This window comes from Azolla caroliniana, unplaced genomic scaffold (assembly GCF_043228905.1).
Source record: "Azolla caroliniana isolate FFs.n. ecotype wild unplaced genomic scaffold, voAzoCaro1.0.p SCAF_2, whole genome shotgun sequence".
Taxonomy (NCBI): domain Eukaryota; kingdom Viridiplantae; phylum Streptophyta; class Polypodiopsida; order Salviniales; family Salviniaceae; genus Azolla; species Azolla caroliniana.
In genome coordinates this window covers 27880347-28137507 of record NW_028230437.1, presented here as the reverse complement: position 1 = coordinate 28137507, position 257161 = coordinate 27880347, and the positions used below count along the sequence as shown (strand labels likewise).

The 257161-nt window shown below is 37.4% G+C and overlaps 28 protein-coding genes, 1 long non-coding RNA gene and 2 other non-coding genes across 40 annotated transcripts; 18 read left to right on the top strand and 13 right to left on the bottom strand.

Moving 5' to 3' along the window:
* Nucleotides 1–710: 710 nt before the first annotated feature.
* LOC147868036 (uncharacterized) lies at nucleotides 711–3932 on the bottom strand. Of its 4 annotated transcripts, XM_087315965.1 has the most exons (6): nucleotides 3581–3931; nucleotides 2927–3065; nucleotides 2082–2144; nucleotides 1834–1947; nucleotides 1430–1488; nucleotides 711–1197 (listed from the first exon to the last, which is right to left on the bottom strand). In XM_087315965.1, exons 1-5 carry the CDS (start codon nucleotides 3903–3905, stop codon nucleotides 1461–1463), a joined length of 669 nt encoding a protein of 222 aa, XP_087172091.1. In that variant the 5' UTR covers nucleotides 3906–3931; the 3' UTR covers nucleotides 711–1197; nucleotides 1430–1460. The 4 variants fall into 4 exon arrangements, with proteins under 4 accessions (XP_087172091.1, XP_087172090.1, XP_087172092.1 ...); XM_087315964.1 differs by lacking the exon at nucleotides 711–1197 and having other exon boundaries at nucleotides 1237–1488; XM_087315966.1 differs by lacking the exon at nucleotides 711–1197 and having other exon boundaries at nucleotides 1237–1488; nucleotides 2927–3059.
* A 7090-nt stretch (nucleotides 3933–11022) lies between these two features.
* Nucleotides 11023–13344, top strand: LOC147868035 (uncharacterized). Its single transcript, XM_087315963.1, has 2 exons — nucleotides 11023–11351; nucleotides 11615–13344. Exons 1-2 carry the CDS (start codon nucleotides 11253–11255, stop codon nucleotides 12911–12913), a joined length of 1398 nt encoding a protein of 465 aa, XP_087172089.1. The 5' UTR covers nucleotides 11023–11252; the 3' UTR covers nucleotides 12914–13344.
* A 2057-nt stretch (nucleotides 13345–15401) lies between these two features.
* Nucleotides 15402–18687, top strand: LOC147868034 (Actin-like ATPase superfamily protein). Its single transcript, XM_087315962.1, has 3 exons — nucleotides 15402–16036; nucleotides 17969–18124; nucleotides 18240–18687. Exons 1-3 carry the CDS (start codon nucleotides 15488–15490, stop codon nucleotides 18576–18578), a joined length of 1044 nt encoding a protein of 347 aa, XP_087172088.1. The 5' UTR covers nucleotides 15402–15487; the 3' UTR covers nucleotides 18579–18687.
* A 14846-nt stretch (nucleotides 18688–33533) lies between these two features.
* Nucleotides 33534–35255, top strand: LOC147868033 (uncharacterized). The gene is made up of 2 exons (XM_087339647.1): nucleotides 33534–33813; nucleotides 33908–35255. Exon 2 carries the CDS (start codon nucleotides 33926–33928, stop codon nucleotides 34859–34861), a length of 936 nt encoding a protein of 311 aa, XP_087195773.1. The 5' UTR covers nucleotides 33534–33813; nucleotides 33908–33925; the 3' UTR covers nucleotides 34862–35255.
* Nucleotides 35256–43233: 7978 nt separating this feature from the next.
* LOC147868032 (BTB/POZ domain-containing protein At5g48800-like) lies at nucleotides 43234–48181 on the top strand. Its single transcript, XM_087315960.1, has 4 exons — nucleotides 43234–43271; nucleotides 43808–43901; nucleotides 44056–45789; nucleotides 47136–48181. The coding sequence occupies exons 1-4, from the start codon at nucleotides 43249–43251 to the stop codon at nucleotides 47838–47840; spliced, it is 2556 nt and encodes an 851-aa protein (XP_087172086.1). The 5' UTR covers nucleotides 43234–43248; the 3' UTR covers nucleotides 47841–48181.
* Nucleotides 48182–49170: 989 nt separating this feature from the next.
* Nucleotides 49171–56403, bottom strand: LOC147868031 (chaperone protein dnaJ 10-like). Its single transcript, XM_087315961.1, has 10 exons — nucleotides 56248–56403; nucleotides 55863–55922; nucleotides 53840–53922; nucleotides 53560–53701; nucleotides 53283–53439; nucleotides 51256–51414; nucleotides 50499–50677; nucleotides 49642–49722; nucleotides 49454–49537; nucleotides 49171–49338 (listed from the first exon to the last, which is right to left on the bottom strand). Exons 1-10 carry the CDS (start codon nucleotides 56332–56334, stop codon nucleotides 49315–49317), a joined length of 1056 nt encoding a protein of 351 aa, XP_087172087.1. The 5' UTR covers nucleotides 56335–56403; the 3' UTR covers nucleotides 49171–49314.
* A 3037-nt stretch (nucleotides 56404–59440) lies between these two features.
* On the bottom strand, nucleotides 59441–64671 carry LOC147868030 (kinesin-like protein KIN-10A). Its single transcript, XM_087315959.1, has 6 exons — nucleotides 63983–64671; nucleotides 63289–63444; nucleotides 62537–62641; nucleotides 62326–62436; nucleotides 60634–62241; nucleotides 59441–60241 (listed from the first exon to the last, which is right to left on the bottom strand). Exons 1-6 carry the CDS (start codon nucleotides 64661–64663, stop codon nucleotides 59912–59914), a joined length of 2991 nt encoding a protein of 996 aa, XP_087172085.1. The 5' UTR covers nucleotides 64664–64671; the 3' UTR covers nucleotides 59441–59911.
* A 5022-nt stretch (nucleotides 64672–69693) lies between these two features.
* On the top strand, nucleotides 69694–72064 carry LOC147868029 (uncharacterized protein C227.17c-like). The gene is given in 4 exon segments (XM_087315958.1): nucleotides 69694–69845; nucleotides 69938–70056; nucleotides 71772–71822; nucleotides 71824–72064. Coding segments are annotated over 4 exon segments (333 nt in total). The 5' UTR covers nucleotides 69694–69748; the 3' UTR covers nucleotides 71890–72064.
* Nucleotides 72065–73543: 1479 nt separating this feature from the next.
* On the bottom strand, nucleotides 73544–77287 carry LOC147868028 (uncharacterized). Its single transcript, XM_087315957.1, has 4 exons — nucleotides 77148–77287; nucleotides 75937–76059; nucleotides 74358–74477; nucleotides 73544–73945 (listed from the first exon to the last, which is right to left on the bottom strand). Exons 1-4 carry the CDS (start codon nucleotides 77176–77178, stop codon nucleotides 73881–73883), a joined length of 339 nt encoding a protein of 112 aa, XP_087172083.1. The 5' UTR covers nucleotides 77179–77287; the 3' UTR covers nucleotides 73544–73880.
* A 6023-nt stretch (nucleotides 77288–83310) lies between these two features.
* LOC147868027 (uncharacterized) lies at nucleotides 83311–95403 on the top strand. 3 transcript variants are annotated; one of them, XM_087315956.1, is made up of 12 exons: nucleotides 83311–83531; nucleotides 87201–89285; nucleotides 89847–90289; nucleotides 90373–90431; nucleotides 90607–91050; nucleotides 91150–92621; nucleotides 92699–92804; nucleotides 92930–93110; nucleotides 93198–93265; nucleotides 93342–93469; nucleotides 93811–94782; nucleotides 95111–95403. In XM_087315956.1, the coding sequence occupies exons 2-12, from the start codon at nucleotides 87219–87221 to the stop codon at nucleotides 95186–95188; spliced, it is 6018 nt and encodes a 2005-aa protein (XP_087172082.1). In that variant the 5' UTR covers nucleotides 83311–83531; nucleotides 87201–87218; the 3' UTR covers nucleotides 95189–95403. The 3 variants fall into 3 exon arrangements, with proteins under 3 accessions (XP_087172082.1, XP_087172081.1, XP_087172080.1); XM_087315955.1 differs by having other exon boundaries at nucleotides 91135–92621; XM_087315954.1 differs by having other exon boundaries at nucleotides 90607–92621.
* A 6136-nt stretch (nucleotides 95404–101539) lies between these two features.
* LOC147868026 (protein KINESIN LIGHT CHAIN-RELATED 3-like) lies at nucleotides 101540–104656 on the top strand. Its single transcript, XM_087315952.1, has 3 exons — nucleotides 101540–102717; nucleotides 103214–104094; nucleotides 104241–104656. The coding sequence occupies exons 1-3, from the start codon at nucleotides 101668–101670 to the stop codon at nucleotides 104305–104307; spliced, it is 1998 nt and encodes a 665-aa protein (XP_087172078.1). The 5' UTR covers nucleotides 101540–101667; the 3' UTR covers nucleotides 104308–104656.
* A 1454-nt stretch (nucleotides 104657–106110) lies between these two features.
* Nucleotides 106111–113891, bottom strand: LOC147868024 (uncharacterized). Its single transcript, XR_015529406.1, has 3 exons — nucleotides 113571–113891; nucleotides 113178–113326; nucleotides 106111–106777 (listed from the first exon to the last, which is right to left on the bottom strand). It is a non-coding gene; the product is annotated as an uncharacterized LOC147868024 (long non-coding RNA).
* LOC147868025 (uncharacterized) lies at nucleotides 106799–112624 on the top strand. Its single transcript, XM_087339653.1, has 3 exons — nucleotides 106799–108638; nucleotides 108833–111338; nucleotides 111637–112624. The coding sequence occupies exons 1-3, from the start codon at nucleotides 106799–106801 to the stop codon at nucleotides 112547–112549; spliced, it is 5259 nt and encodes a 1752-aa protein (XP_087195779.1). The 3' UTR covers nucleotides 112550–112624.
* A 2979-nt stretch (nucleotides 113892–116870) lies between the features above and the next one.
* CXIP4 (CAX interacting protein 4) lies at nucleotides 116871–118467 on the bottom strand. The gene has a single exon (XM_087315951.1). It carries the CDS (start codon nucleotides 118188–118190, stop codon nucleotides 117012–117014), a length of 1179 nt encoding a protein of 392 aa, XP_087172077.1. The 5' UTR covers nucleotides 118191–118467; the 3' UTR covers nucleotides 116871–117011.
* A 3086-nt stretch (nucleotides 118468–121553) lies between these two features.
* LOC147868022 (ubiquitin-ribosomal protein eS31 fusion protein-like) lies at nucleotides 121554–123398 on the top strand. The gene is made up of 2 exons (XM_087315950.1): nucleotides 121554–121608; nucleotides 122911–123398. The coding sequence occupies exons 1-2, from the start codon at nucleotides 121587–121589 to the stop codon at nucleotides 123381–123383; spliced, it is 495 nt and encodes a 164-aa protein (XP_087172076.1). The 5' UTR covers nucleotides 121554–121586; the 3' UTR covers nucleotides 123384–123398.
* Nucleotides 123399–130739: 7341 nt separating this feature from the next.
* On the top strand, nucleotides 130740–133799 carry LOC147868021 (vacuolar protein sorting-associated protein 60.1-like). Its single transcript, XM_087315948.1, has 7 exons — nucleotides 130740–130886; nucleotides 131996–132147; nucleotides 132248–132341; nucleotides 132461–132532; nucleotides 132620–132731; nucleotides 132839–132978; nucleotides 133612–133799. Exons 1-7 carry the CDS (start codon nucleotides 130818–130820, stop codon nucleotides 133663–133665), a joined length of 693 nt encoding a protein of 230 aa, XP_087172074.1. The 5' UTR covers nucleotides 130740–130817; the 3' UTR covers nucleotides 133666–133799.
* An 828-nt stretch (nucleotides 133800–134627) lies between these two features.
* TRNAR-UCU (transfer RNA arginine (anticodon UCU)) lies at nucleotides 134628–134700 on the top strand. Its single transcript has one exon. It is a non-coding gene; the product is annotated as a tRNA-Arg (tRNA).
* Nucleotides 134701–136648: 1948 nt separating this feature from the next.
* On the top strand, nucleotides 136649–139220 carry LOC147868019 (uncharacterized). The gene is made up of 2 exons (XM_087315947.1): nucleotides 136649–137343; nucleotides 138670–139220. The coding sequence occupies exons 1-2, from the start codon at nucleotides 136696–136698 to the stop codon at nucleotides 139033–139035; spliced, it is 1014 nt and encodes a 337-aa protein (XP_087172073.1). The 5' UTR covers nucleotides 136649–136695; the 3' UTR covers nucleotides 139036–139220.
* On the bottom strand, nucleotides 139161–144809 carry FMN/FHY (riboflavin kinase/FMN hydrolase). Its single transcript, XM_087315946.1, has 10 exons — nucleotides 144648–144809; nucleotides 141974–142160; nucleotides 141575–141705; nucleotides 141413–141482; nucleotides 141083–141148; nucleotides 140834–140994; nucleotides 140304–140399; nucleotides 140053–140204; nucleotides 139551–139634; nucleotides 139161–139477 (listed from the first exon to the last, which is right to left on the bottom strand). The coding sequence occupies exons 1-10, from the start codon at nucleotides 144766–144768 to the stop codon at nucleotides 139334–139336; spliced, it is 1212 nt and encodes a 403-aa protein (XP_087172072.1). The 5' UTR covers nucleotides 144769–144809; the 3' UTR covers nucleotides 139161–139333.
* Nucleotides 144810–147057: 2248 nt separating this feature from the next.
* Nucleotides 147058–150195, bottom strand: LOC147868017 (uncharacterized). Its single transcript, XM_087315945.1, has 8 exons — nucleotides 149999–150195; nucleotides 149660–149857; nucleotides 148365–148590; nucleotides 148203–148276; nucleotides 148015–148119; nucleotides 147796–147923; nucleotides 147592–147712; nucleotides 147058–147506 (listed from the first exon to the last, which is right to left on the bottom strand). The coding sequence occupies exons 1-8, from the start codon at nucleotides 150129–150131 to the stop codon at nucleotides 147406–147408; spliced, it is 1086 nt and encodes a 361-aa protein (XP_087172071.1). The 5' UTR covers nucleotides 150132–150195; the 3' UTR covers nucleotides 147058–147405.
* Nucleotides 150196–158757: 8562 nt separating this feature from the next.
* Nucleotides 158758–159378, top strand: LOC147868016 (germin-like protein 5-1). The gene has a single exon (XM_087315764.1). The coding sequence runs from the start codon at nucleotides 158758–158760 to the stop codon at nucleotides 159376–159378; it is 621 nt and encodes a 206-aa protein (XP_087171890.1).
* Nucleotides 159379–162120: 2742 nt separating this feature from the next.
* Nucleotides 162121–162191, top strand: TRNAG-GCC (transfer RNA glycine (anticodon GCC)). Its single transcript has one exon. It is a non-coding gene; the product is annotated as a tRNA-Gly (tRNA).
* A 2798-nt stretch (nucleotides 162192–164989) lies between these two features.
* On the bottom strand, nucleotides 164990–169426 carry LOC147868014 (beta-glucosidase 34-like). Its single transcript, XM_087315944.1, has 13 exons — nucleotides 169148–169426; nucleotides 168713–168779; nucleotides 168561–168619; nucleotides 167948–168023; nucleotides 167776–167847; nucleotides 167415–167502; nucleotides 167035–167311; nucleotides 166725–166840; nucleotides 166258–166478; nucleotides 165926–165954; nucleotides 165733–165829; nucleotides 165513–165636; nucleotides 164990–165392 (listed from the first exon to the last, which is right to left on the bottom strand). The coding sequence occupies exons 1-13, from the start codon at nucleotides 169340–169342 to the stop codon at nucleotides 165212–165214; spliced, it is 1602 nt and encodes a 533-aa protein (XP_087172070.1). The 5' UTR covers nucleotides 169343–169426; the 3' UTR covers nucleotides 164990–165211.
* Nucleotides 169427–175834: 6408 nt separating this feature from the next.
* Nucleotides 175835–180392, bottom strand: LOC147868013 (beta-glucosidase 34-like). Its single transcript, XM_087315943.1, has 13 exons — nucleotides 180155–180392; nucleotides 179385–179451; nucleotides 179232–179290; nucleotides 178703–178778; nucleotides 178533–178604; nucleotides 178204–178291; nucleotides 177755–178031; nucleotides 177460–177575; nucleotides 176986–177206; nucleotides 176688–176716; nucleotides 176479–176575; nucleotides 176229–176352; nucleotides 175835–176122 (listed from the first exon to the last, which is right to left on the bottom strand). The coding sequence occupies exons 1-13, from the start codon at nucleotides 180371–180373 to the stop codon at nucleotides 175942–175944; spliced, it is 1626 nt and encodes a 541-aa protein (XP_087172069.1). The 5' UTR covers nucleotides 180374–180392; the 3' UTR covers nucleotides 175835–175941.
* Nucleotides 180393–184433: 4041 nt separating this feature from the next.
* On the top strand, nucleotides 184434–185256 carry LOC147868012 (protein MIZU-KUSSEI 1-like). The gene is made up of 3 exons (XM_087315763.1): nucleotides 184434–184770; nucleotides 185041–185045; nucleotides 185119–185256. The coding sequence occupies exons 1-3, from the start codon at nucleotides 184506–184508 to the stop codon at nucleotides 185254–185256; spliced, it is 408 nt and encodes a 135-aa protein (XP_087171889.1). The 5' UTR covers nucleotides 184434–184505.
* Nucleotides 185257–190256: 5000 nt separating this feature from the next.
* LOC147868011 (uncharacterized) lies at nucleotides 190257–194039 on the bottom strand. Its single transcript, XM_087315942.1, has 4 exons — nucleotides 193696–194039; nucleotides 191919–193110; nucleotides 191387–191793; nucleotides 190257–190899 (listed from the first exon to the last, which is right to left on the bottom strand). Exons 2-4 carry the CDS (start codon nucleotides 193093–193095, stop codon nucleotides 190549–190551), a joined length of 1935 nt encoding a protein of 644 aa, XP_087172068.1. The 5' UTR covers nucleotides 193096–193110; nucleotides 193696–194039; the 3' UTR covers nucleotides 190257–190548.
* An 8240-nt stretch (nucleotides 194040–202279) lies between these two features.
* Nucleotides 202280–207488, top strand: PEX12 (peroxin-12). Of its 2 annotated transcripts, none has more exons than XM_087315939.1 (10): nucleotides 202280–202451; nucleotides 203514–203619; nucleotides 203749–203879; nucleotides 203971–204202; nucleotides 205070–205179; nucleotides 205439–205513; nucleotides 205610–205696; nucleotides 205921–206007; nucleotides 206099–206236; nucleotides 207111–207488. In XM_087315939.1, exons 1-10 carry the CDS (start codon nucleotides 202296–202298, stop codon nucleotides 207180–207182), a joined length of 1194 nt encoding a protein of 397 aa, XP_087172065.1. In that variant the 5' UTR covers nucleotides 202280–202295; the 3' UTR covers nucleotides 207183–207488. The 2 variants fall into 2 exon arrangements, with proteins under 2 accessions (XP_087172065.1, XP_087172066.1); XM_087315940.1 differs by lacking the exon at nucleotides 202280–202451 and adding an exon at nucleotides 202820–202867.
* Nucleotides 207489–217629: 10141 nt separating this feature from the next.
* Nucleotides 217630–219857, top strand: LOC147868009 (putative xyloglucan 6-xylosyltransferase 1). Its single transcript, XM_087315938.1, has 2 exons — nucleotides 217630–218974; nucleotides 219382–219857. The coding sequence occupies exons 1-2, from the start codon at nucleotides 217684–217686 to the stop codon at nucleotides 219624–219626; spliced, it is 1536 nt and encodes a 511-aa protein (XP_087172064.1). The 5' UTR covers nucleotides 217630–217683; the 3' UTR covers nucleotides 219627–219857.
* Nucleotides 219858–225722: 5865 nt separating this feature from the next.
* On the bottom strand, nucleotides 225723–228484 carry LOC147868008 (pentatricopeptide repeat-containing protein At4g21300-like). Its single transcript, XM_087315937.1, has one exon. The coding sequence runs from the start codon at nucleotides 228080–228082 to the stop codon at nucleotides 226019–226021; it is 2064 nt and encodes a 687-aa protein (XP_087172063.1). The 5' UTR covers nucleotides 228083–228484; the 3' UTR covers nucleotides 225723–226018.
* A 3267-nt stretch (nucleotides 228485–231751) lies between these two features.
* Nucleotides 231752–234546, bottom strand: LOC147868007 (uncharacterized). Of its 3 annotated transcripts, XM_087339644.1 has the most exons (8): nucleotides 234429–234537; nucleotides 234085–234157; nucleotides 233841–233911; nucleotides 233680–233765; nucleotides 233110–233603; nucleotides 232751–233019; nucleotides 232095–232659; nucleotides 231752–232023 (listed from the first exon to the last, which is right to left on the bottom strand). In XM_087339644.1, exons 3-8 carry the CDS (start codon nucleotides 233909–233911, stop codon nucleotides 231910–231912), a joined length of 1599 nt encoding a protein of 532 aa, XP_087195770.1. In that variant the 5' UTR covers nucleotides 234085–234157; nucleotides 234429–234537; the 3' UTR covers nucleotides 231752–231909. The 3 variants fall into 3 exon arrangements, with proteins under 3 accessions (XP_087195770.1, XP_087195768.1, XP_087195771.1); XM_087339642.1 differs by lacking the exon at nucleotides 234085–234157 and having other exon boundaries at nucleotides 234429–234546; XM_087339645.1 differs by lacking the exon at nucleotides 234085–234157 and having other exon boundaries at nucleotides 231752–232016; nucleotides 234429–234546.
* A 2752-nt stretch (nucleotides 234547–237298) lies between these two features.
* LOC147868006 (SAND family protein) lies at nucleotides 237299–256738 on the top strand. 2 transcript variants are annotated; one of them, XM_087315936.1, is made up of 15 exons: nucleotides 237299–237457; nucleotides 239345–240070; nucleotides 251537–251616; nucleotides 251708–251779; nucleotides 251857–251896; nucleotides 251991–252092; nucleotides 252172–252293; nucleotides 252392–252524; nucleotides 255068–255159; nucleotides 255289–255370; nucleotides 255499–255563; nucleotides 255662–255949; nucleotides 256100–256191; nucleotides 256302–256366; nucleotides 256464–256738. In XM_087315936.1, the coding sequence occupies exons 2-15, from the start codon at nucleotides 239345–239347 to the stop codon at nucleotides 256557–256559; spliced, it is 2055 nt and encodes a 684-aa protein (XP_087172062.1). In that variant the 5' UTR covers nucleotides 237299–237457; the 3' UTR covers nucleotides 256560–256738. The 2 variants fall into 2 exon arrangements, with proteins under 2 accessions (XP_087172062.1, XP_087172061.1); XM_087315935.1 differs by having other exon boundaries at nucleotides 239330–240070.
* Nucleotides 256739–257161: the final 423 nt, after the last annotated feature.

Sequence of the window (257161 nt, the reverse complement as noted above, 5' to 3'; positions counted from 1 at the left end):
TAGCAAGCTGGCTTGGTGGCATCAGTAGGGGACAAACTAATTGTACCTAGCTTTTTGTTGGGGTAGCAAATTGTGTAATTAAGTTTGATTACTCATTATTGGGGAGGTTATGATTCGACGAGTATGTAACGTTTAGTTTCTCTCGTTTTGTAGAAGTTTATTGTTTATCATTTGACATCCGAATATTTAAACACGAAAAAATATCAGAGGAATGGAGCATTATAATTTGGTTTCTTCTTACATTTTGGAGCAAATAACTATCTTCTTGGTATCCACTGACAAATTTTGGAGAAGCCAACCTTTTTCCTAAATGATATCTTTCGCATAGATATGGTTTAGTTCGTAAAGAAAACTATATGTAATTTAACAATTGCTTGGGAAATAGACAGTATTAGGTGGGTGGTCTCACAGGAGGTAAATAGGATTGTAGGAGCATGACAAGCATTTTTACATGGCAGATAATGTCCAACAGTAACATAATTAAAGGAACACAATGACCCACTCTGGAAACTTACCACTCAGTAGAAGAACATGAACATTGTTATGAGCAGCATTACAAAACTTAATGATTAATGAAAATAAACATTGCCATGTGCAGCATAATGCAAGTTTACAAACTTATATATCATTCACAGCTTATCAAAAGATAATGAACATTGTTATGAGCAGCATTACAAAACTCTATGATTGATGAAAATAAACATTACCAGTTCAACATAACAATACAGCCTTACATCATTCACAAGATTAATCATATCAGAAGGTTAAAATGTTGTGAACTGTTCACACATTATGTAAGTTTGATAACTATATATTGTTCACAAGATTAATGGTTATCATTCCACAAGCTTAATCACGCCAATGTCAGAAACAAATTGCTGAAATAGGTTGTACTATGTCACCACATGTAGTGCTTGAATAATTCATCATGTGAGGAAAATGCAACATGTGGACCTTATAGGTTCAATCAAGAGAAGACAAAGATGTATTATGTTTGTTTCTATATCATGTCCAGAGTAGATGTCATTTCTGATAATTAAGTTTCATCCTTCATAATTCCTCGGGTTTCGCCGACGAGGTGAACAAAAAATTAAATATAAACAAATTGAACATTTAATGTTCACATACATATATATAGGTGGCCATCCCAAAGAGGCTCTCCAACAAAATTGATATCCGAATGAAGGGGTTCAAAGCCTGGTCCAAAAGACTCAAAACTTATCACAAGGCAACAGAAAAAAAAGACAAACTATAGAATATGGTACCACATTATTGTACCAATGAAATTTTCTTTCCAAAGATAGAAATGTAAACTAAGATTAAAATTTCATCTTCAAGATCCCTAACAATAATAAAAATCACACATCCACCAACATGCGAATGGAATAAAAATGATGACGGAAACACAGCAAACCAATGCATGTTTTACTTTGTGCAGTAGGACAAAGCTGAATATGGCATCAGTTCTCATTTGCAACTATCGCAAACCTGAAAAATGAAACAGAATTTTAATTCACTTATACACAGATAAGTCAAAAAAGTTTTTTTCTGAAGAATGAGAATACATTTAAATGATGATCATCCAACTCTTGGATGAGAGGATCCGCAAGTGGGAAAAAAGATTTTATATTTTGCTTTTGATTGAGTCCAATATTGTAATCATGGTGGTGTGTGTCATCAGTTACTGGTTGTTAATCAATCAGACCAAATTCACCCTCATTACGTGAAAGTACGCCTCGTTTTCATGTAAGTCACAAAATAACCCTAGAATTTTTTGAACCCAAAATACTCCCAATATTTTTCATGGTAATAGATGTTCTCACAAAAATTTACCTCGCTGCCCTTGCTTTTCTCTTCTCAACCTCTATGGGATCTTCATCGACTAAACTTTTGCTGAACCTTTCGATGCGAGCTTTCTTTTTAGCATCCTCATCAGCTATACCAAACCTGATAACAAAGAGAGATGTTGCTGATAGAAACTAAGTAGTTCTTTCATATGCACATTATTAGAAGCAAATGAAAATGTTTATGTCAAACATTGCACATTTTTAAAAGCAAAATAAAAAATCATTTTACACCACCTTGCAGCTCGTGCTCTTTTCTTTTCTTCCTCTTCTTTGTTATCATTGTTAGCTGTGCCAAATCTGGAATTGCATGCAAACTATGTTTGTAATAGAAAATTTCAAGTGTCACATGTCTGTCTCAGTCACTGTTCATCATTGTGTATCACATTTCAGTTCAGGAAATGATCTATACATTGATTACTTGAATATCTGATTTCTTGCTAAATACTAAGCAATAACCCCCCATCTACCCTGTTTGATATCATTGCTTTGTGTAATGATATAGCAGGTTTCTTTCACCCTTTTTCTAACATCTTTCAGTTATTTAATTTCCCCAAATGCCCTTTTCCAGACCCAGAAACTACAATTGAGCAATTTTAACCAAGAGCGTTTGTGAGATAATAAAAACTTGGGACTCTTCAGAATTTTTCCCTTAATTCAATTTATCAGCTAACTTATAACATGTTCCAGAAAACCCTACTTTCCAGTTAACTAAATTTGATGCAATTATTTTTCATATACTAAATTAACAACATAGTTAGTGTTAAATGTTATGCTTTGAGTCTTGACTAAGAATCCTAATAAGTTTATGGGGCCTAATCTAATTATGATGAGAACCCACTAAAAATGCAAACAATGGGCTAGCAATTGTACTTTAGATTATGCCCAATAATCATAGGTGCATCTGTAAACTTTCTGATAAGTAAAAAGATTATGCCCAATAATCATAGTAACTTTTGTAAACTTTCAGGTAAGGAAATTAGATCGATCAATTTCTCTCTGTAGTAAAAAAAAACAGGTGACGAAACAAATCTTTCATATTAACCGTTTGTTTTTAGAAAGAAAATGACATTCTGCATTACCTGGCAGCCCGCTTTTTAAGTTTCTCAGCCTCCAAAGATGAAACTCCAATATTATCAGAAACCTCTTGCTTTTGCTTACCATCTTTTTTCTCCACATTCTCATCCTCATCATTCACAACAAACAATTCTTTCTCTGCTTCTGTTTGAATTCAAGTTAGTGATCGCAGTCATGCCATATACAAGCACACACATACACTACCATACCCATATCCGTATACCCAAACATGTAGACATACAGTCCCATATGCACACACATAGGCAAACCAAAATACGCATATCTATACAATGTGTCACATACACATAGACATCCAAAATACGCATACAAATACAGTGTTCCATAGATGGTTTAATTGGCATAGATTATATATATGTCAAGTTTCAACTATGCATAGGATGGTTTGAAGTGGGGAATTAGAAGAATGACTAGGTCTTTTGTAAACATGCATGATCCACTAGTGACAACATGCCCACTCCAATATCATCATCTTCTTCCATGGTTTATATGCCAATTAAACAGATGTACGCGTACAAGCGTACAAATACACATTTCACATACCCGCACATGTAGAAATATACATATACACAGCTGCAAACGCACAAATATGGTTTCAATTTCACAAACCCGCCCATACGAGTAAATTCACATATAAATACCTCTTTCTTCCTCCTTCGAGCCTACATCAACAGCAGCTTCATGATCCTCTTTCTTCGACCCATCATTAATTAAAGCTCGCAACCTCTTCTCGAACCCTAATTCTTCATCCGCCTCCGCCTCCGCCTCCTCCTCCTTCAACGCTTCTTCCCTCCTTGTTTCCCCGGCCGTTTCGGTAGGGACGACTAGGTCTTTCAGAGACTTCGATCTGGCGACGCGTGCGAGGATGGAGTCTTTGAGGACTAATCCTTTGCTCGCGAGAGCTCCACGAAGCTCGTCGATCTCTGAGGCAGACGACGACGACGAAGAAGAAGCAGCAGCAGCCATAACCCCCGGCGTCTGTCTGCCTCTTCTCTCTCCCTCGCGAGGCCTTTTGATTTTTATGTTTATGGAAACTCGCACCACTGCCCCTACCATTTTCTGATATTCCCAAACTACCCTTCACCATTTTACACGTCCAAGAATAATGCCCCCCTTGTGTTTTTCCGACATTGGATAGGTAGATATGTATGTACATACATACATACATCGATATCTTTTTAATGTCCATTGGAGAAGATACCCGCTTGTGATCATGCGTGTGTGTGTGTGAGAGAGAGATTATCGGACAAAGTTGCAACAACAAAAGTAATGATGATTATAAGGCTCCGATACGTTGGATTGGCATCATTTAGACATCAAACCAACCAACGTGCAAATGGGCTTTTTGGGTGTTGGTGTTTTTGTGATAGTATTGCCCCACATTCGCTTCGTGTGTCTTTCTAAAGTGCTTAGTAGTTAACAAACAGGAGCATGTTTAGGCTATCCATATTAAAAACAAAAGAAAAACTCTAGGTTTAGCAAAGGTACACAGATTATGATTTTAGTACATGAGATGGCCCTTACAAATTGGTAATGATTGTTGAGATGGTTTAATTGGCATAGATTATATATGTCAACTATGCATAGGATGGTTTGAAGTGGGGAATTAGAAGAATAAATAGGTCTTTTGTAAACATGCATGATCCACTAGTGACAACATGCCCACTCCAATATCATCCATCATCTTCTTCCATGGTTTATATCCAAGAATATTTTCCCGCCAAAAACATTCAGAGTCTCTGAATGTTGGGCTTTACAGCGTTACCCTAATCCTGCCCCAACCAGAAAACCCTATCTATAACAAAGAAATCCAGAGACACTGTTACGCCTAAATCCTGAACTTGGACATCCTAGAAAACTCTACAAGAACGCCCAAAGTAAAAACCCTAAAGAAAGAACCTTATTACATCCCTAATAAAACTCAAGAACAGGAAACCGTAAATTCCATTCTCGACGAAAACAGACAAAAGCAAAACCATCAAAGAAGAAGAAGAAGAAGAAGAAGAAGAAGAAGGGGCGATTTGGAGCTAAGGCTACTTCAATGAAGACACCTGCCTTCATGTTTGAAAGCCCAACTATGTTTCGAAACATCATGCTTTTATAGGTTATGTCTTTCTCTGCTTTTCATGTATATGTATGTATGAATGTGTGCCAATGTATGTATGTATTTTGCATGAATATATAGGCATGCACATGTACTGATGTAAATAATATAGATTAGAGTAGATATGTTACATCAGTGTGCCGATGGATTGTAGAACATCTCTCTCTCTCTACTCACAGACACACATATACACTAACAAACACATGCATGTCTTTCATTTAGTGGATATGGGATTCGCATTCATAGGAGTTAATGCTTTGAGGAACATATCTCTTATGGGTTACTTTCATTTTGCTTTTGCTTATCGTGCTTTTGTTTGGTCTGATATCCTATGGCTAGCAGCCCTTGCTATGTTTAGTTTCACCACTTGCTGCTTCGTCTGGCTGTCTTGTTTCTACTATCACTTCAAAGTAGCAGGCAGTAAGTGAGTGAGGTCTGGAAATACCCATTACTTCTCTAAAGTTATGATTTCTAAGTTCATGGCTATGCAGAGACAAGCAACTTAAATAGGTCTAGCTATGTACATGTATCAAACAAAGCATGGTAACCTGAAACTTCTCTAAAGATACAACTTATGAGTCACCTAGGCAGTAAAGTGAAGAATGCTTATATCTTCTTTCCCAATAACACTTAAACAATACCTTGTTGGAACAAATCTGCTTGTCTAAGACAAAGGCAGTTGTATACTAGAATTTTCCAACAAGCTTATTGGCCCAATGAATGATATGGGCATAGTTAAGTAAGAGGACCTTTGTTAAAACTGCGTTCCTCTTGCAGCCAGAGGATGCAAAAGAGATTAAACCAGTGACTTTAACCTTTGCAGTAGAATACATCAACTCTTTCTCAAAAGCAAAGGCACCACCTCTATCTAATATAGTTAGTCTTAGTATGTCAAGTGAATTGGCTATTGTTGTGAAGTACCAAATAGCTGAAATGAGTTACATTAATGGAAGGTTGTATTTGGCTTCAAAGATAGAGGACGAAGAGATGAATTCCTAAACATGGATATAGACACCTATTCTGCGAGAGAAATACATGCTCAGTGATGCTAGAATGCTATGATGTTAACTCAATGGGCTGTAATTGTGAAATACATGCTGCCACAAAGGAATGAATGGGTAACATACCTCCTTCACTGTTCCTATTGGGAAACAAATGGTGTCTAACCCAATGTTGCAATGTAAACTAAATCTTGTTGCACTATAATGGTGTACATGATAGTAGGTTGTGTACTTGCCGACACTTTTCTGAAACGTATGCACACTCATTGTGGAAAAGGGAAAGTGCACTTATACATGTCAAAGTGAGAAAGAATACTATGAAACAAACAACCTAGCACTGACGTTGAACCTTGGTGTAGTCATCAATCCCAAAATGTGAGTTTTGAGTGCCCTACCCTCAAGTCCAATAGACTCGTGAATGCACACATTCTCACAGGGGGGAATGAGTCAAATGGCAATGCCAAAGGTCAAGAAGGAGGCTTACTCTTCATGTGGGGACATGCATGAATGGGTGATATTGCTTACCAAAGGCATTATATATATTCATAGGCTACATTGCTATAGTTTTCTGATAAACCATTAAGACACCACATTTAATAAACTATTGTGTGATGGTTGGGGTTAAAGTGAAGGGTCCCATGTACATTACTAAGAAAACTCATAAAAGAGCTTTTGTATGACTTTTTCTATGCATTGATTATAATGTTTCATGTTATATTCTAAATTCTTATTTTGTTTTTCATGAACTTTCTTTATAAGAAAATCAATTGCTATTGCCCTTGGTCAGTACTAAAAACTTGCTTATCCACATGCATGTCAATGTGTATGTGGGACATCTTTTGTCCGAAGACATTTGAAATAATTGAGCAAGTAGGCATACATAGAGATCACCTATGTACATCAAGGAAACCACTAGATATCTTAGAGCATATGAAAATTCATGGAAATACATGCTTGATACCACAAAGTGTTGTCATTAACCATATGCCATAACATAAGCTATTTGTCAAAATGTATGTAGTTAACGAGCAACATGATTGAGACATATTCAATGTAATGTAATAAATGCATCAATATCACAATTCATACTCACTCCTTTTACAATTGAGATGCACTCACAATTTTATCTGATAATGTGTCACTCCATTTTTATTCTTAGGTAATAGGGAGTATTTTTCATCTTTCTTACACAAAGATAAGGTCGTATCTGACAATAAAGACAAATTTTACTAATATAATATGAAATTTAAATATGCACATAGGTATATATGATGTTTTCAGAACTTCAAAGCAAGTAGTTTGGAGTTATTCGGAGATGTCTTTAATTGTGCCATCGTTTAGCTGAACTTTATGAGATGAAGGAAAAAAGTGAGTGTATATAAAGCTCTAAGAAAGAAATTTAGTACCTTATTATAGTTTTTTTTTTAAATGACCATGTCATGAAACATGTAAAGGAGTTACATGATGGCATGAATCAAAAGAAGAACAAAGTGGATAAGGTCATTGCTCATGGATCAGAAAATGTTGACCTGAAGTATGATATGTGAAAGAAGACCACACAAATGTTTGATGTTAAGGAAGAGTCCATTGTCATCTTTAATACTTTGTTGGTTACTAACTTTTGATGTATAATAAGTTTTTTTTCTTTATTGTGATATGAATCTCTCATAGGCTTTAAGTTTGGTCTTCTAATGGGGTATGCTTTCTTGGTGAAAAAAATCATGTATGAATGGTGCTTGGCCATTTCTAGCACCATTATGTATAATTCATTTCTTAGTCTAGCAGCACTATATATGTTTGACGTGAAGGAAGAGTCCTTCGTTGGCTTCAATACATTGTGTCCATTGTTTGCTTCAATACATTGTTGGTTACTAACTTTGATGTATAAGAAGTTTGTTTTGTTTGGGATATGAATCTCCTACCCTTTAAGCTTGAGTCTTCCGATGTGGCATACATTGCAAAGCATGAGATTGAGCAATGCTTTATTCAAATCATTAAGCCTAATTCAAAAACACATGATGTTATTCAATTTCTTGTTAACTAATGATTTGTAGAAACATGTTGCTAAAGTTGTCATGTTTAGCCTAACTAAGGCATAGTACAGAAAATGCTAAATTTATAATTAAAACAACTAGGAATGGCTTTAATTGTAAGAAGAACTTTAATAGAAAAATTCATGAAACTATACTAGGCTAACTAACCAATTTGCTAATTGATCAAAAGGAAGAATATCACCATATAACAACAATGTTTGCTACATGTATCATGAACAAAATGCATAAAGTGCCAAAATGGAATGTTGAAATGTAGCTATGTTTCTCAATGTTGGTCAAGGAAGATGATTGAACTACAAAACATAGAAACATGGTTAATCTAAAGAGAGCTTAGTTGTAGAACATAGGATGTAGGCTTAACCATGTTTCAAATCTTTCTTCGATAGCTAATATGATGTCTTTTGTAACAATGATGATTCAATCCTAACACCAACATTGAGATATATTTAAACCTCTTCAAGGAGAAATGTGCCCCCCAAAAGAGCCATGTTATGGATTTGACCCTCATAATTAGGCCACACTTTTGAGGGTGTTGAGGCACGTACTTCTAAATGATGCTTGCAAATAGGTACAAAATCTCTTACTATAAATTGATCCTGACATATAACAAAGCACATTGTCCCAATTGACTCTTACAAAGTTATTGTGGGGAATCTTTTTAAGGAACAACTTATTGAGAAGGCACAATATCTGAGTTTTTTTTGCAATTTTTCTAGTTTTCTATAAATACTTGTTATTCCCATAAATGCCCTTCTAAACCCCCTCTCAAGCATTTATATGGTGAATTTGTGCTCCTTTCCATGATTGTGTTGTGTTGCCCATTATATGATAAATTTGTAGAAACAATGGAAAAACATTAAGGGCGTTTTTGAGTTGTCCGATTGTTTTACAAAACTTACAGATTTTCTTTTCCTTATTATTTTTGTGAGATTTCATTTTTATCTTGTAAGTACTTTAAAATATGGAATTACGGCAGCACGACAAAGAAGGTCGTTAAATATATGTACGAGGTATCCAATGGTCTTGTCTTTGCAATAGTTTTGGTGATGTATTTCCCTCATCCCATGTAGGTGATCCTTGATGTAGTGTGAGCCAGATCGTCAACTAATGTTAGTGAATTTGTTAGCAATGATGAAAATTGACATCATCAATACATCCTAAGAGAGGTCCATTGACACAATTTTGTTATTTGAAATTCTGGTGGAGGGTGTGAAATTTGTTTTTGAGTATTTGATAATACGTCAAACATATTAAAGCATTCATTTTTATAACAATACTAGTGTATGAGCAATCATGAATTCACAAAAAAAAATTCTTTATTCTCTTCTTTTTTCAATTTCAAATGTTGACTATCCTTTATTAGAAAATTGAGTGTATATGTCATGGAATGATCTTGCCTTTATTTTAGAAGCATAAATTGTGCCCATGTACACAATGCCACCTTTAATAAAGAAGACATTTGAAAGATTATCTCAAGTGTTACGTTGTGATAGGTGTGCTAGAAAGACGTCTTAGTATATAAGTATTTGGTTGTGTCATTTATGGAACAATACAAGGGTTTGCATTTTTATTGAAGTTTAATAGGGTGTTTTGCAAAAGAAAGGGATCTACGAAAAAAAGAGTGCTGGTTTCCAAGACAAAAGTGGGTGGCTAGAGATAAGTAGGGAGCACATGGCATGCAGAGGTTTGGGGGTGGGGTTGGGGTTGGGGGGAAGAGGCTCAAAAGGGGGACTTAACACAAAGGTGATAATATAATATGGAACTTTCATGAGTTACATGTGGGTGGGAACGAGGAACTTTCTTTGTGTGATCCTTGAACTTGAAATAGAAGAAAAGGAGGATAAATTTTGGAATTGTGTGGAGGTTTGTCTATGGGGAGGAACCACCTTGTTTTCTAGCTACTGCTAAACTTTGGGTGGGGCCCAAAGAGGGTCACTTTAACAAGATTTTTTGATGAGGATGAGGGATGACGGCCCAAAGAGACTTTATTGCTTAAGGTCTTGTGCACGAAGGGCATGCATGGGGGCCACTATGCAAACCCACGTGAAAGGGGGTTTGGGGGATACTTTCAAAAAGTGAGAGGAAGTAAAGCAACATTTACATAGATACATACATATACATGTATATATATATGCACACGATCTTAGTGCGAAGGCCACATCTAAAAACCAATAACAAACTTGAGAATGCAAAGATACATATATGTTTGGCACACAAAATTAAAATATGAAGAGAGATTCCATGGGAGAAGCAAACAAGTAGAGCCCATGGTTTGGGGAACCGGGGTGGCTCGAGTTTAAGAGCTAGGTACCGCCCAAGTTTAAGGATCAAGCTTGAAATGATTCAAAGTCGAGTGCCTACATATGCTCATGGTTCGATCATTCGGGTGCAACATGACATTCAACCGTTGATCGGGTCATCAAATACTCTTCCTTGTTCTTTTATTTTTTATTTTTCTTTTGAGGGGTATGTGTGTGTGTGGGGGGGGGGGGGGGGGGGGGGGGTAGCAATATGCAGATGTACATCATTTGTTTTGTTTGATGTGTATACATATTTAATGTTTACGTGAGAGGGCAAGAAAAGCAAATAACAAAAACTTAATGTGTATATCATTTGTTTTATTTTATTTTTATACATACATTTCATAATGTTTTTGTTGGGGGCCTAGAAAAGCAAATAACACAAACTTTGTGTATATCGTTTGTTGTATTTTATTTTTATACATATCATACTGATTTTGGTAGGGGGCTAGAAAAGCAAAATAACAAAAACTTGACCCCCGATTGTGTTATATGTATGTATACGACTCAAAACTTTTTTTGAGTTTTAATTTTCCATTTTTTAACCTATTTAATTTATCCTTATTTCTGGGAAATTCTCAAAAATGATTTGGTTCTTATTGTCTCCAATTTTCATTTTAGTTTTGGAGATTAAGAACCAAGTTGTTTCTTTCTTCTTCTAATTGTATAGCCATTGATTTAAGTTTCCTTAATCTCAACCCTGTTCATACCACTCCAAACCCTAACTGTATAATCTCTCCCAAACCTGATGATTGTATATTAGGTTTTCAATACACTCGATTCTGCTTCTTTGATCATCGTCTCTCCAAATTTAAGAAACTTTCCTGTAGGTTCATGGAACTGTAAAACTTCTGATGAATCATACATTGAACTCCTCCTTGAAGAGAGCTGCTGATGGCCATGCGATCATGCTCTTTGGAAAGACAATTAAGCCTCCCATTTCCATCACTAAGGTGAGTATTAATCTCAGCCTCCATCTCCATCTAAATTTTAATTTTAATCCTACTCTTGACCTCAATCTTAATGTCAATCTTAATCAGAATTTCCATCACCCTTTGAGTCTTAATCACAAACCTTTATGTTAGTCAAGGTGTAGTTTGGTTTGCTAATCATGCTTCATCATTAGTATATCAATGAAGCTATGTTTTTTAGCAGATTCATCCTAATCACGAATTAAGCTAAATTTAGTGGGGGAATTTTATCATACATAATCCAGGAAGAGAGATTATCACCTACACGAGTAGAGATGGCAGATAATTATTATGCTCATGGATTAATGAGCTCATCAGATGAGGCAGAAATTGATCGGCTTCCAATGGCGAAGGAATCAGCGTTCCACTACGATATACGATCGAGTTCATGGGTCCACGGAGTAGTAGAGAAGGAGGCGCTAGAAGAAATCATGAGTGCCCATCATTTGATGGGTGGTTATATCAACACAAACCCGACGAAGCTCGAGGAAGCGAGTGATGACCGCCCATGTGGATCGATCAACTTGATTACGAAGAAATCCGAGGGGGATTACGATGAAGTTGAGAATGATTCAGAGGCCAGAAGTATCGAAATGCCAGGATTATTAGACATGAAATCCGCGGTGGATGAGGATGATGACCCGAACATGAAGGATGGAAATGGTTTACTTGAGAATGCCGGCCCGGAAGATGGGCAACGAACCAAACCGACACATGTGGCCGCACCTCCTAACAAGCTCGCACCCGTGGGTAGGCCGCCACGACACTGCCCCGCCACACCTTGTCCGCGGTGCAAGAGCACAGACACCAAGTTTTGCTACTTCAACAATTACAACGTGAACCAACCTCGCCACTTTTGCAAGAAATGCCAGCGCTATTGGACTGCTGGCGGCACGCTGCGGAACGTGCCCATCGGTGCTGGAAAGCGCCGGAACAAGGTCATTAAGCTCAATGATGTGCAAATGAGCCCATTCATGATCCCTAGTGATTGTGACATAGTTAACCTTAAGCAAGGCCTATCAACCAGCTTCCCATCGAAGGCTAATGTGGCAAATGCCTATGGCTCGATTAATGCCCAATATACGAAGACAAATGACCACCCAAGATTAGAGGTTAATGATCTCAATAAATGTAGCGTCGTGCAAGTCCCTCGTGGGCTTGTAAGTGACTTGGGAAGTCATGGGTTGTCACAAGAGAATGCAAATCTTCATGAATCAAGGAATCTAATTTACCATGTTAACCCTAGTCACCCCAGCTTAAACTCTCCATGTCCTAACCCTAATTCTAATGGTCCTCATAACCGTAGCACTTCCACATTGTCCCCTTTTTCTCTACCTCCCCACAACAACGCTTTCCCAAATGCCCATGGCTCTCACATGAACACGTACTTTGGTCCCCAAACCAACCAAGGATTGATATACCATGAACAAGTGTTGCCCATCATGGGTGGCTTCTGGCCTTGCAATCTATACAACGTGTGTTGGGCTCCTCCTAGCCCGCCCTACATCGATGGCATGTGCTACACCTTTTTCGCCTCTCCTTAATGCACTTGAAGGATGGGCTCTCTCTTGTGCTGATGTAGTCTATCATGTTTTGTCTAGTGGCAACCATTCATCTCGTGTCATTGACAATTGTCATATCCAATATTGACGTTCCTAATACATGTATTGACATCGGTGGAGAGAAAAAATGGACCTAAACCAAAGCCACATGATATGGGACCACCTTTGATGAGTAATTGTTATGGAACCCACTACTACGACAACTACGCAACTATGGCAATATGATTATATAGTTTTTTAATTAACGTACCTATCCTCCCAATATATGGTTTTGGGGTTATAAATATCCTTATTTCCCCCTTAAATCTCAAACAAGGTCATAAACCTTGTAAATTTATAAGCCTTATGTAACAAGTTGGTTGAAGGTAATTTGGTATCAGACAGTAATCACCAACAATAAGTCATTCTTTTACGATAATTAATGTTCATACATATTAACTATCACACCAATGACTGCTTTTTACGTGACCACAAGCAATGTCCATTTGAAAAGAGTGTGTTGGTTTGGTAGAATCCATCTTTATAATTTTCCTACTTAATATGACAAGATGCAAATTCGTAGTCAACTTCCACTTGTTCCAAAATAACTGAGTTTCAAAAGGGAGTGAACATTCTTTGTATACTCCAATGGATAAGAGACTAGGCCCCACACCACAACACATTGAATTCAAGAAGCCCATAGAGTCTGTAGTACAAAATATTACATCACATCTTGATTATATATAATTGTCAATCTTTCGTGATCTCATCATAATTTTGCATTGATCTCGTTAGTTGCTACATGTTTGCCCCTTTTCATTGCAATTCCCACAAAAGTTTACCACCACATTCACAATATTCATCGTTATATCATAGTCATGTGAGTCCTATTGTTGATGTGATGATAGTTGGAATGGAAAATATCTGATGGTATATAATCCAATATATATGTAACTAGGAATACGTGTAGAACAATAATCCTTAGATTACCGAAGTGATCTATTACCCATGCATTTTCATTAACAATAAGTTGGAAATTAAAATCTTTAGACTTCATGCAACACATTCTTTTTAATGGCATTTTAATAAACAAGAAAACCCCTAGGTTCATTCTAAAGAGTTGAATTAGGCCTTGTCACACACTTAAATTGAGGCTAATTATACATTTTCTTGAATATTTTGCTTGTTTACGAATATCAATACATTGTATTATGTCTTTCTCTTTCCAACTTTTGCCATGTTTTTGATTCAAAATATACATTCTGGTACAAGAAGAGTGTGACTTAACATAGTGGAAATGACGAGAAAGCTTTTAAATTTTAATCTATTGGAGTCAAACTAGATGATTCCCAACTACGAGATTCCTAAAGACTAAATTGGATATTCAAGAATTGTCTAATGAGGGTGATGACTTGTGTTTCAATGAAGGTTGACAATAGATGGTTGGTAGTTTGCGGCTATGACACACATTTGTTGGAATTTATTAAAGGTTGTACACGGTTACTTATGATAAACGATTTGAACACTAGGTTGACATGGATTTAGAAGGACAATCAATATATTCCATTAATATAGTAATGGTTACAATGGTGTCATGACTCTTAGAAAGCAATATAGGCCAATTAGGAGCACATCTCTACTAATTATGATGATTGCAAATGCAATGAAGGTCTACTTTGATGATGGGTTGGGTAAGAAGACTCGCAGGGTTACCACAATGCTAACTACTCTAGGAAGTGTTGAATTCTTTGCCTTTGTCCATCCCTCTCTTTTTTACCTAGAAGTCATGGAGGGATTGATGTACTAATATCGCCATTGACACATACAAAATTATAGCTTTGTCATTTGTATGACATACTTCTTGCTTACGTACCCTTTAAATACTAACTACAAGACACCTCAATAACAATAATGACAAGGTGGTTACGTAACCTCTCTCACTTAATCAATGATACGTCGACAATCATCATCTTACTTACCTACTTAAGAAACTCAATACATAAGCAATTGAAGGGTGAACTTATTAGGAAAATCCACACTTACATTAACTTAGGAGCTACACGCCCATGCAAAGTGATTACTGCGAAGTTAAGTGAAAGCATTGATCGCCAAACTCGGAGTTAGAAGGAGAGCGGATCAAGTTTAGAGAATAAGGAGGAGGACTAGAAAAGGCGGAAAAATGACCTTTACAAGCAAAGTTTTTAAAGTGAGTATTTCAAGAATCGGGGACACCATAACAAGCTTATAGCCCTTTCTTTTATGCCCTCTTTATGTTGTTGTGTCTTTACTTCTTTCTTTCTGTCCTAACTAGAAGAAGCCTAGTTTTGTAATTTCGCGTTTATGTTACTAACAGTAAAAGAGTGGTGAATATGATGATGATGATTCAAGAATGACCTCTCAAATGTCTGTTTTTTACAGAGAGGGTAGGGTATAAGCCACAAAACCCTAAGCCCCGAGCAGAACAGAGCAGGGAAGAGCAGAGCAGAGCAGGGAAGAGCAGAACAGAGCAGAGCAGAGCAGGGAAGAGCAGGTAAGAGAAGAGAAGAGCAGGGAAGAGCAGAGCAGGGGTTAAGAAGGATGATCGGTCTAGGGATCGAGGGGTCGGCCAACAAGATCGGGGTGGGAATCGTTGGCTTGGACGGGAGCATCCTGGCCAATCCGCGCCACACCTTCATCACTCCCCCTGGCCAAGGCTTCCTGCCTCGCGAGACCGCCATTCATCACCAGCAGCATATCCTGCCCCTCATTCACGCCGCCCTGGAAGAGGCGGGCGGCCTCTCCCCCGCTGACATAGATTGCCTCTGCTACACCAAAGGCCCTGGCATGGGCGCCCCCCTCCAGGCCGGCGCCGTGGTCACCCGCATTCTCTCCTTGCTCTGGAAGAAGCCCATCGTGGCCGTCAACCACTGCGTGGCCCATATCGAGATGGGACGTGTTGTCACCGCTGCTGTCGATCCTGTAGTGCTCTATGTCAGCGGTGGGAACACCCAGGTTATTGCCTACAGCGAGGGCAAGTACCGCATCTTCGGTGAGACCATTGATATCGCCGTCGGCAACTGCCTGGACCGCTTTGCTCGCGTCCTTAAGATCTCCAATGACCCTAGCCCTGGCTACAACATTGAGCAGGTATGACTCTCTCCTTACAAGATTCTCAGAGTAGCCACTTTTCCACGACATCTATTCTAGTGGAGCGTGCATATAATAATGTTCGTTCATGGATCGAGGTAGAGCACTATACTCAATGATCGACAAGGCATGTTTGTTATTTATGATTTGTAACAGGTATGATGCCACTTTCATCACTGGGCGTCGTCAAGGTGTGGGTTTTACTTCATTAAAAGGAAAATGACCATTCTTTATGTGAGAACCCATGTATCATCCACAGTGAAAGTCTTATATATTCAACCTTATTTCATTCACATGAGTTTGAGCTATTTCTCTATTTAGCTTAAAACTCCATTTTTATTTTTATTTTTTACTTTCGATGAATGGGTAAATATCCCGTTTTTTGTTGTAAACCATTTGTCTCATGGGCCAATTTTGGCCTTAGAAGACGTTAATATATCTTTCTTTCTTTCTTTCTCCACCATTTGATCAAGGTGGGTGGATGACAAATACAGATTCCCTTTGTACATACCTTAAAGGTGGCCAATGGAGAAGGAGCTGAGAAAACAATAAAAGCTGAGAAAAGCAACCTGCTTGAAACTTCTCTGAAGACATGCCCTTTTAAGTTATCTAAGCATTTTGAACCCAGAAATTTCTTATATAGAGTTGTGAAGGCTGTGCATCTTATAGATAATAGGAAATGGTTAATTAACCTGAAGGTCCTAGGACTGAGAGTTGGTACTACCAATCATAGTGCTTTGCTGAATTTTCTGGCCTAGTGTTTGCATCATGAAAGCTTAATTACTGAGAGTTTGGTTTGAACCATTTATAATAATAGATGTAGTAATGACACTAAATGGGATTAAGGAAATATAAAGGTAAGAGATAAAAATGCTATAAATATAAGATAATGGTGTGCAGAAGGTATCATTGGACGTTTCATGGTGACCAATATTAATTGAAATTCAATAGTTTCCTTTAATGCTAGAAGAGATGGTAAAGGTTTTGGCAAAGACGAAGAAGACTTTTTCTCTTATATGATGCATATGCGTAGAATTTAAGGTTAGGATTTGATTGGTGTAGAAAATGTATAGATTTAGAGGGGAGTACATGGAGAATTAAAAGCTTTTCCCCAGGGAATATTTTGACAACCAAATGCTAGTTTTCAAGGAAGAGGAGAGTCTTTATTTCGTTTTCCACTTTGTTGAAATGTTTTGAGATAGAGAGACATAGCTTGCCTGTTTACTGTATGCAGCTGTGAGACTGGGTTGCTGTGTATTTCTCTCTCTCTCTCTCTCTCTCTCTATACACATACACATGAGGCTAAAATGTTACAGGTGCAATTTTTTTCAAAGCTTCTATGGCACCTATCCTAAGCATTGAGATGTATGTAGGTATAACACAGATTTCTGAAGGCATCTTGAGTAAGAGATATATGAAGCAGATGGAAAAATCATAAAAGTATTGTATGAAAATAAAGATTGTAATAACCCGTTTTGATTAATTAGATAGATTGACCGTGTTGAATGCTTTATCAGTAACGTTAGCATTGTAATAGATGAATCTCTTGATGTTGTGCATTATCCATAGCTGATATGATTGTGAAAACTATGAAGTGACAAGGGATTGATTGAAAATAAAAGCAACTTTATGGAATTGAAAAATATAGGAGAATCAATAATAACTGCACAGATTCAAAAACAATAACTCTAGTAATGGATAACGCCACAGTACTTCCTCGCAAAGCAAAATATTTCTTTTAACCTCTCATATTGAAGCCGGCATTTTCTAGTAGATTTTCTTAATAGGTGAACTGGTCATCTTATTTGGAATTATGTGTGTCTCGATGGATGTGTAAGGGCTTGCTGCTGTCTTTGGAAAATGAATGAGATTGCGTTAAGTTAAGATGATCTTATCTTGATTGTTGGCATGTCTGCTGTTTAAGGTGATCAGCTAGCAAAGAAAGGTAGCAAGTTTATTGAGCTGCCCTATGTTGTCAAAGGCATGGATGTATCATTCAGTGGGATACTCAGCTATATTGAGGATGCTGCTACCCAACTGCTGGCAAAGAATGAATGCACTGGAGCAGATCTCTGTTTTTCTTTACAGGTGTGGACTTGTAGGTCTTGAATAGAGTTAGTTTCTTAATTGAACATATGTGCGTTTTGATACTTCTTTATATGCAAGAATGTGTCGTGTTTCTGACAGTACATGTTCTGTGCAGGAGACCGTGTTTGCAATGCTCGTGGAAATAACTGAACGAGCAATGGCTCATTGTAATAAGAAGGATGTGTTGATTGTTGGTGGTGTTGGCTGTAACCTAAGGCTTCAAGAAATGATGAAAATTATGTGCAGTGAACGAGGTGGGACGCTGTATGCCACTGATGATCGGTATTGTGTTGATAATGGTGCCATGATTGCTTATGCTGGCCTGTTATCTTATGCTCATGGCCTCTCCACACCAATGCACGAAGCGACATTCACCCAGCGTTTTAGAACAGATGAAGTTTATGCAGTATGGAGAGAGAATTCTGGTAAAGAAGCAAATGGAATCACTTCATGATGTATTCTCTTTGAAACTAACTTTGTATCATTAAGGGCATGTATGAGCCTGAAACATTTGATACGTTAGCAAATTAAACAAGGTAAAATTCAGGGGAACTCGTTTTCTTCACCTGCCATAAAATTATGGTCTCTTGTTGTCTGAATTCAAGTGAACTTGTAACTATCTTTGTATCAATAAGGGAATGGATGAACGTGACTAGCTAGCAAATTAAACTAGATAAAAATTTAGAGGAACTTGTATTGCTCACCTGCATTAAGTAATATCAGCGTCCCTCAATGTTGGCATTCAAGTCGACTTACGTTTATTCTTAGTTTCAAAGTTTTTTTGACTTCCCTGCAGTTTCCTGTGGGATAATTGCTTGATTTGTCTTTGTATACTAAGTTAGAAAGTCGACTTAATGCTCTTTGTTATACTCACTTATGCTCTTTGATAACACATGACTATTAGCACCACATAAACTGCTAATAGTTGATCAATCAGCAGTTGCTTTCACATTTTACAAGGACACTGTACATCTGTAAAGCTGGTAAAGCTAGTCACAGTGAGCTAGCAGAGAAGACTGAGGAAGTCTATTCCAATATTGCTCATCTCAGGGATCAGAGTAGAATGTTCTGGTTTGGTGCAACATCTCTACTTTCATCAAAATCAAGAGTAATGCTTAAATAAATCTCCTGTTCTCACTAAGGTATGTTGGTGCTACAAGTAGCTGTTTTTTGTTCTGCTTGTTAAGTCAGTTGTAGATTTTGATCAGCTTTTAAGTTAGAAGATAATTTTACTGTTGAATGTCAATTGAAGTTTAGAGAGCCAGTTTTAGTTGGATAAAGTAGTATTCTGTACTTGGGTGTTCTTTGTGGATAATGACTGCATGGGAAGAGGTTTCAATCACTTCAAATCTTTTATATCCTTTCAAGTTGTCTTCTAACAAAGTAATATCCCAGGTAAAGTAAATGGTCAAAAATCAGTTTGGATACCTCCCCCTTCTTACTCCACATATACCACTAAACTCACAACTCTCTCTCTCTCTCACCAATATTTGATACCCTACATAGGTATGTACATAGGCTGATCCTTCCCTTTAATATTTGTCTTCTACTTGTTCAACAATGTATCAATGATCCATATTTTGATCAACAATGTAAGATTGTTTGCGGAAGAGAAGCTTCATTAACTGTAAATTCTTTTGTTTGTTAACCATTACCTAGTTTGGCCATGGCTGCAACATGCCACCTTTGAGGTGGAATTAATGTTTCTGTACACAAGAAAGTGTTGACAACTTTCTTCATCATTTGCATTTAGTGTTGGGGGGTACCCATGTTCACGCCCTTTCCATTGGGGGAGAAGATGCTCACCTTTTTTAGTGTAGGGTGAATAACATGCCACCATTGAGGTGGAATTAATGTTTCTGTACACAAGAAAGTGTTGACAACTTTCTTCATCATTTGCATTTAGTGTTGGGGGGTACCCATGTTCGCGCCCTTTCCATCGGGGGAGAAGATGCTCACCTTTTTTAGTGTAGGGTGAATGAGTGGTAGGATGTGGTATTGGAGAGGGGTGGCCGTGAAGTATGACAAGAAGCCTTGCCCATGCACTATGATGAAGGTATGTGTGCATTGGCGTGGATACTCCCATTTAGTGGCACGAATCCACACCAATCTTGTTTGTCAAGACCTATACATCCTTAGATCGATCATTTTGCTTCCTATTTTCTCCTCTCTCGTACATTTTTGTATGATATAAACTTGTCATGCAATTTTCCTTGGGGCTTATGTCTTTGGTATAGTCCATCAATTGACATGTTCACAACTTTGATTAAGGGAATTACTATTATGGACCTACCAATTTTTGCTCATCAAAATTGGAAGGGCATTTACTTAGATAATGAGGACAACCAAAGTGAAGAAATCCTATGATAGGGTGCTCAACCGAAAAGAATAATACAATCACGTGGTTGGGGTATAATGATTGCAAGGCACAAAACCACGTCTCCATGATGAAGGCAATGGGCTTCATGATGTAGTCAGTGAGAGACAAATTTGAATGGGTGGAGACCATGCAAGGAGGTTGAGGCTTCCAATGAAAATGGAGCATGGAACCTTATCTTTGATGTATTCTCTCTAATCACTAAATGGCGGATATCTTAGCACAGACAAGAGTTGTAAATTTTCATGATACGTGGCCTATGTCCACTTGATTTGGCAAGGTTTAATGAGGGTGATACAATGACAAGTTAGTTGTTCGGTTTATGGTACAACACAATTGAACTTAAAGGGACACATTTAGATAACAAGCCTGACCACACATTGTGTGGACACACAAACCTTAGGGCATGTCTTTATTAAAGCCCCCCATTGATTTTGTGCACAGGAGATGCCTTTAATTACTCTCCATCATCACTAGATTTATTTTGACTTTTTTTTTTTTTCTTCAAAAGAACATATCCTTCCATTAGTTTTTAGAAAAGTCATAACAACAACATACAAAATATTTTTCCCAACTCATCTTTATAAGATGATGGTTTGAGGAAAGCAATCTATGTACTCCAAAGTAGAGAAAACTAGTCAACTAATCTGAAAGTTATTATGTAGACACATTCCAAGCTATTCTGTAGACACATTCCAAGCTACTTGCAGTCCCATATATCTTAAATAACTTGCATCTCCCAAGTCAAACTCAAATAGACCCATGAGGGGAGACTTCAATGCTACTACATCTGTAGCAGGAACCTTGTGAATCTTCCATTTATTAAAAACATAGCTCCCATCAACGACTTTAAACATAGGAGGCTTGTCACTGTGGACCACAACTGTGTAAGATTGAGAGATGTTGACTCTCCATCATAATAATCATTCCTAATCATGATCATTGTACTTGGCAAACCCTATGCAAGACACCAGAAAATCTGGCTGGTCTTAACATATGTAGAAAAAAAATAAAAAATAAAAAATTGCAATTTGGCTCTGTAATTAACTGTATGTCTCCCATAAAGAGAGATGGCAAAAAGAAATACTCATCAGTTGCAGTAACTGCACTTACATCCACAGACAAATCCAAAACCGTTCCAGTGATAGCTGTATACATTGCCAAAACATCTTCCACAGCGGTCTCAAAATGGGTGGTTGCATCCTAGCTATTGGATATATAGCATTGATCCAATGAAGGTTCATTGACTGGTACAAATGTATCATAGGTATCGAAGAAAATTTCATCCACGGGTCCCAAAAGACTAATTCATGTCAGATTTCCTGCCTAGCTTTTTCACCTTGTTTGGAAGATATGATGGATCACCTACAACCTTCTTTGTCCTCGCCGTCTCTCCATTCGATGTGACACCACAAACCTTTCCTTCGTCATCAAATTCTACCTTACACTCTGGTTTTGCAAGCATATATGTCCAACCATAAACTGCACTCAGTCGTGCAAAACCTTGTGCTAATTCACCAAGCTCATACAAAGGGTATATATACAGAGAGCCTCCTCGAAAATGAGCTAATGACTCAGAACATTAGCCACATTTCACTGTGACATTTGTAAACAATCTTTATATTATGTATAACCACTTGGATGAGGCAAGCTGCCCTCAAGTTTGGGAATGTGATTTGCAGCATTCAAACAGAAAAGTTCATTTAACTAACCTTCAACAACATCACCTAAAGCATATCTGATGGACTCTCCAAGCTCTACTTCTCTGAAAACTCTTCCTGGAATTCAAAAGAAGCCATCATATACTTGCAAAGGAAGTTTTCAGGGGCAGAACATCTTTCTCTGTAACATGCACATTTGTTTTCCCTAAAACTATACTAATTTGTTAGCACTTTCATAATCCACAAGCTTAATGCTGGTTATAATAGCCTCCAGATATAAACTATGTTGATTTTATTTAGTAAAAGACTCCAGATATGCATCATCTCGATATAAGGTTCACGCATGACCAATAAAATCAACTGTGTTGTCCTCTAATATCAATTGTTGGTGTTGTGTCCATCAAGGGCCATAAAGCCATACATATCCTTGTCCATCAGGCTAAATGCAATTGTCTTGTCTCCAACTAAAGCCTGATCATGGCTTTGAGCATAAACAACACATTTTCTCAGCATGTCTTTTTTCTTAGCAATTCAATCCACTTGTCTGCAACTGCCTTATGCATCCTATAGTCGAAACCAACACCTCCATCTCCAACAGGGAGACTAAAGGTAGGCATTCAACTTACATTTTTTCCAACAATAATGGCATTTGGCTATAAAGCATAGATAATTTCATTTGCCAACATGAGGTAATTCAAAGCATCTATATCTGTAGCCATTCCAAAACATTCATTGTTATTCCCAGTAAAGGAAACTTGTAGTCCATGATGAGTGTACATCATTGATGTTACACCATCATAACGAAAACCATCAAATTTGTGCTCAATCCACCATCTTGCATTGGACAACAAGAAGCATAGATCCTCCCATTCGCCATAACTAAAAAGCCTAGAGTCCCACATGCAATGGTAACCACATGCACCGGAATGAAAATAATGAGAGTCTGTCCCATCAGACATGTTTAATCCTGGCAGACTAAATGAGCCGATAAGTAATGGCCCCCACACAAAGAAGTTGCATTGTGAAACACCATCCTTCTTCAACCTGCACATAGTTAGCTACACCTAAAACATGCTACCAATTGTCTCCACTCATCCTCCCTAGAGAAAGAAAAAACCATTCCCCAAATTTGAAAAGAAAATAAAACATAATCTATCCTCCTTGTCACTCCCTAGACTGCTTCAACATCCTTAAACATCATCCAACTCTGCCCCATAGTAAAAAGATTTTCTCCTAAGGATGGCTTCCCCAAGCAAAGCCAATCCACTCTTGTAATTTTCCATTTTCAATGTACATAAAGTAGGAACAAAAGCAAAAATAAAAAAAATCCCCATAAGGATGACTTCCCCAAGCAAAGCCAAACCAATCTTCTAATTCCACTTTCAACGTACACAAAGTTGTTGCATCTTTATGCAGTCTTCTATCTTCCACATTCAACTTGCTCATAAGTAGCAATACATAAAACCTACTATCTAATGTATACATCTTAATACAATACCTTTTGACAGTTTGTCTCCACTCATCCTCCCCAGAAAAATGAGAAAAGCATTCCCCAAATTTGAAAAGTACTTGAAACATATTGTAGCCTCTCTGTCACTCCCTAGGATTGCTTCAAACATCCTTTTACATCATCCATCTTTGTCACAAGCAAGAAGATTTTCCCAGAAGGATGGCTTCCCCAAGCAAAGCCAAACCAGTCTTCTATTTTCCACTTTCAACGTACACACGGTAGCTGCATCTTAAGACAATCTTCTATTTTCCCCATTCAACCTGTTCATACTCAGCAATCATAAGACTTGCAACGTAATGTATACATCCTAGTACACTACCTTTTGACTATATGACTCCAATCATCCTTCCCAAACAACTGAGCAAAGCACTCCCCAAATTCGAAAAGAATTGAAACATAATCTAGCCTCCCTGTCACTCCCTAGAACTGCTTCAACATCTTGTAACATCATCCATCTTTGTGACAAGCACAAATCAAAAATTAAATAAATAAATAAAAATAAAAATCCCATAAGGATGACTTCCCCGAGCAAAGCCAAACCACTCTTCTATTCCCCATCTTCAACCTACTTAGATTCAACCTAATGCCAATGAATACTCTCCTCAGGCACTCATAAAAAATTGCTTCCCCCTCCAACACCATCTTTATTGAAAATCTGCTTCATTTTCAACATCAACCATCTGTCCATTTGTAGATTCCAGATTTATTTTGACTTATAAGTGTAATTGCATGGAACTCTTATAAAAACCAAGCCTCCCTAATCTTGTAAGGTGTTGATGAATATTTGATTAGGTGTGCTCTCATCATTGTAATATTCTATACAAGAGGGGGGTCATGGTTTATATAAGACTTCTATGTGAGTACATATATAACCTACGATTAAGCTACTAATAATGGGAGAAGAGTCTGTGAGATATTAAAAGTATCCCTTGGATTCAATATAAAGGTATCATCCATTTATAATGTCAATTGTGAAACACATGTTTGTTATCTTAATAGGTCATTTAAGCTTGACTATGCCCATGGACAAAGAGCTTGGTTTTCACTTTACTTACCTTTACCTTTGTGAATTAGGTGAACTTTAACACACACATTTGCCCCAAGAGGCATGTGAATGTTGTGTGGTTGAGCTTGTTATCTTAATAGGCTCTAGGATACATATGGGGAGTATCTATTGTGTGTTTAGAACATAATATGGATTCACATTGGAATTATATATGTAGGTAATAACATACTGTGCAACGAGTGAGCAATTATACAATTTCGTTGCAATAAAGCATCATTCACCAAGGAATCTATTGAATCATGACAAAGCATAATATGTCTTCTCGATTATCTTAGATCCACTTTGAACATTAAAATTTGGTTTTCCACATCTTTTTCCACTTCCTTCAATTGTATTTCTGGTTGGAAGTTAGTGTGTGCGTGTGTGCTTCCTGGTGTATAAGAGAGGGAGAATTATTTCTATATTCTATGGGGGACAATGAAGAATCTAGTGAATCAAATACTCGTGAACACATATTATTATACAACAATTATATAGTTACTGGGAACATGAATTAAATGTATTTAACAAACACTATCCTTCAAGTTTATGAACATTCCATGTGGTTTGTTCACCATGCATTTAACAAACGACAATAAGGGAGCAGTACGAGAGCATTATGTTTTGTCATAATTTACTAGATCATTTTATATATAATACAATAAAGTGTGGCACAATATCATTACGCACTGTAAGTACTATAATAAAGAGAACATGAAGTAAAATCAAATTGTACATCACTTACCAAAGTACCAAGCTAGAGTGTACATGGGGTTCTGACTACACTCTCGTATGCATTGTGGTCACCTATCATATGGGGAGTACCGGTAAGTATTGCGCCTTTAGTTGGATCATAATTATGCATCCACATGTGTGGCTCACCATGCTCATATACTATTGTTACAAGCCCAATCTTGATGCACATGGCCAAGAATCCCTAGGCCATCTACTTCAATATTGGCTTCACATTTGTTTTAACTATTGTTTTTTGGAGAGGGCTTCATCTTCTTATGAGGGTGGTGTCAATTTGAGCTAACTCTAGCAATTTATTGGATAAATGGAGTCTATCATGATAAGAAATGTAAATGTTCTTGACATAGTTTCCAACACTTGGTTGACCCGTTTTATTTTATCATTGGCCATGTGCATCAAGATAGGGCTTGTAACAATAGTATATGAGCATGGTGAGAATCCAACACCGTTGGCTACTAAGAATCCAACCATACCACTCACAACACCTTCTATGTTACCACCAACCCCAAACATCATGTAGATAGTTCTACCTTATTGCTAGGTCTCTCTTCCGTTGTGGCAATTGCTCCAATTGGTGCAAGGAGGTGATCAAAGCTCTTCTTGACTTGCAATCCTGATGAACAACAATGTTCATGAGAAGAATAACAACCATCTACACATGGCACTAAGAAATTGTTATGATGTCGTGACATCTTTATGTTATGTATTTTAATTTAAAAGTGTGATTAAGATTTAGATGGGGGAAAACTTGATTTACTTTCCATTTGTTTCTCCATAAGTTTTAGGTTAAAAACATGAACATATACAATGGTTCCCTCTCAATTGTGAATTGTTACTTTCAAAATTTTGCTAAAAGTTTTAAATTAATTGGTTGCTGAAAATTTGAAAACACAGGAGAGGGAACCTTTTTCCATGCACATGATTGTGCTTTAGAGAAAAAGACATAAAATATCATATTATATCTTTTTTTGTATTTGCAATTACAGGGTCAAGATATCCATTCATAATTTCATTAATCATTAAGATCATCAAATGTTGAATAGCTTTGTTCTATGTTGTGAATGCAAGGGATAAAATAAAGGAACGCCCCAAAAAGACCACATATCAGTCATTAAGAATCTCAAATGCTAAAAAACATTTCAAAGGGACAATTAGAAATAAAACATATTTTAAGGGGACAACTTCAATTTGATTGAGGGGATACAATCCTTCTTATTAATATATAGGAGCTTTATCTTCTTGTAGTTGTGAAACAAGAAAGTTCATTCATAGATAGAAGTGCATTGCACAAATGGATATCATGGATTTATGTTGTAGGGGTGTTGTTTATTTTTATTTTATTTTTAAAAGTCAAGATTCACCGTGGTATTAATGAAAAGATGCCCAAAGGCTACAAAGTATCCATACAATCTATTACAACCTTCCTACCCACATGAATCAACATGTCTAGTAGTGGAAACCCTCATGCAAGGTCTTTTCAAGACAGGGGGCGGAAAAAGCCATCTTGGTGGAGCGTATCTCCATTTTATTCTGTCCCCAAAATAGGTGAAGACCTCTGCCTTTTTCCAAATTTCGCGAAATTGTTGTTGCTTGCGAAACACAACATTAGGCTCACCATGTATTGCTTCATATTGACCTCTTAGAGTATGCAGGAGCATCAACCATATCTCCTTGACTAACTCAACTGCATTTGGTTTGACATTCTGAAATACACACTTACATCTTGCCTTCCATAACATCCAAACTACTAAAGAAGATATAGTAGACCAAACCTTGTCTTCTTTCAAACAATGCATTGGTGTAGTATAAGAGGCCTCCAACACCTGTCTTCCATAAGAGAGGAGAAGAAAATCAACACAACCCCTTTCATAATTATGTATTTCTTCAGCCAACCTTCCCCATCTCACAAAACCCCATGTGCACACATGTTTACCATAAATAGGATACAAAATTCTCAACACTCTTTTCCATACTACTCTAGCTATAGGACATACCCATAAAACATGGTGCATCGTTTCATTGGGAAAACCACAATTGTCACATTTTAAATAATGGCAATGCCCCTTCATCCATGACTTCACAGGGGTGCCATAATGTACCAACAACCATCTAAACAAGACAACTTTTCTAGGAATTTCCATGGCCCATAGCCATTTCCAATAAGCATTTAACCAAGAGTGTCGTACATTACCCAAGTTCCAAAATTTACATGCTGCTGGCGTAACAACCACACGCCTCCTTAGCAATTCTCTACCCATTTTTTCAGTACTCGGTAAAAATGGGATTTGCTTGCCTAACATTCCTTGTGGTAATATACTTTGCCATTTCCATTCATTGGGATCCCACAAAAGTTTGTCAATAGGCTTATTCTCGTAGACCCACAATTCAGATAAATTGTTTATATCATTTGGGTGTGGATTCAACATCCATTTTTTATCATTTTTCCACAATATAAGAACAGGCAACATACTCCCTTGAGATACAACTTCGTCTTCCATAACGATAGAATGAAGCCGTCCAGACCGCAAAACATCGAAATATAGACAATCATGAGAGTTTTTATAAGCTTTGACCCCCAACAAGACATGTAAAGATGAAAACATACCATACCAAAATAGACCACTTTGAGAAGGTTGAAAGGAATGCATCATAAACACTCTATCAATTTCTGTATACATAATGTTTCCACCCCAAATTGTGCGACAAATCTAGGTTTTGTTTTCAATCGACGAAGAAGAAAAATACAGGCAATTCCTTACCGATCCAACTTTCTCCTCTATCAAAATTAGCCCATTTCAACCTAGTTCTTTTTCCTAACATTCCTCCTTCCTCAGATAGAAATAATGGGTTCATTATAAGGGGTTGTCACAACCATTCCTCCATACATGATGGTAGAGATTGGACCAAGTTATGTTTCAAATCCCACCATGCCTTCATGATACCCCTAAAAAACTTATCTTGTCGAAAAATATCAAGGGAATGATTAGGATGTTGTTTATTCTCATTGAAACACATTGGGGTTCCATTAAACTTAGACTTGAACATATGAATGCTGAAAAAGAAATATATTGTGAATGTAAATATCATATCACAATTGCTTCAACTTTGCTATCATGTATGGTAAGAACATGAATGTTTTTATAATGACAATGGCATTTGAAACATATTTGTCCAAACCAGCCATTTTGTTAAGTTATGTTTATCGCTTAGAAGAGGACATGAAATTGGCATCATTCATGAAGACATTGATCTATGACGAATTATTGTGTATACCTCTCTATATGCAATAACTTCTTGTTTATATCTCAATATCTTCCTTCGTCACATGGTTAACAAGATGGCTTACCTTGCTTTCAAAACAATATTTTGTGTTTTCTATGTAGGCCTTACAAAGTTACAATTATTTAGTTTAGATCCACATACCAATGGAGGATATTTTGTATTAAAAAAAGAAAAGAAAAGAAAAGAAAGAAAACTTTAGAAGGGTTACGTAATGCTACTAAAAAACAACCCACTTTAAATTCATGCTCCCTTGACACTTTTTTACAATGATGTATTGGTTTCATTGCAAAATAAATTGCCATCCAAAAATTTCGCTAGAATGTATTGGGAAGTCATGACGATTTCATAAATGTAGGCTTAATAAACCTGCTCACACTTAATCTAGATGAACGACAATGAACTTGAACAATAAGTTATTTGTAAGATTTCATAAAACTTGCATTTACTATCTTGGATTCCTGTGCATATTACTTTTCTTATTAATCAATTTATGACATGTTTATAATCCTAGGGTTTCAACAAACACTCATGTGAATGCCGTTCTACATCATCCATCTTCCACAATAACAAATGCATGTTCTAAATCCATAGGGTTTCAGCCTTCAACAAACACTTATGTGCATGTGGTTCTAAACCACACATCCTCCATAGTAACAAATGCATGCATTTACAACTAATAATAATTGCTGTTTGTGTAGATCATTGTCGTATGCTCAAATGCTTTCTCTTCACCCATGCATGAACAAGTGCAATGGCATATCGGATAGCAATCTCATGCATAAACATGTGTCTTTTTCTGTTGCTTTACTCCTTTCAATATATTCTTCACCTTTTCATGCGTCAAAGTGGTTGTATTGGTTTCTTCCCGCATAATTCCGTGCTTAAATTTTTCATAGAAAAGTATCACCTTAGAATATGGAGAATGCAAATGTTTATTTGTGTCATGATATTTGCTTTAATTGGATCCTCCATTATTGACATACTAATTTCCATGCCCTTGTTATTGACTTCTACAACATTGTAAATTGCTGCCTATTGGTCTTAGATACAATGTGCTATCTTGACATTTCCATATGAAATGAGTCTAGTGGGAATCTTACTATTTTCTCTTTAAAATGATTGTGACCTTTAATCTATGAATATGAGCACCACCCCTCTTCTCAAAGTAAACCATTTAAAAATCCATCCATCCCGAGGCAAGATGTTATTGTACCCTCAAGATCAGAAGAATATGGTGCCAATCAATGTCTCGTGATGTTATGCATCTTCTTGTATCTAATAGTTTTCTACAATGGGGCCACATATGTTAATATAATGTTGCATGTCCATGTTTATGTGCAAATTCGCGATGACATTTCAAATGCACATGTTGCATGAGCAATGCATTATTGTTGTACTCATAACCCCTCCTGAAAGGAGATATTCTTAGGAGCCAAAGTTTCTTGGGTAACCTGGGAACGTCCTATGCATTTTCATTGACACTAGCATTTCTTTCAATTATCTTTACTAAAAGGTGGGAGTTCAATGTCATGTTAGCAAATATGGGAAACTCCAACTTCTTCTTCTTTTTTCCAAAAAAATCTCCAACTTTTTTTGGTTTTGATTAATATCTTCGTGATTCAATTAGTGGAATTGTATATAGTAAGAGAAAGAAGATGTGATTTCTTAACATTAATTGAGGTTATCAAAGTGTAATGAGAAGCTTATTTTGGGAGAACTAGTCACTTCAATCTTTCGAATTCAATTTGCTTGAAATGGGGTCTAACATTCTCTTCAATATCCCTTGCATTGCCACATGGGAGACAACAATGGAAATTATAAACCACATTCTCACCCAATTTGGGAAATGGTAAAAATAAACTTCTTGTTTGGTATAAAGAAAAGGAACATCATGACACAAATGGCTCATCATGTTGGGACTTCAAAGGGTAAGAAGGGGATACTCCTTAGATACATTGTTCTCATAATTTGAAGTTTGAACCATAACTTGTAACTTCTTTTTGAGGCCACGATATGAGATCTTCTCTTGGATATAACTTATGCACAAGTTCTTGTGAAGTATGATACTTCACACTAATAGTTAATGAACTACCATAGAGTTGAAAAAGATAAATTTGCTTACACCAATGATGAAAAAACAATGTAAACACATAATACATACATAAAAGGGAGGTAATGGTTTGCGATCTTCTTAATATGAACAAAAATGACCATCTCCAAAGTTCTAACCCTTTTTAAGGAGCAAATCCCTAGGCTTTTAGATTATCTTAAACTAAAATTATGAAGAGTTTATACAATGTATACACCATTTCAACCTATTGCTAAGTCATGAATCTTTAGTGCTAATGTTGTGAAATGTGGGCTTTACCTCTACACCCAGAACATGGAGTTTAAGAATTGATAAGGTGAGGTATTGAACCCATAAGCAATAGTAGAAATGATAAATGGAATATACAATAGAAATTCGAAACCATATTGTACATTTAATAGATGGCGCAAACTCATGGACTAAGATGTGTATCATACAAGAGATTGTTTATCACAATGGAATAGTACACCAACTCATAGCCATGAAGTGGTGTGTGACATAGGTGTGCTATGTTTGCATGGTTAGAGACCATGCATGAGATGGAGGCTCCCTAATGACATTAAAATATAGAACCTTGTCTATATTATGGCATATACACACTAATCACTAAGTAGTGAAGATCTCGACACAAATAAGATCATATCCTTTTCAAGAGCACGACTTATGTCAACCTAATTTTCAAAGCTAAAGTTGAGTAAAGCGAAAACCAAGCTCTTTGCTCACTAGCATAGTCAAGCTTAAAGGGGCATCCTAAAGCTCATCCCCATGCCCACCATCATCTCCATATACCTTACTCACATCTCTCATTGTTTCTCTCATTAAAAGTTCTTGAGTCTTAGTATCGCACTCTACACTAGTGCTCCACCTTTGATCACATTTGGGTTAGCTTTCCCCAAGTTTAGTTCCCATACTTGATTAGGAAGATAAACACACTCTCTCCCCCCCTAGGAAAACAATGTTTCACTTTTTAGGCAAAGTTTCAAAATGATCACAACATTAGAATGCAAAGGTGACACTTTCAAGAAGGTAATTTGTTCATGTACAAAGAAATATTGTGTGATTTAAGCACATGCCTTGCAAATGAACCACGAATTGTAGCTCAATGAAAAACTTATTTTATATACTATAGCCATCTTGTGCTTTATGAGTTTCGACATAGTCATAGTTTATAGATAAGGAGCATCCTAACAAGTATATACTGGCTACAAAGAACATGCTCAAAATAATATGAGAAGTTAATCGAAAATTTTCCCCCTCCCAAGGGGAACTTGATAGTTATGGTAAATTAACTCTTGTAGTTTTGTCGATGCATATTAAGTACAAAAGTTAATCAACCACAAGAAAGATAATGTGTTATGGTTCATTTAAATATGTCTTCCTTCTAATGTATTATGAGGATGAATGTAGATGGTTAAGCAATTGCCGTTCATAAGTGTGGGAGACATTCATATCAAGATAGAGATGCTCAAATGGATGAGAAAGAAAGCATGTGTTGTGATACTTTCTTTCTTTCTCATCCAATATAACTAATGTAGCAACTATAATTGGACAATCATGGTTGATTCTCTAATGGTAGAGCTATTTGAAGGAAAGGTAAGTGCGCATGGGCTAAAAAGGATGGAAAGAGGCCTCATTAACAAGTTGATATTTGAAAACAACGCAACACTATCAATCACCTTGCCATTCCTCTAGTGATAATGAGGAAAGAAAAATAAATACTAATACTGAATCCAAAGACAAAAATAAATAAATAAAATCTTTACCATATACCAGAATTACAAGATTAGTTTAGAACGAGTTAGTCGAAGAGTACTATTATTTAACTAGATTTGTTTTTAAACATTGAAACCCTCCTAAATTCACTATCTCTAGTCTTACGCATGATCACAACATAGCCTTCAAGCATCCCTCTCACTTGGCTAGTGTGCATGTTTGCTATTTGGTTATCATGCAACCAACTACTAAAGTTACCAATGACCATCTAAAATGTTACAATGATTACCATGAATACAATGGAACATGTTGGCTAGGGTAACATGAAGTAATTATCCCAAATATAATGGTAGAATCAAGCTCGTACTTTGTTCCATTATCAATAACTCGATTTGGGAAGAAGCTAGAAGCACAAGGATCCAACAATGACACATGAAATATATTGGTGAAGTCATAGATGTGATGAGAGGTGCAGATGAGATGCTTTGTCATTGATTTGCACAAAGATAATGAACAAACTAACATATTGATAATCTAACTTGCCGTATGGCATGGCGGTCTAATGCACATTAATGTTCTGCAAGTATCACGAGTATGGCGTATGGATGATGAATTTAGTGAACTTACTAGACATGACACGCCGTGTGGCTTCTTAGTGGCATTGGTACAAGTTGTAGTTAACATATACAGACCTCTTAAGGGTAAAAGAATGACACATAGAAATGTTGGAGGGGTAAAGTGTAAGAAGGACCTAGTGCGCACATAAGCGATAAATGCTTTTTAAAAGGTAAGTTTAATTATATATATAGCCCCCTAATCTTGTATTATTAGCTTAGTAACTAGACCCTATGACATGTCATCAAGCCTCACGTGACACGACCACTCACTCACATTATTACTCCGCAATACTCCTTAAAGTCATTGCTTCTTCTTCTTCTTCTTCTTCTTCTTCTTTCAGGAGTCATTCTATCTACTATTTACCCCTAGGCCACCTTAATTATAATGATTTCATCTCCACATACATACTTTCTTAGAATTCATCCTCCATTAGTTATATGTATATGCAATCAATTCCATCATTGTTAATTATGTGCTGCAATATGACCAAATGACATAATTTCATGTGGGATGTAATCAGTACTACTCGCTAATTGCGAATCTCGTCATGATTTGAGGATTTAATTAAGTACGGATATAAATTTGTTTTGTTTTAAACAAATTACCATTATACATTCCCCCAAACATAATATTACCCCAAGGTAATTAATGAATCTCTTTGCTAACTTTTAAGCACGAATAGTTTAAACATTGCTAATGCAGTCTCATGTATCTGCTAATCCGTTGATTTATTAGACATTCAGGGTTAAATATATGGAAGGGATTAAGGAATGTGCAGATATCAAACCGAGACAATTTCATAACAACCGCGGCAGCAGCGATCATAATGACTGTGACAATAACAACAGTGGAATTTCTAATCACAGTAATCTAATGAATCATCATCATGTGATGACAACGACGAATGATTCAACGAATATGAGGCCCATATTATCAATCCGTCACACTAATCCTCCAACGATTATGAACACTAATCCAAGGTTTATCAAGCCTAATTCAATCTTGATGAGCACTAATCCTACTACCACTACTACAATAAATCCAATAATTAGCAGCACCGAAAATTCAATGATTGGCACTCATACTCTATCATCACCAAGGTGCCCAAGATGTGATTCAAGCAACACCAAGTTCTGCTATTACAATAACTACAGTTCATTGCAGCCCAGGCATTTCTGCAAGAGCTGCAGGAGATATTGGACCAAAGGAGGATCATTAAGGAATGTTCCCATTGGAGGTGCATGTAGGAAGAACCACAAGACCACGAATCGCAATGTTAACCTCTTAATTAGTGCCCAACTACACCCTAATCACTCAACTAATCCCTTAATCAGTGCCCAAGGAGAACCTAACCCTCCCCACCCACACCCTAATAACCTGATTAATTCATCCCAACTGTATTTGAATCCCCCTAATGACGCTCCTCCTATTTTTCACTTGGTTAGCAATTCGGAATCAACTCCTAATCTCGGCTCTAATCACCTAATTAAGCATGCTAATCGCATCTCGCGTCGCCTGTTTAAAGATCCTGATGATCCTCCCCATCTCTTGATTAATGATCCAATTACGAAATCTAATCATACTAATGGTAATAATGAGGAGATCGTTAATACTAATCATCACGATCATGATCATTATTATGGAATTATTAATAATAGTAATAGAATTAATTGGAATTTTATGTTATAGAATCTTATATATCCTCCTTAGTTATTAGTAACTTATTACTGTAAGAAACTTAATAAGAGAAATGAAATAACAAGAGACCGAGGATGCCCGTCCTCAGGTTTTCTTTTATTTCAAAAGAGTGCCCCTATGGTTAGAGTAATTAATATTTGCTGCGGGGTTTTTTATGATGATTATTAATGATTAAGTACTCCTTAATGTGCTTTGCACATTAATGATTAATCCATGAATTAAGTACTAGCGTGCGTAATTGGGCCTTTATAATAATGCCCAATCATTTGTATAACTAGGGTGGGTCTACATGAGTTCATCTTATGTTCTAAGGTACACACTACTGAGTTTTCCTTTATTAGTCCATAAATACCTCTATGTATTTTCATAAGCCCTTGTCCACCAATGTCCTTCAATGGTAATCTTCAAAATGTGCTACTAGTAATTATTAACCAATGTTGTGATGGCATTTTGGGAAATAAAGAAGCATTGAAGTGTATTTTTGGGAAGCTGTCTCTCCACTATGATTGTTAATATGCCATGCTTGGTATTCAATATATAACTTGTGGAGTGATATAACCTGCGTTAACAATAATACGTTTCATGACACTCGGATAACCAAATTTTCGCACACCATTGAGTATCTAGGATCATCTCTACCTCAAATTTCTTCATCCTCAAGTATGATTGAAAAAAGAGAGAAAATTCTCTTCTTGGCCTCCCCAACATAGAACTCCAAAACTTTGCATCCTAATGATTCCACACTTAGTTTCAAAGTCATAAAGGACAAAACACCATCCCATTGCGTCCTTGACAATGGGTACCAAATATCCATGACCGTGACCCACTTAGCACATCTTCACACATTGCTTTACTAGTGCCACTACACTTGATAGCCTATCAATCAACTCGCTTGACTCCGACCGATGGACTTCCTCTAGTTTATTCAACATGAACTCTTTATCATAAGTGGATAAAGTCATTTGTGTAGATATCTCTATTTATGTCCCTAAGACTTTCCTTTGTGCCTTTTCATTGTTATTTGTTTCTCGAAGAGCCCTAATGGTAGAACTTGCTTCTCCCTTGTGCATGCTTCACTTTCTAATGGTTTTCCTCTCTACCCTTACTTTCTTCCCCGATCCCTTCTCTACCATCTTGGCTCATCATTTGTACTTCACTAGCCAGTTCTCCATTAAATGCACATATATCGATTTTCGAATTGATATGCCCCCACTTTTGATCACCAAGTTGAGACATCATCCCCAATACACCTAACACACTTACCCTCAACAAGTTTGCCTCACCTCCACATCTCTCTATCATTATGCCCACCGCTCACCCTCACACATCTCCTAATGTCTCTAGATGAAACATCTCCAAACATCACCAACCATCCAAACGCATTAGAATAGGACTAGATAAAGAAACACCGATTTGACTTCTTCACCATTCTACAACTTCATTTGAACCAAAACTTGAGTGGTTATGTATGCAATGCATGCATGATGCATGCACGCATGCATGTATGTATGTAATGTACGTATGGTAAGCATTGTGTGTATTTATATGTATATATGTATATATGTAGATTCTCGATAATTAACTTTTATTTCATTTTTCATAATTAAGTTAAAATTCCATTTTAATAAGAACTTATGAACATATATTATCATTAAGCCGTATTATATTTCCTTAGTCCTCAAAAACATTAACAATGAGTTGAACACGTCTATTGCAATTTCTTAATCCTCAAAAACACCAAATAAAGTGTTCTATTTGCTTGGAAAGTATAAATTCAATAAGTCCGAGATTCAAAGCCATCTTGTAACTAAATTAATTATGTTTAAATTGGATCCAAAGACAACCATACAATATCACAATAGTTTTAAATCGTTATTGCTTATTCCTTCAAAATCTTTCATTTATAGAAAATGACACAGTGTCAATCTTGTTGAGACATCAATTTGGGGTGAACAACTTTTGTGCATAAACTCCTATAAAGTTTCCTACAAAACCCTTCATTTAACAAAATGGCGCATTGATGTCAATCTTGTTGAGACATCATATGAGAGCAAACTACTTGTGTGGATAAACTTCAATAAAGAATGGTTTTAACGAACACTACATCGAACCCATTGCTCAATCCTTGAATCATAATATTAATGTTGTGAATTGGAAGTTTTATCATTCCATCATATGTTTATATATTTGAATCATATAATTTTAATAAGGTGACTTGGTGTATTTAAACTATTTCGCATTCAAGCAATATTTCCCAACTTGTTCTTCAACATGAATATCTTGTTCGTTCCTTGATACTGTTGAGTATCGACCGGCCACAACCGGTTTCATGTTCGTATGCAGGTTCAAAGAAACGAGCGAAATAGATACACAGACAGAAAACGAGAAAAAACAGATATTTTATGTGGAAACCTGAACGGGCAAAAACCACGGGGGTCCACAAACCCCAAGAAACATATCACTACGATAGAGGAGAAGTACAAATAAGAAACTCGGAGGCATTGACCTCGAGTTCTCCTTCATCTGACAGACGGCTACAGAGTTATACTCTCACTCACACACACACACACACACACTCACAATTATAGAGGCAACTACCACCTGTCTAACTATATAACAACTAAAAAATGATTCCCCCTTTTTCTCATAAGTTTGCCCTAGTTGTATTTATACCAATACAACTTTCTGGGCAATTTACAGATATAGCCCACAAGGCGCACATTATGACTATTTACAATTATAGTCTCCCGATTTCGGTTTCGGTTTTCGATCTCGATTTTGGCCTCAGCCGAAATACTCATTGGACTCCATCGGAATTGGTTCGTTCTCTTCTTCCCATCCGGAGGGACATGTTTCCCAACAAATACTTCATTTTGTTATTAGGTTCCTTACAAAGGCCACTAGATGACATTCAAAACATGCATAGGGACGAATACATAAGATTGTAGATGTGATTGACAACCCGAAATTGTGAAGCATGAATTAATGTTAATCATCCTAAGAATACATTCATATGAAGTTGAATTACGACATTTTCAAACAAAAATACATCCTCAATGAAGATCTATGAACAAACCAAAATGCATAACCACCATCAAGTATACAAGTTTTAGTTATTGAAAATTGTAAAACGTATTTGGAGCACCAAAAAAAGTATAGGTCACGTGATTTTTTCGAAGGAAGTACCAATCCCTCAACCGTTGATATGTCTAGAATTACCGAAACCATTACAAATGTCGATATTATTTCTATGTTTGTGACACATAATTGTATGGTTAAGTAAGATATAATTGTTTGATTGTGTAGTTAATATTTTGCACATTAGTGTGCTAAGGTACCGAGGTGTTATGCCATACATGGACAATATGATGATCTGTAGGGTTCAACTGATTCTCAAAGGCAACGTCAAGTGGACTTTAAGAGACGGTGGCGAGGGTTTCACTTATTTTCAAATACAACTTCTAGTATGAAGTGGAATTATGCCATACCTTCTTTTTTATTGCATAACTTGTAGGTTGTGCTCCATTTTTTCCTTATATGATATCATCTGTTTGATCAGATGTTGGTATTAGCTTTTGTATTACAATAGAGGTGAGATGAAATGTCTCCTTCTGTTTTTTATATGTACATTTCTCAAGTAATATCTAAGGTGTATCTTTCTTCTAAAAAAAAGAAAATAAAAGGTACTGAGGTGTTAAAGTTTTCAAGATATTTAGTTTTTCACCTAAAAAGAAGGTGTTTGTCATCCCCAAATATTGTATTTACTATTGGGTATATTGCAAAGTGAGGATGTTGGTGACTTTCGGTTAGTGCTTATTGCCAAGTGTTCTATGTAACACTTGGAGGTGTTTTAGGGCATTTCAAAATTTTGAGATTTCAAAAGTGACTTATAGTTGTAATATCCACGATGGTAAATGATTCCAGGATGCGAAATGATGTAATATCCAAGAAGGTAATGGAATAAAACAAAATTGTTGTCGAGATCACTCTTTCGAGTGATTAGGGACCATCCAGATGTGTGTTAGAGTTTTTCCATTTAAACATTCATAACATGTTCTATTGTTTTGTTGGGTATAGCATATATGTATCATGTATGTATGGGTTCATGATGTGATGGAATTCCATAACACAAGACAATGTATTTAATAAGATCAAAATGTAGCCCATATAGTTAGTTACTCCTTGACTTCAAGAAGTAATAACGTAAATCCCTTCTAAGCTCAACGCCTAATCAACATCTTTAATTAGCAATATGGGGCATCTTAACTCTACTACATGGTTGGGTAAAAAGATTAAGTATGTGTTTGAGAATAATAAGCATCCTAATTAGATTGCATGCAATTTGGCCAAGAATATAAAACTCAGACTAAAGGATCTCCAAAAGTGATATAAACGACATGTGTCATTAATGAACCAATTTATTAACATGTATGTGCTCATACAAAATCAAGAATTATGTTTATTTCGGCCAATTGCTTCTGTTACTTTGAGATATTTTTGCTTCACAACGAGGTCTATAGTTTCATAATTTGAGCATGATTTTGAATATACATACAATCGGATAATATGTGTTGGATTATTATTGTTTTATCTACAAATAACTACATTCGTTTTTATTGGTGAAGAACTTGAGGCCACATGCCATGTCTTCGGGCTTATCCAACCCCTAGAACTTATTTTCCTAGGATTTGTTTCCTAGAGATAACCATCAAATGCATCCATATCATTAAAGGACATGAATATGAGATCAAAACTAAATTAAAATGTTTGCTGAAACAAAAGAGGTACAAGATTACTAATTTATTCTGGATCCCAATTCCCAATGCAACCATGATGGGACAATACTCAATTCACTTAAGGTTCACAACAATGTAATTTCAACCTAGGATGTAAAAGACATGACAATAGTGAACATGTTTCACTTCCTGGATTTTGGAAACTTCATCGTGCAACTCGTAGCACATCGAAGGTTGCAGAAGAAGAAATCTAAGTCTTGCCACAAAAAATTGGATGTGATGTCGCATCATATGTACAATTCATCATCATATAGTCCTCATTATCTCAAAACCTAGTAAATTTGAAAATTGTAGCATATCTTTTTTTGTCTACATTGATATATGTTAATATATCGGCTTGCGTATGCTAATATTGTTCTTACACCAGGTATTGGAAATACCTACTACATGCCCTGCTAACATTTTCGGTTGTAATTAATGTTGCTTTTGCAAAACCATTTAATAGGAGCAAAATTCAGTGTGCATGATCTCATGCAGAATTTTATAGTTGAGCAAAGTTTTGAATTGCTTGTTCCTCCAAGTGTCAACCTTAAGGTTGTGAAGCACAAGACTTACAAGAAATTCAATAAGGTAACTTAGTAAAGCCATAACCATGGATTTAACACCTAATATATTTCTCTATTCAATGTAACATTTTTGTTCTACTTGACCCTTTCTCCATCTCTCATCACAAACTCCTTAACAAGGTCTAAATTCTCTTTGACATGCTTGTGATTCTTTTATTTTCAATCTATGATTTCTTTCCTTTGGTTCTTACATCTCTCTTTGGAAACCTCTTATATGTTGTTACATTGTGTGACATTTTTCCTTCTGTCATTTGTCATTATTTTTCAACATTGCCTTTGAAAGGTATGGTTGGCATTGTTGCAAATGTTATTACTCTAGGAGGACACTGTCAATGTGAAGATCTGGAACCAAAAATTTAAGAACATAAACAAAAGCAATGAAAAGTTTTATAATTGACAGAACATCAAACCCATTGATCGAGAACTGGACACACAACTGTAACGTTGCAAGGCACAACTTTACCATGACACCATCACATGAGGACATCCCAAGTCCTCATATAATGTTTATAAAGGAAATGTTTTCACACTATATGCTTTAGCATCTATTGTGAACAGTTCCTCTCTTTTTTCAATTTGCTCTCTCTATTTTGGATCCATGTGTGACAATGGTGATGTAGTGAAGTTGCAGTTCATGTAATTCTTTAGTTCCCAAGTTAAATTAAAGCTATCAAGCAATATATTCTCTCTCCAAATGAAATATTTTCGTGACATAAAACCTATTGAAATTTACATCATAGGTTCACCAAATAACTTGCTTGTGGATGCCATGAGGAGCAACACTTTCAGGGGAGAGTTTTAAAATAGCAACATCTTATCGAAAAGAAGTAAAACAAAATCTCCATTCATTTATTATCACCCATGGAAGAGCGTGAGTCCATTCGTAACATACTCTAACTTAGATATCTTCCTATCTTATGTTTCATCTCCCCTCTTTGATAGTGGTTAGAAGTTTAGTTCGAGAAAGTATTGAAACTTGCCACTTTTTCAAGGAACGAAAAAGTATAGCCTTTATATATTTTTTAAGATTCTCTCTCTCTCTCTCTCTCTCTCTCTCTCTCTCTCTCTCCTACATTTGCAGACAAATAGTTGTACATCAAATTGTGCATGGCACATAATATATTGTTTTATGTTGTCCAAACTCCTTTTAAGATCAGTTCGAAATATTTTGAGGAACTTTTAGAGTAGTTATCCACTTACAATTAAGAGAGAGGTAGAATGTCATGTGTACACGTCATTCATTCTTCAACATGGGAACTTTGACTCGCTTAAGAACATCACTTTGGACATTGAAAAGAGTCTATAGTTAGCAACTCAACTAACACAATAATAATAATAGAGAAATAAAAGGGCAAAGTTTATTAGCCTCCCGCATGCATTAACAATTAAGGTTTTTTCTTAAAGTTTTAAGGCTTTCTTTAGGTTAACCTCCCATAAACATTCTACATTTATAGTGAAAGATCAATCATGTTAAGGACAAAGCTTTGTTCATGAAGGTTTAATGCTTCCTGAATGCTTGCCATTGTTTATAGATAGTTTGTGTTATGTAAAGAAGGATCAACATTGACTTGAAAAACAAGTCTTACCCCAATCCACTTTTGTGTCGCGGTTTTTGCTTGAGATTTCTCCAAGACTTTTTGTAATTAAAGTTCAATGAATCACCCTTTTCATGAGACAAGATAACTCACAATCTTTGCTAAATTCATTAACGGTTCCAAACTTCTATTGAAAGCTTGATAATATCTTTCTCTAGTAAAAAGGAAAAAAGGTACACAACTCATAATGAAAGTATTGTTAAGCGGAGAGGAGTTTGATAACAATAGGATGGGAATCCACCGTGCATATTCTATTGTCGAGAATTTTGTGGTGAGGATAGAGCATTTCAAAAAGTTCATCAACTCCTACTAGCGCTAACCATATTGCTAAAGATGTCATTTCTAGGTTGGGTACCTTTTCACGGAATATCGTTTGCACAATTGAGTGTTTCTATCCCTTGAGCATATTGTTTTTGTAACCCTCGCCCTTTTCACATAAATAGAGATTCTTATCAAGAGAGACATCGACGGGAGCACCTCCCAAACTCCACGTGGACGTTCTAAGAGCGCTCTGCCTTTATATATTGGCGAAAATGTGAGGTTGGAACTTGGCTATGTAACAAAGTACTTTTTATGTCCTTTAGGTCGAGTCCAATATCAAAGCATATGAATCGGAGTTGTTGTTGTGCAGTGACATGCCATGGGAATCCCCTTGCCATAGACCACTCTTCAAAGAGCTATATTGGTCGATGCACCCAACTAGCATGTTCAGAAGGAGTGAGAAACTTAATAGTTCGACCTAAAAATATATCCATCTTTAGAGACATATAAGAGGTTTGTTTAAGTTGATCACAGTGGACTGTCAAAGGCATCTATCTATCTATCTATCTGGTCCCAACAGCAATGAATGTCCACATCTCTCGTTTCTTAAACCCCCCAATGACGTCACAAAAGTCCACGTGGGTTGGTTCAAAAATCCACGTGGGATGGCAGAAAAGTCCACGTGGAGGACTGTGAATCAAATTCGAGCAAAGTGGATACGTCGATCATAAGACACGTGGCCGATAAATTCGGAAGCTGACGTCATGATCCCAAAGTTACTTTCTAACTAACCTCTTTCAAATAAAATAAAATAAATAAATAAATAAATAGTTTTGTTTTGTTTTGTTTTGCAATCGGGAAAAAAAATCAAAGAGAGAGAGAGAGAACGAGAGAATTCCTGCGTACAAAAATAAAAATGAAAAAAATGCGCAGACTCTTCTACCTCGCGATTCTCTCTCTCTCTCTCTTTCTCTTCTCAGGGCCCCACAAGAGAGAGAGAGACAGAGACAGAGACAGAGACAGATTCCATGGCTTCTTCTCTGTGGATCACATGAGCAGTGTAGACAGAGGATTTAAGGGCTAGTCTCCCCTCCCCTGTAGCAGCAGCAGGAGCAGGAGCAGAAGGAGGGGGGGGGAGATCTCCAACACTATCTAATTCAATGGACGCCTCTTTTTCTAGCAGGTCGATCTAGAGTTTAGTAAACAAAACTAATTAGTAACTAACCTCCATATCTCAGAATCAATCGCAGTGGTTAATATAAGAATCGATCTCCTCCATTGCCACTAGACTAGTTTGCTGCTGTTTTCCTTCTGAAAACACTACCGATCTCTGTATCTCTCGCTCTTCTTCTTCTTGTCCTCCCTGCTCATAATAATAAATATTAATCTCCTGCCATTTCAATCAAACCTTCTGTGACTTGGATTTAACGACATACAATTTAGGTTTTTCGAAGAAGCACAATAAGTTACAAGAATATGAGCTTCGGAAATTCGCTATGGCTTCTTCTGCATGCAGATCCTCCAAACTACCCCCCCCCCCAATTCAATATAGCTGACCCTCGAATGTAGTAGATGTTATTTTAGGCTTTTTATCAGAATCCCTCACTCTTTTAAGCTTAGGGTTTAGTTTCAAAATTGGTTGTGTTTTTTAATATATAAAAAAATACAATCTGGATCTGAAAGAATGTGTAATCAATCATTCACGATAATTCCCTGCAGGATTAATCCTTTCTCTCCACAGCTAGATGATCCGAGGATGGAGAGGGACATAATCAGCATCAATGTGGATGCTGTAACATTCTCACTAAACAAGGTAAAGTCATAATTCCCCACTGTAACTACTACTTCTTCTTCGTCTTCTTAATCTTCTACTAATGATGATGGTGATGATGATGATGATGATGATGATGATTAGTTGCATGAATTATGAGCCTAACTGATATGCAGTGATTAAATTTAATACACAGTTCCCTTTGTTGGCGAGTAGCGGCAAATTACGGCGAATGGCTGAACGTCTTGAATTTACAAACCAAGCATATTTAAGACCCATGATATCCTCCTCCTCTGGATCCGAAGAAGAAGAAGAAGAAGAAGAAGCAGAAGAAGAAGAAACCGGTCATGCTAATTATAGAAGCACAAAGAAGCACCACCATAACTGGAATTGGGGGGTTGGTGCCCCCACCTCGGCCACAGATTCCATGCCCGTTCTCAAATTGAAGGGCTTCCCGGGCGGTGCCGATGCCTTCGAGCTCACAGTCAAGTGCTGTAATGGAATCAATGTCGAAATCACGACACGGAATGTCGCCCCATTGCTCTGCGCTGCAGACTACCTCGAACTCAACACACTCTTCGGCAGGCATCGTGACCAGCTTACCGCCTTCGGATCGGCCATGAACCATCCTACCAAAAATAGTCCTGAACACATGCGGAGGTTCCTATTGTATTCCGGGATTCATCTTGTTAGCCGGTGCGAGGCATTCCTCGATGAAATCGTGTCGGCCACGGACTCGAGCACCAGCACCAGCACCACCGTGGAGAGATGTGTGGATGTTCTCCACTCATGCATACCCATCCTACGAGAAGCCGAGAAGCTCAAGATCGTGAACCGATGCATAGACGCCATCGTCTCGAGCATTTGCAAATTAGATGTTAGCAGTCCCAAAGTGTCTAGTGCTCATCATCCCCTTCGTCCTCGCATCACCCTTACTCCACCATTTGATGCACCTAACATGACCCCCTCACGTTCATCAACTGTAACCACGAATCATGCACCTAATGGCCCCACCATTAATCCACAGTTTCCGGCCGATCATTATCGCGTTTATCTCTCGAATTACGGGCTTAGCTGCAGTTCGGTTATCGAACACTGGGCCCGACACATCTCCGTGCTTCGGATCGATCTTTTCCAACGCGTCATGGGTGCCTTGAAATCGAGAGGGGTGGAGAAGGAAAGGTTGGGAGGAGCATTGATTCATTACACCGAGGAAAACTTGATGAAGCCATTGATGGAAAGAGGGGCTTTGCGCTATGTGCTGATTGATGATCAGATCATCCAAGGAAGGGGGATTATGATCAATAAAGCTGGCAAGGTTAAACCAACCCAAGATGGTCTCAATAACATGGTCATGGGCAACTATGTGACTAAGGCTATAGAGCATGAGCAAAGGATACTAGCTGAGACCCTAGTGTCCATGCTCCCAAAAGACAATGGACTCTTTCACACTGGGTTCTTGCTGGGGTTACTCAGGGCCTCCATCGTGCTCGACACAACGGTCGCGTGCCGGATGGACTTGGAATGGCATGTTGGGTTGCACCTGGAGAGCACGAGTGTGAATGACTTCCTAGTCCCCATCCTTTCACATACGAGCTCGGATGCCACGAACCATGGTGCTGTGGCCAATGTCTATGATGTGGACCTCATGCAAAGGATCGTGGCCGCGTATTTACGCAATAGAGAGGAAATGGGCGGCCACGTCCCAATGGAGAGTACTAGTGGAATTTTCTCAGATGCGGAGAATCACGGGGATTCCCCGTTCCGGGGTATACGGAAGGTAGCAAAACTCATCGACCAATATCTCGCGGAGATCTCCACGGATGCACACCTTCCGTCTTCGAAATTCATCTCTCTCGCTGAGCTCCTCCCCGACTACGGTCGACCCGTCCACGATGGCCTTTACCGTGCAGTCGACATGTACCTTAAGGTCAATATTCACAAACATGATTCAAGCATATAATTTTATACACTTAATGAGATTGAATTGCATGATTCAAGCATATAATTTTATACACTTAATGAGATTGAATTGCATGATTCAAGCATATAATTTTATACACTTAATGAGATTGAATTGAATGTTAAGCACATCGATTCCATTATACTTTCAAGCACTTAAAATTTTACCACGTAAAATGTGTATGATTCTAGTTAACTACTACCACGGAATAATTCTTATGGACTTTATTGTGTTCACTCTTATCTACGATTTCCCATGAGCTTTTCCTTCCTTTGGGAAACTTTTGGTCGACCTACTTTCGACCAAAATGAACACATCATTCGACACTCTAGTTACTCCAAAATGTGTATGATTCTAGTAAAGTAATAAGGAATAATTGTGGTGACTTTTTATCTATGACAACCCATGAAACCAAAAGGAAAGAGCTTTTGTGTTGGGAAACTTTTAGTCGAGCTGCTTTCTACCAAAATGAAGACATCGTTCGACACTATAGTTACTCCAAAATTAAGTGGTTGTGAGCATTTTTGAATCCTCCATGTCTAAAGATCTTTCAAACTATCCCTCATATGATGAGGTTTTGGTTACATATACCTCCAACTTTTAGCGATCTCCCAATGTAAAAGTATATTGATGACATGACATTTCTTACAAAGCCCAACAAGCCTAAATTAAAAAACTTCATGAAGCAGCAGCAAAGTTGGACTTTGTGTGGTTTATCCTTTTCACCCTTCAACCCCCTGTATGGTAGAGCTAAACTATTTTCTTTTGTCCACTAACCAATGCTATGACTTTCAAGACATTGTTTAGTATCAACTTTGGGTTAAAAAGTTATAAGTACATCTTATACATTTCACTTCAACATAGGGGAGTCATTTTCAGGTTTGTGTTCACTCTCGTGATAAGTTCGACCAATCCTCACTGCATTTAATGAAACGTTATTTGGCATATTGTCAATAAAGGTCATCGTTGAGAAGGACATCAACACGCATTTTGACCATCATATAACTATATGGCACTCTTCACTAAATACCTATAGAGACGAACAAAAGCACGACAAAATTTGATAAGCAACCATGCAAGAGCAAAGATATAGTACAATTGTCTACTTTATGTGATTTAATATACATATATGTATGTACGATATATTAGATTGCATTACATTACATGTTAAAGCACGGGGTCAAAGCATTCCCCCCCTCATATGTAAGGGACTAGCTCATCTAAATACACTTGCTTTACAACGTAATGCATGTTAAGTATTGTGGCCAGAGAGACTAGGTTTAAACTTGTATTGGTATGAATTTTTGTTGTAGGCCCATCCTATGCTACCTGACATGGAGAGGACGAAGATGTGCAAGTTATTGGACTGCCAGAAACTATCTCAAGAAGCATGCGCACATGCTGCCCAAAACGAGAGGCTCCCTGTGCAAATGGTGGTGCAAGTCCTCTACTTCGAGCAACTCCGTATGCGAAATGTGATGGCAGCCACAACACACGAGAGCGAGCTTACACTTACCGAAGATATTAATGTTGGAGGAGGCACGTCATCACACATGCGATCGAGGCCACGATCATCTGATCATGCACTTTCATCGTCCGAATATCATGTCACACAATGTCCGCCCAATATGTCCGGGCCAAGTGCATTCACTCGTTCGCCCCAACACAGAACGATGGATATCGAGCTGAACTCGAGCCTCAAGCGAGAGAATCGAGAGCTCGCGCGAGAGAATCGAGAGCTCAAGCTCAATGCCGTGAGGCTTCAGGTGCGTGTGAACGACCTCGAGACAGAGAACATGAGTCTAAAACAACAGCTTGCCAAGGGCGGCCGGACAAACCTCGCGACAACAAATGCAAGACGCGGCAGCGCAAGTGGCGGAGAAGGGTTTTTCTCGCAGTTTACCCGCCGATTGGGGCGAATGCACATCTTCAGCGCTTCGTTCCATTCATCTCCCAAGACTCGGACGCCGTCCGGGGTCTCCAAACAGTCTCGTAGTCGACGCCATTCCATTTCCTAAGCTCATCATCGATGTGGTGATCAATGGCCCAAATCATGCTTCTCTTCTAGATGGCCGACCCAGACATCTTTCTTTTGCGGATGCCTTGCCTCTCGGATTTATCGATCCATACCCCACAGTGTGTTTTCTTGACCTTCTCTCTTTTGATATGAATGACCCTACTCAGTCAGAATTGTTTTCTCTTGCTAGGTGGTCCAAGCTTGATTTCTCCTGACTCGTTGATCTTTTACATTACCTAAATTACCATTTCTTTGGCTTTCTATGGATGTCGTCATCTCTCCTATCAATCACATATCTCGAGTTACTTTCTCTTGACCCCCCCCTTTGGATTCCTCGGATTTCTTCTCATCAACCAATATTCTTTGTTTTTTTTGCATGTGATTATATAAGTTTCTACAATGATTGACCTTCAATCTCTTCCCTTTGACCCATAGCTCATGGGAATGAGTTGGATTTCATGAACGTTCTATTCGTGTATTTATTCTTTACTATCATCTGCAATAATATCCTTATTCAATATATTTGAAGTTAACCCGCTTCAAATTTAAATCAAAGTTTGCTTTTGTGGTTTACAAGATTAATATGATGTAGCATGCAAGTTTTTTAAAGTTTTCCTGGCCTCATTCTCACTAATTACATTTGAAGTTACTAATGGTTACTACTGGTTCCCAACAAGGTAGCATAACCCTAGAGAACTAATTAGCATATGCAAGTTACTAATGGTGCCCAACAAGATAGCATATCCTAGAGAATTAACCAAACTTTGGTTTCTTGATGCCCATGTACGCATTCGTGTAGATTCACTTATACTCACAATAAAATCATTAATTCTTCCAACGATACAATAATACATGCTTCCTAATAGAAACCCACAAATCCAAGTTATATCATTAACATTTGCACACTAAAAAGCATTTATTGTAGTATCTACAAGGTGATGATCTACGACATCAATGCAACCAATGGGCAATGTAAACTAAATATATTGTCATTAGGGCAATTTAGTAAAATATCTGATTAATTGACACAAGCACTAGTGTGTAACGAGTTATTTTCGGTTATTTAGAGTAACAACACAATATAACTGTTTGTCACTGACTAAAACAAACATTATGAAAACTACATATCATGAGAGGATTCAATCGTGTCTTCATGTCCTCTAGCATAAATTAATCAGCATAAATTTGGAATATTGCCATTAAAATAAAAATATATCCACATGAATGGTTATGTCCTCAACCATAAAATTGGAATGATGCTATTCAAATTTTTTATCTCCAACTGGGTAGAGAATCAAGCATAAACTACAGACGCCACTTTTGTTCAAAGATGAATAAAATCAAATGTTTTTCATAAACCAAAGCACATAATGTGTTTATGAAATTTGGATTAATAATACATTTAGCAAGCAAAATATAGAAACAATACCCACACGAGAAACAAGTGGATGGCGTATGGAATGGAGGAACAGGAGTTATGTTTGGGGAAGAGCAGAAACCTAAAACAAATAACAAAAGTAAAAAACATTCACAACTCATAAATTAATTGATATTTTGTGCACACCTATTAAGATTTTTATCTTTCTAATATTAGCTTATATATTTGAAAATTACCAGGTTAGTTGATGTAGAAGCAACCTTTGCCTCTTCTTTCACAAGTTCCCTCTTTTGATGTCCACCTTTTGGATCTTTGACACCCTGTTTGATTAAAGAAGACATTGTTGTACTGTGATTCATTTAGTCTGAGAACTTTGTTTATTGCAATCATTAAGCATGAAAATATAAGTCCTTCATTGCATCACCTCAAAAATAGTTCCTAGCTTTTTTAATAATTTGGCTCTCATCTTTATCTTCTCCTTTGGCTCACCTACTTCTGATAACACCTACAAAGAAATAAAGTCATATTTATAGCATGGAAATACACAGCCTGAGGCCAATGAGCAACAGGTAAGAGTCATCTCATCTTAAAAATGTATTTAACAGATCTATCTTAATTGTGTAATTGGGAATAATTAACCAATGTAATAAGTAAACCAAGGAGAAGCTACAGAGATGTCTCACTACTTTGATATGCTCATTGCAGAATGAGACAGTCATTTTGCTAAATTACATAACCCTTAATTACTACATTTTGTATGCATATATACTACAATACAAAAAGCACACATAGATATGTATTTCGTACTTGGCTAGGTATGTCCATGAATACTATGTGTACATGTAGTTATTAGGTAAGGTAGAATATTACAAAGAGTCAAGACTCTAAAAACCAGTGACTGACACAACTTAGAACCATCTTCGCATGCTGTTATAAATGGTCAATTATCTAACGAGCATAAATGATCACGTAGCATGTCTAAATGTAGATATATATGTGACATTACTTCAGGCCAAAAAGTTGAAAGGTGTATCATGAGCATGCCCAACCTAAAAACTTGGTGTTTTTCATTTTCAGGATAGTAAAGGAGAAGCTTTGGCGAGAAAGCTTTGGCGAGAAAGTTCAGCAGGTAAGAGTTCTAGAAACGAGAAACCATTTCGTGTAATTATGAACCCAAACTAAGAAAAAGAGAACATAATTTGAAAGAATAAAATAAAGATGCACCCTTAACTAAATGTGAATTCTAGAATTCTATGTTAATCACTAAGTTTTTTGAAGTACCTTTACGCAAACACGAGTAAGTGTCATTTCTATATCGATCACATTTATTTTCCAGAAGGAATTTATCATGGCTTCTTTATTCTCGTCAAGGTACTTCATTAACTCGGCATCATCAGCTTCACCAAGACTTTGCAACTTGGCCTTCATATTCTCTTGCAGTTGCATCAAACTAATAGCCCCTGATTATAACAAACTATCTTCAGTGCAAATTCAATAACCTTCACACCCAAATTAATATTTTAAATCCCAAAGGTTTACCAATCTACCATGATAATCCATCCAAAAGGTTTTATACCTTCCTTTTTTTTTGCCCAAAGTGGTGCTCTCTTAGAGAAAGATTAACCAATAATTCACATATCATTTCAAAAAAAAGAAAAACCTTTATGGACATGGTTTGGGTTGGATCACTGGAGAATTCATGCAATGGATTAACTTCAAATAAAGAATAAAATAAAATTTAATTCAGCCATTCTAGGATGCTCATCAATCCTTGTGTATTAGAAAAGTGTTGTTCCAATGAAACATCATACAGGACTAAGTAATGTTGGGGCTCTTTGAGATGTGAAAGAAGTTCCTATTCGAATGTGATGAAGGTGTTGCTAGATTCACTATGGGATTAAGCATATCAAGAAGACAATGCAATGTGCTCAACTGTAGAAAACTGTAGCTCATTCAAAGTCAGGTGGAACTTTGATAAGCTCACCGTGTTATCCTCATTTCATCAATCTCTTACTGAGTTTTGTGAATTACACCTTACCACTTGCTGCTTCAATTTGTGATTTGATCAAATGTCCTTTATTCCTGAACCACTCAGCAACAAAAGGCACACCCATTAAACGAATATTCTTCCCAAGCTCTTTAGCACCTTGTCGTTTGTATATGTAACCTATTGTATGCAACATTGCACCCCCAAACGCTGTAGAGAAAAGAAAAGCCATCAGAATGCATTTTAAACAAATAAAATTCTTTACAACCACAGAGGGAAAACGAATTAAAAATATAGAAAAGACACCAATTTGATCACATATGAAGAATTAAAGTAGAAATATTAGACTTCTGCCTCCAATCTTAGCCCAATTGTTACTGGAGCCATCTCTGGCAAATCATCATTGATGAAGTACTTGGTAACGTTGTGCAAGTTGTAACTGAAAATGGCTCTAATGAAGCAAATATGGGTGGTATGCTTATGGATAAGTTTTCAGTGAATCACACTGCCTGTATTTGCTGATGGAATACATTGATCCTCTTCAACAGATTAGGCAGGTCTAGATAAGTTTAACTAAGGTAGCAAAGTTCAAACATGTTTTCATGTGACCTCATAGGCCTATTTATGTAGGCCATAATCTGATAGTGTATAGGATTCAAACACTCACCTTCCATATCTATCACACTAAAATGAACTCTGAATTGAAGGAATTAACATGGATCACAAGGTTGAGGAAATTATAAATGCAAGGTCAGGACACATCACAGAAATTGGGATATATCCAAGATAGATGGATGGCTGAGACATCCATCATCACATCATTTACATGGACATGGAGACTTTCTGTATACAGCAACCAGGGCCTTTTGATACTGGTGCTAAGCGTTTGAAATACTTTTGATCCTCTGGTGCTACTCCACTTCCGCAATGGCTCTCTCACTTGGCTGATCCTAGGTAGTCATATTAATGTGGCTACGAGAACAAGAAAGGAACACCATATTACCATCTTTAAAGAAAGAAAACAATCTTATGAGTCTCAACACTAGACTATCACAGTAAATGTGATCTATATGGAGCGTGAAAACTCCTCAGAGCTGATCTGACAATAAGCATATAGCTATAATTACAGGTTCTACCTTAAAAGGGAAACTGCAAAGGTCACACTTGATTTCAGATCTAGAAAGAGTCTGATTATTTCCACAAAGGACAGGTCAGCATCATTGAAAACAACGATGTAAAATAAGACAAATCACAAGAAACTGAACGGAAAAAATTACGAAAACAATCTTGAATTATAATACCATCAAATCTCGTACAATCCAGAATGAATGTGATACAAGTGAATGAACAGAAATGGAGATTGTTCCAACAAATAAAACTAGATTTGGAAAGCAATCCTGCAATATTCTCTTTTATGGACAGTCATGGTTGCAGTGTTTTAATTTGCAGAACATTGTTTTTCGTCCTGGTTCCTTGTTCTGGCTATGAAGGTATATGGAAGTCCCAGAAATAAGTTTTACATTTTAATCAAAAACATATGAAATTAGCACCTCCTGTACATAAAATTCAGCAATATAACAAGCCTATTTTCAGGTGAGGTCCTGGAAAATCAATGATGAAAAATATTAAATATATTCTATGCCCAATACAGAGCATATAGAATCTATTTATAGTTGTTTTGCAGTTGTCTTCATCCTTTTTATCAAACACCTACAGGAAACATAGCATAGCATTTATGCCAAAAAAATTATCAAATCTGAATGCACCACAATTGGATACATGTCATAAATGCAGAGCCTTTCCTTATCTTTCCATGATCAAATGAGATGAACAGTACAAGTTACACGTAATTTACAGTTAATTGCTTGACATGGGAAAACAGTATTTACATCTCTTGTCATAAATGCAGAGCCTTTCTTTATCTTCGCATGATCAAATGAGATGAACAGTTCAAGTTACACGTAATTTACAGTTAATTGCTTGACATGGAAAAACAGTATTTACATCTCTAAGAATTAGGTAGCACTAGAATGCCCTTTGATTAAAATGGCCGTTTTAATAACAATATTATAGCACACCTGCATCTGAGAGACGTTCCGCCTCATTTCTCGCCCATTCCTTAAATTCAGCAAAGCTATCTCCAGTTTTAGCTTTATCTTTCTCCTTATCAGCATAAAAGTCTAGCTTTTCCTTCAAATTTTGTACAAGTTTTTCTACTCTAGTTTCTTGCAATTCCTGAAAAATAAACACAGCACATAGATCCATCCACAGCACACTTATGCATTGAAGTGAAATCCCCATTAATACACAATCAATTTAATGAAACTTCCTACTGAAGTAATTTACATTCCTAACCTTGATACGTTCTCTTGCTTGCACTCGATCTTGAAAATCCAGTGATGCAAAAGATGCCATTGCTAGTTCACCAATATATTCTTCAAACATCTCACTCCCAAAAAACATTGCAAATACAGCTGCTGGATCCAGCATCGTTTCACTGTAATATGCAAACATGATATCTACAATAAATATTTCTGCTTAAATTTCACGTTATTGTAGCAAAAAGGAAAAAGTGTCCCCATCCAATATATGTTGGAAAGAGCATTTTATCATAACAATAGTTACAACAGCTTACTCAGATATTTTCGACTTTCCATATTTGTCATACTTGTCACGCTTCTCAGGGTCAATCAAAACTTGGTATGCTTCTCCTAGTTTCTGTCAGCAAATTACAAATATAATGTATTAGAAGACAATACTGGGAATGAAATCTGCTGCTTTCCGGGCCAAAAATGATTGAGATGAAACAATTACCTTTAAAGCAGCGCGCATAGTAGACCATGTGACAAGTGTCAAATCAAGAATCCAGGAAACATATGTGTGACAGATACAGAACTAGAAAACTAATGTGCGCACCTCGTTTTCTTTCTGTATTAGGGTTGTACCGTAGTGGTAACCCATTATTCTTATAGCCCATTCACATGGTTTCAAATCTCATAATTGCACTGAATTACTAGATGCCATTAAATATGCATCACCTTCTGGTTTTGAGTAAATAAACTTACTAACTGTTACCCAAGGAAGTTATCATTGTCTCTTTAATGAAGAATTTGGATTTTCCACAGAGGGACGGAATACATTGATCAAATATGGCCCGTTCGCTGCTCTAAACATAAGGAGACATAGGAAGGTCTCTATGGGAGATATCGAAATTATAGATCCACCTACGCAGCCGACTTTGACAAATTTCTGCCATGCAGAAACTACTCGGGACACTCCACCGTGATGTAAATGCAAACATCCCTGCAAAAGTAGAGACAAGGCTTCCTAAAGATCTATGGTGAAGATCCCAATACATAAGGAAGCTTTACAATTTTTTATGATTCTTGAAATGGTTCTACAAGCATTAAGTGCATGACTACTATGTATTGCATGAATGGTTGTCAATGGACATGACATTCAATGTCAATTGGTGCAGAGGAGAGGAGCTTTGAAGTTCATTGATTGCACCTAGGTTTCCTTGGGCAGATCAAACATGGGGAACAATTATATCCATGATCTCATGTTGGTATGCCCCATGTGCCTTGCATCCCAATAGTCTTTGCGCTCGCATTCCTCTACTCACTCGATGATAACTTCTCAACACATTGTTAGTGGAGCTGTTATATATGTACTAATATAAGGGTTGATTCCCTACGCTTCTGAAGCTCAAGAAAGTCTTGGCCAACACGAAGTGGGTCAGCCTTCTCCATTATCTGTCAAATGGTGGTGAACTCTATATGAAGAGTGTAACATACTTCTTCTCCCCAGCATGTTGACCACCTACAAACAGCATATTCCTCGCTCTCAACCTCTCCTCCCATAAGTTGCAAAGTTTATCAGCTCTAGGAAAGTGAAATGTTAGGCTTGCTTTGATGTATAGTTGACGGGAGGGAACTTAAAGTTGACCTATTGCTTTACAAGAACGATGGAGCATGCAGTAGTCTAGTTACCTTGGAACTTTGTAGTAGTTCATCTTTATGGAAAGGGACTCCCTTGGTGTATTCCAAGTCGTTTGGTCAGAGAGTTGATGTAGGTCTTCCCAGAATACCTTGTTCTGTTCATCTTCTGGAGAGGTGTAGCATCGCAAAAGAGTGTTCTCGATATACGGCCAATTAACAATGAACCACTTCATCACATGGGAGTACCATAATCTTCCCTGTTCTGTTATCACTATTTGCTTCGTTGCTTCAAATGCTTTGCATGTAATAATTGGAGACAGCATAGTTTGGATCAATGATGAAGTTCACTGTAAGTAATAATGCTTCTATCATCAAGGGGATGTGGTCAATTCAGCTGAGATGAAGAGCTATCAGGTTCCTCACACATTGGAACACACAAATTACTGCTACACAGTGGATGTCATACAAAGGCTAGACATAAACTACTTCCACCCTCAGCACCAAAAGCCATAAGTGGAATTGGAAGCAAGCAAAGTGAACATGTCTAGAACAGGACAGCAAAGGTAGGAGGAGCACTCCCTCCTGTGCCCCAAATAGAGCAAAATTATGTCTAGAAACTCCAAAAAGGCTCCGAACAGAAACTCGACATGCACAGTCATCTTTATATATATATATATACCTGTTAATTATCTGATGAAATTTTAAGTGAAAACTAACCTGAAAGTTGAATGCAGCTTGAGGATCATCAGGGTTCTTGTCGGGATGTACTTTTTTGGCCTAGATGCAATAGAAATTCAGAAAACATGCCCACATAATATGTTAAATACTAATAATAAACTATAAAACTTTAAACTTTAAGGTGTATAATTTAGTAAGTCAAGTGTCAAGATGTATAATTAAGGGCCTGAAAACCACAACGCCTCTAATATGCTTAGTCTCAAATACACTAGGAATGATAGTGCGTAAAGACGTCCGCTAAATAGGCAGGATAATATATGAAACCGGTGATCAGAAAACCTAATTTCTGATCACTTTGGTAAAACGCTCGACAGCAACAAAGAAAATAAATAGAAATTTGATCGGCAGAATCCCTAAAATCGACCTTGACATAGTAAGCTTTCTTAATCTCTGCGGATGTGGCTTCCGGCAGGACGCCGATGATCTCGTAATACTCTGTGTCTACCACCATATGTGCTGTAAGAGAGAGAGAGAGAGAGAGAGAGAGAGAGAGAGAGAGAGAGAGAATTTGGTCTTTGCTTCGTCTCTGAGAAAGAAGATGGTGTCAGACTTTCGCGTCTGCCTGATGTATGTATACATATTGATATATATGTGTGGATGGATGGATAGATGGTAAGCAATGTATGTTCATACATACATATTTGTATGTATGTATGGGTATTTGCTATGTATATATATGTATGGCAAGCATTATATGTATGTACAGCTCGTGTCTATTCTGCATCAAATCATAAAGAGGGCTGGTGAGGGAATCGCGGCCACAGACGGTGTAGGTCGCTTAGAGGAACGCGCGTGCGATCTGCACCGTCAGATTTCGATAAGGAAGAACGCGCGAAAAAAAAAGTTGTCAGAGGTCGCCCAACTCTAAGTTGTCAGAGGTGACCAACTCAATATAAGCCCTAAAGCAGTTGGGCAACCTGCTTAAACTGGTCACCCAACGGTTGGGCGACCTCTGACAAGGTTGGGCGACCTCTGCACAACTTTTCTTTTCGCGCGTTCTTCCTTATCGAAATTCGACGATGCAGATTGCACGCGCCTTCTCTGAGCAACCTGCACCGTCTGTGGCCGTGATTCCCTCACCATCCCTCTTTATGATTTGTGTCATAATAGACACGTCGGTATGTACATATAATGTATGTATGTATGTATGTATGTAATAATAATAATAATAAATCATTCAAAGCAATAAAGAAAGGAATGGGCTATTTGCCCCCCCATTTTGGCCCCCTTCCCCCCACAAAGAAAAAAAATCTCTTCCCCCATTTTGGCCCCCCCAAACCCATTTTCGTTCCCCTCCCCCAACAGAAAAACATTCTCTGATATAGCTTGGCTCCTCCCCCTCCCTCACCCAAAAAAAAACATTTTGATAGCTCTCTCATAGCTCTCACTTCGTAGCTCAACACATAGTTGTCCCCTCCATTTTGCCCCCCAAATTTCTAGTAGTTCTCAACATCTTGGCTATTTTGCCCCTCAATTTTCTGGTCGTTCTCAACAATTTGGCTATTTTGCCCCCCAAATTTCTGGTAGTCCTCAACATTTTGGTTATTTTGCCCCCCAAATTTCTGGTACTTCTCAACAAGCATAGTGACAATAGAAAAGTCACTTTCAAGTCCTACTATGGGGGAAAAGTCACTTTCAAGTCCTACTATGTTTAGCCGAAATGGAACTAAATCGACAGCTAAAAAGAAAGAAATCATTTTGAATAATTAATCAAATAGTAGGCATACAAATGGATTAAATAAATAGTAAAATTAAAGAGACGCTAACTAAAGTAGACCAACAGTCAATTTAAATAAGAAAACATATTGATTAATATTTTGAAAAAAAAAGTTGAAAAGTAATAATATTATAAACAAATAAAAAACGTCAAATGGAAAGAAAATAAGTGAATCAAGATATGTAAAACTAGATTAAAACAGTTACAAATGAGATAGGTTCAATGGATAATTCACAAAAGTATAAGAATGAAGGATTGTATTATATAAGGAGCGATGAATGCGCGAGTGTATATATGTTTGTATTGTGCTTTGGAATTCAGTATACATCCGTACATGGTAAAGCCCTCTTATCCTTCGATATAAGGGTTCTAGTTCCCATGTCTAACTAATTCTTTACGAATCGATCCCATTTGGCTCTACATTGCTGCTCTATTACAAGAAGGCTCTCCTATACCCGTCAACATCAAACTTGTTGGGAGTGTGCAATTCTCATATTGACATTCGTAGACAATCCGCACCTAAAACAAACTTGTTGGGAGTATGTAATTCTCAAATTAACCTTTGTAGAGAATCCACTTTATGCCCGAAGTGTTTACTCTAACTTTTCCCTAGATACTTACCCTAGAGTCCTTTGTGTTGAAGTCTAGGTACTTAGCCTAAGACTTCACCTTGTGCAAACAACCACTTTGACGGATCTTATGAAGAAGGGCACCACATATATTTTTGTATGAAAGTATGGCATTTGGTGCACTTGGACTTCTCTAGATTTAGGCAATGTTGTACCTTTGAAATCTAAATCTACATAGAGAGAAATTAGATCCATCAAATCTATGAATCTTTAAACACCCTTTTTGAGGTAAGTAAGTCAATCTTGGATTTCCCACTACTGGACGTATGAAATTATGGTAGTTTTGGATTGTTTAGTATTACAACTTTTTGGCCCTCTTGTTGGCTCCCACCATCGGTGGAACTCGGTTTGCACTAACATATTGCAAATATATGTAATTTCTAATTAGTGACCACTTGTTAGACACCACAAGATCTTTGGCATGAGGCAATGACAACCAAACTTGGAGCCCTAATACCCAAAGGTGTGAGAATATGTATTTGTTGGAATTAGGCATGCAACACAAAGGTGTGAGAATGCAACTAATGTGTACTCATCTTCAATGGTACTACAATAATAAATGCAAGTGTTGTAAATAGTCTCCATAGAATGCCAAACCTAAGCAAATGCACACAAAGTGAATCAACAAAGGTCAAGAGAGCAACTAGAAGACACTATGCCAAAAATGGTGGCAAAGTTCCAACATTATTATTCAAATTGTAAGACTCCTTCCCAAACCTTTGAATGTCTCCTTTTTGTCACTAGGCTAAAGAGTTCATTGTAGGCTAGTCCAACCAAAATAAAAACATTCCGACGTTGTTAATCAAATTGTTAGACACGAAACACGAATGCCTTCTTTTTGTCACTAGGCTGAAGGAGGGTTCATTGCAGGCTAGTCCAACCAAAATAAATGCGACTTGATAAGTGTTGCATGGTTGTCATTTATGACTAACCCATGAAAATCTCATAAGCCTCTTATTTTGCATGGCCATACACTATCGCAAACAGAATACTTCCATTGTGTGCATAAACAAATTGCATTGAGATATCTTGTGTACCAAACATGCTAATGATTGTCCATTACTTTGATATTTCTAGAATATTCAAAGCACTGGGCATATCATAAACTTGTTGGTATAAAATAATGTCCATACCATACATATGCATATAAAGTTGGAACAGAACTTTGTCTTTTTCTCATCTGTGACATGGCATTTATGTTGGCAACTCCATGACACAAAATCACATCAATTGTTGCATCATCTATGTCTATGGGCATATATTTGAGATTTCCTATCAATATATATCAATGGTGTCTTGTGTCAATAACAAATCAAGTCTTCTGTCAGTAATAGAATGGCATTAAATATCAGGAACCCTAATCTTTCTTGGCCTTCTTTTCCCCATTGCCTAGCTTAGATGATGAGCCAAACATGAGCAATGTCCATGGCATCATCTATTTGGCATTGCATACACTGCACCGATCGCTTACATCATCCATGGCATCTATCTCTTGAATGGATGCTACAGTACTCCTCCTTCCTGCCAAATCATTATACTTCATGTATAAATTTTGAATTGATGGAAATTGAGAGGTACTGCCACACAGCCCACAAAGGAGAAGAAATGAATCCATTAGGGTCATCTTTCCATTATCACAGAAACCAGACAGCCAAGGAAAAGCATCACCAAATCAGGTTTGATCACAACCGAAGTCCCTTCGCCGGGGATACGATTGGGAAAACATGCCTCTGAGTACTGCTTGATTTCTGGCTAGAATCAACCACAAGCCGATCGCTAGGTTTGAGAAGACTCGTGCTGTGGGGAGATACATGATGAAACGGAATGGCACTGTTATTCCAATTCATTTGATTCTCCTTCGAGCACAATGGAGTGAGTAAAGTAGCAGTACTTGGCTTTAACTGCGGCCTCAAACATGCTAGCTTGCTTCCCTTCTGTCGGTGGCAATCAGGCAATGCTGTCACCAGCAATTGCATTTCATCCTCCCTCGCCACTGGTGAGCCACTTGGATCCTACAATTGATAGATCATATTGAGACAGTAGACATACAAAATAGATCATATTGATACATACACGCCATTGATTGTTGCACGTACATGCATGTACAGCTAATACATACGGATATGTGCTTTATGGTTGCTACATACATACAAGGACATAACTGCACACTTAAATAGATACACTACATGCTACACACAAACATAACATGACATACGACATGCAACATATAAACATGGAGATTCTACATGCTACATAGGGACATGGAGATGCATACAACATGCTACACACATAAATGGACATGCAAAACTCTGAACAAGCCCTCCCTTTCAAACTAGACCATGAGCCCAGCCCTCCCTTTCATCGAGACTTGACACTTAACAGAGAAGAAAGTCTTCTGACTTACTCCAAGCATGAGGAAGATGAAATCATGTTTCACTTCCTCTGAAAGACGCTGCTCTACCTCTCTTCTGAGCTCTCTCAGTGTCGCATTGCGCATCATTCCAATGGTGTCAATCAACTTTCCGCATGAGTCCTTTGATGTTTCCCACTTCACATGAACTTCACATTTGTCAACATCAAGGTCTGAAGCTTCCATGCTACCTTCATGTGTTGTTTCCGAGGGTGAAGGTTCTACATGGTCATATGCAGTATGCTTCATTTTCGAGAGGAGCTTATGGGCGGGACTGATATCTCGCATAGCTTTTTCAGTGAGTTTATCTTGCACGGATGAATAGTCTGTTGAGGCCTCTTCTTCTACCTGCCCATTTCGTTCTGGAGTACTTCCTTGTATAGGTTCACTCTGTTGCTTTTGGGCAGCAAGCTCTCTATGATTCCCACAGAGAAAAAATATGTTTTCTATCCGTGTTCGCCGAGAAGCAGCAGTCACAACAGTTGGTTCGTCCCCATCACACTTCTTTGATTCCATATTAACATCGGAACTTTTGGTAAATAAAAGACTGTCATTTCCTTCTGAGGACTTACCACCAATTACACAATTTCTATCACCTGAAGGTGACGCATCGATCTCCATGTTGATCTGTAGAGGATTCTCAAGTGCCTTTGGATGAGTGAAGGAAGGTTGTTTGGCAATATATGGTAACGACGTGATTCCTTGCGATGTTGTTACATTAACAACTGGATCAGCTGCCATCGCATCACCTTCTTCTTCCTCAGGTTCTTCAGGTATTGCAGGCATCCAGCCATATTCTGGCTCGTGCATCTGATGCCCAACCACTCCAGAAGACAATAAATCTGAGCTTAAATTATCCAGAGCTTTTTCACTCTGCGAAGATGATTCATGGCAATTATCTGCTACATTAACAAATATATTCCTATCAAATGTAGATGTTTGCGCCTTATTTGATGGCTTTTTCCCTTCTTCATCCGGTTCTACATCAAACCCAAAGCTCTCATCAACCATGTCTCCTCTCTTCCCACTTACTCTGTAAGCTGTATTCGGCACTGCCTCAACTGTTTCTGATGATGCATAAATTCTCTTCATGAGAATCTCAATTTCTCTCTCCAGTTCCTTCATCCAAGACTGCATTTTCTCATGCATGATGTCAAGATTCTTCTCCTTCTCTTCAAGCTTTTCCTTCTCTGATTTGATGAATTCTTCTGCAACCCTCTGCCTCTCTGTTATTGTCTTTTCCATCTTGATTCTGAGTTCATCATTGCAGCATTTCGAGCATCTCTCTTTGGTTTCCTCCCGTTTAGCTAACATTTCTTTCAAGGAAATCAACTCCTTCATTATCTCCTGTTTCTCCTTCTCTTTATTCTGATTCTCAGCTTCAAGCTTAGAAATGTAGATTTCCATGGCTCGTATTCTCACCTCCAGAACAGAAGACTCATGGCCGCTAGATTTTTCTTGTACTGGAGACATATGAAGACGAATGATACACTTTGCCTTGCATCCATATTCCAGTGTGCCGATAGTCTTATGCATGTCCTTCGGATCTGGACTTGCACATAAAATCATCAAAATCTTGGCTTCATCATCCTCAAATGAGTCCTGTTAATAATGTGTAAATACTCATGTTAGATCCTTTGTTATAAACCATACGGCCAAAAGAAAGTAAAGGACAAAAATTATGACCTGAAGCAGCATTGTCAGCTTACTATCCCGGAAAGGAATATAAGAGTCACCATTAGCAATGGCTTCTACAACTCTCTTCAATGCAATATTACCCTGATTGATCTTTCCAGTCTGCATACAAATTAGAAAGTGTTGAAAAAGTTAATAAACCTACCTAAAACACTCACACGTTACGAATAAATAAACATATAAAGAAAGATTATGACAATACCTGCATCTTTAAATCTGTTCCCATTCCAGCTTGTTCCAAGTTCTCCGAACCAGCCATGTCAACAAGCACAAGCCTTCCCCCAATAGCTGGCACATCCAGCATCACCTAAATAAACATACTTGCATTGCTTTGTTATTATATATAACAAATATGCCTAATGTCATGTGCTTTAATAATGCTAATCACATGATTGGCTGACAAACAAATCATACTGTTAGATGATATGATCATGTTTCACATCCCCCAACCAACGCCATACGTTGATGATGATAAACTTTCACTGTGGCATATCGAAGCGAGAATATATAGATACATAAGCTAGCTTATATATGAGAATGGCATAAATTCAAGCATATTACCATGACCTTATTGCTAGATAATTTCAACGTTTTCAGATAACCTCTCAAGGGAATCATTATTTGGATGCCACTCTGTTATGATATTGGTATATTTGCATGATAATTTCATAGCAGCATTATTTAGATAGAATGGCATCCAGAGTATTGTCCTCTCTCTCAACCTTGGATATCATAGAATCAACAATCAGCACATGTGACATAGGGTAGCAAGGAGTACAGTGTAGCTCACAACCGATTCTTTGAAACATTTTCGATTGTATATACATGTCCACAACCATCTGCCTTACGTTTTTTCTATCATAAACTAGAATATATTATACTGAGCTGGAGAACAAAGTCATGGTTTCTATACAATGAGGGGTTAGCATCCCAATCTAAAACAAGGTGTATTACCAAACAATGGCTGCGTGAGCTTCTTTCATTGCACAGCGTACTTTTCACAACACGCCGTTTCTCCACTTTTGCGATCTCCTTAGCAATGTGATCGGCATTTGTACCAGAGATTGAAATAGCATTCTTTGCTTTCTTGCCCATGATTTCCAACCTGGCCTACAGCCCACCAATCGGAAGGAAATGAGAACTAGAAAAAGACAGAAGCACAATGCAATGGCATTGCCTTATACAATGTATATAAAAGATACTTCGGACATCCCAATTAATTCAATCAAAATAACAAATCATTTCATATACATTCAACTTAAACATGCAAATGTAATTGTGAGCCAGTAAATCTTATGATTTGAAACCTTGCACCGTGTGTTCAAAAATACCTTCACGTGTTTTGCTTGAAACCATGCACACTAGTACTTTGCGCCAAAAAATATGGCTTTACAAATCACTTTTCACGTCCCAAAGATGAGACAGCAATACCACTGCTCTGAGGCAATGCTACTATATCAACAAAATAATAAAAACAGGGACATCCAAAATACTTTGATCCTAAAATCATGGCTTTCTAAATCACTTTCCAGAACCCAAGGGGTTGAAAACAATATCATTGCTCAAACAAGCTATTATAGCAATCCAAAAATAAAAGAATAGAAACCTGATCAATATTGAGAAGAAAAAAAAAATATTGAGACAATACCCGAGGCTTCATCCATGGACCATTGGGTACATTTGGGCAGGTAGTTGCTAACAAATCAAATATGTCCTCGTTGTAAATCTCCAACACTTGAACGATGACCCTAAGTTTCTTCCCCGATCCTTCGGGCGAACCATTTGCCGATTTCATCTTCTTCTTCTCTGGACTCCCACTGCTCTCACCCAGTATGTTCTGTAGAGCTCGATATGCGATACCAGGTTCTTTAGCAGAACCAAACATAGTATGACTCTTACCTGCCCCGGTGGGTCCATACATCATAATTGTGCATTTCCCACCTACCTTAACCGATTCAATTCTACTCTCCACATACTTCTTATAGAAGCTTTGTAGGTCTTCATCTTCTGCTAGAGATATGCCATCAAGCGTGAATTCCCTGTATCCTTGATCTGACCGAACTCGAACCGATGACCCATTTTGTAACACTTTAAGCGAAGACTGCTTATTGGGTCCTTCTGGATGCTCTCGGATTCGACCTATTACTTCAACGGGATGATCTGATGGCGATGCTGGTGACTGTGAAGGTTGAAGAATCCCCCCAAGTGATGATATTGGAGCAACTAATCTATTTATCAGAGAAATTGGTTTGTGTTTTGAAGGTGTCTTCTGAGGATTGTTGGTATGATGGCCTTGAGGTGTTGTTGATGCTGACCTTTTTCCAGCCATTGGATCTACACAGCAATTTGGAGAGAATACATGCATTATGCAGTGATCACGCATGAGGAGATAATAATAAAAATGTATATAATTATACTTTAATCATTGGTGAAGGAAAATCAATTGATCAACGAGAAGGATATTTGATCATGGACCTACGACAAATCCGAACAAGACTATTAGTTCTACTTACATGCTGTGTGTCATGTTTGGATGATTGGGACCATGACAATCAACCAAAGACAAGGAAATATATAAGATTCCATGGTAACTGCCCACAATTCGAATAACCCTACAAGGTCGATACGTTCATGAAGTAATGAACCATTAAGTATCCGTTTCCAATCTCAAGAGATCAGGTGACTCGACCGGAAACTTCAGATAGAGCAGAAGCCCTAGCTACAAGATCCTACATTAAAACCCCAAAATAGTACAGCCCTTGAAGAAATTCCTTGCTACGGGAATTTCAAGTTATTCACGCATCCATGTTCATTGTCAAACGATGAGACAAAAAGAAAATACACATAAAAGGGAATGGAGACCTAGCACAACATCTCTCAAATGGGAAGTGGCATCATCCATACCTGGCGGGAGGAGAAGATTAGTAGTAGTTTAGTCGGCTAGTGGTGTGACAGAGAAGAAAGAGGAGTTTGCAGAGAAGACGAGGAAGAGGGAACAGTAGAGAGAGAGAGAGAGAGTTAGGGTTTGTGAGGGGAGGTAGAAGAAGACTAGGGTTTAGCAGAGAAGAAGAAGAAGAAGAATGAGATGAGATGAGATGAGATGAGATGGTATGTATTTGAGTTTGTTGGTGTTGATTGGTTTGAATGGGAGAGAAGAAAAGAAATTGCCGTTGACGTTTTGGGCGGCAGAAGAGAGAGAGAGAGAGAGAGAGAGAGAGAGAGAGAGAAACCCTTGGAATAATGACCCACCCCAAACCCAACAACTACAAAAATTGAATAATCTCTTTCTCTCTCTCTCTCTCATGGGCCGATTTTGGCCTTAGAAGACGTTAGCATTTCTTTCTCTCTCAATTATACTAATATATGTACTTGCATACATTACATACTCACTAGCAATTGCCAATTGACAAAACAATGGGAAGAGGCACACCCTAGTGGTAAGTTGTTACACACTATACGCACTAGGTTTGAAACCCAATTTTATCACCTCTCTCTATTATATACATACTTCATATATATCTATCTCTTAATTCACTAGATGCCACTGTGAAAAGTAGGGGTTGAACCCATGACCACCTGGTTTCCATTGGGCAACCTTACTAACTGAACTACATCCATTCGAGCCCTATCTCTCGGTCATTTTGTCATTTACCTCTCTATGGACGTATCTTGGCCATTGTGTGTGTGTGTGTGTGTGTGTGCGCATGTGTGTCCACGCAAAGAATGTGAGATGTAAGATATATATATATATATATATATGCCAAACAAGGCAATGTGTTGTATAAGTCGTGGTTTTGGTTACAAAATATATGCATTGTCTCCCAATGAGTGCATGTCTCCACTAAGACAACACAGTAGAACAAATATATTATCAACGAAAGACACGATTTCGACTCCAATTGTTTTGCTTCGAACAAAAAACCCCTAGTCTTGGTCGAAAACCCCTATTGTAATTGGACATCATTGGTTCTATGTTTATACATGTACCTTAACTTAGATCGCCTCTATTGTGTATGTATTTTGCCTATTTTTCTTACGAGTTGTTCGATGTATTTTGGGTCTTTGTTTACACATTCCTTACCTCAAAACATCCATGAATTTCTCACAATAGAGAAGTTGGGGAATGTTTTCTTGAATGTTTAGTGTGGTGTTGTTTGTAAAAGAGAAGTTAAGTTGGTCATGTTTTCTTGAATGTTAGCTATTGCATTTTGATCATTGGTCATATGTGTGCAAACATTTTGATCGTGGCATCAAAACTTAATCAAGGATTGGTTCCTAAATTGCTGGTAGGTAAGTTATTAACGAGGAATACATAGGGAGCAATTAAAAAACTATTAACGAGGAACATTGGGGAGCAATATAGAAACTATTAGCGAGGAACGCTTATTGAGCAATTCGGAAATTGAACAATTGGATGTCAAGATATATTATTGAAATTTGAGGAAGCATGTTGAGGCCGATGACCTTGTGTGCATGTTGATAGACTCTAGATTAACAATTACTTGGGTTCTAAACTCAAGTATGATGCATGTTCTCTATTTCTTGTGGCTTTCTTATGTCACACTTGTTTGAAAATATTGTGAACTTGTTTATTTAACTCTTTCGTGCACTTATTTTACCATTAATGGCTATATAACATGCACCCCATTTGCCTACCCTCGATGCTATGTTTGCATATATATGCACGTCTATTCCTATCATTCTAGATTCGCATGCGTTGTCTTGATGTACTAACTTTTTAGATATTCCCATCCTCATTTCGGACACATTTTGTCTTTGAGTGAAGTAGAAACAAACTTACGATGATGATGTCTCAATTTCGTGGTTATTTGGGTTGAAAATACATGTAAAATCACTAGAATGTCGACATGGACCTAATTTGATTGCCACTAGAGGTATATACAAGCATTGATATGTTCATGTACATTGCCCTCATTCCCATGATTCATATATTCATTCACCTTCAATAAGTTTTTATACAAACCAATGGAGCCTAATGAAGAATTAGACAATGTTACTAAAGGGAGACATTTAAATGAAACTTTTGTTGTTGGAGTCTCCTTTGGGGTATACGAGATATAAAGCATTGCGATGACATCTTCATGACGTCAATGAGAAATAGAAACATTTTCCTTGATATCCTAGTATCACGGATTAAACAAAACATAGAAAAAATTATGAATCAATGAGATGAAGAAAGTTGAGGCAAATGAAACAGCTAACAAAAAGGATGGGCAAAACTTTTTGTTTGTAATAGGATTAGAAGGATCCAAAGGAGTGAGTGAGGCCTTAAGCCAATAGTGCTATTGAATAACAAGGAAAAGTAAAGATAAAAATGTATGGAAACCAGTGTACACACTTACAAGGTGAAGTGGCAAAGAATGAATAAGATATAACTTTTACGCAACAATCATTATCTTTCAACATTGATAAAAATTATCATTATCCTCGGAGATGAGATAGAGTGATATATTCCTTCAAGGAATCTCCATCAATGTTCATGGGAGAGAGAAGCATATTTGTGCTATTGATATGGTCACGACTCACAACACATTGTCTCAATATAAATATATCGGCATCTCAAACCATGTCATGTCCAATCTATCGAGTCATCACAAGGGTGATTACCAATCCACTTACGTTGAATTGTACATGCATTTGATAAACATCAAGTTCTAACTTCTTTTTCGTTGTCCCATAGGAGACACCAAGTTCAACAACTAAAACTATGGTAATGGAGAGCTAGGTCATTAAAGAATAAAGTGAAAACAAGAATTTGCGTACATAGGAGAATGTATAGAATAATGTCAAATCATTTAGAAAGGGTTCTTCACTAATTTTCCACACTAATTTACTTCCCCAAGAAAGAAAAGTCTACCTCATGAGACATAAAAATAGTCATAAGTTTTGTCATCCATATGATGACATTCCGCACCTATACCAATGGCATATGCAACCAACACCAACTTTTGTTGTGTCCAACACATATGTGCCATGTGTTTGACATGGAGTTCCATTTGGGCACTATGTGTGTGAGCCTGAGCCTTACTCGTCATGTCCACAAAATGTAATATTGTCCACACAAGCTTGAGTTTCTTGGCAAACAACAAACATTTGGTTTTGGAGACGAAAGGCGATTGTTCCAAGGTTTTCCATTCACGCAACATATCAGGCATGGGTTGTCGATCCAAACACTCGATCTAAGCCACACCCACATTGATTTCCATCCAAAGCACTCAATGTGAGACTAGCGTATTCGGTTGACACATGGTTTTAGCCCCACATTGATCTTGTGCGGAATTTTCGGTGTACAAAAGATCCTCCATCTGCGGTGGTGATTGGACCCAACATCACCATCGGCATGGACCGAAGGCGGTCATGCCACATCAGCAGGGATCACCCTTCTCGACCATTCATGTCGTGCCACATCAGCAGTAGTCTCCCTTTGCGGACCAATGACGTTGTGCCACATCAACGTGGATTTAAATTTTAATAAAAATAGGGACGAATAAAAAGTATCTGCTGTTTGCTTCCTTGGTCATGGGTTCGAAACCTTAAACCATCATTATATTACTCGCGTTAACGGGAATCTTCCTTCTTCTTTTTTACATGTACCTGTGTAAAGTGTTAACGCGTCTCTCTGATTTCTTTCGTCTGTCTCTGTACAGTTATGTCCGACCTATGTTGTAATTTGATTTTTTTCTGATACAGGAAGTATTTCACAAGGTATGGCTTTCACACACACACACAATCCTCCTCTCTCTTTCTGTGCCACGCTTTCATTTTTTCCCTCTCTTTTCGTAGAGTTATATATTTTACACGAAGGACATTTAAGAAGTCTTAGATACGAAGAATAATTGCTTCACCAATTGTTGCCATATTATCGATATGTATATCCAATCTTGAATTTCATATACAAAGAGCTCAATTTCATACAAAGTTTATTCAAGAAGTAAAAAAGAAGGAGCTATACTTCACAAATTGTGATCTTATTACAGCGAACTCTAACGTTGAATTTCATACACACAGACATAGTTGCCTTGCATGAATCATTCTCATACTCAATTAATTAAATTTGGAGTTATCACACCACTCTTGTGAGGTACATGCATTTGTTGTCATACATAACTCTCTGTTGTCTTGTCTTCTTTCTATCAAGTTGTTGTTTATGAGTTCTTGCATATCAAGCAGCCTTGTATAAATCTATAAATCCTTGTATTGAACGTCAAGTATCGTTATTGTCATTCAATTTATTTGTCCAGTAATTTTTGTACATTGACCACTTCTGTGTTCTAAAAATCTACTGTAGTATTGTTTAAAACCACTCCTTTTATCTAAAGATAGTTCATGTGCATGAATCAATGTAAATGTACCTGTGTACAGCCAATTAAACATCCTTATTGTGAACTTAGGCATGGAAGAAACAGGAAAAACTGGAGAAAAATCAGAACAACCAGAGAAGATCCCTTTGAGTTGCGTGAAGTATATTGATGCTATTTCGTTTTGCTATTGTAAATGATTATATCTTCTTGTCAACAGTCTGCAGAGATGCCTGTTTTTGAAAGTTAATTTTATAATCTAATAAATCTTTGTTGATTCGCAGCACCTTTTCATCAAGTGAAAGAGTATTATAGGGAAGGTATATTTGACAACTGCAGAAGTAAATGGGGCAGTCTTTTTTATTGCTTTAATTTGAAAACATTGCCAGAATCAAGAGCACAGGTAACATCACATCAAAATGTCTCCAAATGATTGTAGAAAGCACAGCAATATTGAAAGTCTTTCGTTTGGTTTTATACTTCATCTTCGTTTAGTCGGCCCATCAATGATAGAAACACAAGCGGTTCATGTTTATATATGTACGTTTTGTTAGATACCATTTTGGATGTGTAGGAACACCATAAATGTAGAGTGTGTGATATATGAATGAAGAGGTTGACAAAATTTCAAAACTCATTTAAGATGTACTATGCTGTAGTTATATAGTCATAGAGATGTGGCTTTGTTTTATTTGTCACAGTTAACGCGTTAAAAGATTTATTTATTTTTATTCTATTTATGTCTGTGTGCATCTCTATTTGTGTCCGTATCTCACATGCACTTAAATTTCTTGTTATATAGGAGGCTATTTTGGTCTTACAAAGATACAAGTATGTGTTGGCCTACGTGAATTTGCTGCATGCATCTTTCATGTCTCCATCTTGTGTTTACCCAACTTCTTCTTTAATATTCTGAGATGGATTTAGCTAGGTAATTGTTTTAAAATCTGAGTAAAATCTGAAATATAATGAACAGTCATACCTGTTTCCAGCAGAGGGACTTTTCAAAGCGCTTTTCCATTGTTCTCTAAGCTGTCCACTTTCTGTTGCTGCAACAGTGTTTGATTCATTTTGGTACATTTTTTTGCTATTCACTTTCCACTTCCACCTTCCACTTCTGCAATGATTTTTGATTCTTCATGTTAAATTTTTTGCCATCCACTTTCTACTGCTGCAAATGATTTTTTATTCTTCATGTTAAATTTTTTGCCCTCCACTTTACACTGCTGCGATGATTTATGATTCTTCGTGCTTTGCAATTATTCCTCGTTTTCTGTTATTGTATCAGTAATGATGAGCTTGCGTGACAACTTTATGGTTGAGCTATGTAATGCAGCTTCTTATGTTCAACTTATATTCCACATCTTTCACATGCCATGTAGAAAGTGATTTACAAATCAAAGCCAATAATTAATGAAAATAAAAATGCTCTCATCCTCAGTATCTTCTGGAGAAAAACTTTCTTGACTAAAAGAAGACTATTTTCTAATTACTTCAGTAAGAATGAAGTGTTACCATAATGGATACAAAATGAGTCCTTAAATCTTTGAGTGCACAGATTTTTGGACAATTTATTTGGGTAAGAAGAGCAAAGGGTTTTTGTTTGCCCTATATCTGTTTTGTATAGCAACCCAAAGTAGGCTCAAAAGCTGGGACTATCTTTCATTTGGTCTAATTCTGTTTTGCATAGCAATCAAATATACAGTCATAAGTCCTTCACACTTCTCCATACCTGCTCTCTTAAAATATAATCCTTACAATTCTCTTTTTTGTTTCCCTTGAGTCGTCTGTATATTGTTGCATTCATTCTAATATCTTTATAACATGAATATGTACGCACAATAGTACTGATTGTAATTGATTTGCTCTTTTATCCGCTCAATTGTATTAGCTCATTTCCAAGCACCCAGACACTAAATTTTTAATCTTCAGATTATTTTCATCTTATCACCCTGTGCAAATTTGCATTTTTCCTTTAGTAGTTTGAACACTTTGATTGCCAAAACACAAACAAATTATGATTGCATACATGGCTGTGTGAAAGAAAATGTGGCAAAATTCTTTTTTACTTAGCATGGTTTTATTCCTTTTGAGTGCTGATGTGCACACTGTCTGCAGGAAATCCTCCGATCCTGACAAGAAGAAGAGATGAAGGCTCATATTTGGAAATTTGAAAAGTCAAGCGGAAGCTTCAGAAGCATGGAATCAAAGGTTTGGACATCTGAAGGATGATTAATCAATCATGGTTTTAACGGAGGCATTTTGTATCATTAGAAGGAGAGGTCATCATGTAGGGAAATGACACTTTTTTTGCATTAATTGTACGTTCATGAAAGGATGTGTCATATAAGCCTACCCTTTGGGGTAATATGATGAATAAAAGTCAGGATCAATCAAATACATTAAAATGAGTGTTTGAGTATTATATGGTTCAGAAATTATGTTGGCATTTCATGTTTTAAGTAAATGTATCATCACATTCGTTTGGGTGTTCTGGTCGTTGTGTGTGTGAGAGATCAAAACAGAGAGTGCAGTACCAACAAAAGAAAAAAAGGCATGTGAAGTGAGTGAGAACAAAAGCCTTGCTGATAGTGAATACAAAACTGTTGAATGGTGTTCCATTGGTGGTAGCAACGGCAACAAATCAAGCCTTGAATTAGATGGAAGTTGATACCAACATTGGCACATGTCTGTCTCAATCCATGCTGCTTTTATATGACTCATTACAGAGTTAATGCAAATGGATAAGAAAGAATATGCATTCAAATAGAAATACAAAATTAGCCTATGTGTTCTTGTTTTGGTTACAGATTCATTTGATGTAACCTCATCAAAGCCAACCCTAGTTTGAGTTATTTCCAATTGCATAAGTAATGAGGCTACTGCAATTAGAAGCCTTGCTAAAGAAAGCTACAAAATGCAAGCATTCATAAATTTTTTCCTGAGAGTAATGATGTTTTGTACTATCTCTATCCTATTCTAGAGAGTTTGTGTTTCGTACTCTTATCTCATTGTCCCTTCAATATTGTAGAATCTGATTTCTTTCTACTAAATTGGATCTAGAGTGACCCAATGTTTTGTGCTATCTCTATTTATCATCCCTTATATATTTCTAGAGTTAGATCTTTCTCAGGAAGCAGTTCTAGAGATTTGTGCATGTAATCTTTAGCATGGATCAAGTTTTAAAAAATTGGTGGAATTTTAAGTACATAAACCAGAAGGGACTGTTGTTAACGAGCATGTGTGTGTCCATATCTGCATTTATTAATAATCAGCAAAATTAACCAAGTGGTTTACAGAAGAGAATAATTGCCACAGCATATAGAGATCCCAAGATTTATGCTCCCCCATACTATACTTCATTATGGTTAGCCACAAATATGGTAATCTTCCTCATTCCCACCCAATACCCCACACTCTTTTGTGTTTCTTAATCCTAATAAAAGCAAAGTAGTCTGACAAAATATCTTACGAAGTACCAACCTTTCAGCTCAAATAAATTAGCTTTAACATGCAAAGTTTCATTTATACTCAACTGCTCACTTCTTGTCAGCTAAAAGTTTGACAGAATAACCAACAAAACCACAAGGCGATTTCTAACAAAAAAAACAGTTTTCGTAGGACCACCCTCAGAAAAGTATAATAAGACAACAAAAACATCTCTCAACTCATCAATGTAGTTCAAAGGTTTTCGTAATCCATTGATAAAACCATACAATGTTTTCCTCTGTCCAGTAAAAAATGTTTTTGTAAAAGCATGATAAGACAAATTGATGGGTATATCTAATATACTCGTTCAAAAGGTTGTCATAATGTATAATGAAACCAAACAAAGAATATATGAAATGTTCAAAGGTAATAAATATGAAACACATTACACAATGACAAAATACACAATGTTAATTTTTTATTATTTTCATCAACCTTAGATAGCAAATTCTCTTTACAAATCGACCTTCTTTACTAGACAATTAAAACAATGCTGGTTACATCTGCTACTTAACGATTTTCTATCAACAAGCACATGTTCTCATAAAAGGTCAATGAACAATCACCATCTACCTGATCAACTTCCATCAACATGGAATTACTTGGAGTTCATACATATATTTTGTTAAATTTATAATCCCAAGTATTTAACCTCCTCAAGATAACTACACCTCCCTTCTGCTGATTGATCGGAGGTTATGATGTTCATTGATGAGTTTATGTGAGAACTTCCATTGTTCATTCATCCTTCAAGATATTGACAGGTTCACTAAGAACATGCTTTGGCAAATCATATCTTGCACCTGCGCCCAAAATGAAGTTACACAAACAAGGATAAATAAGGGAAACTTCAAGGTAATGAACATGAATAAATAAGGGAAGTCAAATGAACAAGGAAACTACTCCAAAATGCCCCTTAGTTTACATTATTCCAGAAATTTCCTCAGTCAACCATCACTCTAGCAATAAAATGTGCTATTTCAGCAATTATATAGCCATGTTATCCACTTTTTCTCAAATTTATGTGCTATATTAACCAATTTTCGTGGAATCAATTTGAAATTCCCATTGGGGTTCATTGGAGGCATTTATGGAACCTTTTTCAGAGTTTTCTCCAATTAAACAGCATGGATAAATTAATGAACATGGATGAATTCAGGGAAGTTCATGTACTCAAAGAAGCAGTATGAGATGCTGCATTAAAAAACAAATTACCCCTCTCGTCATAGCATGTCGATAAGTCGTCTGAGGTGACGATGATGCCAGCACTATTTACAATTGCCTGTGCAAGACTTATTTCAGCTTCTGAAGCAGCATGAAGAGCATCCCAAATCTCTGCACACAGCTAGTATAAATTTAGAAGATTAAAAGCTCCAATCTTGTAGATGGTACATCCACCATTCACATCACCCAAGCAGGCAGGCATGTTAGTAGTTAACAGCTTTGCAAATTATGTATCTTCGAAATTTGTTTATGAAGCATGAAATTGTATAAAAATATTATCCAGAAGATCTGTTCTTGACATGTGTATTATATCAGAGGTATTTCCATCTATAGAAAGTAAGGCCTGTATCATCTGTCCACCTGTATTAACACCTTAAAAGCTAGGTTTCGCTATCATGTTGCATATCGATCTTCTTCTTGCTCATGATTCCATGAATAAATAGGATTATAGTCAGACGATATTCCCCTCCCAGAAACACTCAGAACTACGCAAATTGGAACATAATTTCAGCATATATGGTTGTGAAACGCCTTATAGTGTGTTCAATGCAAACTTTTGCTCCTGGTGAGTCCAGAAACTATGGCCAGAATTCACTTATAAAACTGATATGTGTACTCACAAGTTGCAACTATCATGGCCATTCTAACGATATGATCACCCATAGCCAACCAAGATACTTGGTCATGAACAGATGATAAATAGCATATATAGCTGTGAAATGCCTTGCACTGTGTTCAATACAAATTTTTGCTCCTGGTGAGTCCAGAAACTATGGCCAGAATTCACTTATAAATCTGATATGTGTACTCACATGTTGCACCTATCATGGCCATTCTAACGATATGATCACCCATAGCCGACCAAGATACTTGGTCACGAACAGCTGATAAATCACATATATAGTTGTGAAATGCCTTGTAGTGTGTTCAATACAAATTTTTGCTCCAGGTGAGTCCAGAAACTATGGCCAGAATTCACTTTTAAATCTGATATGTGGACTCACATGTTGCGCTTATCATGGCCAATTCTAACGATATGATCACCCATAGCCAACCAAGATACTTGGTCATGAACAGCTGATAAATAACATTCCAAAACCAGAAGGCATAAAAGAATAAAGGAACATTTCTGAAGAGGCTTAGAGGATACAATATTTTGATTGCTATGCACACATTATTCATAGAGAGGTTTCAGGATGAAACCTTTGGATAGAAACAAAGGCATGATGCTGAGATTCGAGATACCAATGCATCAGCATATTACTGAAGCACTAATGGATCAGCATATCACTGAGTTATTCATAGCATGCTATATTTCTATGGTAAGACTAGAACTTCTATTCTTCATTTCCTTTTACATAAGACCACAGAATTGAGATTATTATGTAGCAATTTTGGATCATTTGCAGCCTAAATTTAACCTCGTGATATAACTAACTTCATAGCCATTTCATAATATTTTCCATACATCTATGAGAAATGGACATAATTTTTGCAAATTAGGGATGATTTCATGCAAAAGCTTACTGTAAATTGTGTTCCAGAACATGTATGGTAATTGCTAAATTACCTCGTTTTCCTCCATAGTGTGGTGCAGTATCCCAAAACTCATCACGCATCTGCTTTAATTGAGCTCGTGTTATAGGCTCTGAATGCTTCCAAGGTTTTGGTTTTCTCAGCTTCTTTTGAGTTCCTGAGATATAATGCAGCTCATTAGATTGCCTGAGTTTCTGGAATAAGCAAATTCCTTAAAACCATTTATTTGCATTAAAAGGCTTGTCTACTAAGCTTGATATTTTGCCTCAAATTTACAGGTTTTTTTAACATTTATGGCTACAACCTCCATGGTTGTTTTTGTAAGATAAGCCGATGAGTATAGCACAAGAGTTTTCACCTCTGTAAAGGCATATAGATGACACTAATTACCAATGAAAGACAAGATTTAGGAACAATAACCATATTCAAATTTTGAAACAACAAACTTTCTGTGGCAATATGGAAAGACAAGATTTAGGGAGAATAAGCATATTCATATCTTGAAGCAACAAACTTCTGTGGCAATACATGCATTGATACCTGCACTCAAATGCATGTATATAACAAAGGAACACAAAGGAACTGTGTATAGGTAAGCTGACAAGTACTTGACATAATTTATATATTGGTAGTTCTATACCTGTGTATGTAGCTTTACCAAATCAATGTTTTAATAGTATCAAGACACTAAAAGTAGTGCAAAGGGGTACTAAGTTTGAGCATTTGAACTTGAAATCTATGTAAGTATCTCTATGTATTTTGTCTGAAAGCAGCAATGTGCCTGCAATTCGCTATCATCAAAAAGAAATAATGAAAACAAGTACTGAGACGGAGAAAATTTTAAAAACCGGTTGTTTCTCTGGAATTCTTCATGCTCTGATCTAATAAGTTTGGCATCACACAAACAGCAGACAGTCCTTTCTGTGATTTTCCTGTCCAGGTTTAATCTTTTTGGGATCAAAAACAGTAGACTAAAAAGTCAAAAGTCGATTCTGTGACTTTTCATATCCTCGTCTAATCCTTTTGTGATTGCAAATAGTAGATGAAAAAAAATTAAATGTTTTTTTTTCTATTTTCCATATCCTTGTCTAATGTTTATGCGGTCACAAAATAGTAGAGAAAAAGAGAAGCAAGAAACATAAGCCCAAAATCTGAGGGTAAAGGTACCAGGGCGGAGGACAGTAATGAGAAATTTAAGAACGGGGAACTTACTATCAGCAGATTGGGATGAAATCAAATACTTACTTTCAGAAGACTTTGACGAAATGCACCCCATTCTCTCTTATAGATGAACTTTTCCTACTCAGGATTGAGCACTGTTCTTGAATCTTTTGCAGTGAAATCGTACTGATTCTGACAACGTTTTGAGATCTTTTGCAGAGAATCCACTAGAGCACTGCACGTGATTAATTTCTTTTAAGCCTTTTGCAGATAATTCTTCATAAAAAGAAGGCAGAAAATCCAGTCCTTCACAGAAATACAGAGTACGGACTGACCCTATGAAAGTTTTAGGTCTTTTGCAAATAATTTCTAGTATTGATCCACTAGTAGAATATGGAATAGATCACTGATCCTGATGGAATATAGTATCTTTTGTAGAATTCCAAGTAAAAGAAGGTGGAAAAAACCCGAACAATGATACAACGATGATGAACTATGTACGTATCTCCAAAGCTTTGGTTGATTCTAAAGAGAAATGATACTGATGATAGTTTTGTTGTTTTATATGTGATTCTTCGCTACCTAAGATGAGCAGAAAATGAGCCCGAAAAGCATTTTATACCCTACCCATGAAAGATGACGAAATATGTGTGTGTGTGGTTTTCCACAGAGATTCTGATGCTGTTTCTTAAGAGAAGTCTTGATTCTGATGTGAAATTATGGTAATAGATAGAGATTCTGATGTGAAATGTGTGTGTGTGTGTGTGCGCGTGTGTACATGTGTCTGTTGTTTTAAAGAGATTCTGATGCTGTTTCTTATGAGTTGATTTCTGATTTGAAATTCAAGCTCCTTCCGTCGTCTGCTCTGATTCTTCTCCGTATCCTTCTTCTTTTAGTCGGTATTCTCGATCCTTATTAACTTTTTTATGCCTTTTGCAAGAGATTCTTGTTAGTACCTGAGATTTGAACCAAGGCGTTTGGAAGAAAGCTAAGCCGGAGAAATGGAAGACGATGAAATTTAGCTTTGACAAGAGCTGTTTTCTGCCGTTTCTGAATAAGTCACCGCCGCCGAACCAGATATGAAATCCTTTTCTTACCCGTGCAAAGGAAATGGCACATGCGATACATATAGACAGATAGGAAAGGAGTCAGGGATTTGATTTCCAGTTCGATCAGATCGGAGGGAGATTCTGGTTCTTCTTGGGGCGATACGTGTGATCAGCGGCATGGAATGAGCAGATTTTGCCGCAGGTTGAGTGAAGATTGGATGGATGGATGGATTGATCAAGAAGAAACGAAGAAGAAAGCTTGGGGTTGGGGAAGGAAAGAAGACCAAGAAGAAGAAGAAAGGCGTCCATCTTCTTGGCAATTAATTATTAATCAACCCATTAATTAATTTAATCGATCGATTGATTTTCTTTCTGTTTTGTATATTCTTTTAAAACTATTTCTATTTCTGTTCCCCAATTTTGATCCCTTCTCTTTCATATTTTCCTTGTATTTATTGAGTGATTTTGATTTTACTCGTCTTCTTTTTCTTCTTGAAATTAATTCAATTAAATTGAGGGGGACCTTTTGGTTTGTTCGCGTAAGGCCAACCCCAAGCACACACTTTTGCGTTTCTCGGTACCCATCCCTCCTTCACTCGGACCCATGTATTGTGGTCATAGCTTCTTAAGCCATAGAGATTGATTGATTGATGGATGGATTGATTACACGTATAACCTTCTAATGCCCCACGAGAGACCGATTGTGATCTATGAGACAACGGGTCCCGTTACCACCATGTTTACCTCCATTGTAGGGAATGTACATATCTGGATTTCCAGCTTTGTCCGCTCCTTGAATCCCTCCCTTTGCTTCGTATATAACTCTCTTGAAGTTCGTTTGACTCTGGTCTCGAACATGCCTCTTTACAGTTTGGGCCTTTTTGGTTTCTATATGTCTCTTGAAACTTAATGGGTTTGGCCTGTATTGTGTCTTTTTATGTTATGTGGCGTCGGTTTTCTTTGTGTTCCCCTCTAAAATTAATGTTAGTGGCATTGGGTTTTTATATGCCTCTACAATTGGTAGACTTTGGTTTTTATATGACCCTTACTTTATTCTATGCCTCTAAATTTGACGGCGTTGTCAGCTTTTCTTTGTCTAAGGTCTTTTTTTTTAGTAACACTTTTATTACTAGTGGGAAACCTCAAAGTGAGGTGAAAACCTACAAGAATAAAGAGAAATTTACAAGTGTCGATTAGACATGAAAGAGCTTAAAAGCACTCAAAGTAAAGAGTGTAAATTTGCAGTATGATGTCTCTAAGTTGCAGACAATCAAATAGAGATTGCCGGAGGGATTGTCTAAGGTCATTCACTTTGGTTTATATATGCTTATGCATTTGGTGGCATTGGTATTTGTATCCCTCCAAAATTTAGTGTTGCCATTCACTTGTATGTGCCTCTAAAGCTAGTGACTTTCATTTATGTGCCTCTTAAGAGTTGACACTTCTGAGGTCAGTGACTTTGGTGCACGTGCATCAATTTTAGGTGGCATTGATTTCGCTATTGTAGGTCATACAACTAAAATATCCTTCCTACATCATTGTGAATGAACCAACAATAAAGAGCATCTCCCTTCTGAAGTAGCAAAATTTGTTGCTAGCATGGAAAGGTGTTATGGTCATTTAAAAAAAATATTGTCACATGCATAGAAAAAGGGCAAATTTGGTGTTTTCCCTTTTTTAACATGGCTCTATTTTTGGTCACTTGGATTTAAGTGTCTCTATAAACTTCTTTAAGTGTCATATCTCGCCAGGTCTCTAGTTTCACATCCAGTTGTAATAACTTATGTCCATTCTTCTGCATCGATGGTCTTCTTATTGATAGATCTCACCCTCTATTTCCATTTGTCAGTGTCTTCTTGTTGTTCTTGCAACTTCTCAAGAGATGGTGTGGGTTCTCTACAACCTCTTATCACTAAACTTAGGCATGTGTAAAATGAAACTTTCAAAAAAGGGGCAATGTTGAAATGTTGTACAATCATTGGCTACAAGCAATAGAGATAAAGTGGTAAATAAGTCCCAACAACCTTTTTGGAAAAACAACATAGTATTGACATCGCAAAATGTCATCAGGTGCACATGGACAATGACATAGTCCTTTGGAGAGTGGTTGATTGAACTTGACATGGTGACATTTGGTAGTCGCAAAAAATTGGAAGGGCAATTGTTTAGGCTTGGTTCACAAAGAGTGGAAATGAATCATGGCAAAATTGGCATGCAAACATCTAAATTCTCATTTATTGTAATTTAAAAAACAAGGGCACTATGCCAAGTCGAAAAATTTGGAGACCAAGACAACAAAACATGTAGGCACATTTATTGTCTAAAGAAAGCCTTTGAGTATCACTAGTTCATTGGTTGAAAAAAAGGTGGGGCAATAATGCAGGGTTCATAGGATATATGATTTCTACCACGTGGGATTTTAACTTCCACACAACCAATTGACATCAAGCTTTTACCTAGCAATAAACCTTATCGTCTTGCCAAAATCTATCTCGATGTGTTGGTTTCACTAGGCATGGTAGGCAACTTTGGGAAAGGAACGTATTACTGACATGGTAGTCATAGATTAGTCATAATAAAAGTAAGACCATGTACTTAGGCTTTCAAATGGGTAATTGCTACACTTTAATTGCTGCTCAACCAAACAATTTGACTTCAATATTTTATTGCTTGAGTCTCATTGTGTAATTTACACAAATGTGATCCCACACAAGGTAGGTTTACATGTATGAAATTAATATTCACGTAATTGCAAATAGATTTGTAGGGATAACCATGTAATATGTTCACCCTCTAGATGTTTCTCCTCGTGCTTCAAATACACAAGTATCTAAATTCTATAACCCCTTACCATGAATTAGATTTCTCCTTGTTACGGATGATATTAAAATTCCACGAAATTAATTTTTTAGCCGTATATATCTATAAGACTGTATATATATATCTATATTCACATAAGTAACTATTTGTTAGGACAACATTTGAGGAAGATGACAAAAATAGTTGTCATTTTTTTATAGATGTAATTTTAATTTCATGCTCAATAATACTCGATCTTTCTGATCGTGAGGAGTGCATCACAATCGAGAGTGCTTTATCACTATTTTGTAAGAGTTTTTGGATGTTCTTCATCGGGGAATGTGCAGAAAAGCCAATATTGAATACTACGAATGTCGAAAAGAAAAAAACATATTGTCTCGATTCTACACACAATATAGGTTCATCTAGAATGAAACAATGGTGATGTTATCAATCATTCAAGTATATTGACGTAGAAGTACAACAAATCATGATATTAATGTAGTTTAGGCTATAATAGTGTAAGATTTCCTTGATCAATGTTATTATGTATGAACAAGCTTTGTATTGTTTTTTCCACGCCGATATAAATCATAGGCATTCTTAAATTGTGATCAATATTTGTTGTCTGAATCATTCACATGCAGCTACCTAGTAGATAGAACTAGCATAGGATATCCCTATCACATCTCATCACATCACAACTTTTCCACAAAACTTTGAGGGAAGTGGCAAACATTCAACGAAATAAATGCTAATCAAGGCATAGTTGTTAAAAAACATGTATTCTACGTTTAGAATACGTTTTAGAATACTCTGAAGTATTCTACACATATTCTACGTTTTAGAACTGCCGTTTTTTAAATTTTGACATATTTAACAAGTATTTATCATTTCAAAAAAGTTAAATTTTTTGTTTGAATAAAAAACTTTAAATTTTAAGAAGTATTTAACGTATTTTACAAGTATTCTATGCGTATCCTAAGAATTCTACACGTATTTAATGTATTTTATCTGTAAAATACGTATTCTAAGTATTTGTTAAAAAAAGTTAGGATACTTGTAGAATAGCACACATATTTTATGCTAAGTATTCTACAACAATGAATCAAGGATATGGACTATAGTTCGCATAGTTAATTATAAACATTTAACATTTCAAATTTCAATAGTAGCATTGGTTCCATTTTCTTGAGTGAGAATAATGTTTGGTTGCATGAATGGATGTCTTAAAATAAATAAATTGATTGATAAGTAGATCATACCCTTTTCCTCATCCGAATAAGTTCCACATAGTAATGAGTTGCGAAAAAGGACATTCAATGGGCAGATGTATTCATTGCACAAAAAGTGTGACAAATTTGAAACAACGTGAAGTGTAGAAATGTAGAGTGCCACTAAGGATTTACCATGTGTGGTTCAAGGTTACCACTTTACAACCAATAAAACATTATTTCAAGCTAATGCATGTAAAACTAGAATTTTATGATGAAAGATTGAAGTAATCCATAAAACATTGTTCAAATGGAGCTCAATAATTTAAGGTGAGTTTAGGTTTGATGGAGTGAATAAGCTCAGATGTTGAGCAAATCATGAACTGTGTTCGGTGAACGATTGGACGAGGTAGCCACAAAATAGAGAAGTGGACGATGAGCTACATAATAATTGAAAGTTCGTGAAATAGGAAGAAGTGGAGAGATGGATTGTGTTACAAGAAGAAAACCCTTGCACCAATCGCATCCCATCATCGAGCAAAGAATGCAGTGATTTGCATCACATATGAATTGATTATTTTTTGTTTTTTGGTCTCTCACATAAAGTAAGCAAACAAAAGGGGTACAATGGGAATTATTAGAAACCTGGGAAAGTTTGGGGGGGGGGGGGGGGGGGGGGGCTGGAGGGCAAAATTGAGATTATTTAGAATTCGTAGAGACGCACGCACACAGCGAAGGAGGGAGCCTTTGTGTTGAGATGTTAAAAAAGTAAAAAGTTTGAGTTTTAAAAAAATGCGTAAATGAATAAATAAATAAATAAGTAAATACATGAATAAATAAACAAATAAATAAAAAATAGATAATAAATAAATGAATAAATGAATAAATAAGTAAACAAAGATTAACAAACGATAAAAAAAAAAACAAATGTTAATTAATTAAATAAATAAAAATGCACGCAAAAAGATGTTTTCCCCCTCCCATTTTTCTCTTTCATCATTGTCCCTCTCCCTACACACACACACACACACACACACACACACACACACACACACAGAGTCACTCACTCCTCTCTCTCTCTCTCTCTCTCAAAACCACAGACACAGACACAGGCACAGCCACCGGCAAAAATTCTCTCGTCTCTCTAATTCTATGATCCATCCTTTCTCTCTCTTTGTCTCCCCCCCCTTTTTTCCTGGCTTTCACTCCAATTTGCACCTGACTGATCCTAATTTTGCTTTTTACCCCCCCAATCCCTAATCTTGCCCTAATACCTGTCTGAACTCTTAGAGCGCTTTCTGTTTGCTGATCTACGAGCCCTTTTTGGATCGCTCCATATGATCATTTCCTGACTAGAATCTTCGAGGAAGGAACGGGCCAGGGAACGGAGGAGATACAGTTCACAGGTTGGTTATGCGATCTTTTTTTTTATTTTCTACGCTACAGAGAGAGGAAGGGAGAGAGAGACACACAGAGAGAGAGAGAGAGACAAGGGAGAGGGAGCTGATCCAAGAGGAGATTCTGAATTTGAAAAGTGCAGAGAAATTGCTCGTTTTTTGCTATCGAATTTGTGGGTTAAAAAAAATTCTCCCTATTTTTTGAGCATCGATAAAAATATTTAGTGCAGATTTTCGACGTTTCAGGAATACTAGTTTTTTTCCACTGAATTGTGGCTTAGATTCTACTTCTGACAATGGGACGTTCCCAAGGGAAAATGTCTGCTACAGATTCTTGGCTTCTGAAGTTACCCGTTTTCTGATTCTTTTTCTTCTTTCCGACAAGAATTTCTCATCTTTTACCACATCAAGAAACGTATAACAGCAGAATTTTTGGGTGTCAAAGTAGTGGTAAGAAAATTTCTTCCTTTCTAGCTGCACGAAAAGAAGGGAAACTTTCTGTACAGAATGTTTGCTGTGTGAAGGCATTGGCTAAGTGGTGAGAAGCTGAAGAAAAATGATAATATATTCTTTTGTCGTGAAAACTATTCAGGAAACAGAATGAACGGTGAATAATTACAGATTCTTTTTCTGTGAAGTGGTTACTGATTCTTTACTGTGATTGATAGTATTTTTGCTCTGAAAGAAGACCAGGTATTAGCTGAGAAAAAAATTTCTTCCTTTCTAACTGCTATTTAGTAATGGTATCAATTTGCCAAGAAGAAAATTTCTTCCTTTCTAACTACACAAAATGAAGTGAAACTTTCTGTACAGAATGTTTGGTGTGAAGGCATTGGCTAAGTGGTGAGAAACTAAAGAAAAATGGTAATAGATTCTTTGTCATGAATCTATTCAGGAAGAATGGAACCGTGAATAATTTCAGATTCTTTTTCAGTGAAATGGTTACTGATTCTTTACAGTGATATTATTTTTGCTCCGAAGAAGAAGAGGTATTTGTGATGAAAGAAACATTTTGGAAAAGATATGATCTAACTGGAGCAGTAAATACTTCTGAGATCCTAACTACAGGAGAAATTGCTTGCTTGGTCTCTTCGATTTTGATATATATGATCATAGTAAATGTTTTAAACCTGACTTCCAGCTAAGAAAACTTACACTCCATTGCAACAGTTCCTTTATTTAGTGTCAATTTTAGCGTGAAGGATCAGGTCAAGGCTCAGATTCATCAGACTTCTATAAATCTATTCATAAGTTTAACATGTTCTATCCTCAGGGACCCTTTAGTCACACCTGGAAGGGAAGTTTAATTCTAATAGGCAGTAAGCGTTTTCCTGTGAACGATATAGCTATAAGTTTATCATATTCCATTCCCAGAAATCCTTTAGTCATAGCTTTAAGGAAAGCTTATTTGTTATCATAACAATTCTTCCTTACATTTAACAAACGAAACCCAGTGTTTGGGTTTAACCTAGAGGCTGTTTCGAGAATTTCAACTATTTTCCTTTAGTTAGTCTTACCTTTATTTGAATTAGTATCAGATCAGAAGTCTTTGGATCTAGTACCATTTATCGAAAAATTACAAATGAGGTGATGAGTTGAATGTGCTCTATTCCCGAAAATTGCAACTGCTCATTTGGTTAGACTTGAATTAAGTCTGTTGAGTCCAAAATCTTAAGGAGATATTTCTTTGCTCATAGAAAGTTTCGCTATTGGTGAAATTAAGTTAAATTGGTGGTTTGATTGGGTTTCTGTCTCTTTGGAAGTTCTTCATGCCTAACTTAGTGTAGGGTCCTACTTAATAGTGTCTTTGTAAGACACAACTTTACACTCTGACACAGATTGCAGTAAGTTTTTACCTCAATTAAAGATCTCATGATGGCAATACGTTCTCTTGTCAGACTTGAACTTACCTTGATGCATCAGGTCAAAGCTCTCAATTATATATATTTTTATGAATATGATCATAGTAGCGAAGTGCTTGCTTGACTTTTGCCTAAGCAAACTTATATTCGTTGGATTTAATGTACTCAACTCCTAGAATTGCTACAATCAGATAAACTCTTGACGTGACACAGCAACCAAATTGATTCTTCACCTGGCTGTGCATGACATTTGTCTTTTGCAATGCCAAGAAATTTGAAGTAAGGGTTCAAGAGATACAGCAAGGCCTAATTTGTGAGTTAATCCTTGAAAAACAGAGTGGGCCTATTATCAATATGAATACAAGAGGATGTTGCTGATATCAGTCTGTTCTAGTTAGGAAACACATGAAATCTCTTAGGTGGAAGAGACAAAATTCCTTCTAAATGTTGTTTGATAACTGGGAATGCTTATGATATGATTGAACACTTGAGGAAATAGAAACTAGTGTCTACCCACATCCAAGACCAGATTTGGTGATTTCCTCCTTATTGAAGCATAATGCTAGATGATCACTTTGGAGGCGACCCTCATCTGCCCTCACAATTATCCACATGCAGAGGGCACTCCTGACCATGATAAATTTCAGCTGTACAATGTGCTTAGAGAACTAGGTCCAAAGCTAATAATTTTACTCCTCACATGTCATTTTCTTAACATTGGGTCACAAAACAAATTTCAAAGAGATGCTTTCGACACAGAGTACACTTGCTTAGAAGAATGTTGACAAAGAGGAAAATTTCTTCTAATTGAATAGAATTGACATAATCTTATGCATGATGATTGGAAAGTGATTGTAGAAGCTTGGAGTCAATAATGCAATGGAGGACACAAAATAATTTTATTTTGATTTCCAAAGAAGTCAGAAAATATCATATTGTCACATGATTTTGTCAAAATATAATGTGGTTATATCTAGTCATCCGGGATCTCATTTTATTGGGAGGATGGGCAATTTTTTCCTCACCTAAGTTGTAACTCATTCTTAAATGCTGGGTCTCTCTCTATGAAGGTGCGTTTAGGTATTTTCAGTCATGTTCTTTTGAAATTCACTAGCAATTCTGATGGGCATACATCAAGCAATAAACGAAAGGTAAAGCTAAATATGTTGATGTCATATCATATTTTAAAGAAGAGTACTGATATTTGAAGTCTTAAGCTAGTATAGAGGAACTGAAACTGGCCTATGGAATTCCCCTGGGGTGGTAAAACTCCACTTAAACCACCAATTTTGCTTAATTTCACCACTAGAGAAGTTCTATATAAATGAAGAAAGACTCTACTAAAAGTTTTTATTAGTGACAACTTAATTTCATATCCAGGAAGCCAGATTGTTGCCAAACAAAGATTTGACATCCTGTTGGCCTGAAAGAGTGGCACCCTTTTCATATTTCTTTTATTGATAGTTAAATGAAGATATAACAGTAAGATATGGCCCAAACACTAGAAACTTCATGAGTACTTGAAGCCTATGTCTGCAATAAAATTCATGTATAGAGGTTTCAAAGTATTCTCTTCTTTGCACGCCAGCACGGAGAGTAAATCAGCCAGGATTTCTGTAGATTTTTGGGTGCCGTGGAATGAATTCGCCAATTACGTTTTAGGAAATGTGAAACTGCATGCACCTACTATCTTTTACTAGATGAACATAGTAACTAGCATTCACGTCCTTATTTTGCAAAATAGATTTGAGGGTTGAAATTTCCCTGTTTGTAATATGCATAGAGATTCCATTCATAACATATTTTTTCTTCTTAGGCATGAAAAATTGGAGATATGGATTCATACAGTAAGGTTGTACACTTAGAAGATGAAGAACCGACACCAAATCCTAGAAATGATGATCTTCTCTCAATAAGAGAAAGTGATGGACAGTCTCATCCACAATTTATGATAGATGAACCAATTGATGCTCAATTGAGATTTGATTTAGGAAGTCTTGATACACGTGATCTACTTGATGCTCAAGAACCGAGGGAAAGCCACTGGGAATTCGTGAGACATGAGCAAGGCTGTGATGATGATGATACTACTCTTCTAGAGCATGTAAAGCAGGATGACAATAGTCAAATTGACGCCCAGTTATTTATTGATCCACAGGATAATGTCAATATAACTTCAGATTCATTTGCATCAAAAGATAATAATGTCAGTGATTTAATCGAAAATGAAAGAATGTCATCATTATCTCCAGCTTCATGGATTAATGATAAGCAAAAGCAGCAAGCAGACGGGGAGATTCGCAATGAGAACAGCATTCACAAGAACTCCTCTTGTGAAATAATGGATCCTGATGTAATGCAAATGCCAAATACCCAGAAAACATATGAAGAAAATTCTAGTTTCCACATCAGTGAGACCATAGAAATCCCACAATTATCTGTACAAAGGCTACCTGCTCAGAGTACAGGTGAAGAAAAAACATCTTTTAATGTCTCCACTTGGGGAAATACAAATGCTCTTATTAATGAATGTACAGAAACACAAGAGAGAAAATATGTATCATTGACAACCTCATTGAAGGACGAAGATATTGGAAGTGTAGGTATGCATTCTTTATTGGTGAACACTAGAAAGGAGCCCCAAGCAGAGGAGAGAAGAATTGAACATCAACTACAAACAAATGCCTTAGAAGGAGAAGATAGGCTGCAAGATTCTCCTATGGACTGTGGAAAACAACCTGAAACCACAGCATTGAAAGATCAGAATGCTGTTGTATTAGCAGAAGACAGAAGTCTAGGGGTTAATTCTACAGTTTCACATGGCAATGATGAAAAAACGCCCAGTGTTCAGAATGCAAGTTTGGGTCCAAATCTTGGTATTGTCCAATATATAAGTCCAGATTCAGAAGAGGACATGGCACTGAATAGAGCAACAGACACTATGCAGGGTGATGGAACAGAACAGAATTCATTTACTATTCTAGTGCCAATTGACATTGAAAAATCGACACCAGAATTAATAGCAGGTTCAGCTGATGAACATATTTCCATGAACTCTCATCCTGATCCTGAGAATGGCATGATTCCCATCCCTGGACAAGAATCAGTCGAGCTAAGAAATAGAGCTCTAGAGATACAGGTTCAAGGTTCAATGCCAGGTGTGGATGACATGAATCTTTCACTCTCCCAAAGGACTGCTTCGAATGAGACAAACGGCTTTGTAGACTCAATCTCGAATAACAACACAAATGCTGCTAATAGCAAGGATGTTCTTATAGGAGTAGAAAAATTGCAGAGTGACATAGATGATGGTGAAAATAAAGCGGAAGCAAGGGGGAATAATGGTCAAACTTGCACTCCAAAAAGCATTTTACCAGCATTACTCGAAAATATGACTGTAGGAGGTGGCGCTTCAGAAGATACATCATACATATCAGAGGGCATGCCGAAGAAACCAACTAGGCTCGATGATGTTGTACATCACGAAAGCCAACATGATTTAAATTCGGGTGACACAACCATATTACCAGGAATATCTGAGGAGTTTACTATCAATTCCAACAAGCATCTTGAAGTAGTAAATGTAAGCTATCAAGAGACTGCCAACAATACAAAAGCTAAGTCCTTGTCGCCGATTGAATCTGGAAGCCATAAGGAGTATCATCAGGAAATGGGGAAAGATAAAAATCAATTAGGTGGAAATATAGTATTTAATGATGAAACCGTGATAAAAGCTTTGGCCAATGCTCAAAATTCAATACAAGATAGACAAATTACCCTCAAACCAAGTGACAATATTGTGAGACAGTCAGATGTCACCCAAGACGTGTCTCCAAAACTTTCCATCAGCCACAGCGTTGCATCAACTGCCACATCAGACATCAGATCTCTGTCACATGAGGTATGTTTGAATTCATGTTTATCGTTGACATTGTACCTATATCAAACCTGGAAAAATAGATGTGTTTAATGCTAAAAAGAGATTATAAGAAAATTTAAGAAGTAGAATTGTTTTGAGATCAATCTTGGAATTATATGCACCTGCACTTCTTGAGCTGAAACAGTCCACATTTGGAAGTTGCATTCATACTTTTGTGTTTCTTGAACACTTTCATTTACCATAATCATTGTTCTCTATCGTTCTGTGTTCCTTAAACATTTCTATTTGTAAACTTGAACTCTTGATTTGGTCTTTAACATCTATGAAGGTATTTATATAGAGTAACATTCGGAACATAAAGTGATATAGAATCAATAATCACATCTCAAGACTCAGACACTAACATATGCATTGATATATGATATAGTTATGTTTCTGAAGACACTTTAAATAATCTTAATGAAATGCTAATAGTTATTGTTCTGGTGATAGTGAAGTTTACTCCTTATGAGGCTTCACCAAGTGAATGTGGAATGTTAAGAGAGTGAGCATTAATGAAAAAATATTTCTGTTCTTGGACAGTTTGCTTCCACTATTGTATCTGATGTAAGCCACACACAAGTCAAGGCCAATAAGAGGAGATCTAGTAAGTTAACGGATATTGCTCGATCTAGTCCAGTTCAAGTGGGATCAGATGAAGAGCGAAAAAACACTGGGAAAGGAGGATCTGGAAGCCTTAAAGGGAGCCCTCCAAGATCAGGATCTAGTAATAATTCAAACCAAAGGAGAAGGAAGGGAACATCATCTTCAATTCTTCAAGATAGCAATAGTCCTGCACTAGGAACACAGCGTTTTCAGGTTTCACCTAATGTGAAGAAAGCCGTGTCATCAGTTAGTTCTAGCAAGCAAAAACAGCATTCTTTGCCTGATCTAAATGTAGGTGAGGCAGTGGTATTGGCATATCGTTTTAATGAGCAGCAACAAGTACAATTACGAGCTCAAATTCTTGTTTATGGATCTCTCATGTAAGTTATGATACTCTATTGTCTTTGTTTTATTTTCTAAGAGCTATAAATTTATTGATGCTTATTTGAATGATGATATGTAGTCAGGGAGGTGTCCCGGAGGAGGCATTGATGCTCACAGCATTTTCCAGTATCTCTGGAGGTTTTTAATGAACTATTTCCCTTGCATAAATCCTGTTCAAAAGAATTTGATTATTTGATTTGATTGCACGTCACCTCCATTTTGTTGTTGACATTTGTCCATCTTTATTTTTAGATACTAACTACCAGCACTTTCTGTGTGTGTGTGTGTGTCTGTGTGGTGTGTTTGTGTGCAGCATCAAGACGAGAAGGAGGGAATGATTCAGAAGGATCTGGAAGAGCTCTTTGGGAGAAGACATGGCGAGCTGCAGTAGAAAGGGTTCATATGAAAAGCTCTGATAATACGTCAAAAAGTGCACCTGGTTTCCTTTCTTTATCAGCTAGAGCCACTGATGGTTCAAAGTCTAATAGTACGCCTGGAACTGCACTGACTACATTGGAGGGTAGAAATGCATTTATTCTGAATTCCAAACCTCAAGAAAATTGGGGGAAAACTTCTAGTAAAAGCAGTAAATTGAGCGTTCTTCCGAATCCTAGCATATCAATGGGAGTTCATTCAATATCCTCATCATTAGGAGAGGCTTATATTAATCAATCTAAATCCGGCAAGGCTGGTCAATCAGCTGCTTTTCTGATTCCTGGCACATCGATGGCAACACAATCAATAACCTCTCAATTGGGTGAGACTTACCTAAATCAATCTAGTAATTTACATGTTGATCTGCATCAAAATATATCTCCAACATTCTTTCCAACACCTTTAGGTCCTTTTCCACCAGGAGCACCACAATGGGTTCCGCCATTTCCAGGACCTTGGGTAGCACAAACTCAGTCAACTATACACAATCCACCGTCAGTTTTGCCAAGACATCCTCAGTTGCTTCTAAGCTCAAGTCAGACGTTGGAAAATTTGGATTCTAGAAAAACTTCATCTGTATTATCTCTTCCGGAACCAGTTGGTCCTGTCCTAAGTACTCCAGTTTTAGGACCCTTGTCTGCGACTGGCACTGATATAGTACACAAAAAACATATAACTACAGAATCAAGACCTAGAAAGAGGAAGAAAATCGACTCTGAACAGCCTGGATCCCCTCTGAATGTGGTTTCAAATGCGAATCTTTCATTTGGTATTTCTCCACATGTTGTCCACTCATTAATATCAACATCCACTGGGCAAATTCAGGATTCAGGTCCGGTCAGCGTAGTGACAACTAGTCGTCCTACCTTTTCAGAACCACTTGCCATGGTTGTTGCTGAAAAATGTGGGCCCAACAGTTTCTCAGAAAGGTCACTGGTAATGGCTCCTGCTGATAAGGTGCTAACTACAAATACAGAAATCCAGCTTGGCAAATCTCATAGATTTCAGGATTTGATAACCCACTTACAGGAAGCAAAGGCAAGTGCAGAGGAGGCCTCTTCAGTTGCTGATACTTCTGTGCTAGAAAGCACATCATTATGGAGCCAACTCAAGGCTCAGAAAGTTTTAGGAATGAGTTCGGACATGGAGATTCAGCTAGTATCTTCAGTTATTGCAGCAACAACGGCTGCTGCTGTTGCAAAGGCTGCTGCAGCAGCTGCCAAAGCTGCATATGAGGCAGCCAGACATGCCAAAATAATAGGGGAGAATGCCTTTTCATCCATCAACCAAGAATATAGGGTTCAACCAAGGGATGGACAAGATAGTATGGGCAATTCTGTATCTCAACCTTGGAAGATGCCAGAAAATTGCAGCTCAATAATAGCCTCGGCTAAAATTGCCTCAAAGAAGAGGCTTGAATCTTCTTCTGTTGCTGTCTTGAAAGCCCAGAACCTTGAATTAGTTGTGAGGGCAGCAGAGCTAGCTACTAATGCTGTCTCTCAAGTTGGAGCTGTGATGGCAATGGGCGAGTCGGTTCCCTTCACATTAGAGAACCTTATGGAGGCTGGACCTGAAGGAATTGAGATGCTTCTGTCATTTGGTTCTGCATATGGCAAAGAGATACCCAAAGAGACAACGTTGGGCACCCAAAATGATGGAAAGATTAATGCAGTAAAGAAATCGGTATCACAGGGACAAGAATACTTAGCAAATAAGGTCAATCAAAGTAGTTTAGATTTTACTTCACCTCAGAATGAGCTTAAAGAGACTACTGCGCTCGTAAGAATTGATCAGCCACAAAATGATACAGCTGCACAAGTTTCAATAGCAGGGGATGTTAACCATGGGAATGCTAATACTGGAGATCAGATTGTTGAGAATTCTCTAGTCGAGGTCAGCAAATTATTGTTTCTATTACTATTGAATGACGTGCATTCAACTATGGATGAGTAATATGTTTATCTGTTCAGGTTCTATCTGACGAGGAGTATCTTCAAGGGATATGGTTTTCCGCGAGAGTTCAAAAAGTAGAAGACCAGAAAGTATTGGTAATTTATGAACAAATAACAGAGGATGGTAAGTCTGCTGGAAGATATCTATAATCCAATCATTCTTATCTATGAAACTAGTTAGCATATATTTTGGATAGCAGAAGTACAAAGATTCTCTATCTTATACAAACTTCATTGGCAATGGTAAAGGGACTAAACCACTGGAAGAGTGGCTCAATCTGGAGGATTCAATCAATGAAGTACCCAAGGTGCGGTTGGCACATCCAAATACAAGCATTGGTCACGAGGGCATGAGAAAGAGAAAGAGAGAAATTATGGGTAATTTTAAGTGGTCAGTTGGAGATCGAGTAGATGCATTCTTCCATGATGGGTATGTAGGATATTGTGTTTGTATTCCTACCTTAACTCCTGTCATATTTATATCTTTATTTTACTTGGGAGTGTTGATGGCTCTCAGTTGGCGAGAAGGGGAAATCAAAGAGATTGTGGAAGATGGTGAGACCAAAGTCAAGGTCTTTTTCTCAGGTAGGAAATGTCATATACATCATTCTATGGGTTTTCCTCTGAACCTTAATGCTCAAATGTCTATCTTGCTACCCAGGGGAGGGTGATACATCTATAATCAAAACATCCATGATCAGACCATCATTGATTTGGAGAAATAGGCAATGGGTCTTGTGGACTGACATCAAGCAGGCTAGTGATGTGCCATTTGGAGGCACTCAAAAGGTAATTGTATTTCTAATCTGGAAATAATGTGTAAACTCTGAAATCCCCCGAGTTTTTCTTTGTCTTCAAAAATGCCCTAGGTTCAACCACAAAATAGTATTATGCGTGCTATTTCACGGTGAATTCTTCCCCAGTTTTCTATTTATATCTGTTACTTGAGCAGTCATGTTCTCAATTGATCCGATTTTCTCTTTTTGGGGGGTTGACCATGGGGTTTTGAGAAATAAAGAAATTTTGGTTATTTGTAACATCGATAATTAGAGTTTTTCCCTAATATAGACTTGGGTATTTCAGATTCCATAATCATAATCTGGCAATTTTTATCAATGCAATAATTACAGGTGGACACTCCCTCGGCGAAGAGGCAAAAGCTTGAGAAGGGTCAAGCGGAGACTGGCAACTGCTCAAAGCAGGTAGTAGAGCCAAGTTCATTTGAGAAGTATGAAGGTGGAAATCATCTTGATGCTGCTAGCCACATAGTTGACAAAACCTTGACACAAGATGGGATCAATCAATCCAATATATCTAATCAGCCAGGGTTTAAAGCAGTTCTTGGTGCCCCAAAGGTAGCAAAGAAGAGGAAATTTATGGAAGTTAGCAAGCACTATGTATCCAACAAAGGATCACATATTCTCGATGTTAAGGGAGATAAAGTCTTGGCCATTATTCCGTCACAAACTCACACAGGATCTGGAGAATCAAGCAAACCAGATACTGCAAAGTCAAGGAAACTACTTTCTTCTGGTCAGAATGATGGACACAAGATTATTACTGGAAAAGCTCAAACAAAGAGTAGTATCACAAGGAGTAGTGTTGATACTAAGTCAAAACGTAAGGAAGAATTGGCTTCAAGATTGAAGGGTGACGAAGAAAGACCAAAGGAATCTGTGGAGAGTGAGAATCAAGTTTCCACAGTGAGAATGATGGAAACCTCCTCTATGTTGGAATTCAAATTTCGTGCTAAATCAACTCAGGCAAATGAAAAAGGCACAACTTCACATCAAGGAAAACGAAGTGAGACTAAAAGTGTGAATCGTGTTGCTATAAAACATGAAAGAAGGAAAAAAACTTACAAAGAAAATGACAGGCAACTGAGGAATCAAGTTCTGAAAAGGGGAAATGATCGACCTGGTATTAATAAAGAAAACGAGAAAGCACATCCTAAGATAGTGAAAGAGGGTAGTATGACCAAGATTGTTGGGAAATCCGGATCAAAGAATGTGGACCTGAAAGTTTGTAATAACAACAAGAATATAGGATCAGAGAACTTGGAGCTGAGGAGGACAAGCAGAAAAATTCAACCTACATCAAAGGTAGCATCCACATTTAAAGATAATACACACACAGGGATATCCATACATGGACACGCAGTGATCAATCTGCATGTTTTACTCTTTACTTGCTAATGTCTGCGTCTTTGAGAATGACTGCATATTTCACTTGCCAACTTATTATGTATGATGTGCATTTGGAATGTCTGGAGACATACACATTTGACTGCATATCCGTTTGTCTATGTGCAAGAATGGTTGGACATTTCTGTAATTGTGCATGTGCAATACCGTAAATGTAGGTTTATGTACGTGATCTGGTGTGTCAACTTTTGGTCCCATCTGAATTTTTCTTTCTTTCTGTTTCTAGCTTTTAGAAGGGCTGCAGACTGCCCCCAGTCAGAGCAAAAGTAGCTCATCACAGGAAAGAGGCACAAAGAAAGGATGAAGCTCAAATACAAAAAAGAACCTTCATCTTGGATCCAAGCTCTTCTCAACTTGTCTGTATACCATTCTGGTGTAACAATATGTTTGTACTTTTTATATCTAGTAACTTTTGAGATCATGTGTTATCGTGAAATATGTATGTATCAACATGTCGCCCTCCTTGAGGGGAATCTGCATGTAAGAAAAATAATTGAAGAAAACTCTAGGTGCTTTGGAGATGGATAACAATGAAGGAAGGTTTGGGAGAAGTGTGTTAAAACAACACCTGTGAAAACATCTGGGAACGATTAATGTAACAATGGTAATTGGGAGATTGCTTATGTATGATGCTCTGCACATATTATATCATGTAAATATAAGAACTAATCAATTTCACCACTGATGAGAAACTAAATGTTTTGTTGCATACGGGGCTTGCTGGATGAAGGAGAAAAGGAGGTTGAGTTATACTTGCTCACACTTTTTTGAGTGTTTTCTTTTTTTGTAGTCAGTAAAAAACTGGTATTTACTCTCTTTCACGGATCCGTCTTAGCCCTTAGGAAAGGATTTATATAGATGGGTAGTAATAGCAGTATTTTTGGATAATTTAGAATGGGTCATACTTTTACAATATAACTGTTTTCCAGATTCTCTTTGAATACCATTCTATAGCCACATCTTTGGTATTGATAATTGCCCACACCTTCGATCTCACCTCTACATAAGTTTGATGATGAGAAGTTTAGTATTGTTTGGTTTTCTGACTCTATATTTCTGTCATCTTATACACTTTTATGTTTATGTCAATATATAGATAAATAGATAGATACATATACATATATCAGAAAGCGGGTGACAATAGATGCGCATTTCTTGAAAACAAATTGCAGGGAAATTTTCCTGATTAGCCTTTGTGCTCACTGATATAAAAAAAATAGGGCTATGATTATGACCATAGAAGAAAGACTAAAGGATTAAGTGAACTATGATTTGTCATTGCTTTCGTACTAATTAACTCTCATTTTTATATCGTGCATTTAATGATATAGCTGAGGCAAGACCAAGTCTCTTGCTTTGTATTCAATGGGGATTAAAACATATTCCTACTCATGTTTAAAAGATTTTGATCTTGGTACATTGACTTTGTGACCATTAATAATACATGCATTGTGGAAAAGTTGCTTAAAAGAAAATAAATAACAATACGGTGATCAAGAGTCACTTAAGTTCTTACCTATATGTAGGACATTGGAAATTTGTATTTGGCAAGGCTGCTTAGGGGTGAGGTTTCTAAAAATTGAAGAGTTACATGATTTATGATTCTAACGAGAAAACCTTGAATGAAGTTTAAGAAATCATTACATCCTTTTAGGAAATCCAATACACATACTTCAAATGTTTCGGCTCGTCCTTATTGGGAAAATGAAAAGAGAAATTTAGGGGCCGAAAATAATTATTAATAGAATCATGAAGCAAGTAATATTGATGCCAAATTTAGTCATTTAGTAAAATAGACTCTAGCCAATGAAAATTTTATCATAAAAAACCACATGTACAAATAAGGAGATATTACAAAAATGTCCTTCGTAAGTTCTACAAGTTACCCGCAACTTGGAGGCTTTCCCACTTAGGTTGTTATGCAATAGATTGGTAAATGAGGATATGTTTGTTATGCAATTACAATGAAGATACAAAATGGTATGACATGGCTTTATTCAACCTTAGATTTGTAGAGTTAATCTAACTTTACCTCTCACATACCTTAGGTTAAAGACTTGCATCAATAGCACTACTTTGACCTTCTAGTGTAAGATAATAGGAGTGTTTAACCATGGATAAGAGGGTGGCCTATATATCTCCATAAACTAAATCTTGTGTCCATATCGTAGTTATCTACATTGTGCATGAACATATAAGTGAGCCCTCTTCTAGCCTTTGAATTCATAAATGAAGAAGTAATATCAGATAAATTGGCTTGCTTATTGGAAAAAGAATATTTACAACCATTCAATTGGGTTGATTATTGAAAAAGGATATTTGCAACTATTCAATTGGCTTGATTATTGAAAAAGGATATTTCCAACTATTCAATTGTGTTTGCAGGGAATACAAATAACTAATATGGGAAATTTAGTTCAATGCAACTATTGCAATACTGGTACTTGCCAAGTTGCCAACTAACATCATGCTACCACATGCTAACTAACATCGTATTGCTGCTACATGTCAACTTAATTAATCAAGCAACAAGCAAGAGTACCTTTCTTCGAAAGCATAATGGCTCCCCTAAGTCTCTAGATTCATGAGAAACAAAACTATGCAATACCTTTTACATCTCATTTATCTAGTGAGAAGTATTGTCGCCATGACCCAATATTGAATATTTAATTAATTCATTAAGGAAATTGTGCATATTTTCTACTTCTTTTCTTGTTTTCTTGGGGGATCACATGCATTGTTGACAATTCATAATTTTGGGAATATATTGAGGATTTTGTTTTTGTAATGTCTTGTTGCTTATATGCATTTTCATGGAAATTTTATCTATTGTGAACTTACATGTTTTAGTTGCCACAGTCCATCTATATAATGAACTTGTACCCCCTTCCAAGTTCATTCTCCACAATTCCGTATTAAGATGATGAATAATCCATGCGTCTTTACTTTTACATGAACAATAGACAAGTGTGAAATCATTCCATGAGCGAATAATGTAGCACATTTCTATCTCTTTTTATTAGGACAAATAGTCCCACAATAGATATAATTGGAATTGTATGAGCTATTCGAGTTAAAAAGAAGAATCTTGGTAGCGCAACACCGTATTCACTTGTTGATTGGGATTAACTATTTAACGTTTTTAAAAATGAGATTGCTGGTATTTATATGTTCTTGCACATGTTATCATTCTAAGGGGATGTTCCATACCTATGTATGGCCAATGTGTATAATTATTCAAAGGAGAAAACAACTCTAATCAATAAATGCTAGAGGCCTTCCACTTGTGTGCCATTTGCACTATAGTTTCAATATGACTTAGCTCACCACACTCTCTTCAACGCGAGATGAGGCATTGAGAAGAGGTGAGGAGACTCATTGACTATGCATATGTTTCCCTAAATAATTGTTAGTATACATATTTTTATGTCTTACAAGAAATAAATGTTTGTTGCTTTAGTTACAATAGACTTATTTCATTGTGGACGAAAGGATCATGGAGGTTGGTGGTTGTATCCATAATGAATTATTCACACCACCTGCAAATTGACAATCATAGTACGTGTGAAGATTAGCTTGGTCAAAGTTGAGGCACCTAATCATGTGAAAATTAAGGTTAAATACAATGTTATGTTCTATCATAGCACAAGGGGAATGAATTGGTGTCACACTTAGCAATGGGCGCGTTTCGGTTTCTTGGCCTTGAAACCAAACCAAACCAATCCATTTATTTATATTAAAAACCAAACCAAACTATTTAAATTTTATGAAGCCATTTAAACCGAACCGTTAATGAAAAATTTAGAACCAAACCAAACCTATAAACCGATAAACCTTCAAAACTTTAAATCCTTAAAACCTTAAAACCAAACCACATAACTCGAAACCGCTAAACTGTGAAATTCAAAACCAAACCGAATCGAAACTGATAAGCTGCTAAACCATGAAATTCAAAACCGAACCGAAGCCAAACTGGATCATAATATTTGAAACCAAACCAAACGATTTATTTATCTGTGGACCAATAAACCATTATGCCATGGCTTAACGGTTCGGTTCGGTTCAAGCCGAAACTGTGCCCATTCCTAGTCACACTAGCATTTTATCTACCTAAAACTAAAGAAGCATGGAATATTTGTCATTATCATAGTAGTTGGAGTATATTATTATTTTTTGGAAAGTGAACTTAGAAGTTAGAAGAGGGGACCTGCACATTATATATTTCAAGGTTTAATATGCAAAACTTTATTGAAATATGTTAGTTACAAGAAAATACAAAAGAATGGCGATAAGCTCCACGACTTTAGAAAAGTATGCATACAAGTTACAAAAAATTGCAAATTTATTTTCAATCTTATAGAATTATGCATGGTTAGAGATAAGCTTGATATGCATATCAGTAAACTTAATCAACAATATATTAACTTAATCTAGATATTGATTAATGTTGAATCTAAGTAGGGACATTTCTAATTAGATTAAATGCTAATCGAAGTTGTTTATCGTGTATTAGTGTCATGAATACACTTTCTAGCGTAATCATTAGATAGACATCTAACTCTTCAAATTAGAATTTAGTACCCACTTCCAAAACTTAAAAGCATCTTTGACAACAATAGCTTCTAATTTGAAGAAATACTAATTCAATTGATGCATTAACAACATTCATTTCCTAATGTTTATTGGGTGTTAAGATTCATGTAATATTTTGGCATACAATTTGTAGCTTTTGTAACGTATAGGAATGGGGAGGGATAGGTTTTGGTTCATGTACAACACTTTACTTTCCTTTTGCACGTAGGTATACATCGTTGCTTGTGTACAAGAACAACGTAAGCCACTTTATATGAATAGTGTTTTAGATGGGAAACATGAAGCATCATTTTATCACCTTTTAGTTGAGGAAGTTAAACATTGATTCAAGTGAAAGCCAATTACTTAAAAAGCTAAGTTGTTAGCCCATCAATCCCTTTTTGGCCTATTTTCAATGACGTTTTGTAGTGTTGCTGCTAGGGTGACCATATTTATTATGTGGCAAAATATTGTACTAAAAAAGGTAATGTGAAATGAACAAATATTCTAATGCCTAACGTGGCAATTAATTATGTTTGTTGATGTTATGGGTTAGACCCATTTCATGCAAGCTAAATGCTATGGTTGACTGTTAAAAGGGGGGGGGACCATGGGCAGCATAACAAAGGAGATCAAGGAAGACAAGGGACGAAAAGAGACCAAACATGATCTTATATTTTGATTAATGAGCAAAAAGACTTTTCAACATTAGAAAACATTACTAAATCGAGTGTTGTCCATATACATGATAAGATAAAAAACATTACCAAATCGAGTGTTGTCCATATACACTCAATTGATAATTGAGTGTAATTATGTAATTGAGGACATCCTAGCTACCAAACTCTTTAACTCCGTTTGATGACTTGCTTGGATGGATGACATTGATAAGATAACATGTGAAAATGCTCCCCAACATTCTCGTATACCATGGTTATATTATGCACATAGTATATACCTATTTAGAACAATAAAAATGCCAAAAATGTGTCAAGACACAAACACACACAAGGGATCATGGGATGTGTATCAACCACACATTCTCAAATCTCCACCCATACCCCTTAATGTGAGAAGGGCAATGACCCTCATCCCCCCTCATACTATTGATCTTGAAATCGAAGACAAACCTAAGAGGGACTAAATTCTACAAACAACATTTGCGACACTCTATCATAATCCGGAGGCTAAGGATGAGAATGATGCCCCAAGCTACAATGTGAAGCACACACAACAATCTGATAACATTTTCCACAATCAATTATTGCATCTATGAGCCTTGCACAACTTCTTCAAGTAGGACACCGTCAGCAGTTGCCTTCTACGCACATACACACATAGTATACTCTCGATTGATGAAGCATACGGAAATGGATAAACCTCATCCAGTTGCACCTTTTGCACGAGGCAACATAGGAGACTCTTTTGTGATGCTCTTTTTGGATACGATAGGGGTGTATCTATACGTCAAGTTTCTAGGCTCTCGAGGACCACGACAAACTATCGTGGGAGTCCTTTTCACAATATGTACCTATTACAAAGCCTACATTTTCAAATTCTTACTCTTTCTCTCTGTTATGCATATGTATGAGAGTATGTATATGCAACAAATTCATTATTCAGCCATCTCCCCACAAATGCCCATGTGATCATTCATACATATATGACCATACACTGAAATGACTACATACATTCAATTTCATGCTCTCTCTCTCTCTCTCTCTCTCTCTCTCTCTCTTAAGATTCTGTAGTTTGAACTCCTGTGATGGAGACCATCGGCCTAACCCACACCTCCTTCTCTCTCATGATGATGGCGATGGTGATGGTTACCACACTGATTCTCGTCCCACCATGGCCTTCAGGTAGAAATTCAACTCTCTCTCTCTCTCTCTCAAGATCCTGTAGTTTGAACTCCTGTGAAGGAGACCATCGGCCTAACCCACCTCTTTCTCTCTCATGATGATGGCGATGGTGATGGTTACCGCACTGATTCTCGACCCACCATGGCCTTCAGGTAGAAATCCAACTCTCTCTCTCTCTCTCTCTCTCTCTCTCTCTCTCTCTCTCTCTCTCTCTCTATTTGTGCACGTTAGGGTTTGAGGACAATGTCTTTTTGTCCTAAAATTAGGGTTCCTTTTCCATACCTTCCAATCCCTAGATTTTTTGTAGGTTAGTATTATTGCCTTTAGGATCTTGAAACCCTAGAAAAGTATGCAGAGTTTATTATCAGAGTTTACTAGAAATGAGAATATGGGAGGTGAAATGGGTGAAGAAGAAAGGCAAGATGATGAAGAACAAGAAGAAGCTGCCTTTTGTGCTGAAGCAGAAGCATTTGCTAGAAAGAATGACGTTCATGAGAAGGCTATAAGGAGCTTAATGCAAGATTTGCTCGAAGAAGAAGAAGAAGAAGAAAATAATGAAACGGACGCATTAAGAGGTATGCAAGCTTTCATGGTGAAGAAAACGGTGATGATTGGCACTATGGAAGAAGAAAATTATGCAAAGGAAACATTGAAATCCATGGAGGATCTCGTGGAGAAGAAGAAAAATCTAATGAATGAAACATTGAAAGATGAAGAAGAAGAAGAAAATGATGGAAAGAAAGCATTTAAATCAATGAAATCTTTGATAAATAACACCATGGAAGCAACAAAAACACAAGCTATATTTGATGTGGAGAAGGCTCAAAAGAAAAGGAAAGGTTTTTTAAATCAAACGAGAAGTTCCACTATCAATCATACAAATAAACCTGCACTGAAGTTTGGATATGAGGACAATATTGCTGAGTATGAACGTGAAACTAGTCATTTTACTCGTGAGAAGAAGAATCCTGATTTATGTCCTTTCTTTATCAACCTTGCTAAGCGATCCATATCATCCAATAAACCTGGAAAAGCCTTGTATTTCTCTAATCGAGCCTTAAAATCGCTCGATGTTTCCTCATTGAAACCTAATCTTGATGTAGTGATGTATTTACATGACATTGCATCCATTCAATGCTCTCTTGGGCACTATGAAGAGGCAATCGAGACACTACAACGTTCAATTGATGCAATTGATGTAGCAAAAGGTGCACAAGAACACGCTCTTGCTGCCTTTGCTACTTATATGCAGTTGGGTGATATCTTTGCTTTTCTTAGAAAATATGAAGAATCTTTCTCAGCTTATCAGTCTGGGTTCGAGTTTCAAATAGGGGCCATTGGAAAAATGGATCATCGAGTTGGTGAAACTTGTCGTTATCTGGCAGAAGCCTACTCCAAGGTAACTTAGAAAAACTCACAAATATATTCTTGTAATCCAGAGGTTTTCTAAAACGAGTTGTAATGTCTCTTGAGGTGTAGTCATACCAAAGAATAGGTTAGTCACTGAAAATAGGGAAGAAGGCATTCTCTATTATGTGCACATGCATATGGCTAACCTACCATTCCATTGCATAATAAGGTGCTCAATTGATTTGTGAATGATATAAAATTCAATGTATTGCATCACCATCTACTGACTAACAGGCCTATTCTACCAACTCTAGCCAAGGGTAAAGCTTTACCAAAGATAAGCTCTGTGAGGAAGCTTCTGATCATACAAATAACTATATTTAGCGAAGCTATAGAATGCCCATTAGCTAATTGACAAGATTTGGCTGACAGCAGTCTGGTGACTATGTCACATCTCACAGGCTTTGGAAATAAAAAATATCAGTTAGATGATAAAATTTCAAGCCTTTCTAATATTCAAATTAAAAAGAAAAGTTGTATCACAGGCTTTACAATTCGATAAGGCTGAGGAGTTTTGCCAACATGCATTGGAAATCGATAGAGAGTGCAATGCTCCTCTATCTATCGAAGAATTGAGTGATCGAAGGCTAATGAGCCTTATTTGTAATGAGAAAGGAGACCATGAAGCTGCGTTGGAGCATCTTCTTCTTGCAAGCATGGCTCTTGTGGCCAACAACAAAAAGCATCACGCTGAAATGGCTGCTGTGAATGCTAGCATTGGAGATACATATGCTTCTTTAGGTCGATTCGATGAAGCGATTCTGGCCTACCTAAAAGCCCTCACAATATTCAAAGCATTGGCAGTAGACAAAGACTTTGTTGCGGTTGCAGGTGTATATGTAAGCTTAGCTGATCTTTATCTTAAGAAAGGAAAAAGGCATGAATCAAGGACTTATTGCGAGAGTGCAATGAGCATTTATAACAAGGTGAGAGATAGGAATCAAGTCGAAGAAGTGGCTCGTGGGTTGTCAGAGGTAGCCATAGTTTATGAAGGTTTAGATGAGCATAACAAGGCTATTTGTTTGCTTGAGAAGGCATTAGATATCCTAGGAGGAGGAGGAGGTTCCTGTGGTATTGAAGCACAAATTGGCGTGCTTCATTACATACATGGAGACTATGTAGAAGCTCTATTATTTTTCAATAGGGTTGTTGCAAAGATGAGAAATGGTGTTGAGAAGAGGTCTTCATTGTTTGGCATAGTGCTAAATCAAATGGGACTTGTTCACGTACAGTTTTCTGAGATACAATCTGCAATAGAGCTATTTGAAGAATCAGCAGATGTTCTTAAAGGAAATCTAGGGCTTCATCATCCTGACACGTTAATGGTGTATGGCAATTTATCGAGTGCATATGATGCTGTTGGAAGGTATTTTTTTTAATGATTTTTCACTTAATGAAGAGTAATGAGTTGATCTCCATGTCATTGGCTTTAGAGAATTTTGTGCAAACCATACTTTTTTTTTCTTGTGGCTTATATGAGCATTTTTTTGCTGGAAATCATGAAATGGTAAGGTTGGATGATGCCATTGCGGTTCTGGAATACACTCAAGGATCAAGAAGTTTGGTCAGGAAATCCTAGTGCAGAGCTGGAAGATAACTGGAACTGAGTATATTGAGAGATGTAAACCTACCATAGGTTGGGAAGATTGCATGGATAGAATTCAACAGGTGACCATATTATTTGAGTGCTCCAAACCAAGTATTGATGAAGGGTGGAGCGGGATGTTTATAATTATACACAGTAAGTTGATTGTGCCAAACTTCCTTGTCCAGATTATGTTTGGGCTGCCTGGAATTTCCATCTAAAGCATTTCCTACTTAAATCGATATTTTATGTCAATAAATAAATGTTGTAAACGTGAGATTTTGTCATCATATTTTTACTTGTATAGTAGATCCATGTCAGGGAAGAAACAATTGTGAATCTAGAGTAAATTCTAAAGTTGATTTATAAAGCCTACTATGGAACCCAAGGTGGTTGGTACGATTTTGAAACCTTGAGGCTTATAATTTAAAAATGCTATACTCGGAACGTGGAAAAGGTTGAGATACTGCTTTACATTTTCCATTAAATACGCATTCTTGAATAGGCCCGTTTACCAATGTTTTTAACTAGAGATTTAGCGCTAGACTGATGCTCATTTATTGAAGCTACAAGTATCCTCAACTCAAATTGTACATGCCAACAAATGCATTGGTGTATCATCCTAACATAATCCATACCATCAACTAGGCTTCTTTGGTGATTGGCAAGTTTGTGAGGTGCTATGTTTTGCTACACAAATGCAGGGGTAGAGGGATGAGCATTGTGTTGCATTTCATTAGCTGCAAATGTGTAGCAAAAAATAGTGAAGGCCTTTTTTCTCTTTTTTGGCTACCTCAGCAAATGTATTTATCATAAAATTGTGCTGTTAGTTAAGAATTCTCAAAACAACACATGGTGGTCCCACGTTTGTGTGTTACATACAATACTAAATAAAATAGTGTGTGCTCTCTAATGAATGGGCAAGCAATGGCATTGAAGACTAATGAAACTTGTAGTCCCAACTCCCTTACAGATTATTTCTCTCTTGTATTGTGTGCATTTATTAGTTTTTGCATGCATAAGGTGAGGAATGAACATGGAGTTGTACATATTTTATATACATATGCAATCAATACAGCTATCCCACGATGTTTGAATTCACATCTTGTCATGTGTAAAGTAAACATGATGCCCATCAACAATATGAGCTAAGGGATGAACATGATGTTATCAATATAGCCATACCATAGTGTTTGACTTTGTAATCTTCCATATGTAAGACATTATATTCCCATCAACAATGTCGTGTATACCTAAATCTACAACAATAAGTTGAATTCATGAATTTGTATTTGGCATATGTTAGAACTATAATTGTGCCAAATGTGTGATATCAAATTTATTGGTCAAGCATGTACACCACATGCCATCTAATGCTCATCACTTCACACATTTTGCAATCATGATGTACATCCATAATAACCATGTGAATTTGAGGGACCTTCACATACGCCAAAACAACAGTGTGCTATTGCCAAAACTTTATAGAACTATCTACATATTGAAGTGGATTGGTCTTATGGTACAAACTACTTTCCTCTCGATGTAAATAAGGGAATTTTAGTACTATGTACGAAGAAGAATTGTGTGCCTAACTCTTCAATGCACTCACTCCTGTAAAAATGGCAATCATGATTCATGCCTAATCCAAGAGTTCTGTGCTTTTATCAAATTGTGCGTTTTTATTTTCCCTAGAAACACCAGACCGGTTTTCACAATGGTTTTCAATGGAACTCGAAAGAATTAGCTAGAAATTGAGTTCTTTAACAACAAATCAAAGAATCTTGTCCGTATTGCTATTGACCTTACTTAGTGGAAGTACCAACTTGATTGCATTAAGCAGTGAGTGGGAAGTTCCTGAAATGCCCCTGCGTTTTTGTTATTTCCAAAATGTACCCCCCTCCCCAAATCCTATAGCGTTCTCTTTGTTTCTTTTGTTGAATGTCTCAGTGCGGGGAGCCATGGCGGGTAAATAACTGTCAAAACACACACACACACTCTCTCTCTCTCTCTCTCTCTCTCTCTCTCTCTCTCTACTCTGTCTGTCTGCAGTCTCTGTCTCTGTTTCTGTCTCTCCGTAGACTCTCTCTAAACTCTCTCCGTCTCTGTGCTTATCTGCCTCGGTCTCTGTCTCCCTTCCAAGTGCAATCTTCAGCGTCAAGAAGTCTATATACTTCATGACCCTCTGATCACTCTCTTTCGTTTCTTTTCTTTCATTCATTGCTATCTGGTCGATAGCCTAGCTATGGAGAATTCTTTCAACGTGCTGCTTCCATTGAATTTCTATTGCCGGAATGCCCGGTTTTGTATGAAGAAAGCCACGTTCTCGAAGAAAGCTTGTCTTGCATCAGATGAACTCGTACATCTCAAGAAATTCTATACACTTGTAACCGTGACAATACCTTCGCATCCACAGTTTGAAGCTCAAAAGACAGAAAAGCAGTTTGTAGAACTCCTCACTTATCTGCCAGAGACAAGGAAAAGAATGCAACAACTAGAAGTTGAGCTTTTTAGCTCAACAACAAACACCAACAGCACGGTTAACACAACAAAACCTGGTGTAAAAGATAGATTGAGGAATGTGAGAGGTATAAAGAAAACCGTTAATAAGGCAAAACCACTTCCTTTACCTAGCTTTAGCAATGATGACCCCCTACCACCACCACCACCACCACCACTACAAAAGCAGCAACAAAAGCAAAAAAGACTAGGTAGTAAAGCGATTTCATTCATGGGGGCTTTCAAAAAGCCGAGGAAAAAGCATGAGTCTCCCGACTATTCTTCAGAAGACTCAAAAGCAGCTATGGCTATTTTCACGAATAACCATAACATAATGACAGATCACGATACCTCCTGCTATGCAGTTTCGGCTATTGCTCCCAGGTCTTCGCCATCGCTCAACAAACGCACGTCCAATGTTCACGGATCTTCCTCCCCACTCGTGAAACATGAGTCCAACATTAGACAACTGTCGATCGGCTATTTGGCCAATTCCGCACATAACATTGCCTCATCAATGAATGTTGATCATATTCACATGGTGGATCATGAGGTTTCTCAAAGAAAATCAAATGCAAACATTATCTCAGATTCGGATCGACGAAACCTCAGCAAAATGAATCTTCTAAGACCACATCGGCATCGGCATAAAACTACTACTATCATATCTCCATCATCCTTTAGTGCTTTCAACCCTCAACCTTCACCAATAGAAAGTGGTCCTAAACTTCAGAATCATCATATAATACATAATAAACATGAGCAAGATGGTCATACGGATCAAACTGCAGCTTCTTATCTGGATCCTCGCAATGCCAGAATATACTGCAAGAATACTCGCATTCCAAAAAATAAGAACTGTGATGATGAGGTTTTGTTTTCTGAAACTCATTGTCCTGATATTGAGAACATCAAATCCATGCAAAAGGAACGAGTTAATTCCTTTAGTCAAAGAAGAAATTCTAGTAATGTGCAAACTAACGATTATTGGTCGATGGAAACAACCACCACACAAACCAATCTTGAAGGTATCTCTGAAGCTAATGCAGATGAAAGTGTTGGGAAAGCTCCGAATATGGTTAGCCATGCTGTGACTGCCCATATAAAAACAAAGCTAGATGAAGAGTACGGAAAAATGAGAGATCAGATGAAATGGCTCAAAAGAAAAGGTGGGTTCCTTCAGACAGAATCTGGCAATACTAATAGCTCTAAACAGACTCATGCCGATGAAAAAGAAACTAATATTGAGCAAACCCATAGTGATATTACATTGATCCATGGAAGTACATCAATATTATGTAGCCACAGCCACAGGGATAGACATACCAATGATAAGGTGAAGAGCTTTTATGATGAAGACATTGAGGATAGACAAAGAGATCATGTCAATAGTAGTCTTCCCAATAGCAGCTTACTCAAGGAAAAGCTACATGATCATAGCCATACTAACAATGCTGGAGCAAGTAATAATACTAAGCACACACTATCTACACCTTCTCCATTTCACACATCTCTCCCCTTCTCACACTACATTTCTAAACTCAAGGAGCTGTCCGGTCGACGCGATATCACCACAAGTTTGCCATCAATCAATACCTCATGCAACATGACACAAGTATTGGATTCCAAGAAACAAGAATCTCCGTCAAGAATACATGAGTTCACTAATCTCAAGATATCTAGCAATCATCCCAACAATCAGACAGTGCATGAGTCTCCAGATTCTTCTCCTCATAGTGATACGTTCTTTGAGGCCCTAACATATTCGAACCCAGTGTTTGATCTCGAAAGAAAGGGACTCCCGCAAAGAATCAGTGGGCTGGAAGGTGGCGTTTGATACTAATGTCTAGTTTTGCCAAATTTGCAAAAGGATAATTCTCAATGCATATTCTTAGTTCATATGTGTCTATAACGTGTGTGTGTGTGTGTGTGAAACTCACTCCACGGTGCATGCATTAAGTACTCACCTGAACATTGGTATAAGGTTTAACTAATCCACTGAAACATTATATGTATGTAGATGAATGTCAGGACTACACACTTGGAGGACATGGAATGAGTGCAGAGGAGGTGAATGATGACAAGTATCAACAAGATATGTTAAATACTTCTACATTGATTCATTCGCCTTTAGCTACCCATAGACAAGGCCATAATATTCTCCATCATACACAAATTAGCGAAGTGAATCAAAGAGAACCATTAGAGGGAAATGAATTCAGCATTGCAGGTCATCACTTTCAATTTGCTAAGAGCTATTCGATAAAGAAGTTTCGAGAGAAACAAGAGAATTCAATTCGCAATGAAGAGGAAACTCTGAGCACTAACCATACCAATTTACCATCGTATATAGATAGTGAGGGGGATGAATTATGTGGCATCCAGGAAAATTCAAACCAGAGTTATGTTGATCCCGTGCAAGAAGGTCAAGTTTCTTTCCGAGCAAGTTCTCCTCCAGAAATACCATCAGAAACAAAAACAAAAATAACCTTAACAGAGTATAACACATTAGATCCTAATGTACTTGTGTTTGATAGAGAATCATCATTATTGATACACACAAAGATAGAGGAGCTACAACAAGAGTTGAAAGACCATAAAGATCGGTCAGAGAGAGAGACAGAGTCGATCAAAGGAATGATCAATCGAGATGTTCGTGACAAGATAGATGAACTTGTTGGGACAGTTCAATGGGCAAAGGATCTGCTCATGGTGAAGGAGAATGAAAGACAAAGATTAGAGGGTAAGCTAGGGAATTGTGAAAACCAGTTCAAATCATTACAACAACGGATGAATGTGTTTCAGAGCGAACTGAAAATATTGAATGAGATAAAAGATGTTAGTATATGCAAGTTGCAGATGGAGGAAATAGAGAAAACCATATCCAAAAGTGTAGAAACTCTTAGGTCTGAAATGGCCTTGAGCATGGAGTCAGTCCGAGAGGACTCGGGGATAAGGTTTGAGAGGAATCGTGATGCTTTAGAGAGTCTACTTCTTCAGAAGATTGATGACCATAGTCGAGATTGCTCTCCTTCGATAACATTATCAGACGATATGAAAGATGCTATAGCAAATATAATGCAAGTTGAGGTTCACTCTGTTCAGGAAGAGATTCGTCAAATCTCAGTCAGTAAAGACGAACTTGAGCAGCAAATTGAGAAACTCACAAATGTTGCCAAAGATGCAAGGGAATGCATCAGTCGGAATAAACACGTGCTTTCAAATGAGCTCAATCGTGTGAGAAAAGAGTGTTTAAAATCAAATCGAGAAAACAATAAAACAAGGCAAGAAGTGAAAGGGATCAAAAAAAGCTTTTTGGCATCACTGACCCAGATGAGAGAGGAAATCCAAGATAACCAAATGAAGGGTGAAGAATTAAGGAGGATAGAAGAAAGCCTAAGAACGGAAAGTTTAAGCCACGGAATCTTGTTGGGTAGAATAGATGAACTCTCTCATTTCTGTCAGTGTGCCTTAGAGGAAATGAGAGGAGATCTCCATCATGTGAAGATGGTTGGGCAAGGAAGGTTAGAAGAGATGGAGTATAGATGGGAAAGATTTGTGAGAGAACAACAACAAGATGCAAAACAGAAATGCAATAGCTCTTTGCATGATCTAGCCATGGACGGACTCAAGTCAAGAATCCAAGAGCTAGAAAAAACTGTGGACACATTTCAAGACACTGCAAAAGCTCGCATTGATGCTGTGGATTTGCAAAAGGAAATAATGAAGCTACAAAACTTGTTGGTTTTGGTAGAGAAAGATAGAGAACTGGCCTCCTCAGCTGCAAATGAAGCAATGGAGGCTGCATATCGAACTGAAAGAGTACTTGAAGAGCTCTCTAAGGCATGCGAAGAGAGTTGTGCACATTCCAGCATTAGCAAAGAATATGTGAATTATGAAAGAGTGAATGAGGAGAGAATAGAAGAGTTAGCTTCAGCAATAGCTAAGGTCACACAAAGCATGTCAGAGCTCAATGAGAAACACAAGGAACATGAGATGTTCCAAAATGAGATTAGGAAAGAAGTAATGAATTATGAAAGAGTGAACAAGGAGAGAATAAACGAATTAACCTCAACCATAGCTAAGGCTATGCAAAACACATCGGAGCTTGATGAAAAACAGATGGAACATGAGATATTTCTACAGGAGATTAGCAAAGAGGGAGCCGCAAGGGATATCGAGCAGAAGGGTCTTGTGGAGAAAGTATTTGATGTATGTGAGAAGATCAATGCTTCTTTGAAGAGAATTGAGCATTTGGAGAAGAGGAAGGATCATTCATTAATTAGAGACGAAGAGAATGGTGTGTCCACAGAAAATCTCGCAAAACTTCTGAACTTGTATGAAGAAATGTCGTGCTTCTTCAAGGAGTTGAAAAAGATGGAAGGTGGTGATGGAGGAGAGAATAAGAATAACAAGAATGAAACAAGGGACTACAGTGACGCGGCTTTCAGTGTGTTAGACATGAAAGTCGGTGAATTGGAGAATCGGATATGCCACATGGAGACAGCAACAACTCTCACAACAAGGTATTCTCAGAAGGCTTCTTTTACTGTATTAACATATAAAAGCATGAAATCAACAGTTAGCCAACCCTTTTATATACAATAGTTATCGAACCCTCAAGGATCTAACTCAACCATAGCTATCGAAAACCCTGTAGATGGTTGTGTCAAGACTATATACAGCCATCCCCAAAGTAACCTACTTAATGTAGTTATATGTAAGATCATAAAAACACTTTCCTAGCCTCCCTTGTACTGTTATAGTTATGTGGTATTTCATGACCATAATTTTTTTTCATCAACATTTCAATTTTGTTCACAGGACACTAGAATCCAAAACCCAATTCTTCACTGCCCAAATAGAGATAGCACTTACAGCCGCCATGAAAGCTGAAGGTAAATGCAGTGCTCTGGGATCTGAGCTTGTGAAGGTTTTCCGAGCTCTTGCCTCATCTAAAAGGAAAAGGTCTTCCAAGCCAACCCAATATGAAGAGAACAATCATCATCATAATCAGACACTAGTAGTGAGCAATCCTTCATACAAAAAAAGAACTACTAAAGAGCAAAATATTGTGGGTACAAAGGAAAATGCGGGATTTGATAAAAATCTAAAGGAACATGCCGATACTTTGCCGAATGAACCCCTCGAAACAAACCGAAGTGATAGTACTACTACCACAACCACACACACAAAGACATCAATGTCAAACTTGTCAAACCTTGGAACGAATCTATCGACCATCGAGACTTTCACTGACCCTTCTTCCTCATATGCCACTCAAAGGTCTATGCATGGTCACGATCACCATGATAGGTCTATTGTGAAGATGGGTAGGATGTTCAAACTTGCCACCGACCTCCATAGCTATAAGCAAGCAAGTGATGATCAATATCAATCACTACCCACAAAGGCGTCTAGAACAGTAATTATAAGCAACACTGACCATGGAAGGTGCAACATGATGGATGGTGTGAAGACACAGAATGATGCAAAAATGATGATTCTGGAAGGGAAATTGCCCATTACAGAAGGGAAATCTGGGAAGACAAGGATTGAGTGCGCTAGGAAGGAGAGCATAAGGGTTGGATGTGCCAGTAGAGATTATCAAATGACAGATGTAAGGATGGATGAGGGACGGATTCTTGTGAATGTATGTCATCAGTCAGCCTTTGTGTCAGGAACTAGAACTAGGGTATTGACACAAGGAGAGAATTTTACAGTAAAAACTGAGTAGTGTAATCAAGTGTTTGTTTGTCCTACTGTGTAGTTAGGAGATCCAATGCAAGAGGTAACAAGAATTATCAAGGATTTGGCCTACTGAGTTATCAAGCCAAAGATCATGGGTTCAAATCCATCTTTGCTGGGTTTTTCTACAAGGAACGAATTTCAGAATCTCTCCCACCCCTATTAAGAGAAATAAACAAAAATCCAATGCAAGAGGTCACAACTTTCAATCCCACTAGTTGGTGATAAGTTCCACCAAGATGGACTGGAATCAAACTCGGATTCAGACCACATTATGAGAAGAGACAGTGGAAATGGTAATGCTTGTGTACAATAATCATCATTTGTTTGAAGTTTATATTTATTATGCATATATAAGTTCCATAAATGATTCTATTCCAGGTCTAATATGGCAATTCACGATATACTTATTATGTATATAGAGCAGCAAGAAATAGATGTTGCATCATATCATCTTCTTTTAATTGACGTTACATCATCATGGTATCACTGATGCCACATTATTATGAGTATAACATGCACTACGTCATCACATTGTTTGATGTTATTTATAAACATCTTAACATGCTCCCTATTGTGACCATGGAAATGATGTTATATATGCATGTAGCACTCACCTATCATCATGTTATTTGATATTGATGTCCTTCAGTGTTCCGTTCTCAATTGAATACTTAGATAATCCGCTCTCATGCTTTCTGTAAACTTTCCTTCACAGGAGAGGTGGCACCAGAAAATGACTCTGATTTGCTGTGTTTGGCCCAATCTTTCAACAAAGTTGGGGTTGCACTATCATTTCCATTCGTCACTTAGAGCCAAAAAAGCAATAGCAAAAAGTTAATGACTATGAGACAGAAGAAACTGCAAACTCAACCCTGGATGATTCTTCCTGAAGTAAGTTCCCAAAAATCCTCTAACCAGATTGATTTATCCGGTTCACATAATTCGGTGGGTTATGTGTTATGTCTATCTAATGCACTATATCATCATTAAATTGATGTTATATGTACCTTTTGAGCCATAGAAATGATCATCTTGTTATATGCATACGAGATTGCACCATATCATGATATTCTTGCCTCTGCATCTTATGATGTCCGTTCAATATAGTTATGAGATCATATCCCACCCGATTCACCATAAGCCAACATTTACTGGGTAGTATTCAGGATGCAAAATCATGTTAACGTTACACAGATATCGCAAAGACATAACCATTGCATAAGTCCTGAAACTCTGCATTATAATACATTGGGATCTCAGGGCAGGTAATAGTCTCTTTCAGTGTCTGTTTCATTCTTTTGTGAAAAATCTTAACCCATGGTATCATTAGTTTAGCTTATGACATTAAAAAACTTCCTCAGCTCTTTTTATTATCCCAAATACACATGGGTTTGTATTAATTTCACAAATACCCCTCTTGAGTATGTACGTCGAGCAAGGAAACGGCTAATTCAATAAAGATGAGCTGAGGGCATTTCAGTTCATACATGTGAATGTGCCCATTTGTGAAAAGATTGGCTAAGCCAATTACTATTTTCTCTCATTAGGTATTCCACGGTTTAAGGATTTCATTGTAATACATGTTTGATAATGGTTTCTTTATTTAATTGAAAATGTACAAATTTGGCGACTTCATGGAAAGTCAAATGTAAAAACAATTCTTTTGTATAATATGCCTTTTGTAATTCAACATCATTTATGGATTTTAAAATGAGAGAAGTATTCCGTTCCACTTTTCCTTAACCATAGTACGTCACTAGTTCCAAAAGGTTTATATATTTGTGTCAGAACATAAAGTGCATTCCAAATGTATGACTTCATGATAGGTCTTGCTTGAAAACTGATAGTTCTCATAGTCATGGGTTACATACTTCTAGATATAAAATCAAGTTTGATGGAGCTTGAATGAAATTGGCACTCTTAAAAGCAATCTTGGAGAGTTCAAAAACGGGTGTGTGCTGGTTTCTCTTCCTTTTATTCATCATGCTTGCATATACTCACTTTTATACGGTAAAGACCAAAAGCCATACCAAATTCAGAAGACAGTTATGGAAGGCATAAAAATTGTACTACATACGTTAACATTTGATATAATACCACTTTGAGAGATTAGGAGAAGTATCTGAAATCAATTGATGGGAATATGAAACATAAACACAGATCATCAATTCATTATGTATTACACAAAGTGGAAACATAAACGTATATTATCAGTTAATTATCTATTATACACAAAATGCAAACGTTACACCATATCCATGTCTTTCCTTAAAAAGATAAAATACAAATGCAAATATTATGCTTCTTTCAACTGGTGAACGTGTAGCATGAAAGAAAAAAACCTTCACCAGTATGCAAACTAGTACTGTTAGCAGTTAATATGATGATATGTTTACTAAGCTCTCACTACATGCATCCTGGAATAGATATCCCAAAGGATATCACCTTATATAAGTGCCAGGAACAGGGCACAGTCCATTAGTTGTAAGCATTGTTCTCTGGATTTTCTTTTAACTCTGCATTACACATACCATGGCATAGATGTCCAAAGGTAATAACTTTAGGTGCAAAGTGGATATAACGAGTCACAATCCTTCATATATTCCTCTTTTTATTCTCTGCATTAGTCTATTGTAGTCCACATATGCATATTATCCTCTGATTCATCCAAGAAGTTTCTAGATCATTACAACAGTCATCATGACAGTGCTATCTTAAGGTAGAAAGGGTACATTGAATTCTTCATATATTCACCATTTTCTGAACTCCATTTAAAAAACCCTTCAACATTTGAATCTACACTTTTTATCTTCATTCCAATTAATATAGCTGACTCCTGTGCATACATTGCTGCGCAGTGGGTTCCAAATTCCAATATATAATAAAGCATTACTCATATTCGCACTTAAACCACCATCAGGCTATACGCAATCACAACAGGTACACCACTGAATTATCATATTATACATTCTCTGCTCTAAGACCGAACCAAGAACTTGACGCTCCCTTGTACCATGTCATGACTCTTCACGATCATTTTGTGTATACCCATCCAGACTAGACTCAAATGAATGTAGTGAATCTGGAATCAATTGAAGTTAAGTAACCACTTACATTGGCCATAAAAAATAGTTAAAGAGTGGCAAACTACAACATTAACTAAATTTCACATTTAGGTGTAAGTAGACACAAACCCATTTGAACAGATTTGGTCAATACAGTAGGGTCCACTGGGAAACATATTCACAAAAGAACATACAAAATTACCAATGGTTTTATCATGTGTATCTTCATCTCTGAAATATAAACTGCAGTGCACCACAAACGTTGCAGTGATAATGAGATCCAGCCCTGTATATAGTAAATAAGAACAGTGAATGCCCTAGCAACTAGAGAATTAAATCATGACAGTAGCAGAACCTTTTCTTCCATATGATGCAAATCCATCCCAATTCAAAGAAAATCATTGCATCTCAAAGATACTAGAAAATCCCTGTATATAGCAACTAAACCATAGCCTACACTCACACCAAGAGAATTAAATCATCACAGTAGCAGAATCTCTCCTTCCATACTGCTTGCACTTCCACCCATGTTCAAAGAAAATCATCATTCTTTGGAACTATTTTGCACTTTGCAATATTCCTACATTATCTTTATTTTGTCATTGAGTTACTCATACCCCTAGAAATTTAAGATGTTTTAAAATAAAAACATTCAAACATCGACATGAATGTTAATAAATCATTCAAGAAATTTTGACAAACGCACCTTTGGGAAAACAACTTATTTCCATAAATCACTAGTTCCACCTTAAAAATACATAAGTTTCCAGGGCGGGTTGAATAACTGAGATCGTGTTTCAGTTATGAATTACCATCCTGTTACACTCTTAAATAAAATTCAAAATCGAGAACACAAATATACCAGTAATTATACAAAACCATATACAAAAGACATGTAATACACAGTAAACCGAAGTTGCACTTCAGTTACAAAATAGCATCAATTTCTCACAGAATGCAATTATAAACCCAAAAATACCAATGTATAAATCTAGTAAGAATACTTTTATGTGATATGCATAACATATTTCTGACATATCACAAGGAAATAACAGTTTGCAAGAATGTAATATACAGCTTAAAAGTTTGAAAGAAAATTTACATGAAGACAGGACCACAATTGAAAACACATAGATATAGTATAAATAGAATCAGCTAAACCACAATGATAAATTTCAGTTCCTTTCCTTGAATGACATCATTTCAGCACTGTATAGAAGCCAATGTTTTAGAAATTCATCGTGATAAATTACCAGAAGATTTTACATAAAAACAATATCAACAAATTCGAGAAGGTGCAACTTATAAAATACAAAGCCATATAGCTTCAAACTTCTCTGACATCTTGAAATTTGTTACCAATGAGTAATACTGTGCTGTGACTTAGTGTCTGTCCCGGTGTTTTTTCTTTGAGTGTTCATGTTCTTCCCTCTCAACGCCTTTGTGATGTTTATCTCTATTTCGTCTTTTCTTTAGGCTTTCACCTTCATCACTGTGTTCTTCTCGCTGCTTCCTATGTTTGCGAGAATGCTTCTTTCTGTTCCTCCTCACTCCCTCACTTTCACTAGAAGTTAATCCTTCAGACTGTGAATCAGATGCATCCCTATTATGACTTTTCTTTGACCTTGAGTATCCATGCTTGGATTTCTTCTTTTCATCCTCTGAATCATAATCAACATTATGACTTTTCTTAGACTTTGATCTATGTCTGGACTTTTTCATTTCTTCCTCAGAGGTAAGATCATCATCACTGTCTCGACTCTTCTTAGATTCTGATCTACGTTTTGATTTCTTTTTCCTCCTTCCTTCCTCCTCGGAGCTATCTGCGTCGTCGTCGTCGTCAGACATGTCTTTCTTGGACCGACTTCTTCTCGATGAAGAATGAGATTTCTTGTTCCTTTTATTTGCTTCACCAAGCTCCTTCTTGCTACTAGTTTTACTCTTACTAGAAGAAGACTTGAGGGGATTCCGACCAAACTTCTCTCTAATATGTCGTTCCATCTCTGAATCTTCAGAACTATCAGAGACATCACTAACATCATCTTCTGAACCATCATCACCGTCATCAGAAGAGGAATAATTCCGAACGTTGGCATCTTTATCTTTTCTTTTAGCAACACGACCCAGGCCATGTTTGTCTGCAAAGGGAGAAAGAATACTAGATCCATGAGCAGATGCCAAGGCAGAAGAGGTTATAGCTTCCTCTTTAAGAGCGAGCATGTTCCGGCACTGAAACGCAAGATGGCCTACGCGACCGCATTTCCTGCAAGAGCCTCTGGCTTCATCGGCGTTGGAGCCAGTGAGCCGAGCAAGGGCGAGGAGGCCCTGGAAGCTGTCGTAAGTGTTCTGCTCGGAAGCTCTCGTTCCGAGTCCATCTCCAGTTCCGGCGGAGGCATCATCTCCACCAGGTGCAGCGGAAGAGGGAGCAGCGGAGTTCTTCTGGTCCGGCGCATAGGGGTCGTAGCCGATGGCACTCTGCCATATCCCGTGCGTCTGGAGGGCCGCGCTGCTGTGCACCCTGTTGTTGGCTGGCATACGCACCCTCCCTGCTGTGGCCGGCATGGTGCTTTACTTTGGATCCCTCCCCAAGGTAGCACAGGACAGGACAGCGGGGGTGAAACGAAGACGAGATGAAGAAACAGAAGAAGATGAAGAAGAAACAGAAGAAGACGAGAAGAAGAAACAGAAGAAGACGAAGAAGAATCAGAAAAAGACGAAGATGAAACAGAAACAGAAAAAGAAGAAGAAGGACGAGAGTGCGAGGAAGAAACGCGAAGATCAATAAGAATTATAATCGAAACGCCGAAGGAGAAACAGAAGAAATCAAACAAGACAGACAGAGGAAGCAAACCCTAGGCTCGAGAGCTCCGGTTCGTATTTATATAGAATATGCAGGTTTCACACCTGTCCGCCCAATTACCCTCACTCTTCTAGAGTTGGTACCTAGAGTTGTCCCAGTCCGCCCACACTCAAGCTTTGACAATGAAGAAGAGTTGGTTCTCTGAGCTCTCAACCCTTAAAACCTTTCTTTACCTAATACGCACCATCGATGGAGAGCTACATAGTTCCATCGTAAAATCTTCGATGTTTTTCTTGCTCCTTCCAGATCCATGTGTCCTTGCTTGAAGCTTCTTAAGCACTTTGTCAATATACTTTTCCTGATACAACTCACATATATTACCTATGTTTCTTGGGCCATAAACGTGTGTGCATTTATATTTCAACTTGCATATGAATCTTCTGGCCAAGCTTCTCCAACTGTGTTTGATTGTAAGCAAGGTGCAAACTTGCTAAGGTTCGGGCCACCACCCCATTGATGTATTGCCAAAGTTGTTGACTTGCCCTAAAGTCCTAGTTTCTGAAAGTAATCCAAGTTTTCGTTCAAGTTGTCCTTGCAATTAAAGGATCACTCGCTAAAATAAAGTTATGAAATGCTTCCTCCCCTTCAACCACATAACATTGATGGTGAATCAAGCTTCGTATGTGGAAAGTTTCTTATTTCTTAATTTGCCTTCTTCCTCAACTTCCATTAGTGTCCTCCCTTTCTTTTGTGCCTCTTTCACAAAGCCATTACGGGGAAACTTACCTTCCACAAAGATTTTTAGAGTGCACTCTGCGACCACTTCCATGTCAAGTTGTAGTCCAGAGCCTGCCATTGGTTGTCTCTAGATTCCCAGGCCAATGCTTCTCTACTTCATTGTGGCATGTTGACATAATTGCCTTTGAGGTCAAACCCTTTGGTAGGATTGCCAAAGTTAAATATTGGTCTCTCTCTCTCCTAAGTTTGTTTACATACATATATTTATTGTCACATGGATACTCATTGCTCCTCTTCCATTGCTTCTCATATGTATGCATTAACTCCCCATTCGTCCCTTTCTCTCCCATTCATTGTGTTTAAAGCTTGTCAAATTGTCACTCCTTCCTCCTCAATATGTGTTCCTCTAGTGACTACATCCTACACACACACACACACGATATCTCTTCTTGTACGACTCTCTCTCACCATATGCAAAGGTTTCTATCTCATATATGCATGTATCTCTTTTGAGAAGATAATGACAATGGCAAGAAAATTATTAGCACAAGCTTAATGAAACAAGTTGGTCATAATAGGATTGTAGTTGTTTTTTCAATATTCACAACATTGCATAAGTGGCATGTTCAAGTGTAAGATCATTGATATTACTTGTGGATGATTTGCTAAGCAACTCATTTAACAAACGCTTCTATTTGCTAGTGGTTATTCAACATATGTTAAACTATGACAAAAAATTAGGTGACAATATGGAGCATGTTTTTGTCGTGTGTGTTCTATCCCTGAGAAAAAACGGGCAATCTAATATTGATCAAGACCAAATTCATGAAACATTGTTATAAATCCATGCAATCAATCCACAACAATACCTCATAACATTTGAGTTGGAAATGCAGTTCTTATGCTAAGAAGGTTAGTTGTTATCATAAGCCTATCTACTCTGATACAAACGTATAAATGGCATGTGGCCGTCAACAATCAAATAACTAAATCCATTGCAATGCCTTTCCTACTTTGCATTTATAGATTGCAATGATTGTAAAATCGCTTAACTGGGGGTGTTAGGCATCATTTGCGTGAAATTAAAAATATATTGGTTCTCACACATAAACATCCTTTTATAAATGTAGCCAATAAAATTGACAACTCACATGGACATATGTTGTTTGATATATCCTGATATGTTTGACGCTCGAAACATATGTGATACTCGTGAAATATATGACATAGTCAATGTAGACACAAACTCTTCCTTTACAAGCAAAGTTCCTCCTTAGTGGTAATGTTTTTCCACCACCTTTGTTCATCTCATGGAGACAAAATGAAGTGGGGTACATTTCTATTGCGACATTCAACGCAAATGGGATCTTGCCATCTTTGTATGACTTGCCACATCTCTTTACATGCAATATTGCTCTCACGTCGTCCACAAAACCCATTTAAACATGTGTTTGTTACATTGCAAGTAAAAGTCGATGCATGCATTTTGGGTGCAGCACTGAAAGCATCCACTAGAAATGTTATGTTGCCTTATTCTAAGTCACAAATGAAGATTGACCCAAATTGGTATTTGACCCTTTGAATCAATTTGATTGACGAACAAAAATTCAAACACATCATAATGGTAACGAGGCCACTGTTTGAGAGCAATGATAATAAATTATATATAGTTCACGTTAGATGAAATGGAATACGTCCCGAATACGTGTCCCATATTGGAGTAACAAAACTCCTTGGATGGAAGTTACATTTCATTGCACACACAAACCACTTAGGTAACAACAAAGTGATAAAGAGGCAACATCCATCCACAGAACCTTATCAACGACACACTTTATCAACGACACACTCATCAATGATTGACCCTTAACCTCCAATAATGTCAGGCTTATGGGCCTATCTTTGCCAACTAGACATTGTAGTACAAGATTGCGCCATATCAAACATAATTCTACCGCTCATGCTCTTACATGTGGCCACCACTATCTTTAGGACATCATATGCCGAAGCCACAACCAAACAAGATTGTAGCCACATGATATATATATATATATATATGTATGTATGTATGTATATACATACTCCCCTCTCTCCATTCATCATGTAGCCAAAATTCAGTTCATTGGAAGTCACAACCACAAGGAACCAAAGTTTTGTTCGAACCAAAAATGAACAAGGATTGATCGACAAATAAGCCCACAACGATAGAGAGATCTTATGTCGACATATTCGGGCTTCACCTTGGAAGTTGGGTGGTCACTTATTGTCCGCGTTGCAATGTGAAACGATCGGACGGTGAGGGAGGGAGACTCTCTCAGATCCCACGGTCTACAACACTCAATGTCGTCATTGTGTCTTCATCTCCTCACGGAATGAATATATTAACGCTTCTCTATCCTCCTTCTTCTCATCGGGGCGCCATGCAGATCTTCGTCAAGACCTGTACGTATCTCTACCTTCCCCAGTATCTTCTCCTTCTTCCGTCTTAATTCATTCTTTCGTTCGTTCGCACTATCACTTCTTGCTCGAAATCTCCTTGTGATATTTGCTTCTCGCTGTGTTGTCGTTAATTTAAGTTCTTCCTTTTTCACCGTTCGTTGTAGCTCCATTCTTCAATTTATTTGTCTGCTCAATTTCCTTGCTTGTTCGCATTCTGCTTCTTCATTGCATCAATTTACAGTTTGTTCTTTCATCAATCACTTCCCTATGTTTTTTTTTTTTTCACTTTGTGTCCCAGTGGTGATAATTCTTCCTTTGCTGCAGTTTTGCTTATACCATTCTTTTCCATACTTTTTCTGATATTTCCTTTCAAATTTCCATTGCAATTATGCTCTTTGTGTGCATCATTTGTAATTCTTACTTTCATTGTGAGTTCAGCAATATATAGATGTTCAGTAACTGGGGAGAAAATTATCATTTTTTTAATCTTCATCGTTCTTCCTGTGAATTGACTATCAGATTTATCTGTGTACTGTTTTGGTTTCAATGGCTAGCATTCCTTTGAATGCGGCACCTGATAGTTAAGCGATGGCTAGGAAAGTGGCTGTATGTCTGGCTATTGTATGCATGTTTATTATTCTTCCTGTCTTACGCATCCTTGGGTGGGTCGTTTATTTGTTCAATGATTGCAAAGACTGCCATTGTATTCGTACCTTTGCCGTGCTACTCGTTTCTGCATTTTTACTGTTCTAGTGTTTGTGTATTGCATCGTTATATGCTGCTATTAGCAATATTAAGAACCAAAACTAATTTTTCTTGGCTGCAGTGACATTTTTACACTCCTTCGTTCTACCTTTTGGTGTACGTATGTATCCACTGTTTTTGTTTTTGGTAAAGTTACCATAGATTCGCGCATTGTTTTGTAAGTTGGTAACTCGCAGAACTATGATCAGGTTTGCATCTTCAGTGGTTCTTCCTTTCTTGAGCATTCGTGGATTTCTGCATTTTCTTTGTTTGGTAATATTATCAGGTTTACGTAATCCATCTTCTTGACATGGCGGTCATAGATATGTGTATTTTTTCTTTCTTTCGTCACTGACTAGCGTATAATTTGAATCTTTCTTTTTCTTGCTGTCAATATCACGGCATCAAATGTGTTATACCTAAATTTCTTCGTCGGTGAAATATTTGTATTTTCATGTTCCAGTGAGACAGACTGTCTTTATGTACTCTTCTACTAGAATGTTAATACTGAAGATTCAGCAGATTTAATGAAATTGCTTGCTTCTAATTTTGCGGAGGCAGTGACTGGGAAGACCATTACGCTGGAGGTGGAGTCCTCTGATACGATCGACAATGTGAAGGCCAAGATTCAGGATAAGGAAGGGATCCCCCCGGATCAGCAGCGCTTGATCTTTGCTGGGAAACAGTTGGAGGATGGTCGAACTCTGGCTGATTACAACATCCAGAAGGAGTCGACGCTCCACTTGGTGCTACGGCTGAGGGGAGGGGCCAAGAAGAGGAAGAAGAAGACGTACACGAAGCCGAAGAAGCTGAAGCACAAGAAGAAGAAGGTAAAGCTGGCGATGCTGCAGTACTACAAGGTGGATGATTCTGGGAAGGTGCAGCGGCTGAGGAAGGAGTGCCCGCTGCCTGAGTGTGGAGCGGGCGTCTTCATGGCCAACCACCATGATCGCTTCTGCTGCGGCAAGTGTGGCCTCACTTACGCCTTCCAGAAGCAGAAACAGGAGGAGGAGGCGGCTCGCCTCCTAAATTGACCTGCTACTGCATTGAATGTCTGTGGATTTGCTGCTTCTCTGCAGAATCGACGCGTTTCTTTCTTGTTTTTTTTCACTTCTGTCTCTGAGTTTTCTTGGTTGTAGTCTGGCTGCTGAGTTTAGGTTCATCATCATCATCATCATCGTCGTCGTCGTCGTCTTCTTCTTCTTCTTCTGATGCAATTTCTGTGGAGGAGAGCTTCTTCTTCTTCTTCTTCTTCTTCTGTGGAGGGAGGACTGATTGATAGATTAATGAATGAGTGAATTCAAATCTCGCATGTTTTTTAAAAGCCTTTGGGGGCTTCCATATGGTCTTTTTGCTTGTTTTGTTTTGGGTGGTGGCCATGTCTCTCTCTTTTTCACACTCACTCGTTATACATATATGATATGTATGTATTATGTGTTATAGGTGCTGTGCTCTCTTTTCCTCTCTTTCCCCCCTCTCTTTCCCTCGTCCACACTCACATGCATGTACGTAGTAATTAGTTTTAAGTGTAGGAGAAGACAGAGTTTTATGGATGGATGGGATCCACATGACATTCCTTTTGTTGGGAAACTTGACAAACAACTCACCATGTACATGTGAATCCATTCCACCCTCCTCCTCCTCCTCTTCTAACAATCGGCAACGGTTTGGTTTGGTTTGAAATCGAATCGTTAAGCCGTTAAGTCGTCGTTTCACAATTCGGTTCGGTTCAAACCGAACCATTGCCGATTGTTATCCTCTTCCTCATATCTCAATGATCCACACTCTAACCTCATTCAAGATAGATAGCACAAGATCATTCAATATTCAATATTTACCATGTACGTGCGAATCCATTCCACCCTCCTCTTCTAACAATCGGCAACGGTTTGGTTTGGTTCGAGAAGGTCAAAATTGAACTGGTTTGAAACCGAACCGTTAAGTCGTTAATTCGTGGTTTCACAATTCGGTTCGGTTCGGTTCAAACCGAACCGTTGTCGATTGTTATCCTCTTCCTCGTATCTCAATGGTCCGCACTCTAACCTCATTCAAGATAGATAACACAAGATCATTCAATATTTATCATGTTATATATCCCTTGAATTTGTACACAACCTTTGATCTTTTGCTCCCCAAGAAACTAGTACTAGGACATTGATCATAAGCGTAGTTGATGTGGTGTTTCGAAACTCAAAAACATCACAATGGTCCTTGAATCACATTTGGTGGGAGAGTCACATCTTGGAAATAGACCTTTGCGAGGTTTTTGAGTCATGGAACTTGACGCGGGGATGCACCATTGTGAGCTTCTCCATATCCAAGATGCGACTATCATAGTTGGTATTTCGGGAAGGGTCTTGTTGCTACTAATCCTATATATAAAAAATCTTGAAATTAGCTCGAACCTAAGTATTCTTTAATTGATTATAGCAAACATATGTTGATTGATGTTTTAATCACCCATTCTCATGTGCCATCCCTCTCTTGTTGTAACCCGAACCTAAGTATTCTTTAATTGATTATAGCAAACTAATGTTGATTGATGTTTTGACCACCCATTCTCATGTGTCATCCCTCTCTTGTTGTAACCCGAAGACTCATCGAGACACTTCACTTTGCATTACTACTAGAAGTATTGAAAGTCACTTATATGCTCAAAAATATTGAGTGATTGATATATATAACAAGCCCAACCTAGTTGTGTATTGCATGCAATTTGTTTAGGTAAGTCTTTTAAAGACAAGGAAATAAATATTTACGCTAACACGTGTTGGAGAATTTAGAATGACGCTTAGTTTGTGAGGACATGAAGTAAGTGTTTAGTTATAGTCAATGGACACAATGAGAAACTTTACCTTTTATGCATTATGTAAGAGACATTGCACAACAACATTGTTTTCTTTGCACTTATTGTAGAATTTGAGGCTATAGAACAAAAGTAGAAGCTTGAAGATGATGAGGTAAATTAAAATTGTTGATGTTGAATACATCAATGTATCGGTTAATTTATCATGAAAAACAGTTTACTTGATTTGTGTCCCATGGCAAAGATTTGTGCCCTCAAAAAACTTGCTCATAGATCCATGTTGTTAACAGGGTTTCAAACAAATTAGGCCCCAAAAAATTTGTTTATAAATTCATGTTGTTAAGAGTCTAAAATCAAAGATTGCAAAAAAGTATTTATAAAAGATGTAGTGCTATATTGTGTTGCATGCATAAAAAGGATGCTACATGTGTGAAGATATAGTGTAGAATCGAAAACTTCTTATAAGGTGCACACATCCCCTTTTGGATGATTACAAGTGTCAATCACTACTTCAATTTTGTCCATGCTTTTTTATTTGGGTTGAGGCATGCCTTTAAGTTGAAAGTATTGGCAATACATTGATGTATGCAATGTGCTAGTGCTTTTTCATCTGATATGGATTTGCAATTAAGTTATTCATAGTTTGGATGGTCTTACAAGGGTTAAGGATACCAATGACTGAATCCATAATTGAGTAGAAGACCCTGGACTAGTTCATGAATGACATGACCCAAACCCTACATTGATATCGATACATTGTTCATGGGGTAGTAACTTGTATTTACTAGTGTCAGTGTCGAATATTTGTGTGCTTTTGTGTTGAAGTCAACTATAGCAAAGTGTGAGTTAAGCCTCTAGTAAAGTTAAGATGGTGGGGGATCGAAGCAGATTTTCTTGTTGAGGTGAGGAGGACATAGATCATCTTGTTTTAGGGAGATTCATTACAAGTACATTTTCAATGTTAGTGGAGATGAAGGACATGCTCGTTGTGATATGGGAGATGATAGATGGGGGGCTATCCAAGGCGGCCCATCACGTTTTATCCCAAGTGGTAGGTGCATCATGGACTATTTTCGTGTCTTCAATTGTTGTAGCTAAAGAAGATCTTGTCGTATAAAACATTTGACAAATAGCAACAACCTTACCACCATGAGGTGTATTCTCTTGGACTGCAAGAATTTGGTTATATGTGGAGTATGGATAGAGCGAAGAGCTTTAGTATATGCGGAATCACATTCAGCCAATGTTGGCTGCAACATGAAAGGTTTTCAGAGGCCATAACAAGGGCCAATTGAAGATGGGTTTCAGACACTTCGTACAATAGATATGGTCTCATGAAATCCTAGCTTGTTGGAGCAAAGGTGGTGTTGGCAAAGGCCGAGTCTTGCCAAATGCCATCGTTGATAGTTAGTCCTTTTTTTGATGATATATATTATGGAGTGGAAACTATTATGTACAATTTGTACATTGCCTTTGGCATTGTTAAATTTAATACCAATGGAGCATATTTTTTATCGAAAAAGAAGAAGTTAATATCTTGTATTTTAAGCATTTTTTTTAGATTCGAGGTCATTTATTGTAAATATAGAAGTACTCATATGTAGAACTCTTTGGTCCCATTCACATACAAGTGCTAAGATAACTACACGGTGAGCTTTGTAGGATTAGTTCTTTGACGTCGTATTGTTTGAGAAAAAGCTCAAAAAAATATACACAACCAAAAGCTCATTGAAGAAGGTCACTGGAGTAGTGTACATCGAGAGATTCATCAGTTTTTGTTCATAATAATGAATGACAAGTTAATTTGGGATCCATTGAGCCAGGGGTTCACCTTAGTTTGGTCATCTATTATTTTGAGAACTTGGTCCATCCAAGATACATAGGAAAGCTTGCTATGAAATGATTTAACCGATTTCGAAATCGGCGGAATTGTGATTCTAAGCTAATAATGGTCAAGTAAGACCTAGGATGTAAACACAAGATTGACGACAAGTTTGTCGAGAGCTATTGGATGTCCGAAGAGTGGGTGGACAGGAAGGAAGATCACAATTCTTGTTTAATTTGGGGCCCCTTTCGTTTGTTGGTAAGTTGTAACTTACACTAAGTCACTCGAGGAGGAAAAAAGCCAAGTAGAGTTTTTGGGGGGTATATAAATATAATATAGTCAAACTTTTTTGCGGAGTTTTCAGAAAACGCGGAGGGGCTGGCGTAAAGGCTATATCTGTAGTTTCTCCAAACCAAGAATAAGCAGAAACATCTGATTTCGTACATACTGTTCTCTCCCTCTCCCTCTCCGGCTTCTTCTTCTTCTTCTTCGAGATCGAGACAAAGAATCTGTCTCTCCCTCTCTCTCTGTGCCGTTCATCAATTCTCAGGTATCTTTCTTTCTCTCTCTCTCTCAACTCTTTGATGTTTTCTCGACTGCGACGGCTATTACGTTTAGTCTTCTCATATGTTTGATCGACAGTCTTCATCTGAGTTTTTGAAGACGGATAAAAATATGAACTTTTCTTTCTTGTTTCAAGAAATAGGTCATCCAATTCTTTTTTCCCGTTTATCTCTCATGTATTTCATGTTTGGCAAGATTTCATACGGACACGGATACGTTTATGGTTATGTAAAGGTTGTCCAGCAGAGACAAGGAGGCCATGCCGTCCATTCCTACATTCACCAGGGCCTTCTAATGAAATATAGAGAGAAGAAAGAATCTTTAACGTCTCTAGAAGACCTTTAAACGGCCCACGAAGCCTGGAGAAGTTTATAACGGGTTATTCTAACTCATCTGGCAGCAATAAGAGAAAACAACACATGATTTTTTTTTTTCTTTTCTATGGTAGCTTCCTAAAATCAAATGACTTGAAGAAACCGAAAATGTTTCCCTCTGGAAACATCCGTATGGAACGAATGGTCTAATGAGAAAGGCATCTCTGGTGCCATGTGATGATGGATTTGATCTTGTGAACACATGCAGATTAGACTTGTTCTCCCAATTGCTGTGGAGGACGTCCATAACAACGAGAAATGGCTAGATTTATCATGAATTCTCTGATTTGGGGAATCCGTTTTGGCCGGATTGTACATTTACACCATGCGGAGTTGGTCCATTTCAAGGAATCTGTCAAAGTCCTGTCTCGGTTGATTAGCAAGTGTCAGCCTCTATTTTAGGAGGCTCTTTCTATGTCTTTATTTGCAAGGAAGAGATAATCTTATCATCCTCTGATTATATGCTGGACAATGACATGGATAATGTTCCTCAGATACACCTTCTAATTGCAAAGCTGGATGTTGATAAGATGATGCATGGACATGTCCTACAGCTGGGGGAAGGGCATGTAAGATGTGTGCCTCCATATATGTTTGTCCGCAGTAGGAATTCTTGAGAACTCGTACAACCTTATGGAAATTCCTGAAATCATGCCTGATATCTTCATATTTGAGGCATTCCAAAGTGACATGTTTCTGGTACAATGAGGAAGCACATAGGTCACATGTTCTCTCTGTGCTCAATATTCAGCAAACATCCTATTTCTCTTTTCAATATCCATGTGTTTGTGTATCAGTGTGAGATGGCACAGTGTGGGTGTCTGATGTGAGCTTGGGCATCGACCAGCTGCCCTTGGTAATTTCCCCAATATCAAGTATTAATGCAGCTGCAATTGTGCCCCAACTTAGATCCATGTTGGGCTGTTCCCATTTTGTGTGGAGGAACTACAATGTGGATTAATAGAACAATGACTCACGTTTTCCTGTCCCTTCAACATGCCATATTCATATTTATTTCCAGACTTCTTGGACTCATATGGATGAAAACAAAATTCTTTCGTGGTTATCTTATGTTAGGCATCGAAGTTCGCATGCGGCCTTGATGTGATGATATCATTGCATTGTTCTTTCGTTCAATGTACAGATAAACTCTTCAAAGGTCATAAAAGGGTATTGGCCTTCTTCTAGTTTCTTGAAGTGTTCTGGAATGCTGACTTGTGCTCTTAACCCTTAAATGGTAGACTAGACATTTCTTTTGTATTTCATAAACTTGTTGAAATACTGCTTCCATTGATGTCCATATAACAAAGTTTGCACCACACATACATTGAGTACTATTGCTCAATTCTCACATCTTTGGGTTGTGCTCATGGCACATGTCCTCAAAGTATTGGGTTGTGCTGGATATCATTCTCCTAGTTAGACATCCGTGCCTAGACCTATTCCAAGTATATTGACTAGGTATGTCAATTCTAAGGCATTTGTAGCTACACACAATGAAGGGTTGGTAGAAAAACCCAAACAGGAAAGTGCCCAGTAAACATTATTTGTGGACCCAATTTTAGAATCAGTACAAAATTAACCCAATCGACAACAAAAACGTCAATAGTGCATTGTTACGAGAGCATTAACCCACTACAATTCGAATAAAAACTGGTGGATAACCAGCTGAAGCAAAGCTAACATCAGTGAGATCGATTTAGTTTATGCTTGCTATGGACAGTAACGAGAAATTGATCCAAAACAGGATCCCTAGGGGTATCATTATCCCAGTAGTGTTTAGAGATTTATTGTTTTTATGCCACAGACACTAATAAGAGTTATTTGAAACATGATTTCCAGGGGCATCATTATTGGGAATTATTCCTCCCATATGTACACCATAGCGCAACCACCTTGTCAGCAATTTGCAACTCTTCTTGTTTCAATGGTCTCTCCATTCTAAAATGTTGTATGAGTGGTTACTGCGCACATAAACTTTTCCTGCATTGGTACCTTTACATTTTATTCTTTAGGAGCTTGTGTTATCAATCTCATGATCACATGTCTAGCTACAGTTTTCTTAGTCCTTTTATTAGTTATCTTCTTATTTCTAAATGACGAAGAGTTCCATTGTAGTAATTGCATGGGTGACTACATAGCCGATAGATCATTATTGTGCATTCTGTTCTCTCTATGCTGCCAATCTCATGATTCTGTGTTTGTTAAAGACAAATTGCTGAATCCTTTATCTTTCTTTCTTGCTGTAAATGCTAAGAAAACTCACACAGCCTCTCTCTCTGGGTTTAAGTTATTTTACACGCCATTAATACAAGCAGCAATGGTGGCCAGCTTCACAAATTTGTACGAGATCCAAGGCTTTATGTTTGAGTAGTACATAGTCAAACATAATGCCATGGATCTGGTACAATATCGTGACGTTGGGGATAGATTCTCAAATTCAGATCACACGCCTGCGCATATTAGGATAAAACTTGCCATTACACGTGGAAGCCAAATCAATGCACGCCTCAGAATGGTCATATAAGATGACATGGCAAAAGAAAATTGTCAAGTTAGACTGGCATCCGAAAAATATAATATACACTATGAAGGGAACACTCAAAATTTCTCCCCTTGAGGATCCATGTGTTATCTCTCTTTTTCTCTTTTCTTTTTTTGTGGAGGGGGTGGGTTTTGCAACCCTTGGTTGGTTCTCTCTTTAAAGTCTGTCCACCTGCTGCAGAATGCTAGACCCAGTTCAATGTGCTGAGTGAGACGGTAATTTCATCCTGCTGCCTGCACATTACCCCAGAAGCATGTTGAAGTCAGATGCTTGCTGTAGAAAATTCGAGCATTTCATTAGTAGAAGGAGAGTGTAATCATTTGCTTCTTTTTATTGATACAGAGAAAAATCACAATGAAGCGCGTGTTTGGAGTCAAGAAAGAGAAGGCGCCTGTTCCCACTGTAGCAGAAACTACTGAAAGGGTAATACAGCTATTTCTTGTGCATGCTGCTTTGTTAAGCAGTTTATGACTATTAGACACTATTGGTAATTTTACATGGTGCAGAGATCCTTTCCTTGTAGGAGTTTTTCTTTTGTTTATGTCATGAATTCCTATTCCTATGTATGCTGTTGGGAAAACGTTCATTAAGGACGTAGATTTTAAATCTCTCCATAAAAAGTTTGCAGATTTATTGTATAACAGAAATTGTGTGAATTTGGACATCACCAAGTCAGCATTACAACTTGCGCTGTTTTAGACTCTATGCATTTAGTACATGCAACTAATCTGAAATTTAGTATTCTGACATAAACTTGTGGTATTTTGTGTGTTAGTCAAATGTCAAAAGCACTGCAAATAGGTGTTGAACACTATAGGTTGTGACATAGGCTTCTACTATCAACCTCCAGCCCTTGAGACTCTTCCTCATACATGATGTCATCGTGTGCAAGGTTAGAATGATAAGGCAATAATTTTCTGAATAGCAAGTGCCTTTTCAATATGATGTGATCATGGGTAAGGCGAGAATAAGAAGACAGTGATCTCATGCATTGCATGCGTCCCCAATGTGGTCCAACTCATCTCCAGGAGAAACCTGCCACCTCTGATTCCTTCAGCAAGAGAAGTGGTTCAAGAACAATCTCATGTTTATTTAGATGATGAAAAGAGTTTCATGTATCTCTCTTTTCCTTTTGGTATATGTTATGCAGTTGATCAATGTGCATCAACTATTTGTTTATCAAATGTTGTCACAGGGAAAAATTTCGTATGCTTTCTTGTTTATTTGCCTTCGAAGGGAAACTTCTCATAACATTTTTACTGCTGTTAATTAGTTTTAGAAGTGGGAAACCTAAGCCTAAAATTTTCACCAAGCTGATTTTCGCCACCTACACAAGAAACCTTTCAAGTTATGAGCCATGTCTATTAGGGATCCAAACAAATTGTGCACAATTTTTGTGTTACTAACATTGTGCATTGTCAACCCATTTGGAACCCAGTGTAATAGTAAAACCAAAAAACTGAGGGATTATGTGTATGCTTGTTTTTTGCTTGTCACATATTTCGGTATCAATACCTGAGGATGTCATACAGATTGGAAAGCGAGGTGAGTCCGTTGATGAGAAGATCAAGAAACTTGATATGGAACTTGTAAAGTACAAAGAACAAATTAAGAAGACCAGGCCAGGCCCTGCTCAAGAGGCTGTAAAAGCCCGTGCGATGCGGGTCTTAAAGCAGAAGAGAATGTAAGCGCCAGTATTGGTTGTATTTGTGTTTCTACTTTGCTGTATCATCTCTATTAAAGAAATATGGTTTTGTTTAAAACGTAGATAATTCTTTTTTCAGGTATGAAGGGCAAAGAGATATGCTATATAATCAAACCTTCAACCTTGATCAAGTGGCTTTTGCTACAGAGGGCATCAAAGATGCCCAGCAAACTGTGAGAATATTCTGCTTATCCTTCAGAAACTGGATTCATGTCTCACGTCATTAAAGCTTTAATACACATAGCACCCCGAATTACCGAATCTTTCTCTTAAAAGAGATCTTTTATTGCAGCTGGCAGCAATGAAAGTAGCCAATAAAGACTTGAAGGGGACTATGAAAACATTGAAAATCGAAGATATTGATGTAAGGAGTTCCATTACCTATTTTCATGCCATACAACCTAATCCTTCTTTTGGTGATCATAATATAACATATGTTTGGGAATAACAGAACTTACAAGATGAGATGATGGATCTCATGGATATAAGTAATGAAATTCAAGAGTCGCTTGGAAGAAGCTATAATGTTCCTGATGATATCGACGAGGATGAGCTTTTAGGAGGTATCTTTTGATAATCATTCCAAAAGTCATGCGATCACAGGAGACAAGATACTAACAATACTTATTCTAGATCTCTTGTGCTTACATTTTGTTTTTAATGTTATTAGAGTTGGATGCATTAGAAGCTGACATGGGTACAGAAACAGAGGCTTCAGAAATTCCTTCTTATCTTCAGCCAGATAAAGAACCTGAACATGATACAGAACTTAACTTACCTCCTGTGCCTGCTGGACATGCACAAGCTCAGGTATGAGTCAGATACTGTTATGTAAATATTTTTATATATTGGCTCCTTGCGTCATTATGTAATATGATAAATGCTGTGCATAATGTAAATGTCTCGTTATATGTTTGTCCCTTACATGCTAAAGCTATATATGTCGTGCCTCGTTATGTATATTTCTATTTGTATGTTTATGCCTGGGTCTATATATCTACAGCTCCATCTCAAGTAATGATCTAAATAAAATCTGGTTGATATCATGCACACGTACATTTCCATCATGTATACTTTTAGCTATCTTTACAAATTTACGGCTCAACAATCTCATAGTGACTTTGACAAAATCTTGTCGATGTACGCAATTTCTACATGTACATTTATTTATACATATCTTTATGCATTCATAGCTCAATAACCTGAGATGGTGATTGAAAGAAAACCTGTTTACTATTGTGAATGCATACAATTTCTATATGTATATTTATACCGACTTATATATCAGCGACAAGTCTGCAGTAGCAATGTGGTTAAGATAGTTCCAATACATGCATTTCTAGATGTATATACCTGGCATGCATTTGTTTAACATCATAAACAAATGCATGCCAGGTTCCTTTACAAATAACCAAACGTTAATTTTGTTTTTTGTTTTTTTAGGTTGCTGACGAGTTTGGGCTGCCGGCTGTTCCAAGAGCCTCTCTGCGATCCTAATTTTCACTTTTATGCCCACTTCTTTGGGTGTAATAGGCAGTTATTTGTACACTTACAACCTGTTATAGTGATGAATGATGTATGATATATTTTTCAAACATGGGAAGTTAATAAACAAAAAATGTTTGTCCTAAGGTTTTCCTTGCGTATTCTATTTGCATCACATCTTGCAGAACTTTATCCAAAAACATATCCTTGTTTCTGCTATTCACAAATTTCTACAGTTAATGCAATGATACAGTTTGTACTGGTACTATTTGAACTTACATGTATTTAAAAATATAATAAAAGGGATGTAAACGTGTTCTTAATTGTTTTTGGAGTACTGCAATATGAACAGAGTTGATAATAACTGGGCATCATATCATGCATTAGCACTAATTGTAAGCTTATTCTGTTTATGAATCTGATTAATTCTAATTAAGAACTTATTGATATATTAGAGCCACCAGGGGTATTTGGGAGATGATGGTTTGCCATAATAAGGATTCTAAACTTGTGAAGATCACAATTGTTTATTCCCTCAACAAATTGTATGAAGAGATAATCAACATTATGCACTTCAAGGTTTTTTATCAACATTCAAAATGGCATAGATAGAAGATATTCAAATACAAGGTTTCGTGACATAGATGTTGGTAGTTGTGGATCACCTAGAATAACCGCATAATACAGTTCATGTAGAAGGGAAATGTATTTGGATATAATCCATAGAAATAATAGGCATTTATTGTGCATGAGCATTCTTAAAACTATATAATTTAGGTACCGAAGTGAAGGTTTCTTGAATGGTTGATGTGAAACTTCCTTTAATGCCTTAGAGCTTGATGCCCAACTCTGCTGATAATTATATTCCGATAAGAGTATTGGTAATGTTTTGGGTGGTATTGAAGTTTGCATCATACTGAATGGTAAAAGTCAGACTTTATATAGTTATCATAACAACATTTACACATTATTCAGCGCCCGTGGCCTAATGGATAAGGCACTTGACTTCTAATCAAGGGATTGTGGGTTCGAGTCCCACCGGGCGTGACCATTTTTGCCTCGTCTTTAATTCTCGAGGGGAATTTCTAAACGTTTTACTCTTCTTCTTGAGAATGCCAAGCGCGCACACACCTTTTTGCATTCTTCACAGCACTCTTTGCCTTTCTGATGAAAGAAGCACATTCGCACTAATAAACGATAGGTTGTACACATTTCTTCGGAGCTATGGTGTTCACAACTGTTGATATGCATGATTTTTGTGATTGGCCATAGAAGCTCTCTCTCTCTCTCTCTCACGCACGCACGCACACACACACACACACACACACACAATTAGGCCTAGTGATGCCATTGAGATGATGCAAACATGAATTATACAAATACACATGACACATGTAAAGTATGTTGAAGTCTTTGAGTTTGGTTGTCCACATTTCTAATCCCATGGTGTGTATTGAATAGGGTTGCACTATAGGGAAAGTTTGGGATCTAGAGGTTGAACAAAACACAAAAGTTAGATTTCCTTGTGTTCTATTAGTTCAAGTGCCGTTATACAATTAGAATTGTATAACATGTTTTGTTCTCGTTGAGGGTAAGCAAATGTTTCCATATCTTAAGGGCTGCATATATACCTGCACAATCAATATTCTAATTTCTGACTTTGAGTGAACATGCACTATACTTTCTTGACATATTAGCTATTAGTGAGACACAAGGTTGTGCTTCAAATGTGTGGGCCACCAAAATTGGCCTTGAAGAAGCTTGTGTGTAGTGATTTGGACTAAAGGGGCAAATCCCATAGTGTGATTGCTGAAATACCGCAAGGATATTGTGATGTAATACTCACCTTTAAAACATGTCACCTTTACTTTGTCTATATAGGTGTCCTCAGATTAATGGAAAAGGTTAGCATTGTCATAAGAGCGACCAAGTTGTGTGTTTGCGCTATGGATTCTTTAAAGGAGTCCTACTGAATTATTAATAGGTATTTTATATTTTGGGATCCTTGCATGTTGCTAAGGTGTTAAGAAAATGTTGGGTCCTAAAGTATCTCAAAGACAGAACTTAAAAGGAAACAAATATATTTGAGACGCAATTTAACACTTCCCAAAGCATCTCCAAGACACACAACTTAAAAGGAAACAAATATATTTGAGACACAATTTAACGCTTCCCAAAGCATCTCAAATACACACACGCTAGAAAAGGATACAAATATATTTTCATATGGCCAAATGTCAAAATTCCTATGGATTAATATAATTATGCTATATTCTTTTTATCAAGAAAAACCAACAAAAAAAACATAAAATATATGTAACTGTTGGGATCGTTACTGAACAAAAAAGGAGTGAAATAGAGATTCTAGGGCATGGAACCTTACTATTTTATATGTGGTTTAGTAGAGTGCAATGAGCCTGTTTTTGCTAAAAAAATATTTATATGGCTTAATTGTTCTTGCAATTGGGGTTGGGACATGCCTAAAATGTACATCTAAGTATGAAATAAACTATGTCGAACATTACATACACAATGTTTCTAGTTCGTTTTCAAGAATCGGTTATAATAGTGTGGAATGCAAATGTCGAAATGCTACCCGCTATGGTGCACACACCCGACATGATCCACTTTTACATGAAAATTACTCACTTTACTAGGCTACCTAAAGAATAGCTTTAGTGACAATGTCTAGTTGCAAGCTAGCTTTTGGACATTCATTATAGGGTATAATTAGCTTCAAAATAAAGAAGTGTAAATGCTAGGATAAAGTTGGGGTTTTATTTGGCCATTCGTGCAATTATGTCCTTACAAGTTACATGTATCACACAAGTAGTGTTTTCATTTAACATTTAATCCTTTTCTTACAAAACCCATCTTGAAGTGTATAGTATATATTTCTTGAAATGCAAGGTAGGAATGAGGATATTCTCCTTGAGGGATGTTGGTGGGGAAAGGAAGCAAAGCACAACACATAGGGGATACATATAAGGAATGAAACGGATTGTGATAAACACAAAGAGCAAAAAGAATAGGAGCAATAGGATGGCCAATCGAAGAACAACAACAAGAGGACATGATTTATTGGGAAAGGTTGGTAGGGTCCTTGCATGGCCATGGATGAAGTCAATCGAGCCATGGATAAGGGTAAGATCAACGACTGTGGATGAGGATGACGAAGAGGCGACAATGATGCTGAAAGAAATGATAGGATCAAGAGGCTCGATTGAAGTGCAACTAGGGGCATTCATTATTGTGTTTGTGGCAAGTGGGCTTGTTCCTTTGGAAGATGCATTATTTGTGGTGTTTGTTACAATATACATATTTTTGTTGTCATGTCGTTGTGCATTCCCAGCATATCCGATGACTCATATAACATTGCAAAAATCACATGAAACAAGGAAGGGCACATGGCGACAAGCGTACATTGTGGTGGGAACATTGTTGAGTTTCTTTCTTCCTCTAGCATTTGCTTTGGGAGGGTTCTCACGTGGGAATCCCGATCCTGCACGTGCTGCCACACCACACTTGTTTCTATCGGCATCACAATTGTTGAGTGAGCTAGTGATAAGCCAATACCCTCGCTTCTCGCCCCCGGTCCGTGTCATCCTAACACTCCTCTACACCACTCGTTGCGTCTTTTCTCTAACCAATTGGATGCTTCAAGCCTTCTCTCTTCACCAATACTCCCAGGTATCATCAATATTATTGTCATTGTTTATGTGCTTTTGCACACATTTTCAACCAAAACTAAAAATATAAGCTTCATTATGTCATGCATAATGTCCATTATAGACCTTGGTTGTAGAAAGTAAAAATCTACATAATGTAAAGAAATTTGGCTAGAACCTATTGTGAGCCTATATTCAACATCGTATTCCTTGCATGTATTATATACAAACTCATGAGTTTGAACATAAAAGAACCTCTTTCCTAATAAAGTATATATATCTCTAATTGATATTGTAGACCCTACCACATCATCACGACACCAAGCCTCATGATATCCTTGTGATTATATTTTGTTTGGGAGTCTCGCATTAACATTTTATAAATAATGATTAGTTGGGAACATATTTGAAATAGCAACACTACATTTATTGTCGATTTGCATCAAAGACTTATACAATTGAAATTGCTAGTTGTGCCTTTAATGAATGTATTGTGTTATAATGAAAGAGATAAGCATGCAACATTCAAATAATCACTTTCATGCTTTGAATTATTTAAAAGATTACAACTATAGTTTTGAAGCATCCTTGACAAGTGTCACAATGGAAGTGGTAATGACAACATATACTTTTATTCACAACTTCATCACATTGAAACATTAATCTCTCTTTAGTTGTACAACATGTGTTGCCTATTGGCATAAATCCCCCACTTTCATAATATGAAAAGAGTATTGATTTGACAATTATGTTTGTTGGGTCAAGTGGAGATTTTGTTCTAGGTAGGGTGTTCTTCCTGTATCTATTCGTGCTTCAACATATGCCATTATCCATGTATTGGGCACACTAAATTATATTACCAATATCTCGTTTTTCACCTCCAATTAATATAACAATGTGTTTTCCCAAAGAGGGGGGGGGGGGGGGGATTTGAGGAAAAGAGGGCACCGGTATTTTGGCAATATCAATAGTTTAAGGGATATTTTAGCAATACAGTAGCATTTGTCCGTCTTCATTTAAAAAACAAAAAAAAACTCAACTCGAAAACATAACCTTGAGAAAGTTTTTAGCACTTCATTCATTTATGTGTAAACATTAGTTGTTGTAGTAAGCAAAGTTGAGGTTTGCATTATACTTTGTTGTTGATTGACTTACTCTATGAAGGGTGCATTGTTACTTCAATATCCACATGAAACGGATGACACTTGGTTTCCGCGTCTTCATTTGACTATACCCTTATATGGGTGGCCAAAGTGGGGAGACATTTAGGGACCCTTCTCTAACAAGCCCACTGAATTCTTTTTGAGGCAATAAGTACATTTCAATTCATTGGATTGTTTGTTTACAGGATGCTCTATGGGTATTGTTTGGGAGGTGCTTAGTCGTGGCCAACTTTATACATTGCAATATAAATATATTTTGCATCTTGATTCCAAAGCTTCTCCTTAGAGCATTCGAGAGATATATTGTTGCTAAGAATGCTTATTTTGCTTCCAAACATGAACAATCAAATCAATCAAGCACGTTGACAAACAATGGGATGCCTAAGGATACAGACAAGGAAATACAAAATGCAAAATTAAACGACGATGTCAACATCAAAGGAGAACTAAGTTTAAAGATGAACAGCAAGGAGAAAGAAATCCAAGATGGAAGAGTTGGGATTCTGAATGCACGTAGTTCTATAAAAAATGTACCAAAGCTAATATTTTAAATAGACAAGGAGATCATCAATACATACCTACTTCACAACAACTTGGAAATCCATTGCAATTTCAATCTTCAACTGATGTACAAATCAAACACATCCCTGGAACAAGGCTGATGAGCACAGATATAAAAATTTGGTCTCATTATTTTACATTTGTCCATATCAAATAATAAAATGGATTTTTTTTTGTGATTTAAATATATTTTTCCTACAGCTGCTCTAATAATAGATGCAAAGTAAATGCTACAAATATCAAATTACACATATTGGAAGTTAAATTCAGATACTAAATACAAATGGGTTAATTTTCTCCACGGTTTCCTGATGTGACCAACGATGGGTCATTTTGGTATTCCGAGTATGGAGAAACCTCCAAAGCACGTTGGGCAATGCGCCCATCCTCATGGATTCTCTCAACAAGAGCTTCCAGTGAAGGAAAATTTGCCTGACATAAAAAAAAAATACTTATAATGTGATGTAAAACGTTTTAAATAGCCAACCAAATGCTTATTAAATACCTCAGGACGAATGTAGCCAACCACAACCAACCGGAGCTCCTCACCATAGAAATCTTCTGAAAATTCATGCAGCAACCAAGGCTCCTGAAAAAAGAAATAAAGAAAATGTAATGCTTTCATTTTCTTGCTTTGAATTAAAAGTACTCGAATTAGATCTAAAATCTCTTATAACATTGAAATACTGATGGCATGATATGATGAGAGAAATGAGATGAGGAAGCTTAAGTGAGAAAATGATTGAGGTTCAGAAACATGAGTACATATATGGGAGAACCAAAAACATAAAGGATTTAAAAAACCACCAAAAGACAGTTCGAAAACAGCCAAAAATGAAAACATTACGATGATGCTGCTATGGATTAGCCCATCCTGTAGTAAGAGAAGGAAGGATAATTGGTTTTGGAACAATTAGGAATGGTTTTACATTTCTTAACAATGTGCATAATTCTTAAGGAGTATAACTCATCAAACTCCTCATAATAGGTAGGTACTAAGGCCTCACAACTGTTTTCTCTGAATTGTCGAAATAAGGATTCCAACCCACACTCATCACCATTTTAAAAACTCCTCGGTTAGAGAGGCCAGCCCACCCAAGATAAATGCCACAAACATAGTCTGAAAGGATGGTTGAAAACGATGATGTTGGTAGATTAGCTGCAAACCCATTTTGGAGATTAATATTAATCAAAATTCCTCTAATAACTAGGCTTGGAAATAACATAACCACAATCACGAAATTTGATGTGAACATACCAGTTGGTATTCCTAAGACCTTTGAACCACGGCCATATCCCTTGATAACTGGGCCAGCCACATACCATGGCTCGATAGGAAGAGCATCACATACCCCTGTGGAGAATGGACAAAACAAATTCATTTGCTCATCATAGAATTGTTATCATGTAGCATGAATAGTTTTTGAAGTTTGTATATATGTTTGAACATATCAAACATGTGCGTAATGAAATGTTTGTGCTGTTCATAATATTTGAGAAGTGTGTTTCTATTATCCAATTTTCAATCATTTTAGTTAATGGTATGTTTTTACTTTAAAACAAAATTTCATCCATTTTATTCAGCAGCAGCTTTTATCACAACAAAATTTCAATTCATTTATATATGTGAAATGAAGATATGACCTTCTTTAAGGAATTTGTGTTGGCAGAGGGTAAAGTTTGAGAATTTAAAGATAGCAATAGCACAAATTATGACACCAGTTCAGTATTTAAAAAGAAAAATGCTAGACTAGTAAGTAGGAGTAGGATGCAGGATTAAGAACTTACAATCTTGAAAAGGTGCAAAACCCCAAGTCTCAGGCTTGAAATCTAGAAGAGAGCTAAGAATACAATCAGCTGAACTGTATTTGTCATGAGCCTCTTTCTTAGGCAGAGATGGAATCGCGACTACCTGCATCCCAGCTGCCTTTCCCGCAATAACGCCAGGGCTGCAGCTAAAGGAGTTAATACATTTGTAGCTTACATAGTTCTAGCCTTACTATCTTCTTCAATAAATAAATAAAAAGAAAAGTTTACGGTGAATCCTCAATGACAAGACAACTCTCTGGTTCTACGCCTAGTAGTTTTGCTGCTGTTGTATATCTGTGCAGTACAAAAGGAGGTTTTTAATAGATCATGACATACTATTTCTTCATTATGATAATGTATATGATTGAATCTATTTCTGGTATAAAATTTCATAATCATGTATAGGGTTAAATGTGTTTCTGGTACCCGAATTTATGCTTCCATATTACTGAGTAAATCTATTTCTGGCTGGAGATTTTATGACTACGCGTATGGTTACATGTATTCTGGTACTAGACTTGGTGATTTTGTATTTGGTTTATTATATCTGGTTCTTACATTTCTGGTGCAGGCTTTGTTTGTTTCACCATATCACTGCCAACAATCACAGCAAAATATTCTGTCCAACCTGAAAGGCATTTCATTTCCAACTCATCTCCTGATACTCACAAAAAATCATTAAACGAAAACCAGATAAGAGATAACGAGAAAAAGTTGAACCAGGGTGATATTTCAATTTATCAAGGATGTTAGCCTTCAAAGAGTTGGAAGCCAAAGCCATGGGTATCTTATGATCATGGAAATGCTTGATTAGACGAGCTGCCCCTGGAAGAGGTCGGGCCATTGACCATCTACACATTTCACATTACGGTTTTCCAAGATGTTATTCACATGATCAAGAACATATTTAAGAAATCAAACTTTTCTTTGCATAAAGATACACATATTTTCCTATATGCAATTTATATCTAACCTTCTCTTAAGTAGAGGCATAAAAAATTTCATATATGCAAGTATATAAGCATTTCTTAAATGATGATACACCATCCAAAAATGCAATGGTGTCTAACATTTCCTTATAAATTACAGATAACTCTAAAAATGCAATGGATATCTAACCTTTCCTTATATAAAGGTGCACATAAATCCAAAAACGCTTCTGCTGTACATGGTAACTCATAATCTTCCACTAAAACTCTGGCAGCCTCAAACTGTTGCATGCCAATGACCTTATGCAGTTCTTTGGAGTCCCAAATTTTACCAAATTTGGAGAACAAAATCTGATTGACGTCGTGAATAATCCTCTCTGTAAATTTCCACAAGAAAAATCAGATTATAAATTATTTACATCTCACCAAGTAATATGTCATATAGTGTAGTGAGCTACAGCACAATATCCATGGACAGATTCGTCTGGAACGAGAAATTGGGATGCTGCTAGGAGTCAATTATATCGGCAAACAGACATTGGCAAAATCTAGGTAAGCCATGGGATTGACGATTGGCCAGTTGGTCGATGAGTGTGGAGAAGTGTGCATCCACTCATAAAGTTGTGCAACTTATAAAGTCGCTTTCAAGTTAGGGGTTAGGCCCTACATAAAGTCACTTGGATGCTATCAGTGATTGAGAAAAAGTGAAAACATTTCAGCCCTTGCAGGGTGTTTTGCATGCCCACTTTCTCACCGTACAACAAGAACATATGAGGGCTCAAAAATGTTGGATAGCCATTCATACATGTACCAATTTATGACCATTTGGCACGTTTAGAAATGCAAAGGATTGTCTGGAAGAGCACAATACTGACGTTTTAAACTTGAGTGCTATGTATTCTAAACTGACTGCTGACTGCTTTTCCTTTCATACAACAATCTGGTGCAGTGATGAAGTGCACCAGGTAGCCACTTTCTTGAAGAATAACGTGTTGCCATGATGGACCACATTGTTCATGCAAAGTCATCTGCATTCTTCATGGGTTCAATTCAAAGAATGTTTCTCAGCTGGATGGTTGAAACATTTTTAAATGTGGATTTAATGACAGCTTGGAAAAGCTAGATGAATTTTCCAGAATCTAGAAAGAAACAAAAATAAGTTCTAGGAAGCCATATTGCTAGTTTTCTCTTTCAAGACAGCTTCATTGTCTGCACATGTTGAAGAGTATTATTGCAATCTACCCAAAGAACTGAAGGATTACTGTACACTGCCTGATGTGACAACATTTCACAGCTGATTGCAAATGCATTCATGGCCAATGCTTTGTTGCTAGGAAGTACACAGAATTCAGAGGCAACAAAGTAGACTCTGAAGGCAAACTGTTTGGATGGACAGAAGGAACTTTGAAGCAAATCATTTGATAACAAAAATGTTTTTGGTGGAAAATCCTTAATTTGCATTTAGAAAGGACAGACAGCTTCTAAATGTCAATTGAAATCCATTAGCACCGAGAAAAGAAGCACACGTCCAAGAAGCCAAAGCAAAATACCTATGTCAGACTAGTGCACAATGTGGCAGGTGAGAAACCAATCAGTGATGTCACTGAGCTGTGTAGTGTTTGCACCTGATTAGACCCAATGGATGACGCACCAATCCCAAACTTTGAGCATGTCGCTCTTTCCTGCATTATTGTTTTACATATGCTAGAATTTTTACATTTCATGGCTGAGTTACTCCTTATCTATCAGGGTCAGTTAAGCTCTTCCATATAAGAAATTGCATGGCCTGTCCTTTGTAATAGGCTAACTGCATGCTCAGAGATTGACTGCTTGTGTGGAATCTTCTTCAATTCAAAGAGAACAAAGATACAAGAAGACATGGCTTGAATCTACAACGCTATCAGTGTCATACTGCTGAAATTGATGTAATTAGAATTTTGTTACTGGCAATGTTGTCAGGGTTCTGGCTCTCATTTACTTTATACCCTACCCTTGATAAAGAATAAAGAAATACAAAACGTGGTGAAAGACTATGTGGCCAAGCAGTGTCTCAAAGTCCTCATGAATGGTCAATATAACTACCTGGCCATGTCAAATTGAGTCTTCAATCATGTCTGTCTATGTTGCACACAGTTTCATGCCAAGCAAATGAAATTGCAACCAAGTTAATGGAACCTGATCCTATTGGCATTTACTGCCCTTTGGAAGCACTGTAACTTCCAAGGAACTAGTTTATGTAGTATGAATCTACCAAATTTTACGAGTTGCCTCTGTGGAAATATAAAAAATTCAAATTGCGTCGAGATGAGTTTGAGATCTTAAATTTGTGTTTCTACATTGCAAAGAGATCTTGCGCAAAATGAAATTGTAACTAAGCTATTGGGGCTTTGGGTGAAGCAATAATTCCTCCCCAGATACATGCTGACAGGTTTATCACACAATTCTTGTGGACTAAATCAGAACATTTGATGCAAAAAAGTTGTAGCAATGCTTTCTTGCCCATCACAATCCCCATGTACTGTTTAGCCATGTTTTTGCTTCAAAAATGCAAAAGTCTGAATATACATTTGTGTGTGTGTGTGTGTGCATTTATGAGTGCATGTAGATGCGGATATGGGTATGTTCCAGTTTAGTTAAGTGTGCAAATGTGCATAGATATGAATGTGTATTGCATGTAATAGACATGGCATTGCAACTTTTAGATTTTGGAACATATTCAATCACGAGGTTTATACAACACATGGATTTATGTTTTATGAAAACAAAAGTAACTTACTCGTATGAAAAGAGTACAACCAGAAACATAGAGATCAACGATGGTACACACATGCATACACGTCGTCAAATGCTGATATTGAGCTTACCTGTGTCGATGAGGGTTCCATCGAGGTCAAATATGACGTGTGAGAGAGGTTTAGACATTGCTCGCAGGTTACAGGAGGGTAGGAATGATGAAGATACGAACGCTCTGCAAAGACAGAGCATGTGCAGGCGATCGAGTCGGCACAGCAGAAGAGGGAGGGGAAAGCTCCCCTGTCGATATCGATAGCAAGCTTCTTCACAAAGAATAGGCAAATTACAAAAATAGCCTTCCTTCTTTTGACAAAAAACACTCTCAATTATTATCTGTCGTCAAAAGCTTTATACCCACATAGTGAGTGAGTGAGTGATACATGCTCATGTTTTTCCTAGGGACTTTGATTGATTTGACTTTAAAATTTGGCAACATAGAAAGATGAAGAAAGAAAGATGTCTGTCGTAGACGTGATGTGGTGGGCCTGAAGGTGGGAAAAGTGGCGAAAACAAGGATAAAGAATGGAGTCACATTGTGTGTGAAAAAGTAAGAGAGGGAGAATGTGTAGCACGCGGGAGAAGGGGCAAAGGAAAGGGAGCCACAAAGTATACATACATATATATGTATGTATGTATATTATATATATATATATATATATATATATATATATTATAAAATTAATAAAAGTGAATGGCCTAGTGGCTAGGGCCACTCAATGTGTGTAGGAGTTGCGGTGTTTGATTCTCTATTAGAACGGCCGCAATAAAATATACTCCTTTAGTTCGATTCTCTGTTAGAGAGGCCACATTAAAATCTATTCCGTTTTTTTACTTTCATATGGGGAAAGAAGCATTTGCATTATATGCAAATGAGGTGCATCCCTCCCTATAAAAGTGGTTTCTTCGACAAGGGTTTCCTCAACTAAGTAAGTGTTTTCTTCAACTAAGCACAACCTTTGACAAGCTAGAGTCATCAACTAACACCTCCTTTTCACACCCAAGTCTTTTTGAGTCCTCCTAACCTCAACATTTTATGCGACATAATAAATGTTGACTCCCATGAGTTGGTGCATAGCAATCAAGAATAACTACATTCATCCATACCTTGCCCACCTTTGTTTAGCTAGTTTTCATGCATACATGTGGATGTCACCCACAAAGAACGTGAATGCCTCAATTAAGTATATGAAGAGTCCTTTTATGCATACACTAGCACTGAAACATAGTAATTACATGAGAGACAATGCAAAGTAAAATGTAAAATTCATGGCAAAAGTTGTGCAAAGACAAGACAAATAGAGTTTGTAAATGCCACACCGATATTATGCACACTCTCAGCAAGGTTCATATTTGAATCAATACTCTTTGAACTCTTTGACAATATTACAAGCCCATATTTTCCTCTAGGGTTTTGAGTATTACTTATAAGAAAGATTAACTTTTTACAATCGACATTTAAATAAATACTACTCAAATTCCCAAAATATCTTTCCTAACACTGAATAACGTTATGCTAAAGACAAATAGAGTTTGTAAATGTCACACCGATATTATGCACACTCTCAGCAAGGTTCATATTTGAATCAATACTCTTTGAACTCTTTGACAATATTACAAGCCCATATTTTCCTCTAGGGTTTTGAGTATTACTTATAGGAAAGATTAACTTTTTACAATCGACTCAAATTCCCAAAATATCATTCCTAATGCTGAATAACGTTATGCTAATTAGGTGATAATATAAACGCTATTGGAATTCATTTGAAATTTCACAAAATAGCTACCATGTCGATTGAACTTCTGTGGGGAAGAACAAATTTCCAATTATGACCATCAATCTAAATACAGAGATTTGCCATCCCCACAGACTAAAATTTAGGTGAATGCATTAAAACATGAAATACATGCAATGAAATATAAGAATAATATTCTATGATGGAATTTAATTAGGCATTTGACGCATTAATAGCAACCAGACTTTCACACTGCTTAGAGCATGTCTTTAAAGAATAGAGCTGTAGTTCGAAACAGCTGCATTGCTCTTGACAAATACTTTGGGTCATTAGTTTCTGACTGCTTAATTTATGAAGGAACCATTATTGGGAGAAATTTGATTTCAACAAATGCTATGATGGGAGGGTTGTCAACCTAGTTGTTTAATCTCACATATAACTCCGAATAATAATAATACCAGGGTTTTGTTAAAGAGGTGTTAGCAAGACTCCTCGCTACACCAAGTCATGAACAAATATGAATTGATATTATCATGTATATAAAAACACTAACTTACCACCACCATTTGATGAAATATGTCTTTTTAACAGCTAATTTGCATGCTCACATATATGTATTAGTAAACGGTGAACTTGGAGCATGATTTGAGCTAACACTTCTAGAGCAATGCTTATAAAACGTGCAGGAATGACATAAAATATAAAGGATAAATAAAACACGCAATTAGTAATATAAAACATGCAGCAATGATCACATATAGGAGTTGTAATGATATATATCCAACAAATATACATATGAAGCAAACTATCAGCATAGAGGTAAGTTTATACATACACACTGATTTGTCTCGGAGGCTATTTCTCCTGCGCACCATCATCCATTTCAATACTATCAATCAGCACTTTTTCGGAGCCAATACAGAGGGAATATAGAATGGCTCCCTAGCCATTTATTTGTTGAAATGTAACTCTCCTTTCCAATACGTGTTACATCTAGAGTTTATTAATTTACATAGCTCCGGTTCTAAGGCATAATAATGATAAGAATTCCTGACTATATTAAACCATTTAAGATCATACATACATCAAACTCAAACTAATGTTGTACAACATGATATACTGTCGCACCATTTTCATGGCCAGCCCGAAAGCGTCCCAGCCGTACAAGGAATAACAAGCATGGCTTCACCTTGTCACCTAAGATGCAGAAAAAGGGTATCAGAATAACAGAGCACTAAAATATGAACAATAGGAGCTCTGATTGGTAGGCAGAATAATACACCTTCATCTAGAGATGATAAATCGTCTTGATCAAGGACATAGTCTCCCTGTTCAATACCATCACAACCATTTCTTTTCTTGACAAAGAACTCACATATAGTTTCCACAAAATTGTTCAGATCCTGTATAAATCATCACATAACATGCTAAACATGGTGTTACTCTATAGTTCCAGAGTTGGACCTGATTGAAAAGGTGAGCATACCTCAAGAGAGACCTTTAACTTTATCCATGTTGGGCTATTGAAATATTCATTTTCATCTACAGGCTTCAATAGCATCCTAATTTTATTGGTGGTTGAGACAGTGGGAGACCCCTTGGCCTCATCTTTGACTACAAATGAAGCAAACATTGACAAGAATTTCAGTTGTAAAAACATTTGGAGTCTTCGCTTGCACTAATAATCGTTCAATCGCTATCTCACCCAGAGTCTTTGATGATAACACTTCTGCATGGGATTCCTGAAATACGGTTTCCTTCGGAGTGAGCACACGAACATGTGTATTGTAATCCACCACAGGAGTTGATCCTGTTAAATGCACAACCTATATGACCCTTTGCTTATATAAAAGAGGAAGTACCAAAAACGAATTTTGACCAAAAACGAAGTACCTTCTTCTAGGGCTAAACAAGCAAGACCTGCAGCAGATAACCCTAAATCCTGCAGACTGAGGGTTTCTATGAATCTAAGACTGAATTAAGGAGCAGACATGAGCACTCAGGAATGCAAGTAATGACATCTGTTAACTGAAAATTTTGTACATGATAGGATACGATGAATCATTTTGTCCAGGTTCTTTTACTGTCTCCGCATATGTATCAGCATGGGACCGTCCATTTTCTCCAAGTGATGAGGAAATTGATCGCGATTTCTGAACATTTTCTAGCACAGAAAATACACCTCCATTCAAACAATGTGATGTTTTTAGATCCGAGTCCACAAATGCCGAAGTTGCTTCAGCCAAATCTTCGCCAATATCCTCTGCAAAAGACTCTTTATCTGGAGCAAACAAAGAATTCTACCAATAAATTTAGAGGATTAAACGCCACAAACTGTAAACTTAAAATGCAGTGTAAAATTAGAACATTCTCTTTCTGTATTCCAGTGTAGCAAATCAGCCTATGTACTGCAATATTAAAATTTATATAATGGGTCATATTACGTGTGTTTGAAAGTATCAACTACATGTATCCCAAATTACAATGTATCAGCCTGCATATAATGTACCAAGCTGTATTCTTCAGAAGTTGATTATACCTAGCAGTCTATTTATAATGTGTAGGCTGCATGTATCACAGCTCATAATGCCCCAGACTACATGTATCTAATTACTTCCTTTGCTATATGTATCGGGCCAATACAGTGCTTCAAGTTACAGGCTACAGGTGCCACGTATGTAGCTGACTTTGTGTCTAGCAATGTATCAGGCTACATTTAACATAGCAAAACAAAAGTCTCACAAGCTGAATATATGATGCATCAGACCACATGGTTAGAATGTATCGGACAACATGAACTATATTTTATCAAGATACATTCTTCACAACTTGAAAGAATCCAAAACACAGATTATGCCGGGCTAACTTATCAAAAATATGTGATAACAAATACAACACTAAAGCAATTCATTCCACCTTGCGCTGTCAGACTACATGCATGACGATGTACATTGCAGACCACATGTATTACAATGAGTACATCAACTGCATCCTTTGCAAGAAGATGGAAATAAAAACTACATGAATAGCAATGTGCGTATCAGACTGCATGTAATAAAATGGGTGTGTCGAACTACATACTTTACCAGCAAATGGAAATCAAACCTTCATGTAGTACAGTACATGTTAGAGTGCATACATTAGGCTACATTCTTAGCAGAAAATTCAAAACATCGACACTGTCAAAGATTTGCAACATCCAATGGCTAACGCATCAAAAATATTAGTACGATAAGTACAATGCTAAAACCTTAATATATCAGATTACATGTATAACACTGTGTCAGACAAAAAAGCTACAGTGCCCCTAGCTAGCTTAACAAATTTTCAGCTTCTTAGTTCCGCTTTACCTGGTGCAGTGTACCCATAATCCGTCAGCCGCTCTTCAAGTGCAGAGACACTTCTCTCGTTTTGCTTGTAGATCTCCTTTAAGTGTCCAAGGATCTCTTGGAATGAAATGGTGTTCACAGTCCTGGACTCCAACCTTTCCACAGCCTGATTTGCAGAAGATATGCGACCAATTAGAGCAGTGAGAAGAGAAGGAAGATCTGCAGAGGAATAACAGATGCAATAAACAAACAGATAGGAGATGCTACACAAAACAAAAAAACTCAAAATGAATATTCGGATATTATATGTGTGGAAACATTAGGAAGGAAGGGAAAGAAACGGGAAGAGAAGAGCAGTACTTTGAGATGGAAGAGAGGAAGGTTTCTGGTCCACAGCTATTCGTAGGGCTGCACAGGAAGACTCGAGGTGAGAGGTGAAACCACGGATCTCTTTGCAGAAGTTGGTAATGGAAGAACTGCAATCTTCTCCCATAGTCTCTCTCCCTCTCTCACTTTCGTGCTTTCTGCTTCTTTCTTTCCCCGATTTGAGCAAGGAGAAGTGGAAGAGCTGCTGTTTTCCTGTTCTTTTTTTCCTGCAGAGAAGAAGTGATTGAACAGCACAGAGAAAAAAAGACAGCACAGAAAAAGACACAGTCCAAATGTTTTTGGAGGGGACTGTTTTTTGAACAATCGGCAACAGTTCGGTTCGGTTCGAGACGGTCAAACCCGAACCGTTAATTTTTAAAAAACCTGAACTGAACCGAACCACGAAACCGTTGAATCGATCCATTAAATTTTTTGTCAAACCATAAAGCCATTAAATTGGTAAAACCGCGGTTTTGTTGTTCGGTTTTGGTTTTCAGCTTAGGTCAAATTTTAAAATATTTCATTATTTAAATTTTCAAAATTTTAAAGATTTTCCTAAATTGTGAGAATAAGGCATGAATATGAAAACATTGTTTAAAAACAATTTTTAAAATTTTAAAAAACTAAAAAACCATTAAACTGTTTAAACCGCGGTTTTACAAGGCAAACGAGGAATCAACAAAAGTGATGGGAAGATTGTACAAGACCTACCCATCCTACTTTATGAATATGTTACAAAATATACATAAAATTGTGTGTATCATCAAGAGCTAAGTAATTCCCATCAAGTGACAACAATGCTCTAGTGCATCATGGGGTACAAGTTTGGTCAATGCATTTGTGGCATTTTGTTGAGAGACAACTTTCTCAACAATGATGTGACCAACAACTATGCACACTCAGATGAAGTGATATCGCACTCCAATGTGCTTGGTCTTTGCATGGTATACTGGGTTTTTCGCCAATGCAATGGCACTCTAACTATCACAAAACACTATGGGTTCAAGTTGAAGTATGCCCATGTCAAAAGCTAATCTGGACAACCATACAACTTCCTTACATGCTTCACTAGCCACAATATACTCTACTTCTATAGTGGATAGAGCAATGCACTCTTGAAGACGAGATCTCCAAGATATGGCACCCCCCATAAACTAAAAAATATTCCCCGACGTAGACTTGCCGTTGTTAGAACACCAACATAATCAAAGTCTATATATCCAATAATGAATACATTTCTGTCACCTAAACATATACACTTATTCTTGGTGCCACTCAAATATCTCAATATCATTTTAACTGCGTCCCAATGTTTCTTACCAATGTTTGACAAAAAAGCTGCTCACATCTCCCATTGCAAATGCAATGTCTAGCCTAGTCGCTATCATAGCGTACATAAGACTACCAACAACTGACTGGTAAGGAATTTTACTCATGAACTCCACTTCATTATCACATTTGGGACATTCATCTTTGCTCAATTTAACATGCATAGATCATGGTGTGCTCAAAGGCTTTGCGCTCTCCATATTAAACTTCTCAAATTGAGACAAATAAATACATCCATTACTCCAATCCCGAGCAATACGCAATCCAAGGATGTGTTTGCATTTCCCAAATTTTTCATATCAAAGGTTTGATTTAGATTTTCCTTTAGTTTGGACAACTCAGTTTTTATCGGCAATGAGCATGTCATCTACATAGAGTATCAAGATCACATATGAGTCATCTATACATTTCTTTGTATATAAGCATGAGTCTTCATTACTCTTAACATAACTTTAGGATCTCATAAAAGCATTGAAATTTTTATACCATTTTCGAGGCGATTGCTTAAGACCATAAAAAAATTTCTTAAGTTTACATACCAAAGGCATTTTCCCATAAACCTCAAAACTCTTTGGTTGCTCCATATAGATCTCTTCATCGAGATCTCCATGCAAAAAAGTTGTTTTTACATCCATTTGAAATAAATCAAAATCGTTTTTTGGCAACCAATGTAAGCATCATGCATAATGTAGTCATCTTGAATACCAGGGAGAAGATTTCATCAAAATCGACTCATTGTTCTTGCTTAAAACCTTTTGCCACAATGCGAGCTTTATACTTGGGAAGAACACTATCGGATGTGTATTTGTACTTATACACCCATTTACATGGTAGTGCTTTCCTGCCTTTGGGCAAAGGCACTAAATCCCAAGTTCCATTCTTATGGATACTATCCAACTCATTTTGAATAACTTGTTTCCACTTAGCATGATCGTGGGCAAATATAACTTCATCGTAACATGAAGGCTCATCGTGGCATCTGATAGCATTACGTAATTAGCAAATTTACTAGGTGCTTTGGAGACACACGTGGATCTCCTCAATGATTCCTGAACTTGAATACAATCAGGTTGTGCCTTAGAAACATCATTCTCAACATATTCTTGTTGAAAATCATCATTTCGTACATCATTGTGCAGAGCATCATTATTTTGGGCATCATTATGTTGACCAGCAATATTTTTTCGTGGTTGAGCACATGTAGAAGCATCCACATCAAGGCACAACATCCTTAAACATGACCTTTCTCACTTCTACCTCCTTTACAAACCGTTTATGCATTTTGTTCTAATAAAAAACAACATTGCTACTTCTGACAACAGTACGTGTGTCAAGGTCCCATAAGTGATATCCAAACTGCCCATCAATTCCATAACCCGGGAAAATACATTTTCGGCATTTATAATCCAATTTCTTTCTTAGTTGTTTTGGAATGTGTAAATATGCCTCACATTCAAAAACTCTAAGATGAGCATAATGGGGTGCATTGCCTATCCACAACTCTTGTGCCACTTTTAGACCTATGGTTGTGTTCAATGATAGGTTAATCACATGGATTGTTGTTAAAACAACTTCTGCCCAAAAACCTTGTGAGAGGTTTGCATGGTGTTGCATAGAGAAAACTCGGTCCTGGATGGTTCTATTAATCCTCTGAACCACACCATTTTGAACAAGGGTGTAAAGAGTTGTAAACTCTCTCTAAATGTCTCTAGACTTACAAAAGTCACCAAATTCGTGAGAGTTATACTCACCTCCATTGTTTGAATGTAAAACCTTAAGCTTTATGTCCTTTTCCAACTCAACCGAAACAAGCCATTCTCTGAATGTAGGGTATACATCATCCTTTCCCTTAATTGGATAAACCCAAACTTTTCTATTGGCATCATCAATGAAAGTAACAAAGTACAATGCACCACCCAAAGATCTTGTAGCCATAGGTCCACAAACATCTGTGTGAACAAGATCCAATGGTTTAGTGGATTAGTTAACACTGGTCTTATGTGCACTTTTGGTTGCTTACCATGTTGGCAATGTTCACATAAGGCAAAATCAGAGAATGACAACTTAGGTAAGTGGCCATAATGAGATAGAATTTCCATCCCATTTCTTGACATGTGGCCTAAACAGGCATGCCAAATGCTCCTTATTGGCTAGTATGTGACAACCAATAGTTGTTCTTTTTTATGAACAAATAGAGGGTAGAGGGAACCAACTTTGTTCCCTTTTGCAACAATCATATTTCCTTTCATTATACGGAAGGATTGGGAAGCAAATATCACCTTATAGTTGTTGCCATCAAGCGGACCAACGGACATTAGATTATGAGTTAGTTGAGGAACATGGCATACATCTTTGATGGTAAGATGAGAACCATCACTAAAGTGCATTGAGATATCTCCAATGTCATTCACATCACACTAATGTGAGTCTCCAAGTCAAACTTTCCCAAGTGACCTAGCTTCATAACATGTCAATCACTCTCTATGTGGGATGGAGAAAAACCCATATTCACCCCAACATGTGTGCTAACATCATCTAAGACCAAGATGTCAGTCTGATCACATGTTGCATTTACTTCCTCTATTTCCACCCAAGAAGAGGGACCGCTAGATTATCTTCCATGCCCATCACCTTTGAATTTAACATTATCTTTTTCCTTATTTTTCAAGGCATAACAATCTTTCTTCAGGTCTCCCTTTTTACGTCAATAATGATACTCCATGCTTTTCGTCCTAGACTTGCTTCTACCTCTATCGTTTATACTATTGTTTCTCGTGTGGCTCCTACCACAGTGTTGGTTCTTGCAAGAACCAACCTCATACACATTATATGCATCTCCATTATGTGATACAATCATAGATTTCCTACGAATTTCTTCGCTCAATCACTAGTGCTCCACATATGTCATTATAGACTAGTTTCCCATTTGGTGCACTATTGCTATGAGCGGAGCAAAATGTGTCCCCAGAGCTAGGCAAAGTGCATGATAGAAATACACATTGTAGCTCATCATCCGTAGTCATTTTCTAAGCCTGAAATTGTGACCATAGTGCATCAAAATCATTCAAATGAGAGGCGACAATATCAGTCCATAACTTTTCGGCTGAGTCACAGTCCAAGACCGTGAAGTATACATTGCCAGCTAGGTGCAATCTTATGGTAGACATTGCCAAGAGATCAACTATTCCCAATCTTCATTGGACATGCCCTTAGGTCTCTTGGCTTCGCCACCTAATGGCCGTAACCACCTTATGGCCTTAATTGCCTTCTTTAAATAAGAACATCTCTCATTTGATTCTTCCACAAGGCGAAGTTGGATCCGTCAAATTTAGGCCCCCAAAAACAAGAATTATCTGCGTTCGCCTAAGAACAAGACCTCACTTGTATTTCAGCCAAAAGTAAATGGAATGCGACTAAAACATAACTTCTAATTTCACAATCTCACCTCAAGTGACCAAGCATTTATCATGCAAATCCTCTCTTTTGTAAACTAGAAACACTCCTCTCTTTCGATAATCAAAGACTAGTAAGTACATATTTACTGTTGCTATTGTCTCTAGGTTGAGAGAGGGAAAACACTTCTTGAATGGTGACACGTTCCAAAGCAAAAAATGGCTCACAAAAGGATGGGAAAATGAGTTGTAACAGGGGCAACAAGTACTAGATATTACCTCAGTTTGGCAAGTTTCTGCAAACAACATACGCAAAGAGGGGCAAAAAACAGAGAAACAAACGATTCCTACCACAAACAAGGTCTTTGACGAAGCCCTTCACTCTGATACTACAGTTGGACGAGTTGCTATTTTCTTGTTTTTCCTGCAGAGAAGAAGATTGAACAACACAGAGAAAAAAAGACAGCACAGAAAAAGACACACCAAATGTTTTTGGCGGGCACAACAAAAAACCTTTGTTTTGTATTAACTTATATATTTAGTGATAAATAGTGAGAAATGCCCTTTTGGCTTTTCTCACTATGTATCATTTAACTGTTCCTTCGGGAGAGAATCTACAGAGCTCGCGACAATGGCGAGGGAACGGATTCTCACTTTTTTATTTCTTTTCTTTTATCTGTCTATAACTGTTGCTTCGAGAGAATCCAAGGAACTCGTGGCACTGGAGAGGTTGAGGATTCACAATTTCTGATTTCTTTTCTTTGATCTATCTGTAACCATTGCCTTCATAAAGAATCCAGGGAGCTCGTGGCAATGGCGAGGGAAAGGCTTCACAGTTTATGATTTCTTTTCTTTAATCTGTTTGTGCCTTCAGGAGAATCCACGGAGCTCACGGCTATGGCGAAAGAGTATTGAGCGGGAGAAGCCTCACTAACGTTGTCATTTTTCGGACCACATTGTGTGTAGCAAATTTTAAATGTCCTGGAAGATGAAGTTGAGCCCTGATGAAGGTTTGAGTCTTAAATAGTTTGGGTTTGATACTCTCAAACCAAACCCAACCAAACCAAGTTTGAATGAATGAATGTGTGTGGGTATGAGCGAATCAAACGTTTGCACAATATAGTAGCCTCAAAATGGGTGTGTTCTTCATATACAATGTTTTCTCTCCATTCAACGCGTTTTAGTGTTATTAGTGGAGCTTATGACTGTTTTCATGTCATTAATTAACTTAGGGTTTCGAAGAAATTCTGTGTTAATGTGCATGGAGAGATGTTTATGGTGTCTTCGAGGTTTTGGGAGTGAGAGCATGTGACGAAACCGTGATCAAAGTGGCATATGTTGTCATTCCATGAGCACCCCTTCATTCCATGGGCGGCCATTCATTGCATGACCGCCTCTCCAATCCATGAGTGCCCCTTCATTACACTATGGTCATTCCAAGAAGGAAGTCTATGAATCGATTATAAGAGGGGGCATTCCAATGAAGTGGAATCCTTAAAACTCACAAAATTGCATCAACAAGAGGTGGTATTGACATTGAATGTATAAGCTAGCCTCACCAAAATTTGTTAACACTAGACTACTTCTTAGTTGTTAGCCTATTTGGATTCCTAATCTTGTCTCTTAGTACCCCATGTAAAAGGGGCTTAAGCAATGTATCTCGTTAGTTTATTTATATCTAAAACCTTTGTATTAGCAAACCTTATAAATGTTTTAGTGTTATTACTTAGCTTAGGATTTGGGATAAAAAATTGGCAATATGTGTGCGAAGATGGTGTATTTGAGGTTTTGGGAGTGAGTGCATGTGAAGAAAACGTGATCAATGCCTCATGGGCCTTCATTCTACGAGGGCCCCTTGATTGTGCAATACCCATACATTGCATGAATGCCTCGTCATTCCATGAACACTCTTTCATTACATGAAGGTCATTTTGTGACGAGACTACATGAGGGGTCATTCCATAACAGGGAATCCACAAAAGGATAAGCAATGCATGAAGATTTTGAGAGGTATTGTTGCAAGTAACTCTTCAAAATGGCATCACATCTTCCTTAGTTCAAGTTCCTTGTGGTCCTGCTCGATTAGCACATGCACTTCCGTTTATGCGACACACTTAGCACGATGACAAATCTCACCTTGCTATTTATAACTTAAAAGTATTCTTTGTAGGCTTGATTTGAGCATCGAAGCTCCATAAAAAAAGGTAGAAATGTGGTAGGTGAGAATGTGACAATAATGTTTTTTGATGGAATGTTATTTATCAATCAAATGAATCTAAGATTTTTCCTTTAGATTTATGGAGTCAATCACTATCATTGAATTTTGTGAACCCATCATGTATGCATGGAGACATTATATTATTTTGTGAACCCATCATGTATGCATGGAGACATTATATTTAGAACAATGATGCATGTAACATTGTAACTTTGTTTCTTTTAAGATTACTAATTTATTGTATACATCCCAAGTAGAGCTATGCTTTACAATAGCTATTTATTTATGATTACTTATTTGATTATACCTTAGAATTTCTTTATGTGTGTGTGGTAGGTCAACATTTAGAAACATAGAAATTCTATATACTTAACAAGGGGTATTTATTGGCATTACACATTGGTAAATTAAGCTTGTATACTCTTATGGATGATATGTAGTAAAACACCATGTATTTAATGAAAATGACATTGATAATGAAAGTCCAGCACCATAAGAAAGCAATTCAACATTTTACTTAACATGCAATACAAAGTCAACAATGTTTTCTAATTTTCATTGATTGTTTATTAATCGGATAGTTTGATAGATGATTCACATGAAACTTGATTTCAAGTATTTGAATTAGTATGTTGTACGTTTTAAGTTTTGAATGGAAGAAAATGGTTCGTGAACCAAACTTCTTGGAATAAAACGAGACAACAAGTTCAAAATGACTACGCTTGTGCGATTAAATCAGAGCAAATATTTCTAAATTTGAGTTTCGCACTTACTCATGGTGGGAGTATTAGTAGTACTCGGTACACCCACATCTAGTGACTTGATTGTTGTGGCACATATTATTGTTACTTCATAATATATTTGGAGTTTATGATTTTCATGGTGAAATGTATTAAATATTCTACGGACAGAATTTGGGGCGATTGCGAGTTGGATTACTAGAGAGATAGATTTCCACCTCTATCAATTTCATCAACCAAAGATTACACCAAATGTGATATTTTAGATAATTAAGCACTTACAAATTTGTTTTATTAGACATCAATAATACAAAATTCCTAATTCACTGAGAAGTTTCTTAGTGAGTTAGGGCCACCTAGAATGGAGGATACTTGGCTTGTATTATAGTCGAAGTTGTGTTCAAAATAAACAATTGGCTTTGTTGAGAAAATTTGCTTATCTTGGAAACTTGTAAGTTGTACCCTTCTTAATAGGGGAGGTGAAAAATAGCCATATTTTGGAACCTTTACCTATTCATTTCCCTCTCTCTTCCCCTCGACAAACAAATTGAGTTGTTCCATTGGGACTATTGAATATAATCATAAAAATTTATACAAATGTCTAACTAGTATTTACATGTATTGTCGTACAAGAGCCATGTTTTGGCGTCTATGAATCATACTCTACAAGGCTTCTAAGAATGGTACTACACAAGGCTTCTAAGTTCTAAGAATGGTACTACACGAGGCTTCTAAAATGTGGTTACTCTCCCATAGTTGACTTTAGGCCTCCTAGAGTTGTACTTCAGGAATTCGAGATCTCATACTAGACCTAGCAAAGGTTTGACTTTAGGCTTATCAATTTGCAAGTGAGAATCTTTTAACCCAATATTATAAGACAGAAAGGGGAGATTCCACCTAGGCTCCGGGAACTACATATATGAGGCTCCAAGGAACTAACTACATATAGAAGAAAAGCCAAAGCAAAGGCAAAGGTGAGAGAATACAGAATTGATGGAGATGGGTACTAGAGTCTCCTCCTCCTCCTCTTCTTCTTCTTCTTCTATTTACGTAATGTTGTGGTGCACGATCGCGATGGCTATCATCGTGGTTGTGTCGGCCACCGATCCCGCCCCCCTACAAGACTTCTGTGTCGCCGACACCAACTCGACCACCAGAGTGAATGGCTTTGTATGCAAGAATCCGGCGAACGCGACCGGATCTGACTTCGCATCGATTCTTCTGCGGACTCCCGGGAATGCTTCGGCATCCAAGTTCGGGTACGTGGCTGTGCGCGCGAATGCCGCAAATTTCCCAGGCCTCAACACCCTGGGCCTCTCGGCTTCCAGATCTGATTTCAATCCCGGAGGTGTAAACCCGCCACATGTCCACCCGCGCGGCTCCGAACTCATCTATGTCCTCCAAGGTACCCTCTTCGCCGGGTTCGTTAGCTCCGACGAGAAGCTATTCGCAGCCACTCTCTCTGCCGGAGATCTGTTCATCATCCCCCAAGGCTTAATTCATTTTCAGATGAATGTTGGGAAAACGCATGCCGTCGGGATTGTGTCTTTTAATAGCCAAAACCCGGGAACTTCTCGCATCCCGGGAGCCCTCTTTGCCTCTCACCCTGCCATCGAAGATGCCCTCCTCGCCCGTTCCTTTGGTGTCAATGCCACGGAGATTCAATATCTCAAGAAAATCATCTCCAGTTCTTGATCGCTGTGTTCCTTTGGTGTCATATGGGGGACATCACGATAGAACGTATAGCATGTGTGTGGATTGTAATAATGCAAAGGATCCTATCTTGTCATGGTTCTTAAAATGATTTCCAAAATCAGCTTAAAGATTTAAGGGATGTGAATTTCCAAAGGTTGTTGAGTTTTTGGGATGTTGTAAGAAATTACACACATTTCTCATGCCTTAATCTAGAGATGTAAATCCAAATGTATTTCCATCCGAGTTCATCTTTTGAGCATCAAGACTCTGAGTTTGGGATATAATAATAGTCATTTGCTTGTTGTTCTTGTCTCATTTTGTTGATCTACCTCCATAATCATTTGGCCATTGCCTCCATCCAAATTTGAAGTTCTTGGATTGCTCACCGCATTGGATTGAATGGCCAACTCTCAAATTAAAATCCTTTCATCTTAATGCGTCCTGTCATAATTCCTAACATCCTCTCTTAGTGTCCTCCCAAACTTCTTTGTCGCCCGATCTTCTGAGCTCCATCAAATTCTCTCCCAAATTTGTGTCTAAACTAATTGTCAACATGCAATGGTGTTAACCGTTATGAATATTAGGATAGGTTATCAATTAAATTTTTATAGTTATATGTGGTTTAGTTATTAAAATCTATTTGTTTGAATGCTTCTGAAGTGGTTTTAAGTTTATCAATTTAAACTGTCTATCTCCAAACTTGAGTACCCTATAGTCGCATACACTATATCAAGTTTCTTATGGCCACACTAGTGAGAAAAGGGCCAATAAATACATCAGAAATAAATATAAAGGTCATTTTTTGTCCCTATTTAGTGGAACTTCCTCATTCATGAGATTTAGACCACAACTTTTCTCCTTCTTTCTTTCCTTCTCTCCCTCAACACTTTTCTTGAGATTAATGTTACATGTTTTAACTCTTAGCCTTACACTAATCTTCTTGTATGAGATTTGTGGTTTTTGTTAACTATTCAAAGAGTGGTTTGCTCATCCATGTATGCTTTGTTTAGTATTAACTAGATAGTGTTGAGCAAACACTTAAAGGACATTGCGACACAACTATTTAAAGTTGGTGAGAAAGAATTCACTTGGGTCATAATATATCAGTGTAACAGGTCAAGTCTAGTGTGGTTGACTACCACTCTTGCTGGTTTTGCTCACAAAAGAGTAAAGAACAATCTGACCGCGATATACCACTTCGTGAGGATAGAACTCTGACTAAGAGAAAGATGATGGCTTGTTGTAGCACACCTAGAAGTGACACAAGAATGGCATTTGCCTTTAGTTCACCTAAGATTGGATGCACTTGTATGAAGGTTGGCAATTGGAATCAATGACAAAAAGAAGAGGGAGTCTGAAATGTGTGTTGTAGCATGTGCACATGACTCACACCAATATTTAGACATTACCAATGTTTTAGAAGCTACAAAAGGCAGTCCTTGCAAAGCCATGACCCTTCTCAAACTTCATTCATTACATCTCATTAACCTCTTCGCCACACTAACACTCATCATTACTATGACCCAAAGAATCTCACCATCTACAATGACCCACTCTTACATAAACCCACAAATCCACACGCTTTCTAGTTATCCAGACTTTACTCCTATGAATGAGCCCATTTGCAAACTTGCAAACTTGCATAGAAGAAACATGCATCACTAAATATTTTACCTCACCATAGATTGTTCCTTTGTATTGTTGACTTGGGGTTTCATAAATAAACCAAAGAGTCTTAAATAAATGTTCCTTGCTTGAGTGCCATCTTGATCCTTTCAATGCGTAAATGTGACGATGTTCATTAGAGGCTTGGGCATTGATTGTACACGATGTTGTTGACCACATCAATCACACAATTAACCTTCCAAAGAAAGACAAATTATCACATTTCATTGCATCTAACGATATGAAGTTTTTTTATAAGGATGTTATATTGAACATCAAGATGAAAGCATCTTGATTTCTTTTGTTCATGAGGAGGTAATGCAACAAGGAGCACCAACCTTTCATCAAAGCATAACGGATATTTATTTTTGGTCAGAAGAGTAAGTCGTTAGACAAAGCTTAACCGCCAAATTGATGGATCGACATTCAAGACAATATAATGAACATTCAGGTGGTTGGCAAACTTCTAACATTAAAGAGGACGAAGATCCATGATTGCATGATTGCAAGATATGTTGAGAATGGGAAATTTGAGGAAATGCTCAATCAATTTCATCAAACGAAGGATCCATGGCTAGCCCTTGTCTTACAGAAGATGGGCTTGGGAAGGATAGTCACTTCCTTTCCAACTATTTTGTATTTTGTCGTTGATATGCCTTTTTAAAAACTAATGGAAGGGTATGTTGTTTAGAAAAAAGAAGAAGAGGATGAAGATCCAAGCATGCACTTTGACGGTCCAACTATCAACAACATTTTATAAATACAAGAGGAACTCTCATATCCCATATTCAAAAACATGACATGTTTGAGAGAATCCTATTGTTTCTTTTCAAGTATGTCTTCCTTAGTTATATTCCCTAAGGGGTAAATGGTCCGAGTATTAGGAGTTCCCCATTACATTTTAATCGGTGATATTTGAAGGTTTTGCTGGACCATATAAAATATGTACTCACATCTCGACGGTGCTTGGGAACATTTATCGCAAATATAATGTGAAATCACCGGAGCTATATGAGATAAATCTTCAGTTGCATAGAAAACTGTGTTTTATTATTTCTATTCATAGACACCACATCAGCACTGGTGGTCTAGTGGTAGAATAGTACCCTGCCACGGTACAGACCCGGGTTCGATTCCCGGCCAGTGCAAGCATTTTAAAATTATATTCATCATTTTACTTCGATACAATAGTCCAAATTGTTTTATGACTTTTTATGTAATTCTCGATCTTCTCCCCTCTTTACATTCGTCAGTCCAATAGTTGAAGACATTTGAATTATGACTAGGTAAAAATTCATGCAAGCCTCAAGTTAGGTCATGTAAGAGGTCATTTTTTGCATCAATAAGAATCATTCGTAAAATGTCAAAGAACCAAATTCAAATAGAGGGAATTTGGTTTTATGTGGAGGATTGTGTTCTCTTTGGAGTTAAGAGCAATTGGATGTGCAGGGATTTGGTTTTATGTGAAGGATTGTGATATCTTTGGAGTTAGAGTTGTTGAAGTACCGAAAGGTAATGGAGGTGAGGGATTTCATTTTATGCAAATGATTGTGATCTCTTCACAATTAGAACATTTTAAGTGTCAAAAGGTAATGGATGTAACTAGTGAATATTGACAAAAGGTAATCGGCAAGCACATGGTCAATACATGTCAACCCGCTAGTCAATAATACATACTACTCTCTTTTCTTTTCTTTTTTTAAATAAAGATTCACCTTTGTATTAATGGAAAGATGCCCAAAGGCTACAACAAATTCATACAATAAATTATAACCCTCGTACCCACATCAACCAACATGTCGAGTATCAAAAGCACACATGTAAGGCCCTTCCAAGATGGGGGGCGGAAAAATCCATATTGGTGGAGCATATTTTCACTTTATTCTCTCTCCAAAAGATGTGAAGACCTCTGCATTTTTCCTAATTCCTTGAAATTGTTGTTGTTTACGAATCACAACATCAAGCTCACCAGTTGTTGCCTCATATTGACCTCTTAGAGTATGTAGGAGCATTAACCATATCTCCTTGACTAACTCGACCGCATTCTATTTGACTTTATGAAATTCACATTTACATCTAGCCTTCCACAATACCCAAACTACTAAAGAAGATATCGTAGACCAGACATTGTCCTCTTCAAAACAACGGATTGTTGTAGTATAAGAGACCTCCAATACATGTCTTCCATTGGAGAGGAGAAGAAAATCAACATACTCCTTTTCATAATTATGTATTTCTTCAACCAATCTTCCCCATCTCACAAAACCCCATGTGTACACATGTTTACCATAAATAGGATATCCATAAAACATGATGAACCGATTCAATGGGAGAACCATAACTATCACATTTTAAATCATGGGAATGCCCCCACATCCATGACTTCACGGGAATGCAATAATATATCAATAACCATCTAAATAATACAATTTTTTTAGGAATTTGCATGACCCATAGCCATTTCCAATAAGCATCCAATCAAGAGTCTTGTATATTACTAGATGTCCAAAATTTACAAGTCGTTGGCATAATAGCCACACCCCTCCTTAGCAATTCTCTACCCATTTTTACCAAGTATTGTAAAAATGGGATTTATTTACCTAACATTCCTTGCGCTAATATGATTTGCCATTTCAACTCACCAGGATCCCACAAAAGGTGATCAATTGGCTTATTCTCATAGACCCACAATTCAGAGAGACTATGTATATCATTTGGATGTGGATTCAACATCCAATTTTTATCGTTCTTCCACAATATACGAATAGGCAACATACTCCCTTGAGTTATAACTTCGTCTTCCATAAAGAGAGAATGAAGCCATTCAGAAGGCAAAACATCGAAGTAAAGACATTCATGACAGATTATAACCCATGACCCCGAACAAGACACATAAGGATGAAAACATACCATACCAAAATAGACTAGCTTGACAAGGCTGAAAGGAAGACATCATAAACACTCTATCTAGTTCTGCATACATAATGTTCCCTCCCCAAATTGTTCTACAAACATGGCTTTAGTTTTCCATCGTCGAAGAATAAAAAGTCACCAATTCCCCACCAACTCAACTTCACCTCTATCAAAATCAGCCCACTTCAACCTAGTTCTCTTCCCTAACATTACCTCCTCCTCTGATGTAAATAGTGGGTTCAATATGAGGGTTTGGTGCACCATACTACTCTCTTTGCTTAGTGTCACAACCAATTAGTTTTCATATCCTATGAAGCCTATGCATTATTCACATTTGCGAATACATATGAAGTCTAGTTTGATGATTATCATGGACAAACTAAGAAATGTGCGAATATTTTTGTTGCAATTAGAAATTTGAACAAACAAACAATTGTTGTATGATTTCTACAACTTCATTAACATCAAATGGACATGAAGTGAGAATGACAAGGTATTGATCAAGTGAACCATATCAGTGCGAGCAATTGTTTCAACGAAAGCTTCAAGTGGCAAAAACCATCTCACATCGTAAGCATTATCATAATATAATATTGATTCCCACAAACATGTTTTTACACGTGCAATATTGCATAAGCTAACTTACATATAAAAACAATGTGATTTTGTTGTGTAGAGACATGGCTCAAAACTAAAACTTTTACAAAGTGTGAATTGAATCAAATATCTCAAAAGTGATTAATTATTCCATTGAAAAAAGTTTGGCATATTTCCTAGGCGAATCATTTGTGTATCATGATTATGAATCAATTGACATATTCATAATTGAATCGCTTGTGTATCATGATTCAATACTAAAATCTTCACAAACTAAGAATTGGATTAGATATCTCAAAAGCCATGATTTATTCCACGGAAAAGTTCAACTCCTCTATATTGTACCTCTATTGGCATATTCCTAGGCGAATCATTTGTGTAGTCATGATTCAACACAAACATTTAAACATTCATAGATTATGATTGAATTAAATAATAAATATCTCAGAACCTATGGATTATTCCACCGATAAAAGTTTAGCTTCTTTACATTGCACCTCCTACATGAATTTTGGGATCTTACGTGATTGTTAAGGTAGTTCTAAGTGATTAGTTAGATAGTCATACGATTACGAAGGCCCCGCAAAACTATACTCCTCTCGAAGTCGGAGTGTTTCTTTCTATCATGAATGTGCATCTTATTTATTATTAAGTTGGACTATGCTAGTGCGGTGTTGTTCTGGGCGAGCATTTCCTTGAACCATTGTGCCGACTTCCTTGGGTGTCTATTGAGCTCTTTGTCCACATAGTAAAGGCCAACTCGTATCCCCATTCCCAAATTGAACTCAAAGCCATCTATCAACGACCAAGCATATACTCCTTTCACATTGGCACCTTCCCTACAAACATACATTAAATAACCAAAATATTTTACGATTAATTGTTGGATAATCTTGGAGTCATTAGAGGCAAACATTTTAAGTTTAAAATGTAACAATAAAAACACATCCGACTGTTACCTAATAGCTACGATGAGTTCGTCATAATAAGTTTGGAAAAATTCTACCCTTTCATCATCATCCAGAGTTTCTCGCACGGCTTCGTCATCAAATCCTACGGTGTAATTGTATTCTATACCCCAACCTATACACACAAATAGTTGGCAGTAGTGTGCATACGTAGTTATTGATATCTATCATCAAGCATAAGCTTCTAATACAACAAGAAACTAATTGTTACCTGTTTGTGTGATAATTTGTGGGAAGTTATCGTATCTATCTTTGATGTATTCGATGGTTTTCCTCATGATCCAAGGCACCGCATAATCATGGTCTCCCTTTATTTGGTTTAAAATATGCATAAGTCTCTTTGTTTTTGTGAATAGCATTAAACTACATCAAAAGCTCAATATCCACAATCACATATCACATACCTTCCCGATGTATTCACCGTCCCGTTCTCCTGTCAAAATTAAAAGATAATCATGTCAATGAATCCTTTATGTGATCCTAAACCCGAAATCTAATCTTAAATAAGCCCCAAGCCCCAAATCTACCCTAAACCCAAAATAAACCCTAAGCACTATCAAATCCCTAAATTGCAACGCTAAAAAATCTTGTCTGAACCTAGAAAATAATCCTAAACAAATCCTAACTCTACATTGTAAATCCTAAATAAACCCTAAACCCAAAACATTAAATAAATCGTAAACAAACCCTGAACCCTTGAACTTTTTGTTGTTGTGTGGTTCAAATCTATCTATACCTGTCACATTCACTCGCCAATCCAAGTAATAGCTGAGTCGATCATCTATTGCATAGTAGTCGGCGTCGTAAACATAGAAGGCTGTCAAGACGTTGGTGCCGATGAAATCAAGTGATCCTTTTACCTTGGCTATTTGGTCGTCCGTGAAGTTGGGTAAACGGGAACCAACGTTTTCACGCATGCTCAGAGGGTAGTCACCAAAGAATATCGGGTCCAAGAACCTGACCACAAGGGGGCCAAATGTTGGGGCAAATTACACATAGCATCATTCAATCAATATATATATGTATATATATATATAGTGTAGTAACTAGTTATGATGAAGTTGAGTACCCTGAGTCTATGAGTATGCAGCATACAGACAGACTACAAATTCAGTACTATATGTGTATATATGCATTGGAAACAAAAAAAAAAGAGCACGGGCATATATGTACAGAGACAGAGCAAGAGAGAGAGAGAGAGACCATCCAACAAGGAAATCGGTTGCTCTCTGTGCTGCCTCCACATCTTCGGTCGAATTCGTCAACGGCTCCGACCATCTGAACCAGAGAGCCAATCCAACCGTACCATTTTGTGTCGGCTTAATGAACAAAGTCGGAGAAATCAAATGAGTGATTATGTACAATTACAGGACCAAAATTCTGTCAAAAATGCTAGCATGAAACAACTAATAATCAACTTTTTTTTTGCAATGATGGAGTCAGTTCAAACTTATCTGGAAAATGTGGGAAGAAAGAAAAGAAAAGGATTTTGAACCCTTTGCAATGAGCTCACCTGGTATTTGCTTCTATAAATGCTGACAGCCTCTGCATGGGCAAGGAGAAGATTGTGGCCAACTATGTATGGTTCTGTCCCAGAGTCACCTTCTGGGCAGTCACCATAGTTCATGTTCATTTGTCCCAAAATGTTGGGTGTGCATCGTCCCGGAGGATTTTGATTGGTCGAATACCCTAACCCTGCCCAATCATTGGCTTCATCGAAAGTCACCCAGTACTTCACTCGGTCCCCGAATGCCGCGAAACAAGTCTCGGCATAGTTTGCGAAATCCTCTCTAAATTTTACCAAAAGGAAAATATCCGAAGGATTAGCTTATTCAGGAGGAATTTGCTCAACAGGATAGCGGATTAATCCCGACAAAGATAGCTGAGCCTTACATGAATTGTGCATTCAAAGGGCCACCGTACTTAACATCGAGGATGTGAGGGTGATCTTGTGTCCAAAGGGTCACCATTGGCACTAGACCTAGAGACAAAATTCCACACAACAAGACATCACATGCTAAAGCCCAATCTGAAAACATTGACCTTCAATAAATACATCAAGTAATAGCTTTAAAAGTCACACTAAGTGCTTAATATGGATTCAATAAAACTATGCAGAATTTCCTGGTAAAACTTGTTGCTTCATGGCATTCAAGTTGTGGGTCGGAACCTCAAGTTTTAACATAGCATTCGTAACAAAACAGGACTTCATAGTTTTAGTTTCAAAAATCATGGACATAGCTAGGTTGCTTACCTTTTTCTAGAACATCATCAATGACAGCGTTGTAATGTGCTATGGCTACTTCATTTACATCTCCACTCCCATCTATATATATATATTATTGGCATTGCAACAAAAGCATTACGATCAAGCTGTCATAGATACAGAATTTAACCTTGAAAAAACCATGTGAAACGCCACTTACTTGGGAAGATCCTCGACCATGCTATCGACAATCTGTACGAGTTCATCCCCATGTCCAACAGCAATTGATGATCGCTCTAGCAAATTTTCAAAAGGATAACATGTTATGGCCATGATTAAATTTATGAGTAAAAATGCATCAATATCACCAAGCTAGTCACAAACTAGTCTGACTAGCATCACAGTTTTGACATATGCATCACTAGAGTTGAGTAAAAAATTTAAAAAATGCATAGAAGTTAAACCTAGGTTTATGCCCACACCCTAGTTATAACACAAGTGCGGAACGAATTAATGGCGGTATACAAGCCAAATGGATCTACAATTCTGGCCTCATTAACTAGAAATAAACCATAAAATTATGCCATATAAGCTTACTGATTATTACTATATGTTTATTATGCTCATGCCAAATGGACCGTCTATCTCAGGCCTCATTAACTAGAAATAAAACATTATAAAATTATGTCACATACATATAAGCTCACTGAGTAGTTACAGTAGTATATGTTTAGTATATTCATGGTGTACATAGCAGCACATTGTGATCGCTCACTAAGATTGTTGGTATGGTTCTTTTAGCATCAATTGGATGAATTAGAGAAATTTTTGACCTTATATTGAATGTAATTGTCACCGCACTGCCCCGGAACGGCGCCATCCATTGTGGAATCTGGAAGCATAAAATAAGACCCAGAGTAGGTTAGAATGCATTAAATCCTTGGCACAGGCACTTACTTGAACATTAAGACGAGATATGTCTCACTTTCATTGAGTGCATAGACGTCCCAAATGTTCTCACTCTTGTTGTCGATATATTCGGCCCCTTCATGCTAACACATTGACAATTATAATGTTTGGAAATAGTTAGATCCACATACCACTGAGATTAGTACCATGTTAAAGAAATACAGTTGCATATATATAGCAAAAGTTTGATGAAACTTTAGGCTCACATTAGCATAACCTTAAATTATTGAAGATATAAGCGAGGTACTTAATGCACTACACCAAGATCTAGCATATAACCAGTGCACAAAACCAAGGTTCGAGGGAGATTAATGCAGACAAACTAGAGTTCACATTATACCCACCATCACTAACATCATACTGGCACACAATGAATTAGTACTAAGTAGATAGTAAGCTAGAAGAACCTTCATAGCAATGAATTAGTAAGTAGATTGTAGGCTAGACGAACCTTCATAGACGACGTAATGGCGCCAAAGAGGAAGTCATGGGGGAAATCGCCTCTAGTGATTCCGGTGCCATTGGGGAAAAGGCCAGATTCAGCCACACCATAGCCAATTCTGGTTCTTATGCACATACAAAGAGGAAGAAATGATGAGACGAAGAAGAGAATGGAGATTAATGTAGTAAGTATCTGAGCTTCCATGGTGACCTGCTTGCAGTAGAACAGAGAGTATTTTGGTTTCCTCTGTTCTACTAAGGCCACCCTCTGTGTTCTCTCTCCCTCTCCCTCTCCTTATAACAGCATAGAATCTCTCCCTGATTTGTTTATTTTTTTCTTTTGATTGAACTCTGTTCGATTTAATAATGCTTAGTTTTTGTTTGATTTCTTTGTTAATATTATGATCAAATTGGGACTGAAAAAATGAATACATTTAAATTTAATCCCCTGTAACATTCATTTACAAAGCAGAGATCTATTAAACAAACAAAAGAAAAAGAAAAAGAAAAAGAAAAAGAAAAAGAAGTAATCCCTTTTCTATTAAACAGGATTTGTTTCATTCAGTCAAGTCTATACATATTTTGATGGATTCTTTTTCAACTTTCATTTTTCTTCTTCTTTTTTTGTGATGGATTTATTTGTGTATTTTTTGTTTTCCATCTTCTCGTGTCGCAAGTTGCTCGTTTCGCGCTTTTATTGCTTCATTTCCCAGGCTCAAGTCACGTGCTTCCCTGCACGTGACGATCATCCGCCACGTGTTAGTTATGGTTGGTTCCATTGGTCAACCAATGATGCGTTATGTAGTATAATGTGTATGTGTATGTGTATGTGTATGTGTATGTGTATGTGTATGTGTATGTGTATGTGTATGTGTATGTGTGTATGTGTGTATGTGTGTATGTGTATGTCTATGTGTATGGGTATACCGTATGGGTATGTGTATGTGTATGGGTATACCGTATGGGTATGGATATGTGTATGTGTATGTGTAAGCATATGTCTATGTTTAAGTATACATGTCCGTATATGTATATATGCAAGAGTCCCAATCCATCTACACATTCATCTATGGACCATATATACATCTCTATACATACATACAATCTTCATATTAGTAAAATCGTCGCCCCTCTTCTCTCATATTTCATGTACATGGAAAGACTATTGATGTTTTAGTTGTGGTTTTCTTCTCTTTGTGTGGATTGTAACTTGTCAATGTGTCATAGTGTTCTCTCACCTTTGGCTACCCCTCCTCGCACAAGTGGTTATTGTCTCTCGTGAACTTCTTATTGCTCTTTTCTAAGTTGCTTTATCTCTCAAACATTGTCTTCTTCTTCTCTGCCTCTCTCTCTTTGGGCATCAATATTAAAGATTAGCTTGAATCGTCCTTTTGGGGGGTCATGTGGGTAGGTTTCTTTGGCCTTTCGATGACATTAAGACATCTCTCTCTCTCTCTCTCTCTCTCTCTCTCTCTCTCTCTCTCTCTCTCTCTCTCTCTCTCTCTCTCTCTAAACAATGATGTTTGGCTTGCACTCTTATGTTCTAACTCCTAAGAGAAGCCCATGAAAAAGCAAGCTACTTTGACTCAACACCTTCCACTTTTATAGGCTTCTCCAAAATTTACCACATGTAATTTACTTTTATGGCCTTTCGACAACATTAAAACATCTCTCTCTAAACAATAACGTTTGATTGCACTCTTATGTTCTCACTCCTAAAGTAAACTAATGAAAAGCAAACTCCCTTAACTTGGTACTCCTCCACTTTTAGGTTTCTCCAAAATTTACCACATGCGCTTTTCTTGGGTTTAGAGAAATTGTTGATTAACATCCCATATTCTTCTATTGTTTTTGAATCAATTTTATGTATGAAGGACACTTTTTCTGGTTTATATGCCTTCGGCCATGTTTGAACTTGTCGTATTCTTTTAAGCTTCTTGGCACTCTTTATTTAACATTTCCCCCCAACTCTATCAAATGTTCTTTGGTGTTTCTCTTATGTTCTTGCCTATTTGTCGCAAAATAATTGAAACTTAAGGGTGTTTAGGAAATGAGGAATATTGTTAACCCTCCATTAAAAAAGGCCAAAAACTATTTGTAGAAATAAACTCGTCCATCAACAAAGACCCTATTGTCCTTGAGCATTGGTTCTATCACCAATATTGATATTTTTGATAGACCGCAATATCATTGTTTATGTTATCTGATTCTTTTTATTCAATGCAAGTTTGAAAACCACGTCCCATGCATTTGATCATGTTTATTATATGTATAGAGAAATCCCACAATGTTGAGAAATATTGCAATACCTAACTATCCAACCTTGGCCATGGCCATCAATGAGTGCACAATGGGACAATCCAACCTTGGCCATTATTAACCATATCATATTTTCTCATTTTAGGAAGGATGAATGATGTGTGGATCTATCACCAGTCTTTTTCTTCTTTTTTTCTTTTTTGAGATAAAAGATTCACATCAGTATTAATGGAAAGATGCCCAAAGGCTACAAAGAAGTCATACAGGAAAACATAACCATCATACCATCATCAACCAACATGTCGAGTAGCATAAGCCCTCACGCATCTACCTAAGCATGACCTGTCACCACTCATTCAAGTTATGAATTTTAGATTACAAATGAACCAACTATACAAAAAAAGAAATAAATAGCTCTAATGCTAATGGTTAGGACATTGAATTTAATTGTGGAATTATTTAAATAAATATGTGTCACAGAAAAATATAATAGAAGATTGGGTATTAACTATTTTACGAATAATAATCTCATAAGTTGATCCACATCGAGAATCAAGGCATGCAATCATAAACATGAATTCACATGACGGGATTTTGAAAAGTGTCAAGATACCTAAGGTCTCAACGTAAGCATTTACAATGATAAGCCACATTGAGATGAAAGCTTGCAATCAAAACACAAATTCACGTAATTAGTCCTTGAGAAGTGTCAAGATGTCCAAGATATGACCGTAAGTGTTTACAATGATGAAACTTTGTTTATGCAAGAGTCATTGAACTCTCATATTGATTGCTAATATTAGCTATATGACGCATAACATGTCAAAAACTTTGACGATCCTCTTAGTTTCTCAAAGGAAATTGATAGTTCGACACTCGAAGTGGCAAATATAAAAGTGGCCTTTAAATCTCTAACATATATTTTATAGATTTATCATTCACCCAATGTTCATGTGTATATTCGATATCACGTTGTCGTGAAGATTTTCGGCAACGGTGCGAAAATCACATGGAAAGGAGAAAAATCGAGAAGGGTTCACTTTCGCGCTTCTCTCACAGTTTTTTTTCCAATGAGTTATCCGACATATACATGCAGCTAATACGACTCTCTCTATAGATATACTAACTTATCACCCATATATACATGACTATGTATATGTGTGTGTGTGTGTGTGTGTGTGTGTGTGTGTGTGTGTGTTCGTTTGAACTTCTATTCAATTGACTTCCATTCGACTGTATCCCTTTTTGGCTTTTTGGTCGATTTCGGCCAACCGACTCTTGTTTCGACTTCCTTATCGATTTCGGCTTTTCGGCTGACTCCCCCACAAGGAGGGACAATCTTACATAACACAATTGACTTACCACTAAGCCAAGTCATTTCTTTAAAAGTTGTATTTTTCATTATATTCTTCAAATGTAAATTCTCATACATAAGAGCTTCGATGACTGACATAGACATCATGCATCACATGTAATGCATGAGCGCCAAGTGGCAAACATGCATCGCATGCATTTCATGCATGTCTTGCACCCTGACATGCATATGCATGGGGACATATATAAAAGAGCGGAGGAAAAAGAATCAGGTGGAGCTATGTATTGAATCAAGAAAACAAGAATAAAATCTAGTTATCTTATTGGTGATATATCTTGTCTCTCAAAATCGAAGTCAATCACTATCTCTATCTCTCTCTCTCCCAATCTACCTCATAATTGGAATCTCTGTTTCTCAATCTCTCTCAATCTCTCTTAAATACTTTCTCGCGAAAGCTGGTACAAACTTCGAATCCTTCCAGTTCAGGACCCGGGTGGTTCCGCTACATTTCGTGAACACGCGAGGATTTCCTCGACAACACTATCCGTCTACCACCTCCAATTCAACTTGTTGATGGTCTAAAGTACAAGGTTGACAAGATTTGGATACCATTGTGAATTGCTTATAGTGATCAGACTTGGGAACCCACTATAAATCTTGCTACTTTCCTAGTTCTTGCTGAAGAATTTCATCAATCATAACCTACCACATGTTAAGCCAAGTCCTAATATGTGGTGTCCATGACCTCCCCAACGTGAACTTAGACATAAAATGTACATATATGTGTAATGTCACGCCATGTTTGCTACAATACAATAAATTTGCATGATTGCCAATCAAGTGGCAAGCAATGGCAAAACAAGGTGGCAATTTTTGTACAATGAATGCAACATCAAACCATTTGAGACTTGAGTCAACAACCTTAAGGTACAAAGCACAATCTTTCACTGTTATGTTTATATAAAAATGTAAAATTTGAGAAATCCACGGAGGCAATATCATAGATCTATAAACAACAGTAGGTCGATAAGATGATGAGGGGTGTTTTAAGTTTATAGTCTCTTAAACATGATGTACAAAAGTGTTGCTTTCACATTGTCCTTTCACATGTAATATATTGGTTTTATTTCAACCACAGTTTTGTAAGAACTCTTGTCAAGAAGATAACTCATATGTGCATCACAGGTAAATTTAAATGACCGTGACTTGAATTGAAGGCAAAGGAACTTTCATTGACAAAAGGAATAGTTGAAGTGACCCGTGTCACACACGTAGGATATATTATTGTGAGGATACAAACTTAGATACGACGTTCGAAAGTACAATCCTAAAACCTGAAGTTATATATATATATATATTTTGTGCTTTCGTTATGATCCTCTTTGTATGAATTAAAAATCTTCACAAATAGGCATGCTTGCATGTGTTGCCATTCTTCCTCTATTGCTAAATGCTTATCTTTCTAACATCTTTTTACTATGTTTGACGTTAGTCCTTAAAAATCTTTATAGATAAACTTTTCAAGTGAATTTTGCTAGTGGGTCCTTTGCTAAATGCTTCTCTTTCTAACATGTTTTTACTATATTTGACGTTAGTCCTTAAAAAAATTTAGGGATAAACTTTTCAAGTGAAGTTAGGATGTGGGTCCTTGGCTTTGATAACCAAACTTCACATAAGCTTCGTAGTTTTAAACATGAATGGTTAGAGAAACACAATAAACAAATCTAATGACATTGAATTGACTAATCATATGTTTCTCACCATTACCTATATCTATGTTACTAGACAAAGTTAAAAATTTATCATTTGAAATCAGCATACTTAATGTAAGAGCACAAACCCTTGGCAATCTACACTTAGTATGGGCTACATTTATGTGTGAACACAATTGCACACCGACCCATCAACATATTCATGATGATCAAACTACAAATAAAAAAATTGTAGATAATATCCTCTCAATTCTTCTTGATAAGCACCTAAAAATTGACTCTTTAACTATACCTTGCAACAAGCTAAATTATCAACATCTTGTTATCTCTATCTTCATCTCTATCTTGGGTGTATCACTTTTGGAACCTAATTTTGCTTTGACTAGCTAGCTCTATTATGGATTGCATTGTCCTCACCCATGACCTCTTGTTGGGCTTGTCAATGGTTTAGAATAAAAGGTGGATGTCATTTAAGGCTCCATGGTTGTGCATAGCATATTATTTTACTTAGTTGATTGGTTAGGTTATACTCTTCGTGATCAAACTTGGGAGGTTAGTAACTTACTGAGAAACTCTCTAATGGCACAAAACTTGTAGCCTAATTTGATAATTGATATCCCAATATACTATAAACTTATAAAGTCCCAAATCTCACGCTTTGTGCAAGTCATTGTCAAACAAAGGGGACATATTTGTTTTAACTTTTCCTAGATAGTTTAGCCATATGCAAGTAATCTTGTCATTAATGAACCATTTTGATTCAACACTAATCTTCATGTATATATTTCTTATAATTATCGAGCTCTTCTTGTTAATACACCTACATTCTTTGCTTATACTCTCTCTCTCTCTCTCTCTTTATCGTTGTAAGTCGATAACACTACAAGCATTGTTCTTGGGTTCGAAACCCAATTTCCCCACCTCTCTATTATATACTTCATATATATCTCTATTTCACTAGATGCCACAATGGAATGTAGGGGTTGAACCCATGACCACCTGGTCTCCATTGGGGACCCTTACCAATTGAAGAGAGAGAGAGAGAGAGAGAGAGAGTATAAGCAAAGAATGTATAGATAAATCATTCATGATGATGCATTTGTGCACGGGAAAAAAAACATAATAAATTCAAATATCATGATAGCTCGAGAATCCACACAACACATCACTTTGGGGAAATTGAATCAAATATCACAAAAGTGAAGATTTATTCCATCGAAAAACATTAGCTCTTCAAGATTGTACTGCCCTCTATTGACATATTCCCAAGGAAATACTTTAGTTATGAATCAACACTCAAACCTTCCCAACGTAGGAATTGAATGAGACACCTCAAAAGTGATGAAGTACTCCATCGAAAAACATTTGGCTCATTCGGATTGCGCCTATAATGCAATAGTTTTGACATCTCGAGAGTATTCAAACAATCGTGCTAAATTCAAGGATTCTTGAAACCACTTCTAACTTTTAATGTCTCTTTCTATCCTGAAGGTGCATCTCATATGTTACTAAGTTGGACTATGCAAGTGCAGTGTTATTTTGGGCAAGCATTTCCTTGAACCATTGTGCCGACTTCCTTGGGTGTCTATTGAGATCTTTGTCCACGTAGTAAAGGCCAACTCGTATTCCCATTCCCAAATTGAATTCAAAGCCATCTATCAAAGACCATGCATATGCTCCCTTCACATTGGCACCTTCCCTACAATATCCATAAAAAAACACCAACAAATTAGGGAGTTCTCAATTAATATTAGTCTCATCACACCAACAAAAGTCCGTGCAAAAATGTATTCGAATGCTACTACCTGATAGCTGCGGCGAGTTCATCATAATAAGTTTGGAAAAATTCAACCCTTTCATCATCATCGAGAGTTTCTTGTGCGGCTTGCTCATCAAATCCTTCAGTGTAATTGTATTCCATACCCCAACCTATGACACACAAATAATTGAGCAATAAAGTGCAACATTCCTTAGGATATCGATTTGATCTCTCTCTCTCTCATCGAAGTTGAATATTTTCTTTTAATACCATGAAGATCAAATAATATTCCTTACCAGTTTGTGTGAGAAATTGTGGGAAGTTATCGTATCTATCTTTGATGTATTCGACGGTTTTCCTGAGGCTCCATGGCACCGCGTAATCGTGCTCTCCCTACATACGCAATCGGATTTACGGGTTAGTGATGTGTTAAGTCTCCTCTACATACATTGATTGTCATGAATAATAGCTCAATATCTAGGTGCGCGCACACACACACACGTACCTTCCCAATGTATTCACCGTCTCGTATTCCTGCCAAAACCAATTACAAGACTTACATGGGTCATGTCAATGAAACGATCATATGGTGTGAACCTAAACCCTATATACAAACCTATTCTCCTACCACTATCCAAGCCTTCAACCTTAAAGCCCAATTATTACCCTAAACCCTAGAAGTTTTTTAAAAATTAGTGAACCTAGAACTTAAAATCTAAACCCTAATTAAAACCCTAAACTAAATCCTGAACCCTTGAACAGTTTCATGGGGGCTGTGGTTGTGGTAGAGTTCAAATCCATACCTGTCACGTTCACTTTCCAGTCCAAGTAGTAGCTGAGGCGATCATCGATGGTGGAGAAATCAAACTCGTAGACGTAGAAAGCTGTCAGGAAATTGATGCCGATGAAATCCAGAGATCCTTTCACCTTGGCGATCTGCTCCTCCGTGAAGTTGGGTAATCGGGAGCCCACATTTTCACGCATGCTCAGAGGGTAATCACCGAAGAAGATCGGATCCAAGAACCTGCTCACAAAGAGCGGCAAATGTTGGGGCAAATTACACATAACATCAATCTGTACATATATATATATATATATATATATATATATATATATGTACATAAATAGTGTAGTCATGAATTTGATTATCCTCTATACAGCATACATACAGACGACAAATTCAGTACTATATGTGTATGTATATATGCATTGGAAAAGAAGAAGAAGAAGAGAAAATCACAGGCATATGCAGAGAGACAGGAGCAAGAGAAAGAGACCATCCAACTAGGAAATCGGTTGCCCTCTGTGCTGCCGCCACATCTTCGGTCGAATTCGTCAATGGCTCCGACCATCTGAACCAGATGCCCAATCCGACCGTCCCATTTTGGGTCGGCTTAAGGAGCAACGTCGGAGAATTCAAATGAGTAGTTTATTCCACAATTACATGACCAAATTAACTCAAAATGTCCGCATGCAACAACTTATAATCATTCTGCAATGCTGGGTGAGTTCCATTTATCTCAGAATGTAAGAAGATAGAAAAGGATTTTGAACCCTTTGCAATGATCTCACCTGGTATTTGCTTCTGTAAATGCTCACAGCCTCTCCATGTGCAAGGATCAGATTATGGCCAGCTATATATGGTTCGGTCCCGGAGTCACCTTCCGGACAAGTACCATAGTTCAAGTTCAATTGTCCAACGATGTTGGAGGTGCATCGTCCGGGTGGATTTTGATTGGTGGAATACCCTAACCCTGCCCAATCATTGGCTTCATCGAAAGTTATCCAATACTGTACTCTGTCCCCGAATGCCGCGAAACAAGTCTCGGCATAGTTTGCGAAATCTTGTCTGGAATGACCAAAAGCAAAAGTGATGGATGTTTAGGGGATTAAACTCAGACTCTTACGGTTTCGAATACCTTATGACAACTATAAGCAACCACAAGGGGTATCGAAGAAATTTGTGTTAAGGAGGAATTATTATTCAACAAGATATTGGAATTATCACTCCCAAGCCTTACATGAATTGTTCATTCAAAGCACCGCCATAGCGAAGATCCAGAACGTGAGGGTGATCTTGTGTCCAGAGGGACACCATGGGCACTAGACCTGGAGACAAATTTCACAAACAAGAAACCATATGCTAAAGCACAACCAGAAGGGCATGGGCCTTTACTTAATACATTAAGCTTTACGAGTATTTTGTAGACAGTCGATCCATAAATGATTGCTGATCGATTGAAGACATTTCTTTATACATTCGGGTTTGTAATGACATTTTGATGCTGTATTCATTTTAATGAATTTGGTTTCAAAATTCATATGCACAGAGAGCTAGCTGATTGCTCACCTTTCTCTAGAACGTCATCAATGACAGCATTGTAATGGGCTATGGCTACTTCATTTACATCTCCACTCCCATCTATATATATATTATTGGCATTGCAACAAAAGCATTACGATCAAGCTGTCATAGATACAGAATTTAACCTTGAAAAAACCATGTGAAACGCCACTTACTTGGGAAGATCCTCGACCATGCTATCGACAATCTGTAAGAGTTCATCCCCATGTCCAACAGCAATTGATGATCGCTCTAGCAAATTTTCAAAAGGATAACCACTTATGGTCACAGTTAAATGTTATGTCTATATATATATATACATCAATGGAGTCAATTACACCAAGTGAGTCACGCCCTAGTCTGGGATAACCATGATTTCGATATTAGATGCATCATAGAACCTGACATTAAACCTGAGTGTATACCACTTAAAACTAGGATTTATGCCCATTCTATAGTTATAAGAAATGTGCCCAACAAAAATGGAAGTACGTGAACCAAATGGGTCTCTCTCTAGCGTCATTCACCACAAATAAACCATAAATTCATATCATATAAGGTTACTGTTTGTTATGAGCATAAGCAAATTTAGATGTAGCTATGATATTAGAAGTTAAACTCGAGGAGATAGTATATGTTTATTAGGTTAATGGTGAACATAGCACACTGTGATTGATCATAACATTGTAGAAATAGGTCTGTAACCTTATATTGAATGTAATTGTCGCCACACTGCCCGGGAATTGATCCGTCCATTGAGGCATCTGGAAGCATAAAATAAGAAGGGGAGTATAGGTTAGATTAATTAATTTCCTTGGGAGCGCATGTGCCTACCCATTAAGATGAAATTAGGCTCACCGTCTCTGCGAGCATAGACATCCCAAATGTTCTCGCTCTTGTTGTCGATAAACTCGGCCCCTTCATGCTGACATTTTCACAATAATTCTAGAAGCTGTTAGCTCCATTAATCTTGCTAAGATTTCATGGCATGATCAAAGAAATATATATCTATATATAAATTATACATAATATAGGAAAAAGTTTGATGAAACCTTTTCTCACATTAGCTTAACCTTGGGATAATCAAGATTAGCAGGGTAATTAGTGCACCAAACTAAGGTTTGCCGGGAAAACTGGAGTTAGCATTACCCCTCCCCACATACACAAACTAAAGCGTAATTAGTTGATGGTTAATACACTGAGTAGTGCGCTGAAACATAGTTGACCACATAATTAATGGTTATCTAGCACAACTCTTCTTACGTATTACAACGGTTAACTGGATTAGTGGTGGGCATTCATTTGAGATCGAAAATATGTGCGCTCAACATGCTTAGGCACTAGACTCGCACAAATCACTCCTTGGTAAGAATATTTAACGACATATTAGAGCGCTGAAACGTGATTAAGAACATAATTAACACGAGACTAGTTCGTAATCATCCATTAGTAAGTAGATGACTGTTGGGCATCGTCTGAGTGGTCGGGCAACAAAACTTGGACAAGCGGATCATTAGTAGCACATTACAATTTAAAGAAAATGGGGGTGAGTTATGGAGTGAAAATAAGGGCAGCAAAACATGATTAAGCATGTAATTAGTAGCAAGGAAGGGATTGTCGTTTAGAACCTTCATAGACGAAGTGATGGCGCCGAAGAGGAAGTCTGAGGGGAAATCAGCTCGAGTGGTTCCAGTGCCATTGGGGAAGAGAGAAGATTTAGGCGCACCATAGCCAGTTCTGGTTCTGATGCACATGCAAAGAGGAAGAAAGAATGAGAGGAGGAAAATGGAGATGAATGTGTTCTTCCTGTAGAAGAACAGAGTATTTTCTTGTATCCGAGCTTCCATGATAATTAATGGCGTGTTCTTCTTGTAGAAGAACAGAGTATTTTCTTTCTCTCTCACTCACTCAGTCACACACATACATACCTCTCACTCTCTTTTTATAGCAAAACCCATGATCTCTGCGTTATCTACCTGACGAATTGATTCAATACTGACTTTTCTTTTTCTTCTTTTTCTGATTGAATTATTTTTGTGCTGCCCAACAGTCCAGGGCTGTGGATTATTATGTTTAATTATTTCAGTTTACGATCCTTAATCCTGGAAATTTTTTTTAGTTAATTTTATACATCCCTCTGCTCATTTTTACACCAGCATCGATTGAAATTAGTCCCGTTTGATTTATTAATCATTGGTTTATTTTTATTATGATTATAATGAAAGCAAGAGTCGAAATATACTCATCGATGGGTTTTTTTTTTAACGGTACGATTTATACATAACGAACGATTACTGTTTTACATTTGTGGCATCTCATTTTTTTAATCTTCTTCTTCTTTCCTTTTTACTTTTCACTGTTCTGAAGCTCATTCTTTTTGAATTCATTTATTACGTGGCGAGGTGCTCGTTTCAGATTGCCCATCAGAAGCACGTGACACCCCTCCCCTGCACGTGACTTCTCTTCATCTTTCCAACCCCCCCCCCCCCCTACATACATACATATAGCCACACATGATATAATTTAACCGCCTTAGATCATCCACCCCAATACAGTATGTATGTGTATGTGTATGTGTATGTGTATGTGTATGTGTATGTGTATGTGTATGTGTATGTGTATGTGTATGTGTATGTGTATGTGTATGTGTATGTGTATGTGTATGTGTATGTGTATGTGTAAGTGTAAGTGTATGTGTATGCGTATGCGTATGCGTATGTGCACCGATCCATACATGCACACGATCTTTGTCTAGTGAGTGCCCTTTTTCCTTATTCTTGTATAGGAAACTCGAATGCTATCAACCGCAGCTTTCTCGATCCGTGGGGTTGTCTTTCAATGCTTCATTTGTCGGCCCCGCGCATTTTACGGTTGTTTTTTTTTTGTCTCCATCTCTCTTTCTAAACGTACGACGGATAGAGATTGTCTTCAAATGTTGGCCTTCTCGAGGCCATATGAGTTTGTAATGATGGTCTCTCTCTCTCTCTCTCTCTCTCTCTCTCTCTCATTCGTAAACAGCACAAATAAATTAATTGTATGTAAAAAAACTACCATTGCAATATTGTTACCCCCCCCCCCCTCGGCCTTCCCTACATATACATAGGTCTCTAGCGGGACATTCCCCAAGTGCCATTGAAAAAGTTGATTTCCCACATGCTCTGTTTGACATCCATGGTTGCAACTTGCAACATAAGTATATATAGACATACACAAATTGAAAACAAGGTGAAATTGAAAAAGTGGTGGTTATACTCGAGAGACAATACAATTTGATGCCAACAATATCCTCTTTCTTTTTATTGTAATTATTTTTGCCCTAGTAATTTCCCTAGTATATGGAAAGTAAATGTTGAACCCATGACCTTCTAATCTCCATTGGGTAACCTTACCGAGACAACACTCTAATTTCCCTAGTATGGAAAGTAATTGTTGAACCCATGACCTTCTAATCTCCATTGGGCAACCTTACCGAGACAACACTCTAATTTCCCTAGTACGGAAAGTAATTGTTGAACCCATGATCTTCTAATCTCCATTGGGTGAGTCTGTAAAATATTACACTCCCCTTGACTCAACACACTTCCACCTTAGGCTTCTCCAAATTTTACCATATGCATGTGTTTGACGTCAATTTGGAGAAATTGTCATATTATCAACTTCTATTGACATTTTGAGTAAACCGTTTTTGTATGCATACAAAGACTTTTTTTGAGGCCGTGTCTATACATACTCGTCACACTCTTTCAAGCTTAGTAAATGAAGAAAGACATGAAGAGCCATTGGGAGTTCTCCATAAAACAATGCCAAGGAATGTATATAGAAATAAAGTCTTGCATGGACAAAGATCGTGTCATATTTAGGCATTGATTCTATCACCATATTGATCATTTTAGCACACCACAATTTATATTAGGTTATCTAATTACCTTTTATTTTATTATTTGGGTTTGTAAATATCATGAGAAATGGTTTCTTCTAAATTCATATATGTCTTCTAAACATTTGAGTGAAAACCCCGCCACATCTAGGGCATGTCCTTGTGAAACTGTTTCTCATGATAGGTTTGTTATATAGGTCATTGTTGGTAGAGAAAGTCCATAGGGTTAAGGAATATAGTATAACCATTGTTGAGTTTTGATCATGGCCATTGAGGACTACATGATGGGACAATCCAAAATTATTTCATAAAGGAAAACCAAATGACACATCACGTACACGGTACAATAGAATGCATTTATTTACGTGTAACAAAGGATGAACTCTACTCATGAATCACTTGCCTCTCATTCATTTGTGAAATTTCGATTGCGAAATAACTATAATAAACAAACAAAATGACTTTATATAGTAAATGGTTCGAACCATGATCTTAGTTGAAACTTTATTTACATATTTTTTACCCACAAATATTTTGAAAGTTGGGTAACAAACTTCCTAACCAATAGTCCATGTTGAGACTGAAAGCATGCAACATCGAGAACATGAATTCACATAATTAGACACTAAGAAGTGGCTAGATGTCCAAGATCTCAACGCCAGTGTTTACAATGATGAAACTTTCTCCATATAAGATTCATTGACTTTTGTGTTTATTTATTAGTATGTAACTATATGCTAGCAGAAACCTTGATGATCGTCTTTTGTCAAAGGAAGGTAATCTTTTAACATTTAAAGGTAGCACATACAAAGGTAGTCTTTGTAACCACTCTTCTCTTTCTAACAATATGTATTTTATGAATTTGTCTGTCGTTCAATCTATGTTGGTTAATATGTAGGGGAGCAAGTCTTTTGTCACTCTATGGAATCATTTTTGTAGAACTGTAAAAGAAACCTTCGAGTGAAAGAAGATTGACATCTCACGCAGTAAAGACATAATGAAAGTATCCAAACAAAAGATTGCATGAGTTCCAGCTAGACAAAAAAGGTAGACCTTGAACACCACAATCTTACCATAGAAAGATCACGATTTAAACAATTGTCAAACTCTAATAAGAAAATGTAACACATAGATAAATAAATAAATAAACTTATAATTAAATGGGATATCCTTTTACAAGCGTCATTTAGGGTAAATTGTGATGTTGTGGGCAACAACCTGTTTTCCTAATATTTGTTGGATTACCACACCTGAATTGCCCTGAGATCACAATATCCTAGTGCGAAAACCCTAGTATGGACAATCTCATATACAAAGCCCATGGGCTTCCACTTTTCATTCCATCTCGTCCCTCAATATTGCCCAGTTTCTCTTATTGCATCTCTTTCCTTAGACATATATATTACATATCTTAGTCTACCATGAACTATGGCTTGAAATATATTCCATAGCTACCTCGAACTATGGCTTCCATAAATTGTTTGGAGTACAAGTTAGCTCTGGTCGTCGTACCATCGTCAACATTCTTTGTGGGATTCCACACATGACATGTGACATGTATGTTCAACATTTTAGAAATCTAGCTAGGAACCATGATATGATATGTCGGGATACTAAATAGCAAAAGATAGTACATTAATGTCTAATTTGAGCTTCTCTTGTATTGCCAACACTAAAATGTAGATATGACGTGGATATTACATTAAATAGAAAGGAAATATATAATAAACAATTGTACACATATCTGTGTCTATTTCATATGTATATTACGATTAGGACAAGCCTCTCATCTCTCATATTTCTCTCTTTACAGTGAATTAGCTAGAGGTTTGGGCATATCAATGAACTAGCCTAGTTACAATTCCATCTATCTATATGCATGAGAAATGATGCATTGTGAGCGTGAGCAATTAGAAGCTCAAAATGATCGACACAATCATCACAAGGTTGTTCGTATAAGCACTAAACCCAACATGCCTTTATGCTTACTCAAAGTCATTTTGAATATTGTATGGGTTCCCCATCCCTACTCTTCCTTGCATTATGACCATACTACCACCAGAACTTTGCAGCATCCACATCCCAAGAACTCCTAGCCACACATGGACATTGGTGCCAAACATTCCAATGCTTGGCCTGAAAATCTTACCGTAAAATGGTGTGGACGTTCAAACAACTCATATAAACATTCAGAGACATTTCTCGAGCAATTGATAAGCACTCTCTTTGGCCATAGAAACGGCCACGTCCATTTTTCTACCCAAGAAGACCCTAGAGAGAAACCCCTCCTCTTGCTCAAGATGCCCACCCCTACTAATAACCTTGTTAAGGAAATGGCATTGGGATTTGTACGAATTGCGCTTGAGTGCAAGCATACATAAATTCAAGGAAAACCCTTCTCCCCGTTTGATGTCGTCATGTGAAAGTTGTTTTCATGATTTAGGAATTCAACTGATTTTAGGTGATCCATCTTTATGTGGCGTGACATGAAAGGTGCTATGAAAAACACATAACCGACCGAATTGCGTGAAATGGATAAATCAATCTGGTTAGGGCATTCTTTAGAACTTACTTCAGGAAGAATCATCCAAGCTTCTTGCAACATGTTTGAACTATGTATTGTAATAAAAAAAAAAGGTAGGGTATGCAATCCAAAAGCTTGTGCAATGGTTGACTTGAATGTGCTCAAACGTGTGCAAGTTGTGTCTATGGGAGTTGCAACGTGTTCTTCCTAATATGAAAGAGGATGATGGAATTGATGACGAGATCATGTATATGACAACTAAGTTTGAGAGGGTAGTGGGGTCAAGAGATTGTGAAGCTTTTTACATGATGAATCCTAATGGTACATGAGAACTTGACCTAGGCATTTTCTTGCCCCAAATATGAAATCACAATACATATTGATTCACGTTTCGAAGCTCAATGTCAATTATGATTGCAATGATACCAACAACAAAATGTGATCTAAGGCCCATGCCCAAGCTCAACAATGGATTGCGGTATTGTGTGAGGTTTTTTTATACCAATCGACATTTGATATTTCTATGTGGGAAACAAAATCAAGGTTTAGTATAATTGGTACACATAATGTTCGAGATTATACTACAATAGAAGGTCCAATGTTCTAGAATAAAAAACTTTGAAAGTATTCAAGTATCTTTTTGATAAGTATTCAAGGTTTTGTTAATCTTGATAAACCAAGGGAAAAAGTTGTTTTCCACAACAGTGTTTCACAATATTGCTCTAATGAATCATTCGTTATAAAATGGTGCATGCCAATGATAGCTCTTGTTGCAACATATAGCAACATTTTCCCTTTGTTGCAATTCTCCTCTCTCATGGGGTTCCAAAGGTTAACAAGTAAGTTCTCACCACACTTGTTTGGAAATAAGAGACAATGTTGCAAAGCAAGCTTTGAAATTGTTTTATTTGCATCTCATGATAAATGTAGAAAATTGTATAATCACTTGTTCTCTTTTTATTTCCAAGTAGTTCCTCAATTTGCAAGTTGGAGCCATTAGAATAAGAAAGTCTACTCTTGACACAAAAACTTTCCTAATGAGTCTTATGCCCACTCATCAAGGCCTAATTTAGACATATTTTTCTTTCTATAATGTGCAAGAATGTTATACAATCCTTACTTTAATACTGTTTTCTTATTATAGGTTCATGTTGTCGTTTACAATAGACATTCGGTTAAGTGCGCACTTTGAACACAAGGAAGAAGTGTGCACTTAACCGAGTTGCGCACTTAGGGGTTTTCTAAAACATTTTAGGGTTTTCTGAAATATTTTCCTTCTATGCTCTAGTCATACAATTCTTGATAAGAAAAGTGATCAATTTACATGATATAATTGACCTGAAACATTTCTGGTTTTAGCATACATACTCTTCAGTTTCTTTCTCGATTCTAGATTAGCTTTAGCTTTCGCCTTTTTACTACGTCTGAGCAATACATCCATTATGCAACAAAACTAATGAACTTCCTTGGATGCGATGAGTTTTTTTCTTGTGTTTTATTCCTAGTGGTGGCAGGTTTGAGGAATCAAAGTGCAAATGGAGGAGATAGGAAAAGAGAGTGGGGGAGCAATGGACAAATCAGAGGCTACAACTTCTGTCATCTTTGAGAATAAACAAGATGCACAAAAAGAGGGAGGGAGGGAGAGAGGCTTTCTTCATGCAAGAAAAGAGCACGCACGCACGTGGCACATGCACACACAGAAAGAGAAGGACAATAGACAGAAGTTTTGTTGCACATGGAGAAGGAGAGCTCGCGTTCACGGCTGATCGCTACAACACTTGACTATTCACAATCATCAAGATTGCATTACAATGTAAATTTCGTCATTAAACAATGTAAATTTTTTTATCTGGATTTTGACATCTATAAAAAGCGCACATAATATAATGGTGCACTTAAGTGGGCACACACTTAACTGAATGTCTACTCTACGTTCCTCATATTGTGGACAACCTATCGTTATCAAGATTTAAACCATCTTTTCGGAGCTGAGTTGCATGATCCAAACTCGGATTAAGAAGCCTTAAGTGTGTATGTGATGTGAGATTAAAACAACGAAGTGTATAGTGAAACTAAAAATTGTGAAGAAATTTTATATTGAACTGAACATCAAAACCATTATTCAAGATGTAAAGCCACAACCTTAATTTTACAAAGTACATGTCTTACAATTGTACCATCCTTTTTGTATGGTTTCTTAAGCTTTGTCAATGTATAAGAAATTATGGATGGCGACATCTAAAGTCTCTCATATCATGTATTAAGGTAATTTATGCTTTCACATTATTCTTTAGCCACACATAATTTCTTGTTATAGATATTGAAGAGGAAGTTGAATATCGTACATTCACAAGATAAACAATATGCACACCATTTCTTTCTTCTTTTGTGAAAATACATGTTGTTAATTTGAAGTACGTCCTTGTAAATATAAGGACCGAGAGGTAAATATGACTAATGGGACCACACCCAATCCACAACACAACTAAAGGAAAAACAACTCCTCTCATCCATAGTCACAAGGGATGTCACTACAACCCACGGTCTTCTAAAAGAACCATAAATTTATGAGGCAATAAAGTTAGAAATTCATGCATATATCTTTTTCATCCTTGGTATTGCAAACACAATGAACCATTCAAGTAATCAATGCAACGTAGTGGGTAAGCTTGAATGTAGTTCGTTGGAGTGCAAACATGTGTATTGTGAGAGTGTGTGATGAAACAAGGAAAAAATTTAATAGGTAGAGATTGAGTGAGAGCGGTTGTGATCTCAACCATTGAAAATCTACATGCATCTCATCCATCTTCGCAAATAAATATAAGTACATCAGAATCACCGTTTTGGTCAAGAAATGACTTCCCTAACTCCAATGCTTGGTCCAAACATCAAGTGAATGGAACTTTATGCTTGTTATATTTGGTAAATGGAGGTTGTTTTTGGTCATTTTGCAATGGTTATTGATATATTATATACCACTATTTGGTTGATTTTGGAAAAGTTTTTAATGCATTGAATCTTCTAAATTGTTATTCATCATTAAGTTATGTGCCCTCCTCTTTCTCTATGAAGTCGATACACATGGGATCAAGTCTCACATACGTCATTGATTAACTTAACGCCACAATGGATATTACATGGTGAGCATATGACATTCTAACCTCTACAAAGCAACTTTGGCAATGACGCTACTAGGTACCACAAGGGACGAGTGTTTGAGAGTGAAAATACTCCTTAACAAAATACTAAGATGCGTTGGTATTCAAGCCTAAGTAAATGGATTGATCTTAGGTGGAACTTGTATAACTTGTAGGAATTCCAACAACATGAAAGAAAGAAAGATGGATTTAACTAGCTTGAAATGTATGCATCTATATTAGCATGTCAATTTCCATTTTCCGATGAAGCTTCCTAGAAATTCTTGCTTCAAAGTGTGCTTGAAAATAATAATGATGTCAAGCATGGCTTAATTTGTTCTAGCGAATCTTCATTTCAAGTGTGTTTCAAGAAACAAGCATTCTAAGCTTTCCACAATAACAGTATGAATAAAAGGGCACACACACTCTTTAAATCGATCTCTACTCCAAAGTCCAATGTATGTCAATGACTTATATACACTAAATTAAAAATGATGAAGCGTGTTGTTTTAATAGTCTTTATCCTTTAGTGTATAAGCCTCTCCCATCACTTGGAGCAGTCATAGATTATAAAATGTGTACGATTCAATTCGGTCCTTCTCCGTCTATCTTAAATTTTGATTAGAGACGTGTTTCTTTTTAATCTGCATATTTCAAAGGTTTGTTGCAAATTGTAAACATGTTATCCACCCCACGTAATGCATCAAAAGGCATGTGAATGAATCCATTGTTTTCTCAATGTGCCCTTGGCTCTCTTTTTCTTTTCTTTTTTAATAAGGATTCACGTTGGTATTAATGGAAAGATGTCCAAAGGCTACAACGAATTCATACAGTAAATTATAACCCTCACACCCACATCAACCAACATGTCGAGTATCAAAAGCCCTCATGTAGGGTCCTTCCAAGACGGTGGGGCGGAAAAAGGCATCTTGGTGGAGCATATCTCCACTTTTTCTCTCTCCAAAAGAAAACCCCATGTGTACACCTGTTTACCATATATAGGATACAGAATTCTCAACATTCTTTTCCAAACTGCTCTAGCAATAGGACATATCCATAAAACATGGTGAATAGATTCAATGGGAGAACCATAACTATCACATTTTAAATCATGGCAATGCCCCCACATCCATGACTTCATAGGAATGCCATAATGTATCAATAACCATCTAAATAATACACATGACCCATAGCCACTTCCAATAAGCATACAACCAAGAGTCTTGTATATTACCATATCTTCAAAATTTACAAGTTGCTGGCGTAACAGCCAAACACCTCCTTAGCGATTCTCTACCCATTTTTACCGAGTATTGGAAAAATGGGATTTGCTTACCTAGCATTCCTTGGGTTGATATGATTTGCCCTTGTCTCTTGTTCAAGTGTTTCAACATTATACTTGCAACTAACTTGAACTAAACCCCTGAAAACTTTAGAGTTTTTATTAATCTAGGACATTATTGCACAATCTTGAGAGACTAAGATATCACAACATGCTCCAATGGCTATAAAATTATGTGAATCTTGAACCAAAGTCGTACAAAGGAGGTCAAGTTGCTATGACTTTACACTTTTTATGAATGTGACAAAAGGGTCAACCCTTGGTGGTTATATTTGTTTACCATTTTACAATTCAATCGATAGATTTTAGGATTTGCATCTTGATTAGATTCTCTTTCTCAACAAATTTACATGTCATTCCAATGGAATCTTCATATAAATAACAAGGGGATGGATAACAATACACTCGATTACAAAGACTTAATTTCTTGGAGAAACATCTACTCGTCTTTTCACTTATGCAATACAAGCTTGTAAGTGTGACTGAAGATATGGTTTTAGAAATGCTAACAAAACAAGAGATTATGTATGATTACCTCCCACATATCAATAATCTAAAAGAGTTGCACTTGGAGCTCCACAAAAAAAAGGCGTTACCTCAATTCAATGAGTCTCATGTTACATTCATTGTAAAAACGCCTGAATAACAACTACACTTTTTAAACTTTGAACTGAACTTTGTCTTCACAAACTCATTATCCATGGTCAAAGGCAATTGCATTATTCCCATTAGAACACAATACTAAAAACTAATTATACACTATCCATTGACAAAGCACATATACATAAACAATGCGCATAACTTGTAAGTTTGTAACATTAAATGATAAAAGCACAAGTTGAATCACCCAGGATCAACCACTTACATGACATTATACAATTATTTTGAATGCCCATATAAATGTAATGTTTTTTACATTATGCTTTAGCAGATAATGTTTTTGCTGACAACTCTGTACACATGCTCCAACATGCATTCATCAAATGCTACTTTTTCTCTACTGACCATTCTCACCATAACCAAAGATGCATCAAGTGTTTTTTTACCTTTCTCTAGGCAACCCCTCATACATCCAATAAATCCTATACAATATCTGAAGCTGAATTTATCTCATATTTGTTTCCAACTTGGAGAACCATCGTTCAAAGTCTATCAAACGAGAGGGTCGACGCACAACCAAAGACATCGTTCATTGGGGAAATGTCATGATTCAAAAACATGGATGATGGGGGTCCACGATTCTTCATTGAATCCAACAATCCCGAATTCGATTTCAGATCCACGTATTGATCAACCATTCGAGATCTTTGTGAAATACCAGATACCATTCCATGGGATGTATGTGGATCAGATACACTCGATCCCCTTCCATGCAAGATGGCCACAGCCATCGCGAACGCCTGTAAAGGTGAGAGTGGTGCTCGAAAGTCGACTGCAATGAGCCCATTTTCATGAGGTGCAAGACTAAGATACTCATCTTCATTATCTCCATCCTGTCCAAGCCACCATCATTCCATACAAATTTTATTAGCAAACTTGTATCCAATATATAGATAGATACATAGATAAGCAAACACATCAAAATACCTTAAACTTGTTTTGTTTAGTTACTCAAAATACACTTGAGTTCGCAAAAAATACCAGAATACCATGACATCAGGCTGAATTTACAATTGCCAAGGCTTTCTTGTAAATTTGGTAGATATAGAAATATTATGGTTATGTATTGGAAAGTTTGGGATGTCATCCTGTTGATTTCATACATAAGAGAAGGTGAAACAAAGCTCCGCACAACTTTGCTAAAGATTTGGTAAGACAGAAATCTATCTAAGTCCAGGTTGGCCTAGTAATTAGGGCACTTGCCATGTAAACCACATGTCAGGAAATTTAAATCCGATTGCTTTCTTGTCACATTTGAAAAAGAGAAACAAACGAAAAAAAAAACATAAAGAGATTTAAGAAGTGATATGGAGGTTCAACCTGTTTATATAATACCAATTGTTTTCCATCACTCTTGTGGGATCCTAGCCTCAATGAGCTACTGCTCTCCATTCCTTGCGAGGTTTTGGGCTGTTGATCACTCAGAACCATCATTCCACACCCGAGGTCCCATCCTTTACAATCGCACTTCCCACCTTCTTTCCATCGTTTGATCAATGGTGGAGGTCCTTTTGAGTCAATACCGAGTGGTCTCCCATGGCATCCTGATGGAAGAAGCACGGTTATATTTGGTTGTTTGTAACTTTCATTCTTGGGATCGAAACAACTTGTCTCAGCCTCCACCTCGATTTCGGAATCTGATCTTGAAACGCACAACATAGACTGGTCATTCAATCCGATACGTTCATGAAGTCTCGGCACTTCAGGATACTCGTTTACAAGCAATCCTGAATACACACCGGGTAAACAATTCGCAGTAATAATGTTAAACCATTTCTCTTTAAAATGACCAAAAAAAACACACAACAGAACATCGTTATCCATATTGCATAACGAAATACACAAATCATACCTTCGTCACCTTCACTATGTATATCCAAAGGCACATTGATTATCATGGCCGCTAGCTCTGAATTCAGCCCATTTTGGCTCAACCTCATGGGCATATCATGGGATTCGTCAATATTTGTACCCACAACTCGGTTACTTTTCTTTGCTTTTCTTGCCCATGTCTTTGAGTGTAAGCTCCATTTCCGAGATTTTTGCTTTCGCTCCAAAGAATGCTCAGGAGATGCTAAGTTGCTTGGTATAAGGCTTTGTGATACATACCACGCCGATATAGCACTAGGTGACGACATACTCGAGTATCGACCGTCTGATGAGGGAGAGGTTGAATTATTCATAAGAATGTTGTTATAGCTAGATTTAGCACCACAAGCATATGAACCACTCTCCAGTGACGACGAACTATTCATCGAAGAATAAGAATATGAATAATCGTCACTCTGTATGGGACTTGAGTCCTGAGCCTTCGCCATCGAAAGCACAAATTCGGATCGAACCGACAAGCTATTAACATCTCCATGGCATCTTCCTTCTTGTTTCCCAGTGCAGAGAACACTGGACACTGTCATTTTTCCAACGAGCTCTGATGTAAGTTTTTCCTTGGGACTCCAGTGTTTCCATCCTTTCTTCCCTTTCCTTTTGTTACTTTCGCCTCTCAGGGAATAAAACATGTACCGCCAAGCGCCCTCATCATCCCCAATCCTTATATCTTCCATCCAAATCTTAGCCGTAACAACTTCATCATAATCATCGAGCAGGAAAGTATAACTGGGCAAACCATCTCTCAAAGAGCATTGTAGAAGACCATGGGCAGATCCTCGTGAACTTATTGGTTCACTTATAGTAGACGTCGATCCAAGACAACTATCTCTTTTCGATACAGATTTTCTACTCGGAGATGACTGACCTGGTGAGGAGGACATCCATAGGGCATCCATATCTACTTCTTTGGCAAATTCATATTGAATTTGATTAGCGAGGCTGCTCCGAGTCGATGTCAAATTATACCTTATATTAGCATGGTCTAATGGATCCTCTTCCACAGGGCTTGTTTTTTCTACTAAATCCGTTAATGACATTGAGGAGCATCTCGGAGAATCAAAAACTTGTGTCGATGAAGACCAAGGATCAACACTCCATTTTCCGTAATTAAGTGTTAGATCCTTCTGAGGTCTATTATTCATGTTAATTTTAGCCACCTACAGTAGGTGAACAATTGTTTGGTCATTAATCACAACTTCTTCACCAGTAAAGCAAACGAAATGATTTATTTCTTCTCATCTTGTGTTATGATCCTTATATGAATTAATTTCTCAGGCATAAAATGAAGAGAAAAAGCAAAACAAATGCAATGACACAAGCTACATAAATGCAATTAAATTTTTTCCATTTCATCAAATAATAAAATTAATAGGTTTTTAATTCCATGCCATACATGTAAATACTTCGGTTTAAAACCCAGCAAACACATGTGGTTGGTAGGTAGGTTCTAAGACTCATCATGCACACGTGATTAGTAGGGTTTAAGATGTGACTAAAAGGGTTTAGAGCCTATCTAACAAATATGAGTACCAATGGTTAAAAACCCATCAAACACATGCACGTAATCAGTGGTGCAAATCTCATTAAAAAAACATGCAATTAGTGGCTCAAAATACAAGGCCATTATTTGAGTTTAAAACTCATGAAATGCATGTAATGCAATGGTTCAAAACCCGTCAAGCACATTTCAATTAGGTTTAGGCATTTCAATGAAAGAGGTAAAAGGGTGATTGAATAAATACCTGAGGATGATAGGTAGACCCTCGGTGGAAGGGTGAGATAGATTATGTAAGGTAGGTAACTGCCCCACCCACCACCAAATGAGACACAATGGAAGCTAAACAAATAAATTAAGTAAGACAAAGAAAGTAGTGACTTCTCTAATTTGGGAGTAAAATGAGGATAATTAAGTATTCAAATGCCCAAAAGTAAATCAAAAAACAAAATGCTCTTCTCATATGCTCCACTCCTTATGATTCTTTTGGGTTGTGCCACGTCATGCAAATGGTGGTGGTGGTGGTGATATCATGCCCATTTGGAATTACTGAAGAAATAGGCCAACAAAAGTAGCAGAAACAAGAACAAAAAACGGAGATGGGTGTTTTCTATTTAGTGTATGTATATATAAGGTATGTGAGCAGAAACATGGTTTATTATATTGTGGCTGCTTTGTCTTCGGATTCTGAAAGAGAAGGAAATACAGAGAGATACAATGGACTACGCGAGGAAAGGAAAGGCATCAGAGGAACAGGGTATTGTTTCTGTCTTTAAGTGAAGAAGAAGAAGAAGAAGAAGAAGAAGAATGCAGGAGGAGGGGATAGATTAGATAGATGTTATCAACATGTGTGTGTGTGTGTGTGTGTGTGTGTGTATGTATGTATTGGGAGGGAAAACAAAACAACAAAATAACTCATTTTTGAGTATGTGTGTGTGTGTTGTATGAGAGAGAGAGAGAGAGAGAGAGTGTGTGTGTGTGTGTGTGTGTGTGAGTGGAAATTCTCTCTCTATTTATCTGCTTACAGGCAGATATTATTATACTAGTCTCTCTCTCTTTCTCTCTCTCTCTAATAGCCACATTAACTCGGTTCTGCACAAAGCCATAACTCACCATAATTCTCATGCCTCTCTCTCTCTCTCTCTAGACATACTCCCTCCCTAGGCTGCTCTCTCTCTATCTCTCATTCCTCAATTCCCAAGGAGGAGAAAAAACAATACAGAGACAACAAAAAGTAAGGAAGGAAGGAGTAGGAGGAGGGGGGATGCATTTCTGTAGGAAGTAGATTCTGTGAGAGAGACAATTTGATCACAGAGAGAGAGAGAGAGAGAGAGAGAGAGAGAGAGGAAGACTCTGTTCTCTATGTGGTTCTCAGAAGCTTCAATTCCTGTGTAACTACATACATACATACATACTAACAACTCCTCCCCCATTCCAAAGAAAACTGAGAGAGAGAGAGAGATTGTGTGTGTGTGTGTGTGTGTGTGTGTGTGTGTGTGTGTATGTCAACTTCAGAAGTTTGTCTTCCCACACAAGAGAAGAAGATTGTCTGTCCCCCCCATCACTTAATGCCCCAAGTGTGTGTGTCTGTGTATCTATGTATTCTATTCTATTCTAATCTTTTGTGGATGTGTGTGTACTATGTGTTTTGTATCTTTTGTGTATGTTTAGATTTGTGCATGTTAATGTGGGTGTTGTTGTTGTCTTTGTTTTGCATGAGTGGATCGTTGGATCGGTACAAACGAAATGTATGTGAGGTGGGGTTATGTACATATACATATGTATATACGTATACGTATATGTGTATGTATATATGTATACATATACGTATGTATTGTGCTTGTCTCTCTCGCTACAAGCTTTTCCCTCTTCATCATTGACATCTGAATTCTCCTCGGTTGCATATCCCAACTTGAGCAACGACGACTTGCCATGTGAGTCGACTTTTGAAGGTGGCACTTTCAAGCCTCGACAATTTTTGGGTAGCAAAGTGAAGCCATTCGTGACTACATACATCCTTTGTCACATCGTAGGAGGTTATCTTGTAACACTTCTAGATCTCGGGGACCCTTCTTTGGACATTCGTGAATAAGATGGTTGGGGTCACCATATCATGTTTCAAGGACAATAAAATATCATCATCGTACTACTATGATTGTTGTTTTGCCACATTCTCTACCCCGTTGTGTGCTACTGACTACAATTTATGTTACGTGCCCACGTAGTTCTTTTATTGACATTGCAAGCTCGCTTACAATTATGTGTCTTTATGGCATACCATCTCTTCACACGTATCACCCACTTCTTGTTGTTTGACGTGTCAACCTCTCGTTCATTTTGTTCAACGATATGTCCTTCATTACTGATACGCCACCCACTTCGACGATATGTCCTTCATTACTGATGTGTATGTTGATGTGTATGTTGATGTGTATGTTGATGTGTTGTTTATTGTGGGTTTTCCACTTTTTGCTTAATGACATTTTGACCTCTCCTTTAACTGGTTCTTATGACTATCCATGACATATATATCACTATTTATGTGCCACAAAATTCTTACTTGCTAATATGCATTATGTTCAACTTTGTTTGGTGACGTGTCATACACGACACACTCCATGAATTGTGCCACTCCTTGTTCATTGATTGATTTGCCAATTATGGTTGTTGATGATATTGGGGCTTTGTCGACATGTGATGGCAGCCAATCATCGTACAAATGTCATTTAACATCCTTGTGGCCATTCTTTGTACTGTGAAGAACTCATAGTCACTTGAAAATCATGCTAACCATTGGACCAAGTGACATCATATCAAGGAACGAGCCTTTACGTTAAATGAAATATTGCCATGTCATTGGTTGGAATTTTAACAACCACAACCTTGTCATGACATCAATTTGTGGAACATATATCAAAGTTGCAACACATAAAATAACAAAAGCTTGAAGCTTAATCATTTTTCTCTCGTGAAGAAATGTCAAGTTATTCCAAATTATTGATTTACTCCCATAAATCTTACCAGAACGCAAAAGAAGAGAAGACGGAGAAAGTGACATATACTAACACCTTCTTTATAGTAGAGCTTGATGCCAACTACAATGGGGAGATAAAGTCAAACTCAAAATTGATAGTGTTTTCTGAATTGTTATAATTGATGAGCCAAAATATCATACTATACGTTTATTACTTAGAATGATTTAAAGTGAAAGATTTGTTTCGCAGTTGCATTACATACCAACCCAATAATTATAAAGGCTTACTTTGAGTTATTGCATACAAATTAATATTATTACGAGAGAACCCATCCCAAAGCACGACCAAAGAATGTGTAACAAACCATGTATGTCCCAACAAAGAAAGTGTATGCAATTGTCTTGTGAACCAAAGGCTTGTATGCCTCAATAAGAAAGCAAACACAATTGCTGGAGGGGGATATTGTACTTACTACCACCTTGGTGGATATGTATGTCAAATGTGAGATGATTGCAGCAACAAAGAAAGTGTTGAAAGGGCTTCATGGTCGAAATATAGTCTCTTGGCATGTGCTCATTGCTGGGTATACTAAGCATAATCAAGTTCATGAAACTTTAGTTCCTGCTCAAGTGAATACAAAATGAGGGCCTTTCCCCATACCTTATCACCTTCATATGCATCTTGAAGGCTTGTGGTAGCTCAAGAGATATAGAAAGAGGTAACAAGATATGCAATATTCATTGTAATAGTGGACTATTTTGTACATATATTGCCTCTGGCCACTTTAATTATAATACCAATGGAGGATATTTTTTATGAAAAAGAAAAATGCGAAATTGTGTTGTGAATTGGCATGAAAGGTCGCAACTAAAAGACAACAATTGACTGGATAATATTGACAATTTAGTACCTAATCAAACTAGCTTATGGTTAAGGATTTGTCTACTTAACATACGTAAGTTTAGCTCATTATTTGACTTAGTAAATACATGTTTCCATTCTAAGTAGAAGCATTCCTATTTGACTTACCACAACTTGTACACCTCCCTGTTTTTATATATTGCAGTGTGCTTTAATCTTATATTGTACATCCCCCAAATTCACTCCCATTGTTTTCACATTGGATCGTGATTATTAAAGAAAGTTTCATTTGATCAAGTCATTGAATTTGGCATTCAAATTCAATGTGAATGTGTATGTTTCGACTAAATTATAAAGTATGAACTAAATGTTTGGCAATTTGTTATTGGGTTGTGTGCCTTAGTATTTTCTTGTTTCAAGTCTCCGTAGTTCAATTTCTAATATTTGTTAGGATCACGCTTAGATCGTTCGAATACTAGAATGTAAACCTATATATCGTAAAACGGTCAATTATTGCATCGATTTTCGTATGTAGTCACACGAAGAAATCATCTATTAACATAGCCTAATGAAGGCAATGTTATCACTTTCCTTGCATTACGAGGACTATATTTGTAAGCCATCCATATTAACGAGAAATTGTTGACTTTGGTTGATTTGTATCATGTCAATGTTCACCCCCCTCAAGGGGTTGTGAATCATAAAGCCATAGTTTAAGGAGGAATTATAAATGTGGTAAATGGTAATATCATATTATAAGGAGAAAATATTTGAATATTGTGAATGATAATAAGTCATGTTTTAAAGAGAAACCCCGAGCATTAATTCTCATTTGGACAGGATAAAAAAAACTACCACAAATTACCCATGTACAACTACAATTATGGACAAAAACCATGCACTTACCAAATGGTTGTTGCTTAATTGTGTGACAATTAATGTGCTACTTTTGTATAAGGACCACTTTAAAACCAAATTAGAATAGTAATGGTTGAGTGACGTAAATGATGACCCCAATGGTTGATCATGCTCTTAAATATTATATTAGAGATAAGTAAATGAGTATTAATAGTTGTTACATTACACTAATTATATGGATTAGCTTCAATAAGGTATAAAATTCTTTAATGGTCACTTATTCACATTGTTTCAGCAATGATATTAGCTTGTACAGAGATGAATGTGTATTGTTTTCATTCTTCCAAATTTCTACAACATTATGTTAGATTCCCATCATTATACTAGTGTGTGTGTGATTCTGGTAGTAATTGTATTTTTTACCCTTCGATTATGAATTGTAAAATCATATTTTTAGGAGAGATTGAAATTGTTGTAAATTTACAACTTTGAAGAATTTGTGTTAGTGCATCTTGACCAATAAGGACCTACGAAGTTTGAGACCCATGATCTTGAGGTTTGAGTTACCATTCAACTTAAGACCATATTGGTAAAATGTATGGTGTGTGCATGCTCATGTATGTATACATGTGTCATGTGTCACAGTGTGTGTTGGTGGAGTTTTCACACAATTACAAATTGTATGTCCACATGAACAATAAGACATTGCCCATGGTGAAATGCGATGGCATTGTATACATATTCAATCATACATATGTTGTTAGGGGAAATTGCCCATACTAGGGCATTCGTACCGCTCTAGTATGTGATGTTTTGTTCACATTTCCCTCACTTCATTATGCTCAAATTCGAAATTCATATACATATAGTAGATATTTGAATCCAATTCAGGAAACAACTCTCGAGAGCAAAGTAGGTTAATGCACGTACTCTGTAGTAAAAAAATATACTAGTTACTAACATGATCCCAAAAACTAAGCCATAATGAGAACCCAAAAAGAGAAAAAGCATAGTCATTCAAGAAAAAATAACTAATGAAGTTACCAAAGTTATGTTAGCATCATTGCACTCCCTCGTTTTGTGTATAACTTAATGATTTCTATGATGTATAATTTGCAATAGTCATGTTTCTTGAATGTGGAATTAGATTTGTCTCTCCATGCATGCATGCATCCTTATGAAGTTTTCATCTTTCTCTAGGCAATCAAGCATTGGTTAATGCTTGTCTATGGGCATCACTCAGCCATTCTTGCCCGAGTTAGTGATATAAATAAATTGCAAGAAAGCAACCATTTGAATAGGATGTCCTTTCTTTCATTCAATATATTACTTTATTATAGGTGGCACAAAGCTTTATTTTCATGATTTAAAGTTTCGATTTTATGCTTTCCTTAAGCACAAAGTTTTTATTTTTGTGAATTCAAGTTTCAACATTGAGTTTATATGAATGTATATCCACGTCGAGATTCGAAACCAAAACTAAAGTTGACAATGTTCTCAATTAGTGTCATTGTAAGGTTTGAGAAGTTCAACGAAAAGTTGTCCACATGCAACAATTAATGATAGTTAAGAGCCATTGATTTTGGCCTTCTTTTCCGTCTAATGGAGTGTCCTATATTCTCGTAATAAGTGAGACTTTGACGAGCGGCCATAAACTTTGATATGATGATGGACAACTATCCACGATGAGCTTTTTAATGTGAGAGTTTTGAATGATCTAGTTAAAGTATATTTTGCTTTAGTTTTAACATGTGTTTCCATGGAAAATTTGTTTAAAATATTTTATTGGAATCTTAAAAAATGTTACAAAAACTCAAATATGACATCATTACTTGTATAGAGAATTTCCGCATGCTTAAGATTACAATAGATGTAGTATGATATTTACGATGTTTTGACATAGAATGACATTTGCCACGAGTATTTGATAAATGTGGCTATGCGATGATATGACTACAAGTATATACGTTTAAGTTTTCCAAAACATAACTCACAACTATGAATTCACACTTTGAACATAACAAGATAAAGATAAATCAACATCTCGATTCCAACATTTGAATGACTCAATAGAGAGCTTACCATTACCTTTGAGAGATGGGTGCAATCTCCGTTTTACAAGCTAGCATGCCATAATTCTCCAAATATTTAGTGTGAACAAAAAGGGGATCTTAGAGCGACGTACTAAGTGGTGCAAACAAATATTTTATGACAAGCAAAATGAAACGTCAAGAGTAAGGTGTGTGCTAAAGACCAAAGGATGTTGGAATGGAAGCCTAAGAAAGTGTATTTGTAGGATTTTTAGACTTGAGGGAAAGATTGACGTTAGATATTGCTAGAAGAATATAAATTCATGTTTGTTTGTGGTGTGTGTTACTATATAGATACATATCATATTTAAAGTTGATCGATCTACATAATTTACAAGAGGTTTACTAGAATATTGTTAGTGTCTTAGCTAATTCAACTAAACTTTAAAAAATCAAAAGGGGTATATTTGCAAAGAGTCGGGGATATCTCTATTCTTCTCATGTAAGGAAAGCATCTAAAATACCCAGAGAGTTTAATAGCTCTTTATCAAACCCCCTCTCGAGCAATTAGATGTGCTAATTCAACAATGCTGGGGGTTACTCCATCACAATCTTTGCTCAATATATTTTGAGGGTCAACAAAGAGCATTCCCCCCCCACCCTTCTCCGTTCACCCAATTCTTGAGTAAATACATGGTCAACTATATACGAGCTAATCAACCAAACCCTCCCTCATGGTGTGCACTCTCAATTGCAACATTCATTAGTAAAGTTATTGAATATCGAGAGTTGCTACTCACTTTCACATGTATAATGTGAAAACGTTATATATTGATCTCATAGGTCATATTTGACCTCCGAGGACGACAATAAAATCTTGTCTATCGATCTATCTATCTTTCAATTAGGGACAAACTCGGAAAACACAAGGACAGGGGCATTTTGGTAAATAAAGGAAAATCTTTACAGGGGCATATTCCGAATTTATGAATTCGATTTCCTTATATCGATATATATCTCTATGATCGACAGAATGCTTTTGGTCTTTTTGATGCTAAGCGTAAGAATGCAGAGAAAACAAACGTGAGAAAACAGGAGGGGTTTTTCAATCTGCGGGGTTTCTTCCACCTCCTTCTTCCGATTTCCTCTCTTCTACAGGCGAGTTCTTCTTCTTCTTCCATTGATACACGCCTGGGTTTAATCTTTGCTTGGATTCATGGCATACAAAGATACGATAATAATGAATTTGTCGTCGTACTATTTAAAGATATATAGTTTTGTTTTTAAATGTACCAGATAACCATCTGTTTCAAAAATTTACAATAATACCCCTTGATTTTCAAACCTTAGCTACAATAAAGGTCTGGTAATTATTTTTTGAAAATCCGAGGGAATTTGATGCTGATTAATTTGTCGTTTGAAGTTTTTATCTCAAAAAAATCCCTGTTTTTGGGGCATTTTCCAGAATATTCAACTTTTTCTAAATAAATAAATAAATAAATTGTATATAGTGTTTTTGTAATCTTGGGCATATTGCTGAGCTTCATTTTTTGAAACATTTCAAGAATAATTTCAAGGGTTATTAAAAACTAATGTGTGAATCATTCTTTAAATATATGTTGTTGTTGACAGTCATATGAACTGCATATAAGATTTCAAGATACATTCGTATAATCTTTCAATATGACTTAAATGATGCTGTTTGATGGCAATCATGTTATGTAAACGTTCAAGAATGATGCCTGAGATCAACATCTTGAATGAAACAATGAGCATGGGTGCATTTTTCTTATTGAATACTGATTTCCTCGAGTGTAAAGACAATCCTGAGAAATCAAGTTGACTAGCAATTGAATTTTTTCTGCTTTCGGATATTATGAGCTTAGAATTCAAATGAAGAGTGAAGGATAGAAGATCTGAAATGGAAGCAACATTGATTTTTTTATGAATGTATTGCATTGATTGGAATTTTGGAAGTTTTGCATCAATATATTGAATTGATAGAAGATACGAAATGGGAACAAAAAGGTGGGGTTTTTATTAACTGATTGAATTGATTAGTAATTAGTGAAGTTTTTCTTTCTGTTTGTGGATCCTATGAGCTAAAACGAATCAAATGTTCAATGAAGAATACCAGAACTCAAAGGCGGACCAAAAGTATTTGCACAATGTTGATGCAAGTAGGTGGAATGGAAGGGAGCAGGCCAACCTTCTTTGAGATGTCGGCAGCCCAACAGCTGCCAGCAAGTTTACGAGCAGCATTGCTATATTCTATGGGAGTAAGTTCACATTGTATTTCTAATATCAAACGAAATGAGTACGATATCAAGCCAAGTGAAATGAGAACTATACAAACTTTATCTTGTTCAGATTTATGTTGAGATAGTTCTCATTACACTTGGGATAGTTCTAGTTTCATTTGATATAGTCCTCATCCTCCGTTCTATTGACATAGTCCTCATTTAAATCAAGTTATTTCTAATTTCAGTTCTAGGTAGTTCTTATTATACTTGATACCAGTTCATTTCACATAGTTTCCAAAGGAAATAAATGTTTTAGCTTGAGACAGCATTTTTTTATGTTGTTAATCACACATCTCAATGTGGCCAATGATAGAGAATGATGTGGCTGAGTATAATGCTAGGTCAAGTAAACACTTTTTGTGCTTTTAACCACACATGATCATTCTATGGGAGTAAGTTCTTATTTCATTTGAGATTTGGATGCATGTTGGAAGATCTCTATATGCATTTGCTTTTGCATGTGAGCAGGGTCTATGAATGTATGAATATCAAAATATCTAAGCAAAGCATATATTAAGGAAACCAGAAAGCCATTCTACCATAAATATAAATTAAATAGAGAACAGTGAAGCTAAATATGACAATTTAAGATTTCCATCAATAAGGCAGGATTAGAGTTATGAAAAACTAATGAGGAGTGTAAGAAAGAAAAGACAGAATGTGAATCCAATATTTCGATCTATCAGGTATCACTTATGTCATGTTCATCTTAAATACATAACCACCTCACCATCTATTTATAGGTATATGTAACGTTTCACCTCTTTAATGAGATTTCATGCTCTTATCCTATGTGTGTTCACATTTCCCTACATTCCTTGTGGGTATGCTCACATGCATTTCTTATATTGGTCATCCTAAATGCTAAGGAAGGGCAGACTTTCATCTTACCCCCATTTGCTACACTCTTAACTGCCACTTTTTGCTTGTAATCACCCATGTTAATGTGGCCACTGGATGACAATAATGTTTATTTTTGTTCCATTGGTTTTTGCTATCAGTTAAACGTAATGCATAACCATTTACATATGTGGGTAGGTTTTGGCACAAAGAAGACCAATCCTCCATAAAGTTCTAGACCATAGTGATGAAGCTTTTGGGCTTCTCATGCTTGTGCTCGAAGCACACAGCCTCAGAACAACTGGTTAGTTCTTTTGCTGATTTCATTGCATGATATTTCACGAACATATAGTCTCTTAATTCTTTAGTGATGAATTATATTATGCGTTCTTTTGGTTTTTTAACATTCTAGCTTCTTTTTTGTTTTATATAGATGCCTCGTTCTCAGAGTCACTGTACGGATTAAGAAGACGACCTGTAAATATATCCACACATCCGGATGGCCAGACTACAGGGAAGGTGTTCTTGACAAGGAGACAAAGATTGCTTTCTCTCTTATTTCTGGTAATCTTGGTGTTATGCTAAAATTTCGTTTGATCAATTAAGAAGATAGTAACACTGTCACAATAACTTAATATTATGAATGCTGTTTCAGATAGGCCTGCCTTACTTGAAAGCAAAAGTTCAAGCTCTTTATGAATCTCAGAGAGGAAGCATGCTTCATGCCGCGATGTGGGGAAGAGGAGACATAGACCAAGTTGATGGAGATGAAAATGTTAACCAGGAGATCATGGTTGTACCGGAAGTAACTTCTAACCAATCCTTTAAACAAAAGATGAAGGATCTGCTTGTAAAATCATATCCTTGGATTCATTCAGCACATGAAGGTAATTTATTTAAATGTGTATGTGAATTAATTTCCCTAAGGGAAGGAATAGAATAGATGTTTTATTGTCCATGATGAGACCAAATTTGACCTATGGGACCAAATCAACATATCATCTTATATGTGACTCTTTCCTAAGAAGGGGGTTACTACTAAGAACTCTCTATGTGAAAATAACACACACACATATGTGCACACCCTTCTTCGTGGATATTTGAGTATGACACATACATTATCATGCTCATCTAACAACTCATCATGTTTCTCATGAATTACCTTTTATGTATACGATAAGTGATATTCATCCTATATTAGTTGTTGAGGTAGCATCATGGCATCATCACCTCCATTAGTCAATGCTTGAATAGAGGCCCATGTAGATGCTAAGGAAATCCTGTCACATGGCTTATCACTGGAAAGATATTAACTGTTCTCATCAGTTAAGAGAGAATGCTTTGGGAATTTTCCAAATGGCTTAGAAAGCCCAATATTTGTTGAAGGAGCAATTTTTGTTGAATATCATGCTAGGAATATCTATATCCTGCCACTATTTGAGTCCCTGTGTATATTTGTTTTCATTGTATTTGTATTTGTATTGCTGGCTACTTCAGTGGAAGTATTAGAATTTTATATTCTGCACATCAAATGGAATGTGACAAGTACTGCCGCTTTTTCTTTTCTATTAAAGGATATAAAAATTACATTCCCTTAAGACAAAGATATTACTTTGTAAGAGATAATGACGCCCTCTGAGATTTGTATTACTATGTGTCAAAATCTAATCTAAATCTGTCATTTCAAGATTCTCAAAAGTTTGTTTCCTTCAGTTCTTTTTCTATACAAAAATTTTGCATTTTTATAATGACAGGTTTATGTTTTACATACCAACTTCTCTACCTGCTTGATGCAACTCATTTCTATTCTCCAGCATTACAGATGATGGGTTTGCAAGTTTGTCGAGCCTCTGGTCAAGAGCTGGTATTATTGCTTTTATATTGTGTGTTTTGGAATGAATTCATAACCCTACAAGAGGCTGACTAATAAATTGTTTGAACAATATATGAGTCTGTCAAGGCCTATGGATATGCGATGAATAGACCTGGAAAGGATTATATAAAAGATTTTTGCTCATAAATAGCTACTATCTTGGAGAGAGTGACAATTAGTTTAGCAAAACCTTAATTATAGATTTGTGCTTCTTTTCGTTACTTGATTGTATTATTATTTTTATCATCAGATGGATGCTTCATCTCAAATTGCAGAACGAAGGAATCGTGAGTTCGAAAGGCTTCGAGGTCCACGTCTAGCGCAGGCATGGTTTTCTAGAGATGTTGTTGATGATGATTTCAATCCTTCAACGAAGAATTATGACTATGTTTACGACATTTCCTTTTTATGTTGCATGCAGGCTCTCCAAAGGCTTGCACTCAAGACTATATATAATACATTGGATTTTGCACAAACTGGCCTTATTGCTTCAGTTTTTCTTTTCAAAGTAAAATATGTCGAGGATCATATCCATATCCATATCCATTTGCGCATGTAATGTGTATTTGTGTATGTATGTAATATGAATGTGTGTACATGTAATTTGAGTATATGTATGCATATGCACATATACCTATCCACATGCACATATCCCTGTATACATATACACACATAATACAAATATACATCAGAAGTGATATCTAAGGCATGACAGTGATTTTGATCTTGTAGATGATTGAGTGGTGGTATCAGTCTGCAGAGGAGAGGGTAACAGCTCCTACCGTATATCCAGCGCCACCACCACCGCCTGCACCCAAGGTAAGATTAAGATGTTTACATTTGTTTATTGAATTGAAATCACGAAATTTAGAAACAAAATATGTCTTGATATTTCCTTCTGTTCTATAAGGTTGCTGAAAAAGGGATTCCATTGCCAAAAGATAGGAGAATTTGTCCACTTTGTTTGAAGCTACGAACTAACCCTGCACTCATCTCCACATCAGGATTTGTCTTTTGCTACCCCTGTATTTTTCCTTACATCTCACAGGTAAGAAATATTTTTTGCACAAGTAATGAAATGAAATTCTCTGCTGCTTTTTATTACGAGTCAGATCTATCAATTTAATGATAAGACATGTTTTTTTTTATATTACGAGTTTATCTCCTGATCATGTGATTTTACATCAATTTTAGCAATAATAATGAACTGAAATAAACCGATTAAGATTAAGACCAAAGTACCCAACTGACCTAAGCTATGTGCAGAGCGTTTCCCTAGAACAATTGATCTGAAGGGTAATGCATCAATGATATATCCATACAAGAGGGTCAATGCATTCATGTAGTGAATAGGATTCAACCCAAACTATGCATATAATTTATATAATTATCCCGAACTTCAAACCATGGAGTTGATTGAGACCTGATCCCACCACCACCATAATGTTGTGAAACACAAGCTTTACCAGAAAGCAATCATGTTTATACATTTGTTTTTTTTATGCAATTTCAACAATGTAACTTTGTATGGACAGTGTGTGTCCTGATCATAGTTATCCATACTGTCCTGACCGTAGTTATCCATACTGCCGTGGACCCATTGCGATGGGTAGGCAATTCTATCCTGGTGTTGCTAATATCAATTTCATAGAATCCGTGGTTTTGCATTGATCCCACCGACGACCTTAGTGTTGCAAAGCACAGGCTTTATCAGAACACAATCATGTTTATATATTTGTATTTTTTTCCAATATCAACGAGGTAACCTGATGCATCTGTAAGCGAGAATTCATGGGGTCAGTCTAAGTTCTCTTGCATGATGCATATAACCAAATGAGTATTGTATTTACATTGTGCTTTAGTATGTAATGTTTTGTCTTCTGATTACAATTCTTAAACATGGCTACCTTTTGTTTGCACAGTACAATCGATGCCCTGTAACACTAATACCTGCGAAAGTCGATCAAATTAGAAGGCTATACTACGACTCATAGAATCAAGCTATCAACAAATGCCTTGTACAGTTGTACAAAACAATTGGAAGCCAACTTTTGGCTATCAAGGGGGCTTTTAGGCCATGGATGGTGTGTAAGCTCAACATGACAGAGAAGAACTGTTCAAAACATAATTGGGGATATACAAGCCGACAAGAATGGTTTGAAACATAATTGGGGAGATAGAACCCGACTCAGGACTGGGGAAAGATTATCTTTCCAGGATGGTATTAATGAAATTCATGCAAGATAACTTATGTATAATATTTTTCGGTGAAAGTAAATCAAAGATAAAGGGTTGAATGATATGATCTGTCTAAGTTGTGGTAAAATATTTCTCATTATTTTACTCGTCAGATCAAAATATGAGTTTATCATATTCATTCTGATATGAGTATAATCTAAGCAAACATTTGTGTACATAAACAAGTTTTAATGTTAATACTAAGTATTAATGGTACAGTAATATAACAATTACTGAGATGTTCTTAGCAAAATGAAACAGTATGATTAATCAACCATTCCATGATGGATAATGCCAATCTATGTCGGACAAAGGTACTTAACATTATATGCATAATAGGCATGTTAAAAATGGGTTTGTAAACTTACATTTTATATATATTAGATATGTCTTGAGCTGATGAGTTTCATGACTGTAAAAAGTTATGGCTTGTTCCTTGCAACACATCGATGTTCTAAATGTGTACAACTATGTAGAATGTGAATACCAAGACATTATCTTGGATTTTGCCTAATGAGGTTGGTTTAATGGCACATACATGAGGTCCCTTGTGGAGAAACATGCCTACTTCATTATCAATTTAGGTCTATTTAGATGCAATCTGGTGGCTTATTCATGGAAATTTGTTGTCAATTGCACAATTTAGTGGCTTATTGTGTTGGGACATGCACATTTGGTGGGTTAGGCTGTCCAATTATTGTATCCAACTTGATATAATTAATGAAAATGTGTCAATTGGTCAATTGTAATGTATGAGGATGTGTAATTGATCGCATAATTGTAGAACAGTTGCGCCAATTTAGCACTATAGGTATTCAAAGAGTTGCACATTAACATGTTGGTAAGGGCCACCTCCCATCTAGAGAAATGAATTGTAAAAGAAGCAATCTAGGCGTAAGTTTACGAGTCATGACCACCAAAAAAATTTGTGAGTAAAACGAATGCCAAAAACCATTAAAAAGAGGTTCATTGAATAAGAGAATTTTTTAAGTGGGGGGATTCCAAAAAGTAATAGACTCTCCTTATCTCCACTTTCCTTATGAGACGAGGCGAGGAACCCCTACCAGTTGGTAGAAAAAAGCATGCCATATGCTTTGACATCTACCTTAATTTTCTGTAAAGGAGCCGGATAGTTACAATTGATCGATTCATTCACAATTAATGATCCTCAATGTGATTTTGCGCAAGATGATAACCTAAGACCCAAATGAAACCAATTAATCTAACATTTAAAGCCTAGACCATGACAAAACATAACCCATTCAAGGTTAAGAGTTTGAACTTAAAATTCACACTGTGTTATGGGCATGTACTTTCAAGTTTGGCATTTTAGGATTCATTATATGTTTTCCACTATACCATTGCCTTTTATCCTTGAGAAGTAACTAGAAGTATAATTATCGTTCATGTAGCTAGGCATGACGATACACAATGAATGACTCAACATGATTGTGCATAGGATAATAGATTGGGCTTGAATGATCTATTTGTACGAACAAACCATCATTGACCAAAACGTGAAAAAGTTGCAAGTGAGGACGAGCATTATGGCATGTAGCTTGACTCTCTTATTTAAGGAAAAGTTGAGGGTTTTCTATTGTACCATTGATTTCAGCTTTTCAAAAAGAAATGATTGATATTAATTGATAAAGAAGAAACTACGTGTTCCTTAACGTTATGATTAAGGAAATATGCTACCATTGATTTTTGTTTTCTTATAAGAAATAAAAAAATGATAGATATTCATTCATTAATAGAAAGAAACTACATCTTGCTTAATTATGTGTAGTCAAAAGGTCGGTTTTACGGAACCAAAAATTGATGCAAAAATATTAGTGCATGCATTGGTTTCTCATTTTTGCTATGATAGGCATGCTCCCCAACAACATGGAAAATGATAATTTCAAAGATGTATATTAGCATTGTCTTTCAAAGAATACTCCTATCCTTTTCATCATTTAGGTTTCAAAGAGTGTCAACCTTAATTTTGTAACGCTATATTCTTAGGTGAGAACAAATAGTGTAAGTGCTTCAATGTATGAATACCACTTTTTAGGAAGGGGACACATATCAAGAACACATGTATACTCTGGTCCCAAAGTTCAAAACTGACCTCTTTATGGACAATAAAAATTCTAATTCTAATTCTAATTACTCATTGATCTTCTCTCTCTATCTTTTTTTATTATTGCCATTACCTTATCCCAGTGATAAGTTGTTAGACTACTAACCATACCCAATTCTCTCTCTCTCTCTCTTGGTGAAAACACACAATTATATTAATAAATGTGTGAAAAACACTACTTACAATGGGTGTGACAATGGAGTATGGTCACCCACTAACACCACTACTTAGGTAGTGGAACATGTTGAATTGCCAATAGGCACGACGAACACTTCATTGAGGAAAGAATTTCCACTTGCTCCAATAAAGAAAATTGCCACATTAGTACTCCCTTCAACTTTCGTAGATATGCTTTCACTCCATGTCTACCATTGAATACAAAAGCATTACACATACATGTCCCAATTATGACGCAATCCCCAATATCTCAGAAATAGGAAAACGATCTCCATCTCTGATTTTGGGTCAACTTGTGTAAATTGTGCAAACACCCAATGTCTAGGTGTCAAATAACACCATGATAAAACTTGCCAAATTTGAGAAATGTGGCTCCAAATCTAACAAGCAATCAAACATTGTATAAATCGATGAGTACTATATTCCATATGAACAGTGCAAAAGAAGCAATTACCTGTTGTCGTGGAGGATTCCGGCCACGAGGAGAAAACTCGTCGACCACGTGTGAACAAGGGGGTGCACAGATGCACATAAAAAGGGGAAGGTGTTGTTGGTTTGTGCTCATGAGGTTTAGGTTTCATGTTTTGTTGATCCGGTTTAGCGGTGTGAGGAAGCTCGTGTGCGCCTGACCAGAGGCTCACATGTGTGTGTGTGTGCACGGGCGTGTACACCGAGCTCGAAGCTATGTTTATGCTCTGAGGCCATCCTTGTATTCTTCTATGTTTTAATCGATTATTTTTGGCATTGTTGTGTTCGGGGTGCTCTTTCTCTGAGTCATGCCATTATTCCTAACTTGTCTGTGGTGTTCGGGGAGGTATCGTTCTTCCCTTCTCTGTTCTGCGCTTCCTACTCATTCATGTGAGCATGTGTGCTCGACATTCGAAATCCGGTAGGAGTGCCACATTGGACATGGTTCTACAAGCCCGTGTGCTTAGCATCTGACATCTGGCATCTGGTAACCAGGCCGGATAGGCCACTACAAGCTTGATAGTTGCTTGTCCTTAGGCTCCTTGGTTTGAAACCCTGGTGGTCCTTCCCGAGCCAACCCGCAAGCCGCAGATATCCACGACACCATTGCTAGTCCACGATGCTTTAGAGCTAATCCCAAAGGCAATCCTCCAATCAGAACTCTCCAATGGAAGACACTTGCTACAAGTGGCAATTTAGAATACCAACTACGTTGTAAGATCTATTACAACCCATGATTAGATTTGTGTATTTTCCATTCTTTTCAGCCTTTAGTAGCCATCCAAGAGACTCAACAGAGCAATGATACAAAAGATTAGTATTCACTTGTAACAATGGCTTTTGACCCTGTAAACACCAATCAATGCACAATTGTTCTCCTATTTGTAAATGTAAGGGACCTTGCATTAATGCAATATTTTGTAGTTGTTACCAAATAAACCCATAATTAGGCGGGATGCGGAATAATTGTCGTGCTTCAACAAACTCTAAAATTCTTTGAGATGAAGCCTCAACTATATCTCCCACCTCTTTGACCCCCAAACGAAACAAACGATTAAATTGAGAGTGTAATCTCTCCTTTCTTGGCCAACATAATAACTGAGAAGACACAAGTAACTCTTTGTCCAAAGAATTACAATGCTCTCTACTAGATGATGGTTTCCATACACATAACAAGAGTGCTTCTTGCCATGAAGTAACGAAGTGTTGAACACACGAAGAGCCTGGGAGTATTATCGATAAAGCTTGATCATCAATTGATGAAGATTCTTCCACAAATAAAGGCATGAAACAATGGGTAAATTTATTGCCATGAGGTAACCAAGTGGTGAACACATGAAGAGCCCGAAATCCTTAGTGAAATACATCCATTTAATTATTACCACCATGAAGCCTTAATCATTGTCCTCCTATGTGTTAAACCCTTGTTCTCAATGAAATATTGAACAATAGATATCCATGGTTGTGAGTTTGAACACATGTCTTGCAATAATGAAAATCTATGAGCCATCATATACATAGATAAGTTCAATATTCCAGCTCCCCCCAAACTCTTAGGGGTTGCTAGAAGATTCCACGCAACCCATGTGATTCCCATATTATCCCTCTTCTTCCACAACAAATATCAAAGAGGTTGCAAACTAGAATGCAAAACCTTCTTTGGCCATGGTAACAATGGCAAGTAATATAATATCATGGGTTCCGTAATACATTGTACAACCTTCAAGCGTACATGAAATGGTTAAGATTGTGACTTAAATACATGAACTTATCCCTCAACTTACTAGACATCCATTTAATCAATTGACCATTTGTAACATCCATTCCTAATGGATAGCCCAAGTGTCGAAAAATAGAGTCTTTCTTCACTACGGATCGTTGCCATCCTAAACATTCCAAATCCCTTTCAGTACATGATATTAGACTAGTCTTCCACCAATTTATATGTAATCCAAAAGCCAATGCAAATTGGTTGCATACAAACATTCCCTTCTCAAGATTCTCTTGTGAGGCTTGTAGAAACATGACCGAATCATCAACCAAAGCTTGTGCTACTAGTTGCCCTCTAGACGGAAGGTGTAAACCCACAATGTCACCATTTGTTGCAAGCCTTGATAGCATCACTAACATGGGATGAGTAACAATAGCAAACAACATTGGGCTAAGTGGGCATCCTTGATGAACGGATCTTGTGAGGGCAATATCTAATGTAACTCCCCCATTGAGCATTACTTGAGACACCGCATCTTGTCCTAATAAAAATATGAGGTAAGACATACGAGGTCCAAAGCCTATCGTATGCATTAAACCAGAAACAAAGGACCAATTAACATGATCATAAGCTTTCTCCAAATCTAATAGCACCATAATCAATACTTGATGAGTGTTTCGTGCATAATCCATGGTCATTTGAACATTCAACGCATTATGTAATATATTCCTACCTGCAATAAAACCATATTGGGCGGGATGTATCAACTTTGGCAAATACTTTTGTTACAATCTATTTGCCAAGACCTTTGTAAATATCTTATACAACCCCCCCCCCCCCCCCCCCCCCCCCATCAAAGAAATAGGTCGTCTCCATTGATGAAATGACTTGAGAGACGCCACCTTTGGAACTAATTTAATTGGACCAACCTTCCAAGCTTGAGGTATACAACCAGAATCCCAAGAATGTTGAAACATCAAACAATTTTTGGGAGAAATAATGATAAGCGGAAACAATTAGAGATATCTAGATCAATTAGCATCTTTGGAGGTTGATTGAGGAAATGAGATGGTAAAGTTAGAGGTAATCAAAGTCTACAGTGTAGAAGTGTGCCATAAGGTGATGGACTTTAATGACCTTGTGGGACTATGAATGTTCCACATGGGAAAATGTGATGCGAAGAGGCCCAACATTACACTCAGTGGATGTGCATAAATTGATACTCATGTATGGATTGCTCTTACAACATCACATATACTACACCCACCAATATGTTTCTATAAGCCAATCCTCCATAGCCCTCTTTTATCAATTGACCATGCCAATATTGTTAAATTCACCATTATTATACCATCAACGTCCATTTAGTAACATTCAAGAAGAATTTGATGTGATGATTGTTATCCTTCCTTATTGTTTGCATTGCATTTTAAAAGGATAGTATTATTGTTTGACAATGTCGTGAAAAACACAATCCATTTTTTCGGAGCAACTTGAGGCTAATAAATACCAAAAAATATTGGACTTCTGAAGAGTTCCTATATTGAACCTCAAACACAAAAAAAACATACAAAAACTTTGTGTACTCACAAACAGTTCCTATACTTGATCTCAAACAGACCTTCAAGGTTGCAAACCACTAGATTTGCCATTACTTATACTTTGCACAATAATGTCTTGAATCTATGAGCAATAATTTAAAGATGCTTATATAATGTGAAAAACCAATGCTTTCATATTCCTCATGCTGAATTATTTTTCGCACATTCTTCCATTTTATGTGGCATAAATGTTGTATAATAACTTACATCAGATGATGGTGAAAATTTCTAATGGTAGTTTAGATTGGACTTCATAACTTTCTTTATCGAGATTAGTTCTTAATATTATTGCCTCCTTCATGGCCCATTTTTAAGAGTTTCCCTTCTTTAATGAATACTTTTTAATAGACGTTGCATAAAAATTAAAAAGTAACAATGTCTCAATCTATTTGGTGTGATAAACATATACTTACAATTATAAATTTGGAATCCATTTGAAAGTATGCTCGCAAGCCTTTTTGTCGATGTAGATTTACATAATCATTCAAAAGTTAATTCTCTTTCGAAGAGAATATCAACGAGAATCGAGATTAATTGCAACATGTGATGAGAAAATGACATGTGTTTAATGTTCATCTTGAGCTATAATGTTATATAACATTCAAGTTTGTAGGTAATGTGGTACTTTTAAGAATACTTCATCTTATGTATTCACGAATGTTTCAATCATTCGATTATGGTAAACACGCGTAGAAGTATGGTAAATACCATACTTTTGTATTCATTATTTATTATAAAGTAAAATTTATTTTAAGGTAAGAAAGTTAAGGTACAAAGTGTAAAAAAAAATATAAAATGTTTTGATAACATACGCATTCGATTGCATTCGTATGGAAAAAGAATGTTTGCCGCATTCGAGTATATTACATACTATGATTGCAAGCACCCTCCACGCGCTTGGGGGAGTTACAATATTGAACTTCATAACCTAGAGATTGATTGGAGGAGTCGGGAAATTAAAGAGCCTCACAAAGTTTGTGCATTCAAGTTCCTCATTACTTCAAAGTCAAATTGAGAACCCGACCAATTCTTAACAATTTCTTTAAAGAAGTTGGAGGGAAGATGAAATTTTTGTGTTCATATAGTGTTACCAATTCTGTCTCTAAGTACACAAAAGTTGGAGACTATAATACTAACCAAGTATTGGTAATTCATCGATGTCCTTGATAAGATCAAGGCTAGTATTCTCCTCGAGCATTGACTTATGATTGTCCAACTAATTTCCAACAAGAGAAACTAGAGCCACCATGAAGATCGTCAATTTATAATATTTCATAATTGGAGATTAAGAAATTTGGTGAATGGATTCATTTAGCATTTTGGTTCCCATGTTGGTGTACAAATCATCGATCACTAAACAAGGTCACAATTTGTAACAAGTACATTTGCCTTTGATCTCAATTCTTATGGAGCAGTTGCATGGGGCCAAATACTCCACAAAGTTAGACCTTCAAGGTGCTTACAATCTTGTCCATATCTATGTTGGGGATACATGGAAGACCATAATTCACGATTGATACAAGCATTTTGAGTATATGGTGGTACATTTGGTCTCATAAATGTGGTTGGTAAAGTCTCATATTGTGAATTTGGTTAAGTCATAGAATAGGATTAGAGTTTGCTTAGTAGTTAGCTCCCATGTGAGTCACTAAGAATGATTGAGCACCTACTCTTGCCCGTCTCTTTAACAACTAGAGGCAGTTATCACAAGAGTAAGAATGCACTTTTAACAAGAACACCAAAGGGTTTTATACGGTACAAGGAAATAAGATTAGAGTCAAAGTTATGGAAGACTAATGCGAATCTACTAAAGAAGGAAATAAGGTTAGACTAGATTTTCTTACACGTTGAGGCTTACTTTTTTTAACAATCTTCAATTCTTTTTTACTTCCTTGCAACAAGACCATGATGCCTACAAGAAGTTAACTGAATGTGTTTCTATTCAATGAAAACAATGACTAAAACGAAATGATAAACATTAGGAAAGTGTTTGTAGATATTTACAAAAATTAATTATTGTGTGGAGCTTAAATTAGCATATTCTAAATATATGCATCATGTGCGGGGGATTACTACATATTTCAAGAACCTCTCTCCTATGATGAGCTTGATTTGGTGATGGAAATGTGTCGAGATCGTGGTCAATGTATATGTGGGTGTCATCTTTGTGTAAAGTACAATGTTATACATAATTGTAGTGAGGCAATTGTATTGTTGGACACAATGAGATGGGGATTGGTGATCCATTTATGAAGAAGCTCTTAAGGGTCCCCAAGCATAGAGTAAGGGTGATTCATGTGAAGACAGATAGATAAATAGAAGATATTTTTTATTTTTGTCCTCAAAGATCAAATATATTTTATAGGACTAAAGTGAAATAAATTTCCATGTATTGTGTGCATAATTGATAAATGACTCTTGAACGTTCAAGGATTCTACTAATGAATTTTGTAGTTGAGAGTGCACGTTGTGACGAAGACAAAAACATTGCAGTGATGAGAAGAGTCAAAGCATAATACAATTGGTAATTTGGAGAGAGAGAGAGAGAGAGAGAGAGAGAGAGAGAGAGAGAGAGAGAGCTCACTATTGTAGAAGGGTCAATAAAAGGTGTTTTGTATTGCCATGAAATTTAATATTATTATGTGTGCACTAATTTTAGAGGGAGAGTGTGTGAGAGTGAGTGAATGTGTGTGTGAGTGAGTGAGCGAATGTGAGTGTGAGCGTGAGTGTGCATCAAGCCTCATTTAATTGGTATTCTCAAAAGAAAGAGTTGAAGTCATAACACGATTGGCGTTATGGACTTTGGATAGAGAAAGAGTTCAAATCTCAAATCATAACATAATTGATGCTATGGACATTCGAATGAGACTAGAGACTTTCTGCTTTAGAGAGAGAGAGAGAGAGTTTTAAAATCATACTATAAGAGGATTGGTGACACTTACACGAATAAGGGGGAGGGAGAGAAAGTGTGTTTGTGGTTTAGATACATAGATTGTACTAATATCCGTCGAGGTCAAACACAATTATCAGAGTTGAGTGTGAAGTTCAACAAGTATGACCTCAAACATTGACAGGAGGGTAGACATTCGAAATTAAAAAGAACTTTGGAATCAGAATGCAACAATTAATGCGTCCAAGTTCGAGATGTGGTGTAAGGTTACTACATCAAATAATAGATGTTTGACATAATTGTCGGATGGCTAGGAATGATTCACATCATGGCATGAGATGGTCTTCATTGTGGGTCTCTCTATTGGGGAGGATAGTGTGACAGGGTAGGACTCTCCATACTCCATCCTTAAGTATCATGTCTTTGATTTGGGAAGTAATTAGATATGCTCAGCTGGCTCCATCATTTCAAGTTGTCTGTGTGAGCAACCGTAACATAATTATGAAAGCCCACGATACATACACTTGTGTCTTAGAGTCCTTAAATAATATGATCTAAGAGTGGGCATACACATGATGAAGATGGTTTATGGTTTACTATCACTCGGAGGGTTGGAACATGGACGTGGGATCAAGAAAGTGTGTTCACAAGGGGTCATGGTCTGAGAGGACAAGTAAGAGAGAGAGATTGACACCCACATGTATAGAGACATACAAACACACATGCACTGCTCACATGGTGGGGAGGGGTTGAAGAAGTCTTGGCATCATTGGTGTTGAAAAAAAACTGGAGAGGGGTATTTTGGAAGTATTATTAAAACTTTGAGAATCTAGCCTCACCATTTGACAAAACTATAAATTTGACCCCTCCATAACACCCCCTCCCCCTCCCCTAATGTTTCAAATTATGAACCAATTCTTCCTTCCAAGTTCCTTTGACATCTTCTCCCCTGCTTTTCCTTCCTTCCATTACTAATTAGGCTTCATTTTGCAACATTTAACCTGAGCTTAACTACCCAAGCAGAGCATAATTAAGCTTAATCACATCCCATCAGGCTTACTTAAATCGCATCCAACCACAGCTTCATCTCAATCCGTCCCACGACAGCCTTCAGGTAACTAGCACCTTCATTAAGTCCCCCCCCCCCGTTTGCTCAATTCATAGGCTAATCAATCCATAATTAATCAAGGCCATCTCTTTGGCTCACACCGTGAATTCTTCTTAATTACAGCTTGATTGCAAAGCTTAGTTCTCAAGCAGAAAGTTATCCCGAACTGAAGATCCGATGATGAGGCGGGGGTTAGCCAATCATAGGAGTAGTTTAACTATGCAAAACAGAAGCAGATGCAAAACCTGTGTGGAGAGAGTAATCCTCACGGTGCTGTGTGGATTAATCACTCTGATGGTGTTCAAAGGGTCGGGGGTTAGCAATAACTACGCTGCTAATCACGGTATTAAGAGCGTGATTAGGGAGTCGTACAGTAGCATCAAATCGGAGGCCATTCAATTAGATGCCCAGAGAATTAGGCCCGACACCAAGATTTTGTCGGCCGATCTTGAGGCCGATCCATCCAAGGTTGTGAGGAAGCTCAGAGGAGGTGAAACACAAGTGATCGGTGGGGACATTAGGAAGGAGGGAGGGGTGATTAAGGACGTGATTGAGGGGGAGATTAAGGAGGGGGAAGTGATTAGGGAGGAGATTAAGAAGGCAGGGGAAGGGGAAATAAAAAATGAGGAAGCATTTAATGCTTCTTCAGCAACTCCTTTTAATAAGTTTAGTCTGGGCCCTAAAGTCTTGGATTGGGATGAGAAAAGGAAACTTGGGAGGACACATGAGAAAAGAGATGGGCATGGGCACAATGACCACCACGAGGCCTCGAAAGTAACGAGCCCGCCCATCCTAATGGTCACCGGCTCCGCCCCCTTTGCATGCGAGAACCCTTCGGGGGATCACTTCTTATTGAAATCCATCAAAAACAAGATGGACTATTGCACCCTCCATAGTGGCATCACCATGTTCTACAACCTTGCCCACATCTCCGATGAAATGACCGGGTTCTGGTCAAAGCTCCCCCTCCTCCGAGAGCTCATGCTGGCACGTCCGGAGGTTGAATGGCTCTGGTGGATTGACAGTGACGCCCTCATCACCAACATGGAGTTCAAACTCCCCATGGAACGCTACCAGGACTACAACCTCATCGTGCATGGGTGGGAGCACAATGTGTACGTGAAAAAGTCGTGGTTAGGTCTTAATACCGGGAGTTTTTTCCTAAGGAATTGTCAATGGTCACTTGATTTGCTTGATGAATGGGCCCAGATGGGACCAAAGGGGTCAGTTAGGAACGAAGCTGGTAAGGAGGTATCCAAGTTCCTCAGCGATCGATCAGAGTTCGAAGCCGATGATCAATCGGCACTCGTGTATCTGCTAATAAAACAACGAGAAGTTTGGGGAAACAAAGTCTATATGGAATCGAGCTATTGTCTACATGGGTATTGGGTGCCAATAGTTGAAATTTTTGATGAGATGATGGATGATATGTTGGAGACCAAGAAGAGTTTACATAACGAAACCACTGGTACTATACTCAACCCTCATGCTCACTATATATTGAACATTCAAATATTGATTTGAATAATATTTTGTTGCTCTAATAATATATTTAATGAGGTTCATAGTAAAATATAACTAAACAATAATTGACCTAGAATATTTTGTGCGAGTATTGATATATGAGTAGAATCATGATGATCCCGTCTTGATATCCTCAATGAATGTTCATACACCAATATCTATGACACCAATACTAACTAATAATATTGGCACATTAGGACATTCTTCTCGTATTGCATCGAAGTCGATAATGTTATTAATATCATCACGAATCATTCAATGTTACCATTGATACTGATATTATTATGAGTATGATGTCCACTAATTTAAATAACTAACATGATGTTCCACCTTGTGTCTCATTGGTAATAGATGGTGCTAAGAAATATCATGGATGTGGTTGGGACTCTAGTGCCGGGGAGAAGTGGCCATTTATTACTCATTTTGTGGGCTGCAAGCCATGTGGAAAAAATGGGCAGGGGAGCTACCCTCTAGCCACTTGTCTTTCCAATATGGAGCGTGCTTTCAACTTCGCAGACAACCAAGTTTGGCAACGTTACAACTTCCTCCATAGTTCATTGAATTCTTCAAGATTAGTGCATCATCATATCATCTAATTCCCATCCTTAAATCTCCTACCATTTCAAATATTCTTTATTTTCTTTTACATTCTTTTGAAAATCGAAAAAATTGCAATGTTGGCACAATGAGCAATGAGCCTATCACTCAAACATGATACATTGACGACCATGATATTGCAAAAAAAACAACTCAAATATGTAGAGATAAGATAAAGTACTATTGGATTTCATTCTTTTCCTTAGTACAAAGCAAAATATGTATATTTTTCAATCCACAATCATCCTTTTGAAACTAAATTTTTAAGCATGCTACAATTGTAAAAATGGTGGAACATTCATAATTCCTAATTGAAATAGATGCATCAAGATTGAGTTCTAATACAAAACCATATAAAAAATGATACATCAAGAACATATACACTTGGAATACTAATCAATCCACAACATGATGAGTGCAAGGGCAAGATATAGCAAACATAAATTCAATGCATTGTATGTGAGATTGATGTATGCATATGCTCTTGCATCTTCTTAGGTTGTGGTTGTCTTCTCCAATAATGCCTTATGTTTAGGTGTTCTATGGAAGCTCAATTTTCTACCTAATGAAAAATGCATGACACCCCCTCCCCAACACACACACACACACACACACATCTCAAGTTAAACACATGTGATTCTTATTCCAATTACCATGCACTTCATCAACGATGAAAATATGTTGAATATGGATTATTTTTACCATTCCTTTATTCACATTGTTGTGTTGCTCTCGTTTATAAGAGAGTTGACCAAAACCAAGTTTGGAGAACGCATTTGTCAATCCCATGTTATAGTCATTGAGTGAATTATCAATCTTTAGTAAAGATATGTATTGCAATCTTCTAGCTGTGTATGTTATTGATGCCATTATGAGGATCAAATCCGTTGTGGATTGGAAAGGTGAATCACATTGCAATTAGTGTAAATGCTTCCTTAAGGGAATATAGTCATGAGATGGTTGATGCTAGAACCACCAACAGAAGAAAGAAGAATATATTCAATTGCTAAGATTCAACACGATGAAGTTCATATAGTTATCTATGACTTTGTTTTGACAAGGATGAGATTTTAATGAAAACGAGCCATTTATCTTTTCGCAACAATTGAGGAAGGCAATCAATCAGCTTGACGTGCAAAGCAAACATCAAATGAAATAAATCATTTTCAAGGTGAATTGAAAGCAAACAATTTACACTTAGGATGACAACATGATGGTAGAGAATGGAGAAGAGGGTAAAAACAATTATTCTTGTGACTTGGATACCAAAGATAGTGATGTATATGTATTAGTTACACACACGAATATAATGCATATTGTTTATTAATGTCATCTAATTTATTCTATCTTTGGTTTAATTGTGAACCCTATGAGTGAAGAGAATGTAAATTTTGGTGCATTGACATGTACTATTTCTTGTACTACCTATGTAAATCATGATTTATTATGTTTTGCATCAATCACTTAAGATATTTCTAGTAAAACGTATTGGCCTCCCCATGGTCATTGTTTCTTATGTTACGCATCCTATTGGTGGCTTCATTGTATTCCCAACTAGCTATTTAGCACATTGTACATTTGACTTTGTCATAGTAGGGAAAGAAAACAAATAGTGGGTCATTTTTAAACCCTTGAGTTCTTCTAGCAAAGTTGCATGTGCAATGAAGCACCCAACATCTATTGATCAGTCTTTATCAATACAAATATTGGAACACAAACACTTGAAAACGAGTCCACAAAGGTATCTACATTTGGACTTCACCTATGTGTCAACAAATAGACTAACATATGTAATATATGTGTAACGTTCTAAGGGCAATAGAGTGTTTTTTTCTTTTGAATCTCTTTATGATTGCTATAAATGAGTGTCAATGATTATCGTCAAACCTTTTTCTAATTGTTTGATTGGAAAATATCACCAATAATTGAGTTTGTCATGGTGTGGCAAGCTAGAAAATGTGTCATTTTTAGTCTATTTATACTTTCACATCTAGAATTGAACTAGACGTAAGAGTTTAAAAATCTAAAACCCCCAACCAATTGTGGTTCAAAGACATGGATGGAAATTGGAGTCACAATTGAGTCAAGGAAATTGAAGCCTAGCGACTCCATTGCTCAATTAATGTTATAGCAAAATGTTTTAAAATACATGTATCCTTAATGTTATGATTCCATTTTAATGAATCTAAAAACAATTTTATCTAGTTTTATTTTAATGATCAATATCCTCTTCAAGCCAACATGGAATTCCTTACACAATTGAAACAGTCCTAATTAAGCTATTTCTCAAAATTTGTATCTTCTATTGCCGAATGGTTTCTTTCTTACAATGACGCTCAAAAGACACCAAAGACAAATTATTGTACGTGAACATTAAAATTAGGATGTGTAACTACGTGAATTTGGTTTGATATCTTCTTGGTGGGAAGAGGACATGGTTACTGGAGAGCCATTTTATATATGGGAGGGGCCATCTATATGCGAAATGTATGCCTTCAATGTTCATCTAACACCGAATTTGGTAAACCGATGACTTTCTCCACCACTCGTTGCTCAAACATAAACATTTCTTAGATTCTCACTATTTTATATCTTTCTTGTTTTCATATTTGTCCAAACCTAAGCCTTTGCTTTGTTGATATTCATAAGTTGGGCATGCCTAGTCTACCATGATTTTGTGATGTACCAAAGTTGAAAGCACAAACAATAATATCTTGGAATGAGATGAAATTTCAATTTGTTATTCATATAGAGAATAGCAAAACTACTTCATATTGAGAATCATGTGTGCTACGAATCATTGACACCGTGAAAAATGAAGGCACGTGCTTTTTAGAGATGCATCGCATAGTTTTTCTATTTTCAAATGTCTATTAAGGTCAAAAACTCGATCCAAAGAATAATATCGTCTTATTTATATTACCTCCCAATTGTTATGTCAATGTCAACCATGGCAAACAAAAACGCTCACACTTTTGGAAATATTTTCATAATGGAGATATGTAAACCTCAAAAGTTTGATGTGGGCCATATTTTTTACTAAATTGTTGGAAAAGCTTCATGTTTTGTGGTTGTGTAGTCATATCTCAAGGTTTAAATTTTCCAACTCAACAATATGACATGGTCACCAATTTTGAGTGATATTTTTTTTCATTTTATCGACATTTTTATACAAGAAACCATAAATATCATAAGAAAGATCAATAGAATACTATTTTACGATTCTATTATTATTGACACCAAAAGTGTTGATATTGACAACATTTTCTGCGGTGACAATAATATCAATGATTTAGTGTTGAATGTTTTGACATGAGAATCATGAGGAAAATCAATCACTTCTTTGGCCACCCGTCCAATGTGAAAAAATACCAAGCATTCCGGTGTTAAAGAGCACGAAAATATCCTCGCCAAGGAAGCATGTGAAGATTGAGAAATACATAACTCCATCTTAATGAAGAGATTATGTAAATACAATTGAAAAGTTTGGATTTCAACTATTTGAAAGTGCTAAACTAAGAAACATTTGTAGAAGATATTGGAGGATATTTTTGAATTACATGAATGAACAAAAGTGTATGTGATGTTGTGGTTGAGGAAATGCCCATGTTATGAACCTATAATATTGACAGTAGAATGTGTTGCTAGTGAGAATTGTGACTTGAGTGAATTTCCTACAATAGTTCTTGACCATACCGAAGGTTCTAATCATTTTTCGTGATTATATTGATGGTTCTTGTTCTTCACATTATAAAACATCAAATTTAAGTAAAAGTTGGTGGCATGTTCTTCATCATATATTTTCTTGAAGATATTTAAGGTTTCAATTTGACATGTGCTCTTCAGGGTTTGGATTTCAAAACACGTAATTTGTTGTTTGTGATTGTCTTAGTATTTAGAACTTTGTGCTTATGTCAACATGTATACTTGCGGGTTTAGGATTTGGTGATACATGATGTGTGTCATGTGTGTTGCATGACACGGTATTAGTGTTATGGGTTTTAAGGCGTAGGATTTGATCATTTGTGCTTGGGGTTTAGGTTTTTAAGATTTGCGTTTTGGTTTTAGTGCTTAAAGTTAGGATTTAGGGTTTAGGGTTTGGTGTCAAGCTTGCACATGGGAATTTGGTTTTGCAATTACCCCCCAAGTTCCGACACACACAAAAAAGGATGAATGGTTTGTGATTGGATATAATTTTGTTGAGAATCAAGCTCAACCTAACATTGTGTGTGAACACACCCTTTGAGAATCTATGAGCACTCGAAGGTCAAGAGTCATGACTCATACCACTCTCTACACATTAACTATGTGTCATAGAATCATATTCTATGACACATAACTAATGAGTCTTCACATTCGTCAAGGTTCTAGAGAGAGAGTGGACATTCTAGCGAGTTAATGAAGAGAGAGGGTGACCTTATATAAAGCACCCTCCAGGTTCCTCCTACTTCATATAGTGTCGGTTGTGACTCCTTGTAATGCTACATTTTTGTATCTCATATTCTCCTTGTGAATATACACCTTCTTGAGTATTCTATTTAATCTATCCTGTGTTTCTCTTCTCTCCTCTCTTTCCTCTCACACATACACATAACACACATCTCTTTCGTTGCACAAGAATCATACCCGATTCTTTACAAATTTCATTGAAATAATATCTCATTAGGACACAATCTTAGCCAACGTTATTTTTAGGGAGCAATATATATATTCCAATGTTCAATCCATTGGGCCACCAACCTCTGAATGGGGAAGATCCAAGTCTTCCTTTCTCCACACAACCCTTTCTAACCCTGGCCCACACACATATTCCTAGCTTATGTGTCATAGATGTGTATTTGAAACTTTTTCTCCATGTTCGTGTATATCGAAATTTGTGCCATATATGTGTCATCGAACTTTTCTCTATGATGGCAAGTGTGATCATCTTGCTTGCAAGTTTGAGAGTAAGTATTATTTCCTTGAAATAATATCTTTACAATGATATAAACTAAGCCTCAAAAGCTTGACTTTGATGGGCATATTCTTGACTTTACTAGCCAGATAAACAAAATTGTGGCATTGTGTATTTTAAAGGGCAAGATAGTGAATAACATGCATGTAATCAAGGCTATGATATTTCTTGACTCAAGTCACTCATTCATAAGACCTATAGGTAAAGATTCAAAGCTTTGAACTCCACACACCTTTTTCTCAACCCCGCAACACACAATTCCTAAACTATGTGTCCTATATGTACATTTTCCATGGCCATGTCTTTGCACACATGGTGATCACACCATATCCTTTAATTTGTATTGAAAAGAATGGTGTAGAATCTTCAACGTTAATAGTATTAGTATCAAAACTATTATCTTTAGACATAAGACAAGTAAAAGCGTTGGAAATATTTATGCTTGATTGATTGGTAAATGAAAATGACACATTAGCCATATTATTATTGACTTTATTAACCATTAGGCAAGAAAGATATAAAAACTTTGTAACTATTATGGCAATGATGACATTATCATTGGCCCATATCCTTGAATTTATCGTAAACTTCTAAATTCCCAAACTCTTTGTAACAGTCTTACCTACATGTGGGAACAAGCACGACTATTGGCTATACTTGTGTTTAAGCTCAAAGTGTTTATTTGTGACGACCAATTTCTTCATCCTATCCTAGCCACAAATTGCCAGCTTACTTAATGAAACACAAAGGACCCTTCAAGTTGTAAATGCACATTGTAATCTTGATTCTAGGCTCGGGTTAGAAGGCTTTATTTTCTATACCGTCATATTTAAAATATTAAATTTTATAACTTTTTACAATTTTTTGTGGTGTAAAAGTGTAAAGAAAATAGAGAAAGTAGAGCCACCTTCCCCCAACAAAGTATTTCTTAAGGGCCACCCCTAGTTGAAATAATCTACAATTTTTCTTACGTCAATCAAGAGACAGGATCTGATAAGCACACTCCTTTGTTTCAAGCATCAATTCTCTAACAACAAAATTTATCATGAATTTATTTGAACATTACTTGTGACAAATCACATTTGATTATGTAAGGAAACAAGTTTCGTAATCAATAGCCTTTCCTAGTAACAATGGCTACTACAGATCAACACATGTTTTTTTTACTTTTAAAGTTTGTTAGTACAACATCACCTTACAAGGAATTGTAGTTTTTGGATATTATTAACATATCCAATATAATCTACATAGTGTTGACCATATGTTAATCTTTAGGACTATGAACACAATCATAAAGTTTAACATATGGTCACCACTATGTAGATTATATTGGAGATGTTAATCATAGGTTTGGAAATAATCTTGTGTTTCCTTGGAAATATCACAAAACTTTTATTTGCAAAGCATACCAAATCACAATTTTTTACATGGATCTCTTCAATCAAATCCATTCCTGATATTTTCCACCCTCATTGCCTCAATTTTGTTCGCATCGTCATGCATGGAAGCATCAGTATATATGTTAAACATATACATATATGTTGCCTCAGCCTTTTTGTCGAGCCGCAACGCATGTTCAAATACAAGCCTTCCAAACTCTACATTTCCCCACTTTCGACATGCTAAAAGGACAGTATGCAACACCACCACATCAGGTTGCATCGGCATTCTCCCGATCATTGATACCGCCTTTCTTAAGTGTCCGGCTCGACCAAGTAGGTCAATCATACATGTGTAATGGTCCATTGTCGGATTTAACCCATAGTCACTACTCATTGATTCAAAATATGTCTCTCCCTCAAACACCATACCTGCATGATTGCATGCATTTAAGAGATGCACAAAAGTGATTAGGTTTGGCATTATACCACTTTCATGCATTTGACCATAGGTATGGAAGACATTCTCATTTTCCCCAAGTTGAGCATATCCAGCCATTAGTGCAGTCCACGAGACAACATCCCGAGTGACAAGCTTATCAAAGACTTGTTCAGCTTCTCGAAGAGAGCATGATTTCACATACATGTCAATTAATGTATTGCCAATAATGAGCTCAGGTTCGATACCTGCTTTTATCGCCTGAGCATGTACCTCTCTTCCCTTTGCTATTGTACCAGTGATCCCACAACAAGCCTTTAAAGCACAAACTATAGTTACTGGATTTGTACACCCCCCTTTTGGAACCATCTCCTCAAAACAAAAAATTGCCTCTTCATTATGCCCTCGTTCGGTATATCCTACCATCAATGAGTTTAAGGAGACCACGTCTCGCACAACTAGAGTGTTAAACAAGTAGTGGGCAGTCGACAATAACCCACAATTTACATACATGTTGACTATCGTGTTACCAACAAGGACCTCTTTTTCAAAGCCCATTTTGATGACCTCGGCATGTATTTCTCGGCCTTTTTGTCTATCTCTTAAGCTTCCACAAGATTTCAACCCACAAGAGAATGAAAATGCATCTGGCAAGAGGCAACAATGTTTCCTCATCTTTTCAAAGCAATCCAATGCCTCCTTATTATGTCCATGTTCAGCATATCCCGCCATGAGTGATGTCCATGAAACTATATCTCGAACCGAATTTCTCTCGAATATTTCTTGTGCCTCGTTTAAGGCGCCACATTTCGCATACATATCAACTAAGGACCCTCCAACAAAAGCTTCTGTTTCTAACCCCTTCTTTGCAACCTCAACATGAATTTCTTTACCCTTGGCCAGAGATCCTACACTGGAACAAGCTTTCAATAGACCCACTGATGTGATTCCATTCATTGAGATACCCTCACGTTGCATTTGGTCAAAGAAATAGAATGCATCCTCAATCTGACCACATTCAACATATCCACCTATTAGCGTATTCCAAGCCACGGTATCTCGGTTTGGGAGCTTTCTAAAGAGCTCTTTGGCAGTGGAAAGGAACCCAAATTTGGCATACAAATCCACTAACGAATTGCAGATAAGGGGATCCATATCTAACCCTTTCTTTACTATCTCAGCATGGATCCATTGACTCTTTTCAATGCTTCTTATGCTCCCACAAGCTTTCAAAATGCAAACAAATGTGACAGAATTCGCACAAATACCATCACATTCCATCTCTTCTAAAAACCACATAGCTTCTTCTCCTCGGCCACCATCAACATATCCAGTTATGAGAGCGTTCCACATGGCCACATCCCGTAAACGAATTTTCTTAAAGATTTCAAGTGATTTTGCAAGAAAACCACATTTTGCATACATATCAACCATAGCACATCCAATGAATACATTATTTTCAAGTAAACCAACCCCAGTGTTATCAATGTGAGCATGTATTCTTTGGCCTCTTTCCAGATCCTTCAGCACACTGCAGGCTTTTAATAAGGCGACAAAGGTTTTGTCCAAAATAAGTTGAGAACTTTCTTTTTCAGATATGTTTTGGTATACTGATAGGGCCTGCCGGTATTGACCACTTTTAACAAATTCTATGATGAGAGCATTCCATGAAGAAAATGACATTGTAGGAGAAAATCAGAGTAAAAATGTACGGATTCCAATAAAATTTTATCTCCTTTTATCATTTCTCTAAAGTTTCACGTATACTCTTGTAGATAAAATAAAAATAGATCAAAGATGAACGAATTAGTCTCTCTTCTTCTTCTTCCATCTCTCTAAGATTCGTTTTTAAAAAAGTTTCTACAGAAAACAGTATGAAGAACATTTTTTCACATCTTCATCTTTCATCGTCACCTTCATTTTCTTCATATTTGTGTCTTCCCCAATTGCTTTCTCTGTTTGGCTTCCATGTTCCTTTGCTTTCATCTCTGTTCCGTTCTTATTTCTTTTCCCTGAGCAAAAGCTTTGTTTTTTAAGTTGTTTTTGAGCTACAGAGGAAATAGCCCTCCTGGGTTTCAAATTTCTCCTTCTCTTCCCCCTACAAATTCCATCATCTCTCTCTCTCTCTCTCTCTCTCCTGACATATGTATGTATGTATGTATGTATGTATGTATGTGTGTATGTGTGTGTGTGTGTGTGTGTGTATGGCTCGTTGCTATCCTGCACCAAATCATAAAGAGGGCTGGTGAGGGAATCGCGGCCACAGACGGTGCAGGTCGCCTAGAGGAAGGTGCGTGCGATCTGCACCGTCAGATTTCGATAAGGAAGAGCGCGCGAAAAAAAAAGTTGTCAGAGGTCGCCCAACTCTGAGTCGATGGTCACCCAACCCTGTCAGAGGTCACCCAACTCTGAGTCGATGGTCACCCAACCCTGTCAGAGGTCACCCAACTCTGAGTCGTTGGTCGCCCAACCGAAATTGGTCACCCAACTATGACTGTTGCAAGTTGCCCAACCGTTTTAGGTCACCCAACCCTGACAGTTACAGGTTGCCCAACCGATTGGTCTCCCAACCGTTGCAGGTCGCCCAACCAAATGTATCATTCCAACCAAAATCTTCAAATAAGCTTGTTAATTACCCTTAAAACTTACAATAACATATCAAATAGTCACAAAATTCAACCTTAAAATACTTAAAACCGACGATCTTTACCATACTTATGTTAAAACAAATAATCATATTAAAACATAAAAGTTGAAAGTTAAAAAACATTTAAAACATAAAACGAAGAATGTAAACTTACAATAACATATCAAATAGTCACAAAATTCAACCTTAAATTACTTAAAACCGGCGATCTTTACCATACTTCTGTTAAAACAAATAATCCTGGCAAAACATAAAAGTTGAAAGTTACCAAACATTTATGGCTCATCCGGAGATGATGGCAAGATGCGACCACAATTCTTGCAACAATCAACATTTGAGTCCCTTGATCTAAAGGTCAAGGCATCGCAATGCAAGCATCGCATTTTATCTGTCGCACATATTGGCAACCGCCTCCTAGCTCGACTTGCGCCTCTTTGCATTTTTCCTGTGTGTGCCTTGGAAGTGTTTGGGGAGCTGCCAATAAGATCTTGTGAAATGTTGATTGATGCTCCCCTTTTTGCACCAATTGCTTGCTTACGCCCTATGGATCCACGGTCTTCTTCGTTAGTTGGTTTCGGTGCACCTGTGTGATACACCAATGTCTCACTTGTTTCTTGAATGGACTCCATACATGCCAAAATTGCTGCACAGTCGAGGGATTGTAACCCTTGCTTAAAACATTGAATAGCCCCCTCAAGCGTTTGTAATTTCGACAAACATTCCTCCACTCGTGATGTTATAGGGTTTGTCTCCTCGACTGGTTCTACCTCTGTCTCCATTTCCGTCTCTGTGAAATGGTCATTGCGCATATAGGTTGCATGATCTATAAAAGGCAATGACCCACATAGATGTGGCATGTGCCTCTCAATAATCATCCTGATGCCAAGTATATGCTTACATTTACTCGCAGGGTCGTGGCAATCACAATATGAACATTGGAGCGATACATTATACCATACATCCGGTTTTGTCAAGCTCAATATTTTAAACCAATATCGAGGCTCGTCCACAATATGCATTGTCGCATTATTAGTTTCATACCTCTCTAGTAGCCTTTCGGCCTCTTTAAGTCTAGTTGTTTGATCCCTACAATTTGCACGTGGTGCAAATCTACCACTCTTACATATTTCTTGTCGTTGCTTGTACCATTCAATAACAGTACCCCCGATGCAAGTGCCAGTTTGACTGTCCCCGATTAAAACATGCACAAGATCGGTAATTGATCGGTTTATCCTCCCTCTTAAGGCAGTATATTTGATAAACTGCCAATGTCTCTCCACAAGATTGGTAGTGTCAACATGTCCGTAGTTGAACATTCTACCAAATTTGGGCCACAGTTTCCTCCACACACATGTCAAGCCACACCATCCTCCTTCTATATATTGCCAAACACCTGGCTTGTTTGCATATTCTACCTTTAAGTCCTCACATTGGGCATTGAATGTGGATTCCGTAATGCATTGCATGAGTTGGCACATCCGATTATAAAGGTGGTTTCTCTCACTTGCACTTACCTTTGGCAACAAGTTGTCCAACCATGCTTTTTTTGCATGGAAGTGACACAACAAAAGTCGACAATGTGTTTGCGACCTTTGCCCATTTGTAACTATCCAAGATAATCGGTCTGTTGCAACCACATTACTTATGGCATTATACGATGTCCAACTTTTATCGATGACTATGGCATTTGGCCTCACATTGGGCATCCGTGCAAATATGACTCTCAAGCAAGTTTCTAAAGCTACTTGCTCATGGTTAGACCCCTTATCAGAACTACATATCATGTACCATAATGGGATACCAACTCCCATGGCATTTGGAGCCACAGCTGCATATAATGGCAAGCCAAATTGGTTTGTTTTAAACGTGGAGTCGATTGCCCAAGAGTTGTTTTAAACGTGGGATCAACCTCCTCCGCCTCTTCTTCGGATGAAGCCGACTCATAGTCTTCGGATGTAGACGAATCCAAGTCATCGTCGATGGTTGCGGAGTATGGTGATGCATAACCATCCTCAGAATCATACAAGGACGTGATTAAATCTATTTCGTTGGGATTCATCTCGAATGAATCTAACTAATCTGATTAAGAATCTAACTAATCTGGTTATAAGAATCTAACTAATCTGATTATAACTGATTAAGAATCCCCCTAATATGATTAAGAATCTAACTAAGATGATTAAGAATCTAACTAATCTGATTAAGAATCCCCCTAATCTGATTAAGAATCTAACTAATCTTATTAAGAATCTACAAAATCTGATTATAACTTATTAAGAATCTAACTAAGATGATTAAGAATCTAACTAATTTGATTAAGAATCCCCCTAATCTGATTAAGAATCTAACTAATCTGATTATAACTGATTAAGAATATAACTAATCCTGATTAGCTTTTAGAGATTGTGCAAAATAAGAATGTGATTAAGACGCAGAATGTGATTATAAGACAGATATTGGAGATGCAATGAGCTATGATTAAAATGACAGAGAATGGTTTAAAGTGACAGAGAATGTGATTAATTTACATGTTAAGATGACCGTTTTTCTGGCCGTTTACATAACAGGTTGGGCGACCTGGTTGGGTGACCAAAACAAAAGATAATTAATTTTAAAAGGTTTGGGCAATACCACAACTTGCGATTGGTTTAAAACCATACATTCAGATCATCCACAATATTCAGATTGAGATAAATACATTCAGATTGAGATAAATAATTGTTGTAAACAACATTTCCATTAATAAGTAATCGCGATATACAATGAGTCGATTCTCACTATACAAAATTTTTGGGGATTCCAAAATATAGTTACAACATCAGCTCTATAGCCAAATCTGTGCTGAAAACAACATTCCCAAAATTTACAATATGGAGCCACCGGTCGCAGGTGCAAATCCTAATACCGATCGTGCCCACTCGTCCACATGAATCCGAAGTGAATCCACTTCGCGTTTGGTGAACCACATCTCTGTGCCCTGTAACCAAATATGTATAAGAACACATCTATACACAATCCACATGAACAAGGAATTGCAATTACACTTACAAAAGTCGAAGATATCCATCCTTGTAAGAACTCCCTCACCAACATTTGGATAGTCTTCATCACATAAAAGCCACAATCCCAACAATTTGGCTGTGTTGGGATGTGCAGTACCTGATGTCGACCATTGGGCACAATGGTGTGGTCTGACGGTTCAGATGAAATTGTCCGAATCGCCAACTCTGCCATTCTCCGCATGTTGTCTGTTGCTGGTCTGTTCAATGGATCGCAGAAGACTACTTTGCTAGTTAGCTTAGAAGCTTGTTGTCGCATGGTGAACCACAAGTTCCAATGCCCATCAAGCACGATCGGAATGAACGTAATCTCACATTGCGCAACTTTCTTAAGGATGTCTTGCTCCTTCATTGCCTGCTGGTGTAGCTGCACCCATAGTGGGTCGACGATGGTGAAGCGTTCTGTCACCTCGAGTGGCAATGAGTATTCCATCCACAACGTGAATAAGGTCATAGTCCATGTCGATGCCATTTCACGGCTCTTGCATATGGTCTCAAGATCTGACTCGGTAACATCAAGGGCCATATCGAGACGTGGGCAAGTTAGCTGGTACCTAAATGCATGGAAATATGTAGTTTTGAGTAGGTAAATCACACTCCATGTCAATTAGTAAGATACTAGTTTATATTTCAATTAAACCCTACCTGGAAAAGTGTTTATTTGGGGTTTGAATCCATAACCTTATGCCCTTGCCATGTTGAATTTGAACTATGGCCACATCCGATGCAGCGTCATCTGAATCTGATGTTAGGGAAACAACATCAGTGTTTGACTCGACCTCCTTCCGTCGGATTGGCATTTTCGGTCGTCTCCGTCTCGGTGGAGTGGACACACCACCCTCAGATGGGTTTTGACTCTCATCCACATCCGTGGACACACCCTGCGGTTGGGTGGATATCCCCGCCTTTTTACACTGTTTCACCACAATAAGACACATCTTATTATCTGAATTTTGCCAATAAACCCTCCAACAATCTGAAATGAAATCCTCACTCATACTTACATAAGAATCCAAACCAGCTGCTATCTTCTTCGTCAACATCTCCAAACGCTCATCCTTATTGGAGTCGTATATAGTCATCTCTTTGTCCATAAATCGTGCCACGAACTCTGCCTGTGTGTCAAGACGGAGTTCAGCAGGAATAGAGTTGTATTTCGAAACAACCCTAACCTTCAACTTTCGGATATATTTTTGTCGATTTCTGTAGTACTTGATTTCCGGGTCCATGAATCTTTTGAGTGATCTTTGACGCTCATAACTGTTAAAGCATGCCCCCGGAATACCCTCCTCCTCCTCTATACGCATCCCTCGTGGTAGGACTACGTCTATTGCATGTTCTCTGCGTAAATGTGACTCCATGTCACTTTTTTTCCGATACCACCTTGGCGAGAGGCGGCAAAACTCAGTGTAGATACATGCACGAGCCTTGTTCCCATTTGCATCTCTTCCAACCTTATACAACAAGTCGGGACGAGGAGCAACTGTTCCTTCTGCACCTGTGTTACATATTTAAGATTGACATAAAGATTGGCATAAAGATTGAGATATTGCAACGACACCAAATCCACATACCATTTGGAGGAGCATCTTGGTCCATTTTGTCCCCACTCGTACACATGTCGGCTCCTCGACTTCGCCAATGTCTTCTAACGAAGACCCTTTAACAAATCACGAGTCAACATACATGCATCAAACCCTAAACCATTCTTGGGGGAGATTGGTTCGTGACATACCTCTCTTGAGTTGGATATATATCACTGTTATCGAAATCCCACCAATCTTTGTACTTGGAGTTGGAAGTCATCTACCACCATTCAAGTAATCAAACATTTTTTGATTTTAGTACTCAAACACACAAAATATCAAGTTTAAGCAAGCAAATCATTAAAACCAACAATCAAAATATAGATGATTAAATCAAGTTTAAGCAAGCAAATCTAGTGAACGCAAGATCATAATAAGTTTGATAGGCCTCACCTATAGTGTGGATAAGAGTGGTTACATCCTCTTCTAGATTATGCCTTCAAGATACTGGCTGGGATTAGAGTGGCTGGAAATCAACAAAGCCTTGCCTATTAGATCCTATTATACTTCACTTATGGTTCGCTTATCTTCTTGTCTATAGTGACTCTAAACCCTAAAGCTTAAACATGTCTATGCATCAATATGGTCCATACAATCTTCTTGTCTATAGTGACTCTAAACCCTAAAGCTTAAACATGTCTATGCATCAATATGGTCCATACAATCTTGCTTGTTTTCATTATTATTAAGAAGCGATGAATATAACATTGTGGAAGATATAATAACAAGGAGCATACCTGGGAATAGTGATGGAGGAGATCGATTTGTGATGGAGGAGATCGATTTGTGCAGCCACAGACGATTTGTGATGGAGGAGCTCCCACCTCTTTCCCGGCAAACCCAACCTGTCAATCTTGTTTGAAAAAATGACAGATTATGACAGGTTTAGGGCTTTTATAGACATCCCTAAAGGAGTCTCCCAACCTGGATAAACAGGTCTCCCAACTGTTTTAAAAATCAACAGTTGGGTGACCTGCTTCTTTTATTGAGTTGGTTGGGTGACCAACTCAATATAAACTCTAAAGGAGTCTCCCAACCTGGATAAATAGGTCGCCCAACTGTTTTAAAAATCAACAGTTGGGTGACCTGCTTCTTTTATTGAGTTGGTTGGGTGACCAACTCAATATAAACTCTAAAGGAGTCTCCCAACCTGGTTAAACAGGTCACCCAACCTATTTAAAAATAAACAGTTGGGTGACCTGCTTTTTTTTTTGAGTTGGTTGGGTGACCAAATCAACCAAAAATTTAAAAAAAAAACGGTTGGGAGACCTCTGACAGGGTTGGGCGACCGCCTGCGCAGCTTTTTTTTTGCGCCTTCTTCCTCATCCAAATCGGACGGTGCAGATCACACGCGCCTTCTTTGAGCGACCTGCACCGTCTGTGGCCGCGATTCCCTCACCAGGCCTCTTTATGATTTGTGTCATAATAGACACGTCGGTGTGTATGTAATAATGTATGTGTGTGTATGTGTGTGTGTGTGTATGTATGTGTGTGTGTGGGTGTACCGTGTATGTATGTATGTCTACATGATCATTGATGAGTCACAAGATGGGGTAGGGTCTCGACCCATCACCGCACTAATTTGCCCCCCTTTATTGATCTCGATCGAAGTATTGCTCATTTCCTATAGGGGCTTTATAAACTACCCAAGCCAAAGGCCGGAGATAGTTTTTTGGATCTTCCAATCTTGTGTTGGGAATTTTCTCATTTATGATGTTTTCACGTTAACTTTGGGCAATAGGGGTTTAGAATAGACAATCTCTTTTGATAATAGTCTCTTAGACTTTCCATCTATCATATTTGACCTCCCACGTCTCTCAGTAATACTAAAATCTATCTTTACATGCTTATGGTTAAAAATGCCCTTCATGACAACTTCCTAGAATCTCACGAGAAGCAAGTGCAAGGGTTCAAAATATGCAAAAAAGAAAATTCTTGGGTTCCAATTAGATTCGATATATAAATAGATTATTTGCTTTCTTGGATGCATTACATTTGCATCGTGATGCACCAATAGATTCCTCCATTATTGAGGTTTTCTTGCAATATTGATAGAGAATATATATTGAGGCAAATGTTTTGGTTATTATACATTGCATACCTTCACCAAACTATATAACCAACTTCTCCAAACGAGGAAACAAGAATACTTCTTGATACATGTTAGGAACTATCCCTTTTGTTTGGTACAAGCTTCCATGCATCTTAGCTTACAATCGCTTCAATGTGGGGGAGAAGAGAGGAGATTTGTTAACTATGTATGTATATTTTGCTTTTGAAAAGTTTAGGTGTTCGAGTATCACAATTTGATACAATGATCTATTGTTGCTATATTTAAAGCTTGCTTTCAATTCATTGTCAATCTACTACACTAATCACAAACATTCCTCTCGTAATAAAAATGTGTCATCTCAATCACAACATTAAATAGTAAAGATCCCAAAAAACGACGGACACTACTCAATTCCACACACACCATGTGTGAAAGTCTTTCCTACTAGCTTTATAGGTCAAATGTTGAGGCAAATGTTTTTTGGGACGTTTTAAAAAGAATTTCTCACTTTTTTACCTTAAAAAAGTTTTACCTTGTAGTAAATAATGAATACAAAAATATGGTATTTACCATACTTCAAGGGTGTTTACCATGCTCGAATGTGAATGCACGTATGGTTCATACTATGACAACCTCTCTCTCCATCTCCGTCTCTCCCTCCCTCATAAAAAGTAGTGTGACAATAACAAAAACCCTTGTGCCATACTATAAGTGTTGAGGATCTCGATAATGGTCAAGGACAACGCCACACACAAACGGGCTTTGAATGGCCATCGCTAAAGCCATTGGGGTTGTTATATCTCTACTCTCTTGTGCCATACTGCAATGTTGAGGATCTCAATAACGGTCAAAGACAATGACACACACAAACGGGCTTTGAATGGCCATCGCTAAAGCCATTGGGGTTGTTATATCTCTACTCTCTCGTGCCATACTGCAATGTTGAGGATCTCAATAATGGTCAAAGACAATGACACACACAAACGGGCTTTGAATGGCCATCGCTAAAGCCATTGGGGTTGTTATATCTCTACTCTCTTGTGCCATACTACAATGTTGAGGATCTCAATAACGGTCAAAGACAATGACACACACAAACGAGCTTTGAATGGCCATCGCTAAAGCCATTGGGGCTATTGTATCGCAACTTTGAGCATCATCAATGGGGGGGGGGGGGATTTGGTGGGATCACCACCTTGAAAGTAGTAGGTATTCATTCACAAAAGGATCGAGATACTTTACACTATCATAGAGCAAAGGTACTCACCAAGGAAAGGACATGAAAGTTCAAGAATGACAACATACACAGAGAAGAGAACAATGCCTAAATGACACACACACACAGACTTACTAGAACTCCAACATCACGTGAGTCAATCCAAGCCACATGAGAAACATGCCATTGTACTCTCTCTCTCTCTCTCTAGTTGAACACATACATACATACATACATACATACATAATAACAACACTTCATAATATGTATGTACATGCATGCATGCATGTTGATGTATGTGTGTATGTATGTACATGTTTTCATTTAATTCTTTATCGCTTATTTCCTCCATCTCCTTCTTCTTCATATTGCAGGTCCTCTCTCTCTCTCTCTCTCTCTCTGTGCGTGTTCCGTCATGGCGATCTGCTTGCGAGATCGCAGATCCGAGTAGCTGCTTATCTTCCTCGACCTCGCACCTCTGCCTCCTTCTACTTCAGGTATGTCGGAGAAGCTTTCTTTTTTCGGTCTCTCCCCATTTTTGCCGAGACCGAGACAGAAGATAGAGAGGTTTTATACAGAAGTAGACAGAAGATAGAGAGGCTGACACCAAAAAAGCCTTATTTTTTTGGCATCTACTAGAGGTAGAAACCGGCCTATGAGAGATGATGATGTACTATTAATGTTCAGATCCACAGGAAATTTAAGGAAATGTAATATTTGAACACGTGACTTATAATATGCAATTAGAATCTTTTATCAACCCAAGAATTCTCGAAGATTACCTGATAGGGTTATAGGGCAGAGACCAAAACATCATGCTTTCAACCTGACATTCCAAAGTGGCATCTACTAAAGGAGTGGACATAATGAGATTTGGACCCAGGTGCATTCAAGTGCAGATATGAAAAAATAATGGAGAAGGTATAAATTTGAAAATTTGCAGATAAGTTTAGCATTACATAAATTGATAAACGAGTGAAAGGAAATATCTTTTTCTTTTGGCATCTAGAGTCCAGAGCAAACTGGTTTGTGATATGACATGTATATTTGAATATGTTCTCTGTTATTCACAACGAAAAATAAATCAAAGACATGATACAAAAAGTAAGGATAACGTAATACTGGGGCAACTCGGGACTAAAAGGGGGTGGATGCTCTCTTTAGGCCAGAGGATCATATGCACAAGGTATTAAGTATGACACATGACTAGAGGGATCTTTTCTACATGGATGGATTTGGTCTGACGAGCCCCATCAATGTTGTCTCTGGGTCTAATGAGTGAGAGGGAGAGGGAGAGGAAGAGATGAAAAAGTGGTTGTAGGTCAGTTAATAGTCGTTGTTTGTTGAAGACACAGAAGTCAGGGATTAAACCCCTGAATACCCTAGGTCGTATTGGCAAATAGCACAATAAGGCATCTAAGAGGCCAAAGTGGCATATAAGACCCAAAAATGTTGTAATTGAAGACTATCCACTGATATCTGGGGTATAAGGAATGGTATGATCTTATATATAAAGAGATAACTGTAATGAAATGAATGCTATATTAATGCCTTCAAAATGTGAAAGGGACTCATGAGAATCTTAAAGAAAGGGGGAACTAACCCATTGCGAGGATCAAACTTGGGTTCTCTTAATTTTAAGACGTTAATGCTGTTTACTTTCAATATGTACATCTAAATTAGTTGAAGGGTATGAAACTCTCCTGGCCTCTTCCAATTTCTAGAGAAAGAGAAATAAGAAAGAAAGATAATATTAATCTCATTTAAGATGTCAAATGGCTTATAAGACCAAGTAAGAGATTACATCTTAAAATGTTGTCAATATTTGAGAACAGCAAACCGAAATAAACTTAACAATGTAAGAAAAGGTAAATAGAAATAGAATAAAGATGTTACTAAAGAATCTCATCATCGATGCATGTAAGATTGTCAAGCCAGATATATTGTACTTTTTTGTCTTCGAAAGATCTCTAGCACAGGTCAATCCAGAATGGAGATTTCTCCGAAATGACAGAAGCACCTGCGATGGCGGGAGATACTGGCCTTTATCTGTGGATGACAAGGGTGCTGAAATCGTGGTCTAGAAGGCTGGGTCCTACTCAAAAGATGATATGTTTGATGTTCTCATCAGGCCACCTATGAGGCCAAAAGTTACATCTACGTGAATTTCATCGAAGTCTGATAAAATAATGCAAAATTAAATGTACCTAAACTAGGTTGTGTCCCAATGTAGCTTCCTTGTGATCAAATTACAACGCTATAGAGGCCATGGTACAATTAATGGTATAAAGAGAGAGGGAGAAATAATATTTGATCCACTGTATTTTTCTCTTTTCTAATTATGCTGGAGAATAAATAACACTTGCTAGAACTTTGTTCTTAAGATGTCCAAGTTAGATTCTTCAGATGCAACCGTCATCAGGAACATCGATGAGATCCAAGACACAAGTGTGAGTCCAGAAGGCATTTCCCTGTCCTATGAAGATTTATTTGATAAGAGCACTGGACATGAAAAACCGTGTTATTTGCCCGAGCAAGAAGACCAAGATTTTAAGTCATCTGATAAAAGCATCAAGGAAGGAAGTCTCATAAATAAGGCAAATGATGGTAATGTGATATCTGGAAATGTTGAGAGTGGTGAATGTAACGAAAGTTATGTACCAGAAATCAAAGATTTGTATATCAACAACTCAACGACTTACTTGGGGGAAAAGTCTGAACAAGGTTTAGAAAATCTACCTTCTCCCTATCAGTCTGAAAGAAAAGAAGATTCTGGAGATGACGCAAGTGAGGAATCTAATTTTGAGGAGAGTAATTCTTTGGAAGAAGTAGGACGGTTTGATGAGCCAGATAAAATTGTTGCAGGCAGAGGTTTTCCTGTAACCACATTACTTGATCATAAACACATTTCAGAGTCACCAGAAGGAAAAAGTGAAAACGGATTCACCACGGCATATCAATCATCTGAGATCATTTGTGAATCGAATAACACTTTGGCAAGCATGGAGGAAATCACATTGAATGAGGAAGAAGCATCAGCCTTCAAAGGATCAATTTATGGAGATTTTCTGGCAACAAATCTAATCCCCGGAAAGAGACATGATGATGAGGTTTGCCATTTTTAACTTAAATGTTGTTGATTTGCTGTCTTTTGAAAGCTAGTTTTCTATCTTATGAAACTGAATCTGATGTGTATTGTTTCCTCTCTTTTTCTTTGAAGAAGGTGAAGTGCCATTTGACTTTCAAATAAAGATTCAGTATATCAAAAAAAGAACATATGATTTAATAAAAATATTTTTGGGAGAATATAAAGAGTCCAGTCTATATTTCTTTTCAGATGTTTCTTTATCATCCTTTTTTACTACATTCACATTACCTATACACTATTTTTGTTATTGTCCACTTATAACTCAATTGATATCGAAAATTCTGTAATGTGGTTGCTTAGTATGTACGCATATAATAATAGAGTTATTGGGCTGTTAGAACCTTTAGAATATAATATTATTTACTTAGCCTGAATTTATTTTTGGGGTTTGAGAGTGCATGAAGAATTGCATGCATGTATTGTATGTTTTTTTGAATATATCAATTCAGTGAAGGCAGCACGAGGATTAGGGTTTAGGTCAAAAACAGAGAGGGAGAGAGTCTGAGTGAGAGAGAGAGATGCACGCTGTCTTGGGTACAAAAGAGTGTACCTCTTTTTTTTGGTTTTTAGATATTATGTATATACAACTCAAAAGTGTGCTACGAGTGCGTTCACACTCGTGCACTAATAAAAGGCACGATGGCCCTTTATTCCCAACAACCTCCCACCTAAAGGCAATGTGCCGTGAGAAGAAAAAAAAAAAAAAAAAGTCAGCTAAGTCCAAGTATGTACAAAGCTGAACTACATACATACATCTATCCAACTCCCATCATCTGTTGGCAATGAGCAGATCGCTCAGCTGGAAGACCCTTCGTGAGAAGATCTGCAGGATTATTATTTGTATGTACTTTGACAAGCTCAATGTTCTTGCTGTCAAGTACATCTCTGATGAAGTGATACTTCACCTCTATGTGCTTCGTCTTTGCATGAAAGACGGGATTTTGAGCTAGCATGATAGCACTCTAGCTGTCACAATGAAGAATAGGTAACTCTGTAATGCCAAGATCTCTCACTAGATATGAAAGCTATAAAGCCTCTTTGCATGCCTCAGTGGCAGCAACATACTCTGCCTCTGTAGTAGACAATGCAACACACTTCTGTAGTCTGGAGATCCAAGAGACCGCTCCTGTGAACACATACCCAGAAGTAGACTTCCTGCAGTCTGCGTGATCAGCATAGTCCGCATCCGTAAAACCAACGACAGATGCCTTTTGCTTTCCAAAGCAAATACACAAGTCCTTTGTACCTTTGAGGTATCTCATAATACCTTTCACCGCTTCCCAATGCTTTTTGCCGGGATTTGCCATATACCTACTAACCACTCCCATTGCAAAGGCAATATCAGGGCGTGTAGCAACCATCGCATATATCAAACTGCCAACGGCAGAAGCATATGGAACCTTGGCCATTTCAGCCTTCTCATCATCAGATGTAGGGCTGTCTTCTGCACTGAGTTTCAAATATGGAGGCAATGGAACCCCAATTGTTTTCCCCCCCTCCATATTGAAACGCTGCAAAACCTTAGAGATATACTCCTGCTGAGATAGAAAGAGTACCCCTTTCGATCGGTTTCGGAGTATTCGCATGCCAAGGATGTGATTTGCATCACCAAGATCCTTCATATCAAAGCTGCCATGAAGGCTTTCCTTCAATGAATTCAAGGCATGAACATCCTTACCAGCAATCAACATATCATCAACATACAAAACCAAGATAATCAGGCTGCCATCTCCTGCCTTCTTGGTGTACAAGCAATGGTCCACTTGACTTCTACGAAAACCTTGAGACTGCATAAATGCATCAAATTTATGATACCATTCTCTTGGTGCTTGTTTCAACCCATACAAACTCCTTTTGAGCTTACAAACCATCTTCTCTTTGCCTTTAGTGACAAAACCTTCAGGCTGCTGCATATATATGTCTTCATGCAGATCGCCATGTAAAAAGGCGGTCTTCACATCCATATGAGCTCCATATCTTCAGCTGCAACTAAGCCCAAAATGATTCTTAATGTAGTCATCTTGACTACAGGCGAGAAGATCTCATCAAAATCAACTCCATATTCCTGCTTGTATCCTTTTGCAACCAATCTTGCTTTGTACTTTGGCGAGGAATCAGAAATGACCTTCATTTTATAAACCCATTTGCATGGAAGTGTTTTCTGCCCTTTAGGCAATTGCACCAAATCCCAAGTATCATTTTTCTCAAGAGATTCCATCTCTGACAACATGGCTTTATACCATTTCTTATTGTCCTGTCTGTCCATTGCTTCCTTGAAGAAAGTCGGTTCGCCACAATCAGTTACCATGACATAATCAGCCACATTGTTTGCATCAGGAACAAATCTGTCAGGCTGTCTAGTAACTCTAGATGATCTCCTAACCCAATGCCCATTGTTTGGTAGCTGTTGAGCCTGCAAATCATCATTTCCAATTTGCAGTCCAGGCATTTCAGCCTGCAAATCAGCATTCACAGCTTGCTGTTCTAGCTGTTCTAGCTGTTCTTGCACATTTGGTGGCTCATCATTATTGGCAAAGACTGGCTGATCATTTCCAACCTCATTTTCTGCATTTGCAGGTAATTTTACAGCAGGTGTTTGCTGCTGTACAGCAGGCACATTTTCCTGTCTAAAAGGTATTTCTTCTCGGAATACAACCCTATGTACTTCCTCAGTCTTTTCGGGTTGTTTATGCATGCGATTTTCCCGGAAGATAACATCATTGCTGCGTACTATTTTTCTTTTCTCGGGATCCCACAATCTATACCCCATTTCACCCTCGTCACCATATCCTAGGAAAATACATTTGCAGGACTTTGGCTCAAGTTTGTTGCGTTGTTCTTTACGAATGTGCACAAAAGCCTCACAGCCAAACACTCTCAAGTCAACATATGAAGGTGGCTTGCCCGACCACGCTTCTTGGGGTATTCCCCCTCCCAAAGACCTGTTAGGTGACCGATTAATCAAGTGAACAGCTGTCATAACAGCCTCTGCCCAAAAACCATGGGGTAACGCAGCATGAGACAGCATAGTACGGACCTTATCTTGAATAGTCCGATTCATACGCTCTGCAACTCCATTTTGGGGTGGATTATAAGGGGCAGTGAGTTCCCTCTTTATCCCTTTGCTGTCACAAAATGCTTGAAAGGCCTTGGACACATATTCCCCACCATCGTCAGAGCGAAGACAGTTAAGTGTCTTATCAATTTGATTCTCAACTAATGCCAAAAATGTTCGAAATTTGTTGAGCACTTCATCCTTGCTACGAATAGGGTAAACCCATACCTTCCGTGTAGCATCATTGACAAAAGTGACTAAGTATTTCTTTCCCCCTAATGATAGCCCTGGCATCTGACATACATCTGAATGTACTAACTCAAGCGGGGACGACTTCAGCGAAAGAGTCTTTTTATGAGATGTTTGTACATGTTTACCATAAATGCAATGATCACAATGTTCAAAATCAGCATAACGAAGACACGGCAAGTAACCCAAACGAGAAAGTACTTTCATACCAGTTTCACTCATGTGTCCCAACCAGCCATGCCACAAAGAAACACTAGGCTGCTTGGTTATGGCAACAACATGGTCACTCACACTAGATACATGGAGAGGATACAAAGTATCACTTTTACTACCCTTGGCAATAACTCTAGATCCCTTACAAATCTTCCATTTCCCATCACCAAAGGTTGTGTGAAATCCATCATCATCTAGCTGTCCTATGCTAATCAAGCTCTTCTTGAGCTGAGGTACATGCCGTACATGCTGAAGTGTGAAAGCAGAACCATGCTGAAACTGTAATTGCACAGTGCCAATACCTGCAATTTCACATGCATAGTTGTCCCCAAGATGGACAACACCATGTCGACCCCCTATGTAATCTGAAAACCACTCACGATGAGGGGTGACCTAAACCCTAATCCTCGTGCTGCCTTCAAACTGGTATCAGAGCCAAGGTTTAGGGTTTTATGTAGACAAAAGTTTAGGGTTTTCTGCAGGCAGAGTTTAAGGTTTTCTGCAGAGCAGGGATTAGGGTTTAGGTCAAAAACAGAGAGGGAGAGAGTCTTAGTGAGAGAGAAAGAAAGAAAGAAAGAAAGATGTATTAATGTCTTCTAAGGCCAAATTTGGCCCATGAGACAATTGGTTTACAACAATAGAGTATTTATCCAGTCATCATAACTAAAATAAAATTAAGTAAAAAAAAAATAGAACTTAAACTAAAAGAGTTCTAGTAGTGTACAATATGTAGTATACTCGAAAGTGACTATACACTAAGCCTAATTTTATTTCCACCCAAGCCTCTCGAAAAGAAGTGGGGGGTCAAAGGGTCTTGATGTGGGTTCCAATGTAGAGAGTGCCCTAGCCATGGCTTCTAGGCGGTGTAGCTCACGTTCCCGTATTTTCAATATTGCTTCCACATCACGTTTAGTTGCTTTGAAACCCGGCACCCGAGGACGTCTGGTTCTTCTCTGGTTTTCTGCCTCATCAATGGAAAGGCCGAGTGGAGCAAGTGTGTCGGCATTCATTGTCTCCTCAGGTTCCTGAAAAACTGCATTTGTTACATGTTCGTGATCATTAGCAACATTATTGTCAACATTTTGTAATTTATTCTCTGTGTGTTGTTTTAGCTCTAGAATGTATTTGCCTAATTTCTTTATATCTAGAGTATCTAATAGTTTGGGGAGGGTGGGAGACGAACCAAGTATGTCTTGGTATTTTGCCCTTATCTCGGCATAGGTTGGACACTTGCATGTAAAGTGGTACTCATCCTCTATCTCTATGTGACATAACCTACATATCCTTTCCTCCCTAGGGACTCCACTAGTACGGCCATTTTCAATCTCAAGTTGGTGAGATGATATTCTAAGTTGTCCAATGGCAACCCTTAGTGCATGTGGTAAGAATACATCTAGATATTTTGGCTGCATGATAAAACCTAACTCAGAGAAGTGCATGAAGTGTTTCTTATAGTACGACATTTTAGATGGGAGTGGCTCTAGTGGGGTGATCCATTTACACCGAGTGTAAATTTGCCATATTTCTTGGCGTATTACTTTATTGCGGTTCTCATGAGAGATTAAGGTGTTATCACTCGTGTGGTTGTACCTAAGGGGAGGTAGGTTATTAATGTCTAGACCATTCGCAAGAAGCCAAGTCACCATCATGCCATACCATGAGCTAGTATAGCCAGACTCATACAATGATCGAGAGGCCTTAAAGGCTTGATGAGATATTCTATCATGTGGTTGGCTATGTATCCTATCAAAAAAGACTACAAGTTGAAAAAGTGCCTCTACTAGCATTGGGGGTAACGTGAACTCGGCCCTAATAATGTCATGTGGTACAATCGATTTGCTTCGGAGTTGGCGTGATAGCATCATCACCAATGGTCTCTCTAATTGCGTCCACATGAAGGATGGTAATCCTGGAGCCCAAACTGCTGATGCATACATGAGGGAGGGGGTCACTAATGAGTCAAAGAGCCACCCTTTAGTCCGTGGCTCTTGAAAGTGTGCTTGGTGGCATTGTCTCTCTAGGAGTGAGAGGGATGCATGTCCTCTCGTGAGTCTATCCTTCGCTGCCTGTGTCATTGAAAATTTACCTGAGCGGGCACTAAAAGTGACTCCGAGATATACGTACAATCCAACCACCTCGACTGGGCTATGGGAGATAGTTAGGTGACACTTAGCTCTAATTTGGGCCGATGTGTGGAAGATAAGGACTTTCGTTTTCCCTAGATTCACTACCAATCCTCGTTGTACACAAAAGTCATCTAAGGCATTGAGGTGCCTCTATAGGTCGTGTTCGGATTCAGAGAGCAAAACTATGTCATCCGCATAGAGCAAGATACGAACCTGCGTATCCCCAAGGACCACTCCGGTGCCTCCCTCACGAGCAATAAAATCTGTGATCTCATAAATGTAGATCCCAAAAAGCGTCGGTGATAGGGGGCAACCTTGTTTTACACCAATAGTGCTAGTGAAACGATTGGATAGGCCACCTGGGCATCGGACACACCCGGACACTTGTTCATATAGTGCGTAGATGGCCCATACCATATCATCTGGTATCCTCAAGCTTTTAAGTCTATCACACAACCGATCTCTAGGGACTGTGTCAAAGGCTTTGCGGAAGTCTACAAAACAACAATATAATCTCTTCTTGCGAGCCCTAGTTTGGTCAATTAGGCATCTAAGTGTGAAGATGTGATCAATAGTGGAGAAGGCTCGTCTAAAGCCAACTTGTTCAGGTGCACGAAGGTTTAGGGTCTCCATGTAGTCGCTAAGCTCTGCTTCCATTACTGCACCATATAACTTAGCAAGGGTATGGCCTATCATAATGGTCCTATATGTATTTGGGTCCATGGGGTCCCCCCCTTTATGTATGGGGGTCACTGTATTCATAGTCCATTGTGGTGGAAAACCCTCTGCAAGGGCACGATTGAAGATTAGAGTTAGCAAGGAGCTAGGCACTCTCTCGCATATATAATGTGTACTGCTCGCAATCCTGTGTGGTCCATGGACTTCCTATGTTGTAATTTCTTTATGACCTTCATGACCCTAGAGGTCGTGAAAAGTGTCCCCGTGGTAGGCCGGGGTGTGGAAGGCATTGGAAAAGGTGGTTGGTTTGGGATTTGGTAAACTCTCTCTGTATATGTGTGCCAAGTTTCGGGATCTTCGATGGGTGTTTGTGGTCTTGGCTCCCGTAGTCTCTTCCATGCCGTGGCGCAATCGCTACTCATGAGCATATGGTAGAGTTCCCAGTATTGGGATGCCTCCCACGCTCGTCTCTTACGACGTGTCATCTTACGCATTTCTTTGCGAGCTTGTGTGGAGGTAATACTACCATTGAGTTGCGATACTGTAAGTTGTCTATGTAGGTCCCTACAATCCTCGTCATACCATTTATTTTGTGGCATTGATCCTGATCTACCTTGATTTGAGTGTTTTGTATATGGGAAACTGCTAGCTGCTGCGGAGTGAAGGATGTGTGTGAGTTTTGTACTAAGGCTTTCTAACGGTAGAGAGGGATCAATGGAGGGGAGATGGGCCTGAACATGTTGAGAGTATATGTCAGAGAGCTCATGTGTGAAATGTATTGTGGTGTGATGGCATGGTTGACTAGACTTGGTGACCTTAGAGATATCACATTTTAGCTCGAAGTATAAGAAGCTATGGTCTGCGCCAATAGGGCATGGGGCCACTCGGAAGGAGTTAATCATGTGGGTAGCTTCCGGGCGGCCTATTAGATAGTCAACTGTGCTTTCCCCTCCTTCATGTGGGAAACATGTGAGCTCTTCCGAGCCCGGCCACTTAGCTAAACCATTATATATGACCATCTGGTGCCGACTGCCAAGTTCGAGCAGATGATGGCCAAAGCTCGTGGCGTCCGCACCTTGATCCTTTGATCTACGTGTGGTGCCTATGTCTAAAGGATCAACATTTACCATTTCTAGGTTTCTATTCATCTGAAATACTGTGCATTCTCGGGATTGGGTTCTCGCATTGAAGTCTCCTACAAGAAATACTTCTCCTTGGGAAGAATATTGGATTATGTCATCCGATAGGGGTTCGTATGGAGAAGGCCCATGTGGCATTCCTTCATCGACTAATCTCGTCAAGCCACTAATATTATAACGGGATCCTTTTGGGGGAAAGTAACAAATGGCGAAAAATACTACATGGTCTTTGCTTGTGGAGACTTTCACCCACATAAAACGAGCTTCTGGGTCTATCTTCATTATTTCTATCCTATTATGTAGCTCTCTACGAAATAGTATCGCGACACCTCCAGATCCGCTAGTAGTGTGTCGACGTGAGGTTTGTCTAAAAGCGGATTCCCAACGGAATCCTTCGACCCGTGGGAGTCCTCTATTTGGGCTCTGATGTGTTTCTACCAAGAAAAGTATATCAGATACCTTTAGTATCTCCTCTAGGCGGCCGGGGTGTGCCCAGAGTGCGCCATTACAATTCCATAGGGTCATCCTAAGTGCATTTTCTGTCACATGGGCCACACGCCGTCAGTTAGTAGTGCGATCATTTATGATCACTCGCCCGTCTCGGTAAAAGGCGCGATGGCCTTCTTTACGAGCTTGCATAACTCGTGGCATACAACTCTTGCGATGCTCAATTTGCATCTTAGTGAGGTCTTCATCGAGATAGATGGGGTCCCCATCCATTCCTCGAAGGATTGGTCTCTTCTTAAAGAAAGTGATTCTAGAGTCTAAGTCTTTGAATTGAAGGACTAAGGCTCTCTTCCTAGTTGTGTCACGCCCGGCCCTCCATGCTTTGGTGATAGGTAGGGCCTCTGTGTACCCTAACATTTTCCCAAGTGTTTGTGCGTCCTCATTTGGGGATGCACCTTCCTTGAGCCCAGTGACACGTACATTTAAGCGTCGGGCTTGACGCATTTTCTCTTCTTCAAGGGTGGTGTTAACAATATTTTCATCTTTTATTTCTTTTTTAATGTTTCTTTTAACCACATCTACCCAACCCGTTTTAGCTAACTCTATGTTATTATTAACTTCCTCTTTAACTTTTTTAATTTCGTCCTTTATATCCTCTATAGAGGATATTTCACCGTCTTCTCGAGATCCCTCGATGTCCTTAAGTTGTTTTTTAAGGTCGATGTTTTCTACTTTAAGTTGTTCTATTTCGGCCTTGAGGGCGTCTTTTTCCTCTCTATCTTTTTTCTTGTGGGTTTCGGTGTCTTTCACCCATTTTTTCATATCCATCTCTATTTTTGTTAAACGATTAAACATATCTAAAAAGTCCTCCTTACTTATAACCTCGTCTTGTATATCCTTAAGTTCCTTAGTCCGTCTAGACGTCATTGTGGTGTCAATAAGAAAAAAAAAGGTAAGATAAATGGGTTCGAGACTTAGCCGAGTTTGTGTGTGTGTCGCAATCACATCGGCATTTTGTAGCACGGGACGAGCACACCAAAAGAACCCACCCACGAACTTGTCGAGAAAAAGGCACTTCACCACATCAAGAAAAACGGAGAAGAAAACACCCCGTGACGGCGACGGTGATGGTGGCAGTCGTCAAACGACGGTAGACGACGGCAGCAGACGGCAGACGGCGGCAGCAGACGGCAGACGGCGGCAACAGACGGCAGACGGTGGCAGCAGACGGCAGAAGACGGTAGACGGCTGCACGGTGGCAGACGGCGACGGCCGCAGATAACGGCAGCGACGGCGACGGCGACGGCGACGACACTAGCCGGCGACAGAGAGAGACGAGGAAGCGAGCGAAGAGAGAGCAGACGACGATGGTTGCAGCGGCTGCAGACGACGGCGACGGTGACGGCGACGACGACGACAGCGACAGAGAGAGCCGTTAGAGCAAGAGAGAGAGTTTGTGTGTGTGTGGAAGGAGAGAGAGAAAGAGAGAGAGAGAGAGAGAGAGAGAGAGAGAGAGAGAGAGAGAGAGAGAGATGCACGCTGTCTTGGGTACAAAAGAGTGTACCTCTTTTTTTTGGTTTTTAGATATTATGTATATACAACTCAAAAGTGTGCTACGAGTGCGTTCACACTCGTGCACTAATAAAAGGCACGATGGCCCTTTATTCCCAACATTCAGCAAACTCAAACCTTTAGTTGAGAAGCAGCCTTTTCACAGTTGTGTGCATTAGACATGGTTGTTTGTTTTTTGACTGCAGAATCAGTGCCAAACTCGAGCTTTGTCTGGTTTGTTGCTTTTTCATTGTTGGAATTGTTTGTCTTATTGGATTCTGTGATATGTGATAAGCAGAAGGCTTGTTACACACATTCTTTCAACCCCTCATGTCTTACGGAGCTCTGAAATGAGCTGGATAAGGATAAGTGAATGACCTGTTAAAGCTTTGGTGTAAACACATTCTGTGTAACAGAAAATAACCTGAAGCTAGATGTCCTATACAATGGAATACAAAATATATTTTTACCTATATAAGAGATAAGAAATTAGGACATTTTACACCATCATGATCACTATAATCCACAACTTGTGTTATGTTCATAACTGTGGTAATTTTCATATGTGGAGAAGTCATAAAGAGGTAGATAATATACATGCTAGTGTACTTCTTGATACTTTATTTTGATATTGACCTTGCATGCAAATCTTGGATTGATCTTTAAACACCATGTTGGAATTGCACCTCTGGCAAAAGTAATTTTTACATTTAATCAATTGTGATGCAAATGCCTTCTCTACGTGATTTATTAGCAAGGCAAATCAACTACTCCTACACTGTTTGTTGGTGGGCATACATATCATCGATATGCTTGATTACCTCAGAGAAAATCTCTATCCCCTAATAATATTCAGTATTAGCATCCTCACGGCCAACGACAGGACAGGTTGAGATCTGTGAATCCTCTACTATCTTTTCAGCCAAATCCGGGAAACCCTTTTTATAGAGTTGTGTAAATGTGCTAGTTGTGGGCTCTCTAAAGAAAACCAAATTAAGTTGTACATCTCTGTTTGGGTCTCTGAACTATCTTCTCCTATAGCTGCTACTCATTCTCGGCCCTCTTTTCCTCTTTATCAATTGTCTGTAATTGATGAATTTCACTACAAGCTATACGATCTTTTCAGCCAAATCAGGAAAACGCTTTTTATAGAGTTGTGTAAATGTGCTAGTTGTGTAATTGATGAATTTCACTTCTGCTGTATCAATCATGAAATCTTAAGTATAATATTACAAGCTATACGATCTTTTCAGCCAAATCAGGAAAACGCTTTTTATAGAGTTGTGTAAATGTGCTAGTTGTGTGCTCTCTAACGAAAACCAAAATAAACTGTACGTCTCTGTTTTGGGTCTCTGAACTATCTTCTCCTGTAGCTGCTACTTATTCTCGGTCTTTTCCTCCTTAACAATCATCTGTAATTGAGGATTTTCACGTCTGTTGTATCAATCAGGCAATCTTAAGTATAACGTTACAAGTTAGAGCAACAATCTCTAGTGAAATCAACTATGAGCTGAGTTAGTTTAAGGGAGCTTAAGACCTTTAAATTAAGGGTAACCATGTGTTAAACTTCCCACCTATGCTTAAGCTGTTTAGGAGGGATCAGTCCATTGTATACCAGCTATACTGTTGAGATCCTTCGTGCAATTTGTTAGAGTAATATATCCAGTCCCTTTCTTGTAAAAAATAGCTAGTTTATGTGCAATATAAATAAATGTTGCATACTTTATGCTTTTTGCAGTCCTGATAAATTTCATACTCCATTCTCAACTATGGTTCTGCTGAGATGCCACTTTTATTCAGAAATGATCAAACCAAAAAAAACTGAAACCTTTGTGTTTTATACTAGAGGATCTTCATTTGTAAAGGAGGTGACTGGCTACTTTTTAAAGCTTTTAATATGGATGTCTCATTTCTTTTTTTGCATAGTGTAGCTTGATCATTGGATTTACTTTTATGTTCTTTTTCTGTAGGATGATGGCAGTGCATCATGGCGAAAGCATAAGAAACACTTTTTTATCTTGAGTAATGCTGGCAAGCCTATTTACTCGAGGTACGTTGATCCCATAATGTTTAACTACGTAGCAAATTTACTGAAGATCTTCAGGAAGGAAGTTTACAACATGGCACATGTCATTACATAGATATGGGGATGAACACAAGCTTGCAGGATTCTCTGCAACACTACAAGCTATAATTTCTTTCGTGGAGAATAGGTATATTGAATTTTTTGTTCATTTAACTACATTTTAAGTCTCCAGTCAAGCTAACCCTAAGAATGTAAAACTTTTAGTGGTGATCGGATAAGATACATAAAATCTGGTGATCATCAGGTAAGTTTTATGTCCCCTGTTCATAATGCTTGGAAGTCACAACTCTATGTGCTAATACTTCATTATGCTGTATAATGTTATGGCATGCCAATAGGTTGTATTTTTGGTCAAAGGACCTATTTATTTGGTATCAATCAGTGCGACAGACGAACCATTTCAGGTCCTTCGGCAGCAATTAGAGCTTCTTCATGGGCAGGTCTACTAGTTATTGTGATTAAGCTATATAAATTTTTACTAGACCATTGCCTACTAATGCTATGAATTGCCTGATGTAGTTATTGCTGATTTTGACTAAATCTTTGGAGAAATGCTTTGTGAAAAATGCAAATTTTGACCTGAGGCCATTACTCGGGGGCACGGAAGGTGTCTTTTCATCTCTGATACATAGTTTTAGTTGGTGAGCAACTACAACCAAACATTTGTGCTATGTTTCGAAACCTAGAAAGGGACCGAATTATGGAAGTGGTTCTGAGCTATCTTGGTTAATATTGTCAGGAATCCTGCTTCTTTTTTACATTCATATACTTGTCTTCCACTCTCTCATACATCAAGGCAGGCTGTGGGAGCTGCACTTCAGGATGTGGCAGATTCAGATCTATTATTTGCTCTTCTTCTCTCTAATACAAAGGTGCATTGCGTTTTTCTTTGTATATCTTTCATGATGATACAAATTTGTAGAATTTGATCTTTACTGGTGTTGGTAAAGGACACTTTTCTACCTATTTTATTATAATTTTGCAGTTACAATGGGTTTAAAGGAGGTGCAGGTTGATGCTTTGAATGTTATTGTAACACACTTAACGTGACTAGTATATTTTGATTGTAATATTCTCTAGGATTTGTAGAAGTGGAATATTTTCTTCAAACTTAAACATAACCGATGTGATGTGACAGACTGTGTTGCTGACATACATTAACTGATATACATAGTTACTAGCTATTAGCACATTGATGAAAGTTTACGAATGGAGAGAGGCAGAAAACATAGTGAATGAGATAGATAGAGTGAGCTATAACAGTTGTATTTTATCAGAGAAGATTCACAAAGCAATCAGCCTGAGATGTCCTACCGAGCTGATCCAGGCCACTCAAAATGGACTTGAGATTCCTATCACACTTTATCAGATGTTGAAACGCATGCCATCTTTTACATTGCCAGATACTTACTCCACTCACTTACACCAATTAGAGCCACTATGTCCAAACAAGTAATGCCTTTCTAAGCTGGTAATCCTATTCAGGATGATTTTTCTTCAATCTATAGCCAAACACCATCAGAGCATTGCATGAACAAAGGCAAGATCAAGCCAAATACCACATAAATCAAGAGACTTTGAGTAATGATGATTGTCTAACTGTTGAATCCTCCGTGCTAGTTTCAAATTCATCTCCATTGGAGTGAATGCCAAGTTGTTGTGTTGTGAAGTGCACATTGCATATGCACAGATAGGCGCTGTCGGCAGGGTTGAGTAGGCTTAAAGAATGATGATGCAAAATAGAGCCAGCTATATTATGTTGATTCAAATCTTAATTTATGATGAAGTGAAGTAGCTTAATTAAAACTATTTAGGTTTATTATGAAGAGATGTGAGGTTTGAAATATAGATTTTAATGTAGATAAGGAACATGTGTACCATAGTAAAATCGAGTATCCATACTTACTAACTTGGCACGTGAAAATAGAATAATCCTCTGACATGAGCATAGTTTTTGAGATTCATACCAGATTGCTTTCCTGAAGGATTGTTCCTTGATTACATTATCTATGTTTCAAGTCTCACACCTCTTCATAATAAACCTAACTAGTTTTCATTAAGCTACTTCACTTCATCGTAAATTAAGACTTGAGTCAACATATAACTAGCTTTATTTGCCTCATCATTCCTCGAGCTTCCTTGGCCCCACCGGTCGGTAGAGGGCACACATGTGCAACATGCACTTCATGAAATAAAGTGGTGAACCCAATGTGAGAAGTGCAGGGTAAACCATATCAAGATAACCATCTGCCCTTGGTTTTGGTATACTTTATCTAGTCCAAGGCTGTACTGCATCAGTCCAAGCTCAGTCGTTTGAAGCTCCAATCTTTATCATCCTGCATCTCTTCCAAAACTCTTGGACATCATATTATCTGCACGTTACCACTTTTTACTTATCTTCTTTCTTGGTATAGAGATTGGTATCAGCTGCTCTATACCTCATTCCACAAACAATCCATCAATTTGTTATTTTTCCTCATTAACGTATCTTCCCTCCACACCTCCCAAGATATCCTTCGTTTTGATGGTCTCGAACATTTTTTGGCCAATGGCAGCTCATGAGGTCTCCTAATGTTTTATTTTAGGTGGAGTTTCTTTGAGCGCATACAGAACTCAAGCTCTGAGTATGGCTGGAATACAAACGAAAATCGTTGAGTTAATTTCCCCAATTACTGCTATGATGCAAAACAGATTTCCAACATAGTTTCACTTTGCCCAGCCTTCAATTCTGAAGGGTGATTACCTACAAACACTTCAACAATGCAGTAAAATCCAGGCACACTGAACGTCCATAAAACCCTCAATGTGACAGGAAAACCAGCCATTGCTGTCCCGGTCCACTAAACATCTCTTTTCCATGGCATGTGTGTCTTCAGTATAGGCTGATGAAAATCTCGTTATGAGGTAAAATTCCTTTTGGTGGAGAACAGAAGGAATGTCAGAACATTATACTGATGCTAAAAAGGTCATAGGAGAAAGCATTAAGCAGATGAAGATGGTAAGTGAATACAAAGAACTAACTAGGCTTTGAGTAATGTGCCAGACACACAAACCTTCATTTATTCATGATGATGGAGTCGAGGATTTTGCTCTTTACATGAAGATGACACATACTTTTGCATGTCAAAATGTATTTTATTTATTTATTTTCTTTCTTTTATATAATCATATTATACCCTCTTCTCTGTGCTTTTTTTAAAGGGATTCTTTCCAGATTTGAAGTTAGAACTCTTGATTTGTTCTAATGAACAGATATGGAGTTTAAGTTTATCCTTGTTTGGCTTGGTTTTTTGTGCCTCTTCTGCTATAAATCTTGCACCATTTTATATGAAGACTTCAATTTATGCAATAAACATAATATCACTTTATGTAGAATCTACTCTTTTTGTTGCTCTAATGACCTTACTGTTTGCAGGTTATAAGTCTTGTAGGAACACAGAAAGCATCTCTGCATTCAGATGATATCCTGCTTTTGTCAAACTTTGTGTCATCATCCGAGTCTTTTAGGTGAGGCTGCTTGAAACTACAGAATTTATTTTGTGAAGGTGTCCTTGTTTGAATGGATGTGCATTTGATTTCAGTTTTGTCTTTCCAATATGTACCTTATGCTTATCTGGAACCTGTGCATCTTTGTAGAACAACTGAATCATTCTCTCCGGTTTGTCTTCCTCACTATAATGCGATGGCATTTCTGTATGCTTATGTCACTTACCTCAATGTAAGTAAATATTAGTTGTAGTTACTATTAATTATGCATACCAATCTGTGCCTGCATCAAGATATTGTTTTGAAACATTATTTTTACACTTTCTTGTCTTACTTTCATATTTTACTGGTTTGTGACAGAAAGATACTTGCTTGATATTCATCACTAAAAATTCAGATGCATTTTTTCATCTGAAAGCATGCAGGTATCATGATCCAAGCGGTTGGTAGCTACGAATTTTTGTTATGAATTCAAGAAAAGTAGAAATATTTTCTCTTTACATTTATTAATTAATATTTGTAGGACAAAGGTTGAGAGCTTTCTGACGGAGGCTCGTGTTCTAGATGACATTGTGCATTCAGTGGCAAGAGGGGGCCTACGTGTAGAGGAATTACCCGGTGAATTTTTGTATGGTTCCCTAGCAAAACCCACCCGAATGATACCTGAAACTACTGATTTAAGTATTAGGCAGAAGGCTGGTGTGGGTGGTGCGGCGGGTCTCTGGCATTTCATATATCGAAGTGTTTATCTAGACCAATATGTGTCATCAGAATTTTCATCTCCTTTGCACACATCACAATCACAGAAAAGGTGCAACATGGTTCTTCTGATCAATTTAAACTATGAAAAGACTCAATATCTTAACAAATAGTAATTCTCCATCTATGGAAATCTCGTTTTTGCAAGTAATGGTAAATTCAATTATGTAAAATTGTGTCAATTCCATTATTTTTTAATCAGGCTCTTCCGTGCATATGAGAGACTCTATGCATCTATACACAATGCTCCTGCTGGACCGCATCAAATGCAGTATAGAAGAGATGAAAATCATGGTATTTGTGCTAACATCGTTATAAGTGTTTGTGTGATCATGATGTTAAACTTGCTATTACAGCGTATTCCAGTGTAGGTGAACATGATTTTGTTACCTTCTCTATGACAGTTCTATTGGCTTGGAGTACAGGCGATTTTGAATTTTTTGCAGCGTTTGATCCCTTGGCAGAGAAGGTATGTCTTATCAAACCCACTTGTGGGGAGACCTTAACACATCCAAAGTTTTGTTAAATAATAATATGTTTTTTACTAATTGATCTTGATAATGTAGAGTTCTGCGATAGTGGTTTGCAATCGTGTATGTCAATGGATCCGAGATGTGGAGAATGATGTCTTCTTTGTAGGAGCCAGCCCATTCAATTGGTAAGTGAGTAGTTCCATTCACAAACCCTAAACCGGTCGTTTTTTCCATGATACCCATCAAAATCTTTTTGCTCAATTGATTGAGCATTTCATGTAAACATCTTCACTATTTCAAAAATAAGAGATCTGTACTATTATACATACATTTGCATTTTATAGTAATTTTCTCTGCCATATGGACCACTTGTGCTCACAAATTTAGAAATGTGTGCACATGTTTTTGTTCTAAGTAGTTCCCATTTAATCAAATGAAAGAAAAATAGAAATGTTTTGTCTTGGTATTGAAAGAAAATGTCTTTTCTTGACTTTCAAGTGAAAGAAAACTTGTGGTGACATTTTCTTAAAAAGAGTGAAATGTAATGGGATTTTATTTCAGCATTTTTGCTGAAGTTCCCTTCAAGTTTTGTGCTTGTGCTTTGTGTTGAGAGAGGGAGCTTAAACAATGGTAACTGTTGAATAGCAATGGGCCCGGTTCAGTTCGGTTTCTCGGCCTTAAAACCAAACCAAACCAAACCATTTATTTATCATAAAAACCAAACCAAACCGTTTACGGAAATTTTAGAACCAAACCAAATCATTTTTTTGAGATATTGATTATCATACATA

Excerpts from the sequence above, each read along its gene's own strand:
- LOC147868036 (XM_087315965.1), bottom strand. The coding sequence starts at position 3,905 with ATGGCTGCTGCTGCTTCTTCTTCGTCGTCGTCGTCTGCCTCAGAGATC. Across the intron at positions 2,145-2,926 it reads CTTAAAAAGCGGGCTGCCAG|ATTTGGCACAGCTAACAATG; the intron begins GTAATGCAGAAT and ends ATGCAATTCCAG. Across the intron at positions 1,948-2,081 it reads AAAAGAGCACGAGCTGCAAG|GTTTGGTATAGCTGATGAGG; the intron begins GTGGTGTAAAAT and ends CTTTGTTATCAG.
- LOC147868035 (XM_087315963.1), top strand. The coding sequence starts at position 11,253 with ATGAATCATACATTGAACTCCTCCTTGAAGAGAGCTGCTGATGGCCAT. Across the intron at positions 11,352-11,614 it reads CTCCCATTTCCATCACTAAG|GAAGAGAGATTATCACCTAC; the intron begins GTGAGTATTAAT and ends TACATAATCCAG.
- LOC147868034 (XM_087315962.1), top strand. The coding sequence starts at position 15,488 with ATGATCGGTCTAGGGATCGAGGGGTCGGCCAACAAGATCGGGGTGGGA. Across the intron at positions 16,037-17,968 it reads CTGGCTACAACATTGAGCAG|CTAGCAAAGAAAGGTAGCAA; the intron begins GTATGACTCTCT and ends TAAGGTGATCAG. Across the intron at positions 18,125-18,239 it reads ATCTCTGTTTTTCTTTACAG|GAGACCGTGTTTGCAATGCT; the intron begins GTGTGGACTTGT and ends TGTTCTGTGCAG.
- LOC147868033 (XM_087339647.1), top strand. The coding sequence starts at position 33,926 with ATGGAAGGGATTAAGGAATGTGCAGATATCAAACCGAGACAATTTCAT.
- LOC147868032 (XM_087315960.1), top strand. The coding sequence starts at position 43,249 with ATGGACGCCTCTTTTTCTAGCAG. Across the intron at positions 43,272-43,807 it reads GACGCCTCTTTTTCTAGCAG|GATTAATCCTTTCTCTCCAC; the intron begins GTCGATCTAGAG and ends AATTCCCTGCAG. Across the intron at positions 43,902-44,055 it reads TAACATTCTCACTAAACAAG|TTCCCTTTGTTGGCGAGTAG; the intron begins GTAAAGTCATAA and ends TTTAATACACAG.
- LOC147868031 (XM_087315961.1), bottom strand. The coding sequence starts at position 56,334 with ATGGTGGTAGACACAGAGTATTACGAGATCATCGGCGTCCTGCCGGAA. Across the intron at positions 51,415-53,282 it reads GGAACGTCTCTCAGATGCAG|CGTTTGGGGGTGCAATGTTG; the intron begins GTGTGCTATAAT and ends TTTTCTCTACAG. Across the intron at positions 49,723-50,498 it reads TTACTCGTGTTTGCGTAAAG|GTGTTATCAGAAGTAGGTGA; the intron begins GTACTTCAAAAA and ends ATTTCTTTGTAG.
- LOC147868030 (XM_087315959.1), bottom strand. The coding sequence starts at position 64,663 with ATGGCTGGAAAAAGGTCAGCATCAACAACACCTCAAGGCCATCATACC. Across the intron at positions 63,445-63,982 it reads GTCCATGGATGAAGCCTCGG|GCCAGGTTGGAAATCATGGG; the intron begins GTATTGTCTCAA and ends GGTGGGCTGTAG. Across the intron at positions 62,242-62,325 it reads AGCTGACAATGCTGCTTCAG|GACTCATTTGAGGATGATGA; the intron begins GTCATAATTTTT and ends CATTATTAACAG.
- LOC147868028 (XM_087315957.1), bottom strand. The coding sequence starts at position 77,178 with ATGGGGTGCATTTCGTCAAAGTCTTCTGAAA. Across the intron at positions 74,478-75,936 it reads ACACTATGGAGGAAAACGAG|AGATTTGGGATGCTCTTCAT; the intron begins GTAATTTAGCAA and ends AGCTGTGTGCAG. Across the intron at positions 73,946-74,357 it reads GACATGCTATGACGAGAGGG|GTGCAAGATATGATTTGCCA; the intron begins GTAATTTGTTTT and ends TTTTGGGCGCAG.
- LOC147868027 (XM_087315954.1), top strand. The coding sequence starts at position 87,219 with ATGGATTCATACAGTAAGGTTGTACACTTAGAAGATGAAGAACCGACA. Across the intron at positions 90,432-90,606 it reads ATTTTCCAGTATCTCTGGAG|CATCAAGACGAGAAGGAGGG; the intron begins GTTTTTAATGAA and ends GTTTGTGTGCAG. Across the intron at positions 93,470-93,810 it reads CATTTGGAGGCACTCAAAAG|GTGGACACTCCCTCGGCGAA; the intron begins GTAATTGTATTT and ends CAATAATTACAG.
- LOC147868026 (XM_087315952.1), top strand. The coding sequence starts at position 101,668 with ATGCAGAGTTTATTATCAGAGTTTACTAGAAATGAGAATATGGGAGGT. Across the intron at positions 102,718-103,213 it reads TGGCAGAAGCCTACTCCAAG|GCTTTACAATTCGATAAGGC; the intron begins GTAACTTAGAAA and ends GTTGTATCACAG. Across the intron at positions 104,095-104,240 it reads GCATATGATGCTGTTGGAAG|GTTGGATGATGCCATTGCGG; the intron begins GTATTTTTTTTA and ends TGAAATGGTAAG.
- LOC147868025 (XM_087339653.1), top strand. The coding sequence starts at position 106,799 with ATGCAACAACTAGAAGTTGAGCTTTTTAGCTCAACAACAAACACCAAC. Across the intron at positions 108,639-108,832 it reads AAGAATCAGTGGGCTGGAAG|ATGAATGTCAGGACTACACA; the intron begins GTGGCGTTTGAT and ends ATATGTATGTAG. Across the intron at positions 111,339-111,636 it reads GCAACAACTCTCACAACAAG|GACACTAGAATCCAAAACCC; the intron begins GTATTCTCAGAA and ends TTTTGTTCACAG.
- CXIP4 (XM_087315951.1), bottom strand. The coding sequence starts at position 118,190 with ATGCCGGCCACAGCAGGGAGGGTGCGTATGCCAGCCAACAACAGGGTG.
- LOC147868022 (XM_087315950.1), top strand. The coding sequence starts at position 121,587 with ATGCAGATCTTCGTCAAGACCT. Across the intron at positions 121,609-122,910 it reads GCAGATCTTCGTCAAGACCT|TGACTGGGAAGACCATTACG; the intron begins GTACGTATCTCT and ends TTGCGGAGGCAG.
- LOC147868021 (XM_087315948.1), top strand. The coding sequence starts at position 130,818 with ATGAAGCGCGTGTTTGGAGTCAAGAAAGAGAAGGCGCCTGTTCCCACT. Across the intron at positions 132,342-132,460 it reads TCAAAGATGCCCAGCAAACT|CTGGCAGCAATGAAAGTAGC; the intron begins GTGAGAATATTC and ends CTTTTATTGCAG. Across the intron at positions 132,533-132,619 it reads TGAAAATCGAAGATATTGAT|AACTTACAAGATGAGATGAT; the intron begins GTAAGGAGTTCC and ends TGGGAATAACAG.
- LOC147868019 (XM_087315947.1), top strand. The coding sequence starts at position 136,696 with ATGGCCAATCGAAGAACAACAACAAGAGGACATGATTTATTGGGAAAG. Across the intron at positions 137,344-138,669 it reads CTCTTCACCAATACTCCCAG|GATGCTCTATGGGTATTGTT; the intron begins GTATCATCAATA and ends GTTTGTTTACAG.
- FMN/FHY (XM_087315946.1), bottom strand. The coding sequence starts at position 144,768 with ATGCTCTGTCTTTGCAGAGCGTTCGTATCTTCATCATTCCTACCCTCC. Across the intron at positions 141,483-141,574 it reads TAAATTGAAATATCACCCTG|GTTGGACAGAATATTTTGCT; the intron begins GTTCAACTTTTT and ends AATGCCTTTCAG. Across the intron at positions 140,400-140,833 it reads TTTTGCACCTTTTCAAGATT|GGGTATGTGATGCTCTTCCT; the intron begins GTAAGTTCTTAA and ends CATTCTCCACAG.
- LOC147868017 (XM_087315945.1), bottom strand. The coding sequence starts at position 150,131 with ATGGGAGAAGATTGCAGTTCTTCCATTACCAACTTCTGCAAAGAGATC. Across the intron at positions 147,924-148,014 it reads GTTATCATCAAAGACTCTGG|TCAAAGATGAGGCCAAGGGG; the intron begins GTGAGATAGCGA and ends CTTCATTTGTAG. Across the intron at positions 147,713-147,795 it reads AGTTAAAGGTCTCTCTTGAG|GATCTGAACAATTTTGTGGA; the intron begins GTATGCTCACCT and ends TGATTTATACAG.
- LOC147868016 (XM_087315764.1), top strand. The coding sequence starts at position 158,758 with ATGGCTATCATCGTGGTTGTGTCGGCCACCGATCCCGCCCCCCTACAA.
- LOC147868014 (XM_087315944.1), bottom strand. The coding sequence starts at position 169,342 with ATGGAAGCTCAGATACTTACTACATTAATCTCCATTCTCTTCTTCGTC. Across the intron at positions 166,841-167,034 it reads TTTATAGAAGCAAATACCAG|CCGACACAAAATGGTACGGT; the intron begins GTGAGCTCATTG and ends TTGTTCATTAAG. Across the intron at positions 166,479-166,724 it reads ACCGATTTCCTTGTTGGATG|GTTCTTGGACCCGATATTCT; the intron begins GTCTCTCTCTCT and ends CCTTGTGGTCAG.
- LOC147868013 (XM_087315943.1), bottom strand. The coding sequence starts at position 180,373 with ATGGAAGCTCGGATACAAGAAAATACTCTGTTCTTCTACAGGAAGAAC. Across the intron at positions 178,032-178,203 it reads GCTTTGAATGAACAATTCAT|ACAAGATTTCGCAAACTATG; the intron begins GTAAGGCTTGGG and ends TGGTCATTCCAG. Across the intron at positions 176,123-176,228 it reads GAACTCGCCGCAGCTATCAG|GGAAGGTGCCAATGTGAAGG; the intron begins GTAGTAGCATTC and ends TGGATATTGTAG.
- LOC147868012 (XM_087315763.1), top strand. The coding sequence starts at position 184,506 with ATGGACATTGGTGCCAAACATTCCAATGCTTGGCCTGAAAATCTTACC.
- LOC147868011 (XM_087315942.1), bottom strand. The coding sequence starts at position 193,095 with ATGAATAATAGACCTCAGAAGGATCTAACACTTAATTACGGAAAATGG. Across the intron at positions 191,794-191,918 it reads ACATAGTGAAGGTGACGAAG|GATTGCTTGTAAACGAGTAT; the intron begins GTATGATTTGTG and ends GTGTGTATTCAG. Across the intron at positions 190,900-191,386 it reads AATTGGTATTATATAAACAG|GATGGAGATAATGAAGATGA; the intron begins GTTGAACCTCCA and ends TGGCTTGGACAG.
- PEX12 (XM_087315939.1), top strand. The coding sequence starts at position 202,296 with ATGAAGAATACCAGAACTCAAAGGCGGACCAAAAGTATTTGCACAATG. Across the intron at positions 204,203-205,069 it reads GATTCATTCAGCACATGAAG|GTTTATGTTTTACATACCAA; the intron begins GTAATTTATTTA and ends TTATAATGACAG. Across the intron at positions 205,514-205,609 it reads GAGGTCCACGTCTAGCGCAG|GCTCTCCAAAGGCTTGCACT; the intron begins GCATGGTTTTCT and ends TGTTGCATGCAG.
- LOC147868009 (XM_087315938.1), top strand. The coding sequence starts at position 217,684 with ATGATGAGGCGGGGGTTAGCCAATCATAGGAGTAGTTTAACTATGCAA. Across the intron at positions 218,975-219,381 it reads TTTACATAACGAAACCACTG|ATGGTGCTAAGAAATATCAT; the intron begins GTACTATACTCA and ends CATTGGTAATAG.
- LOC147868008 (XM_087315937.1), bottom strand. The coding sequence starts at position 228,082 with ATGTCATTTTCTTCATGGAATGCTCTCATCATAGAATTTGTTAAAAGT.
- LOC147868007 (XM_087339642.1), bottom strand. The coding sequence starts at position 233,911 with ATGACTTCCAACTCCAAGTACAAAGATTGGTGGGATTTCGATAACAGT. Across the intron at positions 233,020-233,109 it reads CAGCTGGTTTGGATTCTTAT|TGTAAAAAGGCGGGGATATC; the intron begins GTAAGTATGAGT and ends GTGGTGAAACAG. Across the intron at positions 232,024-232,094 it reads GATGGATATCTTCGACTTTT|GGCACAGAGATGTGGTTCAC; the intron begins GTAAGTGTAATT and ends ATTTGGTTACAG.
- LOC147868006 (XM_087315936.1), top strand. The coding sequence starts at position 239,345 with ATGTCCAAGTTAGATTCTTCAGATGCAACCGTCATCAGGAACATCGAT. Across the intron at positions 255,564-255,661 it reads TTTCATCTGAAAGCATGCAG|GACAAAGGTTGAGAGCTTTC; the intron begins GTATCATGATCC and ends TAATATTTGTAG. Across the intron at positions 256,192-256,301 it reads TAGAAGAGATGAAAATCATG|TTCTATTGGCTTGGAGTACA; the intron begins GTATTTGTGCTA and ends TCTCTATGACAG.